At 40.1% G+C, this 288,358-nt stretch overlaps 1 protein-coding gene and 1 long non-coding RNA gene across 4 annotated transcripts; one reads left to right on the top strand and one right to left on the bottom strand.

Annotated features, from left to right (window-relative positions):
* Window positions 1-55,315: 55,315 nt before the first annotated feature.
* Window positions 55,316-271,946, bottom strand: LOC126334650 (ribonuclease P protein subunit p40-like). 3 transcript variants are annotated; one of them, XM_049997097.1, is made up of 7 exons: window positions 271,729-271,946; window positions 251,368-251,512; window positions 214,782-214,943; window positions 127,938-128,063; window positions 111,718-111,916; window positions 68,881-68,979; window positions 55,316-55,828 (listed from the first exon to the last, which is right to left on the bottom strand). In XM_049997097.1, exons 1-7 carry the CDS (start codon window positions 271,852-271,854, stop codon window positions 55,630-55,632), a joined length of 1,056 nt encoding a protein of 351 aa, XP_049853054.1. In that variant the 5' UTR covers window positions 271,855-271,946; the 3' UTR covers window positions 55,316-55,629. The 3 variants fall into 3 exon arrangements, with proteins under 3 accessions (XP_049853054.1, XP_049853053.1, XP_049853052.1); XM_049997096.1 differs by having other exon boundaries at window positions 68,881-69,018; window positions 271,729-271,945; XM_049997095.1 differs by lacking the exons at window positions 55,316-55,828; window positions 68,881-68,979; window positions 111,718-111,916; ... (1 more) ...; window positions 251,368-251,512; window positions 271,729-271,946 and adding an exon at window positions 191,813-195,319 and having other exon boundaries at window positions 214,782-214,871.
* On the top strand, window positions 62,594-84,582 carry LOC126334651 (uncharacterized). Its single transcript, XR_007564763.1, has 3 exons — window positions 62,594-63,064; window positions 69,448-69,604; window positions 84,002-84,582. It is a non-coding gene; the product is annotated as an uncharacterized LOC126334651 (long non-coding RNA).
* Window positions 271,947-288,358: the final 16,412 nt, after the last annotated feature.

Here is a 288,358-nt window from a genome sequence, read left to right as displayed (position 1 = left end):
AAAAAATTTTGCACTGAATTTGATGACAAATTGAAGTAACCTGTTGTTAACAAAGTAAATGGACTAAGGTGTACCTCAACCTGTAGAAGAGCTTACTTTAAGGGTGGCAGCATTAAAAGTTGACTCAGCATGTGCTAAGGGGAGAGATCAATAAAAAAATGAGTGATATTATTAATCAAGCTGAAGACAATGTTAGATAAGTGTAATACCATTGCAAAGAAGTTAGCAACAGATTGCAAGTTATGCACAGATGTAGTAGAAAAGGCTATACAGAAAACGAAATAGTGAGCAAGGTTAACATTAACCTACAATTTTTTTAGAAGAAATTATTACTGCAACTCAAAATATGCATGTAAATAAGTCTACAGTGAACAAACCACAGCCTGTTGGCATTTATCCACAACTTGTCAAGAGTTCCACAGCAGGTACCAGTGACAGTTGGAGTGCTAAATGTAAACATACCCACAACTTCATTACCTGAACAATGACCAACCGGAATTACGGGTAACTACAATAACATAAATACAACTGAAAATACCATGTCTCAACTGTTTTTGCAGACAAAGGTTTGGTGAGACATTGCCAGTTTACTACATTCCCTACCAAAGATAAAAGAATGAATCCTGTAGTATTTATCAGTGCTCTTCGTCATGTATCTCCACGCAACTGGATGGAAGCACAGAAAAATAAGATTTGTTGTGGGATATACACAAGGTGACCTTTTATGGGCAACTGGAGTGGCCAAATGTTGCAGCACTTGTATCCAATGCCATGTACCATTGAACATTACAGAAAAATTAGTCATAATGCCAGAGCATTGCACTGAATATTTTCTATCTGTGCTTGATTCTGTCAACTTAATCTATGAGGAAAGATCTGTACCCAATACAGCAACAGAAAATCAGGCACAATAACATAGTTACGCAAATCGGTCAGTAAAACATGATCTAAAAACACAGCAAAGTTACATACCCAGAGGTAATGAGTATTGTAACAGGAATGGAAAAAGCGAATGATTTACAAGAATTTTCAAAACAGGGTTCAATCCACAAGCAGATTAGTTCACCATAACAAGGCTATGCTGAACATGAATAGAAACAGTTAGATGCAGCAGTGAACAACGCACGGCAACAATGCCATGCTTTACGCTGTACTGCGGTTGACCTTTCGGCAGCAAAATAACTGCACAGCAGCTAACGATACAAATTGGTGAAGTACGCACACACACACACAATTATAGTGCAACTAAATGAAGTTACTCATAAAATAATGAATTATTGGAAAACACCAAATGGTCATAGTTAAGCCACAGGCTATTGACCTCTCAGGGAGTGAGGGCAAAGCAAAACTACAAGCATGTTTGACAAGGTGACATCAAGGATGAATTTGTAACAGCCAGTTTTTAAAAAGTCTTGGTTTGGGAAAGGAGCAAGTCAGTGAAAGGTGTATTACTTGATGCCATACTCAGTTGTTCAGCACCCAGGAATAAAAAACTAAAAGCTTTTTAGGACTAGCATCTTTTTTTGTAAATTAGTACCACAGCAACTGATGGACAGTGATGCATTGCTCAACTTGTTATGAAAAAAGACTTAGGTTATGGGAGGATAAGTGTCAAGAGGACTTTAATAACTTGAAGCAGGCATTAGTCGATGCAAGCATTATTAGTCACCTTGACATGTCCAAAGATTACGCACAGATGCCTCATCTCAAGTGCTGGAGGCATGCTTGTTCCAGATGTGACAGGGAGAAGGTAAGGAAGTATCCAAGGTCATCACTTTTGCTAGTCACATGTTATCTGAAGCAGAAAGATCTTACTCTGCATCAGAATTGCAAAGTTTAGCAGTAGTATGGCATTTACAAAGTTGAAATATTTTTTGTGGGGGCAAGAATACCGAAGTTTAGTGTGACTGTCAATCACTGTCTTTTTTTAACATGTAAACCATTGAACCACAGATTAGCTAGGAGGTGCCTATATTTACAATAATTCAGTTTCAAAGTCATTTATATTAAAGGAAGTCAAAATGTTATTGCAGATGCCTTCTCTAAGTTACCACAAAGTTTACAGGGATTTGGTGAAGTAACAGAGCAAGATGCAGAAATCAAGACATTATTAAAGCAAGGTACAACACAAGTCTGATCACCATAAGTTTTGCAATCAAATGAAAATTATTCAACAGCAAGAGCACAGATTGAGGAAAGCCATGAAATACCTTAAGCAGGATGGTGGAAAGGTAAGTAAATGGCATCAGGAGTACAAGGGCATTTTGTTTCATATGAAACATGAAAAATCTGATCAATGATTTGTGTGTATTCCTAAAGATTATATTGATGAATTTATAAGTCACACACATGGGGACATTATGGAGTAGGCAAATGTACTGAAAAAATTGCAACTTTTCTTATTTTCCAAATTTTGGGAAGATGAGTCCTACAGGTAAGGAAGTGTGCAATATGTCAACTGAGTTACACCCAGTACTCAACAAAAACCTTCTAGATATATTATCTCTGGACATAGCTGGTCCATATCCAAGAAGTAAAGGAGTAAGATACGTAGTAGCACTGACACTCTCAAAACATCAAAATGTATGCCATTAAAAATGTTTCATATTTCGTTGGGCAAAAGTGGAAACAACTTATCTCACAGGGCATAAAGCATATATTAGCAAGCCCTTTTCACTCAGAAGCAAGCCCAGTAGAATGAACCCCTTAAAGAATTTAACCAGTTTATTGAGACATACAACCCCCTCACAAACACACACGATGGGTAGAGAACATAACTCCCTTTGTGTAAGTTGTCAATAACCTTCCACATTCTTCAAAAGGTTTCATACCTAGTGAATTGTTCCTGAGAAAACAAACAAACGAATGAGTTTGAGTCACCCATACCAAAGGTACTGACTATAGAAATGACACAAGACAAAACCAACCAAGCCATGGTTACAATAGAAAACAGGGCCGAGTATAGAAAGAAAATTTATTATAAGAAACTGAAATGTTACAGTTTTTGAAGGGCAATGAGTCACCTAATGGATGTATCCTAAATTGGCAAACTGAATAGTAAGAATAGGCAATTACTCTATTAAGGACCGTACGTAATTTCCAAAATACCATTCCCTGGTGTGTACAGGTTACTTTATAAGAAAACAGTATGTGACAAGGGTCTTCAACCCCACAAAGCCATAAAAGCTTTTGTATAATGATGAAGCTAGGTAGCATTTTTTCTTTCTATCACAAGATAATTGTGCATAGTATACATAACTAAAGTCTATTTTTTCTTCTGGAGAGTATTTTGAGATAAGTAATGTGTATAAGTAATTGTTCTGATTTGTAAACGTAGGCATAAAATTAACAGCAATGAGAAGTGACACACCACTTCATGCAAAGCGAAAGTATAAACGAAGTTAGCTTATGGCTCAGCCATCCGTGCTCAACAATACACGCTGACGTCAGCAGTAGGAGAGAACGCATTGACCTGTGTGCATGCGCGACAGGCTGACAGAAGGCTCAATCAAATAGGAATGCGATATATGCAAGTACTTAAATTTAAAGTAAACAGTAATATTATGCAAATACATGTAGTGCCTAAGAACTAAGGTATCTGTTAATATGTTTACTCAGAGATTTAATTAAATACTAAGCTATATACAAGGTATTCACAAGCAAAAAAGTATTATGAAAAACTAAGTGAGATGTGTAAGCTAAGGACTAATGACAAAATACTGTGAGAAATGTCAAATAATTTTCTTTGCATAGTAAATGATCATAATGGGTAACAGAATAAATGAATGTCTACCAATTTAAACAAAGTATGGAAATATCTGCAGACATATGCAATGGCTAAATGTATCGGTGACCACCGAACTATCAAATGCAATTAGTTTTAAGTTGTTCCTTTCACCAACCAGTGCTTCGTCATGGTGCAGAAGAAGAGAATTATGTCAAGTAGCAGGTACCAAATGAAGAAACGGGCTGCACTTAAAGTAAACAATTTAGATTTGATGATAATTATGCAAAGGTCATAAGGCACATGAAAAATGAAATACACATCATTGCAGTGTGTCTCCATGACAATTATCAGTATCAATTCCCTGCAGAGTACACACAAACATTTAAGCATGTGATTTTATAAAAACCAGTTAATCTTATTGTGTCACATAAAAGCTTGAATAATATTTCCAGGTATTCGAGAAAAATAGTCTACAACTGTAAAAACATGTTTCACATTAAGCTGCACATGAACTGAAGTAAACAGCACTAACACGTGAAGAAACATGATACTACATGAATCATTACACATTATTTCAATGAAACAAAAGTTCCTTGGCAACTAGTCCATCATTGTATGAGTAACATTTCCTCATAAATCCTTGAACCAGTAGATGTGTGTTTCCTTTCTTCCCTCCCAAACAAGGAGGCGGCGCCTAGTGTAGTTAGGCCAGCAACATGCAGTCTTTTAGTCCTATTTTTCAGTGTTTTTCTCCTTCCTCTACATAAGTAAGAAATGAGCTTCCATAGGTGATAAAAGCCTATCTATAAAAAGAAGCATAAAGGTATCATATGCTTGTATTGTGTCATAATGTGATATGTAATTAATTTGTACATGTGAAGGAAGAGAAGTTGAAACTAACAAACTGTAGTAACAGAACCCAGTTAATGAAAATTTATCGACATTTTTTCTTTAATCTTAAGAAATCTATGTTCATACTATAAGTGATGGATGGAATGTCAGCCATAGGTATAAACTATTATGTTATGTAGATTGTTGTAACTCAATACTTGTATGAATTTTCATTGGAAACCAAACTCCATATGAAGAACTGAACTTAAAGGACAAGCAATTTATACTATGTTTTGAATGGCTATATGTATCTTTCAACAACTGGTTGGTCAAGTGTGTTGACATGAACATGTGTGTGCAATGAAATAATTTGAGTATTGTGGCTCACAACACTTGAGACTTTAACAAGTGAACTATGGTGTTCCAAGCAGGTACTTATCTCGTCAATGGATGCTGTTGGTCGGAGTTCTCTCCACTGAAAAATGGGAGCACAATGGGTAATGACGACACCCAGGCTGTAAAAATGGAGATCTTCTGCCACAGTGTCGGATTTTGAACAATAAACACATACTCACTGCACGCAGAATGAAGACAAATGCCACGGCAATTCTTTGATGTGACACTCAGGTGAAATGAAATGAAATGTCGTATGACGAGGGCCTCCCTTCGGGTAGACCGTTCGCCTGGTGCAAGGCTTTCGATTTGATGCCACTTCGGCGACTTGTGCGTCGATGGGGATGAAATGATGATGATTAGGACAACACAACACCCAGTCCCTGAGTGGAGAAAATCTCTGACCCAGCCGGGAATCGAACCCGGGCCCTTTGGATTGACAGTTTGTCGCGCTGACCACTCAGCTACCGGGGGCGGACGACACTCGGGTGAAAATGTGACACACAATGTGAAATGAACACTAAGAAAGTGAGTACATGCATGTGTGATGGTAGCATCTAGCATGTTGACTGTTAGCGTCTAGCTCTTAGCCACCAAATCAGCCACAGCATCAGCACGAAACCCGGCAGTGAGAATGAAGCAAACTCAACATTGTTGTTAGTGCACTAAATTCAAATATGGAATGGACTATCATATTATGTATATAATCTTTTAACTTCTTGTAGGTGCAGTGTGGGTGCAGAATGTCCGACACATGTACAGAAAACTGACACATACAGATTTATATCGAAATGTGTGTAGTTTTCACCACCTGACTCAGAAGAGAGCTATGCGGAATACCTTGGTACATGGAGCAAGGACTAGTTCAGAAAAGGATCATCTCGGCTCCGAGATTAACCATCTGTCTCTGGTATTCAGAAAAAATGGATATTCTGATCGTGATATCAGATCTACTCAGGCAAAAAAACCTAGGAAGGACGTTGTTCGAACAGATCAAGAGGACCAACACACCACGCGGCTACCATTCTGTGGTGCAACAACCAGCAAGATCGGTAGAGTCCTGAGCCGGCAGGGAATCAGACCAGTCTTCCGGCCACTGAGGAAGATTGAGGAAATGTGACCCGTGAAAGATAATCTCAGCCTGAGAGTACCAGGAATTTACAGCATTTCTTGCGAGTGTGGCAAAAATTATGTGGGTCGATCTATAAGAACTGTTGCTTATCGCTGTCTGGAACATCAGCATCGCCTGAAATACAGGTACCTAGAAAAATCAGCGGTGGCTAAGTACAGTTTGTTAAATAAACATAAGATTTTATTCGATGAAACAAGACTACTTGCTCACACTTCAAACTATTCGGACTCTGTAGTCAGGGAAGCAGTTGAAATTAGACTCTGTGAAAATAATTTCAACAGAGACTCCAGTTATGCACTTAGCAATGCATGGAAGCGCACAATTGATAAAGAAAGAGCGCAGAGAGAGACTTCTTACATTCCTCGTAGTTCTCCGTCTGTTGTGATGGATGCCGCTGCAAGCAGCATTTGATAAAGCGCACAAACAAAATCTATGGACATAGAGGCCGCCACCTCTGTGCGCCCCATTTTCACCATGACGTCATCCAGCCAATGAGAAGCTGTCCACTGCTCATAAAAGCAGAAGCCTCACTGCTCCATGATAATCAGTTTTACCCATGATGAAGATGTCTGAGGTAGTCATCAAAAGCTTGGGATTTTATCCAAATTTGACGTGGCAAGTATAGCGGGAACTTTTTATGCAAGGAGTCCGTCACGAAAGACTTCGTAGTCAGTTGTGGGTTTTGTTTAGAAAACTGGCGGATGCCAGGTTGAGATTCATTGGGAGCGTCCTTAGAAAATGTAGTCCATCAACAAAGGAGGTGGCTTACAGAACACTCGTTTGACCTATATTTGACTATTGCTCATCAGTGTGGGATCCGTACCAGGTCGGGTTGACAGAGGAGATAGAGAATATCCAAAGAAGAGCGGCACGTTTCGTCACAGGGTTATTTGGTAAGCGTGGTAGCGTTACAGAGATGTTTAGCAAACTTAAGTGGCAGACCCTGCAAGAGAGGCGCTCTGCATCGTGGTGTAGCTTGCTGTCCAGGTTTCGAGAGGGTGTGTTTCTGCATGAGGTATCGAATATGTTGCTTCCACCTACTTATACCTCCCGAGGACATCACGAATGTAAAATTAGAGAGAATCGAGTGTGCACGGAGTCTTTCCTTCACGAACCATATGCAACTGGAATAGGGAGGTAATGACAGTGGCAAGTAAAGTGCCCTCCGCCACACACCGTTGGGTGGCTTGTGGAGTATAAATGTAGATGTAGATGTAGAAATTGTCTCGTAGACATAGAGACCAGGAACAGTCATAAGATCAAGGGGCTTGAACAGAGGTTTGCACAATTGTCTTTTTTTTTTTTTTTTTTTTTTGCACCTGCCACGGCTCTAATGATTTTTTTCTGTAGCCTAAAGACTCTCTGTAAGTTTGTTTTCTCTGATCCCAAAAAAATTATATCATATCCAATCAGAGATACAAAATATGCATGATATACAACATTTTTGACGTCAAATATTAGACTATTTAGATGGTGACACATGGCATCTACATGGTTTGTCCATGATAAATTCTTGTTCAGTATTACACCTAGAAATTTGGTACAGTTTGTGGTGGCAAGGTATTTCTAGTATATTCTGTACAGCTTGTTTTGTGAAAGTGAATGATTTGTGTCTTTGTTAGATTAAATTTCAGACCATGATTTCTCACCCAGGCCTCAATTTCAGCTAGAGACTGCTGAAGATGACTGTTTAAATTTTCACTCTTCTTGCAACAGACTATTGCTGTAGAGTCATCTGCATAAAGAACAGTGTCTGAATTTATGTTAGTCGGCAGGTCATTTTTATAATACAAGAGCAATATTGGCCCAAGAATAGATCCTTGTGGCACACCTTATTCTGCATTTTTTCAAACTTGAGAAGAATCTCTCACCATTTTCTTCAATTACTATTCTTTGTTTCCTCTTTAATAGGTAACATGACATGCATCTCAGCGGATTTTCACTAAAACCATATGCTTGTTGCTTCCGAAGTTGCAGTTTGTGATTTACTGTGTCAAAGGCTTCACTTAGGTCACAAAAGATGCCTGATATATTCATATTTTTTATCTAGACTACTACTAATTTTTGTAACAAGCTCATTAAAGACTTGCACAGTGCAGTGTCCTCTTCGGAAACCATGCCGATTGTTCTGGATAATATTATGCAGATTATTATAGTTAACTAACTGGTTACGTGCAGTTCTTTCAAATATTTTGGAAAGTATTGATAACAATGAGATTGGTCGATAATTACTCACTTCATTGTGCCTGCTTTTTTTGCAAAAGGGTCGTGTATAAGCATACTTCAATCTATTGTAAAACATCCTTCCTCAAAAGATTGATTCATTATAATGGAGAGAGGATGTGCAATACTTTGGATGACCGCCTTTGTTATTTTTGTAGGAGTTTCATCCCAGCCTATAGAATTTAGATTCTTCAAGGACTTTATGATATTAGCTACTTCAGAATAGGATATATGGGTGAATTTAAATATAGTGGGGTTAGATAAACTGGAAACAGGGTACATGTTTAGTGGTGAAAATTCATCAGTTTTACATGGATGTGCAAAGTGGCTGATAAACACTTCACAGATTTGTGTAGGATCCCAAACAGTCTCACCTTCAACCATCAGTTCAAGTTTCCGTTGTGTGGCTTTTTTGATACCTATTTCATTCTTTGCAATGGTCCATATTGCTTTAGGCTTATTTTTAGCATTTGAAATGTAGTTATTATTCGCCAATTTCTTGGCTTATCTGACAACTTTATCAAAGTTTTTCTTATATTGCCTTACATAATTTGAGAATTCTGGGTCTTGATTGACTTTTGTCTCCATATGAAGTCCTCTTTTCCTCATGCTTGAAATCTGAATACCCCTTGTTATACATGAACATTTCTTAGGTGTGTCAGTTTTTACAGTTCTAAAAGGAAAGAATTCATGGAACACCATCAAGAATTTTCATTTACTGTGGACTTCACAGTAAATGACCATGAGATGAGGCTGATTTTATTGATGAACATTTATATACTATCTTGTTTAAAATTTCTGATTTTCTTATTTGTGTGCTTTGAGCTAACACAGGGTAATGGCACTAATAGAGTACTTTGGTCTGAGATCCCTAAGTATACATTTTTCTGTTACTCTGTAGTTTAAGCTGCTAGCAATGTTACCTTTGCAGGATGCCAACAAAGCAATTCTCCTTGTCATTTCCACAAAATTTAGAATAAAACCATATGTCGACATCAGCTCCTTCATCTTAAAGGCAAATTTGTCATTTTTCTAACATCTATATTAAAATCAGCACAAGCAAAAATTCTTTTATATAACTTTTCAGTTCTGAGTTGGTCGTGTAAAGTTTCAAGTTTGACCAGAAAACTTCAGGAAATAGAGTAACCAGTGGTATGATATATGCTGAATATCAGCATGTTATAGTCCTTAAGCTCTGTGCCGCAACTCTCAAATGTGCATTCTTCATTTAAATTATTGGTATTTGCTTAATCTGGTATTTTACTGATGAATGACCCAGATACATGAACCACCATACTCATTGTCTCTACAGAAGCTAGTTGCTACTTCGTAATCTCTAAGTTTGTTCAAGAAATTTATATTTTCATCTCTAAGCCAATGTTCACTTAAGCAAATAACCATTACAGACCATTTTGTTCTCTCTAGAATATTTCTAAGTCATGAACTTACTGACCAGATTACTTTATAAACCTCCAATATTCAAATGCGTAATAAGATTATTATTTGCTATTCTAGATGTGATGTAATCAAAATTATCTACTCTAAACTGGCCAGTTACAACTTTTTATAGATTACTTATCTTAATGTTTTTTTTTTTTTTTTTTTTCCCCCTCCCATCCTTAAGATGGCATGGTGATGAAGTTTTCCTCTTGTTGTGAGTGGCTCCTATTGATTCTTCTACTGTTGTTTCTTCAGTTGATGTTGTTGGTTCCTCTGTTGTTGCTTCTTCCCTTGTTGCTTGTTCATGTGATGATGATAGTCCTGATTATGGCAATGCTGATGCTGCCACCACTTGTGATAATGGCTCTGTTGTTGTCTCTGATAATGGTGGTGGATACACTTGTAAATCTGGTAGGGAAATTTATAGTTGGGAGCAGGTTGTATGTTGCACAAATAGCCATAAGATCATCTCTACCTTCTGAAACTTTGTTAAAGTCAATGTTAAAGTCTCCACATATCATAACTGTTTTGTTTAGGTCCCTGATACTGTCAAGACTACCTTCAAGTTGGTTAAAGGATATTTTTATGTTTGAGTTTGGACTTCTGTTCGACCAAATGATGATCGTTTTTATTGAGGTTAGTTCTATGGCAGAAATTTCAAAATCACATTTTCCTAACTTTTTGAGAGATTTTATGCACCAATAACTGATCCTGTCTTACAAATGTACATGTTCTTCCATATGTAGATATTTTTCTACAGAAACGAGATGTCGTAACATAATTCTGTATACTTGTGATTGCTAAAATTTCATCAGTTAGCCAATAGTCACTAAAACACATTACAGATACTTCTTTTAATTGATCCAACACTAATACTTATAGCTCGTTAATTTTGTTTTGCAATGACTGCACATTTCAATGGACAATTATAAACTCGAGGCTTCTGTTTGGCATATCTGATTCATCACTTTCATCTGTGGCCAGTAGAAATCCTCACTTCTTGATGGTGGTTGTCTTACTCTAGCAGATTGTGTCCTTGTGGATATTTTTACTGTTTTGTCTGATGATGTAGTTGTTTCTGTAGCTGAACATGTTGTCACTGTTGCTGTTTCTTTGTTCTCTGGTCCTGACTCCATTGTTTTACCTGCTACCACTGTTCTTGTAACTGCTTTCTCAACTCTTCCCACCATAATCGATTCCTACTGCTGTAACAGGATTTCAATTCAATTCAATTCAGTTTTTATTATCACATGACATGCCTTATACAATCAAAGATTATGACATAGGTGACATAATAATACTAAAAATATACAATAATACTAAAAATAGACAATAAACTAATAATATATATGGTGTAACATCTTCAAAGAGGTATTTTAATTACAATTATAATGCATTGTTGCCATTCATGAATTCTTCTACACTATAGTAACATTTATCTTTCAGATATTTTTCCAGGTCTCTTTTGGTATTATTTGTAGGGAAGATATTTTGCACATCCCCCTTATGGTTGGCAGTGCATTTTTGTCACATTTCTGACTGTCATAAAAAACACTTTTCACTCAGACTTTGATTTTCTGGCTGAATTGTGATTTGCCCCATTTATTTTGATGCATTCCAAGTGTTGTGAAATGCTTTCTTTCTAAATCATCAACAGGGAGGAAAAAAGCATTTGAAGTGATCTTTCTGTAAGTTCTGTTTGCTTTTTGAATCTCTTTATTTACACAAGAAGATTCTATAAGGTCATGCCTGTGAGGTATACCAATCGCAATAAATTTTTGAATGCCCTTCTTAAGATTCTGTATAGTGCATCTCTTAAGATTCTGTTTGCTATTTTTAGTTTATTTTTATACACGTATTTTGAGACACCTAAAATTACAATGCACTGATTCTGTGACATACAACTATTGATTTTATAGTCTTTTAGAACTTCTTGAAAACCTGTTCCAGGTTTCACTACACGCTTAACATTTAAATCTTGCTGATAAAATGCTGAGCATTCTGGTATGTAAGGATTAAATTGCGATGTTTTACTCTAAAAAAGCATCCCTATCACTTATGTGATTGATAATTTTGCTTAAGTCATCTTTATCTGTGATAATTTTGCTTATTTTCTCACATAAAAGTTTCTTACGTTCAAAATTTAGATGCAGGCGTTTGTCCATTTTACCTATATCCCTATTCCACATTTTCCAAATGAAGCACACATCTGTTTGATTTTATAATAAAGAGATAACCAAAAAATTTGAAGGTGGAGAACTGAATAATGAAAAGAGACTTGAGTTTTTTTGCAGACATTGTAAAAGGAGGAATCCATTTCTGAGTGCTGTGCCGTTTGTAGATGTGCAACTGAACAGCTAGGTTATGGCAGACACTGTAAGGGGCATTAAGATGTAGTACTTATTAAATAACTTTTAAGTTTGGAAGTGATAGGGTTTTTAGGCTTTGCTTGTTTATTTTAGTGATGTTTTATATATGATCTTCTGTACATTATTCAATTTACTTAAGTAATTAAATAATCAATTAACCTACTATTAACAAGTTTGCTTAATGTAAAACAGTATGCCTCATAAGTGGCAACTACATTTTTATATTGAGAGGCTCTATAGACTGTCACATGATACAGTAAAAGGCACATGTGACAATAACATATACTAATATTTATTAGAATATATACATCACAACTCATGTACCCTTGTGCCTGTTAGACTGAATGGATTTTAATTTTGCATATTGCGGTATTTACCAGTTTTTTTTCCCTAAGTCATACGTGTATGTCTAAATTGAAAACATTTAACAAGATTTAATTGTGATAATGTTTTGCAAGAGTGAGAGCTTAAAAGTGTGTAGATAACTAGCAGGTTAAAGAGATGACAAGAGAAGGTTAACAGTTATAGGTTGGTTGTTTGCTGGTGACCAGATATGGATGCTGAATTTGTAACTGCAGGCATATGGACTATTTTTTGGTGCATAGTGGAATGTGGAAATAAAGATGAAAGTGTCTTTAAATGTGCTTCTCCTGGATTAATTATCGATACCATATTGTAAAGGTGCAACACTGGACTAGGGCATAGACAAGTCTATTAAAGGGAGTGTTTTCAAGGCACAGCACTGGCTTCCAGGTTAAAATTCCAATGTGCCACTTGTTGTGAACCAATTTATCATGGAACTGTATGAAAGTGGTGACAGTAGAAAGATGGGATTACCAAGTGAACTATCCAGGACCAGTTTAAGGCTACCGAAGAACCACAGGCATGTGGGGGGTGGGGGGGCAGAGACAGCTTGAGGGGGGCCCTGAAATGATCCCAATCAAAATTTATCCTTACTCAATGAACTCTCTGGTTTCCTGCTAAAAGGAAAAAAAAAATATCTTCTAATTTATAATGCTAATAGACTGCATTCACACTAGTCCTGCTGTTGAGAGCACCTTAATTCTTGACTCTACTTTTCCTTAAACTGGGCAGCTTTGATGAATAGTAGGACAGTCATTCACCTTGTGAACCAACAACAATACACATTTCCTTTTCTCTCCCAGTCATCTGCTGACCTGTGCAGAAATGCCAGATATTGCCAACCAGCACAGTAAGCCTTTTTGCCTACAATGCTAGGCATGTGGCATGTAGGCCAAAATGGACAGGTAGCCCATGATGACAGCCCTCAATGCTTGCGACTGGCATTGGGTTTGGAATTTCCACTGCTAATCCATGGGCTGCACATGTTCAAGTAAAGGGCCCTAATGTTTTCAATATCTTGGTTCAACAAATTAGTCAGGTATGAAATGTGAACACAATCAGTGTGTCTATGTCTGTTTCTTTTAAAACCTGTTATTTGTTTTATGCAAGAGTATTGGATGGATTGTAAGTACTTGTTGGGTGTCAAAAAAGAAAATGTAGGCGTGACATCGTAAAAGAGAACCGTATTAAAAGGTTTCATTAAAAAAAATTTTAAATTGAACTGAACTGAATGTGAAAGAATGTAGTCTTACTAAACCTTCATAAGTTGATAATGTTGAGGACTCATATGTTTAGTGCACCCAAGAACTATTAGCCGATGAAACCATTGCACTAGCAGAAATAGCTAGTGATAGTTTTGATAAAGCAAGTGTCAATCAAGCTAATGTCCCCACTCTCCTCCAAGGTCAAAGAATGAGGGCCTACCGTGACAGGTTCAAGATTTCCGATATTGCAGTGGTATTGGTCTCTGAATGAAGTGTAACTTCCACTCTGTGGACTGTTGGTGTTTGATTATGCCAATTAGTGTCCTGAGAGGCTCTTGACTGAAAGTCTCTTTGCCTTTGCATATTATTTGTCATATGTGCATTACTTTGCTGGCCAATTCTGCTGTCTGTGTGTTATTCGGTTGTATGCTTTTGTTTTGTGCTTGTCAAGTAAATCAGCTGATTATTGCCAGTGGCTTGTGTCTGTAGACATGGTACAGGCTGGCCATATGCTACTCGCCCATTGTAGTTGTTTTTGCTAAATTTTTGCCCATTTCTTTTATATCCACCATTGAATTTACGACTTTCTCCATTGCCATTGTAAAAAATTTTATTCTCTAATGTGGCCAGGAAGACGGCTCTTTAAATTTTTCAGCATGTCTACTTGAGATATCAGGTTCATCCAGTATCTGGTTTTATTAAAATATTTTTCAAAATAGCCCTTTAAGCTTCCATATTTTCTATTGAATGGAGCTGGGCTGAATACTTCATGTTTGAGCCTCTCTTGTACGGCTTCAGACCAATATTTATCCAGAAAGGCTCTCTTAAATTGTTCATAGCAGTGGCAACATTCCACCATATCCGTAGCCAATAATGGAATGTCACTCTCTTTGTATCCGACAACAAATCTAATTTTCTGGCCTTTGGTCCAGGTGTGAGCTACCACATTTCAAAATGCTCTGACAAAGATCATAGGGTGTGTTCTTTTCCCTTCAGAGGTAAATATTGGAAATTATCGATGCCTAAGTAATCCCTCATCTTCAAGTAATGCTGATAAACACACTGCACTGTCAGTGAGAGGTGTATATGTGTTTGCTTGTGGCGTAGTGCATGGCAACTGCACTTGCTCGACAGGTGAAACTGCTGGCAAGTGTTGTTGCATTCTGCAACCTTCACTATTTTCCTTTGATGGACTAGCCCTATATTGTGGGTAACCAGTGAAGTATCTAACTTCTACAAATGCTTGGGTTTGTTCTCTGTCATATGTTGTTTTGGAATGTCAGAAGTTTTAGCAACACTGGATTGTAACCTTTCCTCTGATTCCTTTAAACCTGAATCTGCTTTAGCTAAGAGTTGACTTTCTTTCTCTTTTAGAGCTTCTCCTACAGTATCTACATAAATTTTGCAATCTGACACTACCTTTTCAGCAAGGCTGCTGTCCTCTGTCCAGCATTCCAGCTTCAGCTTTCTCAATTATTTCCTTTACATCTGCACATAACTTATCTCTCTGTGCTCTGTTTTTTTTTCCCCTCCACATTCTGACTCCAAACTTAACTGGTCTGATTTTTGATTCAACATTTGTATTTCTGTTGGTAGGTTTTTGATTATGCCATGCAACTCACTGACACCTTTTTTACTGACACATCCACTTGGGATTGTGTCTCCTGAATCAGAGCATATCTTTCACTGTTTCTGTTTATAGTCTACAAATGTTACCTTTTGCGTTAATGTATTTATGTTGCGGGATATGTTGGTAATTATTTCTTGTTTTAGTTGTTTACTGAGCTCTGCCAAATTCCCAGATAGTTTGTCAGATAGTTAAATGCCTATAGTTTAGGTCACCTCACTGAACTGTTGACTAATACTATTCTTGAAACCATTAAATTCCTGATTTTGCTGTGTAAACTGTTGTCCTATAATTTCCTGATGTTTTGTGAACTGCTGTGTAAAATGTTGTCCTATATCACTCACTTGTGTTTCATTTTGCTCTGTTGGAACCCAAAGTGGTGAACACATAGTGATGTATACACATATTCTGTCATGATATAGTACTCACTTATGTTTTAGTTTGTTGTGTGTTAGCACTCACTCTGAAGGAGAAAGCAACAACTGTGTTGCGTTAATGTTCCTTAAGTAATCCATTAATTAATGTTTGAATAATTGTAATGGTAGAAAAGAAGTGTTGAAAGTGTCTTGACAAATAAAATATAAAGAAATTGGGAATTGGTCAGACATTTTATTCCGTGCATATAGGGTAAATAATGTTAACTACTGAAGAACCAAATTTCAGAAAATTTCTTGTATTATAAAGTCTAGTACTGTATTATAATAATGTATTTGATGAACAAAAATAAAAAAATCTTGAAACAGTCTGTGTACTGTGACTCAATCAATATTTGTACATGTAGTCCAAGTGGATTCTGTGGAGGATTGTGTTTTAGTCAGCCCCAGATGGCAATGTGTGGAAGTGTGATAATTCAGTAATATATGTGAAAAGTACACAGACAAGTGCAATAGCGCTTGAGAATTTTGTACTAGTTCTATAATTTGAAATCCAAAGTTACAGTTTTATTTCATGTAGTTAATAAGAATATATTTTTAGTCAAATGTATCCAAAGAACGAGTTAAAATTGCAAAATAAGATTTAAGACAGGAAATGTTTAAATATGATCAGGTGGAATTTTGCTGAATTGAACAATTCTGTTCAAAACAATCTATTACACGAAATGTGATGGGCATAAAGAGTGCAATATGAACCACATTCCAGGTTTTACAACAAGGAACTTCCGACAAGCAGAGAACCACATTGAGCTTCAGTTCAGTGCTCCTCATTACACATGGAGGAGACTAAACATATTAGTATATTATGGTCTAATGCTGTGCACTACTAAGAAGAACCTGGTGCACCTGCCTACAATAGGAGGTTGCCAAGTACAATCTAATATGGATTTTGAGTATTGTAGTATCCATCCTAACACTTGTTCGGGAATGCATCAACAGCATTAAGAGCGAGAGTTATATACACCAGTGTCTCCATTGCACTCAGGAGAACCTAGAGGCTCTAATGACTGACATAATTATTCAGAAACAAGACCAATTCAGCTAACTTACATTAGATACTTTTTCCGATTGAAATAGATTTACCTCATATTCATGCAGAAATACAAGCTACAGACAAACCTGCAAATTAATTTGTTCTTTCTTTGTGCTATTAATCAATATTTTGTCTGATCCAGTTGAAATAATTTATGATAATCTTACATATTTAAATGAAAACATAGTTTAGAGTTCATTGTGATGTATGTGTACACTTAATTTTGGAGATTAAGCAAAAATCTGATGTCATATCATATGTAAATTGCTAATCCATCCAATTGATTGTAAAATGAGTACTGTTACGTAGATGTGTCAGAAATGGTTTTGTTCAATTTTCAGTTGCACAAATCCTTTTGGGGGTTGTTGAGACATAACAGTATATTGAAACCCACTTAAAACACGCATTTTTTGATCTAATTTGAAATAAACAGAAATCACTCATGTAAATGAATGGAGGATCTGTGCTTGTAGAATTATTGCAATGAAACTGTTTACTAAATTATAATTGTATTGAAGTGTATAGGTCCTGTAATTGGAAGGAACATTTTCTAAACCATGTATCTCTTGCATTTTATAAAAATAGTAAAAGTATTGTTAATATTTCTTATTTTGAGTATTTACACACCCCTAAAATGTTAAATGCTTGAAAATCCATATATGTATTTGCTCTATAAGAGCCAGTGCAACTGTTGAAATATGTCATTAATTTTGAGGCAACAGATTTAATTGTAATTTTATTAAAAAAAACCTTTATAACAATACTGAGGATTGTTTGGAATTATATATAAAGGGGCAGCCATGTTAGCATTTTATGTCAGTGTCTTATGAGATTTTGTGCAAGAAGCATGTAATTGCTTAAGTAAGATGTATGTCAGTGTTGTAAGCATGTCAGTATGTTTGAGTTTTGTCAATGTAACATAATAATTATGACGTGATATAGAATAAAGGTTCTGAAACATAATGTCAGTATTTGTCATTCTTGGTGTAAAAACCAAGTTACAGTGGACATGAAGGAACACAGTGCTTGTGCCAGCAACAGATAAAAAAGCAATTGGATGAGTACATCCTACAAAATTATAAGAATTTTAATAAGAATTTCACACCATATATTCACACAGTGAAGCAGATTCGTACCTTTACCACTGAAATCAGCATTCTTGTAGGCAGAATTTAATTTTAATTTGCTCCTTCATCTCTATATTGGCCCCAATCTCATGGGCACATAACAAATGCAACCCAAGTGTCATTAGTTTCTTGTAACAATAAAATGGATCATAAATCTCGAAGTTTTTTTATTTTAACAGTTGAAAGGTCTGTTCATATTCTGATTGGTGCCATAGTGGCATAATAGGGGGATGGGCAAAAAATATAATGGAAACTGATTAATAATAGCTGCTTGAATAATTTTAAAAAATTGTAAAAAATAATTGTAGGAAATTGGAAGGTACAAATATCATGAGTGAACTTTAACTGGCACTAATATCAACTGACCTTCAACATTCAATACATTTAAAATTTAACATTCTTCATTTAAATTTATGCACTTCTCGTTATTGTCATTGTGCATAGAGCTGGTTATGTCAATGCTGTTACTGGATCGCCCCTCCTCTTCTCATTCAAATTCCTCTTCTCTGCTTCAATCCCCTTGATGCAGGATTCTTGGCGCGGGCAAAATGATGAGCAGACATTGTTATTTATATAAATTGCCATATGTAAACTGTGTCTCCATAATAACTTTTACAATGCTTCTTTAATGTACACTTAGAATACACATTTTTGAACAATACTAAAATGGCGGAACTCGTCATATGTCCTCCCGCTACCACTATAGAGACAAACAGGTGAAGATACTGAAATTAATCAATTCAAGAGCATATCTCTACTTGTTTTGTTTGTATGCATATAAATATACATATAAAAAGAAAAGAACGAGAGAAAATAATAATAATAATAATAATAATAATAATATCCATTACATGTACAATGGTCTGAGATAGACACTAACAGAAGTTATCTATTAATTCAGGTGAATCTTCTTCCCATTTTTGGTTTTAAATTGAATATAGTTAAAAAATAATGTCCAGCATCCATTTGGGGATGAATAACATCCATATTCTTGATGTTGAATAGCCTAGCATCATTCTGAAGCAATGTACTGTACTTCATTATATAGATTATGATGTAAATAAAATAGAAAGAAACTTCCACATGGGAAAAATATATTAAAAACAAAGATTCCAAGACTTACCAAGCGGGAAAGCGCCGGCAGACAGGCACATGAACAAAACACACAAACACACACACACAGAATTACTAGCTTTCACAACCGATGGTTGCTTCTTCAGAAAGGAGAGGGAAAGACGAAAGGACGTGGGTTTTAAGGGAGAGGGTAAGGAGTCATTCCAATCCCGGGAGCGGAAAGACTTCCCTTAGGGGAAAAAAAGGACAGGTGTACACTCGCACACACACACACACACACACACACACACACACACACACACACACACACACACACACACACACACACATCCATCCGCACATACACAGACACAAGCAGACATATTTTCTTTGTTTTTAATATATCATTATATAGATTTCTAGATCAAGATTCATTTCGTGATTTCATTTGAATGGAGAAGAGATTTTTTTAAGGTGTTCAGTATTATTGAAAAATATATTTACGACCAACAAGATATAAACATGGGGCACCCCATAAAATCAAGATGTATATTTTTTAAACAAAGTTTCATAATAGCAAATACTTCCTTTGTTTAGTTTGTGTTTACTTTCTGACTACACTGGCAGTCACATAAAGATTTCTGGCCACTGGGGAAACATTTCAGTCATAGACTTATGCAACAAGAATTACAGCAAATACATTGACTATTGCAGATAATACTTGTATTAAATTAATAAGAATGGGAAAGAATCTTTTAGAAAACAAAAGGTGAAAAAAAATTTGGACCAAGGTGGATGCAAATCTTTCTCTTTACAGCTAACTGCTATCTTTACAGTTAAACTATGGCTTTGATGAGGCAACCAGAGCTCCGTATATGGCACATACTTCATAAAGGCAGTAACTGCAAATGTTGTTATTTGATATTTAACTATGATATTACCAAAATGAAGCACTGCTGATATGTCATCATTGTGCAGTAGTGCTGAAATGGTATACTTTCATAGCACACAAGTCATAAATTTAAAGGCATCAAATATGGAAAGCCTTTAACTACTGGTATGTAGTTTCCTGTGATTGTACTATTACAAATCTTACTAAAATGATGCATTTTCAAGAGACCCTCAATTTGCTGAGGCTTCGGTACAGCTTATATTCATACCATACTCTCTACAAGAATAATAAAAAATAAAATTAAAAAAAGAACACACGCTAAATATCAAGTTTAACTCCGTACAGTATGGTGGCTCCTAAGTTCTGCTTGTAACATAAACACATTGTTGTACCTCATTGACCACATTCCTCTCCACGAGGAAAAATTCGGACACACCAGATTCTTCACTTCATGCTCTGCAGTCTAGTAGAATTTTAAATTTTGTGCTGTGGTGTTGCCAGTCCCTTATACATGTACAGTTTAATGATCACATACATAAGGAAAACATTATTTAAGAAAGATCAAATTACTGGAATGTGATTGTGAGCTTCCAGAATGGGATAACAATTCACCATTCCTCAAATTTACATTTGTTTCACCACAATTATAAATTTTAGGGAGCTCTCCTCTCATGATTATCACTTTTTTTCATTTGGAACAAAGCAAAACCAACTATGTTCTGCTGATTTCAAATGCATAGTTTATTATTGCTGTTGTCCAAGTCATGTATCTTTGTTAGAAAATCATTTAAATTGAGGTCTATTCAGATAGTAGGGAACGTTTCCGTCTGACGCCGCTAGGCGTGCACCGGTCATGTATATTTTGGTATGTGTGTGTTCGACAGCTGCCCATCTGGTTTTTTCGATATTCAAATTTGAAATGTGCATTGCAATCGAAAATCTCGCCAGTTGTGAGGTGCGGTCTGTGGTACAATTTTTGTTGGCAAAAAACCTAAAACCTATATAAATTTATTGTGAACTGTGCAAAGTGTACAGAAACAACGTAATGAGTGAATATTCTGTCTGGAGAACGTGCATCCAGTTTAAAAATGGCTGAACCAATCTTCATGATGAAGAGAAGAGTGGACGCCTGAGCATAGTGACTGTCGCTAAAGTTGATGAAATGATTCGTGAAAACTGTTGCTTCACAATAACAGAGCTTTTACTTTCTTTTCCACAAGTTTCATGGACTTTTTTGTTTGAAATTGTCATTGAAAAGCTAGGCTATCACAAATTTTTTGACCTCATACAGAAAACCGCATTAAAGAACTCCTTAATTCATTCAAATGGGAATTTTTCCCTCATCTGCCCTACAACCCCGATCTTGCACCAAGCAACTTCCACTTGCTTCCCAAGATGAAGAACTGGCTTCCAATGCAGCACTTTGATGATGATGCGGATGATGTGGATGTTCTAATGTTTTTGACAGCTATTTAAAGTGAGAAGTAGACATACAAACTTCCCATTTCTTTTATATGAGGTGACTTACTTGAGATTCGCCGGTGATCTTCTTTGCTGGCTAGCTGGCTGCTGGAAAACTCTCAAGACTTCTTCTCCATAGAATGATGCTAGGTACGGGAATATTTAAGCCTCTCTCTCTACTTGTGAAATAAGTAGGTATGCGAACTTTACTTTTCATCAACCAATGGTATATTTTGCACTCCACACAGAAAAAAATTCTCGCTTTCCACATACATATTCGACTTCCCATAAGTCACTCGCTCCATCCAACACCAGAAAAAAATTTAATTACATATATAAAAGAGTTGGCTTAGTAACCATGACTCTACTTCACACGAACCATGAAAAAGGTCTTGCCTCTAACAATGCTGGATTAAGAGCTCACAAGATTACTTTTTCAACTGTGCTTCTTTCACATAACAATAGTCAATGACACAACAGGCACAGAGCTGCATAAAAACTCCATGGTTCTTCCTCAAAAAAACATCTATGGATTGCCTGACAAGTACTTGTCAGTACTGTTTGACCACTGTGTCTACTTTCCTCTCCCGACTGACTTTAAACCCGCATGCACAAATATATGACACGCAGTGGGTAGGATTTTACCATCCCACAGTCGTGTCTAGAATATTGTGGGTTTGAGACGATAGAACTTACACAGAAATTCTCAAATCACTACAGCGTGACTCACTGGCTGAAGTCTCAGGCAGCACAATTTTACGATGAATGTCTTTCAATACCTGTCCACCGCTATGATAAGTGTAGGTTACTGTGTGGAAAAGTAGTATGTGAGTCACTCTTTCACATGTATATAATAAAATGCAATGATTTCATGGCAAAATATTAATGCAAATAGTATCTGTCTCCACAAAATTCTTTTATGACTTGCACACATTACACGTTCTTGACTTCCTGCAGTAACAAGAAATATACTTTTTTTCTGTTTGTTTTGCCTTATTACATATAAATTGATATTGGCTGCATTTGTGAGAGTTTCTCTTTTTTTTGTATACTTGCAGATATTTTGCAGTGGATTATACACTGAAGACCCAAAGAAACTAGTGCACCTGCCTAAAATAGGATAGCATGCAGAAGTGCCACAACACAACTCAGCATGGACTTGACTGATGGCTGAAGTAGTGCCAGAGGGAACTGACACCATGATTCTTGCACGGCTCTCCATAAATTTGTTAGAGTAGGAGCGGGTGGAGATCTCTTCTGAAAAGCATGTTGCAAGGCATCCCAGATATGCTCAATAATGTCATGTCTGGGGAGTTTGGTGGCTAGCAGAAGTGTTTAAACTCAGAAGAGTGTTCCTGGAGCCACACTGTAGCAATTATGAATATGTGGGGTGATGCATTGTCCTGCTGGAATTACCCAGGTCCATCAGAATGCACAAAGGACATGAATGGATGCAGATGGTCAGCCAGGATGCTTACATATGTACCACCTGTCAGAGTCATATCTAGGCTTATCAGGGGTCTCACATCACCCCAACTGCACATGCCCACACCATTACAGAACCTCCAACATCTTGAACAGTCCCCTGCTGATATGCAGGGTACATAGATTCACGATGTTGGCTCCATACCCATACACATCCACTTGCTCGATACAATTTGAAACGAGACTTGTCCAACCAGAAACATGTTTCCAGTCAGCAACAGTCCAGTGTCAGTGTTGATGGGCGCAGAAGAGTCATAAAGCTCTGTGTTGTGCAGTCATCAAGGATACGCAAGTGGGCCTTCAGCTCCAAAAGCGCATATCGACAATGTTTTGTAGAATGCCTCACATGCTGACACTTGTTGATGGCCCAGCATTCAAATCTCCAGCTATTTGTTGAAAGGTTGCACTTCCATCACATTTAATGATTCTCTTCAGTCATTATTGATCCTATTCTTGCACAATCTTTTTCCAGTTACAGCAATATCAGAGATTGGATGTTTTACCATTTTCCTGATATTCATAGTACACTTGTGAAATGGTTGTATGGGAAAATCCCCACTTCATTGCTACCTCGGACATGCCTCGTTACATCGCTCATGCACTGACTATAACACTATGCTCAAACTCACTTAAATCTCGATAACCAGTCATTGCAGCAGCAGTAACTGATCTATAAACTGTACCAGACACTTGTTGTCTTATATAGGCATTGCCGACCACAGCGCCATATTCTGCATGTTTACATATATTTGTATTTGAATACCAGTTTCTCTGGCACTTCAGTGTGGAATATTTCATTTGAAATGCTAGTAAAATATGCACATTGTAAAGTGTTCAACATTAAGCTAGTTAACTTTGACCAATCACAAAAAAGTAGGTGGATTTTTGTTGGCACAGGTTTTAGACAACATGCTGTAAATTGAACAGTTCTGTGCTGAATAAATGTATTCACAAGTGAGAGTCTATTTGCTTATGCTGTATCCAGCTGCTAGTGCATGAAGAGTGTGAGTAAATAACCTGATACCATTTATACTATCGATTCTTGTATAAGTGGTCATTATCTCAGTTGTTTAACTAAAAGGATTTAATTTGATTTTGTATATGATGTATTATATTTTAGACTGAAATGTATAAAAAGAAATTAATTTGTTACACTCTGTGTGTGTGGTTAAAATGACTCTTCTTTCAGAAATATTTGAAATTATGAAATATCTCGCATATTTAATATTCATATTATTATCTACACATTCTGACACAAAGTATTAAAATTATTTCTGGACTCATTTACAAAATATTGATATATTTTAGTGAAGATTCTTCTTTTGTCAAGAATTTTTGTAAACTCTTTTTCTTTGTAATTTCTTTGGAATATAGTTAGTACCATAGAATGTAAGGAGTAGTGGGCATGCCTCTGATGGAATCAGACATGTTTTTGATTGTGTCACAATGTAATTTGTGATGTGATACTGAAAAATGTGACAAAGAATAAAATTCAAGAATAATACAGGCAAATCTTCATCATTTACTTAGACATTAGGAACCCACAACGCTAAATCAAAATTTCAGCCGTACCCCCAGATGCAATAACTGGAGCCAACAACAAGAGAAAATGAAGAGAAATATAAAGTTTTTCTTTTGTATATCTTATGCCTCATAAAGCTCTCATAACTTGTGCAGAGATAGAGAATTTTAATAGTGATTTGTGGGAGGGTAAGATTAAAAGTGCTGGCACCAGCCGAGATCTGTTGATTGATAATGAAGTTTTGTCTGTTGCACAAGAAGAAAGGACAATTATTTCTATATTTACAGTTTATATATAAATAAAATCACAATCACTTACTGAACGAAGACCTGAGAGCTGCCCAACAAAGTCAGATCAACAGTGACAAGACAATATCAACAATGATGGACCAGATAAATTGAAAGAGGATTACGATGAAGGACATCAGAAAAGATAAGTGTAAACCATTTGTGAAATTAATTTTTCTTAGTGGATTCGTGTGACTGCTAGGAAAATAAATAGTTGAGGGTAGTAGTGATGAAGTAAAAGCTGTTGCACCCAGCCAAGACATATTTGAACCTAGTGAAAGTGTAATCAGCAAAGAAACAGTGAAAATTGATATTTTGCAGTTGATTTGAGGAAAATTAAAGGAAATGAAGACAGATAGCAATAGCAAATTTAGTGAAGTCAATGATCAGTTAATGGAAATACAAACTGAAAACAATAGTAAAATGGACAGGGTACAATACCAAATAGACCAACTTAGTAATCAGGTTTCGGAGCTAATTAAAAAGTGAGGATTAAAAAGTGTGAATGGAAATGTTGATGTCTTAGAAAGCAAATTTCTTGTTTCGTAAAATGAGTTAGTTGCACTACTGGCACAACTAATGAAGAAAGTTGATGATGTCAGAGTTGAACAGACAGCCATAGCAGAAAAAATGGAACCGAACTTTAGCAGTTTAGATCAAAAAATTTTAAATGTTGAAAACAGCATGCAAAGTAGCATAAGTGTTCTAGATCAGAAAATTTCAGTAGTTCAGGAAAACTGTATTCACAAAAATCTTTATTAAAACAATGGTACTGCATGGTACAACATTCCAATAAAAAGTTTTCCCGCAGACAATTTACATCCAGTGGTTTTGTTACACTGCTGTAGAGATAGTTTTGGGTCAGGCTTGGGTGTTATTGTTATGTTAAAAGATGTCTTGGACGTGAAGCTCTGTCTTGGGTAAATCTAAATTTAAGTCAGTGAGAAACATACCAGAGTTTTGAGAAAAGCATTTTAAATAAATTTTGGTCAGAAGCTGAACAAGGTAGTATTAAAAGTGAATATCTAAATGGTTTTAACTGTAGGAATACGGATGACACCCTGAAAGAGTTTTGTGAGAATCAACTTAAGAAATTAACAAACCTTGACAAACCATTTGATAAAATGACATTGACTGATGCACTAAAAAGGAGATTACCAGAGAGATTGCAGTAGGATTTAGTACATGGACCTGACAACTGCCATGAACAATTTTCACGGTATGTTGACAGGTGCCCGCATCTCGTGGTCGTGCGGTAGCGTTCTCGCTTCCCACGCCCGGGCTCCCAGGTTCGATTCCCGGTGGGGTCAGGGATTTTCTCTGCCTCGTGATGGCTGGGTGTTGTGTGCTGTCCTTAGGTTAGTTAGGTTTAAGTAGTTCAAAGTTCTAGGGGACTGATGACCATAGATGTTAAGTCCCATAGTGCTCAGAGCCATTTGAACCATTTTTTGTTGTTGACAGGTTGGACAGGGCAGTAGAAAGAAGTATGTACCATAATAATCAAAATGATAGAGATTACAATAGTAATAACTGCAGAAACAGAGACAATGGTAACTTCCATCAGGGTCGAAATGGTAACAGAGACAGAAACTTTGAACATCAGCAGAATAGGAATAATGGGGATAATCAGGGGCAATTTAATGGAAGAAAAAATGATAGAGGTGGCCATTTGGAAAACAACACTCCACCTCAATGAAGGTCCACAGTTTTGGGGTGAGGAAATACAACATGTGCAGGATCCCCAGTTTACACTTGCATTTAGACAATAATAATAGTATTAATAATGTGACACAAGTATCTGAAATTGAACAGAAGGAACATCTGATTTCTCACTTACATTTTGATCAAAAGTTTTGGAATACTATGTTTAATAATAGTGATGTAGATATGAATCACAAACTAGAATGTGAGAGTAATGAGAATTTTGATGTATATACTAATGATTTCTTCTCTTGGTCAGAAAACAGTGTTACTAATATATGTAAAACAGGTGATAACTGTATTGGATCTGAATTAGGTGGTATTTTTTATGTAGATGTGAATGAGAGCTGTGAAAAGACTAAGGTTGGTGAGTCTGAGACTGGTAGCTTCTTGCAGATGAATGTAGGTGAAGTATGTGACTTTGATGGTAATGTGGACTTGTGTTGTTAATGATACTGCTGATGAAGTAATTTTATAAGGATATGATGTTGATGAGTATCGGGTATTTGGGGAGTTTGAGAATAATGAAGTTCCAGAGCTATTTGTGAACACAGGTGAGGTAAGTGATGTATGTGATGATGCAAGTGACAGTCATGGAATACCAGTCCAGTAAAAACAGTTTTTCATTAATGTCATGCAAAGTAATGATCCAAACAGTAAAGATGAACTATGTGTAAGCCTAGGGAATAAAGGTGAAACCTTTTCGAAATTTATTTGAGACCAAATTGATGATAACATAGATAAATATGCATTCTGGAGTAAGGAAGCTGTGGTTAGTCAAAATTTGTATCCAAATTGGTGGAATGAAGTGAAAGAAGATCTAAGCAGGAAACGTAATTTTGACAATAATATATTTTGTGTTCCTTCTGTAATAAGTGATGTTAGTTGTGCTATGGAATCCATTCACTGTGTTCAATATTTATCTGACTACACGTGTAACTTAAGTGACGCTATGATTCCAGTTAAGTTGGTAAAACCCTGCAAAAAGAGTGTAGACATAGCATTTGATGAAATTGAAAGTGATCTCTTACATGAAGTGTCTAATAACAAAAATGATGATTCAGATTTTGGATGTCTTTACATTAAGATTAAGATAGATCAATGGGAAGGGAACTGTCTGATTAATACAGGCAGCCAAATTTGTGATGTATCTGCACAATTTATAGATGAGATCCAGTATAGTAAGAATTTTGTGGAAATGCCCATTGCAAGTGTAAAGACAAGAGGAGCTACTGGTAAGCAAAGCAAGTATGTAAAATGTCAAGTACTTTAAACATTTAGTACAGCGGACGAGACCCATGAACATGAATGTGTGTATTACATTATTAGTCCATTATTTTCATTGCATTTAACTCTGTTCTTAATATTTCATATGTGAACACCTTTTTATCTCAACTGACATAAATCCCATATCACTGACTTTGAAAAGTTACTAAGGAGAACATATCTCATGTGATGTGAAGGAGGTATTGAATGGCATAGTTAGTACACAAAACAATATTTCAGGATTTGATGTGATTGCTAGACAGGAAGTTGGAGCATGCGATGAGAAATCTAGGGAGGAAACTGAAAGATGTTGGTGGGTCCACTCCCACATTACTGTATGGCTGTACTCTGCTGGACCAGTCAACTTGCAAGAGATCATGGATGCTGGGTAATGTACTCAAATATCTGTCGACTGGATCTGTGCTGTGATTGATATCTGTGAATTGTTAGCCAAGACTGCTAAAGACAGTGTTATTCAGCATAAATGCATGTTTTTTCAAGTAAGGGGATTGATTTTCCATTCATTATGTAACTTTAAATCAGTATGTATTTTTTTTTATCAATTGTGAATCAATCTTCTAGGTCTTTGACTAGATAGGTTAGTTTGTATGAACGATTAGCAAATAGTGTGGAAGACATTTACTAGTATAAGCAATATAACAAGATGTATACATGTCTGCTTTCATACACTGATTTTGGTCCTCAAGTTACTGGAAGGTGTCATCATTTAAAGCTATTTAAGACTGTGTTTACCTAAATTTATGCTGAGTATTGCAATATTGTATATGATTGAAACTTGAGTTGTGGACAGATTCATGCTCATCCCTGTTTTGGGTACCCCTGGTCATCATGACTGTGTGTATGTACTCAAGGAGTGTGTACAACCATTGATTGAGGCTGGATGCTTCTTACAGTCACTCTTTACATATGATTAAATTTATTGATTTGATTATGTATTTTGTTCATTATGTTGTGTCAAAACATTTTTTGCTGGTTTGTACCCAGTGTGGTTTGGATTCATGGGTCAATCCCCACATTGTAAACTTAAGCCCTAATATTTTTCCACTATTTTGTTTTTTCATGAGTCAAAATATCATTGAATACTCTGGTTTATGAGGCTGATTGATTTTGCACTATATGCCTACTCATGGTGGAGTATATTCATCTGGTCTGTACCTGTCGTTGCAAGTTTTTTGTCGGCTCATTCGTCATACACTATGTTCTGAAATTTTTCTCTTCTCTTTTGAAGATTTGATTGTATGGATGTTAACTAACAATTTGTAATTCTAGTAATCAACATTGTCTCTGTACTTATTTCTATAGTTTAGTGGTGTAATGTTGTAGTTTTGACCTTGTATTATTTGTCTTGTGAGAGTATGTTCCACAGATCTGAAAAGCTGAATACCATATCCTGATATATGTATAGATTATGACTGTATAGATTGTATAGCAAGTATTTTTCTTATGTTTTCTGTAATATGTTATGTATCAGATACTTTTATACATCTATCTGGTATCCTGGGTGTCATTGTGTACACCATTTGGCAAACCTTGTAGCTTGTCACAAAATACTGTAAACATTATCCTTACAAATTTTGTGAGGGGGATATTGTAATGGGGTGCCCGCCTCTAACATTTCTTTTTAATAGAAATAACTGATACCATTTATACTATCAATTCTTGTGCAGGTGGTTGTTTAACTAAAAGAATTTCATTTGATTTTATTTACAATGTATTATATTTCAGACTAAAATGTATAAAAAGAAATTAATTTGTTGCCCTCAGTATGAACATGGGAGGGGGGGGGGGGGGCCTCAAAAATAACCGGAATTTCTTTCTAGAAAGCATATACTTTACTGTTTTCAAATACAACCTTAAAATCCTTTGAAGTACTCTTCATTAGCATTAATACACTTGTCCAAACGTTCATTCCAGTGTTCGAAGCACCTTTTAAATTCGTCCTCTTTGAAACCTGCTAGCACTTTCATGACACTGTGTTTTACACCTTCCACATCCGCAAAACGCTTCCCTCTCAAGTCTCTTTTCATCCTCGGGAGTAGGAAGAAGTACAAGGGTGCTAAATCTGGTGAATAGGGTGCATGGGTCAAGGTAGTGATCTTCGTTGAGGCCAAAAACTGGTGAATGCTGAGACCCGTGTGTGCGGGAGCGTTGTCCTGATGCAGGAACCACATGCCAGAATCCCACAAAGCTGGACGTTTTCGCAAAAAACTTCTGTGAAGCCATTTCATAACCTCCAAATAGAATTGTGGGTTTACTGTCTGGTTTTCGGGGACAAATTCAGAGTGAACGATCCCTTTGATGTCAAAAAAACAGATCAACATCGTTTTCACATTCGATTTCACTTGTCAAGCCTTTTTTTGGTCGAGGTGAGCCAGGTGACTTCCACTGTGATGACTGTTGTTTACTTTCTGGATAGTACCTGTAATGATTTTGTTTTTGAGACAGGCTTCAACATGAAGATCCCTTTGATCTCCAGTAAGAAGCTTCAGCACAAATTTTGCTGCCACTCTTCGCATCCCCAAATCGATGGTCAAGATGTGTTGAATTGAGCTCCAGGACAACATGAACAAGTTCTCCAGTTGGTCGATTGTCCTGCATCGATCTTCACTTATGAGATCATGGATTTAGTTGATGTTTTCTTCGCTTTGAGCGGTTGAAGGTTGACCGGAACGGGACCGATCTTCAACCACCATTTCTCCCTTTTTAAACTGAGAAAACCATTTGTACACTTGCGTTTTACTAAGACCATGGTCTTTGTAGGCATTCTGAATCATTGCAACAGTTTCTGCTGCGTTCTTGCCGAGCAAGAAACAAAACTTCACTGCCGAATGATGTTTGTAAGAACTAGCCATTTCCTCATGTCACGTCTGCACTATACGCACACTCAAAGAACTGCTAAAGAAACCACACTTCTCAGTGTTGGGTGACGCCGCGTGACAGAATAACTCAGCAGAGCTCCTACTACAACCCTCTGGCAGTGCAACCTGCTATGATATTTCCAAACTGGAACAATAAGAGTACTAGATAGTGGCTGCCCCCTTCCTCCAGTGTTTGAAGTAGGATGCGATGATTGTGGTGATTATTTGGTACTGCACACTACTAGAACAGCAGTATGTAATGCAGATGATGTTTATTAACCTTGAATGTAATGATATTAAAAGTCTGTCAATATTGTTATCAGTTAAAGTTGACCCAAGATTGTGCACCGATTCATAAATTACCTTCAAAATTTTTTTCATCTATTCTTTCCAATAAATTTTTCCAAATAATCAAGCAATTATTAATCCATTTCCATTTCCACATCCCTATTCAATGGCGACCATTTCAAGGACTGCCCCGAGTGAAATATGAGCAGACCTTTCCAATTACCAAGATAAAAACTTTTAAGATAAATGATTCACATTACTGTTAGAAGGAACAAATGAAACTTTCATTGTATTTGTTACATATCCATGAGATTGGCAATGATAAAACAATTGAAGGAGCCCATTAAAATTAAATTTTGCCTACAAACAAGATGAGCCAGGAATTCTGATTTCAGCGGTAATGGTAGGAAGCTGCTACACTGTATGCTTATATGGCCACACTTGTAATGTACTTTATGGAACGTGCATTTCTACAGAAAAGACAAAAATTTGTACAAAGTCATCACTGAAGTGCAAAATAGTCATTCAGAGTCTACAAGAAGTGTCAGATAATAATCAGGTTCATTAGTGAACATGCAAGTAAACCAACTGTAATTGAAAAGTACCGATACAGACATGACTTAATATTTGAAAAAAAATTGTCCTTTTTGTTAAAAACTATTTACAATGGAGTCACAGGACATTTTTGAACATTCATTAAAAAATGCAGTATGCCAAGATGTTGGAAATCTGAGCTTGGAAACAGTTGAAGGCAATGTGCCAACTCATGAACTGACCAATGGCAACCTAAACAACGAGGTTGGTGTCCGACTATCAAGTAATACAACTAATCATGATGTCACTTTTTTGATGCTCAATGAGACAGGTTCTCAGTTCTCACTGGGAATTTTTTTTTCAAATAGTGAAACTGAAGGCCACGTCAGCAAAGAACATGAAAGAGTGCACAAAAACAACATAAATATTAGTGAGGCACATAATTTGATGCAACTCATGCAAAAAATAATACAACAGTTTACAAAGCAGGTATTTCAGGAAAGCATAACCCAACAGTTTACAAAACAACAGAAATTTCAGGGAAGCGTAATACAACAACTTAACGGTACGACATAGCAGTTCACAAAACATCAGGAAAATATAGGACAACAGTTTACACAGCAAAATGAGGTAATTTACAATTTCAAGAATAGTATAAGTCAGCAGTTCAGTGGGGTGAGCAAAACTTTATATGTTAGGCCCCTCAGGAACATAGCGGCTAGGGTGGGGAAGAAGTCCAATGTTGACTTGGTGTGCTTGCCGGGGCGGCCTTGTCCGGGATGTGGAAGAGGCTCTTGTGGCAGCTGTCGAGTGTGCGGGGTCCAGCCAGCTGCAGATTGTTGTGCATGTCGGCACCAACAATGCCTGTCGTCGGGGTTCCGAGGAAATCCTTGGGTCCTTTCGACTGCTGGTTAAATTGGTGAAGGCGGCCTCCATCTCTCAAGGATTGGAAGCCAAGGTGATGATATGCAGCATCATACCCAGGGTGGACCAGGGTCCTCTGGTTTGGAGTCGAGTGGAGAATCTAAAACAGAGGCTATGTTGACTCTGTGACAAAAATGGTTGTAGATTCCTCGACCAATGCTATGGGTGGAAGGTTGCAGGATGTCCCTCAATAGATTAAGGGTGCACTACACACAGGAAGCAGCTACATGCGTAGCACAGTACTTGTGGCGTGCACTTGGGGGTATTTTAGATTAGCTTCCTCCCCATGGGAAACAAACCACTGGCCTGAAAAATTACCAGTTCATGACACTGATGTGGGTGTGCCAACTGTAAAAATTGTTAGTTCACCTAAACAGGTCATTCCAAAGGATTTAAATATGCTTAATCTCATGTTAGTAAATTGTGGAAGTGTCTGTAGCAAGATGCCTGAGTTAGTCTCCAAAATAAACTGTAGCAATGCCAATATTGTATTAGGTACCGAAAGCTAGTTGAAACCAGACATAAAAAGCAGTGAAATTTTGAACTCGGATTGGACAATGTTTAGGGAGGATAGGACTGATGCTATGGGAGATGGTGTGTTCATTGAAGTTAAATGCTGTTTAAATGCAGTTGAGATCGATACTGGGTCAGACTATGAAATAGTCTGGATAAAGCTGTCAATCAGACAAGGACTGACCATTGTATTAGGATGTTTTTATAGACCACCAGCATCTGCGACAAACGTTGCAGAACATTTCAGGGAAAGTATTGAGTACATAGAAAGTAAATATCCAAATTATGCATTAGTTATAGGTGGAGACTTTAATCTAGCATCCATTGACTGGGAAAATTACACGATTATCACAGGGGGCAGAAGCAAAGCTTCATGTGAAGTTATTCTAGGAGCCTTCTCAACACATAACCTTGGGCAATGGGTTAGAAAACCAACTCGAGATGGGAACATATTAGATATCTTGGCGACAAACAGACATGATCTGTTTAAGGAAGTTAATCTAGAAGAACGTATTAACAACCATAACGTCGTTGTGCCTTCTATGTCAGTGGAAGTTGCTAAAAAACCAAAGAAGCAGTGTAGGGTTTTCGTGTTTGGGAAAGCAAATAAAAGAGTCATTAATGAATATCTTCATAGTCAGCTCCAAGCATTCACCATGGGACACAAAGATATTGAGCATCTTTGCTAGACAAGTATGTGCCTAGCAAAAGTATAGGGGTGGTAAAGGATCCACCTAGGTACAACAAACATATTAGGAAGTTATTGAGAAATAGAGAATTTTGCACAGTCGTTTTAAATGTAGTCACTGTCACACTGACATCTGCTAATTCTAAAAATAACTCCAAAAAATTTTGGTTGTACGTAAAATCTATGAACGCTACAAATGATTCAATACCTTCTCTGGCTGACAGTACGGGTAATGTAACTGATGATGATAAATTGGCGGCCAAAATTCTAAACCTAGCTTTCAAAAACTCGTTTATGGTAGAGGACTGCAGCACCATTCCCCCTTCCAATTATTGAACAAATGAAACGATGGCCGACATAGTGTTTAGTGTATCTGGGATTGTAAAACAATTAAGATCCTTAGATGTGAGGAAGGCATCTGGCCCAGATGGTATCCCCGTAAGATTTTATGTTGACTACGCTAGAAATATAGCACCATTCTTATCCATCATCTATCAGAGATAATTGGAACAGCGGAAAGTTCCACGGGACTGGAAGAAGGCCCAGGTCATAGCAATCTATAAAAAGGGTAGAAAATCAGATGCACATAATTACTGGACAATTTTGTTCAGACATAATGACCTTTCTAGATTCTGTGAAGCTCATCTGCAGAAACCAGCATGGTTTTAGGAAACAGCGGTCATGCGAGACACAGCTGGCCCTCTTTGTGCATGATATATAACAGGCTCTATAAATACCGGCTCCCAGGTTGATGCCAAATTTCTTGACTTTTGAAAGGCATTTGACTCAGTTCTGCACTGTCGCTTGATACAAAAAGTGCGCACTTACGGTCTATCCGATAACATATGCAGTTGGATAGAAAGTTTTCTAACAGACAGGAAGCAGTATGTCATCCTGAACGGGGTGATTTCAAAAGAAACAAGTGTAACTTCAGGTGTGCCCCAGGACAGCGTAATAGGTCCTCTGCTTTTTAGGATTTACATAAACGATCTGGTTGATGGTGTTGACAGTGGCCTTACACTGTTTGCCAATGACGCTTTAGTCTACAGGAAAGTAGTATCACACAAAAGTTGTGAACAATCAATGAGGATTTGCAGAAAATAAATGTGTGGTGTAATGACTGGCAGTTATCTCTCAATATTAGTAAGTGTAACCTTCTGCATATAACAAGGCAAAAATCCCTATTGGTGTATGAGTATAAAGTAAATGCCCAATCTTTGGAAGCAGTAACATCCGTTAAGTATCTGGGTGTGACTATTCGAAATGATCTAAAATGGAATGATCAGATTACACAAGTAATGGGTAAGGCGAACTCTAGATTGCGGTTTATTGGTAGAATCCTGAAGCAATGCAGTCCTTTAACAAAGGAAATAGCTTACATGTTAGTTTGTCCAGTCTTGGAGTATTGTTCGTCTGTGTGGGACCCTTACCAGTTGCATCTGATTCAAGAGATTGAGAAGATCCAAAGAAAAGCGGCAAGATTCATCACTGGTATATTTAGCCATCGTGAGAGCATTACATAATCTCATAGAAAGTTTGAAGTGGGACAATCTTGCAGATAGACGGTGCACTAAACAGAAGGGGCTGCTAACTTAATTCCGAAATCCGATCTTCACCAAGGATGTAGAGCATATATTATTACCATCAACTTTCAAATTGCGCAATGATCACCATTCAAAGGTAAGGGAAATAAGAGCTCATACTGAGGCATTCAGACAGTCATTTTTCCCTTGCACGATCTGCGAGTTGAACATAGAGGGGGGATATGACTTCGGCTTGAATTGTGCCCTCCGCCACACACCGCTTGGTGGCTAGCAGAGTATATATTTAGATGTAGATCTGACGAACTATACAGGAAATTGACAGAGCAAGGTAAACAAGTAAAACAAGAAATAATTACCAACATATCCCACAATATAAATAAGTAAATGGAAAACGTATCATCTGTAGACAATAAACAGGAACAACTTGCAGGTAAGTTACAAAATCTTAATGAAGCATATTCAGAAATTCAGGAGATGCAATCCCAAGTGGATGCGTTGGTAAAAAATGTGATGAACAGTCAGTGAGCTGCAAGACATGTTTAAAAGCTTATTGACAGAAGTACAAAAGTTAAGTCTAAGAGTGGACCAATTAAGTTCAGAGTCAAAATTTGCTAAAAAGCAGAGAGATAAGATACATGCAGATGTAAAGGAAATAACTGAAAAAGCTGAAGCCGGGATGCTGGATAAGAGCAGTACCTTTGCTGAAAAGATAGTGTCAGATTGCAAAATTTATGTAGGTACTGTAGAAGAAGCTCTGAAAGAGAGAAAGTCAACTTGTAGCTAAAATAGATTCAAGTTTAAAGGGAGCAGAGGAAAGGTTATGAGGCAATATTGATAAAACTACTCATATTCCAAAACAATATTTCACAGAAAACAAACCCATGCTTTTAGATACATTAGATACTTTCACTGGTTACCCACGATACGGGGCTAGTCTGTTGAAGGAAAATAGCGAAGGTCACAGAATGCAACAACACTTGCCAGCAGCTGTAACTGTTGAGCAAATGCAGTTGCCATGTGCTACGCCACAAGCGAACACAAACACGCCTGTCACTGACAGTGCGGTGTGTTTATCAACATTACTTGCAGATGAAGGATTACTTAGGCAGCAACGATTTCTGATATTTACCTCTGAAGGGAAATGAAAAGCACTGGTTCCACCATTTCGGCCACAAAAAAAGTCCATGGTTGTATAGCCAGAGCGTTGCAGAGGTTGTCCGCATTATTGGTATAATTGAATCATTTGCTGCTGAAAGTCGTATGGTTGAGGGCTTGTAATTTCCTGTAGTGAGATGTGGGGCTATTGCGCTGAGGTCTGTTGCTGCATCAACCAGCAGATATTGGTGTAGCTGGCGGTCATAAACAAACAGTTGCATGCTGTCTGCCCATGTGTGTGGCACATTATGTGCTTTGGTATCTCCAGTAAAAGGGGGCTTTTTGTAGGGAGGCAGGCTGTGCACCTAAGCCAGTCCACTGGTGTAGTATGGGTAGCTGGACAGCTGTCAGCAGCCGGCATGCATCAGCAACAAATTGTGCATGAAACTAGCAGTAGCCGATCGTCATTTGGTTTTGGCTGGGCTGTGTTGTGGCGGCAAGGGTGTCAGCCATCTCCCTTATTTGTTTATTTCCTGCAGGAGCTGGGTCTGTGCACCATGATTGTTGCGGCGCTGCAGAGGTCATGGCCTGCCAGGTGGCTGGGTTCCAGTTGCAGGGGGTGGAGGAGGTTGCCCAGGGTCTGCGCGCAGTGTTTTATACTGTGTCTGCTGCTGCTGCCATCCTTGACTGTTGTGCACCATATCCGTCACTGGCATGGTGATCTTAGATATATGTCCTGGCATGTGAGCATCAGCATCCTATCGGCCAGCTGTAGGCACATTTTCAATGGTGTGTCCGCATGTGCTACAAGTGCTACCTGTATATGCTCTGGGAGCTTGAGTAACCATAATGACCATAAGGCCTGGTCTGGTAGTACGTTGTTATCAATTTTCAGGCACAGTTTGTGACACAATGCTGATTGTGTGTTGTCGCCCAGAATCTTCCCATTTATGGCAAAGTGCAGGTGTTGCTCCAACATGCACAGTAATTGTTGCAATATTAGTGACTTTACTGTAGTTGGAGAATTTAGAAGCAAATCGCTGACGAGATCCGCTTGTTCACCGAGATGGTTGAGAAGTATTAACAGCTTGCTCTGGTCATTCTCAATCCCTGCTGTCCTCATCATACATTCACATAAAGCAAACCACACTGCCGGGGGAGTCTGTGTGAATGGGCGGCAGGTGGAGTTTGATAGATGGTGGGTGGTTCCTGTAGTGGTCGTTTGTGGCAGCCTGGTAGCTGTTGATGTGTGGTCATGGTAAAATGGTCATGTTGTGCAGTGGGCAACAGCGTATCCCAGTGCAAGCTTTGTTGTGGTGGGTAGTGTGGCCAGTGGGGCCATGACATCACATCCGAGGTGTACTGCGGTACATGGCATGACTATCGTGATGCCACCTGCATGAGGAGTGAGAGCAAAAGTGGTTTGCGGAAATATGCCATTCTGTTCAAAATCACTGTTAACTGGCATTATCCGTCCCTAAGATCACCAAATACACTGACCTGCATGTTTGTTTGTTGTCACTGGTTGTTCGGCGTTTGTTACGTCACTGTGGTTGGTATCCGTAATTAGCCTGTTGGTGCCTGACATCTCAATAATGGTAGAGTTACTTGGTTGATATGGTTACTTACGAGTAGCATTATTACTAGCTGTGTATATCACTTGAGAATGGCGAGGGTGGCAGGGTAGTGCCATTGTTAGTTACCGCCAACCGTTGTCGACCCTTCATTAGTCTGATGAGGTTAGTGTCCACATAAGCACTCATAGCTTTGTTTTCAGTCTTCGTTAAAGGCACTGTGGTTGATGGAAGTTCAGTATTGTAGTCCTTATGTGTGTACTGATGTGACAATGGTTGCATCGTTGTGCGGGTATTAAAAACAGAAGTATTGCAATTTCCGTCTTTTAGCATGAAAAGTCATTACATAAACACTATCAACACTTGCTATCATTGACTGTAGCTGGTTGACCGTCTCTCTCTCTCTTTCTCTCTCTCATAAACACTATCAACACTTGCTATTATTGACTGTAGCTGGTTGACCGTCTCTCTCTCTCTCTCTCTCTCTCTCTCTCTCTCTCTCTCTCTCTCTCTCTCTCTGTGTGTGTGTGTGTGTGTGTGTAGGCACGGTGTTGGATTCTCACATCAGGTGGAGGTGGAGCAACGTGTCACACAAAAATGTGCGGCAAAAAGCTCGGTGTCACCAATGTAGGTTTTGGGTAATGAACATGGTGTTCATGTGTAATGACTGTCAAAGTTACTGATTCACATACACAATATTTATTTATATACATTATAAGGATGGATACAACTTAAAAACTTGACATCTCAGAACACACTGCACAAGGTCCAGAGATACTGTTCTTGCAGTGATATTCTTGGGGACAGAAATACTCAGAGCTTGTGCCCCACAAGCTCAAGGAGTATTGAGACCTGGCCCCCTTTTTTCGATAATTCTTGCCAAACCGACTCTTAAATAGTGATGCACTGTTGAACTTACTATGGGAAAACAATATTCGATTATGGACAAGTGAATGCCAAAATGATTCTGAGAACATAAAGGATGCACTTGCCAATGCTGATATTTTAAACCATCCTGACATGAGTCAGGAATTTTGTCTATGTACAGATGAATCACCACAAGGCTGGGGGGCATATCTTTCCCAAATTAGAGAGTTAAATGGTAAACAAATACCAAGCATTATTAGTTTCGTGAGAACTCCTAAAGAGTGCAAGAGGGTGGAATCTGTAACCAAACTCTAAACACTCTGTTGTGCGGACATTTCGGAAATTTGAATATTATTTATGGGGCATGCAGACGAAGCTTTACTTTGACCATCTGGTCCTCTCGTTTCTCCTAAACTGCAAACTACTACACAGAAGGAAGGCTCAGTGGCACCTATATTTCCAAGAACTTAATTTTTAAATAGTGTAGGGTGAAGAAAACATAATAGCCAATGTGCTATCGAGACTACCACATGGTCTGAATGATTTTTTTGAATTTACTGAACAGACCCCATACATTAAAGTCTTAATCATACATGATCATACATGATGGAACCTATCGATTGTACTATGCAAAAATGGACAGCTGCAAGAAGAGGATCAGGACTGGCAGAAGGTAAGACAAGCTCTAGTAACCTTACAGGAAAAGGAAGAAGGTAGAAGCAAATCATATGATAAGAAGTTAGGACGTATAACTAACAGGAGGTGTTGCTGCTCTCCCATACAAAACCAACGAAATACAAGAAACTCAATCACAAGTGGCAACTATTATATGATGGCCCATTCAAAATACTCAATGTTCCACATCCAGGATGTTACTGACTAGCTTATCCAAATAGTGGGAAGGAAAAGACATTGTACCCACATAAAGACCTGAAGGAGTTTGTTCATTAGCAGAAAACTAATATAATCAGTACACACAAATTAAGTAGATGGAGGAGACAGAAAAACATATAGAAGTTGAACAGCAGACGAATCATACACCATATATATGAGGAGACACTGTAAATAAATTTTATGGATATCATGTATTAAACACTTTATCAGGGCAATAAGATCAGTGTGGTAAGACTTAGGTAAGTGCCAGCTAATATGAAGTTAGATTATTTTTAAAGGATGTTTAACAACATAATAAATAAGTGGCCATTAAATAAACAGCAACTATCAAGCTATTTGAAGTCATGTATGGAACAACAACAGAGTTGACAAGCAACAGACACATTCTGGTCTACAGCATGTGACTGCCATGGTGGGGAGAAGTTCTGACTTGTAGAAATAGTAGTGAGAGTCCTGTGAGCCCTACAAAAACTATGACGCATGTTGCAAAACTTAATGCTTGCGCAAAACAATCTGGTTTAATTAACAAACCACATTGGTGATTTAATAATGTGTGCATACCAAAATGCTATAAAATAAGCAATTTTACTGACATCAGCACTGAAATGAAATTAATAAAATAACATGTAAATATTTATATAATAGGGTTAAGATAATTTAGAAGTAGTATTTACAAGGAATTTGGAACTGACAAAAGTATAAAGCTAAAGTAAAATAAACGCTACTACGCGAAAGAATAAATGAACGAAAGAATATCTGCAGGAGAATGAAAGGGACGTACATTCAACAAATACAAAACCTAACAATGAATTACACTAGTATTTACAATATGTTTGTGAGATAAAGTTGGAGTTATTTATCATATAAGCTAACTACAGCATTTTACCAAAACTATAAACTATATGGAAAAGAACTGACAATCAGATATATTACAAGAATATCTACTAGCTTATTTATGCTACACATTAGATAACAAAATTTTGCACACAAAGTCATTTACATAATCAGAAGGCATAAATAGAACAAGTGGCAGGTAAGTCGAGGAGAACTAGAATAACAATATTTGTGCACATATTGAAAACAAAATGTGTGCTCACTAACAAAAGGTTTAGAAGGTAAGAATATTTTAAAAATTTAACTGTGCAAGTGTGAAAGTACAAAAAAAGGAGAATACTCCCATGTACTGAGCCAGTATGAATAAGTGATTAAAGGATGAACATGATGTGAGCTAACCCATCGGCGGTTATGTACTTTGTAATTTAATTAGTTATAAGAATATTTTCTACAGAATGATGCAAAGCCACGACCTGAGTAAATAGAGGAACATTATGGTGGTAGGTACATTTGAAGATAAGTCCCACAATATTGCAAATGTTGTGTGTATGAATGTATAGGCAGTGACATGTATGTGGAATGGGTGAGCTTTTTGGAAATTAAAGTATGTAAATGAATTTATCAGATAAAGAAAAGATCTAACACCATAATGAATGAGTTAAAAGCTAATTTACTATGAGGCGCACATGACACATGGTGCGGGTATCAAATAGCATTTTAAATGGCTAGTTGTACAAGTGAAAATGCCTATTCCTGGAATATGGATCTCTGGGTACGTACAATGGTTACTCAAAGTGATAGTAAGAATTGTGAATAACAGAATCAGAACTCCATGTCAGTATGATACCTGAAAGTATGCAGTAAGTACAAGAATTAAGAAACTAACACCAGCAAAAACAATAACATGAGGAACACAAGGTGGAAATGGAGATGGAGCAGCCTCCTGTACAAAGGTACCAAGTAAATACATACACAACAAAATGTTTAAGCTGAGAGACTACGTGCATTTAAAAAATAATTGTCTAATAGTTAACAAAAATACATGTGGATACCATGACAAGCCTACATGAATACATTGGATAAAATGAAATGTTTGCTTGATTATGAAAAGATGAATTTCAGATCAAGTTTAGGCATAAATCCCACATCTTTCCTTCATTCAAATGTAGAGTTGATAGAGATGTTGCTAAGTGGAGATGTGACCTATGTATTTTGGATGATGCAAAGATGGTAGAATATTTCAATTTCCTTTTTCTCACCCCTGTAATTAAGGTAGGATGTGTAAATGAATGAAAATAAGGCTAATTTTTCTCTATTTCAGAATCGGAAAAAAACTTACATGTGTCAACTCAAGAATACTTGGAAAAACAAAGTTAACTTCTAATATAAAAAGCAAAACCTATGATTCTTGTATATAACCTTGTAATTCTATGTAATATTTTATGTATATTAAGTAAAGATAATTAGACAATAGTGATGTAAGACATACCTGAACCGTCTTAAGTGCAAAAAGCGATAAGGGCGGTTTTCTACGAGAGGCATTTGAAAAGTTCATGCAAAGTTCGAGAGATGGCACCACCTGCATGCATTGAGGTCATGTTTAGTTAGTAGTGTCTTTGGAAAGAACGAACACCAAGTTTCACCCATATTGGTCTATTTCTTTGTGTTTGGTATTCGTGTGAATCAAGGAAGTTAGGTGATTGTCAAAAAGTGGGTGAAGAATTTCATGTGGTGATTAAACATTACTTTATGAAAGGCAAATTGCCTCAGGAGACTAAAGAGAAGCTTGATAAACATTACGGTGACTCTGCACCTTCAATTAGAACAGTTTATAAGTGGTTTCAAAATTTTCGGAGAGGCCATATGGGCACAAGTGATGCAGAACGTTCTCTGGACGCCCTGTGGAGGTTACGACTCCAAAAATCATTGATAAAATCCATAATATGGTGATGGATGACAGAAGAGTTAAGGTGTGTGAGATTGCTAGCTAGTGCTGTCGGCATCTCAAATGAAAGGGTACATAATACTTTCCATAAACATCTGGACATGAGAAAGCTATCCGCAAGATGGGTTCTACAATTGCTCACGCTTGACCAAAAATGGAATCATGTGAAGTGTTGCAAGGATGGTTTGAAGCTGTTCGGGAAGAATCTACAGGACTTCAAGTGTTGTTTCGTCACTGTGGATGAAACATGGATACATTACTATACTCCTGAGACCAAACAACAATCTCAACAATGGGTTACCAAGGGAGAATCTCCACCAAAAAAGGCGAAGACCATTTCTTCAGCTGGAAAGGTTATGGCAACGGTCTTTTGGAATTCGCAAGGGATGATCCTCATCGACTATCTGGAAAAGGGTAAAACTATTACAGGTGCATATTATTCATCATTATTGGACCGTTTGAAAACCAAGCTGCAAGAAAAACGCCGGCAATTGGACCGCAAAAAAGTTCTTTTTCCATCATGGCAATGAACCAGCACATACCTCAGCAGTTGTAGTCGCAAAATTAATGGAAATAGGATTCCAACTCATTTCACATCCCCCCTATTCTCCAGGCTTGGCTCCCTTGGACTACTATTTGATCTTCAATTTGAAGAAATGGCTGGCAGGACAAAGATTTTATTCAAACAAGGAGGTGATTGCAGCAACTAATAGCTATTTCGCACACTTGGACAATTCCTATTATTTGGAAGGGATCAACAAATTAGAACAGTGCTGGATGAAGTGTATACGTATAAAAGGAGACTATGTTGAAAAATAAAAAGGTTTACCTCAAACACGTAAGCAGTTTTTATTTTCGCTCGGACTTTTCAAACGCTCCTCGTACCATGAATACAGCATGTGCCTGCAGCAAGGATAAATCTTCTATAGTGGTGCAGCAGCACAGTAGATGGCTGCAGGAGGGAAGTGATGAAAAAATGAAAGTAACAAAATTACCTGGTCCTTTACAGACACTTGTTGTGGTGTCGATTGTACAAAGTGGCTGCTTCAGACCATGCAGTGATGTAGGATTCGTCATAGTCTATGAACAAGTATATGGGAACTTGTAGGGCTCCTACATTGTAGCTCCAGCAGAAGTCAGAGGCGCATGAGGTCACAATGCTACATGGACAGACTGACTGGCTTGAATACTGTGCGATGTGTTATCTCATGCTAACAATGTCGAGTGGAGACTGAACTTAAATAATCAATATACCCACTTTAGGGACAATACGTAAGAAAATATAGACTGAAGTAAGGAGGGCATAGAGAAGGGGAAAAAGAAAGTGTAATAAATATTGTAAATAATATTATTGTATAAAATAATTTTGTGATATGAATATTACATAAGGGGGAAAAAAGAGAAAGAAAGAAAGACTGAGAGGGAGAAAAAGCTGATGTGTAGGAGTACTACGAAAACATAAATAAATAAAAATAAATTGTAATGTAATGTCTGCTCTGAATAAAGAAACCCTAAACAACCCAAAAGGTGCACCACTGTTGTATACTGCCATCCAGTAAAGTCTGGACAATGCAAGTATATGGCCGGGGACAGTCGTAGTGTACCTGAACTGGGATACCCAAAATACTGTATTTTTAAAAAATTGTTGTATCTCAGTTTCTCATGATTTCTACGAAAATAAACCTAACAAGATTACATAACATGTGGCATAAAATCAATGTTATCTCAGTAATTTCAATTTTTTTCACCTTTGTTTATTAACAGTTTTCTTTTATTATCACTTCTCTTGTTTCAGATGCCTCCATGGAAGGATGTTTTACGGAGATGCTTCATCTTTTGTGCAAAGAAAATAGTGTAAACCTGTATCAAAAAGTAATCAATACAGTGTTTATTACATGTCTAGAGTGGGGTTTTATTTAGTAGGAGGTGAAACTTACGTACATTATGATTCCTACTACAATGATTTTATATCACGAAGACAATGCCTTATCGATGTGACACGGTCAGAAAAAAATTATTTATCTAGTAAGAGGAAGGCTGCAGAAGATTCTGGAGCTGCTGCTATTAATACGAAATGAGGTAAAGCAATAGCTTCCATGGACATTTACAAGACATGAATGAGAATTGGTAGTGTTACAGGTGAACGTTACAATAGCAGCTGTTGAGTCTGCTGCCCTCCCCACATATCTTCAAATTATAAAAATTATAAGGAAAAAAATAACTATATCATATTACTCCCACTTCACCATCTGTACCACTTATGCAACCTGCCATTCCATGACCAGTACACCAATGTGGCCCCACTCATGCTGTGTCATTGTAGATTGGTGTCTGAGCTACTCGTGGACCTCATCTGGCAACTGGTGCCAGCTGTTGATCTCCATGAAACACAGCTTCACAATCACAGAACACAGAGGGATGAGTGAGCAGACTATTGGTTGTTTTTTACCAGTTTTATGTGCAGAAATCATGAAGTTTAGGCAAGTCGTGCATAGGGATTTGAGGGTACATTTGTACAGCCAGGGGAACTGGCTGATCTTTCAAGTTTCTCTGTTAATGTGGAGGAGCATTATGTATGACCTGCGAGATTTAATTTGTGAGAGCATTCTGCATCTTATACTAGTAACAGTATTAACTGCTGTTGCTGTGAGCATGTGGTTAATAGTGCATAGAGGCAAGATCAGCGAAGATTTAGCTGAGAATCCTAATCCTTTAGTAGATCCCCACAGCCAGTTTCATCACACCCTTCTCCTGCATTTAGAAGCTAATACCGGGGGTGGTCACAGGATCAGTTATTACAGGTGGGAACATTCTGGTTATTAGGGAACCAAAGATGTATGTCAAATGTACACAGGGACTAAGAGGTGCACAGGCATATGATGAATTGAACAGAGGCCTGCTACAAAGGTACAAGAAGCAAAATAGCGCCTCTCTCTCTCTTTTTTGCGAGCAGTTGGATAGAATGTCAAAGAAGCAAGGTGAGTCGACAGAGAATTTTGTGGACAGAATACAGAAAATGAATGTGCAGACATATGAATTAGGGGAAAGTGATGCAAATAGAGTCATACTCCATGGAGTGGAACAGAAAGCACTGGACACATTTTTGAGGGGCTTGCCACCTGATATGTCTATAATGATGAGAACAGATACTGTGAAGGATTAGTCCCATGGTGTTTGAAGGAACTGATGCAGTAACGGGAATAATGGATAAGAGAGGTATATTTTCCACTGATGTGAGGTGTTATAGTTGTGACAGGACAGGACATGTACAGAGGCAATGTCCCCAACCTTAGTATAGTAAATTTTGTGCAGTTGGACATCACCAGTGTGATTGTAGGAATGGTAAGGGAAAACAGAACTCTTAGAAGCAGGCATTAAATGCAAAAGGGAACCCCATGGCTGCCACACAGAGTTACCAATAAATTAGGATGCAACAAAAATGGATGCAGACTTGGATTATCGTATAGAGGGAAAAGTGAAGGGTAGAAAGCACAAGTTCTTATTGGACACAGGTGCACAGGTGTCAGTAGCAAGTATAGAATTCTTGGGTCAGAAGTGATTAATCCCTCTGCAGTACATAATTTATGTGGAGCTGGAGTTAGTATGTGGAGTCTTTGGGTACAGCAATGACAGATTTTCTGGTGGGGATGCAGCATTTTAGATAGTGTGCAGAAATCATGCACCAAGTAAGTGATGGTTACTGCATGATCGTAGGATTGGGCTTTCTGCCAAAATTGACCTTAAGTGACAAATAGTTGAACTAAGGGGAACAACATTCCAGCTACTGGGACTGTCATCAGTGAAGTATGAAAGCTAGGTGTACCCATAGTAAGGGATGAACCAGTTAAACTGCTGTCAACAGCACTAAGGATTAATTGATATGTGATTCTGCCACAAAGTATTGGGAAGTTGGTCAGGGTGAATGTGGGACCACAATGGCCTGTTAATCCATTGTGCTCGGTAGAACAATCAGCAGTAAGTGATGTATTAGACTTATTCGGAAGTGGATACAGACTCAGTCAGAGTGCATCACACTAATGTGCAAACAGATGATAAAAGTGCAATGCTTAGGAAGTTGGAGAATCTTAGAGGTACAGATAGATTGGAAATGGAGAAATTACTGTTTGAATTTGAGGATCAGCTTTTTCCTTGAGAGCCTTTACCAGCACCACCTGTAACACAGCTTCAAACCCAAACAGGAACTGAGTCACTGATGTATCATAGATTTCACTAAAGCCCACAATGTATGCAACCAGTATTAGAGGAATTCATTGAGCAACGGCTAGGATGGGGTAATAAGAGGAAAGCACTATCCATGGAGCGCAGACATCACAGTTGTACTGAAAAAGTCACCAGATGGGAGCAAGATATATAGATTATGCTGTGACTATAGACGTCCTAACAGTAAGACCACAGTGAAAGCACATCTGATGCAAAACATTACTGAAACTATTGACAGTTTGGGCAGTGTAAGTAATTCTCTATCTTAGACCTGAGGAGTAGGTACCATTAGATAAAGATACACTTTGAGGATCATACAAAAACTGTGTTCTTGGTCCCCTGGGGCCATTTTCAGTATCACGGAATGCTATTTGGGTTGAAAAATACTCCAGCAATGTTTCACCATTTGTTTTATGGACTGCTGAGGGAGTTGAAAGCTTGCCAGTGCATGGTGTACCAAGATGATGTAATCATTTTTGTGAAGGATATGGCAGAGTATACACAAGTTTTGTGAAAGGTTTTTAGAAGATTACAGGTAGCGAATTGAACATTAAACATACAAAAACGTCACTTTGATATTAGAAGCAGTTAAATATTATGTATTTAGAACAGTCAAGAGGTTAAAATGGATCTCAGGCTGACATACACAGTACAGGAATTTCCAGTTCCTAGTAATACCAAGGAGTTACAATCTTTCTTGGGTTTAGGGAGTTATTAATTATTACAGAAAAATTTGTAGAAGGGTTTGCACATATAGCAAGACCACTTATGCGAGTGTTAAAGAAAGAGCTAAAGTTCGAATGGACAAAGAAATGCCAACACGCATTTGAAGAGTTAAAGAGAGTGTTGACATCAAGTCCAGCAATAATTTTTCTGGGCTAAGGGAAAGAGAGTATCTTGTCAACTGATGTTTCCAATCAGGCAATAGGGTGTGTTCTCAATCAAGTAATAGATGGGGAGGAGCAAACTGTGATATATGTCTCAAGGCAGTTGAACAGACCAGAGAAAACTACTCGATGACATGCTTAATGTGATATATGGAATCATGTATTTCAGATGTTATTTATATGGGAAGACATTTAAAGTAGTCAGGGACCATGCAGCCCTTAAAGAGTTGTTGGAGCTCCCAGTAGGCTGGCTAGGTGGGCACTGATGTTAAATTACTTTGAGTATGAAGTTTTACACAAGCCTGGTAAGAGACACGCAGACACGGATAGTTTAAGCTGGAAAGTAGCTGTGATACAGACACTGGGTCACCACCTTGTGCAATGGCAAGCAGAGTAATAGGCAGACTTGGAATGTAAACAGTACAAGTTGCATCCACCTTTTGCATTATAGAATGGGTTATTGTGTAAGACAGTGAGTTTGGGACCACGGGTAGTGCATAGCAGCACCAAAAATAGTGCTTGACCATGTGTTGTGAGGATGTGGCAGTTGTAGAGCAACAAATAGGCCTGTAGTAAAGTGCTACTGGTGAATCGGTATGTAAGGGGTTGTTTGCAATGTGTGCAATGGGCAGGTACAAACCCTAAGCTAAAACCTTTGCAGAGGTTACCAGAACCAACACAGCCTTTTATGATGACTGGGTTGAACATCCATGGGCCATTCAACAAGACTACAGCTCGAAATCAGTTTGTGTCAACCATTATTCATCATTTTTATAGGAAGGAAATGACTGCAATTCCTAACCAGCAGACAGCAACGGTAAACACATACATTGGCCAACAGCTAGGTACTCAAATTTGGAGTGTCAGAAACTATGATCACTGATCAAGGAACAAACAAGATCGGAAAAAATACAATAAATCACATCAATTACATGAGCAACTGCAAGGACAAAAATGCACCAGACAGTGCAATTAGTTCCACGCACAGTACGGTGGTGTAAGCAGGGTTGGTTGGATGCAGGGGGGGGGGGGGGGAGGAGGGGGGAGGTTATTAAAAACAATTTTCAGGACTGAGTATGTCAGGGACATCCTGATACTAAATGACATGATAGGCAGAGTGAGTGATGTAGCAAGGAGGAATAATGCCACCAAAAAATAGCACACTAAGAGTTCACCAGTTTGTAGCAAGAGGTACTGAACAATATGTTGATACTGTGAAGGCAATGGACATAATGCACCTGGAAAAGACAAATAGTCTGAATCAGGACCTGGAAGCTATACAGGCTTGAGTGGATACCTTGAGCTGGAGAGACAGTAACATGACTGTTGCAGTCCTTAGCTGATAGCTTGTGGGATGCTTGGACAGTAGTAATGGACTTGCAGGAACCAGTGTTAAATGCAGCACATGGGCAGTGGAGCCCAGTTCTGTTAATGCCAGATTAGCTCTTGGTAGGCCTACAGAAAGTATAGAAAGAATTGCAGATGTAATTAGAATTTGTACTTGAACCAGGTAAGTCAAATTTAGCATTGCATCAGATCAGAAACGATTTATCAAGAACCTGTATACTGGTACAGTTTCTGATTAGCTAAGGGTAAGCCAGATTCAAATATGACACCATGCGGGCTTCATCACTAAGTGGGGAACTTCAAGGAAATTTATCCAAGTAAAAATGCTGGAGATACTACTGATTGCAGAAGATGGTAGTGGTCACATTGTGATGTCCTTAACCAAATTTTAACATTGTCAGAAGGAGAGGGGTCCTACCTGTCCGACCCAGGTGGTACATGTAGGTACTGACCAATGCGAGACACAATTGTACTTAGGTAAAGCAGGGGATTAGGACTTCACATGTGAATAATGGAGCAACAACCTTATTTTCAGCAAGTGCATTTGCACTGGATGTTTTCTGTAACCAATATTGAAGTTGTAGGAGAGAACTGCTACAAGCAAGGTAAGCTTTGAAAGCTTGGGAGAGCTGAACATTTGGATTTGCTCGACAGTGGAATGATTATTAATGTAATGGACTGTGATGTAACAAGGCAGACTCTTCACCTGGCAGCTTCTGTTACAGGGGAAACAAAATTGAATATTACACAGCCATAATTGTACTGGCCAGAGAAGCCACTAGTGATCCTTCAAGTGAAAAATCTAACCTACCTGAATAAAATGATGGATCCAACATGAATCATGTCCTTGAACCACCTAATGCACACACTAGTGGGGCATACTTCAGTAGAGCAAATGCTTTCACGTGTTCAGCAAGATCGGGAGGAGCAACACATGATCAAGGCCATAGGCATCACAACCACAGGCAGCATGTTAGTGTTGATTCTGCTTTGCACAGCTTTCATCAAACTTAGGCAGAGTTTCACTGGCCAATGCAGTCCTCCAGTACATCAGAAACTAATGGACTGGTTAACTGTTCATTTATGAGGAGGAACAACAAATGCAAAAGCTAGATGTAGTAATATATGAATTATATTGTAGGATGCAATTAGTTGTGATTTGAAGAACAAGAAATTTGGCCTTATGAGATGCCATGATGGTGTAACAAGGATGTATTCATGTAAATAGTTATTTACTGTTTTGGTGACATTAATGGGTAAGAGGTAGTGCAAGCAAAGTAGCAGAAGGACCAATGAGCCAACAGGCTAGGATTTGCACGGAGAATGTGCCTCACTTTTGGAGTTTTGTTGCTTGATGCAAGAGGAAAAGCTGTAAAATAATCTATGTCATAACATTTTGGTGAAATCTTCTGTTACAGCCTGGTCACAAGTTTAGACATATGGTCCACGTCTTCCCAAAGAGGGGATGTAGGTAATGTCATCGCTAAATTTTGGGCGTTACTGAATTAAAGCAGCTCAATTGCAGACCCCTTCTACATCTACATCTATATCTACATCTACATCCATACTCCGCAAGCCACCTGACGGTGGGTGGTGGTGGTGGTGGGGGGGGGGGGGGGGGTATCCTGAGTACCTCTATCGGTTCTCCCTTCTATTCCAGTCTCGTATAGTTCGTGGAAAGAAGGTTTGTCGGTATGCTTCTGTGTGGGCTCTTATATCACTGATTTTATCCTCATGGTCTCTTCGCGAGATATACGTAGGAGGGAGCAATATACTGCTCGACTCTTCGGTGAAGGTATGTTCTCGAAACTTTAACAAAAGCCAGTACCGAGCTACTGAGCGTCTCTCCTGCAGAGTCTTCCACTGGAGTTTATCTATCATCTCCGTAACGCTTTCGCGATTACTAAATGATCCTGTAATGAAGTGCGCTGCTCTCAGTTGGATCTTCTCTATCTCTTCTATCAACCCTATCTGGTACGGATCCCACACTGCTGAGCAGTATTCAAGCATTGGGCGAACAAGTGTACTGTAACCTACTTCCTTTGTTTTTGGATTGCATTTCCTTAGGATTCTTCCAATGAATCTCAGTCTGGCATCTGCTTTACCAACGATCAACTTTATATGATCAATCCATTTTAAATCACTCCTAAAGCATACTCCCAGATAATTTATGGAATTAACTGCTTCCAGTTGCTGACCTGCTATTTTGTAGCTAAATGATAAGGGATCTATCTTTCTATGTATTCGCAGCACATTACACTTGTCTACATTGAGATTCAATTGCCATTCCGTGCACCATGTGTCAATTCGCTGCAGATCCTCCTGCTTTTCAGTACAATTTTCCATTGTTACAACCTCTCGAGACACCACAGCATCATCTGCAAAAAGCCTCAGTGAACTTCCGATGTCATCCACCAGGTCATTTATGTATATTGTGAATAGCAACGGTCCTATGACACTACCCTGCGGCACACCTGAAATCACTCTTACTTCGGAAGACTTCTCTCCATTGAGAATGACATGCTGCATTCTGTTATCTAGGAACTCCTCAATCCAATCACACAATTGGTCTGATAGTCCGTATGCTCTTACTTTGTTCATTAAACGACTGTGGGGAACTGTATCGAACGCCTTGCGGAAGTCAAGAAACACGGCATCTACCTGAGAACCCGTGTCTACGGCCCTCTGAGTCTCGTGGATGAATAGCGCGAGCTGGGTTTCACACGACCGTCTTTTTCAAAACCCATGCTGATTCCTACAGACTAGATTTCTAGTCTCCAGAAAAGTAATTATACTCAAACATAATACGTGTTCCAAAATTCTACAACTGGTCGACGTTAGAGATATAGGTCTATAGTTCTGCACATATGTTCGACGTCCCTTCTTGGAAACGGGTTGACCTGTGGAACGCTTCACTCTTCTAGAGACCTACGGTACACCGCTGCAAGAAAGGGGGCAAGTTCCTTCGTGTACTCTGTGTAAAATCGAACTGGTATCCCATCAGGTCCAGCGGCCTTTCCACTTTTGAGCAATTTTAATTGTTTCTCTATCCCTCTGTCATATAGATTTATGTATCAGGAAGTCGTTTCTGAAAGTATTTGTTTGGAGTGTAGCCATGTATGGAAGTGAAACATGGACGATTACTAGTTTGGACAAGAAGAGAATAGAAGCTTTCGAAATGTGGTGCTACAGAAGAATACTGAAGATAAGGTGGATAGATCACGTAACTAATGAGGAGGTATTGAATAGGATTGGGGAGAAGAGAAGTTTGTGGCACAACTTGATTAGAAGAAGGGATCGGTTGGTAGGACATGTTTTGGGGCATCAAGGGATCACAAATTTAGCGTTGGAGGGCAGCGTGGAGGGTAAAAATCGTAGAGGGAGACCGAGAGATGAGTACACTAAGCAGATTCAAAAGGATGTAGGTTGCAGTAGGTACTGGGAGATGAAGCAGCTTGCACAGGATAGAGTAGCATGGAGAGCTGCATCAAACCAGTCTCAGGACTGAAGACAACAACAACAACAACAACAACAACATCCCTCTGTCGTCTATTTCGATATCTACTATTTTGTCATCTGTGTGACAATCTAGAGAGGGAACTACAGTGCAGTCTTCCTCTGTGAAACAGCTTTGGAAAAAGACATTTCGGCCTGTAGTCTGTCATCCTCTGTTTCAGTACCATTTTGGTCACAGAGTGTCTGGACATTTTGTTTTGATCCACCTACCGCTTTGACATAAGACCAAAATTTCTTAGGATTTTCTGCCAAGTCAGCACATAGAACTTTACTTTCGAATTCATTGAATGCCTCTCGCATAGCCCTCCTCACAGTACATTTCGCTTTGCGTAATTCTTGTTTGTCTGCAAGGCTTTGGCTATGTTTATTTTTACTGTGAAGTTCCCTTTGCTTCCACAGCAGGTTTCTAACTTGGTTGTTGTACCATGGTGGCTCTTTTCCATCTCTTACGATCTTGCTTGCCACATACTCATTTAACGCATATTGTACGATGGTTTTGAACTTTGTCCACTGATCCTCAATGCTATCTGTACTTGAAACAAAACTTTTGTGTTGAGCCGTCAGGTACTCTGTAATCTGGTTTTTGTCACTTTTGCTAAATAGAAAAATCTTCCTACCTTTTTCAATATTTCTATTTACAGCTGAAATCATCGATGCAGTAACCGCTTTATGATCGCTGATTCCCTGTTCTGCCCCTTGTGAGGCAAATGGCCAAGCACAGAGATGCTAACATGTAATTCCACAAGTGAGCCTGTTTTCACACTCCACAGCAGCCAGGTTAAGCCGTGCAATTGTGGTGACATCACAGAAAGGCCATGCAACAAAGGGCTGGCCTGCAGTATATTTCCACACCGTAGGGTCAAAGAGGTGTTGATCTGTACATGCCTGGTAGCAGTGTAATGACACAGCAAGAGAGCTACTTATCACTATAAATACTTCTGTTTCTAGCACAGTTTGTGCAGTCTGGCAGAACCCTCCACAACATAGGGTCCACATCAGTCTGCAACAAGCTATGGGCCAGCCAGCTGGTCTGGGCAGCCTGCTCCTCCAGACCAGTTCACAATTCTAAGCCCATCCAGTGGACTTAGGTGACACAATGGGGAGCCATCTCCCATGCCCCACAGCAATACCAAACTTCTGCCACAGAGGGCAGCAGTTCGCAGTCAGGACGGGTACGTCCACTATGCCTCTGCACCAGGGTGAGTTTCTAACCCAGCAGCCGTGACCACCTATGGAAATTCAGCAAATGTACATGTTGCTGGCACTGCTTATTCAGGGTTACATTGTGCTAGCTCAGACACATGCTGCTCAGGAAGGTAAACAATGTTAGCAAAGCAGAATGTGGACTTCCAAATGGCCATCCCATTGCCACAGCCTCCCGATGTCATTGGTATCACTGGTGGATCACACACCTGCAGAGGGTGAAGCCAGGGGTGTTGCAGCACTCCAGCACTGTAATCCAAGATGAATAAAATTTGTTTATCTTGTGGCAAAGTTTTCTAATCACCCCTGGCCGGCACCATTGCTTCCACAACTTGCTACTCCACTATCTCTACACAATAGTGGCCCCACTAATCCCACATCAGAATAGGATGTTAAATTATTTAAGTACTGCATTCAATACAGTCTCCTATTTTCATCATTCATAAATTGATTTGGCTTGAAGGGTACTGCACACAACCACAAATTATTCTGTAGATACTATCCTCCACTATTTAGTCGTCAATTCTTATTCCTGAAATTAAATTGTAATATTTGCTACATGTGTGTATGTTACAAGAAAATCATTACTAAGCTATGAGTAATGTGATGTTACACGTCAGTCACAGTCTTTAGATACCATAAAGAATGACAAATTTGATGTTTTCTTTTTGGTATTGTTCCAATTTATTGGTCTACATGTACCGAGCTATGCAGTTTTTCAGTACTGACAAAGGCAATTTCTTTAAAGTTAGAATTCTTCCAGGATTCTTTGAAATAGCTTAATATGGTAAGAACTTCAAACAGAGTGATATGAATCAAGCATGGTCCAAATCTGTTTGTCACATTAATGAGTAACAGTAACCTTGAATTCAATATTTAAATAGTACCATGGGTGGATTAAAGGGAGGGAAGGAAGGGGAGGGGGTTATTACCTCCCTCCACCCCTCCTGCCCCCAAGAGTTGAAAGTAAATTAAAATAAACAGAAATTTTTGTAAGCTACACCAAAGTTAAGCACACATTTAATTCAGTATTCCCCAAGCCACCATACTGTGTGAGTCCAAGAGAATGTGCTACCTGTACCAGTGACTTGAGCGCCCCCTCTTGTTTGAATTGTGGGTGCCAAATATTAGCAAGGTTCCCCAATCTACCACACCAGTGCATGCTTTGCGTTTTCCTTAAGGCACTATCTGCTTTGTCCCCATTGTTGTCATTGCTACTATTGTTAGACAGCTGGCCTACAATTCAGGAGCATATCCAAACAGTTTGAGCACCTTCATGTGACGCCACTGAGAAGTGCTTCTCTACAGTGCCCAAGCCTTCACACAATGTGGCTCTCGGTACACCACCGTTGAGAACAGTTGCTGCTGTTGTTGTGATCAGCTTTTGATGCTAGTGTGAATAACTCTGTTGGTGCCATTACTACTATTGCTCTGCTGACATCATGTGCCAACTTTTCATAGATGACAATCCGAGGCTGGGCCAGTCAAATGCACCACCGAGTGACGTCATGTGGAGGCCACTACTGGAAACAATGTTCTGCCAGCAGTAACTCAGTGTGAAGGGGATGTTCATCTTGACAGTGTGGAGTTTTTCAGTTTTGTGTGATATTAAATGAGTTTCGAAAATGACATCTTTCTTCCATTCAAAACTGAGGACAACATGTATGTGACTCTTTGCACATTATGTTGACCAGTACTTTTTGTTCCTATATTACTTAATTTTGGAATGAGCTATTTTCTGTGTGTTAACAATAATATTAAAGAAGTTACTCACAAATTGTTCCTATATTACTTAATTTTGGAATGAGCTTTTCTCTGTGTGTTAACAATAATATTAAAGAAGTTACTCACAAAGAGGGTTGCAAATGCTACACATTTCGAGAAATTTAAAATTTTTTTTGTCTAAAATGAAACAAATTTTTGCAATTGTTTTATATTTTTGTGTTCATTTTATCCCTGAATGGACACAAATAAGAAATAAAAACAGTAAATTACTTGAATTAATGCTTTAAATTCCTTGTCAAAATCTTACAAAACTGTGTAGGAAACTTTGATTGTTGTACTGTGTGATTCACAATAGCAAGCACATCAAAAACATCTTTATTAAACATCACAAGTTAATAGAACTTGAGGATACAGGGGCAATAACAATATAAATTTGATGGCACAATGAGGTAATATTTGAAAAGAGATAGAATATCTGTGCAATTGCAGTTTGTCTCTGGAACAGATAAATATTAAAACCTAGTTGTACACATTGTGTAAATAAAAGATATTGCTTATGAACTATTTTTAAGTATAAATTTTATTTCCTGTATTTCTTTTGTGCACCATTTACTTGACATGCAAGAAATGCTGCACCATCTTTCAGGAACAAGGTGTAATGATTGTCTCCACTTGTGAAAAATCCTTGTTCTTTGAGGTCCCAGGTAATAGGACTATCAAGGAAGCCTTGAACATTCATACTTGTCCAACAAAGATTTCTTCTTTCTTCTGTATACTTCCTGTTACAACAATAAAAAATTATGATATTGCTGATGCTGACAACAGCAAAACAATTACAAAAATAGTGCATTACAAAGATATGTAATAAAGATAGACGTAACATACAGGAAAATAAAAGGGACATTTTGCAAAGTAAGAAGCAGTTTATAAATATTAGTAGTTCAGATGGTAGACTAGTATTAGACAAAGAAGGGAAGACTGAAAGGAGTAAAGACTGCATAGAGGATCTATAGAATGGAAAGAGATATGAAGGCAGTGTTACAGAAAGAGAAGAGGAAGTACATGAAATGAGATGGGAAGTATGATACAGCAAAAAGAACTTGACAGAGCTCCGAAAGATTTAGTCAAAACAAATCCCCTGGAGTAGACAAAATTCTGTCTGAATTATTGAGAACCTTGGGGGCTCCTATCATGTTTTCGCAGCTCGCCAGTTGCCTAGCACTGAGTGTCTATCCATTGGCCCACTCTGTGACAGGAAGTCTTTCACTCGGCTTCCGTCCTGTCTGGACTGTTTCCGGACTCACCAATAGTCAGAGTGCCCCCACCAGCGAGCAAGATGTACGGCTCGCAGTCGAGTGGGCCACATCGCCGTGGTGTGTCAGGCTTCCCAAAACATCATGTCGATTCCATACTTCCTGCAGATGCACAGGCCAGTCACAAATCACCACCTCAGGACCCGGAAGCATCGCATTCCACTGACAGCCAAGTAGTCTCCATCATTCCCCAATCAGGTGCCCATTTTCTCATTACCTTGGAGGTCGCACACATTCCGATGATCTTCCAAATTGACACTGCATCATCTGTCTCTATTGTGGATGGTGCCACATACCAACGTTTGGGCTTGCCAGCTTTATCCCCATACACTCGCATTTTGCAAAGTTTCAGTAATCACTCTACATCCGTTGATGGCATTTTTTCCACACAAATCTCTTACAATGGTCATTCCTTCACCACACAGTTTTTGGTGGCCAGATATCCTGGAGCTACTAATCTTCTGGGTGTGAAAATTTTTGATCATCTAGATTTATCATTGCAGGATGCAGTACAAGCGGTGTCAATTCCCTCATCAGATACCCTCATCGCCCCGTTGCTCCAAAAATATGACACATTGTTCCCATCCTCCACACCAGGGGTCAAGGGTTTCATCGTACATGTTCAGCTTCTTCCCTCTGCTGTTTTTTAAGGCCCACCTGGTCCCCTTTGTTCTCTGAGACAGGCTCCAGGTGGAACCTCGCCACTTACAGGATGAAGGCATCCTTTTTCCCCTTTCGCACAGTCACTGGGCTATGTCTATTGTAGCCGAATGGTGCTTTATGCATCTGTGGCAATTTTAAGGTCACGGTCAATTCTCAGTCTGTCATCGATGACCATCCTGTCCCATCGCTGGATGACATACTCACACGTCTCACGGGCTCGACCGTTTTCGCCAAAATTGATTTGCGCAATGCTTATTTGCAGCTGCCTTTGGACGAGGAATTGCAGCAGATCCTAGTCATCAGTACCCCATGTGGCCTTTTTCAGTACAACTGCCTCTGCCTCTGTTTGGCACTGCCAGCACCCTGTAATTTTCCAATTATCTGGATGACGTCATCGTCGTTGGCTCCTCAGCAGTGGACCTTAAGGACAAGCTGGACCGGCTGTTCATGGTTTTTTCCAAGGCTAACCTGCATTGCCAGAAAGAAAAGTGACTTTTTGGAGCAAGAGGTCAGCTATCTCGAGCACGATTGATGGTTGTGGCCTACAAGCCTCTTAGGAGTATGTCGAGGTGATTCAAAACCTGCCTCCTCCCACCAACATGAAGCAACTGAAGTCTGTCCTCAGTCAAATCAACTATTATCGGCATTTTATACCCCATGCTGCTAAGATTCTGGTACCCCAAACTGGGTTATTGTGCAAGAGTGTGCATAGGGTTGGGGCATGGCATGTGAGCTGGTTTTCACATGTCTCAAGTGAGCTCTCTCCTGCCCTCCTTGTCTGGCTGCTTATGATCCTTCCCTGCCCCTCATTGTCATCGCCGATGCCTTGGACTATGGCCTAGATGCGGCCCTCTCACAATTGGTTGACGGTGTTGAGAGGGTAGTGGTTTTTGCATCCAAAAAATTGACCGACGCTCAAAGTAAATATAGTCAAATCGAAAAGGAAGCTGGTTTTTGTCTTGATGAAGTTCTACTATTTTGTGTATGGTCGTCATTTCAAGCTGCCAACTGATCACAAATCTTTGCTTTCTTTGTTTCACCCAGGTGCTACAGTACCCACCCAGATGGTGTGCCGCCTCCAGCATTGGGCACTCTTCCTGGTGATGTTCAATTTTGATATTGTCTACTGAACTTTTGAACGGCATGCAAATGCCAATTTTCTGTCCTGACTGCCTGCCAGGGTGGACTGTGAGTTTGACGCTTCCTCCTTGGTTTGTTTCCATGTGAACCTGGACGTTGATGCAGCTCTGGACGCCCTTCCGTTGGATTTCAATGCAGTCCGGCAGGCCACTGCTCAGGACCAGACACTGCAAACTCTCATACTGCAATCTCTCCGCCACCAAATCGCTGCGGGTTGGGTGACCGGCCATCATAGCATCTGCAATGCGTAGGTCCAGCACTTTTGGGGTCATCGGCACAGTCTCTTTTTCTGCAGTGGAGTTATCCTTTTGCACAGTGATTCTGAAATTTCCTGGATGGTCATACCACATGTGTTGCGTCGTCACGTCCTCAATGTTCTCAACACTGGTCATTGGGCATTGTTCTCACCAATCTCCAAACAGTTGGTCCACCGACACCTTTATTGGTGTGGTATGGATAAAGACATAGCATCCCTCATATCAGCCTACAGCACGAGCCAAGCGTATCAGGCAGCACCTTCGTGCCAGTGTTTTTCATGGCCGGATGCTGCTGCTCCATGGGAACGTCTCCATTTGGATTTCGCAGGGCCATTTCATGGTTCCCAGTGGCTCATACTGTTCAACTCCGGGTCGGGATACCCTTACGTCTCCTGCATGATGTACACCACTTCTGCTGATACTGTCAAAATTCTACGGCGCCTCTTTGCTGTCATGGGACTCCCCAAAACAACTGTTATGGATAATGGCCCACAATTTACTTCAACAGAGTTTAAGCAATTCTGTAATGCCAATGGAATTTCCCTTGTCCATACCACCCAATTTCACACTGCATCAAACAGCTGGGAGGAACATTTTGTGTGGACATTCAGGACCCAACTTGATAAGCTGCTGAGCCATCACCCACTGGAGGAGGCTGTGCTTTTTTTCTTGGCTACATGCTGCACCGCCCCCATGCTAGTAAAAGTTCAGAGGAGATACTTCACTGTCAACCATTCCACTCCCCCTTATCTTTCTTGGTGCCAGAGGCTTCTCACCCTCCCACCTGCATGCTGACAAACTCCTTTCATGCTGAGCAGGAGGTCTTGGCGTGGACATACTCTCATCCATGGGGACGATGGGCGCCTGGCATCATCACCAAGCTCTGCAGCTGGGCGATGGCGTCTCTTCAGTGGGCCGACGGGTCTGCAGCCCGTCGGCACCTCAACCAGATCCACCCCCGTTTGGTGGATCGCGACGCCCTGGGGGAGCTGCTGACCACCCTGCGGCAGAACCTTTGCTTCCGCCTCCACCTCAGCTGCTGTCTCCACTGCCAGCGGCCCCTGCTGTGTCACTGCCTCCCACTCCTGCCAGCCACGAACCCTTGGACATCGACCAGGATGCCCCTACTCCTATGGACATTTGTGGTGCTGTGCATCCCCCCTTCCCCCTCCCCCCGGAGTGGAGAAATGTTGTAGTGGCCCCTTATTGTTAGAAAGTCTGTAGAACCAACAAGCAAGATGGGTTGCTAATCCCCTTTCAGCAGAGTGGAGAGATACATTGCCAGCGGACAAAAACAGTAACAGTCTTTCCAAATAAACACAGAACTATTTCGCCAGACAACATGTGACAGTGTTCCACCAAACAGAACTAATATGACTGCTGTAGCACTCCATCAACTTGGATTTATAAGTAAGCCTAGACCGTCAGGCTGGCAGTGCTTACCAACCGCTAGGAACAGCTCCGGCCAGTACTTACACTGGCCCTGGCCTTTTATTCACTCGCCGTAGTCTTATAGTAGCATGTTGTATTTTGTAGAGTAGTTTTGGTCAGTATTTTCTTCCATTGTCTTGTTTCCTTATCTGTATTGCTACCACAGAGTTGTGGTTTTTTTGTTTGTTCTGCATTTAAAACTTAGTGTATGCCAAGAAGAAATTTTTTTCTTTAATTATAATAAGTGTGTTCAAATTGACTGTAAGTTCTTTCCAACTGACTGCAGGACATTACATACACGATGAAAGACCCCCCAGGGTATCGTAAAGTTAAAATTTATTAATAACAAAAAATGAAACATCGATCAACCATAAGTGTTGGTAAAGACATTAATTCTGAATGCGTGGTACGGTGCAGACAAATGAGAAAACCATCATTCGTTTTTGGTACATGATTTTGTTATTCACACTCTCTTGTATGTAGAAGTTCTGATACGAAGTGCCATTTGGAGGATGACAGGCTACGAGTGTTTTGTATCAAACACATTTCGAAATAAGGAAAAAATTGATACCAGTATTAAGTATTTTCTATTCAAGTGAAGTGAAACCAAGTGAGGAGGATTTTCTTAACGATGACATGCACTGGTGTACTTGGAGTCCGCTCTCTCCATCTGCAACTGCAATGTAAGAGAAGAAGTCCGATAGCCTAAAAACTGCCTTTTAAAATGTTTCTCATACATATACGTATATTATATTTTATTTATTTTATTTACAACACAACTGTCGACCTGTGTGCCAGGACTTCAGGGCACCGGTTGTGAGTAGTGTTTGTTACCTACTATTATAATAAGAAATTTCTATGGCCTTGTTACGAATTATAAAAGGTAATTGTCTGTATTTTCTGTTTGCATGAATCATGATGGGGAGCGAGTAAAGCAAAAAGGTAAAAATTAAGGAAAAATTTTGGTAAGTAATAAGAATTGGATGCAGGGATTTTCACAATAAGTTGTTTTGTTCGATACAGCAAAGCTAGGATGGCTATGCAAGTTGCTTGCGTGGTTGCATTTGGTAGTGCCCCCTTCAATGTAGGTAGAAATCTTCTCCTCATTATTACCTTCCTACAATTTTATTGTGAAAAAATTACAGGAAATTTGCAGTGTGATACATATTGTCATTAAAACTTAAAGAACTGGAATACAATAGTTTGTGATCATAATAGATGTAAAACAGGCTTTTACATCACGTAAATTACAATTATCAACTTTAATTATTAGCATATGAAATTTTAACATTTTTGTGAAATTGTAATTTTTTGCATATTCATACAACATGGCCAAAAAATAGATGCAAATTGTTGATAGCGACTGTGAAAACGCCATCAGCCAGGATAGCGTAAAACAGCGTGATTGAACATTTGAAGTTCAGGCACCACGCATGTCTACTGGAGAAGGTTTAAGTAGGTCAGAGATGAGTGTCGCAGGTGTGAAGAATGATAGTGATGCTCCACAGCAGAATAACCTTGACAACACAATGTTTACAACTGACAAGACAATGTCACGCATCTCCCAGAGCGACATACCACTCATGAATGAAACATTGGAGAGAGATTCCAATATGAATTTCGACAACACATTATGAACATACTTGGTCACAACACAAACATTAACTTAGAAAGTACAGCTGACAGCAACCAGTACTACAACTAATGCACTGCTATGGCAGCTATTTTCTAACATAAACACAAAATTAGATAATGTCAATACAAATTTCAGTGATATAAAACAAGATATGAACAAGGTGAAACAGCAACAAAGCACTGTTACACAAGATCTAAATACAATGAAACAAGAACAAAAACAAGTATTTGAAGATTTGCAAGACACAGTCTCACAGGAGTTCGATGACTTAGCCAAAACGTTTCGCACTGAAATTGACAAAAAATTGAATGATATGAAAAAACAAGTAAAGCATGAAGTACTATCTGAATTCAACGGTAATATTACAGAGTTAAGACAGAAGGTAGAATCTTTTAATGACCCTCATTATCTAGTAGAGCAACAGATAAAGAAAATCACAGATTCAAACACAAACATTGAAGCCACACAAAGCCAGTTGTGTTTTACAGTAAAAAAGGTAATCACTGTTCTTAACAAACTAAAGACTATGAAGGTGTACCTCTAGCTGTAGAAGAACTTACTTTAAGAGCACCTACATTAGAAGTTGACTCAGCATGTGCTAAGAAGGAGAGAGAGATCAATGAAAATCTGAGTGATATAATCAGTCAAGCTGAAGCAGATAAGTTAGATAAGGGTAATACCATTGCAGATTACGGGGTAACAGGCATAAACTAGTTTTGGTAGGGAGCAAGTCAATTTTTAAGACATATTGTGTCAGAACAACATATATTACCTGATCCAAAAAAACATGATGCCATATGCAATTGTCCAAACTCCAAGGAAAAATAACAATAACAGCTTTTTAGCAGTAACATCCTTCTTTCATAAATTTGTAGCGCAGAAACTGATGAACAGTGATGCATTGCTCAACTTCTACGAAAAATAGGCCTTGGTTATGGGATTATAAGTGTCAAGAGGACTTTAATAACTTTAAGCATGCATTAGTCAAGTCAATGCAAACATTCTTAGTCACCCTGATAAGTCCGAGGATTTTTGTTTAAGCTCAGATGCCTCACCTGAGGGGCTGGGGGCAAACTTGTTCCAGACACGAAAAGAAGAAGGTAAAGAATCACCCAAGGTCATCAGTTCTGCTAGTCACATGTTATCAGAAGCAGAAAGATCTTACTCTGTGTCAGAAACGGAAGTTTAGCTGTAACATGGGCATTTGAAAAGTCTGAATATTATTTGTGGGGCATGAACACTATAAAGTTTACTGTGACCATCAGTCACAGTCATTTCTTTTAATATGTAAATTATTGCACCGTAGATTAGCTAGGTGGTGTCTATATTTACAAGAATTAAATTTTGAGATCATTTATATTAAATGAAGTCAGAATGCTATTACAGCTGCCTTGTCCAGGTTACCACAAGGTTTGGATGAATTTGGTGAATTAACAGAGCAAGATATAGAATTCAGAAGGTACATTACAACAGTCTGATTACCATAAGTTTCGTAAGCAAATGAAAGTTATAAAACAGCAAGATTGCAGATGGAGGAAATTCATGCAAAACCTTAAGCAGGATGAAGGTGGAAATGTAAGTAAATGGTATCAGGAGTACAAGGGCATTTTGCTTCATAGGAAAAATGAAAAATGTCATCAATAGTGTGTGTATACTCCTGAAGATTATGTCGACAAATTTAAAAGACAAAAACATGAAGTATGGAGACATTATGGAGTAGGCAAAGGTACTGAAAAAATTGCAACACTTTGTTATTTTCCAAATTTGAGAAGGTGAGTCCTACAGGTATTAAGAAAATGTGCAATATGTCAAAAATCAAAACAGTCCATTGTGTCTAAATATGCTGAGCTACACCCAATACTCACAAAAAACCTTCTAGATATAGTATTCCTTGACACAGCTGGTCCATATACGAGAAGTAAAGGAGAAGTGAGATATGTAGTAGCACTATATGATATTTTCTCTAAACATATCAAAATCTATGCCATTGAAAATGCAACAGCCACAGTGTGGTTTCACTTGCCTAAGACTGCAGTCGTGTGTGTGAGTTGCATTTGCGTGTGTGTGTGTGTGTGTGTGTGTGTGTGTGTGTGTGTGTGTGTGTGTGCACATGCACGCATGTGCATCTATTGCTGACAAAGGCCATTGGCCAAAAACTTTAAGTGTGAATTTTTTTTTTATTGTGCCTATCTGCGACTTAGCAACTCTGCTATATGGTGAGTAGCAACTTTCCTTCTCTTAACATTGTTACATTCCATCCTGGATTTTTCACTGTTTGATTGTCTTATGTATGTCCATACTCAACTGTGGTCTTACACATATCTGCCATATGAAGGGTCAAGGTCATTTTTTCAGAAAACCAAGCAGAGTGGCCATCTTAAGTGGTGGGTGAAAGATCGAGTTCACACTATGTTTTCTCACAATGGAGACTATTTTGGAAGACTCCCAATGTATGCTACGAAGGTCATAAAATGAAATCTTTCCTTGTCAGCATCTTGAACTGTGATGATTGGCATCAGTTTGTACTGCAAAGCATTATGGCTTTTATGAGGTCAGTAGCCTTTATCTTCAAACACTCTCTACAGATGTGCGAGGTCCTCAAGCATTTGGGACTCATGGGTAATAATGTGTGCTCTATGAGCAAACGTCTTGATTACACCATCCACCTGTGAAAGATGATGACAACTGCCCACTAAATCTCTGGGTGCAGACTTGCACTAAACAGCACATCCACAAAGCCACCAGTTTTGCTGTGAGCCAACACATTTGAAAAAGTGAGACATCTGTCTTTTCCTATCTCCGTGATAAATTGGATGATCTCATGTATGGAACTGTTGTTGTTGTTGTTGTTGTTGTTGTTGTTACGGTCTTCAGTCCTGAGACTGGTTTGATGCAGCTCTCCATGCTACTCTATCCTGTGCAAGTTTCTTCATCTCCCAGTACCTACTGCAACCTACATCCTTCTGAATCTGCTTAGTGTACTCATCTCTTGGTCTCCCTCTACGATTTTTACCCTCCACGCTGCAAAGCAATAACAAATTGGTGATCCCTTGATGCCTCAGAACATGTCCTACCAACCGATCCCTTCTTCTGGTCAAGTTGTGCCACAAACTTCTCTTCTCCCCAATCCTATTCAATACTTCCTCATTAGTTATGTGATCTACCCATCTAATCTTCAGCATTCTTCTGTAGCACCACATTTCAAAAGCTTCTATTCTCTTCTTGTCCAAACTATTTATCGTCCATGTTTCACTTCCATAAATGGCTACACTCCATACAAATACTTAAAGAAATGTCTTTCTGACACTTAAATCTATACTCGATGTTAACAAATTTCTCTTCTTCAGAAACGCTTTCCTTGCCATTGCCAGTCTACATTTTATATCCTCTCTACTTTGACCATCATCAGTTATTTTACTTCCTAAATAGCAAAACTCTTTTACTACTTTAAGTGTCTCATTTCCTAATCTAATTCCCTCAGCATCACCCGACTTAATTCGACTACATTCCATTATTCTCGTTTTGCTTTTGTTGACATTCATCTTATATCCTCCTTTCAAGGCACTATCCATTCTGTTCAACTGCTCTTCTAAGTCCTTTGCTGTCTCTGACAGAATTACAATGTCATCGGCAAACCTCAGAGTTTTTATTTCTTCTCCGTGGATTTTAATACCTACTCCGAATTTTTCTTTTGTTTCCTTTACTGCTTGCTCAATATACAGATTGAATAACATCGGGGAGAGTCTACAACCCTGTCTCACTCCTTTCCCAACCACTGCTTCCCTTTCATGCCCCTCGACTCTTATGACTGCCATCTGGTTTCTGTATAAATTATAAATAGCCTTTCGCTCCCTGTATTTTACCCCTGCCACCTTTAGAATTTGAAAGAGAGTATTCCAGTCAACATTGTCAAAAGCTTTCTCTATGCCTACAAATGCTAGAAACGTAGGTTTGCCTTTCCTTAATCTTTCTTCTAAGATAAGTCATAGGGTCAGTATTGCCTCACGTGTTCCAGTGTTTCTACGGAATCCAAACTGATCTTCCCCGAGGTCGGCTTCTACTAGTTTTTCCATTCGTCTGTAAAGAATTCGAGTTAGTATTTTGCAGCTGTGGCTTATTAAACTGATTGTTCGGTAATTTTCACACCTGTCAACACCTGCTTTCTTTGGGATTGGAATTATTATGTTCTTCTTGAAGTCTGAGGATATTTTGTCTGTTTCATACATCTTGCTCACCAGATGGTAGAGTTTTGTCAGGACTGGCTCTCCCAAGGCCGTCAGTAGTTCCAACGGAATGTTGTCTACTCCGGGGGCGTTGTTTCGACTCAGGTCTTTCAGTGCTCTGTCAAACTCTTCACGCAATATCATATCTCACATTTCATCTTCATTTACATCCTCTTCCATTTCCATAATATTGTCCTCAAGTGCATTGCCCTTGTATAGATCCTCTATATACTATGAGACAGGCGAAATACCCCCAGACTTCAAGAAGAATATAATAATTCCAACCCCAAAGAAAGCAGGTGTTGACAGATGTGAAAATTACCAAACTATCAGTTTAATAAGTCACAGCTGCAAAATACCAACGCGAATTCTTTACAGACAAATGGAAAAACTGGTAGATGCGGACCTCGGGGAAGATCAGTTTGGATTCCGTAGAAACACTGGACACGCGAGGCAATACTGACCTTAGAGAAAGCTTTTGACAATGTTGACTGGAATACTCTCTTTCAAATTCTAAAGGTGGCAGGGGTAAAATACAGGGAGCGAAAGGCTATTTACAATTTGTACAGAAACCAGATGGCAGTCATAAAAGTTGAGGGGCATGAAAGGGAAGCAATGGTTGGGAAAGGAGTGAGACAGGGTTGTAGCCTCTCCCCGATGTTATTCAATCTGTATATTGAGCAAGCAATAAAGGAAACAAAAGAAAAATTTGGAGTATATATTAAAATTCATGGAGAAGAAGTAAAAACTTTGAGATTCGCTGATGACATTGTAATTCTGTCAGAGACGGCAAAGGACTTGGAAGAGAGCAGTTGAACGGAATGGACAGTGTCTTGAAAGGAGGATATAAGATGAACATCAACAAAAGCAAAATGAGGATAATGGAATGTAGTCAAATTAAATCGGGTGATGCTGAGGGAATTAGATTAGGAAATGAGACACTTGAAGTAGTAAAAGAGTTTTGCTATTTAGGAAGTAAAATAACTGATGATGGTCGAAGTAGAGAGGATATAAAATGTAGACTGGCAATGGCAAGGAAAGCGTTTCTGAAGAAGAGAAATTTGTTAACATCGAATATAGATTTAAGTGTGAGGAAGTCTTTTCTGAAAGTATTTGTATGGAGTGTAGCCATGTATGGAAGTGAAACATGGACGACAACTAGTTTGGACAAGAAGAGATGAGAAGCTTTCGAAATGTGGTGCTACAGAAGAATGCTGAAGATAAGGTGGATAGATCACGTAACTAATGAGGAGGTATTGAATAGGATTGGGAAGAAGAGAAGTTTGTGGCACAACTTGACTAGAAGAAGGGATCGGTTGGTAGGACATGTTTTGAGGCATCAAGGGATCACAAATTTAGCATTGGAGGGCAGCGTGGAAGGTAAAAATCGTAGAGGGAGACCAAGAGATGAATACACTAAGCAGATTCAGAAGGATGTAAGTTGCAGTAGGTACTGGGAGATGAAGAAGCTTGCACAGGATAGGGTAGCATGGAGAGCTGCATCAAACCAGTCTCTGGACTGAAGACAACAACAACAACAACAACAACAACAACAACAACAACAACAACAACAACAACAACATACTCCTGTGGAAGGAGTAGAACTGGGTTTCCATCTGAGCTTTTGATGTTCATACAAGTGTTTCTCTTTTCTCCAAAGGTCTCTTTAATTTTCCTGTAGGCAGTATCTATCTTACCCCTAGGGAGATAAGCCTCTACATCCTTACATTTGTCATCTAACCATCCCTGTTTAGCCATTTTGCACTTCCTGTCGATCTAATTTTTGAGACGTTTGTATTCCTTTTTGTCTGCTTCATTTACTGCATTTTTATATTTTCTCCTTTCATCACTTAAATTCAATATATCTTCTGTTATCCAAGGATTTCTACTAGCCCTCGTCTACTTGATCCTCTGCTGCCTTCACTATTTCATCCCTCAAAGCTACCCACTCTTCTTCTACTGTATATCTTTCCCCCATTCCTGTCAATTGTTCCCTTATGCTCTCCCTGAAACTCCGTACAACCTCTGGTTCTTTCAGTTTATCCAGGTCCCAACTCCTTAATTTCCCACATTTTTGCAGTTTCTTCAGTTTTAATCTACAGGTCATAACCAATAGATTGTGGTCAGAGTCCACATCTGCCCCTGGAAATGCCTTACAATTTAAAACCTGATTCCTAAATCTCTGTCTTACCATTATGTAATCTATCTGATATCTTTTAGTATCTCCAGGGTTCTTCCATGTATACAACCTTCTTTCATGATTCTTAAACCAAGTGTTAGCTATGATTGAGTTGTGCTCTGTGCAAAATTCTACCAGACGGCTTCCTCTTTTATTTCTTCCCCCCAATCCATATTCACCTACTATGTTTCCTTCTCTCCCTTTTCCTACTGACGAATTCCAGTCACCCATGTCTATTAAATTTTCGTCTCCCTTCACTACCTGAATAATTTCTTTTATCTCATCATAGATTTCCTCAATTTCTTTGTCATCTGCAGAGCTAGTTGGCATATAAACTTGTACTACTGTAGTAGGTGTGGGCTTCGTATCTATCTTGGCCACAATAATGTGTTCACTATGCTGTTTGTAGTAGCTTACCCGCATTCCTATTTTCCTATTCATTATTAAACCGACTCTTGCATTACCCTTATTTGATTTTGTGTTTATAGCCCTGTAGTCACCTGACCAGAAGTCTTGTTCCTCCTGCCACCGAACTTCACTAATTCCCACTATATCTAACTTTAACCTATCCATTTCCCTTTTTAAATTTTCTAACCTACCTGCCCGATTAAGGGATCTGACATTCCATGTATGGAACTAAGATGATAAAAAAATTGATATAGTTGGTCTCTGCCTTGAGATCATATTACAAAAGTATCATCCACATACGTACAGAAAATATTAGATTTAAAACAGCAGAGTCCAGCACGTTCTCCTCTAGTCTTTGTAGAATCTCTGTTATGAAACCTGATAATGGATGATTGCCATCAAAAACTAATAACCATCAAATGTTATGTGCAAATGAGACTGCATACTGTGTACTACTTCTCTACAAAATCTTCCATAAACAAGTTGATCAGCATGGGTGACAAGGGGCTACCCATGTTGATGTCATCAATCTGTTCATAACATTAAAACATTAAACTAAAAACAATAAGCTAACAACATACCGTAAAATTCCTAGAAGCTTTAGAATGGGCTTTTTAGTGAAGAATCCTTGCCAGCTCACATAAGCAACTTGACCAATTAGTTTACAGCCATCAGGAACACTGTAGGTTGACAAAAAATTCTCTCTTGACTCCAAATTCCTATTTATAAGGAAACAATAGTTAAATACATATATCTGGTTTCTTGTTTAACCATACACAGTAAAACAAGAGTTAAATATGCAGGTGTAATGAATTTATTCAAATGGAAGAAACTTTGTTACAAGCAATAATTAGAACTGAGTCATTCTAAAAGAAAACCAGGGTGGTATTTGGTAAAAGAGGGCCTTCTCCCCTTATTTGTCTATTATCAGGTAAGAACAAATACAGTACTTAACAAGTATTCTCATGATGATAAAAGTTAGCCAATGAGACAATGGAATTCAGATGATTAAAAATTGAATTTTGGGAGATTTTGTACACAATTTTACCAAATAAGAAAGTATTATAGTATTTAAAAATGTCTGTGAAAAAATTCTGTTACAGGTGGTCCACTATTACTTACAAACCTCACACCTTTAACTGTTACAGTGATTACAGAAATTACACCATGCCAAGAAATAAACAATGCTTATAAATCACTAGAATTTACTCACATTAAAAATTTACCTGCTTTTTACATACAAGAGTAAAAAGGAGAGAGAAAAAATATGGAATGTGTGGAATGGTCTCATAGTTCATCAGTGTGGTAAGTCCTAGTATGTTATACAATGACATGTTCAATGATTAATGTGTAACAGACACAGACATTTAATACAATAAAAATAAAACCAAAATAAATAAAGATTACTGATAACATCTGATGTAGTAGGCATGAAGGTGCAAAAATATTGGCATGAGATAGCAAGTGATGAAAGACTGCATCAGATAAGTGCAAGGGAATATGAAAACGTAAGCTGCTGGGCCAGAAGAGATTACTTTCATGCCAGCAAGCTGTCACACCTGCTGTAACAGTAGGTACTGCCCATGCAGCTAATCACCGTTCTGAGTGTCTGCAGGACCAAACACCCTCTGTCTCTTGCCAACCATCACTACAGTCTAAATTGTTGCTGCTGTTTACAAATCCGTAATTCTTGTATTTCAATTTTAGTGATTTTGCCCTTTGGATACTTAAAAAATATATTTGTCAAAAGTGAGAAATACATGCACAAAAACAGTAAAAATCTAGAAGGCTCTATTGGGTGAAGTACATGATGGAATATATCTCCATTTACTAATTCTATGTCACTTTAAATAATCTATCTGATGAGTATATATTTTCAGCTGATGTACTTGTTCTAAACTAAATTCCATTTCTGCAAAGGAAACATTATCACTAGTAAAATATCCTCAAAACCAAATTGTTTAATTGAAACAACTCTGCCTTAGATATTATTTCAACATTATTTTTTTAAATAAAATAATTTCATTACTTCAAAGATCCAAGGATGCAACCATCATTTAAAAATACTATTATCAATGAATAATTCCTATTTGTAAACTAGTTTACAAAACTTATGTTTGGAAATTCTATCACTACTAATTTCACCGAACAATTTTATTTAACCAAATACTTAATGAAATTTTAATGTCAGAAAGGTCAAATGTTCAAATTAACATAGATTTGTTAATAATGTGTATCAGCCTTAAGCACAATGCAGTACTGTCTTCATGTAAGACTGCAACTTATGTCAAGAGTGATGATGGTAGTTTTTATTGATGCAGTGATTCCCACTGTCACTACATAATAGTGGAAAACTTTAAACTTTCAAGCTGCTTTGCCACTTGCATAAGATGAGTTAGCACAATTATTGACTCCAATTTGCAGTAGTAATGTTATGGCTACATAAAACATTGGTTTGCAGTTAAGCCTGCCAAATCTATGAAAGACTGAAGTGAAATTGAAAATTATGAGCATTCAATGCTTTCTTTCAGTCTATAACCTATTATTCAGTTCTTTTCATCATAAGACTGCAATAGCTTACTGTTTATGGTATTGTACTTATAACATACACTCCTGGAAATTGAAATAAGAACACCGTGACTTCATTGTCCCAGGAAGGGGAAACTTTATTGACACATTCCTGGGGTCAGATACATCACATGATCACACTGACAGAACCACAGGCACATAGACACAGGCAACAGAGCATGCACAATGTCGGCACTAGTACAGTGTATATCCAACTTTCGCAGCAATGCAGGCTGCTATTCTCCCATGGAGACGATCGTAGAGATGCTGGATGTAGTCCTGTGGAACGGCTTGCCATGCCATTTCCACCTGGCACTTCAGTTGGACCAGCGTTCGTGCTGGACGTGCAGACTGCGTGAGACGACGCTTCATCCAGTCCCAAACATGCTCAATGGGGGACATATCCGGAGATCTTGCTGGACAGGGTAGTTGACTTACACCTTCTACAGCAAGTTGGGTGGCACGGGATACATGCGGACGTGCATTGTCCTGTTGGAACAGCAAGTTCCCTTGCCGGTCTAGGAATGGTAGAACGATGGGTTCGATGACGGTTTGGACGTACCGTGCACTATTCAGTGTGCCCTCGGCGATCACCAGAGGTGTACGGCCAGTGTAGGAGATCGCTCCCCACACCAAGATGCTGGGTGTTGGCCCTGTGTGCCTCGGTCAAATGCAGTCCTGATTGTGGCGCTCACCTGCATGGCGCCAAACACGCATACGACCATCATTGGCACCAAGGCAGAAGCGACTCTCATCGCTGAAGACAACACGTCTCCATTCGTCCCTCCATTCACGCCTGTCGCGACACCACTGGAGGCGGGCTGCACGATGTTGGGGCGTGAGCGGAAGACGGCCTAACGGTGTGCGAGACCGTAGCCAGCTTCATGGAGACGGTTGCGAATGGTCCTCGCCGATACCCCAGGAGCAACAGTGTCCCTAATTTGCAGGGAAGTGGCGGAGCGGTCCCCTACGGCACTGCGTAGGATCCTACGGTCTTGGCGTGCATCCGTGCGTCGCTGCGGTCCGGTCCCAGGTCAACGGGCAAGTGCACCTTCCGCCGACCACTGGCGACAACATCGATGTACTGTGGAGACCTCACGCCCCACGTGTTGAGCAATTCAGCGGTACATCCACCCGGCCTCCCGCATGCCCACTATACGCCCTCGCTCAAAGTCCGTCAACTGCACATACGGTTCATGTCCACGCTGTCGCGGCATGCTACCAGTGTTAAAGACTGCGATGGAGCTCCGTATGCCACTGCAAACTGGCTGACACTGACGGCGGCGGTGCACAAATGCTGCGCAGCTAGCGCCATTCGACGGCCAACACCGCGGTTCCTGGTGTGTCCGCTGTGCCATGCGTGTGGTCATTGCTTGTACAGCCCTCTCGCAGTGTCCGGAGCAAGTATGGTGGGTCTGACACACCGGTGTCAATGTGTTCTTTTTTCCATTTTCAGGAGTGTAGTTACAAAATCACACACTCAGTTCTTTTGCACACAGCTCTCCTTCAGCAATTCATGATAAACTAATTCCACTTTCATGGAAAAATGCAGATATTTTCAATAACGAATAACAAAAATTTTAGTGGGAGTTAATGGATGGAGGTATTTAATGAAAAACTTCAGTTCCGCAAATATCCATAAAATGTGACAGAGACCAATTCTTACACTATACTTTTTCAACAAATTCAGAAAATATTAATGTCATTTCCATGAAACCTCAGTAGGATAGTGTACACTTTGCTACAATATTGCTTGGAAAGGATCACATTATGGGGTGTACATAATGAGGTCCACTATTTGAATTTGTCATGGTCATGAGTCAAAAAAAGGAAAATTTTATGGCAGAAGGCTAAAACTTCCTACAGCATAAACCTTGATTACATATATTGTTACTGTAATGTAAATAGTTATTGAGTCTTGAGTATTGAGTCTTCAAGGACTACAAAGCATCATGTATTTTTGTTTTGTAATTTACAGTTTAGCAAAAAAGTAAATTTAAAAATTTGCTAACTGATGACCTTTTTGTGATGAACAACTGTTCATGACAATAAATGAAAGCTACACTTGGAAAAACAGGTGGATTTGAATTACAGAATCAGTGGATATGGTGTACTGCAAGTTGAAATGAGGGTGCTAGTATTTTAGTCACATTCTGAGCTGTAGCTGTACTTCCTGTAACAATGGTGAATAAAAACATATTAAAACAATATTCTTGATCATAATAATCATAATTGTTTGTTTCCCCTGCTATTGACCATTCTTCCAATTGGTCAAAAAATTTCATATACTCAGGTGGAATATATCTCTTCACTTTCACTATATTTTGTATTTTTTTAACAGTGATAGGCACCCATTTTTCAGGATACGCTAACTCACTAAGAAGTATGGGATCCTTAGCGAAACTGTAAAGGAGCTGAAATAACTCTCTGACAGTACCATCAATGAACTGCTCTACTTTTACTTATCCTGGAAAATGTGTATCATACTCAAAACTCATTCATGTAGAAGAGGAAAAATAAATCTTATGTTCCTTAGGAAATTTTTCCATACGTGATTCAGAAAGGCAAGACTTTTTAAAATAGACAGACCACCAGTTTTTAAATACTAATATAACAACATTGTCAACATTTTCCCTTGAGAATCTACTTGAAGCCTTTTTTATCATTATGGCATATTCTTCAAGTATATAATAGGTCCCGGCATGATGGCTCACCTGCTTTTTTTGTATCCCATCTCTATCATTTGGGAGAAAACTATGTCTGTGTATAGGGAAGTACTGTTTCACCTTCTCAAATCTCCCAGTTGACACAAGTGTTAAACGAAAGTGAATCATTGTGTTATTCTTATTCTAACCAGCACATCTGTTGGAGAACAGGTAAGTTCATTCACATTTTTTGGGATATGTTTCTGGATATAGAAATGTGCAGACTTCATTTCCACTTTTCTGTCTTATCCTCATGGTACCCATAATAGTGTGAGTACTTTTCAAATTTTGCGTATTAAAAATATTGTCCTGTAGCTTTCCCACATAAAGACTACCCCAAAGAGAAATACTTGATAACTGCAAATTTTGTATGTAGTCAAATTTCAGACCACAATCGTGATTTTCCTTTTCAATGTGTTCAAAAACTTTAATAACTTTATTGCAAAATTTTTTAGACTTTCTGCAGTGAACCACCAACTAGAGTGTTACAGGTTGTCAAACTTAACAAGAACATTTACACGTGAAAGCAGCAACAGGTCACCAATGTCTTCTGCGCTCAATTAAACACCCTTCCATATAGTCACTGCAAAAAGGCATGAGCCAATGACTCATGACCTTTCTACATGGAGTGATGATTTCAAAGTCTGATACTGATGCCATTGGATGTTTGGCTACAGACCTCCTTGTATGAATTAGTCTGGCTACCCTTCATCATCCAGTTTCAATATATAACTAATTTTTGTATAAAAGGTTGGCTCATGACTTTTCTGCAATGACTGATTCATTTGTGGATTAAATTACATCCGTGATAGAAATCATGATATACTGGTATCTATGGCCATTTGTTTCTATGAATACTTCCTTGCAGTGGCAGCAGAGTACTTGCCAAATGTTGATGCATTTATTACAGCAGATGCTTGCGGCGTGGCACGTTTCCTTTTACTGTCATGCCAATGTCCGGCAATGTTCATTTGTCTAGCTAAAAGACGTAGTAGAAAATACTAGACCACTACTGTCTATTGCAGGTCACAACATACGTAGAATTGTCCGGTAAATGGGATGCGTCCAGTACTGAAATAAAAATTTTAACTTGGCAATGTAAATTTTCAGGTTAATTTTTATGATACAGATCACAGTTAATACTGCCAAGTCCGTACTAAGTGGCAACACAATGTAAAGTTCACACGCAAACCACAATCACACACATAGCCAGTTTATGGTATTTCCACCCGTTACCAAAGGTAATAGAGTTCACCGGATAGTTTAGTTACGAAAATGCTTGCTCAAATGTTGTGCACTCTGCTCTACATGTAATACCTGTTCCAGTCTTAGATCGCACAACACGCCACACAGTTTTAACTAACAGTCAAAAGCAATAATTATGATATTCCATCCGAAATTCCATATGACTTCCACCATACCATTCACTTAAATACACTTTGTACTACTTCCACGATTTTACAGTACTTTCATTGGAGCTGCTTTCAATGAGATGTTACTAGTTCGAACCCTCAGCCCCGACCTACCTAGATCACACCAAAGGCTTTGTTCCCAGCATAGATTGGTGCAAGCCTGCATTTTTCTGATTGGCTGGTATCACAAACAGCAAATCAGGCTGCAGTATTAACCCGCGCTAACCCGCACTTTACTTCAATTACCAATCACAGTAAAACATTTCTTTCTATGGCAATTGCTAAATAAATAAATTTAGAAAAGTATCAAATATAAAATTACTCCTCCTGAAATTACCGATTAATTTGTGTTCTACTCATGATTCATTAGTATCATAAACTGACTGCACATTTAATTATAGTAAATCCCTTATATAGTTTAATTGGTACTTCGTGAATAAACAAAACAATTTTCATTTACTTCTGTTCTTCTTCACTCATACAACACTCACACTGCCAATTACTACACATATAAAACAATTATAATGATGCAAATACATTAAATAATAGTCAAACATAACTTTACAACACTGTTTTGACTACGACTGCTAGCACTGTCCGTCAAATGCTCACCTCTGCCGCCTACTAGTACAACTACGTGCAGCTCAGGTCCATGTCAGCTGGTGATATCTGTTGATGACTCATGCCTATAATGATATCGTCCTAACAAGTGACAGGAGTGATGCGAAGGCGCTACGCCTCATGCTGATTACTTTACAAATAGAAATTAGTTTCAAAAATACATCTCCTAAGGAGCTTAAAGATATCAGTATGCACTTAATAAATCATATTTCTTCCAACTATGATAGTGTTACTAATAAAAAGGTAAAGTAATGACTACGATGCAAGCCCATGACCTTCCTACTGGCCTAACTACTGGTAAAATGCAGTGTTTCTTTGTCATGACACTAGATGGGTAGTGTGATGGGGGGCCATCGCAGCGGCCACTATTTGCCCTGGGAAGGATCCCCAATATGTATTTGATAGCAGCCTGAGTGGACTTGGGACCATCCTGGGGTGATTGGAATGAGTAAAATTCCTTGCTCCAATCTGGGACTGAACCAGGGACCTCCAGTGCCGGAGTCTAGTGTTTTACCCACTAGACCGTCATGGCCACAGTTACTGATAGAGTATTAAAATCATATATTGACCAATATTTTCTATTATTCTTTCCTTTTCAGACATTATACGTATGTTTTCTATTATTATTATTATTATTATTATTATTATTATTATAATTATTATTATTATTCTTATTCTTTCCTGTCTCAGACGTTATGTCTGGTTAAAAATGGAAAGTGACGCAGACCTTGATCAAGTGTGACTTCCTTTTAACGGTAAGGTATATGTTACATTGCATTTAGGAACTTTCGGGTAATTGAATATGTATCAATAATTACAGATTTCTGTAGTTGTATATATGTTTGGATGTAGCTGTATTGCATTGATGTACTGGTGGATATTGTGTGGTATGACTCCTGTAGTTGATAGTATAATTGGTATAATGACAACTTTATCCTGATGTCCATGTCCTTGACTTCCTCAGCCAGTTGGATGTATTTTTCAATTTTTTCTCCTGTTTTCTTCTGTATATTTGTTGTATTGGGTATGGATATTTTGATTAGTTGTGTTAATTTCTTCAATTTATTGGTGAGTATGATGTCAGGTTTGTTGTTTTATCTGTTATAATGGTTCTGTTCCAGTATAATTTGTATTCATCATTCTCCAGTACAGTTTGCAGTGCCTGGTGTATTCTGTATTTGCTAGTATTGTACATCTGCTTGTGATGTGATCTACTGTTTCTATTTGTTGTTTGCGAAGTCTGCATTTATCTGTTGTGGTATTCGGATCTTTAATAATATGCTTGCTGTAATATCTGGTGTTTATTGTTTGACCCTGTACTGCAATCATGAAGAGTTTGGGCAGAGATCATCAATGCCCAAACTCTTTGTCTTTACAAATGTCTGCTTGTGTCTGTGTATGTGCGGATGGACAAGTGTATGTGTGCGAGTGTATACCTATCCTTTTTCCCCCCCTAAGGTAAGTCTTTCCGCTCCCGGGATTGGAATGACTCCTTACCCTCTCCCTTAAAACCGACATCCTTTCATCTTTCCCTCTCCTTCCCTCTTTCCTGATGAAGCAACCACCGGTTGCGAAAGCTCGAATTTTGTGTGTATGTTTGTGTGTCTATCGAACTGCCAGTGCTTTTGTTTGGTAAGTCACATCATCTTTGTTTTTAGATATGTTAAATAATTTAGTTAGATGTAAATGTGTTGAGGTGAACTCCTTTAGCAAGAAATTTGCTATTTTATCTTTTCCAGGGGCTTTCCAATTGTGCGTAGAATTAATTGCTCGGGTGACTTCATGTTGCAAAATTATCACTTCAGGCATTTGTGGTATCATCTTGTATGTGTCTGTTTCTGCTTGTATCCACCGTTGCTCGGGTGACTTCATGTTGCAAAATTATCACTTCAGGCATTTGTGGTATCATCTTGTATGTGTCTGTTTCTGCTTGTATCCACCGTGCATGTCTGTTATGTTGTACCGGGTTTGACCATATGTTGCTCCAGAAGTGTTCCATGTCTGTTATGTTTGGTAGGTTGTCTATTTTAATGTGTGTGTTATCTATTGTCTGGTAAAATTTCTTTTGGTTTGTGTTGAATGTTTGGTTTTGTTTCCTTCTATTTTGACTTTTTTTTGTATCTTCTAAGTCGTTTGGCCAATGCTTGTTATTTCTGCTTTTTTTCATCTAATTGCTCTATCGCTTCTTGTTGTGAGATTTTACCTAATCTTTTTTGTTTTTTGTCTGATATTTCATTTCTTATAAATTGTGTTAGCTGTCCGATGTCTTTTCTCAGTTTTTCTATTCTGATCTGTAGCCTGTGTTACCATGCTGGTTTTGTGGGTTTCTTCTGTGTGTTGGTTTGTGCTGATCTCTGCCTAGTGTGTATATTTAGTGTAGTGAGTGCTCCTACTGAAACCAGTAGTTGTAACTCTTCCATAGTTGTATATTCATTTATTTTGTTGTGTATGATTGTGTTGATAGTTGTTATTGTTGTTTCGACTTGTGGGTTATTTGGTGGTCTATACAAGAATGGTCTAATGTCTGTATTTGTGTCTTTGTATTCTATGTATGTTAGCTGAAATTTTTCTTCTATATCTAACATAGGTGTCGCTTCATGTTCTATTTGTTCTTGTTCTGGTGGCCGTTTTAAGATTTCGTTTTCCTCTGATTGTTTAATTGATGTGTGGTGTTCTTTGTTTGTTTGCTCCGGGACGTTCTTGTCCATTACTGTATTTTCTTCTTCCGATTGCACATTATTTTATTCCAGTATTTGTTGTACTTGTTGTTTGATGTTTTCTAATTCTGACTGAGGTATCCTGTTATTTTTGATTAATACACGGGTCTGATCAGCCAGTCGTTGTTCTGTTAAAAATTTTAATTCTGGGTATCTGGTAATAAATTTTGTGTATACTTGTGATCTGTATCCAGTTGTGTTGGCTCCTAAGTTTGTTGCTTGGTAATAACAGAACATGAGGTGCCAGTTAACTTCATCTGACCATCTCATCCTCTGTCTTTGTTTTCCTTCTAGAGTGGTTGCAGGAAGCATATCCTGCAAAACACCTCTATTTGGATTTAAGTCATTTTCCATGTGGCTAGCAGTGTCGTTACCATTGTGGATGGGCATAGGGTTCAAGTCAGTCCGCGACCATGACAGCGCTTGTCAGAGGCTTCATTAGTTCTGTCCTGAACCAACTAATCACACTAAAAGGGGGGTTAGCCCTATTAGTGGTTTGTTCTTTGCATCGCCTTTTACGACTGGCAGAACATACCGGAGGCCTATTCTTTTCCCAGGCCTCCATGGGGTTTATTATTATTATTATTATTATTATTATTATTATTATTATTATTACTATTATTTTTGTTTTTACTAGTAGGGCCTGCAGCATGAACTATGGCAAAATATAAAATTTTATAAGAAGTCAGTTCCAGCAGCTGCAACATAATTTTTATTTTCTTATATTTAGGGATTATGGCATAACAGGCTTGGCTGTTTTGCCTTACAATTCTATTTTCAAGTGCACCTGTGGGTGCTGCCAACAAAGAGTATTATTTATGTCTTACTGATGATCGATGACAGTTTTACTTATGTATAAGTGGAGTTCACAATCTTATGGCATCCAAGGGCCAATTGTGAGCTGTCTGTTATGAAATAATACCCATGTGGTTTTTTAATAATTTTTTTTGTGTCAGCTGTTGGTCAACTGTTGGTATCCTTAGAAGCTGCCTGATTCCCAAAGAAGAAAAATCAATAAACATAAAAGTTCTGACACAATTTTTTTATATTAAACATGACACACTTTTAACAGAGAGATAAACCTTGATTCCAGAGCATTGCCTTGGTGGTGCATAGATGTTATTTGGGTAAAAATTTTTGTATATATGTTACCTGTGATTTCATATGTTCATCCTTTGTAATGGTCAAAAATTTGAAAGAAATTTTCTAAGTAAGGCTTTTGTTTCAGGCCAGTTTAGTCATTGAGTAAGTTGTTAGAGAGATTTTTCGTTATCTGTGTATATCTGTAATTCTTACAAAATATAGTACATCTCTTAGGTATTCTATGTAAAAATTGTACAGTGTCTTCAGTGTGGTCTGCTTTGTCATTTTCATTTTCAGGCAAATGGGAAGAAACATCAACATTAGATTCAAAGAACATATGATAGCACACAAAAGCAATCAATCAATCAGCTTTCTACATAAATCTTAAAAATGAAAGCCACAAAACAGAAAATATATTTTAAATGAAATATCTAAACAACATACTACAAATATTTTGAAAGAATTAGAAATATACACCTATGCAATAAATTTCCCAGACAACTTACTCAATGAACAAACTGACAAGAAACACAAGCCCTACATAGAAAATTTTATTGAAATTTTTGAGAACAAGAAAGGATTAGCATATGAAATAACAGATAACACATGTACAAAAAATTTTAACCAGATAATATCTATGCAACAAACACACCACCCCTGACTTTCAAAGAAGAAAAATCTGTAAACGTACAGCTTCTAAGGGTCCCAGCTGTCACATAGCTGTCAAACAGTTACAACAAAAAATGTCACACTGAAAAACTACATGAGTAAAATAACATTATTTCATACCACACACTGCACAGTTGGCCCCTGGATGCCAAATGGTCATGAACTCCACCTTTAAGTAGGTAAAAATGTAATTCATGAAAATGACGTTATTGATCATAAGTAAGATGTTAACAAGATTCACTATTCACAACACCCAAAGGTGCACTTGAAAATGAAATTGTAAGCCAAAACAGGCAATTCTGGTATGCAGAAAACATAAATAAAAGCAAATAAAGATTACTTTCAGGTACTGGAATTGACTTCCTATATTATGTTGATTTGACAACAACACCCCTGATTTATCTGTCTAATCAACCAAAGAGTCAAGGGATATTTCCTGGAAGAATTTAATATATTATAATAGCACCCATGTATAAAAATGTAGTTAAGAAAGTCATCTGTAGTTACAGACACATTTCATTCCATCCAGCTCTGTGAACAACAATATAAAAAAGACTAACTGCCTCTTAGTTTAGTTTTTATAAAAGATTCTTTATAGAGACTCATCATCAGCCATTTGTCACCTACAGTTGAATAAAGGCCATCTCCTGACTTCTCTACCCATTTGGGTCTTCTGCTCTGTACATCCATATTGGTTCTGCACATTTTGCAATGTCTATACATCTTTCATTAGCTTGTATTCTTGGTCATTTTTTATCTCTTGGTGTAATTCAAGTATTCCCTTTATCTATTGACAATCCATTTGTCTGGCTCCATGTCTTACCCAAATTCACATTATAGTCATAATTTTGCCTTATAATTTAATTTCATTTCTTGTCTCCTTAGTAAGTCCCAACGCGCATCTCTCCATAGTTCAAATAACTTATAAGAATGAAGCTGAGTGATGTCCTAGACAATTGCTAGTATACCCCATAATTTTTAGTGTATGAAAGCACCAATCTTCCTCATAATTCCCAACATGCACCTCTTTATGGTTCAAATAACTTATAAAGAGTACAGCTGCCTACCATTATAGAGTATTTCAACAGTTGAACAGCCTGTTGAGAGAGAGAGAGAGAGAGAGAGAGAGAGAGAGAGAGAGAGAGAGAGAGAGAGAGAGAGGAATATGCCCTTGTCTCTATTTATGATGTTACTAACTAGTTTAATATCAATAGCTAATTTAACAAACCTACCCAGTAACTGGAAGTGTATGCTTGAATCTCTGGCTTCTTATATGCCATAGCATGACCACCACCAAGGCAATGCTCTGGAATCAAGATTTATCTCTCTGTTAAAAGTGTGTCATGTTTGTTCTCTACATCTTAATGGTCTGAAATGTGTGACATGTTAAAACTCCAAGGGATATGAAGACACCCATCACAAATGCTTTTCTCTTAGAGAGAAATATGACTGAGTGTTGTGTGATGTCCTTAGGTTAGTTAGGTTTAAGTAGTTCTAAGTTCTAGGGGACTGATGACTATAGATGTTAAGTCCCATAGTGCTCAGAGCCATTTTTTTAGAGAGAAATTACAAAACACACTTCATATCATTTTTCTTCAGAATACAACCCATCCTACTGGAAATAATATCTGTGAAAGGATAGAAAAGCTGAGACTTAGACACTGCCTCAGTATCACCAATCACCTGTTTCACAGTTGGTCAACAACACAATGTGTCATGTCTGTCTCTCACTGTACATACTATTGTGAGGTCATTTTTTCCAGAATGGGTATAAGAGATGCAGATCAGACATGATTATCTTTTAGCATGAATGGTACAATGAGAGCCAGATCAGAAATGCACTATGCTATTGACCAACTGAGAATCAGGTACTGATGAGGACCATGACATAGTACTTAAGTAGAGTCAACTGAACCTACTGATTCCAAACATCTGTTTCGCCCCACCATGATAACAATTACGTTTATAATGTCATAAATGTGCAAACAGAAAGAGGACAGAACACTGAAAATATTTATTTTGCATATGTATTAGTTTTTGGAATGCAGGAATGATCTGTAGTATAGCCCAATCTCTAGATTAGGTCAGAAGATGACAGTTTGGTTATGAGATGGCACAGACAATGAATGTGAACATGAAGTCTTAGATGTGGTGACATACTGAACTGTAGTGTAGTCTGAGGTATAGGTTAGGTAGAAAAGTGACAGTTTGTTGTGAGATGGCAAAGCAGTTCAATTATTTCAGTTAACCTCTAAAGTCTACAGTTTTTTTATATTTTTTTCCCTCCCTATGAAGGTAGTCTTTCCAACAGGATTGGTCATTTCCTAAGGAAACCCTGTATGAAGTGTGTTTTTCAACCACCTTTCAAGATTAGTGCACTTGTACAGTCTGTGAAAGATGGTCTTGAATAACGTAAGGGAGCTGTCAATCACACCCCCTGTAGTTTAGCTTTCATACATCAGTCAGACCATAGCACCATGGAGAATCATTGTATAGAGCATCGTTGGTTGTGTGGGGTGCAAGCTGTTTACTGTGTATGTTGTCTTTCTAAATACAGTGCACTTTGGTTTAAACACCAATGCAGCCCTGTCCACTGAGGGTTTAAATTGCCATGCTCAGTGATCTGTCATTGCATTTGTGCTTTGAAAATAAGCAAGGATGTCACTCAGCTATATTCTCATAAGCTAACTGAAAATTCAATAAGCCGAGAGGAGCTCAAATCTCACATCTCTCCTTTTTCAAATAAGCCTTAAACTTTTGAATGTGTGTCAAGTTATAATTTCATATATCACTGCCATAATTCAAAACTGGTAAGATGCCATGACTGTAAACCTACAATTCAGGCACACTGGAAATGCAGCTTGAAAACTTTGCAAAAGCTGACTCTGCTAAGAATTGATGAGAATAGTCCTTATTACATCTTATTGATGATGAAGGGAACCAAACCAGATATTCACACTGTGCAGCTGTTAGTACGCATACAGTAAGAATCTTGATGTATTATTTTACTGCAGAATAAGCGGTGACTAAAGGTCTGCTACTCTCCTGATTAAATTTACTATGGGTCACATGAAGACTCACCGCCCACTAAATGACAAACTGACATGAGATCCTTGCTTTCATATGATCAGTAAACAAACTAGTTATCTTGATCTGAGGCTTGGATACTGAGAACCACTCAGGCCTGGACTAAAACTGCTGTGAGCATAGTTCTTCCAAGGTTCAGAACTGTTTGCGTGTCTTATGACACTCTGTGGGCCTTGGCAGGCTAGTGTACTATGGTACATCTGTTGAAGATTCTACTGTCACATGTGGTGGACTGAGAGAACTTGGATAATGGCTGCAGACTATGGATAGATATGGCAAAATATTCTTTTGTCTGAATCTCACTGCATAAAGTATGGCTAAACAGAAAATAACTGCTACGTTTTTATTTAGGAAGCCTAAGTTGGCAAACTCTATGATCTATACATAAGTTAGTTGTGTTACAAACAACTCAAGCATTTTACTCCAGAGTAACAGAACAGAAAGCAAATTCAGGTGTAAGCTTTATTGCAAAATGAGAAATGTTACAGATACTGAAGGAATCTTAGGCAGAATAACAAGACTTGTTTTTGAAATTAACAACAGGTAGTACATGAAAATCATTCAAATTTATGTGCAAAAATTCTATGGTGCTGATGAAACAGTAGATAAGTTCTATGGTGAGTTATAGAAACTGATATGTGACAGCAAATTCCACTGCAAGATGATAATTGGCAATTTTCAATGTTAGTTCCATCCTTCCCCCCTCTCCTTCAAAGCAGCAGCTTTCCAGTTAATTTGTATATGTAAAATTTAGTTTGACGAAACATAAATACTTTATAGCAGCTTAACAGAAGTTAATTACTAATGTACTTTCTAACAAATGATTTACTTTGTTCACAGGTATCTTGACTTGTTGCAAATCCCTAAGGATGCTGTTTCCTGAGGGGAATGTGCCAAATGTGATGTAGGAGAAGAAGTGAGGGAGACAGTAAATTCCTCTGTGGTAGAATATAGGATTGGGGCTGGTGGTGATACAACAAGAACCAGTTGTATTAATTAAATGAAAATGACAGTATCCTGGTCCACTCACGACATAAAATATCTGCTTTACAGCAATTGCACAGCCAAGTAAATGGAATTTAATGAAGGTCAAAGTCTACTTAACAATCTCACAACTACAGGAAAGAGAGTTAGTTGTGAAACTCTGAAAAAGAGAAAACAATGTTCATGTAACGAAACCCTTAAGAGTACATCAGGTAACCTGTTGTATAATCTTAATTCTCTCTTTTTGCCTAAAGGTATTTGGCTACAGTAGACTGTGGTGATAGAAGACAATCATTGTAGTACTCATTATAATGGTAGCATACTTGTCATGATACCAGAATGTACAAAAAATTGTAGAACTGAAAAGCTGGTATCTCAAAAAACACTATGTGAGTTTACACACTGCCACATTACACACTACAATTCAGTGTCCTCTAGCAGCAGGGAGCTGCAAATATGTAGACATGAAGAATAAAGGTGTAGACTGTAAATAAAATTTGTTTTATTTAAAAAGCCTTAAGAGTTCTCATATAACAATTCAGAGGCATTACTTTTCAGCACATCCTCATTACTTTTAAAAGTCAAACAGAAGTGAGAGTTGGAGGAGTGAAATGAAACAGGTGAGTGAGCTGGAAAAAAGAAAAATAAAGAGGGTGAGAAAATGGGAAACTGCAGCCAACTGAACTTCGGCAGCAAATCAAGATACTGTATGTGGATGCAAGATAGGGAAATAATAAATTCCACTGCAATTAACTTCACATCAGAGAATATACTAGAGTACACTTCAAAGGCCACCTACTAGACTACTCTAAATTTGAAGACAAATTCAAAGAACAGTTAAGTCACCTCATAAATAATAACTCTGCAGGCAAAGCATACATATGTGTGAAAGCGACTGCTCCCAACTTTTTTATTATCCAGTTAGTAGAAAGAATCCCTTCTATGAATCAGCCATGGGAGGTGAAAGGTCTGGTTTGAAATACTGTGGACAAGTTACCAATCAAGACCCAGGAATTGGCACTGATAGTTCAAGTCGGCTCAGCGGAAGAAAGTTTGTTTTTCCTTGAAAATAAAGATGCTTTGTAGGAGTTGTCAGCTGAGGACAATGGGAGAAATACACTGAAAAGCCAAAGAAACTGGTACACCTGCTCATGTGAGCACGCGTAAGTGTCACAACACGACATGCCAAGGGTGGAGATCTCTTCTGAAAAACACGTTGCAATGCTTCCCACATATGCTCAATAATATTCATGTCTGGGGAGTTTGGTGGTCAGTGGAAGTGTTTAAACTCAGAAGAGTGCACCTGGAGCCACTCTGTAGCAATTCTGGATATGTGGGTTGTCGCATTGTCCTGCTGGAATTGCCCTAGTCCATTGGAATGCACAATGGACATGAATGAATGCAGGTGATCACACAGGATGCTTACGTACATGTCGCTTGTCAGACTTGTATCTAGACGTATTAGGGATCCCACATCATTCCAACTGCAAATACCCTACACCATTACAAAGCCTCCACCAGCTTGAACAGTCCCGTGCTGACATGCAGAGTCTATGGATTCATGAGGTTGTTAGTCTCCATACCTGTACACATCCACGCGCTCGATGCAATTTGAAATGAGACTCATCCAACTAGGCAACATGTTTCCAGTCATCAACAGTCCAATGTCAGTGTTGATGGGCCCAGGCAAGGCGTAAAGCTTTGTGTCATGCAGCCATCAAGGGTACACGAGTGGGCCTTTGACTCTGAAAGCCAATATCGATTTTGTTTCATTGACTGGTTCACATGCTGACACTTGTTGATGGCCCAGCATTGAAATTGTCAACAGTTTGCAGAAGAGTTGAACTTCTGTCATGTTGAACGATTCTCTTCAGTTGTCATTGGTTCCGTTCTTGTAAACATCTTTTTCTGGCTGCAGCAGTGTTGGAGATTTGATGTTTTACTGCATTCCTGATATTCACAGTACACTCATGCAATGGCCATCCAGGAAAATCCCCACTTCATTGGTGCCTCAGAGATGCTGTATCCCATCACTCATTCACTGACTATAAAACCACTTTCAGTCTCACTTAAATATTGATAACCTGCCATTGTAGTAACACTAAACAATCTAACAACTGCACCAGACACTTCTTGACTTATATAGGCGTTGCCAATCACAGTGCCAAATTCTGCCTGTTTATGTATCTCTGTACTTGAATATGCATGCCTAAACTAGTTTCTTTGGCACTTCAATGTAGAATAGGAAAGTTGCCATCAATGCAGAATAAGAAAGTGTCCATCTAACACGGGCACTAACTGAGGGGGCCTCTGGAGGCAGTACGAAATCCATGGAAAGAAGGAGAAGTGTTAAGAAATGGGAACACAGAGAAAATGACCAAGTTTCACATGTTATGTCCTGAAAATCAGGCTGGGAAGTGTTTGGAAGAAACAGGGCCTGAAATATCGGAGCAAAAGAGTTACAACCCAAAAGTTCAGATTAAAGTAGGCAGAGAAGAAACCAAATTTCTCTGAGATAGTGGTAGCAAAGTATCAGTGATCAGAGTGAAATTTTAAAATAAAGGTGTGGGAAAGAAAGGTTACAAACTTTCCATGTTGTAAGGCTACAAATCATTAATGCTTAATAAAGAATTTCTTTTAGTACAACATACCTGGCAAACAAATGCTGGGAGAAGGCACTGAATTTTAGAGCATGGCATTTCCATTGGTTTCTGATCAGTGAGTGGAGCACTAATCCCAATTTCTCTTGCAGAAGATTGAAGTGAGTATTGTATAACATTCTGGATTATATTTTTCACACATGTCCCAAACAGATCTTTCTCAGTCAATGCTGCTGTTTCTCCAGCAATTCTCAAATATGTAAGAGTGACTTTTGGTGTGGCCATCCCAATTAGCTGACTCGTAAAATGGCCGACAACCCCTTATGATAAGGCTACCATCATTTTCAGTGTTCAACTGAAATCTAGTAGTCTGGCCAAATAATATCTCCAGAGCGAACAAAATTTCACCACATATCATGTATCAGCTGATACTGAGCACAAATCTTTCCTTACTGCTTATGCTGTTGCTGACATCTTTCAGTTGGTGAAAAAAGTATGTTAGAATTAATCCACTGACTCTGGCCAATACAGAAATTTAATGAAAAATTAAACTCACATTTTGAGGCTTAAGTAACATGTTTCAGCTGCCAGGCATAATTTTTTTATGTTTTAAGAAGCTGAATCAGATTTATAAAAAGTGGGTGCCACAATTACAGAGCTTAACTAGAGAGTGCAAATTTCAGTGCACAAATTGTGACTGTAAAAAGTCATATGCATATTCTCTCATACAAGACATATTGATCATACACTCAGCAGACAGTAAATTTCTTTGCAAGGCTGTCTACCATTAGTTTGGGCACATGAGCAGATGTGACTATCAGCTGAAACACTCCAGTGCATAGGCAGATTCTTGTTTACACTGCAGAGGCAGCTGGTGTGGCCACACGATCAGTGCAGTCACACCACAACCTTACAGAGCATGCAAAGACCATGATGGAATCTACATCCCATAAACAGTTCTCTAATACTAAATTAAAATCTTGTGCATGGTGTGGTATCAAAACATGCATTGCAATTGTTGTCACAGGTGAGGACATAGATCAGAATTGTGCAAAGCAGGAAACAAAATAAGTCATTTAGGCATTTCAAAAGTGATTCAGAATAAAAATTCAAGTGATGTTCAAAATGAACATGAACAAATCAATAAACTTTTACAATCAAAACATAAAGTGAATGTGATCTTTTCAGTGAATAACGAGGCTTTATCTATCACTCTCAGAGTGAACAAATTGCCAATAAAATTTCAAACTGACACAGGATCGTCAATTTGTGTAATTAGTCATCAGGCATACAAGAAATTATGATTGTAGAAATTAAATGAATTTCAAAGTAAGTTATTTAGCTATACCAACCAACAGATACCAGTCAAAGCTCAAATTTTGAAGGGTGTTGCATACAAGCAATTCACCAAATATGCCAGATTCATAGTTGTTGAATCTCAGAAGGCAACAAATTTACTGGGATTTAATCTCTTCAATATCCCTGGCTTCACCATTCATGAAGGAGTGAATCAGATTCATACTGACATTCTGACAAAAAGTTGCAAAACCCATTGCAAAAGTACGATAATATATATATTTTTTTCCAAAGCAACAAGTAGCATTAATGATTAGAAGGCACACACCGCAATGAAGACAACAGCTGTGTGAAAATTTTGTGAAGCAGTTTGTATTTCACTGATTCTTACCCAAATGCAAAACCAGAACTGATGTCTGCCTTAGCAAGTGGTGTATACTCTACAAAACTTAATTTCAAGGAGGTCTATTTTACAAATATCTTTCAATGACAACATACGAAGATTCATGGTTACATATACTCTGTTCAGTCTCTATGGAATACAGAAATGATGCCATTTCACACATCAACAATATGTTTCTGCACAGTCAATAGCATTCATGTCAGAGACACTGATAGTTGCTCAGAGGGACTACAGTCAGACTGAGTAAGAAGCAGTTGTTACTACTTCCACTATTAAAAACGTCATGAATATATCTATGGCTGTAAGTTCACTTCCATCACAGCCCACAAGAATTCAGCAGCTCTCTTTGGACCATATAATATTGTTCCTTCAATAACAGCTCAATGATTGCAGCATTGCACACTACTTTTGTCCAATTATGAACATAAAATCATTTTCAGGTCCACAGCACAAAATGTGGATGCACATTTACTTTCATGACTGCCAATATAGCAGGATAAAAATTTTAACAATATTAGAAAAAGGATCATATAGAGGAGATGTTGAGTTGCAAATACGCACAATGAAAAGACTGCTACACATTTAAGCATTTAAGCTTTTAGTCAAATGGCATTCAAAACACATGACACACACACACACACACACACACACACACACACACACACACACACGACCACTGTCTCTGACCACTGATGCAGTCCAGTGGAGATGAGGAGGAGACATGGAGTGCAGAGATTGGTGGATAGCAGGTTGGGGTGGCAGGAAGGTGTTGCACTGCTTGTGAGAGGATGCAGGGACATGGCGGGAATAGGGTAAGGCTGATAAGTGCAGTTGGAAGGTTTGAGGACTTGGGGAAGGGAAGGGGAGAAGGGAGTAGGAAAGCAGAGAAGTTCAAAAGGGGAGGAAAAAACTAGTGGGTGAATTGGTAGAGTAGAAGACTGTGTATTGCTGGAGTGGGAGCTGGGAAAGGGATAGGTAAGTGGAGAACAGGGACTAATGAAAGTTGGGGCCAGGTTTTTTTGGAAACATAGGATGTATTGCAGGAAAAGTTCCCAGCTGCACAATTCAGAGAAAGGTAATTAGAAACTAGATGGTGCAGGCTGTGAAGCACCCATTGAAATGAAGTGCATCATGCTAGGCAGCTTGTTCAGCAACTGCATGGTCCAGCCGTCTCTTGGCCACAGTTTGTTGGTGGCCATTCATGTGGACAGGCAGCTCATTAGTTGTCATTCCACATATAAAGTAGATCACATTGGTTCAAGATTAGCTTGCACATCACATGAATGGTTTCACAAGTAGCCCTATATTTGATGGATACGAGATGCCTCTGACTGGTTTGGAGTAGGTAGTGATGAGAGGATATTTGGGACAGGTCTTGCATCAAGGTGTTCAAAAGTGACCAGGGCATGGCTATTGGGCATAGGGTAGAGGGAGTTGGCATTAAGTGATGAGTAGGGTGCTGTGTGGTGAAGGAACAGGAACTGTGGGGAGTCAGTGGAAGAAATGATTGTTGTGTTTTATGTAGGGAGGTAGGTAGTGAACAACAGGGTGAAAGTGTTAGTCCATGAGAGCAGAAATTTCTCAGTGGAGGCACAGTAACTGGCCAAAATGTGGCATCCTGGGCGGTTGGCCTTTTGGGTTGCAGGAGTGCGGGGATTGTCAGGTGTCAGGAGAGAAAGACACTCGAGGGGCAGGTTCTTGGTTGGGTCTAAGGATTTGAAGAGGGACTGGGGATCCTGTTGATTTCTGGAATGCGGTCACTGTGGCAGGGTTTGCATCAACTCATGATCCACTTGCACTGTCCCCCAATCAGCTGTTGCTAAAATTCCAGAATTTCTTAACCTCAGACCTTGCCTCACCATCATTCTCCAAATCCCTCACCAAGCAAACCAACCTTACATCGACAGGAAGAACCATAATCCACCCCCTAAAAACTAATACTGATCTTATAATCCTACCTCTTCACAAAGGGTCCACAACTGAAGATTTGAACCACAGTGATTACCTGATTCTGCCAGCTATCAGATTCATCCACCTGAAAACTCAGCCAAAGTGACCCTATTCCAGAAATCGAACAGGATCTCCAATCCCTCCTCAACCTGTTCCCTGAATCTATCTCCTCTCCTTACTTCAACGCTAGTCTCACTGCACTCCTACCTCCTACATGCTTTCTGAAGTCCAAAAATCCAACCATCCAGGATGCCCCATCAAGGCTGATTACTGTACCATCACTGAGAGAATCTCTGCTCCTGTGGATCAACACCTACAGTTTACTTATCGCACCCTACTCTCCTATGTAAGACACCAACCATTTCATCGACTGACTCTCCGTAGTATCTGTTCCTTTACCACATGGTGCCCTGCTCAAATTACTTCTCCTTTGAGGATATCACATATAAATAAACCCATGGTACAGCAACGGGCACACACACAGTACCATCTTATGCCAGCCTATTCTTGGGTCACCTACAGAAATCCTTCCTAACCACCCAGTCCCCCAAATGTCTCACATGGTTCAGGTTAATTGATGTGTTTCTCCAGTACCTCAACACTTTCTTTCCCTTTCACTTCACTTGATGCTCCTCAACTCAATAAGTCACCTTCATTTTTACTGAACGCCACTTCAAGTATGGCTACATCAATATCTCCATCCATATCTAACCTACCAATAAGGACCAATACCTCCACTTTGACAGCTGGCAACCATTTCATACCAAGATGTCCCTTTCCATACAGCCGAGGCACCTGTGGTTGTCACATCTGCAGTGACAAGCACTCCCTCTCCAAATATACCAAGTGTCTCACAGAGGCCTTCACAGACTGAAATTACTCTCCCAAACTTATCCAGAAACAGATCTCCCATGCATTGTCTCACCAATCACCAATCACCTACCACCTCCCACATATCCACCATCAAGCCACAAAGTATTCCCACCTTGTGACTCAGTGCCACCCAGGAATGAAGCAACTGATCACATTTTTCACCAGGGTTTTTATTACCCCTCATTGTGCCCTGAAATGAGAAAAATCGTACCCACTACCCTTCCTGCTCCTCCCACAGTGATATTCCATCAAGCACCAAACCTATGCAATATCCTTGTTCATCCCTACTCTACCACTGCCCCAAATCTCTTGCTTCATGGCTCATATCCTTGCAATAGACACAGATGCAAGACCTGTCCCAAATATCCTTCTACCGCCACCTACTGGAGCCCAGTCAAAACCATCTCCTATCCCATCACAGGCAGGGCTACCTATGAAAGTAGCCATGTGATCTACAAACTAACCTACAATCGCTGTGCTGCTTTCTATGTGAGCATGTCAACCAACAAGCTGTCTGTCTGCACAAATGACCACCAACAGACTGTGGCCAACAGACAGCTGGACCACCCAGCTGATGAGCATTCTGCCCAACATAACACATTTAACTTTAGTGGGTGCTTCACAGCCTGCACCATTTGGATACCACCAACCAACACCAGATTTCTGACTTGTGCAGGATGGGAAATCATCCTACATTCCCATAACCAACATACCCCCCCCCCCCCCCCAAAAAAAAAGCCTCCCGACTGCACCTAGGAGCTCTGTATTGTTCCCAACATGTCCCGGCACACTCCTACAACAAGCATTACACCATCCCCTGCCCCGTCCTGCTATCACCCTCTCCCTGCCCCATGTCTCCTCATTACCCCTACCACCAGCCTGCTGTTGCCACCAGAAACAGTTATGACTCACAAGGGAATGATCCAATCTGACATGTTGAAACCTACCCTGAAATTTTTCAAACACACACACACACACACACACACACACACACACACACACACACACACACACACACACACACACACACACAATCAATTGCAGAGTTGAAATTTTAACTGCTAAGGTGCATTGCGAGTATTTTGTTTTAATGTTTGCTGCATTAAGAGACATTCCTAAAAGTGGTTTGTACAGCCCTTCCAGCCTAGTGTGCAAAATTGGCAAATAAGCAGATGCAGCTGCGACAGCCAGAATATAGCCCACATAGTGCGAAGTCTACTGTGTATGCATGCAAATTTTAAGTATTTAAACCATGCCAAAAATACCTAAAATCATTAACATTTTGAACAACTTGCAGTTCGCATTGACAGCTAAGCTGTTGCACATGTAATAGTTACATGAGTGACTAGTAGAGAAGATAAAATCAAGGGAGTGCATGACATTACATTAAAGATGTCTTCCACCAATCGGTACTCTAATTTGTTGACATGAAATATCTTATAACAATACCTGTAACACATATTATAATAGCTTTTTTACAATATATATTGTAATAACAATGAAACCGGCCCTTGTTTATTCCATTTGGTCATCACAAAAATGTGAAGTGTCTATTTGATGCCAAAAACAACCATTTCCTTTATATCAGGCAAATGTGGTAAAAGAAAAATGATTGGATTCAGGCACTTCACATTAATCACTAGTTTTATTTAGAAAATATTGAGATGGAGGAAGAAATGGTCATGGCCATTTTTCCTCAATTGCGCTATGTACCAGACACAATGGATCAAATTCATAAAAATGTAGTGATGCAAACTGACAATGCAGAAATGCCTGAAGATTAACAATACCATTCCATTGATAAACCTGAAATGGAAAGAAGCATCAGGCATTATACTACCTGAGAATTTTATGAAAAATGTTTTACACTGTTCTTTAGTGAGAGGCTGAATCGCACTGTTAGTTTTGGGCGGAATCCAAGTTACACTAAGACTTTTCATCATTCTCATAAAGATAGAGGTGTTACATTCAGGTCAAGAGACCAACAAATGCACTGAATTATTTTCTGAAACTGTTAAGACGACGTTTCTGATGTAATATCGAAACTTATTCCCTCCCATTTTTCCAGATTTTGCTATGTTGCTAACAAGATTTTTTCAACTAAACAGTTACTTTTTATATTTTTGGTCTAATTTGCCTTGAGGTTCCTGAAGATACACTGAAAAGCCAAAGAAACTTGTACTCACGCCTAATATCGTGTGGGCCTCTGCGAGTATGCAGAAGGGCCGCAACATGATGTGGCTTGGATTCGACTAATGTCTGAAGTAGTGCCGGAGGGAACTGACACCATGAATCCTGCAGGGCTGTCCATAAATCCGTAAGAGTATGAGGGGGTGGAGATTTCTTCTGAGCAGGACGCTGCAAGACATCCCACATACACAGTATGTTAAAACTTCCGGGCTGAGAGGCCGTGGTCGAACAGTAGAACTTCTTCTCCCTGACGTTTCGTTGCCAGCTGCAGACAACATCTTCCGAGGCGAGTCTACGACTGGCTACCAAGCCGCGGAGGTCCTGTATATATAGAGCGGGTAGAGGGCACCACCACTCGTCACATGATGTCAACAGTAAAACTATCTCTGACTGGCGTCATTACTCTCGATCGAAGGTAATCGATTGTCACATCTTTGATGCAATGTTGATCGCCATATTTTATCTAACTTCAAACCTTCTTCTTTCTTGTTAAAATTATTGTGGTGTTTAAAAATCTCTATCGCCTCTCTATACATACGTGCATGATAATGCGATGTCTTAGCTAGCACGCTTGTCTCGCTAAATTTTATCTCATGGTCTCCGTCTTCGAAAACATGTTCTGCTACAGCTGACTTATCCGTGTGCCTCAATCGGCAGTTCCTCTTGTGTTCAGTCAGGCGAGTATTGATACTTCTTTTAGTTGTTCCAATGTAAACTTTCCCACAACTACACGGAATTTTGTAAACACCCGGAGTAGCTAAAGGGTGTCGTGCATCCTTCGCCGATCTTAAACATTCACTAATCTTCTCAGTTGGTCTGTAGATTGTTTCAATTCTAAACTTGGCTAGCACTTTTCCGATACGGTCCGTAATATTATGGATGTAAGGAAGAAAAACTTTCCCTGCTGAAGGTTGTTGTTTTTGCATGTTTTCGGACATTTTCTTTCTAGGGTGGAGTGCACGATCCATCTCCTTATCAGTATATCCATTTTTCCGAAAAACTGTCCGCAATTGATTTAGTTCCTCTTGTAAATACGCTGGCTCACAAATTCTATTGGCCCTGTCCACCAGTGTTTTGATGACACCTCTCTTCTGCCTGGGATGATGATTTGAACTCTTATGAAGATAACGGTCGGTATGCGTATCTTTTCTGTATACTTTGTGACCAAGAGTACCATCTGCTCGTTTAATTACTGAAACGTCCAGAAAATTAATCTGTCCATTACTCTCTGTCTCCATGGTAAATTGAATTTTTGAATTAATGCTGTTCAAATGCTTCAGAAATTCGTTCAGTTGCTCTTCTCCGTGATTCCATATCACAAAAGTATCGTCCACATACCGATACCACTTCAAAGGACTTTTTCTGGCTGACTGAAGTGCCTGTTGCTCAAAAAAATTCCATAAAAACATTAGCAGCGACTGGACTTAGGGGGCTACCCATAGCCACTCCATCAATTTGTTCATAGAACTCATTATTATACTGGAAATAAGTCGTAGATAGGCAGTGCCGGAACAAGGCTACTATATCAGTAGGAAATATGTCAGATATGTAAGCCAGAGTTTCGTTCACCGGAACCATAGTAAACAAAGATACAACATCAAAGCTAACAAGGATATCACTGGGGCTTATAGTAATCCCCTTCAGTTTTTCGATGAAGTGCATGGAGTTCTTAATATGATGATCAGTCTTTCCGATAAACGGTTGTAGCAATGAGGCAAGATATCTAGCCAACTCTTGAGTAGGGGATCCTATAGCACTCAAAATCGGCCTAAGAGGGACATTTGGTTTATGTACCTTAGGTAACCCATATAATCTAGGAGGGAATGCTTCCGTTTTACAAAGATCTTTTTTATCTGCTGCAGGAATAGAAGACTTTTTTATTAGTTGGTTAGTAGCTGTCAACACTTTTGTTGTAGGATCTTTGTTCAGCTTCCTGTAAATGGTAGGATCCAAAAGATCGTCGATCTTCCTGTGGTAATCCTCACTCTTCATCAACACTGTAGCGTTTCCCTTGTCAGCGGAAAGTACAATAATACTCCTGTCCTCATTAATCTCCCGTAATGCCTTCTTTTCTCCTTGGGACAAATTACTGCTAGGTGGCTTAGCTTTACGTAATATCCTTGCTGTCTCCATCCTAACTTCATCCGCAGTGTGTGATGGTAACAACCGAATCCCCGCCTCTATATTAACTACAATATCTTCCGTTGGAACCTTCATTGGAGTAATTGCAAAGTTTCCTCCTTTCGAGAGAACAGAAATTTCATCCCTCGATAATTCTTTTCCGGACAAATTTACAACCGTTCGGGAGTTGTCTATTACCGGCGTTTCCTGTCTATTCCTCTGTAGATTATCAAACTTTTTCTTCTGCCTATTAGAGGAAACTTCTGCAGTACGTTCCATAGATCTAAATGTTAGCCCATCCACCTTATTCCAGTCACAAACTTGCATCGTATTACTAATAGATAGATGTAGATTTAATAATTGACTGCTGGTTACCGCTAGTCCCCGACGTGTTTGATGGATCCGTTCTCATAGAAATGCCAGTTCCATGCGTGCATAAATACGGGTAGCTTCCGCTGAGTGGAACAATCTTCTCACCTTCAGAAACTTCGGAACTGTACCGGTGTCACGGCAACGTAGCAAGAAAGTGAGCGAACACAGCTGCTGAGCCTTCTTCTTACGTAGACTCTCCAATCGTCGTACCATAACCGACATGTCCTCCCCGTAGAGGCGTCGAATCATAGCGTGTAGGCTTTCAACTACTGTAGGCTTTTAACTACTGACGATGCCGGCCGTGAAAGCCTACACGCTATCATCCCACATACGTTCAATAATTTTCATGTCTGGGGAGTTTGGTAGCAAGCGGAATTATTTAAACTCAGAAGAGAGCTCCTGGAGCCACTCTGGATATGTGGGTGTCGCACTGTCCTGCTGGAATTGCCCAAGTCTGTCTGAATGCACAATGGAGATGAATGGATGCAGATGATCAGGCAAGATACGTGTCACCTGTCAGAGTCATATCTAGATGTATCTGGTGTCCCATATCACTCCAAATGCACACAACCCACAACATTACAAAGCCTCCACCTGCTTGAACAGTCCCCTGTTGATATGCAATGTCCAGGGATTCATGATGTTGTCTCATACCCGTACACGTTCATCTGCTCGATATAATTTGAAATGAGACTCGTCTAACCAGGCAATATGTTTCCAGTCATCAACAGTCCAATGTTGGTGTTGACGGACCCAGGTGAAGCATAAAGCTTTGTGTTGTGCAGTCATCAAGGGTACACGAGTGGGCCTTTAGCACCAAAAGCCCATATCAATGATGTTCTGTTGAATGGTTCCCATGCTGACACTTATTGATGATCCAGCATTAGAATCTGCAGGAATTTGTGGAAAGGCTGAACTTCTGTCACATTGAATGATTCTCTTCAGTCATCATTGGACATATTCTTGCACAATCTTTTTCTGGCCGCAGCGATGTTGGAGATTTGATGTTTTTACTGCATTCCTGATATTCACAGTACACTCGTGCAATGGTCATATGGGAAAATCCCCACTTCATCGCTGCCTTGGAGATGCTGAGTCCCATCGCTAGTGTGCTGACTATAACACCATATTCAAACTCACTTAAATCTTGGTAACCTGCCATTGTAGCAGCAGTAACCGATCTAACAACTGTGCCACACACTTGTTGTATATAGATGTTGCCAACCACAGCACTGCTGTTTTTTGCCTGCTTACATATCTCTGTATCTGAATATGCATGCCTATGCCAGTTTCCTTGATGCTTTAGAGTAGATCTAAAGCTGTGGAAACAGTAATCCACTGATACTTATCAATGGTATTATTGTATACAAATGTCTAACAGCATTCATTGACTGCGAAGCAACTCACTCTTTTTTTGCTTGAAATGGTAAAGTGTGGTTTACACCCATTTCTTGCACGAAACCTGACCGATTGGTTCTTTACACAGGATTTTAGGGTATAAAAAAAGCTTCATCTTATGTGAGCTGCAAATTTCTCTGGAGTTTTCCTCAATCTGTTTAACCAGGTCAAGGAAGCATGGAAGTCCTTAATGTTCATCTCACTTGCAATCTAGTCTCTTAGATCTCTACTCCCCCACCCCCTTCCCCCCAATCCATGAACCATGGAGCGTACTGTTGGTGAGGAGGCTTGCCTGTCTCAGTGATAAAGATAGCCATACCATAGTTGCAACCACAAGAGAGGGGTATCTGGTGAGAGGCTAGACAAATGTGTGGTTCCTGAAGAGGGGCAGCAGCCTTTCCAGTAGTTGCAGGGGCAACAGTCTGGATGATTGACTGGGTATCATCGGCCAAAATGGCCTTGCTGTCCTGGTACTGTAAATAACTGAAAGCATGGGGAAACTACACCAATAATTTTTCCCAAGGGCAGGTATGTCTACTGTGTGGTAAATGACAAATCCTCTTGGGTAAAATATTCTGGAGGCAAAACAGTCCCCAATTTGGATATCTGGGTGGGACTACTCAGGAGGATATCGATATCAAGAGAAACAAAACTAGCATTCTACAGGTTGGAGCACGGAATGCTAGAACTCTCAATTGGGCAGGTAGGATAGAAAATGTAAAAAGGCAAACGGATAGGTTTAAGTTAGGGTATAGTGGGAATTTCTGAAGTCTGGTGGCAGGAGGGAGAGGACTCCTTATCTGGTGAATACAGCATTACAAATACAAAATCACATGGGGATATTGCAGAAATAGGTTTAATAATGTGTAAGGAAATAGAAATCTGAGTAAGCTACTATGGACAGCATAATGAGTGCATTATTGTAGCCAAGATATACATGAAGAGACAGAGACAGAGTGTGTGTGTGTGTGTGTGTGTGTGTGTGTGTGTGTGTGTGTGTGTGCGCGCGCACGTGAATGTGCATGTACAATGGTGTCCAAAATTAAAGCAACAAATGGAAATTTTGCAAAGTTGTGCTTATTTTCCCTCGAAACAGTATAAAGAGATGACAGCAAAGTAGAAACAATGTACAGAATACAGAATGTAAAAAACTGCAACATGCATAAAGCTAGACAAAAATGCTCTTTATTTTTTCCAAAGTAATAGATTTGCACACACTTTCTGACAACTGGTTAATGTGCTCAGTATGGGGTGTGTCCACCTTTGGCAGCAACATAGGCCTGACAACGATAGCGCATGCTGTGAATCTCTTGTTGAGGCAATAACACCCATTCTTCCTGCAGAGCTACTTGCAAGTGTTGGGGAGTATTTGATGAATGCTATGATACGACCCACCTTCCTTGGGCATTCCAGACATGCTTTATGGAATTCAAATTGGGAGAGTGAGTAGGCCACTTCATATGTGCAATATTTTCCGTTTCTAAGAAAACATCAATCACCCATGCTCTATGAATTCGACCATTATCGCCCATCGGCACAAAGCCTGGGCCCACACTACCTCACAACAACTGCACATGATTTCCCAAGATCTCGTCATGACACCTGACAACACTTAAACCTAGTTGATCCTAGTTTATGAAGAGGTATTTGAGTGGTCAACATAATCCTTACACACACTGTTAAGAATCCTCCTCAATATTGGCCTTTCCCACAATGTTTGGGTCCCAAAATCATGTTCTACATTCCCTCCAGATGCGAATATGCCGAGAATCACTTTCCAGACCAAACTGAGACTCGCCTGTGAGAAGAACATTGGGTCACTGTTCAAACATCCAGGTGGCATGGTGATGACTGCACTCTAGACATTACCTTCTGTGAAGAAGCTTCACAACTGCACATAACAGCAGATTTCTGACAATAAATGCCACTCTGCCAAAGCCTTCTGTATGCTGTTTGCCTTTAAACAAAACATCCAGTGGTTGCTGTGAGGTCAGATGCCAGTTGCCATGCAGTGCTAAGGCAGTACCATCATGCACTTACAGCCAAATAACGGTTTTCTGTTTCTGATGTCACACATGGTCGGCCCTGCCCTCATCTTCAGCATACAGTTTGTCACTACAAACTTCCACCACATTCGAGAAACAACAGAATGATTCTGAAAACCTGTCTTTGCCACTCATTTGTCTAACCTCCGCAATATAAGTTGTAGCTGATGACTCACTGCTGCAACACTGGAGGAGAAACAGAAACCAGCAAAATTGTCCACAAATAAGGAGCTTTATATGGGACTCCTTACAGCAGACGTGCTACTGTATATGGCTCTGGTAAAGTGGGTAAAACTTTTAAAACGCTTCCCTGAGGGACACCCAAATTTATTTTACAGCGTGTCATGAACTCTGGACTTAATAAATGCTTACACAGGAAAGACTATATAAAGATGAGGAGGTGGCAACTGCATTAAAATAAAGTTCCTACAAGTAGTATCGTATGTTTTACTGATATCAAAGAATATGCCAATACAGTGATGTTTACATAGGAGAAAATGGTTCAAATGGCTCTAAGCACTATGCGACTTAACATCTGAGGTCATCAGTTCCCTAGACTTAGAACTACTTAAACCTAACTAACCTAAGGACATCACACACATCCATCCCCGACGCAGGATTTGAACCTGCGACCATAAAAGCAGTGTGGTTCCAGACTGAAGAGCCTAGAACTGCTTGGCTGCAATGGTCGGCTTTACATAGGAGAGCCTGCTTAATAGCCGCCTCTGGCATGGTCACGTTGTCAACAGTGGATAGAAATCTCCCGAATCCACACTGAGAGTGGCTAAGAAGTTGCCTGGTCTCTAACAACCAGACCAGACGATGGTTAACCATTCGATCCAGGGTCTTTCCAACACAACTTGTTATGGTACTACTCCGGTAACTACAGGGACATGTGCGGTCCTTTCCTGGTTTGAGGAAAGGTATCAAAACTGCCTATCTCCATGAGTTGGGGAACTGACCTGTCTGCCATATCAAACTAAAACATTCAAGGAGGATTCCCTTTGACACTGCTGGCAATTGTTGAAGCATGCAGTAATGGTTTTGGTCATGACCAGATGCAGTGTCATGGTCTTCAGAAAGCGCCAATTTCAGCTCCCACTTGAAAAAAGGGTAATTGTAAAGCTCAAAATTGTTGGGTCTGAGGTCCATTGTGCCCCTGCCTACAGTCACACGTTAGTGGCAAAACATCAGATCCTTGCTGGAAATGGCAGTAGTTTTTGCAAAATGATATGCCAGCATCTGAGCAGTGTCTCCAGGAGTTGTCTTGGGACACTCGTTTTGCATTGCTGCTATTGGTGAGTGACTGTGTTTACCAGAAATCCTCCTGATGGTTTCCCAAACTTTTGTAAATCAAGGGGAACAGTTGATGGAGTCCAGGAATGCTTGCCATGGCATTTTCGTGCTCTCTTTGATTACATGCTGAGCCTTGGTTCTCGTGACCCGGAATGCTGATAGGTGGCACTTAAACAGTTGATGAGCCACACATCGGACCCAGATTGCTGAGTGGCAATCACCAGTCCACCAAGGTACAGGTTGCCTCCTACAATAACCTGAGGATGGATAAGTCAGTGGCATGTAATATGGTCCACCCATTTGTGGACACGTTTGCACAGTTCAAACACAACCAGATGGCTGAACAGCGTCCAGTTAGCCCTGTTGACCATCCATTTTGGTGACCTCTCTTCAGGTAATGCTCCAACTAGTAGGTGAATGCAGTGCAGGAAGTGGTTACAAGAGTGAAGATTGTCAATGACTACCCTCCAAATGAGAATCAAAGAGGGCTGGAGAGCACAAAGAGAGGTTGGTGCCTGAGAATGACCCAGTAGCAGCACAGAAATGGGTGGGGATACATGTGCTGATGATGCACATTTCATGAAATGTCACGAGGTGCTCCAAAACCCAACCCTGAGGCCAAGTAGAGGTTGAGCCTCACAAGACATCTTGCAGTAGACTCTCCTCCAACACACATGAATTTCAAATGTCAGTAGCCAGGGAGAAAGCAGAGGAATGGTGAACGTTAATGACAAACAGAGTGGCCTCTCCCTTGGCTCTTTCCACAGTCAGGTCATTCTTGCAATAGATAATATAGCCCCACGGTACAGGGGTATCAGATACTTTACAAGGTGTATTCTGCAAAAACAAGCGCAGGAAGCATCCCTGTGCAAGGAGTTTCACTTCCTCCATATGTGACATGAACCCATTAATGTTCCACTATAGGATGGGAGCTATCTGTCACAGGAGTGGCACTTTCAACCTGGCTTTCTGCCAGGGAGTGGGGCCCCAAAGGTTGAAGCTCAGTCTTGGGGCAAGATGACTGTCACAGTCTGACATCAAGGTCCATTGCCTCTGAAGAAGATTTCAAGAAAGACGTGAGAGAGGATGATGTCGACATCATCTGACTGTGTACTTTCCACCTCTGTCAGTGGGCTCTTCTTCACCTTCAACTTTGATTTCAATTTTTTTTTGTCTAAGGTGGTTTCAGAGCCACAACTGTGGAAGTGATAGGGGCATCACTGGACAGTGGACAAGTCTTGCTCTTTGGAGGGGTAGGGAGTTCACCAATGTCAGCAACCACAATGGTAGATGTGGACCCTAACCACTATTTATTGGTTATGAACTGTAGATTAAAATTGAAGAAACTGCTAAAAGATAGAAAGTTAAGGAGATGGCATATGGATAAGTTGAAAGAAAGAGAGGTTGGTGAGAGTTTTAGAGGGAGCATTAGGTAATGATTGACACTAACAGGGAAAACAAATGCAATAGAAGACAAATGGATAGTTTGAAGAGATGAAATAGTGAAGGCAGCTGAGGATCATAAGGGTAAGAGGACAAGGCCTAGTAGAAATTCTTGGATAATACAGGAGATTTACATTTAATTGATGAAAGAAGAAAACAAAAAATGCAGTAAATGAAGCAGGTAAAAGAGAATATAAATGTCTAAAAAATGGGGTGACAGAAAGTGAAAAATGGCTAAGAAGGGTGGCTGTAGCACAAATGTAAGGATTTAGAGGAACTTACACTTGGGGAGAGATAGATTATACTTACAGGAAAATTAAAGAGGCCTTTGGAGAGAAAAGAGAAGCAGTTGTACAAATATCAGGAGCTCAGAGGGCCTATACAAGGGAGACGTACTTGATGGCCATATTATAGAAATGGAAGAGGACGTAGATGAGGATGAGAGGGAAGATACAATACTATCAAAAGAAAGTTTGACGAAGTTCTGAAAGATCTAAGTTGAAACAAGGCCCCAGGGATAGATGATATACCATCAGAACTATTGATAGCCTTGGGAGAGCCAGTCATGACAAAACTCTTCCATCTGGTGTGTAAGATGTATGAGACAGGTGAAATACCCTCAGATTTCAAGAAGTATATAATAATTCCAGTTCCAAAGAAAGCAGGTGGTGACTGGAGTGAGTATTACCAAGCTATCAGTTTAATAAGTCATGGCTGCAAAGTAGTAACACAAATTCTTTACAAAAGACGAGGCTGAACTTGGGGCAGGTCAATTTGGATACCGGGGAAATGTAGGAAACAAGTGAGGCAATACTGACCATACAATTTATCTTAGACAATAGGTTAAGAAAAGGCAAACCTAAATTTGTAGCATTTGTGGGCTTACAGAAAGCTTTTGAGAATAGTGACAAGAATACTCTCTTTGAAATTCTGAAGGGAGCAGAAGTAAAACACAGGTAGCAAAAAGCAGAAGTAAAACACAGGCAGCAAAAGGCTATTTACAACTTATACAGAAACCAGGTGGTAATTATAAGAGTCTAGGAGCATGAAAGGGAAGTAGTGGTTGAGAAGGAAGTGATATAGAGTTGCAGCATAATCATGATGTTATTCAATTTGTACACTGAGCAAGCATTAAAGGAACCCAAAGAAAAATTTGGAGTTGGAATTAAAGTCCAAGGAGAAGAAATAAAAACTCTGAGAATTGCCAACGACAATGCAATTCTGTGAGAGACAGCAAAGTACTTGGGAGAGCAGCTGAACAGAATGGACAGTGTCTTGAAGAGAGGAATAAGATTAACATCAACAAAAGTAAAACACGGATAATGGAATGTAGTCACATTAAATCAGGTGGAGGGAATTGGATTAGGAAATGAGACAAAGCATTGCATGAGTTTTGCTATTCGGGCAGCAAAATAACAGATGATGGCCAAGGTAGAGAGCATATAAAATGTATACTGGTATGACAAGAAAAGCATTTCTGAAGAAGAGAAATTTGTTAACATAGAATATAGATTTAAGCCTGACGAAGTCTTTTGTGAAAGTTTTTGATAGAGTGTAACCATGTATGGAAGTGAGACATGAAAAACAAACAGTTAAGACAAGAAGAGAATACATGTTTTTGAAATGTGGTGCTACAGAAAAATGCTGAAGATTAGATGGGTAGGTCATGAATAGAACTGAGAAGAAATTTGTGGCACAGCCAGACTAGAAGAAGAGATCAGCTGATACGATACATTCTGAGACATCAAGGGATCAACAATTTAGTACCTGTGGAGAGTGGGGGGTGGAGATGGTTTAAATCGTAGAGGAAGACCAATGGATGAGCATAGAAAGCATATTCAGGAGGAAGTAAGTTGCATTAGTCATTTGGACAGGATAATGATTGCAAAAGATAGAGTAGCATGGAGAGCTGCATCAAACCAGTCTTTGGACTGAAGCCCACAATATCAACAACAATGATGCATTGACTCTCACAAACAGTTTTAAAGCTTTCCAAAAGTTCTTCTTTCACACTTTTATGAGTTTCATTTTGGTGCATATTTCATACCTTATGTGAATCATTCTTCAATTTATACAATTCATGTTCAGATTTTATGAAACAAACCCAGTTTTGCACACTGCTTAAGTTTAAGCGTTTTCTCTCTCCTTCATTTCACCAAAAAATTTACAGCCTCTTCTTCGTCACTGAAAGATAGAACTGCACATGTTTGACTTGAGCTAGGAAGGTGCTCTGTTTTTGTTCTGGACATAGCACAACATTCATCATTCGAACCACAATTCACGGAATCATCAGAGTTATTTCCTGTTTCTTCTGATGTTTCCACAATTTCTGACGAAACCACAACATCATCTGAATGAATGTGCAAGAAATTAACTAATAAATATCACATATGTACATTATCAGGAGGAGTAGGTTAGTTCAACTGTATACCAGGTTCTTCATAGTTCATCTTTGCAAGATTGAACACATTAGTTGGATTTCACATTACTGAGAAACTCTGAGACATACATAAAGACAACACTATTGGCAAGTACATACAAAGGAAACATGAAGAACATTTATTCAGTTTTATCTCCATCATTAACACTTAGTGATATTGCAACAGCAACTGCTAATTATTATGGATGTTAGAGGAATGGAAAATTTGAGCAAACAGTAACTGCAAACAACTGTGTCAGAAAAACTATCAACGGAAATTGAAATTCATTTTACAAATTATGATCACAACATGCTGTGTTATCTGTTTACTGAAGTCCATCGACCAAGGCTCTGCAACTGCTTCATTGTGTGTGTGCTGTCTGCTAAGGCTATGGTAGGGATGTACATTTCTTCAGTCACCCAGAGAGCATAGAATTTGGCAATTTCTAACTTCTTTTAAAAAACACTTGCTGTGTGCCTTAGCAGCCAAAATTTTGACACAGTGTTTATTTCTGTGCATTTATATTTATCCTGTATTATTAAAAAAAAATAACAACATAGGGCAGGTTTCAACTTGTCAGTCTGGTGACACAGACACATTGGTGATGTGTGGGAATTGTGTTTGTGTGAACGTGTGTGGGCTTCCTATGACAAAAGAAGGACTTTTGGCTGAAAACTTATATGATAGTCTTTTTATTCTGCCTGTCTGCAACATGGTGTCTCCTCCCTATGGTGAGTAACAGTCTCGTCTTTTCATAATATTTTTGTTATTCCATCTTGAACTTTCCACTGTAGGATAAAAATTTTGATTCTTCAGCAGACTAATGTTTCTCATTAGATATACCCGGTCAAGGTATTGTGGAAAATTATGCTTTGAATTCAAATTTAATTGCCACAGTTGTACCAAAGGATTAAGTTTTATCTAAGGTTGAACAGTACATTCAAAGTAGCCTTTAAATAAAAAGCTGATTACTCATCCTGAAATTAAATCATTCTGAGATATGTGACATGATCTCACAATTTATAAAGACATCATTCTGCTACATTCCAAATCAGGAAAGATACAAGTGGTTATGTCGGAAGTGCTTAAATCCAAAGTACAGCAACTGATACATCAAAGGCACTGAGGCATAGTATTTACCAAATGCACTGCCAGAAATTAGTGCTACAGGAAAAATACAGATAAAGACATTGAAGTGATGCTAGTTAAATGCCACTTATGTCAAAAACACCAGACAGCTTCTTCTCAACAGTAATTCCCATGGCCACAGACATAAGAAGCCTCATCGCATTTACTTGTCGGCTTTTCTGGACCATTTGTATGATGTTACTGGCTCATCATTATTAATGCATTTTCAAAATTTTCTTCTATGATTCGAATGTCATCAATCATATCTATAAAAACAATTAAGCCTTTGTCAAGGATCTTCTGCACTGAAGGACTGGTGAAAGCTATCACTGCCAGCGACAACATTTAATTTTTCTTCTCAAGAGTTCAAATTTTTGTTAAAGAAATGGTATTTCACACTTTAAAACTGCACCATTTCATCCAGAAACCAACGGACTTGCAAAAAGATTTGTGCAGATGCAGTCACATATAACAAAGCCCACTCAGCAGTACATATGGACAATGCTTTACTTATATTTCTTTCTCAGTAGAGAGCCACTCCATGCAATGCAAAATATCCAGCTGAAAGACTACATGTGAGACTGCATTGTACTTTAATATCAATTTTACAGTGTTTTGTGCATGTTTAGACACAATCTAAGCAAAAGTTGAGAAAAAACTTTTAAAAAGATGAAAGATATGTTATGCATATAAATCTGAAAATGAACTGTGGGCACCAGGCAAAATCAGACAGCAGCTCAGCTGTGTCATGTATAAAATATAAACTTCTCACAGTGTCACAATATGCCATAGCAACTGGATGCGGCTGCAATGCATTGATGCACACCTATGCAGAACTGCTAGGCTGTTCTGTTTTTCAGATTAGAGGAAACGTCAATGCAGCGGTTCCCACTGGTGCAGCCTGCAACCACCCTCAACCTCATCTCTAGCAATGGGAATCAGCTGCAGTCAACCAGTGATGACCAGATGGATTCTTATGTCACACCTCACCCCACAGATGAACCATTCGACATGGACTGGTCAACCCTCGAATGGCCGCCCCCACATGGTGATTCTGTACATGGTTTCCCATGGTACCACGAGTGAATGCCAGGGGCAGTAACGAGTGTACTGCCCACGACATACTCACATGTAGGGAAGCATGGAAATAAAGAAGCTAATGAAGCCAACTTCATGAGTCCCTATGCCTCCCCAGGGAAGGGTGCTGTATCTCTGCCAGATGCAGTACACAGAGTTATCTTCAGAGGGCACCTCACATGAGGCAGTAACAGCATGGCACCTCAAATACCAGCAACTATGTTGTGCTTCTGAACATGATATTCAAATAGGCCATTCATGTTACAATAATAACATCTGCCACCAATGAAAGTGCAGAAACCTGGATCTACTTAATGCATCCATGAAATAGATCCCAGAATGACATTCACACACTGAGTGCATCATTATGCAACCACAAGGTGACACTTGGCCAGTTATTACTCAGTAATTGCCCAGTTCCTGCAGTTTTGGTTGGTTGGTTTAAAAGAGGAGGGGAGGTACCAAACTGCTAGGTCATCGGTCCTTCGATCCGATTTAAATAATTCCGCAAGGGTGGGAGTAAAATAATCGAGACATACAAAACACAGCTGGAAGAAAGGAGAAAACCACAAGAACGACGGATGGACAGCAAACACTAAAATGGAGGACAAGAAAATCACAGGGAAACAAGAAACATGTAAAAGAGATCAAAACAAGAGAGCAGATTACCACATGAGAATCAAAAGGAGAAGCTAGCCACTCTGAAACACATGAAAACCTACACCCTAAAAGCACTACAGTGGAGGACACAGAGGGACAAACGACTTGCACTAAAACTTAGATCAAACGATAAAACCCACCCTCATGAATAAAACGTAAAACTAAAAGCTGCTGTTGAGGCATTGTCGCCCAAAGGTAGGGTGCTGCAAAAGTTAAAAGTCTGCCACAGAGTGGTTAAAAGTGGGCAGTCCAGCAAGACATGGATGATGTCATTTGTGAGCCACAGCAACACTGAGGTGGGTCCTCGCGACGGAGGAGGTATCCAGGCATTAGCCAAGTATGGCCACTGTGGATCCTGCAGAAGACAACTGATTCCCTGCGAGAGGACCACAAAGAAGACTTCCACATATTCGTAGTCTCCTTAATGACACACAGTTTGTTCTGCATACTGTTATGCCATTCTGTCTCCCAAAGACGAAAAATCCTGCAGCATAACACAGAGCACAGGTCAGTTTCGGCGATGCCCATCTCCAGATGTGGTTTCCGCATAGCCTGTTTGGCCAGCCTGTTGGCAAGTTCGTTGCCTGGGATTCTGACGTGTCCCGGGCTCCACACCAACACCACTGAACAGCAGGATCATTCCAGGGCATAGATGGACTTCCGAATGGCTGCAACCAAAGTTAGGCGAGGGTAGCACTGGTCGACAGCTTGTAGGCTGCTCAAGGAGCCGTACACAAAAGAAATGACTCACCATAGCATGAGCAGATGTGCTCAAGAGCACGAGATATGGCTGCAAGGTCTGCAGTGAAAACACTGCAGCCATCTGGCAAGGAGTGCTGTTCAATATGTCCTCCATGAACATGTGCAAAGCCTACATGACCATCAGCCACTGTCCTCTAAATTCTCCACAAAAAAATTGAGGTTTCAGTGACAAGAAAGACTCCCCATCAACTCTCATACGTACGAGGTACTGGGGTGAATAAGCTTAGCCTGGTGTTCCTCCAGCGGTGTGGCCAGGGGGGGAATGATTTAGGTGTCATATTTCTTAGCATTGAAGTTAGACCTTGACATCTAAGAGACTGCTAATGTTTGACCACCAGCAAGAGGTGACATACTACGCTTCATGGCATTTCATCTGCCCTGATGCCACCCATTCTGAACAGGGGCCCTCCCAATGGAAGCCACCCAGCTGCAGAAAAGGTCATCTGGCAGGATGGCCATTGCCAGGAGTCCTGATGCCCCAGGGTGATGGGGATCTACTCCTTGGCATATGTGGGGAGTTAATGGAGCAGGCATCAGCAGAGCTATCCCTGTGTGGTCAGGGGGCTACAACCAACAGGGTACATGGCAGCCCCACTACAATGGACTGGCTACCATGCTGGATATCAGGCGCAAATGAGCTAAGAAGTCCATTATCGTTGATGGTGCAAAAAGCAACACTGGATAGAGGATGGAGGAAAACACTCCCAGGAGGGTGACCTCGCCAAACAGATGGAGAATGAGCGGAAGTGCAGATCCACATTGACAAAGGGTCTCAGTGCATGATGGACACTATGCACCATGAAAGACCCCCTTCCCCAACTGGCTCGCTCTTCAGGACAATTTTGAAAAATGGAGGACAAAACCTACAGGGGACCATCAAATAAAGGCCGAAACATGCGAGACTCCATTTAGTCACCTCTTACAGCAGGCAGGAGTAACTCGGGCCTATTCTAAGTCCTGGACCCACAGGGGGGCCTGCAGTTTTCACCCAGATTCAACAGTTCTTTAGTTCTACAGTTGCCTAAAAGTAATCCACCGTACAAACCAGTTCAAGTCACCAAACATTCTATGCCGAGTGTCAAACATTATTCAAAGTGAGAGTCAAAGTGTTTACTTATTGAGAGACTGGACTTAAACTCTTTCTAAATCTACATCCATACTCCGCAAGCCACCTGATGGTGAACTTCAGTTAGATTAGTTAGTAATTATCTACTGCATTACATTAGCTTAGGCACAGAAGTTTATATCAGTGTCATGTCTTCAATAGAAGCCAAACAGAGTATATTTTGATGTACATTATTTTAGCAAATTATTGTTATTGTTTCCCATGTGAACTAGTGATTCTACTTTACAGATATTGCTTTGTGAAGAGTAAGTAGCTAGCAAGCAAGTAGGCCACTCCCACTTAGGCATGAATATTTGTAACAGGAGGATCACTTCCTGCAACATTTATGATGCGCACCTACTTTTGGTGAACACAACACAAAATAACTGTAATATGATGCAACATACATAAATAAAAAGATTAAATATAATTAGACTGCATGATTAACTGTCACTCACTGGAATCAGTGACAACTGGCAAGTTTATAGGAGAGTTTGTCTGGAGCAATCTAAGGAGTTAAAACATAAACTTAGCTGTGGGTAGGGAGATAATAGACCAAATTTATAACAGGAATCCTTACGATGTCTAATTCATCCATGAAGGATGTTACTTGGAAAACCCCATTTGATTAGTTGTTGAGTAATGTTCCCAATCCTCAAGCACGTTACCAGATAGGATGGAGATAGAGAAGATTTGAAGAGCAGTCTGCTTTGTCACAGGTTTCGTCAGTCGGCATGAGAACGTCACAGAAATTTTCACCAACTTTCTATAGGATATGCCACACGAAAGTTGTTATTAATCACATAAAACTTCACTCCAAATTTGTGAGTGTTCTTGTACCCCTGTTGGACCAGAAACATTTTGCTCCTTCGAAAGCATTTCTTGTGTAATGATCAAGGCACAGAACTAGAGAAATTCTGGCATTAACAGAGCAGGAATAGCAGGAGGATACACCATATACCCCCTCCCCCTGCCGTTCCCTGTTCAATGACTTGCAAAAAACAGATGTAAAAATAAACATGAAGAAACTAATAAATGAAAAGCACCAGTTTGCTTTTGTTCTACAATATTACTTTTATTGCTAACCGGTTTTCGGCTTACAAGGCCATCTTCAGATATTACATTTACATTTACAATAAAAGTAATATTGTAGAACAAAAGCAAACTGGTGCTTTTCATTTATTATTATAATGTTGTTCTACCAAGAACCGATGGAAGATTCTGTTAATATGAAGAAACTAAGTCACAAAATATATTGTGTGTTAAATCTTTAAACAATATGTCTACTTCCTTTTCTTTTTAATGTTTATCTTTTCAACTTTGATTTTGTTAACTAGTTGCCATTATTCTTGAATTTTCAAATATTTTGCATTTCTATACAGTACTTGCATCCCCCAGTCTCATACATTCTTCAGGACCTTTCTGAAACAATAACAACATTTTATCCTCTCCTTCACGTTTATTCTTGTGCTGCCTTTTTGTCTCCTTCAGTCACATATTTCATCTTCATCTTTATCCATTCCACTTCCTTTCCTAATTCTCATTCTCATTACGCTCTGTTCAGTTGTTGTACTCCTATATATGTCATTTCTATACCACCATTTTGGCTAATGCTCCTAGTGTACATACTCTCACAATATAGCACTTAAACTGCATTTGTCATCACGAAGTTATCAAAATCATGTTTTCCAATGTACTAATAAAAACTTTGAAGTATTTCCAATTACTCTGGCTAAGACACGTAGATACTGTATGCAACTGGTTACTGTTATTTTACAGATTATTATAATTGCTCATGGTACCCAATTATGAAAACAGTCTAGACTCCAAACAATTGGCCCATAGCAAACCTAAATTCTAGATTCAGATGTTGTAGAGAAATGATGCGACACTGTTCTGTGACAGGAACCTCGATGTTAGTGTTGTGAAACTCAGTTTATGGATCAGCTGTGACTATTTACATATAATTTTTTTGACAATAATCGAGTAGATACTAAGAATGCTCTAGCCACATGATACACTGCTTGCAGGTAATGAATAATCTAGAGTAACAGTTTAATTTGTTCATCTGTTGTTTATGTGTATAGTTGAAATATCTCTGGAATGACTAAACAAATAAATAAGTTAATAAATAAATAAAATGTTGTATCACAGTGATCATGAACAAAATGAATGTGTTACATTTACTATTTGTTGCATCTCTGTGAGCTATTTTAGAAAATACATCCATGTGTACGTAACTAATTCATTTTCTAAATAAAGTTATGTTACAGCAGTTTATTAACTGAAGTCCCATTCATACTGGTAACATATAACTAATAATGTAAAGTTATGAACTGTAGCAACAATGTATTAAGCTTTTGAAGGCGCAATGTACTGCAGGGCTGAGAAGTGAACGGAGAATAAAAAAAAATATGTAAAATGAAATCTTACAGATCTACTCCAACTGAAAAGGCTCCAAGCCATTCAAGTACATCACAATACTCTGACGATTCTTCTTCTTTTCTTGCTGTCACAGGAGGTACAGGAACATTGTAGCTAATTCGTTTTGAAAAATGTGGATTACACTGGTGTACATTATATCCCTTGTCATCAAAGTAGGCAGCCACTGAAGATGGACAGATATTTTCCACTGAAAAGAACATATAGATGACAGATGAATTTGTATAATTTTAAGTAATAGTGCTTTTTATTTCCAAAAATACTACAACAGTGATGAAGCATTAAGAAATACACTGCCAAAAGATATTAGCATTGTGATGGGTTGAAACTAACCATTGTAGATTACCAATGTGATGATGTCACTGCAGATGCACTTAGAGCTACTGACACTCAACTTTTGTTTGTTCCTGACAGTAACATTTCTAATAAGAGTAAGAGGATATTGTTATTGATAACTTATTTCTAAATCTGTTTTCCATGGAACAGATGTGAGCCTCATTACAGTTTATTATTATGCCAAATAATACTACCCCACAGAGAAATGGCAGCAATGGATAAGAAGTAACACCTTGTACACTCAGCATACATTCCTGGGAGCCTCATTCAGTGTGTCGAGGAAGCTATTCTGCTTGCCACTGAGGAAACATGGTGCAGCCAGCTGCATTTTACAGTGCACACTGGAACAACACGATACCATCATTACTTTACCACGCAAACACTGGGGTTACACTCGTCTGGTGTGAGACATTATAATCCTGGGTTCGCTGTGAGCAATGGTGGGGTGAGTGGACTGCTGTAGCATGTTGTGTACCACTGCAGGCTACGGCGGGGACAAAGCCTCTCCATCGTTTCTAAGTACCCAGTTACATACAATACATTAAAATACAAATACAGAAGAATATTTGAACAAGGAGCTTCTGAGGTTCTCAGACATGATAGGCTGCAACTTCCTAAATTTCCTCTGTACTGTTGGGAATTATAGGGGCCACCTAAATAGCTCAGGGGTAGACCACACATCAAAGGTGACTGATTGTGTTTTGAGCGTACACAAAGCTATTTTAGACCATGTGATTCTTTATCCATTTCAAATAATGAAGGTTGTGGAAGAAATCTCAAAGTATTAGCATAAAACAAAAGAAATGACCTCCCTAAAAATAGCATGAGACTGTTATAATTCTTGTGATCAACTGTGCATGCATTCACAAAAAAGTCACAGAGTTTGCAGCAACCCTAAACAGCAGTGGAGCTCACATAACACTAGCTACATAAAGCTGGGTTAAACCCAGAATTGATAGCAGTGAGATTTTTGGGATAAAACTAAATCCATATCAAAAGGATAAGATTTCAGAAACTGAGGTGGCATGTTTGACATAGTAGAAAAGAATTCAAATTCTCTAAGATACAAATTGTTTGGACAAGACACGGTCTAAAGCATGGGCATAAACTTATAATTGGATCCTTCAATCAGTCCCCAGAACCACCCCTAGTTGTAACCAATAACATTAGAAAAAACTGTATCTGACTAAAACATATGTTCCTCAATTATATGATCATCACTGGAAGAGACCTTAATCCTCAACCAATTGATTGGGATGATTACAATTTTTTAAATAGAGGACATGACAAGACATTCGAAAAAGTAATTCTAAATACCTTCTCTGAAAACTACTTGGAGCAGACTGTTTAAGGCATTCATATCTTTCAACTGCCTTGTGCTGTGGTGCCAGTTCCATTTGGCACTACAGTCATGCTGACCTAACACCATGTGGCATCCAGCTATATGTGCATGACTTGGGGAGACCTCTGGTAACATGCTCCCACACTTTCATCCATCTCCATTGAGTTGTTAATATGTCATGTTACTTTACCTATCTTGTACTTTAGTTTTGCAAAGAAATGTAGATCAGATCCAATAGCAACAAATAGATCTGACCTCCTTAATAAATAATATCAATGTGTATAAGGTAGTTGTAGCAACAATGGTTAATAAAGTATATAGGGCAAATAAAACATGCAGAAAGATATATGTGTCCAGTAAATAGTACTGTGCTCAGTAAACTAGATAATGAAGCAGCAGTGACACAGCCCCCCCCCCCCCCACCTCCAGGAGGCACTTGGAAAATTTTCTAGACAGACATGCACATACCTGAACAGTTTGTGATGAAAGGGAATCTCCATGGTATACAGGATCAGTAAAAGAACTTAGAGAAATGGTGTCTACTGCATAAAATGTCTAAAACAAACTAGAAAGATGCTGAATGAAACGTGCTTGGCTCTCAAATGTGTGAAGCATTCTATTATTACCATAGTGGAGAGTTTGATCAAGCAGCAAATCCTTGGTAGTTCCTGGCAGTTCACAAATTGATTTCTCTGTGCATGTGTGTTACAAAGTATAGAATTTTTGCACTGCTTGAACACTGTTTTTGTGTCATTTGAGACGTACTGTGAATTTTCTAAGTTCTTCATTTGTTCTCCATACACCGGGGGTGGCAATCACTAATGGATGGAAACATGTAGCAAATCTCACTTCTGTACACATAAGTCAGTGTTTCAAGAAGGTTTTGTTTTTCATTACAACTGACTAGGAAAGAGTGGAAAGAGTAACAAAAAGATCCAACTCATCACATCTTTAATTAGAAACTGAAAAAAAAAAAGATCTGATGCCTGCAACCAGAAACAAACAATTTTAGTGATACTGTATGAAGCAATCTGACATTTCCTCAGATCTTCAAATGGTATTGGTTATATTTGATATACAGCATCTTCATTTATGCTGTACTTTATTTGAACAAGTTATCTTTTACATTAAACAATGGAAAAATCTGGACTGAATGTAATAATATTATGCAAAAACGTTAGTTGCTACTCAACATACAGCAGAGATGCTGAATTGCAGATAAGCACAACAAACAGACTATGAGAAAGTGAGCTTTTGGTCAACAAGGCTTTCATTGGAAATACACACACACACATTACCGCAGTGTCTGGCTGCTGAGACGAGACTGTGAGGAGCAGCACCTGATAAGAAATGCAATTGGATGGTGGAGGTAAAGAGGAGGCTGGGGCATGGAGGGGGAGGAATAGCACGATAGGAGAGGGGTACAGTAAAGTGCCACTTGTGGGTGTGCACAGGGATGAGGTGGAGAGAGAGTAGGGCAGCTTTGTGCAGTCGGGAGGCTACATGGAGTGGGGGAGGGGGATGGGGGTAGTGGTAAAGGAGACAGCAAATACATCCCAACTGCACCTGGCTGTACTACCCTCTCCACCTCAGCCCTGTATGTTCCCACAAACAGCACTTTACTGTCCCCCACCCCTACCCTACTATCCCTCCCCCTCCTCATCCTAGCCTTCTCCTTTCCGCCACCACCCGATTGCCTTGCCTCTCCCATCATGTGTTGCTGTCACAGTTGGGCTTCAACAGCCAGAGACCAGAGACTGGTCATGCGTGTGTGTGTGTGTGTGTGTGTGTGTGTGTGTGTGTGTGTGTGTGTATGTGTGTGTGTGTGTTTTGTCTATTTCCGACATAGGCCTTGTTGGCCGAAAGCTCACTTTCTGACAGTCTTACTGTTGTGTCTATCTGTGACTCAGCATCTCGACTATAAGCTGAGTAGCAACTATCCTTTTCAAAATATTGTTATCTGTCACATTAATATGACAGCATATTCCATATTCAGGTATTGTCGTCTTGAAACTTTCACAAATATTAACTCCGGAATGTAGTTACAGTGAGGGTATTATCCACACTGCTTTTCAAAATATAATCACATGTGAAGCACAGAGTTTACTCACATTATGAAAATCTGTTACAATAATTTCTATTATTATTATTATTATTATTATTAGTGTAAAACTGACAAAGAGTGTGATTAACCTAAATTGATGTCGCACATTTCATGGAGTTTTATTTCAGCCAAAGCAGCTTAGTCACCACCCAAGACTATCTTCTAGAGAAATATTAACAATCTTCCATTTTTCATGACTATTTAGTGTTTGGTTAACATGAGTATTATTTATCTTTTGCAAATTAGTCCAGAAACTTATTAAATATTTGAATAAGAACAAATGAATGAAGACAGGGCATTCATAAGAAAATATTTGTTGATGATAAAATGTTGGTATTTTCATTCATTATTAGTATTACTTTGTAGACACTACCTACTCACTGTTTGCACACACACATCTGTTTTAATATTGGGGCTGATTTTAATAGGTACCTGCATACAATGTTCAGTTTGAACCAAACTAAAAGAAACTTTAATTTGTTAGGCAGGTAGGTTAGAAAATTTAAAAAGGGAAATGGATAGGTTAAAGGTAGATATAGTGGGAATTAGTGAAGTTCGGTGGCAGGAGGAACAAGACTTTTGGTCAGGTGAATACAGGATTATAAATACAAAATCAAATAGGGGTAATGCAGGAGTAGGTTTAATAATGAATAAAAAATAGGAGTGCGGGTAAGATACTACAAACAGCATAGTGAACGCATTATTGTGGCCAAGATAGACACAAACCCCATGCCTACTACAGTAGTACAAGTTTATATGCCAACTATCTCTGCAGATGATGAAGAAATTGAGGAAATCTATGATGAGATAAAAGAAATTATTCAGGTAGTGAAGGGAGACGAAAATTTAATAGACATGGGTGACTGGAATTCGTCAGTAGGAAAAGGGAGAGAAGGAAACATAGTAGGTGAATATGGATTGGGGGGAAGAAATGAAAGAGGAAGCCGTCTGGTAGAATTTTGCACAGAGCATAACTTAATCATAGCTAATACTTGGTTCAAGAATCATAAAAGAAGGTTGTATACATGGAAGAATCCTGGCGATACTAAAAGGTATCAGATAGATTATATAATGGTAAGACAGAGATTTAGGAATCAGGTTTTAAATTTTAGGACATTTCCAGGGGCAGATGTGGACTCTGACCACTATCTATTGGTTATGACCTGTAGGTTAAAACTGAAGAAACTGCAAAAAGGTGGGAATTTAAGGACATGGGATCTGGATAAGCTGAAAGAACCAGAGGTTGTACAGAGTTTCAGGGAGAGCATACGGAGAACAATTGACAGGAATGGGGGAAAGAAATACAGTAGAAGAAGAATGGGTAGCTTTGAGAGATGAAGTAGTGAAGGCAGCAGAGGATAAAGTAGGTAAAAAGACGAGGGCTAGTAGAAACCGTTGGGTAACAGAAGAAATATTGAATTTAATTGATGAAAGGAGAAAATATAAAAATGCAGTAAATGAAGTAGGCAAAAAGGAACACAAACGTTTCTAAAATGAGATCGACAGGAAGTGCAAAATGGCTAAGCAGGGATGGCTAGAGGACAAATGTAAGGATGTAGAGGCTTATCTCACTAGGGGTAAGATAGATACTGCCTACAGGAAAATTAAAGAGACCTTTGGAGAAAAGAGAACCACTTGTATGAATATCAAGAGCTCAGATGGAAACCCTAGTTCTAAGCAAAGAAGGGAAAGCAGAAAGGTGGAAGAAGTATATAAAGGGTCTATACAAGGGCGATGCACTTGAGGACAATATTATGGAAATGGAAGAGGATGTAGATGAAGATGAAATGGGAGATACAATACTGCATGAAGAGTTTGATAGAGCACTGAAAGACCTGAGTCGAAACAAGGCCCTCGGAGTAGACAACATTCCATTGGAACTACTGATGGCCTTGGGAGAGCCAGTCCTGACAAAACTCTACCATCTGGTGAGCAAGATTTATGAGACAGGCCAAAAATACCCTCATACTTCAAGAAGAATATGATAATTCCAATCCCAAGGAAAGTAGGTATTGACAGATGTGAAAATTACCGAACAATCAGTTTAAGAAGTCACGAATGCAAAATACTAATGCAAATTCTCTAGAGATGAATGGAAAAACTAGGATAAGCCGATTGAAGCATGCAAGGCAATACTGACCCTACAACTTATCTTAGAAGATAGATTAAGGAAATTCAAACCTACGTTTCTAGCATTTGTAGACTTAGAGAAAGCTTTTGACAATGTTGACTGGAATACTCTCTTTCAAATTCTGAAGGTGACAGAGGTAAAATACAGGGGGCGAAAGGGTACTTACAATTTGTCCAGAAACCAGATGGCAGTTATAAGAGTCAAGGGACATGAAAGGGAAGCAGTGGTTGGGAAGGGAGTGAGACAGGGTTGTAGACTCTCCCCGATGTTATTCAATCTGTATATTGAGCAAGCAATAAAGGAAACAAAAACAAAAAAAATTCAGAGTAGGTATTAAAATCCATTGAGAAGAAATAAAAACTTTGTGGTTCGCCGATGACATTGTAATTCTGTCAGAGACAGCAAAGGACTTAGAAGAGCAGTTGAACAGAAAGGATAGTGCCTTGAAAGGAGGATATAAGATGAACATCAACAAAAGCAAAACGAGGATAATGGAATGTAGTCGAATTAAGTCGGGTGATGCTGAAGGAATTAGATTAGGAAATGAGACACAGTAGTAAAGGAGTTTTGCTATTTGGGGAGCAAAATAACTGATTATGGTCGAACTAGAGAGGATATAAAATGTAGACTGGCAATGGCAAGGAAAGCGTTTCTGAAGAAGAGAAATTTGTTAACATTGAGTACTGATTTAAGTGTCAGGAAGTCGTTTCAGAAAGTGTTTGTATGGAGTGTAGCCATATATGGAAGTGAAACATGGACGATAACTAGTTTGGACAAGAAGAGAATAGAAGCTTTCTAAATGTGGTGCTACAGAATAATGCTGAAGATTAGATGGGTAGATCATATAACTAATGAGGAGGTATTGAATAAGATTGGGGAGAACAGAAGTTTGTGGCACAACTTGACTAGAAGAAGGGATCGGTTGGTAGGACATGTTCTGAGACATCAAGGGATCACCAATTTGGTATTGGGGGGCAGCATGGAGGGTAAAAATTGTAGAGGGAGACCAAGAGATGAATACACTAAACAGATACAGAAGGATGTAGGTTGCAGTAGGTACTGGGAGATGAAGAAACTTGCACAGGCTAGACTAGCATGGCGAGCTGCATCAAACCAGTCTCAGGACTGAAGACCACAACAACAACAACAGGAAGTAAAGAGACTATTTTCACAGAACTGTATGTGTATTACATTAACCCTTCTGCACAGAGCACTTCATTACAGAGAACTGCTTAATATAAGATATCTCACTCTGTGACAACAGAGATTGAAGTCATGGAAAATAGATAAGTAATGATGCCAGGATACAATGACTCCCACATTAGAAATAAAAAGTGGAATAAACTGACTAGAAGGAACAATATCATAAAACTTCTAGATATTTACCAAATAAAAATGTGGATTTATGCAGCTAATCACTTATAGGTAGCAAAATTATCTAATACTGACCACCAATGCACTATATTGTTGATAAGTATAAGTTTCACAGGTGCAGAGGATTATCAGTTTAAAAATACGTAAGTTATTAAACCTTTTAATAATAATTTACTCATTGCAATGGAAGTAGTTTCTACCATCAAGTTTATTTCTTTTCCTCACTGGAATACCACATTTGAAGATAAATTTAAAATATGGGAATTACTTAAGTTGAAGAACACTCTACTACGACAGACTAAGTGACTCTCAGTAGATACGTGTAAAGTACAAGATAAAATAGCAGCTTAATGCAAAGTATAAGTTTGGAGCAGCTTGAGAAAAATCTTCAGACATGTTTCATGTTGATCATTTCAACTGCTGATTGAATAGCATCCTGCTGGTCAGTAACCATTGGAGATATTCAGCAGCATTGCCTGAATGCCATTTTGACAATGCACATGACTGTTTCGGATTGCTGCTCAAATAGACTCAGAATCTTACTGAAAGATCTCTCAAAAAATCCAAAGATATTAAGGTCATACATTTAGGGTCACTCATTGTAGCTTGAAAGTTGGCATACAGATATTCATGGATGCCACATGAACTGATATCAAGGATGGCAGAGTAAAAGCAGGAACAAATTAAACAACAAGTGTATTATCATCAGTCACTGTTTATCTATATTCACAACACATTTGAAACGTCTGAATCTCCATCATTGAATGGATTAATACAGTCTAAGAAGAAGAAGAAGAAGAAGAAGAAGAAGAAGAAGAAGAATGATGCTTCATGGAGGATTTATGCAAATGGGACAGAAAGGAGTAGATGTGATGTTCATGTCCAGACAAACAACTGATTACAACTTCAGAAAATTTGGATGATTTATTCAAGAGAAATAGCTTCACAAATTGAACATTTCAATAACGCAATGATCCACCTCCACCCCATATCTGAGCAGTTATTCAGCTTGGCATTGCTTGATACAGTTTTTGGAGTGTCCTCCTAAGTGATATTGCACCAAAATCTATCCAACTGGCATGGCACATTAGACCATTAAAATTGTGAGCTGCTTGGAGGGTCCTATCCATAATGCTCCTAATGTTCTCAATGTCTTACTGGTCAAGATAGGGTTTGGCAGGCACAAAGACAAGGGGGAGTAGAAACTCTCGCACTTGAAAACCAAAGGGGTCCTACTAGGTAAAGAAATGGCACACCAGACAATCACTCCTGGTTGTCAAGCCTTATGGGATAATCAGATTGGTATCCCAATACTGTCCAGGATGTCTCCAGAGACGTCTTTGGCCTGGAATCTAACTGAATGGAGTAACATTGTGTTCAGCGCTCAGTCCTGCTTCGAACTGAGCCCCGATAACTGGGAAATATGAGTCTGGAGAGACCGCAGAGAATGGTGTGATACCAACCTGACAGTCGTCCACCATATGGCCCGACAACCAGGAATGACAGTTTGGGTGCCATTTCTTTTCATACACTGCAGAACACCTTTAGTAGTCAGCCTTACACTATAGCATTTCATTGACAATACTCTATGCCTCATTTTGTTGCCTTTTATGATAAGTCATCTAGGGCTCACATTTCAGTAAAGTAACACCTGCCTGCATATGGTAAGAGTTTCTACCCCTTGTTTTAGTGCTTGCCAAACCTTACCTTGGCCAGCAAGATTGCTGGATCTCTCCCCAATGGAGAATGTTTGGAGCATCATGGCCGGGGCCCTCAAACCAGATCAGGGAGTTGATGATTTAAGGCACGAATTGGACAGAATTTGACATGATATCTCTCAGGAGGGCATCCAACAACTCTCTCCATCAATGTCAAGCTGAATAACTGCTTGTGTAAGGGTCCAGGGTGAGCACTACATTATTGACTTTTTCAATTTATGATACTCTTTCTCTTGAATATATCATCCAATTGTTCTGAAATAGTAATCTTTTCTTTGTTTGTACATGTGCACCAGATCTACTGATTCTCCCTTTCTCTTTGTTTTGTTTTTGGTTTTAGGGCACAAAACTGCTATGGTCATTAGCACCCAGTCTGTTGCTTAGGGAAAGGTTAAAAAAATAAAAAAATAAAGAAAAACTGGAAATCACCGGCAATGGGAGCAAAACTCAAAACGTGGGGAAAATAAAAAGCAAAAGGAAAGCTTAGAAAACCACTACAGAAGGGGGGGGGTTGTTTTCGAGGACGCGATCAGCAGAGCACATGTCATCCGCTAAGATTGAAGATATGTCAGGTGACAGCTGTAGACGGGCATGTAGCAGAGTAAAATAAGGGCACTCAAGTAAAAGGTGTCTCACCGTCCATAGCTGAGAGCAGTGGGGACGAAGTGGGGGAGGATTGCCACTTAAAAGATGTCGATGACAGTGCCCTATCCAGAGTCTAGTTAAAATTACCTCCTCCCAATGACGAGTTCAGGAGGAAGAGGTCCAAGCACAGGGAAGAGCTTTCATGTTGCAATTTATTGGTTCAAATGGCTCTGAGCACTATGGGACTTAACTGCTGTGGTCATCAGTCCCCTAGAACTTAATACTACTTAAACCTAACTAACCTAAGAACAAGACACACATCCATGCCTGAGGCAGGATTCGAACCTGCGACCGTAGCGGTCACGCGGCTCCAGACTGTAGCACCTAGAACCGCACGGCCACTCCGGCCGGCTGCAACTTATTATTGGGAAATGTAGACCAATGTGCATGCCATAAAAGAGCAACATGACGACATAAAACACGCTGTAGGTCAGTGAAGGGAACCATGCAAACAGCAGGCTGAAGAATAGAGACTGCCGCCTTGGCTGCTATATCAGCCACCTCGTTTCCACAGATACCAATGTGTCCTGGGATCCAGAGGAATGCCGCAGAGATGTTCCCCAAGTGGAGCAAGTGCAGGCAGTCCTGAATCCGGTGTACCAGAGGGTGGACAGGGTGAAGAGATTGCAGACTGAGGAGAGAGCTGAGCGAATCTGAGCATATAATATACGGTATCCACTGATGGCAACGGATGTATTTGACAGCTCCACAGTAAAAATCAAACACTGGTCGGGAAGCCAAAATCGATCAGGGGTGTCGTGAACAATATAGGCACTCCCAAAACCAAATGATGTTTCTGAGCCATCAGTGTAAATAAATGTGACATCCTTCATTTGTGCGCAGAGAGCAGCAAATGCCTGATGATAAACGAGAGAAGGGGTACCATTCTTGGGAAGCTGACCAAGGTCATGGAGTAGGCAGGTCTGGGGGCAGAGCCAAGGCAGTGCTGTACCCCAAATTATCAAGAATGTTTTAGGAAAGTGGAAAGAAAGAGAACGTAGCAGATGACGGAAGCGGACTCCTAGTGGTAGAAGAGACAAAGGGCAGCCTGCATACCCTAAATCCAAGACAGATGGCTAGCATAACGACTTAGAAGGACAGCTCACCAATTGGACAGCGGAGGTTCAGCAGTCTCAGCATAAAGGCTTTCCACAGAGCTGGTGTAAAAAGCTCCAGATGCTAAACACAATCCAAGGTGGTGGACAGAGTCGACATGCCGAAGAACAGACAGCCAAGCAGAGGAGTAAACTATGCTTCCATAGTTCAATTTTCAGCGATAAGAGGTGGAGAAGGACCACTCGGTCTGCTCCCCAGGAGGTACCATTCAGAACACAGAGGTTGTTGACAGATTTGCAAACAGTGAGCCGAAAGATAAGAAACGTGGGAGGACCAGCACTGTTTTCTGTCAAACATAAGACCCAAGAATTTAGTAACAACTGCAAACGGAAGGTTGACAGGGCCTAGATGTAGGGAAGGCGGACGAAACTCCGTATGACGCCAAAAACTGACACAAACGGTCTTACTGGGAGAAAAGCGGAAGCTGGTTTCGATGCTCCATGAGTGGAGGTGATCGAGACATCCTTGAAGATGCATTGGGCAGGTGTTAAAAGGCTTCAGGACTCCAGCACTCCAGCCACCAGGCTAAATGGCAATTCACCAAACGCTCCAAAACCTAACATACCCTACTTGTGAGAGAAATGGGGGCGATGGCTAGAGGAGAAATGTTTGTCCTTTCCAGGTTTTGGAACAGGAACAATGATAGCTTCCCGCTATCTTCTGGGAAAAATACTGTCAGTCCAAATTCAATTATAAAGTCGAAGGAGGTAATGCAGACTATGATATGATAAATGCAGCAACATTTGGATGTGGATACCATCCAGTCCTGGGCCAGACGAGCGAGGAAAAGAAATGCGTGTTGGAGTTCCCGCAAGGAGAAAACAGTATTATAGTTTTCGCTATTTTGAGAGGAGAAAGCAAGAGGTTGCACTTCCACTGCACATTTATTCAGGAGAAAGGCTGGCGGGTAATTTGAAGAGCTTGAAATCTCAGCAAAGTGTTGACCCAATGAGTTAGAAACTGCGACGGGGTCCACTAAGGTATCATGCGCAACAGTGAGCCCAGAATCTGGGAGAAACTAGACGCGCCAGATAACCATTGGATTTGACTCCAAACTTCTGAGGAGGGAGTGAAGGTGTTGAAAGAGCTAGTAAAGAAGTCCCAGCTTGCCTTCTTGCTATCGTGGATGACACGACAGCATCACGCACGTAACTGCTTATAGCGGATACAGTTGGATGCAAATCGGAGGTGCGAGGTATTGAATGTTCTGCGGCTGTAAGAATAACTTCTGTAACATGAGTGACCTGATCGTTAACATTAGGAAAGTGACCGCCATCGAATGTCCAATCGGCTTGGACAAACTTCCAGAGTATTGGGTGTGTAGATGGCAGTTGTGGCTGCAATCAAAAGACACATGGAAAATTGTCACTTGAGTGTGTATCAGCAAGAGCAAACCATTGAAAGTGCCGAGCTAGCTGAACAGTACCAACTGAAAGTTCCAAATGAGGGAAATTCGCTGTGGAGGCAGACAAAAATGTAGGTTCCCTAGTGTTGAGGCAAACAAGATCCACTTGGTGGAAGACATTAATCAATAGGGAGCATCATGGACAAGGATGCAGAGATCCCCAAAGTCGGGTGGGCATTGAAGTCCCCAACCACAAATAGGGGGGTGGGAGCTGACCAAGGAGATGAAGGAGATCAGTTCTTGCCATCAATGTGGACGATGGAATGTATACAGTACAAAGAGAGAAGGTGTATCCAGAAAGGGAAAGATGGGCAGCAACAGCTTGGAAGGAACTGTTTAAGGGGATTGGGTGATGATGGACAGTATCATGGAGAAGAATCGTTAAGTCTCCCATGTGCTGGAGTGCCATTAACAGAGGGGAGATCAAATCGGACTGACTGAAAATGAGGGAAAAGAAAGTGATTGTGGGGACGCAGCTCTGTTTCCTGAAGACAAGTAGGAATGTAAGAGGACCGACAATTCATACCGATTGGCTCCAATGCCACAGATATCCCAATGGATAATTGACATAAGGTGGACAGAAAAGGGAAGAATCTTACCACGGTTGCTCTCAACTCAACGACTGCTGAGAGCCGGCGGCCGACAGCATGGAACTGCATTCAGCCACAGGCAGAAGATCCTGATCCACAGGTTGTTTGGGAGCAGCTCCTGCCACCAGCAATCGGCCGGTTGATTAGCCGCCAGCAGTACACCTCGGTGACATGGATGACGCCCTAGGGTGGTTACCGCCAGGTGGTACTGTAGATGAGACACGCCATAGCGGAGAAGGAGAGGAACTAGGTTTCTTATGAGCCTTCTTGGAAACAGGACGATGAGATGAGGGAGGAATCGATGGTTGTGAAGTCAGGGTACGTAAAAAATCTTCACGAGTAGGCTCTTTTTTGGAACTCCTGGTGTCTGATTTTGGGGCTCGTGATTTAGCAGAAGCCGATGAAGGGTGAGCCGTAGAGTGAGCAGGTGATAGTGGGGAGGTTGAAAGGTGATCTTTGTGCTGGCCAATCTGACGACAGTGGCACTAAAGGTGAGATCAAAAGTCTGTGTTGCTACCTCCTTAGTAGGCTGAGGAGATGCAAGGACAGTGCTATATTTATCTGCTGGAGGCACAGTAGGCTTTCAATTGGCAAATAACTTATGAGCAGCAAATGCAGACACCTTTTCCTTCACTCCGATTTCCTGAATAAGACGTTCATCTTTGAAAATGGGGCAATCTCTAGAGAAAGCAGCATGGTCGCCCATACAGTTGATGCAACGAGGGGATGGAGGTGGACAAGCACCCTCATGGGCATCCTTGCCACACGTAACGCATTTGGCCGGACTGCAACACGACTGGCTAGTATGATTAAACTGCTGACACCAATAGCAACATGTAGGGTTGTGGATGTAAAAGCGAACTGAAATTATCTCATAGGCTGGTTTAATGTTCGATGGAAGTTGAAATCTGTCAAATGTCAAGAAGATAGTACGGGTTGGAACCAAGTCTTTGTAAACCCTTGCGTAACTCTATGTGCAGCCGTTACGCCATGGTCAGACAGGTAGTTTCGAATTTACTAGTTGGGCAATCCGTTGAGTGAGCAAGTATAAACCACCCCGCGTGATGAATTCAAAGTGCAGTGCGCATCCACCCGGACAGGGAAGGTGTCTAGCAGCGAAGTTTGCAGCAATTTTTGTGCCTGGAGGGCACCGACTGTTTCTAACAACAAGGTGATTTTGTAATTGGGAACAAGACTTCAAAGGACCTGCAATTGTATTGATACCTTTCTGAATAATGAAAAGGTTGACTGTGGAGAAGTCTTGACCTTCGTCCGATCAAGACACAACAAGGAACTGTGGCACTGATGGAAGAATTGTCCATGGCTGAGACTCATTTAACTTTTGCTTGTGAGCAGAAATGGCAGATGTAGAGGAAACCATTGCAGAAGTATCCCCCCATGATTACCGGCTTCTCTGATGGCGTGCTCCTTCCTTGTGGGGGCTCGCTCTGAGGGCACTCCCACCTTAGGTGACTGTTCACACCTCAGGTCACACCTCCTGAGAAATGGACAGAGGGACCAATCGGCACGTTTGGAAGGTACTAGCTCAGGTAATCACCCCTTCCTGGGCCTGGCCATTACCAGGGGGTACGTACGTGTCCTACCTGTCTATCCAGGGTGGGGAATTACGCATTACCCCGTCACTGGCTATGCGTGGGAATGCGTGGGTCGGCCCACAGACACGCACAGGGAGGAAAGAAAGAGAAAGGGAGGGACAAAGAAAAGGAAAGAAGAGAGGTCTCAAACACCACAGTGAAGAAGAGGGTAAAGAGAAGAGGCAAGGAAAAGAGAAGGACAAAGGGAGGACAGAGACTTTCCAGCACAGAAATCAAAGAAGAGAGACTGTCTTACAGTTACAAGTGTCCGTCTTCAGACATAGGCATGAAACATACTCCCATAGGGGGAGAAGGAGAAGGGAAGGGGCAGAGGTGAGGGGGAGTGGGGGGCGGATGGGGGTGTGGAAGGACGTGGAAAAGGAAGGTATGCAGCCCAGAAAGGAAAGAGAGCCGCACTAGTTTGGGGTCCCGTGCTCGCCACACACATATCCATAAAAGAGTTGTGGACCCCCTGGGGGCTACTGATTCCTGTCCCATTTGGATAATTCCTTCATGGTGTGTTGTTGTTGGATTCTTTCCCCCTCTTAAGAGTGTATTATGACAGAGGAAGGACATCTGAAACACATTGTGCGTATAAATAACCAGTGACTAGTGATAGTAAACTTGTTTCATTTGATATCAATAGTAGTCACAGTAAAGCCTAAACTAAATTGTTCAAATTTTAAAACAGAAATCTTAAGTTCCATTTTAAAATTTCCCTTTACAAAGGAAGTTTCACAATCACTGCTCCAAATTAATTCTTTCACCACTCCAAAGACATGTAATATAGGTATTAGTGTCAGTGATGATGAGAAATAGCTGAGCTAGCACATATTTGGCCACAATATACAGTAGCTGATAGCATTTTGTGTAAAGTTGCATAAATGCTTAGTTTAACATATCAGGGAAAATTGCATCTAAGGAATCTCAAGTGGAGGAACCATCACTGTTTTCAAAGTGCTGCTTTTCTGCTTTATTAAAAACATAGATTCCAAGATTTACCAAGCGGGAAAGCGCCAGTAGACAGGCACAATAAATAAAACACACAAACAATCACACAAAATTTCTAGCTTTCGCAACCGACGGTTGCTTCTTCAGGAAAGAGGGAAGGAGAGGTCTGCTTGTGACTGTGTATGTGCGGATGGATATGTGTGTGTGTGCGAGTGTACACCTGTCCTTTTTCCCCCTAAGGTAAGTCTTTCCGCTCCCGGGATTGGAATGACTCCTTACCCTCTCCCTTAAAACCCACATCCTTTCATCTTTCCTTTCCCTTCCCTCTTTCCTGGCGAAGCAGCTGCCGGTTGTGAAAGCTCGAAATTCTGTGTGTGTGTTTTATTCACTGTGCCTATCTACTGGCACTTTCCCGCTTGGTAAGTCTTGGAATCTTTGTTTTTAATATATTTTTCCCATGTGGAAGTATATATATATATATATATATATATATATATATATATATATATATATATAGAGAGAGAGAGAGAGAGAGAGAGAGAGAGAGAGAGAGAGAGAGAGAGAGAGAGCGCATATTCAAGATATGCAGTCATCAATCCCTCTAATAAAAGCAATGGGAATAGTATGTTCCAAGGCATTTGACAGAATGTTTTACATGAGATAAAACTGGATACTAACGTAGACATCTACATGTTACAATATTGAAAACATCTATAAGTAAACTGAATAACAAGTTTAAATTCACTATGACAGACAATAAATAAATTAAATTTGTATAGAATATTCATATGTGAAATGTATACTATTACAAACATAAAATATAAATCATGTTTTGCACAATTTATCGTGAAACTAAGGTACACATTTTAATTAATTAATGAATCAAAACTCAATGAAATATTACCTGGAGGGTCCCATGCTAAGAGAATATCAAACTTCACATTGAAACAGTTCTTTAAACACCAAAACACTCGCTCATAATTTTTATTTCCAGGCCCAAAATTACTTGCTTTGATGTCCAAGTTGATGACTAGAAAAGAAAGACAGACACACTCATAAATTACTTTCCTTAGAGTAGTAAACATTGAGCAGTGCTTGAGAAGAATTTTATCTCTACATGATTTATTAATCTTCCTAGTTTTTTGGTGTAATTTATAAAACCAATTTGAAGTGAACTTTCTTGGTACAAACTGTATTGCCAACTGCATCCTTAAGGCAATTTTTCTGGTTTTGCAAGCAATGTTCTAACAACTGAGCCAGCCATATATTTTCAGTGTCTACCACAAAATTATGAAACCTGAGTTTTATTACTGTTATTGTTACTATTATTATTATTACGCTTATTAGTATTATGAAGAAATTATGTTATTCTACTCTTTAATAACTGACAGAGATTCCCCACAAATCAATAGTGCAACCCATCCTGGAACATTGCTAAGTGTGTGAGACCTATGCCAAATAGGACTAACAGGGGATGTTAATGTACACAAAGAAAAGCAGCAGGAATGGTTACATATTTGTTTGACCAACAGGAGAATGTAACAGAAATCCTGAAAAACGCAGACACACACACACACTTGAAAATAAACATCAACTACCATACAAAACTTGCTTACAAAGTTTCAAGATCTAGTATTAAATGAGAAGTCTAAGAATGTACTACAATCTCAAACACCACAAAGGTGAGCTTCCAGAAGTTACAGCACAATCAAGGGTATTTAAGTAGCATTCTTCCTGTGCTCCATATGTGAATGGAATGGGAAAAAACCCTAAAATGTGGTACAATGGGCAGTATCACTTGCCATGGACTTCACAGTTCTTTTTAGAGCATACTGCAACTGATTTTTTAAAATTAGAACTCAAGTGTGCCCATACAACAGTGGGTAGTGGGACAGCAAGAGTGGGGGGGGGGGGGGGGGGGGGGGGACATGGCAAGTAGCCACTAAAAGTTGAAAGTTGTGTGTGGATACTAATTTTCATGAAAGAAAAACACTTGACTAAGCTATATTTTTCCATTTACCTGAGAGCTAGGCGGGTGGGACATAGCACCTTGGTATGGATGCCCTTGGTAGTACCTTTACCTTTGCAGTCTATCACAGAGTGAATCTGAATCATAAGCATTTACATTACTGTTACCACAAAAGAAAATTCAGAAGATATTGTATATGTGAAGTCACAACAGGTGTTGAAGATCTTAACATCACATTAATATCACTATTGATGTAACAATATAAGGAAAGATAGACTGCTACTAATGTAAAGATGACACTTGAAGTTGCAGCCAGGCATAACTAAAAGATACTTACACATGCTCTCTGCCACAGACTTTCTCAGAAAATGAAACACACACACACACACACACACACACACACACACACACACACAATCATTCATTCACACACAAAAGCACACGTCTTCTACACGACTACAATCTACGGCAGCTCAAACTATAATGCACCTCTCACTGCGAATGGAAATAGCAATCAGGAGGGGTAGGGAAGTGCAAGGGACTGCAATGTACGGGTGGGAGGAGGAAAGAGTGCTGTCTGGTGGAGCATGCAGGGAAAAGACTAACACACTCACTGCACTGGGAGGGGCAGGGAGGTGGGGAGGGGGACAGGGAGTGAAAAAGGAGAAGAGCAAGGAAGGGGTAAGATGGGGCAGGTGCAATGGCAGAGGGCGGGAAATGAAAATGTGGAGGAGGTGATACAACTGAGGGGATGAAGACTATTGGATCGAGGCTGTGTCGACAGTATGTCACCATAGGTTTAGGATGGGATAATTCTGTGAGTGGAGGATGTGAGAATGTGTTGTGACGACAACTCACATCTGTGCAGTTTAGAAAAGCTGGTGGTGAAGGGGACGATCCAGATGCCTCAGGTAGTGAAGCAGCCATTGAAATCAAGAATGTTGTGTTCAGCTCATATTGTGCCACGGGGTGGTCTCCTTGGCTCTTGGGTACAGTTTCGTGGTGACTATTCATCCTGCTGCACTGCTTGGCTGGTAGTCATACAAATATAAAAAGCTGTGTAATGATTACAACCAAGCTCCTATAGGGCATGGTTGCTTTTGCAATGACGTGACTTCTGGTGTAGTAGGATAAGGCAGTGACAGAACTGGAATAAGAAGTGCTGGCTGGGTGGACTGGGAAGGTCTTGCACCTGGTTCTTCCACAGGGATATGATCCTTGTAGCGAGGGGTAGGACTGGGAGTGGCATAGGGATAGACTAGGATGTTGTGACCATTGGATGGGCAATGGAACACCACTTTCGGAGGGGTGGGAAGGATCTTGGGTAGGATGTCCATCATTTCAGAGCTTGATGATGACTAATCAAAGTCCTGGCAAAGGATGTAGTTCAGTTGCTCCAGTCCATTGTGGTGTTGGGTGACGAATGGGGCACTTTTGTGGCTGGCTCTGGGGGGGGGGGGGGGGGGGGTAGTGGGAGGATTAGGTTTTTGAATGGGAATGGCAGGGAGGTGTCTGTCTGTGAAGGCCTTTATGGGAGCAATTTTTTGGTGAGGAAGAGATGACAGCTGTTGAAATAGAAGTGCTGTTAGTGGTTGGTGGGTTTAATGTGGACTGAGGTATGGACGGAGCCATCAGAGAAGAGGTGGTCAATGTCCAGGAAGATGGCATGTTGGGTTGGGAAGGACATGGTGAAGTGGATGGGAAAGAAGTTGCTGAGATTGTGAAGGAACGAAGATAGGGTTTCTTGGCTCCAAGTCCATATCATGAAGATATCATCAAAAAACCTCAACCACTCTAGGGGTTTGGCATTTTGGGAGGCTAGGAAACTCTCCTCTACAGGCCCATAAACAGGGTTGCATAGGAGGGTGCCATGCAGGTGTTCACGGATGTGCTGTGGATTTGTTTGTATACCTACTATAAAAATAGTAGTGAGTTAGGATAAAGTCAGTAAGGTGTATGAGGAATGAGGTAGTGGGTAATGAGGACATTGGGAAAGGTAATGTTCAATCACGGTAAGATCATAGGCATGAAGGATGTTGGTGTAGAGTGAGGTGGCATCAACAGTGACCTGTAAGGATCCAGTAGGTAAAGGTGTGGGGCTGGTGGAGTTGGTGAATGTAGTGGTTGGTATCTTTGACATGGGAGGCTAGATTAGGTTCAAATCGTTGGAGATGTTGGTCAGTAATGGCCAAATTCTTTCAGTGGAGATTCAATAACCAGCTACAACGGTACGTCCATGATTATTGGTTTTGTGGGTTTTGGGGGACATGTAGAAGGTAGATATGTGGGGTGCATAAAGGAGAAAAAAGAAATAGATTCAGGGGAGATGTTTTGGGAATGGCCTTGGGCTTCTGGGATGGGATCACTCTGGAGGAGTCAGATAACTGGCAAAGGCCTTCTACCAGGTAGTCAATGCGATTCATAACAATAGTGGTAGAACCTTTGTCTGTAGATAGGGTGATTAGATCATGATTTGTTTTGAGGATGTGTGCGCTTTCCGTTCTTCTGCTGGAAGGTTGTTGTTCTGAAGAAGGGATCTGAGGAAGGATGTTGAGACTAAATTGGAAGTAAGGAATTCCTGGAAGGTGATCAGTGGGTGGTTAAGTGGGAGGGTTTGGGGATCATGGTTGGATGGTTGTATGAACTGGGAAAGGTAGGATTCAGAGTTGGTATTAGAATGGCTTTGATTGGAGGGATGGGTGGCAAAGTGCTTCCATTGCAGGCATTGGAAGAAGGAGAGTAGGTCTTTGAGAAGTTCAGCAAATTAATTTAATATTGAGTGTAGGGGTATAGGGGAGGCCTGTGGACAGGACTGAAACTTATGTGGAGCTGAGGGTTTTGGTGGAAATATTAACAACAATTAACAGGCTTTCACAAACAGGGCACTATCCCCCAGACCAAGTCCGCAAACAGATCTCCCATGACATTTTCCATCGCACTGCCAATCCTCCCATCACCCTGAAGAACCAGCCACAAAGGAGTGTCTCCTTCATCACCCAATACCAAGCCAACTGGAACAACTACACTATAAATCCTTCAGAAGGGATTTGTTCACTTACTATCAAGTCCTGATATGAGGACATCTTACCTAAGATCCTTCCACCCCTCCTTAAGTGATGTGCTGTTGCCCAACTAACCTCCACCACATCCTAGTCCATTTCTATTTTAACTCTCAATCTCAATCCCAATCCCAATCCCTTACCACAAGGATCATATCCCTGCTGAAGACCCAAGTGCAAGACCTCCCCAATCGATCCACCCAATACTTCGTATTCCAGTCCTGTCCAAGGGTTATCCTACCTCATCAGAAGCCAGGACACCTGTGATAGTAGCCATTTCATATACCAAATTCGCTGCAATCACTACACAGCTTTTTATGTCTTTATATTCATATGACTACCAAACAGTTGTCCAGCAGGATGAACAGCAACTGCCAAACTGTAGCCAAGAGCCAAGTAAACCAACACGTGGCTGAACATTACATACTTGATTTCAATGGATGCTTCACTACCCGAGGCATCTGGACCCTTCCCTCCACCACCTGCTTTTCTGAACTTCACAGATGGAAGTTTTCTTACAACACATTCTCCATTCCTGAAATTATCCTGGCCTCAACCTAAAGCAACATTCTGTCCCCATACGCTCCACCCAACACTTTCCACCCCCTCTGTTTTATCATCTCCCTCCTATTCTTGTCTCCCACCCTATTTATGTGCTGCTTGCTGCTAACGTTCACACCCATCTTTTCCCTTCTCCACTCCTCTCCTTTTTGTCACCTCCTCCCCTCTACCCATCCCCTCACCCTCCCACACAAACCTCCCTGCCTTTCAGAATCCCAACACTGTGCTTGTTGGCAGTCTAGACCCTGCATACTCTACCAGACAGTGATCTTCGCTCTTCCCATCCATACACTGCTATCCATTCCCCTTCCCCGCTCCCTCACTCTGAGCTGCTGGAGATGGCAGTCATGTGTACAAGGACATCATTATCAGGAGAAAGAAAACTAGCACTCTACAGATCGGAACATGGAATGTAAGGTCCCTTAATCAAGCAGGTAGATTAGAAAATTTAAAAAGGGAAACGGATAGGTTAAAGTTAGATATAGTGAGAATTAGTGAAGTTCAGTGCAGGAGGAACAAGCCTTCTGGTCAGGTGAATACGGGATTATACATACAAAATCAGATAGGGGTAATGCAGGAGAAGGTCTAGTAATGAACAAACAAATAGGAACATGGATAAGCTACTATGAACAGCATAGTGAATGCATTATGTAGCCAAGACAGACACAAAGCCCATGCCTACCACAGTGGTACAAGTTTATATACCAACTAGCTCCACGGATGACGAAGAGATTGAAGAAATTTATGCCATGAAAGAAATTATTCAGATAGTTAAGGGAGACCAACATTTAATAGTCATGGGGAACTAGAATTTGACAGTATGAAAAAGAAGTGAAGGAAAAGTAGTAGATGCATATGGAACCAGGTTTTAAATTGTAAGACATTTCCAGGGGCAGATGTGGACTTTGACAACAATCTATTGGTTATGAACTGTAGATTAAAACCAGAGAAACTACAAAAAGTTGGGAATTTTAGGAGATGGGACCAGAGATTTTAGAGTGTTTCAGAGAGAGTGTTGGGGAACAGTTGACAAGAACAGAAGAAAGAAGCACAATACAAGAATAATGGGTAACTTTGAGAAATGAAATAGTGAAGGCAGCAGAGGATCAAGTAGGTAAAAAGATGAGGGCTAGTAGAAATCCTTGGGTATAAGAAGATATATTGAATTTAATTGATGAAAGGAGAAACAATAAAAATGGAGTAAATAAAGCAGGAAAAAAGGAATGCAAACATCTCAAAAATGAGATCGACAGGAAGTGTAAAATGGCTAAGCAGGAATAGCTAGAGGACAAATGTAAGGATGTAGAGGCATATATCACTAAGGGTAAGATAGATACTGCCACAGCAAAATTAGAGAGACCTTTGGAGAACAGAGAAACACTTGTATAAATATCACAAGAGCTCAGATGGAAACCCAGTTCTAAGCAAAGAAGGGAAAGCAGAAAGGTGGAAGGAGTATATAGAGGGTCACTACAAGAGCTATGTGGTCAAGTACAATATTATAAAAATGGAAGAGGACGTACATAAAGATGAAATGGGAGACACGATGCTGCATGAAGTATTTGGCAGAGCACTGAAAGACTTAAGTCGAAACAAGGCTCCTGGAGTAGACAACATTCCATTAGAACTGCTGATAGCCTTGGGAGAGCCAGCCCTGGCAAAACTCTGCCATCTGGTGAGTAAGATGTATGAGACAGGTGAAATACCCCCAGACTTCAAGATAAATATAATAATTCCAATCGCAAAGAAAGCAGACGTTGACAGATGTGAAAATTACCGAACTAGCAGTTTACTAAGTTACAGCTGCAAAATACTGACACTAATCCTTTACACATGAATGGAAAAGCTGATAGAAGCTGAACTTGTGGAAGATCAGTTTGGATTCTGTAGAAATATTGGAACACATGAGAGAATACTGATGCTATGACGTATCTTAGAAGATAGATTAAGGAAAGGCAAACCTATGTTTCTAGCATTTGTTCACTTAGAAAACGTTTTTGACAATATTGACTGGCACACTCTCTTTCAAATTCTGAAGGTGGCAGAAGTATAATACAGGGAGCAAAAGGCTACTTACAATTTGTACAGAAACCAGATGGCAGTTATATGAGTCGAGGGGCATGAAAGGGAAGCAATGGTTGGGAAGGGAGTTAAACAGGGTTGTAGTCTATCCCCGATGTTATTCAATCTGTACATTGAGCAAGCAGTAAAGGAAACAAAAGAAAAATTGGGCTAGGAATTAAAATCCATGTAGAAGAAATAAAAACTTTGAATCTTGCCAATGACACTGTAATTCTGTCAGAAACAGCACAGGACTTGGAAAAGCAGTTGAATGGAATAGACAGTATCTTCAAAGAAGGATATAAGATGCACAAAAGCTGAATGAGGATAAGGAATATAGTCGAATTAAGTCGGGTGATGCTGAGGGAATTAGTTTAGGAAATGACACACTTAAAGTAGTAGATTTGTTTTGCTACTTAGGGGGAAAAATAACTGATGATGGTTGAGATAGACAGGATATTAAATGTAGACTGGCAATGGCAAGGAAAGCATTTCTAAAGAAGAGAAATTTGTTAACATCAGGTATAGATTTAAGTGTCAGGAAGTCATTTCTGAAAGTATTTGTATGGAGTGTAGCCACGTATGGAAGTGAACTGTGGACGATAAATAGTTTGGACATAAAGAGAATAGAAGCTTTCAAAATGAGGTGCTACAGAAGAATGCTGAAGATTAGATGGGTAGATCACACGACTAATGAGGAGGTATTGAATTAGGGAGAAGAGAAATTTGTGGCACAACTTGACTAGAAGAAGGAATCGGTTGGTAGGACATGTTCTGAGGCATCAAGCGATCATCAATTTAGTATCGGAGGGCAGCACAGAGGGTCAAAATCGTAGAGGGAGACCAAGAGATGAATACACTAAGCAGATTCAGAAGGATGTAGGTTGCAATGGGTACTGGAAGGTGAAGAAGCTTGCACAGGATAGAGTAGCATGAAGAGCTGTATCAAACCAGTCTCTGGACTGAAGACCAAAAACAACAATATATACATAAATTCTTGTATTTGATTGTATATTAGGGTGTATGTGATTTTCTTCAAATATAACTTGTTTTGTGGCCTTACAGTCACTTGCTGCAATCACATTTCCTATGAGTGGATTAACTCTGCACAGTTCATGTACTACCTAGGTCTCATTCAACAGGTTAGAGGGAATTCTCCTCTGCATTTTCTGGCATATACTTTAAAATAATGTTCTTCTATAATTTGATGTAGGAAAACTCTTGAATCTTATTTGACATTCATGGAAACAAATCCACATTTTGTCTGGTATAGTAGGTTAGATTTTATGTTATCAACTTGAATTTTGCTTTTTCATAGTGTATTTCATACACAGAATAACTTTTACATTGTACAGTTCACCATACTTCTGAATGGGAAGTTACACTATGATTAGAGTAATTAACAATTATAGGATATATGTATACATGAGTAAATCAATGATGATTTGTGCTGTTACAAATTTAAAATAAATTGAGGAAGGAGATGGAATAAAGTGATGTGTAGTGGTGTATGGTAAAACATAGCACTTTATACTGATATACAGTTTACTGCATTTGATAAACTCACAGAGGTGAGACACACAGTAGGGATTATTCGGAGAAGCAATTAATTTAGTTTATTGATGTACATTCACATTTATTTGAGGACACGGATATAGCTGTGATCATTCTGACCATTAAATTAGGAAGATGGTACATGTCTTTAATCTATCTGAAAGTTTGACTTCAAAATCAGTGTGATACAGCATCTATCTAATGTCTGGCATTCCGACTGAGGCACGTCCTTGTCATGATTATATTCCTTTCACTTTAGCCTGAGACTTAGAAGAGCTTTGCCTCTCTGCAATAGCCAAACCTCTTCAGGGGTACTGTAGTATCACAACCCATTAGGATCCTATATCCTTTTACCAGTCTCATCCCTAATCTCTTGAAGAGGGCATATGTGTAATATCAGTATACTGCTTTTATTTTGTCTTTTCTGGCTATCTGTATTCAAATACACTGATGATTTTCTGTTGCAGCAAACTAATAATTTGCAGGAATTTAAGCTAAACATTGCAAAATGAAGGAAATACGTTGGGTTAAAAGCTGATGTACCATCACAATTTGTACATTATACAAATTTCAAGCACATGGTAGTAATAAAATTGCTATTATAATTATGTTAACAATTAAAGTTCCAATACTTATAGTCATCAAAAGACAGCTATTTTTATGTTTTCAAACTAAAAAACAAATTGTATACATAGAGTTAAATATACTAATGTTATGTTTGGTGTTAGTTAACGAAATTTATAATTACAGTTATACAGAAATGTAAAGTTTTACTTGTACAATATTTAGTTAATTAAAATCTCAGCCTTTCATTAAATAAAACTAATCCCTCTGTTCACCTGAAAATAATAAGGTGATTATCCTTTATGTACGTAAAATAATATATACAAATTAAGAAAATATATTGTTGTAATGATAAAACATTTAATTTATAGTTTTAATAAAAACATATTCTTTCCTGTATTTGTATGAAATGAATCACTTTTATTTCATGTAAATTTCTGTGTAATTTGGGAAGCTGTATGTAAAAGTGTTATTTGTTAAAACTAAAAATTTAATATATAACAAGGTCAGTAACTGTCTAAAATCATATAAATAGAGGTGATTTGTAAGCCACCATATTTCAGTTGGAGTTCAGTTTGACATCAGTCATGAGACAGTGTTAAGTCAATTTTACATGAAGTTCACTACCAAACATCTAGCGTGCGAAATAAAACTCATTGTAAACACGATTTCCTGGAGCTTGCACAATTACTGAGTGGCGATGCAGTAACAACAACATCAAGATGAATGGCAGCATTAAGAATCAACACCCTGAATTTCACAAGATATATAATATTTATTTGGTGGAGGATATCTGTAGTATGACATGGTATATTGTCTTCTTGTGTTAAGCAGTGATACATATCCCTAACTTCAGCTCACAAATTCATTTTCTGCCACATTATATTCCAAACAGAAGCAAACAAATGATGACACAATAGGGGGAAATTTGTGTTCTTGCTGTCGTTTGTGAGGTAACGGGAGAGTTGTGGTGCCATCAAAATATTCTAAGTTCAGAGTTGGTGTGGCCACACACGCAGCTCGGCAAGCTGGGCCTTGTCAGCAATTGCATGGTGCTGAACGTTAGCCAGAGCAAGAGGGGTAGCCCCAGCACGTGGTCCAGGCCGACCACGTGGCTGGGAATTCCAGTTGACGCTGTGTCGAGGATTGTGCTTTGTGTTGGTGAAGTAGATTTGTATGCTGGGACTGCCAAAGATGGCGGACTTTGCGAAACCGTAAAGGCAGACATATCACAGTTCATGTAGAAATTAATAATAGCCAGAGGAATCATGATACCTAAAAAAGAAACATGCACATAATCAGGTGTACTTCCGGTGGTCCGCATCTTCCCAACACGATATTTTGACATCGTAAGTCTGTCTCTTCATCAGGTGTTCCCTGAGACTGGTTGATGAGTTGACCTTGTCCCATATTTATGCCTGGGTGGTGTGTGGCACTCCCTATGCCATCCAAGCCCACTGCACCCAATTCTGACAGTCTCTAGGCACTCGATCTTCAGTCTGCGCCCATTGCAGCTCTCTTTCGAGGTAGCGGACATCCCAATGTGTCCTGTATTGGGTCCATGCCTGACAGGTGTGATCCTAGCACTATCGTGGCTCTGTTGAAGTTCCTTATGTTCTCCGCGACCGCGGTGAGTTTCTATGAGCAGAATGAAGGAGTGGCCACGGGTAGCCCCTTATCACCAGTAGTGGCAAATCTGTTTATGGAGAAATTCGAAGATGAGGCTCTTACAACTGCTGCCTACCAATCGACGTGTTTCTTCAGATACATTGATGACACGTTCGTCATCTGGCCATATGGCAAGAGAAGACTGGATGAGTTCCTGGACCATCTGAAACTAGAGAGTGATGGTCAGCTCCCATTCCTCGATGTCCTGGTAAAGGGGAAGGTAGACAGCACCTTAGGCCACAGTGTGTACAGGAAACCAACACACACTGACTTATATCTACAGGCTGACAGCTGCCATCACCCAGCACAGAAGCATGGAGTGCAGAGAACACTCGTACGCTGAGCCAAAACACTCTCTTGACCCAGACAGCCTGACAGTGGAATTAGAACATATACAAAGAGTATTCACAGGCAACGGATACTCCACCAGGGACATCTGCAAAACACTCCATCCCACCAGATTACCTGGACTAAAGGAGAAAAGCAGCAAGAACAGACCAGGAAAGTTGCCTTTCTACCATATGCTGGGTCTATATCTGCCAAGATCAGCAGAATCTTGAAGAAACACAATATCATGAGTGTGTTCTGCCACCTAACAAGATAAGGATGCTCCTTGCAACTGTCAAAGATAATTTGGGGTTATGGAAACCTTGTGTCTACCATATACCGTGTGAATGTGGGATGTTTTACATTGGTCAAACTACCAGAACAGTTGAAATAAGATGTAAAGAACACCAGAGAAATACCAGGCTATGACAGGTAACTAAATCTGCAATACCAGAACATCGCCTGGACCTTGGGCACACCACAGATTATGACAAAACCAGGATTTTGGACTAGTGTCATTAATGAATCGATTGAAATCAAGATGGTGGAGAACTTGATCAACCAGGAAGCTGGATATTAGCTTACTACTGTGTGGAATCCTGCTTCGGATCTACTACAGAAACAATGGAAGAAAGTTCCCTCCTCCAGAAATGAATTACAGATGCCCAAGGACATAAGTAACACAACACAACGCATACACGATACCAGGTGGCAGCGAACTCCTTGGAGGATGACTATCATAATATGCAGCTCCAACAGCAGCCGGATGCCGCAGGAAGCACAACTCACAGACGCATACCGAGTTCAGAAGGCCAGGAGAATGGCACGGCCACGAGAGAAACTTGCCGCGGAATGTCTTGGGATGTCCGCTACCTCAGAAGAGAGCCACAATGGGTGCAGACCAAAGATGGAGTGCCTAGAGACTGATGCCACCACCAGAAATGGCCACAGTGGGCACGGACGGCATAGGGAGCGCCATACATTATCATTACTTGCATGATGATTCTGATGGTGTAATCAGATTTTCAATATCTTTATTAGTTTAAAGTTTAGTATCTGACTAAATTATGCAAGTAACACCCAGCAACAAATTTACAAAATCTAAATGATTTATCTGATTTTGTCGACTGACATGTCCTTCAAAAGCTATTAGTGTAAACCTAAATTGGTATGAATTACAGGCATGTAACTTGAATAGTACATGAATTATTGGAGGTCAAAGTGGCCGATTACTATTGATCACATCAGGCCATTAGTGCTCCACAGGTACACAAAAAAAACAGTAGCAGCATGCAAATAAATATATTTATTTGTCTATGTTTTTTTTATATATCCAATATCTACTACTCATGAAGAAATTGGTCAAATATTTACTGTCTCTCAGAAAGCACAGAGTCATTAGGCTACTGTCTTATTTTTGTTTCTATTCCTTTGATATATGTTTAATTGATTTGTTTATGTATTTAATAATGTGTGTTGGAGCATGTTTATGGTCAAGCTGTAGGAATATTTATTTAATTTCAGGTTATTTAAATGTAAATCCAGTATTTCATATGTGTTTCAATATGTTTGTAAGTGTGCGTTGGCTTGAAGGCATGGGGGGAGCACTCCAGCCAATCACAGTGCTTGTTACTAGGGTAGACGACTACTAAGTCAATGGAGAGACTGGATGAAAGTGGGGGGAGGAGCATCAGATCGCACAGGACAGAAGTGTGCTGGACGGGGGGAATGACGGACGGTCACAGGAAATATCTGGAGAGTGCTGAGCTGTTTGCACCTGGTCGCGGGAGATAGAAATATTTTGTAGTACCAACTTGTGCACTTGTGAGATTACCGTGGTTTCTGGAGTGAAGATGTAGTATGCATTTAGAAGTGAATATCTCACGAGCTATGTTGTTGCTCATAACTAATTATGTGAAGTAGGAACCTATTGTTTCCTTGTTATTCAACTTATATTCTATTTAATTGCTGGACCATCGACACCAATAAGTGTTTTACAGTAATAAATGGCATTCTAAAAGGCACTTCTGCTATCACATTCATCATTTAAAGTCATTAAAATATTACCTGCAGATTTTATTTAATTCTAATATTTCATTTATAAATTTCTATGTTACATTCAAAATTCACAATTGTTGGGTGATAGGAACCTTCGACCATTCGATTCATGTGTATATTCATAATGTATTCTGTAGATCCAGCAGTACTGTAATGCGGTAACTATATATCGCAGCCCCCAGACAACGAAACCAACCAAAACTTTTAATATTTCAACTCAGAGTCTGAGGGTACATAGTTGAGGGCATCATTAATGTTTTTGAAAGCCCACATGTTGCTGTTGATCCACACATTAGCTCCCGTTTAATTGCACGAGGAAGTGGCATGGGTCAGACAAGTAGATTAGATTAGATTAGATTAATACTTGTTCCATAGATCATGAATACAAGACTTCGTAATGATGTGGAACGTATCAGGTTAATAAAAGATGTCTGTACAAGATATTGCATTACACAAAATATTGCAGGACACTAGTGTTTAAGCTAGTTTTTTTCCCCCTTCTCCTCCTATGCATTCTCCATTGACGTAGGTTCCATTCCTATCAAATCTCTCTCCATCAAGAGCTGCATGGAAATGATTATGAGATTTTCATTAACTTCTGTACATGAGCATTAAGACAGGATACTACAGGTGTATAATGTATCTTGTTTAGTGATGAAGTCACATTTACCAATCATGGCCAGCTAAACTGCCGAAACATGCACTATTGGTCTGTTGACAATCCCCATTGGCTTCAGCAGGTGGAAGGTCAGTGTCCATGGAGGGTAAATGTGTGGTGTGGGATAGTGAGCCATCAGCTCATAGGCCTACTTTTCAAAGGAGGAACACTGAATATGCTCAAGTATTGCAGCCTCCTCTTCCATGGATGCTAGAAGACACTTCTCTCTGCAGACGATGAGGAACTACCCACATGATGGCTGCTCAGTCCGTAGTGCACAACATACTACAGCGCGTCTTCGTGAATTGATTCCAAATCGCTGGATTGGATGCAGGGAGCCTGTACCTTGGCCGGCCTATTCCGTGTGTGTGTGTGTGTGTGTGTGTGTGAGAGAGAGAGAGAGAGAGAGAGAGAGAGAGAGAGAGAGAGAGAGAGAGAGCGAGCTTGTACACTAAATCATATATCTGGTCTCAATGCCATTTTTCCACAAACAAGTGTGAGCACCACTGAACATCTTGATGGAAAAATATTCTGATATCATACTAGATCATAGTATTTTCCTTATCAAACCAATACACGGCATTAAGTGACATCATGCACTGAGGTACCATCACATGGACCACTTGATATACACTCATTTCACTAATCCTGTCCAGAAATAAGTCGTGGAAATAGGTTGCCCAGCATCACCAGCACATGTTTACAGATGCAAACATTCTTCTTGATATAGAGCAGTATACTGAAAGAAGGCCTTGGCATGTGGTTCTTCTTGTGGTGATTCAGTCACTGTGATACAATGTGAAAGCACAAAGTTGTGTACGTAGTAATTTATAATGTAGTTTTAAAATATTGTAATTCATGCTGCAGACTTTCCTGATTGGAAATAATGCGGTCTCAATGCTTGAGTTGTAATGTAACATAATATTTTGTTAGGAACTGCCATGGCACACTCTTAGCCTCTTCGAGAAATGGTAGACATTCTCATGTAAATAGAGATAGAAACTCTTGTTTTAAGTTAAATGAGGTACAGTGAACAAAAAGCAGCCACTAGGATTCTGTTTATGCAGAAACAAGAGTATGTGAAGGAGCTGCTCTGCCCATGGGGATGGGTGGTGAACTGAAGTTGCCACTGGGTGTGGTGGACGTGTTATTCCATGCAGCTGCTGGTGGGACGTATTATGGTGGACCACCACAGAATAACCAAAGAACCTGCTATAGCAATGAACAACGTGTAACGGGTATCCGGGAAGCGAGGACGATTTCAATTTTGTGCTGTTTTGTCATATGACAGATGGCAGCCATGTTTTTTCATGTTTGTTATGTGTGATTCTTCCCACTAGCAGCGTGATGGCTTCTGTATGGCGAGTATTGTTGTTTGATGTCTATTTTCATCATGGAGTAGATGAAAATCAAGCAACGTATCCAAGTGGTAAAAAGTTATTACAAAAACAGTGAAAGTCCCCCGCCAACCGCTTGTGAACACACAGACATAACGCTACTCCATGTGAATCATCAGTCAGGAAGTTTATATGGAAATTTGAGACCACAGGTTCTGTTCCAAACATTAAGAAAACAAGATGACAGTGTTCAGTTTGAACACAAGAAAACATTGCTCTCATGCGTGACAATGTGATCATAAGCCCCAGAAAATCAGTTCGCTGACGGGCTCAACAACTGAGTTTATCACTAAGTTCACTGCATGAAACTCTTTCAAAAGATCTGAAAATGCATACATACAAGATTCAACTTACACAAGAGTTGAAGCCTGCTGAACGTGGAAAGAGGCAGTGATGCCCTCAATCGGTCTTGGCTCGACAAGAGGAGAATGAAAACTTCACAAAAAGAATGATTTTCTCACACGCAGCTCAGTGGGTACATCAATCAGCAGAACTGAAGAATTTGGGGTAACCAAAATCCACGAGTGACTGTGGAAGATGAGATGCATTTGCAACACATGACTATGTGAGATGAGTTCTGGGCAAGAGAAGTGCTCAGCCCATACATTTTTGAAAATAATGAGGGAGCTGCCATTATTGTGAATGATGACCATTACCAAGACATACTTTCTGATTGGAATTTCCCTGTTACTGATGAAAATGATGATTTTGGTTTCAACAAGGTGGTGCGAGATGTCACACAGCTCATGAAATGATTGCTCTCCTTAATGAAAAGTTTCCTCAAAAAATTATCTCTGCATGGCAATGAGTGGCCTGCCAGATCAAGTGATCCTATCCCTTGTGACTTTTTTTGTAGGGATTTGTGAACTCAAAAGTGAACATGAACAAACCTCAAACAATACATCAATAAAAGGATGAAACTGAAAGGGTTATTAATGGCATCCCACCTGCTTTTTGTGAAAGCATCAGTGAGACCTTCAGTGAAAGCATTGCTCATTGCCACATGGTCTTGGGTGGTCTTATGGAGGATTTAATTTTTCATACATTAAGGAGAGAAGTTACTTAATGTGTTTGTAAAAAATAATTACATTTTCAATAATTTTTTTATGTTCTATATCACTTTAATATTCGTACCCACTTCCTGGACACACTCTGAAATATAATGTAATTGACTTACTCCACTGTATACGGACCAGAGAGGAACACCAGTCTGATGCTCATTGTAAAGTACATTGTATTAATGGTTAATCTGACAGCATATGGTTGAAATGATGGAACTCTGATAATGAATGCTTTACATTATTTGAGGAGAGAAATAAGGCCTTTTTCCAGTTAATTCACAAAATCTACAAGGAAGAAGATCTGAGGACAGCGAAGAAGATTATTAGCTGGCACTGAAGAGTGTGTGTGTGTGTGTGTGTGTGTGTGTGTGTGTGTGTGTGTGTGTGTGTGTGCAGACACTATTCCTCATGCCGTGACCTTCCTACCATATTCCAGCACTACACTGAGAAGCATCAGCTACATTTTTGAGAAGAATAATATTTAGCTTGTCTTCTGTACCCCCTTCCCACTAAAATATGAGTGCTCTCTGACAGTAAAAGATGAGCCCGAACACCACTCGTATGACTGAGGTGAGAAATAACATGTGCAGATAATAAGAAGGTGCAAGGTAAACTGGATAAGTAGATACACTATACCAGGCTGTTCCATCCAAACAGGCCCTTGCTTAACATGTACCCCTACATAAAGAAGCTATGCACTAGGATTATATAATGGGTGATTAAAATGTTTCTGTTCACAGGCCATACAGTCCAGATTCAGTATGCCAATCAGGTGAAATCACTGTGAGCACTGAGGCAACCATCTCATTGATGCATGAGATTGAAGATACCCATTTGTAAAACACCATGTCTGCTGAATGAAGAAGTCCATAAATGCGTCTTGCACATTCTTATCTGACAGTAACCATAGATCCTCCAAGGCCATTTTTAAAGGAGCAAAGACATTGTAATCACTTGGGGAGAGATCAGGACTATAGTGTGGGTGTCGAGTATCTCCCACTTGAGTAGGTGTAACTTCTGCATAATGACATTTGCGATATGGGGACGTGCATTATCATGAAGTAGTGGCATCCCTTGTTGCAGTTGGTTTTGTCACACATGCTGCCCCAAATACATTCTTCATTCTCTAGTGGATGTCCACCAGTGTTTGTTCTTCTGCAAACCAAGAAAAGAATAACAGCACTTTGGTCCTGTTTGGATGCATTTGGTAATAACGTCACCAAGGTTCATGTTTCCACATTTACAGCACACACGTTTGAAAGATACAAATGCCATGCTAGTCCCTTGCATACCTATCAGTTCTTATACACTCACATTTGAGTCATGCTATGTTGCATATACGTTGCAGCAACGCCCTCAAACAGAAACTTTTTGATTGCCTCTTACATAATCATTGTGCCCGTGATTTACCCTATTAGGGCAGCCTTTTCAAAGGCGTAATCTGCCTCCTACAAAGTTTCATGGAATGGAAAACAGGTACAACATCGGAAGAGTATGTGAGCCTGAATTGAAATTATTACGTACTTCATGCCAATGCTCTTTCTACAATCACAAGTGTAGATAAGGCGGAGCATCTGCAAACATATGATGGAGAAGGTCTGCAGACATATGAGGGAGGAGGGGACAACTATTGCCTCACAACACAGTCTAGGAGAAGAAGTAATGGGATGAGTATATATGGAAGAGAGAATGCAAGTACATGCAGTACATCAGATCTCTGACAATTGCATTTCAGTTTGAAGTCATAATATTGTGATTCCTGAAGGGACCCCAAATTGCAATCTGGACACCATGGGTAAAAAATTATCTGGATAATTGTTGAAAGAAATAAGACACAATTCACTACTTTGAGTAAAGTATTTTTTTTTTTTAACTACACTTTATGCAGTTCAATCTAACCTCACCACGGTCCCCTCAAGCTGGTTATTAACATACTGCTCCTACACCGCTCTGCCACAAATTAGATGCAACCAAGTCTCTCCATATACCTCTAACACATCAGCTGCCACTACAAGAAATAATAACTGTTACTTCATATTCTCCCCACACAATTGGATCATAAGACCTCCAAATGCTCAGTGGCCATAGGATTCCCACACTCTCTCTCAGTGGAAACACATGATTTACTCTTTCCAACCTCAGCTCAGAAAAAACATCTAGAACATTGTTAAACATTTCTTCCATTACGTCAATCAGTGCTGTAGGCAAGGCTGGCTTGAGTTTTGCTTCATCATCATGCCCTCTGGTTTTGCCCCCTTTCTGTAACTGCACAGCTCTGGGAGGTGTCGCATCCTTGCGGGACCTCTTCTACTATCAATAACCATTTAAGTGTGAAGAGTTCACTTGCTGTCAAGAAATCTTTGATCATTTGGAACATACATGTCAACAATGTACTGTGATATGTGGTTTTATTCTATGGTAACATAAGCATGGCAGAACAAACCTTTAAATACTAAAAGAAAGCTGTAAGAATTATAAAAGGAGTTGGTCAAAACATGTAGGGAAATTTTTACAGAACTTCAAATCTTGACTTTTTCGGTTATTTCCATCTACAAATGCATACTCTTCCTCAAGATTCATGATGCCTCATGAGTATTAAGCAGTAAAATTTCTAAGTATGAAACATAAAACAAACAATTTTTGTATGGAAGTGCACACAAAAGCCCTATATTCAAAAGTTGTTCTATATGAACACAAATTTTTATTCAATGTTTTGGCCTCAAATAATCCAGAAACTTTCAGAACTATGCAGATTTAAAAAAAAAGTCACCTCCAAAACATGCTAACATAAAACAGTTTTTCTGGCATTAAATTCAACATAATCCATAAAAATCTCTATCCATTTCTGAATGACATGAAAACTGGTGGTGTCAGTGATAGTGGAGCATTACTAATGACAGTGACATATAATTATATTATGAACGGTCTATATATATTCTGTGTATCAGAGATGTACATATAATTCACTTGCTTAGTCTATACGAGAGCATTCCATAAAGTTCTCAGCCTGATAGTGGAAACAACAATTTATGCTTTCAAATAAGTTTTATTTTTCAACATAATCTCCTCTAATAGTAATAAATTTCACCAACCAGTGTTTCAGTGCCATTACCCCCTCTGTGTAGAATTCCTCAAGATGTACTGCAAGGTACCCATCAACAGCCACAATGGTTTCGTCATTCGACAAAAAGCACTGATTGACAAGGAATTTCTTCAGTTTTGAGAACAGATGTAAGTCTGAGGAAGCTAGACCTGGGGAATGGAATGAATGTTCCAGCACTCCTTTGTACAAATCCCTCAAGTTTCCCAGTGCCAACACAGTTTTGTAGGCAGATGCATTGCCCTGTTGAAAGATTTTTATTTATTTATTTATTTATTTTTCTGTTTTAAGCCAGGTCTGTTTTTACAAATGGCTGCATCCAGTTGCATTAGAAGTGAAGAGTAGTAGTCTCCAGTTATGGCTTACCTTCTTCAAGACAGTCAATCAACAAAATTTCTCGCACATCCCAAAACACTGACACCATGATCTTTCCCACCATCATTGCCTTAGATTAGATTAGGTTAGATTAGATTAGATTAGTTTTTCATTCCATAGATCCGTGTTGAGGAGCTCCTCGTGGATGTGGAACATGTCACTTTTTTTAAGCTTAAATAACAATACTAATAGTATGAATATATACAACACATCATTTGTTTCTATTAAAAAATTCATCAATGAAGTAGAAGGAGTTGGCCAGTAGTAAGTCTTTCAGGCTCCTTTTAAACTGATCTTTACTTGTAACTAAATTTGTTATGTTTGCTGGCAAATTATTGAAGATGAGTGTTCCTGAGTAGTGGGCCCCTTTTTGAACTAAAGTAAGTGCTTTTAAGTCCTTGTGTAGATCATTTTTGTTCCTGGTATTGTATGTATGAACTGAGCTGTTTGTTGGAAAAAAGAGATATATTATTTAGGGCAAATTTCATTAAGGAGTAAATATACTGAGAGGCAGTAGTTAGTATACCCAGTTCTTTGAAGAGTTTGCTACAAGACATCCGTGAGTTTACTCCACAAATAATACATATTACACGCTTTTGGACTCTGAAAACTTTTGTTTGACTTGAAGAGTTACCCCAAAATATTATACCATATGACATTATGGAATGAAAGTAGGCAAAGTATGCAAGCTTTTTCACTTTTATGTTGCATATGTCTGCTAACAGTCAAATTGCAAATACAGATTTGTTAAGGTGTTTCTGCAGTTCTATGGTGTGCTGTGTGCTCCTCCCAACTGAATTTATTATCAAGTTGTAATCTCAGGAATTTAAGACTGTCAACCTCTTCTATCTGCTCTTCTTCGTACTTCATGCATATGCTGGGTGGAAACCTCTTACAGGTTCTGAATTGCATATAGTGAGTCTTTTTGACATTTAATGTCAGTGAGTTGGCTTTAAACCATTTATTAATATCCATGAAAATATCATTAGCAGATCTTTCTAGAACTACACTCAACATACTATTTATTGGAATACTTGTGTCATCTGCAAACAACACGAACTCTGCCTTCCCATCATCCTTGCCTTCCCACCATCCTTGCCTTCTTTGGAGTTGGAAAACTGTCTTCTACCCGCTGCACAGACTGCTGATTGGATTCAGTCCTGTTGTGGGGAATCCCTGCTTCATCCACTGTCATGTATCCATGCAAAAAGTCACTTCTGTTATTGTTAAAATGCACCAAGCATTTTTCTGAAAGTTTTGTGCGAAAGCGTTTGTGATCCACAGTGAGCATATGCGGCATACAGATTTCACGAAGCTGTCTCATGTCGAATTCCTAGTGCAAGATGTAACCAACACATTCCTTTGATACATCTAGAGCCTTAGCAATCTGATGCAACTTTATATGCCAGTCTTCGAAACTAGTATCATGCACCTTGTCAATAATTTTTTGTGTGCTTGCAATTTTTAGATGTCCTTCAGGTGCATACTATTGGATGCTTTCATGGTCACATTTAAACTTGGCTGCCCATTTCTTCATGGTGAAAACTGAAGGTGAAGGGCCACCATACACATTTACAAGCCACAAATGAATTTTGGTTGGTGTTAAACCTAGTTTAACAAAGAATTTAATTACTGTATGATACGTTTCCATTTTTAACACCATGCGCACCACAACTGCTTCAAACAACTGCCTATAGTCAACAGCTACCTGGAATGACTGCAGTTTTACATGGCGTCTACTAACACATGTACTGAAGTAAAAAATCACATGAGTAGTGCTGCAATCTCTGGGTGAGGCTGAGAACTTTTCAGACAGGCCTCGTAGAACTGTTGTTCGACATGTGAATGATAGTGCCAATTTGGGTGTGGTGTAGTATAAGGCATGTTTGTAAAGTAAGTACTGCTTTGAAATTCAACCACTGCACCTCCATGGTTGGCATTTGGCACATGAGCACTATGTACCACATTCTGTTGGCACGCCATAGATGCCATTACAGAATGATTCAGTGTGTTTACATTTGTTTGTGAGCGATTGAAGAGCTTCCTCTGATTCAGAAGCTGAGAATGTTGAAATGAGGCTGTGATAAATTTTCTTAGTGATAAAGGTGTAAAAATGGTTGAAATTCATTGCTAAATCAATGAAGCATGCGGAGGAAACATTATAAGCAATTACAGGGTACAGAACTGGGTGACAACTTTCAAAGATGGTTGAACAAGTGTGCATGATGAGGAACAAAAAGGGTGACCTTCAATCACTACTGATGATTAGGTGCAGGAAGTTGATAAAAAAGTGACGGAGAAAACATGCTTCATAATTTCAGTGTTATATGGTGAGTTTACTTAACTGTCAAGAGGTGTGCTTTATGCAACTGTTACAGAATACTTAAATTATCAAAAGTTATACTCACCCTGAGAACTGAAAATGTTAACTGAGATGCACAAAAGCAAACATTTAGCCTGTTCTTTCCCAGAACAGTACAGTGAGGAAGGAGATGAGATTTTATGGCAAACTGTGACAGGCAATGAAACAATGGGTGGCTTAAGTTACACCAGAATCAAAGCAGGAATCCTTTAAATGGCAGCAATCAACATCACCCAAGAAAGTGAAGTTCAAGCAAACAATTTTAACCTGGGAAATCATGTGTACTGTCTTTTGGGACAAGAAAGAAGTGCTACTTCTGGATTTTTTGCCTTATGGTGCCACCATAAAATTAACAACTTACTGTGAGTCCTTAAAAAAACTGAGCTGTGCAATCCAAAACAAAAGGAATGGCATGCTGAATAAGAGGATTATTTTGCTTCATGACAATGTCGGTCCACATGTGGCCCATCAAACTCAAGAGCTGACTGGATAATTTGACTAGGAACAACATGAATACCCTCTGCACAGCCCCAATCTAGTGCCAGTGACAACCATGGGTTCCTGCATTTGAAGCAGCACCTGGATGGTCAGCACCATGATGACTATGAAGGTATCAAAACAACAATGTCACAGAGGTTGTCTAATTATGTGGCAGATTCCTATGAGGATGTTGCAATGGTTGTCTAATGAGGCAGCAGATTCCTATGAGGATAGTATTTGAAAGCTGGTTGTATGCTATGATAAGTGCCTTGATACCAGTGGGGATTATTACAGTAAAGTCTTTCATGTAAAAATTAAATTGCTACAAAAGTCTACCTATTTTATTTTTATTTCAAAATGGTACTTACTTAAAAAACACGTTTTTTATTTGATCAGCGTCATTCAAATATATGTTCGTATTCAGCATTTTATGCCTGTAAATATTACTGATTCTCAGTGTATATGTCAATGTACCATACTAACAATTCAATATTGAACCATTTCTTTATTACTAATCATCTTGATGCACGATTTCAAGTGTATTACTCCATGGACAGTACTTCTTTTTATGTAACCTTACATTTATATGTTTGTGTTTACTCCATTCACAGTTATTATTCTTTGTCTAAGACTATTTACCCCCCATGAACAATGGACCTTGCCATTGGTGGGGAGACTTGCATGCCTCAGTGATACAGATAGCCGTACTGTAGGTAACCACAACGGATCTGTTGAGAGGCCAGACAAACATGTGGTTCCTGAAGAGGGACAGCAGCCTTTTCAGTAGTTGCAGGGGCAACAGTCTGGACAATTGGCTGATCTGGCCTTGTAACACTAACCAAAACGACCTTGCTGTGCTGGTACTGTGAATGGCTGAAACCAAGGGGAATCTAAAGCCATAATTTTTCCCGAGGGCATGCAGATTTACTGTATGGTTAAATGATGAGGGTGTCCTCTTCGGTAAAATAGTCCCCCATTTAGATCTCCGGGTGGGAACTAGTCAAGAGGACGTCGTTACCAGGCGAAAGAAAACGCGTTCTACGGATCGGAGCGTAGAATGTCAGATCCCTTAATCGGGCAGGTAGGTCAGAAAATTTAAAAAGGGAAATGGACAGGTTAAAATTACATATAGCGGGAATTAGTGAAATTCGGGGGCAGGAGGAACAAGACTTTTGGTCAGGTGAATACAGGGTTATAAATACAAAATCAAATAGGAGTAATTCAGGAGTAGGTTTAATAATGAATTAAAATATTGGAGTGTGGGTAAGCTACTACAAACAGCACAGTGAACCCATTATCGTGGCCAAGGATTATTTAGATAGTGAAAAGAGACGAAAATTTAATAGTCATTGGTGACTTTAATTCGATAGTAGGAAACAGAAGGAAATGTAGTAGGTGAATATGGAGTGGGGGTAAGAAATGAAAGAGGAAGCTGCCTGGTAGAATTTTGCAAAGAGCATAACTTAATCATAGCTAACACTTGGTTCAAGAATCATGAAAGAAGGTTGTATACAAGGAAAAAGCCTGGAGATACTAGAAGGTATCAGATAGATTATATAATTGTAAATAGAGATTTAGGAACCAAGTTTTAAATTGTAAGTCATTTACAGGGGCAGATGCAGACTATGACCACAAGCTAATGGTTATGAACTGTAGATTAAAACTGAAGAAACTGCAAAAAGGTGGGAATTTAAGGAGATGTGACCTGGATAAACTGACAAAACCAGAGGTTGTACAGAGTTTTAGGGAGAGCATAAGGGAAAACTTGACAGGAATGGGGGAAAGAAATACAGTAGAAGAAGAATGGGTAGCTTTGAGAGATGAAGTAGTGAAGGCAGCAGAGAATCAAGTAGGTAAAAAGACGAGGGCTAATAGAAACCGTTGGGTAACAGAAGAAATATTGAATTTAATTGATGAAAGGAGAAAATATAAAAATGCAGTAAATGAAGCAGGCAAAAAGGAATACAAACGTCTCAAAAATTAGATTGACAAGAAGGGCAAAATGGCTAAGCAGGGATGGCTAGAGGACAATTGTAAGGATGTAGGGGCTCATATCACTAGGGGTACGATAGATACTGAATACAGGAAAATTAAAGAGACCTTTGGAGAAAAGAGAACCACTTGCATGAATATCAAAAGGTCAGATGAACACCCAGTTCTAAGCAAAGAAGGGAAAGCAGAAAAGTGAAGGAGTATATAGAGGGTCTATACAAGGGCAATGTACTTGAGGACAATATTATGGAAATGGAAGAGGATGTAGATGGAGATGAAATGGGACATATGATACTGCGTGAAGAGTTTGACAGAGCACTGAAAGACTTGAATCGAAAAAAGGCCCCGGGAGTAAACAACATTCCAAAAGAACTACTGACAAAACTCCATGGAGAATAAATAAAAACTTCGAGGTTCGCCGATGACATTGTAATTATGTCAGAGACAGCAAAGGACTTGGAAGAGCAGTTGAACAGAATGGACAGTGTCTTGAAAGGAGGATATAAGATGAACATCAACAAAAGCAAAACGAGGATAATGGAATGTAGTCGAATTAAGTCGAAGGATGCTGAGGGAATTAGAATAGGAAAGGAGACTCTAAAGTAGTAAAGAACTTTTGGTATTTGGGGAGCAATATAACTGATGATGGTAGAAGTAGAAAGGATATAAAATGTAGACTGTCAATGGCAAGGAAAGCGTTTCTGAAGAAGAGAAATTTGTTAACATCGAGTATAGATTTTAGTGTCAGGGAGTCGCTTCTGAAGGTATTTGTATGGAGTGTAGCCATGTATGGAAGTGAAACATGGACGATAACTAGTTTGGACAAGAAGAGAATAGAAGCTTTCGAAATGTGGTGCTAAAGAAGAATGCTGAAGATTAGATGGGTAGATCACATAACTAATGAGGAGGTATTGAATAGAATTGGGGAGATGAGGAGTTTGTGGCACAACTTGACTAGAAGAAGGGATCGGCTGGTAGGACATGTTCTGAGGCATTAAGAGATCACCAATTTAGTACTGGAGAGCAGCATGGAGAGTAAAAATTGTAGAGGGAGACCAAGAGATGAATACAGTAAGCAGATTCAGAAGTATGTGGGTTGCAGTAGGTACTGGGAGATGAAGAAGCTTGCACAGGATAGAGTAGCATGGATAGCTGCATCAAACCAGTCTCAGGATTGAAGACAACAACAACAACAACAACAACAACAACAACAACAACAACAACTAGACTATTTAGAGTATTCATATTTTCTGTAAATAAAAAGTTAGTTATGATATCATTTGCAAAATTATGATAATTTGGAATTTCATGTAGACATTTTACCATTTTGTTAAAACAATAATTTCTAATCCGGAAAGATGATGGTTCACTTGCATCATACTGTTCTGCAATACTAAAAAATAAAAACTGCTACATAAAGTCAACATAATAATGTGACCAATTATCAAGATTGCAAATATTTGAGTAGATAATGATCTTTAACATGGCTCATAAATAACTAGATGTACCAAATAATGTGGCTATAACATGGAAGGCTCTGTAAATGGTAGTAATTAAAATAATTAAACACCTTAAGGCCTGTATCCACTAGCAAATGACTTTCAAATGCAATTTTTGCAAGCACTTGCTAAGATGTTTACATTAGAAGAAAAAGTTGTGCATGTTTACTTCTGCAAGTCACTTTGGTTAGGTAATTTTGGGAACTTGTAGCAAGCACTCACAGAATTGTTTCCACTAGTCATGTCGTGAGAGCAGCAATTGGAATTTAACAGTGCCATGCTTAAAAACCTGAGTGCCATCACTGCTATAGTATCATTATTACAGAAAAAAGAAATGTTTGGGTGAAGAAATGGATGCAGAGGTGTACATATTTAATTTATCAAGAAACACTATTGAATGAACTAAAATCAGAAGGCTTTGCTCAGTCTCTGAGAATGTCGAATGCAAGTTTCGAAAATCTCTTGTCCAAAATCTCTGTCTATTGCACAATAACATATTAAAACTAGGATACAAAAACATTGAAGCTTAGTCACAAAAGATCACCTTCTAATTGCCCTTCAGTTTATCCAAAAAGTACTTATTACTTTTGTTACAAATGTAATGCACTCAGAAACTGGATACAGAAATGCTGCAAGTTTGTATCAACAAGAGATTGCTTTTTAATTACTCTTCAGTATTTCCTAACAGTATTTATTACAAACATAATGCATTTATGTTGATGCTAAGATTAAAATGAAAAAGTCAGCTAAGATTTAAAGGCGTCTCCACTGCCATTCTACATCCCCTCATGACGAAACAAAGTGTTTAGTACACTTATTTCACATTTGTTTGGCTGACAATGGACAATTATAAATGTTTATGGGTTCCAATGGCACATTATTTAAGTTCATCTGTTTTTGAGCCATTCTTCTTTTTGACACATTTTCATACCAGTACTGAACACACAAAACTTCTGCAAGTTTGAGAAAAACTTCAAGTAACTGGAAAGTTCAGCAAGTATTTGTAGCAAGATGCAAGAACCATTTCCACAAACCTTCATAAGCTAATTCTGAAGGTTGATGAAACTTGCAGAAGTAGCTTCTGTGAGTAACTTGTGCAAATTTACTTGCTAATGGGCACGCACCTTTTTAACCAGTTTATGTACTTGTACAGAAATTAAGAAAGAGATTTATTTTACAAAATTTTCATAGAAAATCTTTTAAGTTGGCAAAATTGCTACCTGGAAACATACTTATACTTCTTCTTGACTTCGATAGCACATGTGAAATTATCGGTATGCGTGCGACAGCATGCACTACCTAATGTTTCAAAATGGTGTACATAAAAAGGGTTTTTCAGGGGCTGATACCTCAGGTTCTATTGGTAACTGTAAGGTGCAGTCAATGGTTTTGGGTAGCCCTTGGGTTACCGGCCATTTGTACACCCAACAGAAGGATCTGTGCTGCAGTACAGGGTGAAAAAATTGAATATTACAAACTTACTCCTCCATAGGCAAATGGAACAAATCAGCTGGTTGTTTTTGAATTTGATGTGGGTCAACAGTGTGATTCAAGGGGCTTATGGAACCCACCATTAGTTCATGAGCAGTTCTTTATAACCCCTCCTCCAAAAAAGGTTCATTTTACCATGTCCTCACACCAAAACAGATCTGCACATACCAATATTACTGTGCAAAGCAAATGACTGAAATTTTTATGATATATTCTTAAGATCCCAATCTCAAGCAACATTGAAAATTTTCTGGATATACAGGGTGTACATAAAGTCTGAGAATACTGTCAATTATTTATTGCTCAAGAACTAAATGTTGTATAGATGTCATACATATTGCATTTTGAAGAGAAACTCTGAAGTTTTTTTATTTTTTTTTACAAACATTCAATATGGGAACCATGAGTGATCCGACAAACGTTAATACGGTGATCAAATTCTTGCCATACCCGTCCCAGAATGGCATCGTCGACTGTGGCACTCGCTTCCTGTATACTCTCCCGGAGCTCTGCTACAGCATGTGGTAGATGCAGTATATATACCAGATCTTTAATGTGTCCCCACACAAAAAAGTTACACAGAGTGAGATCTGGCGATTGGGGAGGCTATTTCATGAAACAGCTGTCCCCTCCTGTAGCACAGTCGATCCATTGATTCGGCAGCTCTGTGTTCAGGTACCCACGAACTTCACGATGAAAATGGAGTGGAGCCACATACTGCTGAAAGATCAACGGCGAGTCTGATTGCATTTGAGGCATCAGCCATTGCTGCAACATTTCCAAGTAGGAATATCCAGTGACAGTTCTCTTGGCGAAGAAGAATGGTCCGTACAGTTTTCGATGTGACAAGACACAAAAATTTACTTTTGGGAAATCACGCTCAAATTCAATACTATCGTGTGGATGCATTATATCCCAGATTTGAAAATTATGCCTATTCACTTTTCCATTAGCGTGAAAAGTGGCTTATTTTTACAAATTAAGCGATCAACAGTGCCATCCCATCCTCATTCAATTGCTACAACTGCAAACAAAACTCAAAACGCTTATCTTTGTCATTATCATTGAGCTTCTGCACTAGCTCCAGTTTGAATTGTTTGGTTGGTTGGTTTGTGGGATTAAAGGGGCCAGACTACTATGGTCATTGGTCCCTTGTTCCATAAAAACTAAACCCACCCGAAGAGAATAAAAAACGAACAACAGGAAAGACAGCAGACGAAACAGGACATGAAATACTCTGACAGATCAGACGGTGGTTAGCCGACCGTAGAAAAAAAGAGGAAAAGCCAACCACCAAGAACACTTTAAAAAATTCAGTTTAAAATCAAAGGCTAAAAGCCAGAATCAACACTAAAAAAACTCAGATTAAAGGATAAAAACCCCCTCCCGAATAAAACACAAAACCAAGTCCACCATGGCAGAGTCATCTGATAAAAGAGCAGAGAGCCTGTCAGGCATTGCAAAAGTCTGCCTGAGCACGGTTAAAAGGGCGCACTCCGACAGAATATGTACCACCGTTAAGGACGCCCCACAACGACAAAGAGGGGGATCCTCACGACACAGTAAATAACTGTGCGTGAGACGGATGTGGCCAATGTGGAGCCGACAAAGAACGACTGAGTCCCTGCGGTTGGCTCGCATGGATGACCGCCACACAGTCGTCGTGTCCTTGACGGCACGGAGTTTGTTAGGGGTGGTCAGACCGCGTCATTCAGCATCCCAAAACGAGAGAACTTTGCGGCGTAAGACTGCCCGCAAATCAAGTCGCCAGGAGGCCAATCTCCAGAGATGGCGCACTGGTGGCCTCCACAAGTATGCTGTCCACAGGGCTGGTTCGGAAGGCACCAGTGGCAAGGCGTATCCCGCTGCGGAGGATTGGGTCCAGCACCCGCAACGCAGATGGGGATGCTGAGCCATAAGCCAGACTCCCGTAGTCGAGACGGGACTGGATTAACGCCTGGTAAAGCCGTAGGAGAGTAGATCGGTCGGCAGCCCACCTGGTGTGGCTCAGGCATCGCATAGCATTTAGATGCCGCCAACACGCCTGTTTAAGCTGCCGAATATGAGGCAGCCAAGTCAACCGGGCATCAAAAACCATCCCCAAAAACCTATGTGACTCCACCACTTTAAGAAGCACGCCGTCAAGATAAAGCCGCGGCTCCGGGTGAACAGTGCGTCGCCGGCAGAAATGCATAACACAGGTCTTGGCTGCAGAAAACTGAAAACCATGCGCTACAGCCCAAGACTGCGCCTTGCGGATTGCGCCCTGTAGCCGACGTTCAGCAGCTGCAATGCCAATAGAGCTGTAGTAAAGACAGAAGTCGTCAGCATACAGGAAAGCGGAGACAGTATTTCCCACTGCCGCAGCGAGCCCGTTAATAGCTATTAAAAACAGACACACACTGAGAACAGAACCCTGTGGCACACCGTTCTCCTGGACTTGGGAGGAACTATATGAGGCCGCGGCGTGGACGCGGAAGGTACGATACGACAGAAAATTACGGATATAGATCGGCAGAGGGCCCCGAAGACCCCATCCATGAAGTGTAGAAAGGATGTGATGACGCCATGTCGTATCATACGCCTTCCGCATGTCAAAAAAGACAGCAACCACATGCTGACGGCAGGCAAAGGCAGTACGGATGGCCGACTCCAGGCTCACCAGATTGTCGGCGGCGGAGCGGCCTTTACGGAACCCACCCAGAGACGGAGCCAGAAGGCCTCGAGACTCCAGTACCCAATTCAAGCGCCGGCTCACCATCCGTTCAAGCAACTTGCAAAGAACGTTGGTGAGGCTAATGGGACGGTAGCTGTCCACCTCCAAAGAGTTCTTCCCTGGTTTCAGAATGGGAACAACAAGACTTTCCCGCCATTGCGACGGAAACTCACCCTCGACTCAAATGCGGTTGTAAAGATCGAGGAGGTGTCGCTGGCAGTCCACTGAAAGGTGTTACAGCATCTGAGAGTGGATGCTATCTGGCCCAGGAGTGGTATCAGGACAAGCGGCGAGGGCACTTCGAAATTCCCACTCACTGAATGGAACATTGTACAATTCAGGATGGTGAGTGCGGAAAGAAAGACTCCGACGTTCTATCCGCTCCTTAATGGAGCGGAAGCCCAAGGGGTAGCTGGCAGAAGCGGAAGTCATAGCAAAGTGCTCTGCCAAGCGGTTTGCAATGACGTCGGAGTCAGTACAAACTGCTCCATTCAGTGAGAGCGCAGGGACACTGACAGGGGTCCGATAGCCATAGAGGCGGCAAATCTTGGCCCAGACCTGCGATGGAGTGACATGGAGGCCAATGGAGGACACATACCGCTCCCAGCACTCCTGCTTGCATTGGCGGATAATGCAGCGGGCTCACGCACGCAGCCGTTTGAAGGCGATAAGATGGTCGATTGAGGGATGTTGCTTGTGACGCTGGAGCGCCCGCCGGCGAGCTGTAATCGCTTCAGCGATCTCAGGTGACCACCAAGGCACAGTCCGCCGCCGAAGGGACCCAGAAGAACGGGGAATGGCAGATTCGGCGGCAGTAACGACGCCGGTGGTGACCGATTGAACCACTGCATCAATGGCATCGTTAGAAAGAGGCTCAATAGCAGCAGTGGAGGAGAACAAGTCCCAGTCAGCCTGATTCATAGCCCATCTGCTAGGGCGCCCAGAAGACTGACGCTGTGGCAGTGACAAAAAGATCGGAAAGTGGTCACTACCACACAGGTCGTCATGCACTCTCCATTGGACAGACGGTAAGAGGCTAGGGCTACAGATGGAAAGGTCAATGGCGGAGTATGTGCCATGCGCCACACTGAAGTGTGTGAAGGCACCATCATTTAAGATCGAGAGATCGAGCTGCGCCAATAAATGCTCAACGATGGCGCCTCGACCTGTTGCCACTGACCCACCCCACAGATGGTTATGGGCGTTTAAGTCGCCCAGTAACAGGAAAGGTGGAGGCAATTGAGCTATCAGAGCAGCCAGGACATGCTGCGCGACATCACCATCCGGTGGAAGGTAAAGACTGCAGACGGTAACAGCCTGTGGCGTTCACACCCGAACAGCGACAGCCTCTAAAAGTGTGTGGAGAGGTACAGACTCACTGTGAAGAGAGTTCAGGACATAGATGCAGACGCCACCAGACACCCTTTCATAAGCTGCCCGGTTCTTATAACAACCCCGATAGCCACGGAGGGCGGGGGTTCGCATTGCCGGAAACCAAGTTTCCTGCAGAGCAATGCAGAGGAAAGGGTGAAGGCTGATAAGTTGGCGGAGCTCAACTAGATGGTGGAAGAAACCGTTGCAGTTCCACTGGAGGATGGTGTTGTCCATGGCTGAGAAAGGCTTGACGGGACTGGGAAGGGAGATTAAGCCGCTGGGTCACCTGCTGCCTCCGATTTAGCACCTGTGATAGTGCTTCCCATGGCGTCTGATGGACCGGCGAGATCGAGGTCCTCAGCGGATGCCAGAATCTCCACCGCATCCTCAGACGCAGAGCTGGAAGGTTGCGGTGGGATGGCTGCCACAGCGAGTTCCTTGGGCTGAGAGCTGTTCTTGGGTTTCTCACGCCGTTCCTTGGGTCGCACCGGCTGGGAGGGCTTCACCGATTCAGTCTCCGGGACGGAGGAGGATGGTGAAGCCCTTCGACCAGCTGATTGCAGGCACTTACGCCATTGTCGGTCGTCAGGAAACCTGGGAAGGGAGGGACCCAAGGGACCCCTTGCGAGCGTGAGAAGCCGAAGAAGTTGGACACTTCTCTGGCTTAGAAGTGGGGACGGACGTCCCCGATGGGTGAGATGGTGTTGCTCCTGAGGTAGGTGGCGCAGGAGCAACCCGGTGGGTAGAGCCCCCCACTGGCGAGGGGGCAAGAGGAGTTTTACTACTCGTCGATCCGGCCACAATTGGAGAAACAGACGGGGCTAGCACAGGTGTTGTAGCAGCAGCGTAGGAAGATGTCATTCTCACAGGATGGAGTCGGTCGTATTTCCTCTTGGCCTCAGTATAGGTTAGACGGTCCAGGGTCTTGTATTCCATGATTTTATGCTCTTTCTGGAAAATTCGGCAGTCTGGCGAGCAAGGTGAATGGTGCTCCCCGCAGTTGACACAGATGGGAGGCAAAGCACATGGAGTATTGGGATGTGATGGGCGTCCGCAATCTCGACATGTGAGGCTGGAAGTGCAGCGAGAAGACATATGGCCGAACTTCCAGCACTTAAAGCACCGCATCGGGGAAGGGATATAGGGCTTAACGTCACATCGGTAGACCATCACCTTGACTTTTTCCGGTAATGTATCCCCTTCGAAGGCCAAGATGAAGGCACCGGTAGCAATCCGATTTTCCTTCGGAGCCCGATAAACGCGCCTGACGAAATGTACACCTCGGCGCTCTAAATTGGCGCGCAGCTCTTCATCAGACTGCAAAAGAAGATCCCTATGGTAAATAACTCCCTGGACCATATTTAAACTCTTATGGGGTGTGATCGTAATGGCAACATCCCCCAACTTGTCACAAGCGGGTAACCGTCGTGACTGGGCAGAGGATGCCGTTTGTATCAGGACTGACCCAGAGCGCATTTTTGACAAGCCCTCCACCTCCCCAAACTTGTCCTCTAAATGCTCGACGAAGAACTGAGGCTTTGTGGAGAGAAAAGACTCCCCATCAACCCTCGTACAAACTAAGAAGCGGGGCGAATAACTGCTACTGCCATCCTGAGACTTACGTTCCTCCCACGGTGTGGCCAGGGAGGGGAACATTTTCGGATCATATTTCTGAGCGTTAAACTGAGCCCGAGAATGCTTAGAGACTGCTGGCGGCTGGCCACCAGCGAGAGGCGATGTACCACGCTTCATTGCGGGTCATCCGCCCTGATGCCACATACTCTGACCAAGGGCCCCCCCCCCCCCACGGGCGTCACCCAGCCACGGCAAGAGCCATCTGGCAGGATGGCCGTTGCCGGGAGTCCCGATACCCCAGGAGGATAGGCATCTACTCCTTGGCATACGTGGGGAGTTAACGGCGCAGGCATCAGTAGAGCGATCCCTGTGTTGTCAGGGGGCTACAACCAACAGGGTACATGGTGGCCCCACCACAACGGACTGGCTACCGTGCTGGATGTTAGGTAACATGTGGTCCATGGTCGCCGTCGGTGCTGAAAGAGGCACTGCACAGTGCAAGGTGTAATCTGCACGCAGAAACAGAGTCATGCCCAAGAGATGGAGAGCGGACAGGACTGCAATTCAACGGTGTATAAGCTGGCGAAAGGTCTGATCGCAAGATGGACACAATGCACCAAGTAAGGCGCCCTTCCCCAATCGGCTCGCTCTTCTGAAAATTTTGAGAGATTGAGGTCAAACCCAACAGGGGACCATCATATAAGGCCGTAAAGTTTGAGACTCCTTTTAGTCGCCTCTTACGACAGGCACGAATAACGCGGGCCTATTCAAACCCCCGAACCCGCAGGGGGGTTGAATTGTTTCATAGACAGCTTCTGTCGCAGGACTTTCCACACTGTCACTGGAGCCATTTCGAGTTTACGGGATGCACAACTCACCAATTTATTGGACTCCTTGTGAATGTCTCTTGTACGCACTTCACTTTCACTTCACTTTCACTTTACTCACACTGGGATGACCGCTTCTCTTTGCCGAGTATAAGCAACCTGTCATAATGAATTTGTTGTGCCAGTGGTAAATGGCCTTCTATGTTGGTGGCTTCTTACCACACACTTGGTTGAGCAGCTGCAGCACACTTGTTTTTGTCAACCTCCAACACACAGAATGCTCACTCTGCACCTGAACTCACCATGTTTGCAACTAGCACTGACTATTGGCAAATTGCCAGACTACGCTGTAGCGGTTTACATGAAAAAACTTTAATGGTTTTTCTTCAAAATGGCATATGTATGATATCTGTACAATGTTTGGTTCTTGTGCAATAAATAATTGAAAATGTTCCCGGACTTTATGCACACCCAGTATTTATCCGTTTCCAAGATACAGCAGTTCAGCGATACCCTACATCTACATGTAAAAAATGGACATAAAACTCAGTGTGAGGTGAAAATGTAATTTACAAAGTGATGTAGAAATGGAGAAATATGCTGCAAAGTATGTTTATTATCATCAGAAGAGTTCTGGGAATCTCATATTGTAGTACTGAAGCAAAATTTTTATGCACGTAAAATCTGATCTGAGGAGTAAAATTAGTTTTCGTTATTTCAATTTCACACAAGTAAACAATAAAAAAATTTCTGACCTATAAATTTCATTTCATGTGAGTGACATGTCCTGATGTCCTGTTGTGGCCGGTGAAAGAACGCGACCAGTGGAAAAATATGCCTACTGAAGCCAGTTGTGGATACATATGGGAGGATGGGAGGCATGCACATTCCGGAGGGCTGAAAGGAAGGACTTTCCAGTTTGTCTGACGAACTGGTTTCAGGCTCTGTCTCTGTCTGATTCTGATCTTTGGCTGGACATGGCTGCTTGTCTGTTCAAGAGGTTGCCCCTCAGTCTGCAAGATCCGGGCGGTCGCAGAGGGTGGGCTTACTGGTAGTTGGGAGCTCCAACGTCAGGCGCGTAATGTGGCCCCTTAGGGATATGGCAGCAAGAGAGGGGAAGAAAACCAGTGTCCACTCCATGTGCATACCGGGGGGAGTGTCATTCCAGATGTGGAAAGGGTCCTTCCAGATGCCATGAAGGGTACAGGGTTCACCCATCTGCAGGTGGTCGCTCATGTCGGCACCAATGATGTGTGTCGCTATGGATCGGAGGAAATCCTCTCTGGCTTCCGGCGGCTATCTGATGTGGTGAAGACTGCCAGTCTCACTAGCGGGATGAAAGCAGAGCACACCATCTGCAGCATCGCCGACAGGACTGACTGCGGACCTTTGGTACAGAGCCGAGTGGAGGGTCTGAATAAGAGGCTGAGACGGTTATGTGACCATGTGGGCTGCAGATTTCTCGACTTGCACCATAGGGTGGTGGGGTTTCAGGTTCTGCTGAATAGGTCAGGAATCCACTACACACAGCAAGCAGCTACACAGGTAGCAGGGGTTGTGTGGCGTGGACAGGGCGTTTTTTTTTTTAATGTTAGATGGCCTCGGGCAAGTGCAGAAAGGGCAACAGCCTCAAAGGGTGTGGGGCAAAGTCAGGACATGTGGGGACCAAACAGCAATCGGTATTGTAATTGTAAACTGTCGAAGCTGCATTGGTAAAGTACCGAAACTTCAAGTGCTGATAGAAAGCATCGAAGCTGAAATCGTTATAGGTACAGAAAGCTGGCTGAAGCCAGAGATAAATTCTGCCGAAATTTTTACAAAGGCACAGACAGTGTTTAGAAAGGATAGATTGCAACCGGTGGTGGTGCTGTTAGTAGTAGTTTATCCTGTAGTGAAGTAGAAGTGGATAGTTCCTGTGAATTATTATGGGTGGAGGTTACACTCAACAACCGAGCTAGGTTAATAATTGGCTCGTTTTACCGACCTCCCGACTCAGCAGCAATAGTGGCAGAACACCTGAGAGAAAATTTGGAATACATTTCACATAAATTTTCTCAGCATGTTATAGACTTAGGTGGAGATTTCAATTTACCAAATATAGACTGGGACACTCAGATGTTTAGGACGGGTGGTAGGGACAGGGCATCGAGTGACATTATAATGAGTGCACTATCCAAAAATTGCCTCGAGCAATTAAACAGAGAACTGACTCGTGGAGATAACATCTTGGACCTACTGATAACAAACAGACCCGAACTTCTCGACTCTGTAAGTGCAGAACAGGGAATCAGTGATTATAAGGCCGTTGCAACATCCCTGAATGTGGAAGTTAATAGGAATATAAAAAAAGGGAGGAAGGTTTATCTGTTTAGCAAGAGTAATAGAAGGCAGATTTCACACTACCTAACAGAACAAAATGAAAATTTCTGTTCCGACACTGACAATGTTGAGTGTTTATGGAAAAAGTTCAAGCCAATCGTAGAATGCGTTTTAGACAGGTATGTGCCGAGTAAAACTGTGAGGGACGGGAAAAACCCACCGTGGTTCAACAACAAAGTTAGGAAACTACTGCGAAAGCAAAGAGAGCTTCACTCCAAGTTTAAACAGAGCCAAAACCTCTCAGACAAACAGAAGCTAAATGATGTCAAAGTTAGCGTAAGGAGGGCTATGCGCGAAGCGTTCAGTGAATTCGAAAGTAAAATTCTATGTACCGACTTGACAGAAAATCCTAGGAAGCTCTGGTCTTACGTTAAATCAGTAAGTGGCTCGAAACAGAATATCTGGACACTCCAGGATGATGATGGCATTGAAAAAGATGATGACACGCGTAAAGCTGAAATACTAAACACCTTTTTCCAAGGCTGTTTCACAGAGGAAGAACGCACTGCAGTTCCTTCTCTAAATCCTCGCACAAACAAAAAAATGGCTGACATCGAAATAAGTGTCCCAGAAATAGAAAACAACTGGAATCAGTCAACAGAGGAAAGTCCACTGGATCTGACGGGATACCAATTCGATTCTACACAGAGTATGTGGAAGAACTTGCCCCCCTTCTAACAGCCGTGTACCGCAAGTCTCTAGAAGAACGGAAGGTTCCAAATGATTGGAAAAGAGCACAGGTAGTCCCAGTCATCAAGAAGGGTCGTCGAGCAGATGCGCAAAACTATAGACCTATATCTCTGATGTCGATCTGTTGTAGAATTTTAGAACACATTTTTTGTTTGAGTATCATGTCATTTTTGGAAACCCAGAATCTACTCTGTAGGAATCAACATGGATTCCAGAAACAGCGATCGTGTGAGGCCCAACTCGCTTTATTTGTTCATGAGACCAAAAAATATTAGATACAGGCTCCCAGGTAGATGCTATTTTCCTTGACTTCCGGAAGGCGTTCGATACAGTTCCGCACTGTAACCTGACAAACACAGTAAGAGCCTACGGAATATCAGACTAGCTGTGTGGCTGGATTGAAGAGGTTTTAGCAAACAGAACACAGCATGTTGTTATCAATGGAGAGACGTCTACAGACGTTAAAGTAACCTCTGGCGTGACACAGGGGAGTGTTATGAAACCATTGCTTCTCACAATATATATATAAATGACCTAGTAGATAGTGACAGAAGTTCCATGCGGCTTTTCGCAGATGACGCTGTAGTATACAGAGAAGTTGCAGCATTAGAAAATTGTAGCGAAATGCAGGAAGATCTGCAGCGGATAGGCACTTGGTGCAGGGAGTGGCAACTGACCTTTAACATAGACAAATGTAATGTATTGCGAATACATAGAAAGAAGGATCATTCATTGTATGATTATATGATAGCGGAACAAACACTGGTAGCAGTTACTTCTGTAAAATATCTGGGAGTATGCGTGCGGAACGATTTTAAATGGAATGATCATATAAAATTAATTGTTGGTAAGGCGGGTACCAGGTTGAGATTCATTGGGAGAGTCCTTAGAAAATGTAGTCCATCACATAGAAGGTGGCTTACAAAACACCGTTCGACCTATACTTGAGTATTGCTCATCAGTGTGGGATCCGTACCAGATCGGGTTGATGGAGGAGATAGAGAAGATCCAAAGAAGAGCGGCACGTTTCGTCACAGGGTTATTTGGTAATCGTGATAGCGTTACGGAGATGTTTAGCAAACTCAAGTAGCAGACTCTGCTAGAGAGGCGCTCTGCATTGTGGTGTAGCTTGCTCGCCAGGTTTCGAGAGGGTGCGTTTCTGGATGCAGTATCGAATATATTGCTTCCCCATACTTATACTTCCCGAGGAGATCACGAATGTAAAATTAGAGAGATTCAAGCATGCATGGAGGCTTTCAGACAGTCGTTCTTCCCGCGAACGATACGCGACTGGAACAGAAAAGGGAGGTAATGACAGTGGCACATAAGGTGCCCTCCGCCACACAGCTTTCGGTGGCTTGCGGAGTGTAAGTGTAGATGTGTGTAGATGTAGTTTCCCATATCTAACTTGTAATATGAGTTAGGTATGGCAAATTATTGATGCATATATCTCTGGTAATAGCGAATTTCCAGAATATTCCTAAAAACACATTGCTACTATATAGGCCCTCTATTGAATGCACTAGAAAGGAACGGAGTCAACAATAAAAGTTCCACACACATAAATTGCTGGATGACGACATCATTGGAGATACACCCTTATATTATATGTTGCAAGGTACATATTGGCTTGTCGCTTTCACAGTAGGTATTTGTTCACACTCAATAAAAGTCTGGAAGTGACCACCCTGGCAGCAAATGTTCTCGAAACAACCATGCCACATATATAAGGGAAGCAAAGTCACTGCTAGGTAGTTAGTTTGAAAGCTACAATTGTCACGATAACTTGGAAGTGAGAAAAAATGAACAACTACAATTATTGGCTATTACTACAGACTTAAGTCAGTGTTGAGCTTAGTGATATTAGAAAGACACAAAGTGTGGCCATGTCTTTTTTAGTGCTAAGTGTACTAGTGTTGCATTTTTCAGTGCAAATGAAGTGTTCATTTGAGAACAATTGTCATCTCATTTTCCTCTGTCACAATAGTATAATAAAATGGATCATTATGCAATAAGAAAAAGAAAAGTAGAAACATCTGAAGATACCAGTCACCATTCGGCTACAACAACACCACCACTAGATGTACAGGCAGAGCCCAGCACTTCTTCGAAAATTCCTCAACAAAGTTTATCAACTGATTCCTTTATTCCCATGGATACTGGCAATTATTTGGATATACTAGTATCAGGAAATATTAGTTATGATATAAAACACAAGCTGCTCACAGTTGCAAGGAAACCTGAAAAGAGTTGTATCTTTCCTTGTTCCAAGAACAAGGGGGGACGGTTTGAACGCAGACAAGTACATGATAATCAATTTGAACAGTATCCATGACTGGTGTTCTCACAAGTTGAAAAGGGACTTCTTTGCATTAATTGTTCAATTTTTATGAATAATAAAATGGTTGGAGGAAAGACATCCATTATTGCCAAGAAACTTGTGACTGAGCCACTAACAAAGTTTGCCAAAGTTACTGGTAAAGATGATGACCTTGAGACTCCCTCTCAGCTCCAGTACCACACTGAGGTGTCAACAGAAGCAAAATTCCTTTTGGCAACATGAGACAACAGCGAACTTGAGATCATGAATCAGTTGTCAAGACAGAGTGTGGAAAGTGTTAGGGAAAACAGAGACCATCTTATACCTATAATAAAAACAATTATATTTCATGGAAAGAAAAACATTCCTCTGTGGGGACATAGAGATGATGGGATTCTATTAAAAAACAAAAACGATCATGAAAGTATAGTGAGTAATGAGGGAAACTTTAGAGCTGTTCTAAGATTTAGAATAGACGCTGGAGACTTGCAATTAAAATAGCACTGTGAGACCACTACAGGGAACACTGTTTCTATTGCAACTATCCAGCATGCTTTTTAAAGAAAACTTAAGATAATTTAACAAGATAATTTGATGGTGCTCTAGAAAATTTTTAATGCAATGGGTGTTTGTTTAAAAGAAAACTCCAGAATAACCAAGTTTCTACCAAAGACGCAGAGAGATTTCAAGAAGCATGTTCACAGAGCCCACCGACAGCCACATTTAAATATAGTTTATGAAATCAGAGAGATGGAGATTTTTCATTATTTGTTTGTATGGGAAAGTATGGCAATCTGATGACTGACTTATGTGGGAATGAGTTATAGATCCATGGAGCTTGATACTAGTTCCCTGAAGAGTTGCTTGTTCACTGCATGGTATGTTTATTCTTGTCAAGTTGCATTACTGCTGATTTGCTAATAAAAGTGACTGTGATTATTTGAGAGCATTAATTTTGCCTTCATAATTGGTGACCCTGAAATAAAAGTAGTTTCACACTGGACAAGTGGTTTTCACTTTTTGCATAATACAATGTTTTCGTGGAAGACACACACAAACTGTTGCACACCATCAGCAGCACGATCCAACATCCACAGCAAGAGATTGAGGTTTTGGAACTTTCCTCATCTTCATAGCGATCAATGAATGGAGTGTCACAGGTAAATCCAACTGTGGACCAAGTTGGGTAGTCCCACTACACTGGTATGTGAGGTGAGATCATATCAGACATAACAAAGCTACTGGTTCCGCAACTGCACAACAAACTAAAGATTTTCTGGCCGCCAGCTCATGCAATTCTTCTATGCTGCAATTACAGTTCTGTGCTTCAAAATTTACATCTTCACAATATGAAATATCATTTGCAATTCTATAGAAAGTTTTTGTAGGTCAGCAGATTGTTGAAGACCACAAGCAGCTTACACTGGCAACCAACAACCTAGACCCGAGGGTTGGGTTCTTTGGGGGAAGGAGACCAGACAGCGAGGTCATTGGTCTTATTGGATTAGGGAAGGATGGGGAAGGAAGTCAGCCGTGCCCTTTCAAAGGAATCATCTTGGCATTTGCCTGGAACGATTTAGGGCAATCACAAAAAACCTAAATCAGGATGGCCGGATGTGGGATTGAACCGTCGTCCTCCCGAATGCGAGTCCAGTGTCTAACCACCTAGACCACAAACAGATCACCTATGTTTTGGACATTATTTTGAACCCACCTCATCAGCAAGCCTACCTTTCTCTCAAAATGGCTTTAGTTGCCTGTTGCACTAAATTACCCGATCAAAAGCTTAAACAAGTGCTGCATCACAAAAGATGTGGTAACAAAACCCTATCAGAATTTGGAGACATTTATGTATTATGATCAACACTAGTGTGGTTCCTGGTGAGTTATCATTACGTTTGGCAACAACTGCACCTCAGCTGCACTTAGTTCTGATAGTGCACAAAGAACATTCTTTACAAAAATTACTTCAGGTTATCGATAGGATGCACACAATGCTAGATTTGGCTGCTGTGGTGCCATAATGTCAGCTACTAGCAATGTTACAGCCGAATACAACAAACAACTGCTGAACTCACCTGAAGAGATGATGCCTCACTGCACCCCACTTTGTACTGTCACTTGCCGACCATAGCTGTCCAAAGTCTACATGACATGGCTGAGTTATTAGCCAAGCAGTTTCAGGCATTACTGTTACAGACTGGCCAAAATAAGAGGTTGCTTTCACAAAATTTTATTTTTGTCAGTGTCAAGATTGCAGGCAAGTCTAAGTTAGCTCTACCAACACCTGCTGGTACCACAGATGTTTCAGGACACAAGCTGAAAAGTGCACAATACTGCATGGTTACCCAACAAGCAAGGACTATCTTGATTATGTGCAACAGAGTGCAATACCTGCAAACAGTGCCAACAACAAAAGACAAGGTCTAACAACTTATCAAAGATGGCAGCAGAGCAGCAAATTCACTATCTACAGAAGTTCAGCACCTGCTCAAACAACTCAATCACTGCTAACTGCAGTGTGCAATACAACATCACAGCAGTTACATATTTCTGATAAAAAAATTTTAAAAATAGACACTGGTTCAGAGATCTGCATACTACTTGCGTCATGTGCAACCGATGTAATCCTTAATGAGCCTTTACATTTAAATGGCTATAAACAGCTATATTATCCTCACTAATGGCCACAAAAATCTGATGATCGATATAGGTTTTTCTGATCACGTCAACTGTGGTTGCAGACACTGATCCAGCAAACTTCTTTCATGTTTCGCACTTACAGTGGACTTGATGAACACATGTTGAATAAATACGACTGATGGTTACAAAGTTATTTCATTTATAAAGCTTTGCAGGGACTGGCATTCTGTTTTGCATATTTGGATGATATCCTGGTACTCTCTTCCAACACTCACTCACAGGACAGACATGATCATTAAGTACGACAGACTATATGGCTCTGGAATTGTGTTAAGCAAAGACAAATATGTCACTGGCAAAAGTGAAATCTTCCTCAGCCATAGGGTCTTGGTGACAGTATCTACCTGTTAGTGGAGAAGTTATCCATTTTACATGACCTGCCGAAACCAAATGATTACCAACCATTAAGACTTTTCTGTGCATGGTCACAGAACCAAGGGGTACTCATCACTCAGATGGGCTCTGGAAACGGACATCCCTTTCTGTGATCTGCAGGTGAGCCTTGAGATGTGGACAGTTACACTTCCTCTGGTCCTTTTTAGGACTACACTGACATACACATTCTGCAAATCACTGTACAATGTAGGGCGGAACATACCCTGTACCAATACTCATCATTTCCTTTTCTCTTCAACGTACAAATCTAGTGAGGAAAAAACGACTATCTGTATGCCTCCATATGAGCCCTAATTTCTCTAATCTTATCTTCATAGCCCATATGTGAAATGTACGTCGGCAACAGTAGAATCACTCTACTGTTAGCCAAATGCCTGTTATTTAAATTTTGTCAGTTGTGCTCCTCAAAAAGAACATCACCTTACCTCCACCAATTCCCAATTGAATTCCCAAAGCATCTCTGTAATACTTTGAATTGTCTTCTCTGAATCTGTATGTGGTGTGGATCCCAAACATTCAAACAGTCAACAGTGGATCACACTAGTGTCCTATATATGGTCTCCTTTACAGATGAGCCATACTTTCCTAAAATTCTCCCAATAAAAGTTCCATTTCATATCACTCTGCAGTGTTACACCCATATATTTAAATGATGTTACTGTGATGAGCAGCACACTACTAATACTGCATTTGGGTTTGTTTTCCCCGCTTGTCTGCATTAACTTACATTTTCCTACATTTAGAGCTAGCTGCCCTTCAGCACACCAACTAGAAATTCTGTCCAAGTCATTTTGCATCCTCCTACAGTCACTCAACGACAACACCTTCCCATCATCAGCAACAAGCTGTAAACTGCTGCTTACCTTGTCTGCCAGATCATTTATGTATATAGAAAATAACAGTGGTCTTATTACACTTCCGTGGAGCACATCTGATGATATTTTTGTCTCTGATGAACACTCGTCATCAAGGACAAGAATTGGGTTCTGTTACTTATGAAGTCTTACAGCCACTCACATACATGGGAACCTATTCTGTATGCTTTTACCTTCATCAATATTTGGAAGCGTGGCATCTTGTCATATGCTGTACAGAAATCTAGTACGTAACCCACCTGTTGCCCTTCATACATGGTTCACAGCATCTCATGCGAGGAAAGGGCAAGCTGAGTTTCACATGAGCAATGCTTTCTGAAACTGCTCTTTTCCCTCTCAAGAAAATTTATCATTTTAGAACTGAGAATATGTTCAACAACTCTGTAGGAAGCCGATGTTAACGAGATTGGTCTGTAATTTTGTGGATCCATTCTTTTACCCTTCTTATATGTAGGTGTCACCTGCACATTTTCCAGTTGCTGGGACATTGTGCTGGGTGAAAGATTTGCGATAAATGCAAGCTAAGTAATGGGTCTATGATGTAGAGTACTGTTTGAAAAATCAAACTGTGATTCCATCAGGACCCAATGACTTAATTGCTTTCAACTCTTTCAGCTGTGTCTCCACATCAGCGATCCTTATTGCTATGCCCCCCCATATGGGGGTCTGTGCAATGGTCAAATGACAAATAAGCTTGTATGATGCTCCTGCATGGATGATTTCTTAAATATGACATTTAAAACTTTTGCTTTACTTTTGCTATCTTCCACTGCCACACCAGACTGTATCATCCCAACTGCATACGCCTCACAACATTACAGAGCCTCCACCATCTTGAACAGTCCCCTCCTGACATGCAGGGTCCATGGATTCATAAGGTTGTCTCCATGTCTGTACACGTCTATCCGCTCTATACAATTTGAAATGAGACTCAGCCGACCAGACAACAAGTTTCCAGTCATCAACAGTCCAATGTTGGTGTTGACAGGCCCAGGCGAGGTGTAAATTTTTGTGTCATGCAGTCATCAAGGGTACACGAGTGGGCCCTTGGCTCCAAAAGCCCATATCTATGATGTTTCATTGAATGGTTTGCCCGCTGACACTTGTTGGTCACCCAGTAATGAAATCTGCAGAAATTTGTGGAAGTGTTGCACTTCTGTCAAGTTGAACGATTCTTTTCAGTCGTCATTGGTGCCGTTCTTGCAGGATCTTTTTCAGCCTGCAGCGATGTTGGAGATATGATATTTTACCGGTACATGGTCATATGGGAAAATCCCCACTTCATAGATACCTCGGAGATGCTGTGTCCCATAGCTTTGTTGCCAACTAAAACACTGTGTTCAAACTCACTTAAATCTTGATAACCTGTCATTGTAGCAGCAGTAACTGATCTAACAACTGTGACAAACACTTGTTGTCTTATATAGGCATTGTTGACCACAGTGCTGTATTCTGCATGTTTGTATTTGAGTATGTGTGTCTATGCCAGTTTCTTTGTCGCTTCAGTGTAATATGTGTAGCTGGTAATGGCCGTTTTGGAAAAAAATAAATCCTTAAATTCCAAAAGTAATTCTTCCATCTGTTCCCTACGGCTTCTCTCTAGGTGCCTCACTTTTCCTCATAATGCAGTTTCAGTGGTACCCAGCATTCGTCCGTGGCTGACGCCCCTCGTGTCCCGTTTTTGTGCCTCCAGGATATCCTTATTGGCAATTAACAGCCCCTATGTTAAGCTTACGTTCTCTGTGCTAAAATTATCTTATTTGCCACTTTTTTTATTTCGTGTACATGTACAGTACCTCCTTTCCTATGCAACCCATCTGATCTAATACTACATTCTCTTCTAATAGTTCCACACAAAATTCCTACTGACAAGCTAGGTTCAGTACTGACCCAGAGTGATTTCCCAATCCCTCTAGGTATGCAGTTGTGTGAATCGAGTCTTAGTGTGATCATTCACGGTTTAATTGATTTGTTTTTCGTGACAGACTTCCCTTGTGACATTGATACACTGGCAATGGCTTCACCTAGCTGAAACATTTTTCCATCAAGTTCCATCATATGTTACTGAAGGTTGACTATGGCACAATCCTGATATAAGAAATGTAATCCCAGAATCATGTTGTAGACCTCATTTGCGTGTGACACAAACTCTACACATTATTTAAACAGAATTGTATCTAGACAAAAAGTCTATGTCCACCTTTCCTAATGGTGTGACATTTTTATCATCCACTCCATGCAATCTGTATGTGTTGGGTCCCATTGTTTATGTTTCACCAGATCACCACTGGCAACAGACATATGTGCCCTTGTGCCTAGTAATATCCTGCAACCCTTCTTTCCTACTATTCCTCTTATTTCACTATCAACTTCTGCATATGATTTCATAGCATCCAGTCTTACTGGGAAGAATTGCCATAGGTGGACCTGGGTTTCTAGTTGGCATTTAACACCCTGTTCCTCCCTGGTCCTCTACTTCCAAAACTATTACTTCCTCTTACTTTATCCTCATCACCCTGAGGCTGGCAACAATGTCTACTTACAAACCCATTCGTCCACAAATGAAAAATTTTATATTAGCCGCAAACACTGTACATTTACACTGCATTCCAGTCAACAGATCAATCTTCTCACATTCTGCAGCTAACCACACTGCTGTTCGCAAATCCATCAGAGTCATCTTAACATTTCTGCATGCAAATCTCTTAAAAAAGTGTCAGTCACCCCCTACTCAGCTCCTTGCAAAAGAATTTCTTTGACTGCAACATCCTGTCTTAATTCATAGGTACATCCATTAATTTTCCTTATCCTATCTATGAATTGTTCCACAGTTTCCAAATTTCTTGTAGTTACTACCTCTAATTGTTCCTATAGTGTCTGGCCCTATTTCATTTCATTTATTTCTGAATTAACCCTTCTTTAAATTCTTCAAATGTTGTGGCTCCCTTAAGAACTTCTGTACACCCCATGTAAGTTGCAAATTTCTCTGTTACTCTCAATTTCACAACACTCAATAACTCATTGTCAGGCCAACCTTCCACCTGAGCCAGATTTCTAAGGCCTCCCACAAAGGCTTTTACATCCTCGTGCTCCTTTGCAACAGCCTTTTTGTTCTTCATTTATAATTTTGTTCTGTGTTGTATGTGTCATTAATTTCTGTATAATGACTGAAGTTAATATTTTGTATATTGTTGGCAGGCATGTTCTGGAGCGATATTTTGCTGGGTTTGCTGTGTCTGCTTGATCTTTAGGTTTCAGGTAAGTTATTCCATGTGTGAGTGTATCAGGGAATATGTATGGGTCTGCACTGTAACTGTTAAATAATTTAGTTAGATGTGAATGTGTTGAGGTGAACTTCTTTAGCAAGAAATTTGCTATTTTATCTTTTCCAGGGGCTTTCCAATTGTGCGTAGAATTAATTGCTCGGGTGACTTCATGTTGCAAAATTATCACTTCAGGCATTTGTGGTATCATCTTGTATGTGTCTGTTTCTGCTTGTATCCACCGTGCATGTCTGTTATGTTGTACCGGGTTTGACCATATGTTGCTCCAGAAGTGTTCCATGTCTGTTATGTTTGGTAGGTTGTCTATTTTAATGTGTGTGTCATCTATTGTCTGGTAAAATTTCTTTTGTCTGTTTCTGCTTGTATCCACCGTGCATGTCTGTTATGTTGTACCGGGTTTGACCATATGTTGCTCCAGAAGTGTTCCATGTCTGTTATGTTTGGTAGGTTGTCTATTTTAATGTGTGTGTCATCTATTGTCTGGTAAAATTTCTTTTGGTTTGTGTTGAATGTTTGGTTTTGTTTCCTTCTGTTTTCACTTTTTTTGTATCTTCTAAGTCGTTTGGCCAATGCTTGTTATTTCTGCTTCTTTTCATCTAATTGCTCTATCGCTTCTTGTTGTGAGATTTTACCCGACCTTTTTTGTGTGTTTTTTTTTTTTTTTGACATTTCATTTCTTATAAATTGTGTTAGCTGTCCGATGTCTTTTCTCAGTTTTTCTATTCTAATCTGTAGCCTGTGTTGCCATGCTGGTTTTGTGGGTTTCTTCTGTGTGTTGGTTGGTTCTGATCTCTGCCTAGTGTGTATATTTAGTGTAGTGAGTGCTCCTATATAAACCAGTAGTCTGAACTCTTCCATAGTTGTATTTTCATTTATTTTGTTGTGTATGATTGTGTTGATTGTTGTTGTTGTTGTTTCAACTTGTGGGTTATTTGGCGGTCTATGCAAGAATGTTCTAATGTCTGTATTTGTGTCTTTGTATTCTATATATCTCAGCTGAAAATTTTCTTCTGTATCTAACATGTGTGTCACTTTGTGTTCTATTTGTGCTTGTTCTGGTGGCCGTTTTAAGATTTTGTTTTCCCCTGATGGTTTAATTGATGCGTGTTGTTCTTTGTTTGTTTGCTCTGGGATATTTGAGTCCATTACTGTATTTTCTTCTTCTTCTGATTGCACATTATTTTGTTCCAGTATTTGTTGTTTGATGTTTTCTAATTCTGACTGGGGTATCCTTTTATTTATGATTATTACACAGATCTGATCAGCTAGTCGTAGTTCTGCTAAAAATTTTAATTCTGGGTGTCTGGTAATAAATGTTGTGTATACTTGTGATCTGTATCCAGTTGTGTTGGTTCCTAGGTTTGTTGCTTGGTAATAACAGAACATGAGGTGTCGATTAACTTCATCTGACCATCTCATCCTCTTTGTTTTCCTTCTAGGGTGGTTGCAGGAAGCATATCCTGCAAAACACCTCTATTTGGGTTATATCATTTTCCAATTGGCTAGCAGTGTCATTACCATTGTGGGCGGGCATAGGGTTCAAGCGTCGTCCCTGACCATGACGGCACTTGTCCGAGGCTTCATTAGTTCTGTCCTGAACCAAATAATCACACTAAAAGGGGGGTTAGCCCTATTAGTGGTTTGTTCTTTTCATCGCCTTTCACGACTGGCAGAACATACCAGAGGCCTATTCTTTTCCTGGGCCTACACGGGAATTATTATTATTATTATTATTATTATTATTATTATTATTTCCTTTATCATAATCTGAAATATTCACCAAGCTGTAAATGCTGGTATACTCTGAGAACAAAACTAAACATCAATCATGCAGATATTATTCTTTGTGCGAAATGCAGAAGTGTCAGTGTCAATTACTTGATTTTTTCTTTGAGAGCTGAACGTTTTATGCTAAAAAAATTAGCCATCCATCTATTCAAAAAAATTAAATAAATAAAAAAGACAACCACTGCCCCCTTGTTATTACTAAGGATGCCTACACTATGTGATCAAAAGTATCCAGACACCCCCAAAACCATATGTTTTCCATATTAGGTGCATTGTGCTGCCACCTACTACCAGGTCCTCCATATCGGCAACTTCAGTAGTCATTAGACATAGTGAGAGAGCAGAATGGTGTGCTCTGCGGAACTCACAGACTTCGAGCGTGTTCAGGTGATTGAGTGTCACTTGTGTCATACTTCTGTACATGAGATTTCCACATTCCTAACATCCCTGGGTCCACTTTTTCTGTTGTGATAGTGAAGTGGAAACGTGAAAGGACACATACAGCACAAAAGCATACAGGTCGACCTTGTCTGTTGACTGACAGAGACCACCAACAGTTGAAGAGGGTCATAATGTGTAATAGGCAGACATCTATCCAGACCATCACACAGGAATTCCAAACTGCATAAGGATCCACTGCAAGTACTATGACAGTTAGGCGGGAGGTGAGAAAACGCGGATTTCATGGTCAAGTGGCTGCTCAAAAGCCACACATCACGCCAGTAAATGCCAAACAATGCCTTGCTTGGAGCAAGGAGCATAAACATTGGATGACTGAACAGTGGAAAAATGTTGTGAGGAGTGACAAAACACGATAAACAGGGTGGCATTCCGATGGCAGGGCGTTGGTATGGTGAATGCCCGGTGAACGTCAACTGCCAGCATGTGTAGTGACAATAGTAAAATCTGGAGATGGTGGTGTTATGGTGTGCTTGTGTTTTTCATGGAGGGGCTTGCATCCCTTGTTGTTTTGCATGGCACTATCACAAAACAGGCCTACAATGATTTTTAAGAACCTAGTTGCTTCCCACTGTTGAAGGGCAATTTGGGCATGGCAATTGCATCTTTCAACACAATCAAGCACCTGTTCATAACGCATGGCCTGTGGTGGGATGTTTTGGAACGCTGACTTCAGTGCAGCACCCTGTAAAGAATGGGTTGCCATTCCCCAAGAAGCCTTCCAGCACCTGATTGAATGTAAGCCTGCGAGAGTGAAAGCTGTCATCAAGGCTAAGGGTGGGCCAACAGCATATTGAATTCCAGCATTAGCGATGGAGGGCGCCACGAACTTTTAAGTCATTTTCAGCCAGATGTCCAGGTACTTTTGGACACATAGTGCATTATTATAGGCATATATAGGGATACAACACAGATTATCCTTCATCTGAGTTGCATAAAGTCAATTCTGATAAAATGTCAGCCGATAAATCAATAACAAATTTTGAAATTGTGTAATAGCACCTGGAATGGTTTGTTTAGTCTGATAAGTTAAACCAAGCATTCTCTTGTTGGCAGAATGAAATTTTCACTCTGCAGTGGAGAGCACACTGATATGAAACCTCCTGCAGATTAAAACTGTGTACCAGACCGAAAATCAAACATGGGACCTTTGCCCTTCATGATCAAGTGCTCTAGCAACTGAGCTATCCAAGCATGACTCACAACCTATTGTAACAGCTTTACTTCCAATAGTACCTCATCTTGTGCCTTTCAAACTTCAAAGAAGTTCTCCTGTGAAACTTGCAGAACTAGCACTCCTGGAAACAAGGATATTTTGGAGACATGGCTTAGTCACAGTCTGTGGGATGTTTTCATAATGTTATTTTCACTTTGCTTGGGTAGCTTAGTCAGCTGTGCACCTGTTCACGTAAGGCAAAAGTTTCGAATTTGAGTCTTCGTCCAGGACGCAGTTTTAATCTGCCATGAAGGTTCATTTTTTTGTTGCTATGAAACAGCACTAGCAGTTAACAGTTGCAAAACAGTCTCTACAAAAGCAATGTTAATTGACCTGCAGAAACAAAATATTCATGGTATTACTGCTATAGTCAAGCATTTTGCTAAAAAGTGTTTGCAAAGAGGCAGCTTCAGTGGAACAAAGAACAAAACTAGGACTACCAATCAATGTAAACTTTTAAAGTGTGAGCTGTGATTATTGTACGACAGTGAAACTTGGTAGATATTCTAAGGTGTTAATGCAGAACCAATTTACAATGGAAACAATTAGTTCCAATTCTGGCCACTAGGTGAAAATCTGTCACTGTGAATGCACATATAGAAATGATTCCACATGTAATGGGTTAGGAATGGGATGTGGGCAAAAAAGATAACAAACAAGTGGGAAATGCATAATGTGGATTTTATTTTTAACCACTGCTTACATGATCTGTTTGATAAGAGCACCACAGGCATTGATGAGATGCTCTACAATGCCAGATTTGCAGCTGATGGCCAAAGTTGGACATAATTTTTTTCAGTGTAAATTGCTTCTGCATTAACACATTGAAATATCTACCAAGTTTCACTGACATATGATAAATACAGCTCCCAATGGACCTCCTTAAGTAGCTACACTTTAATTATAACTGCCTGGTACTTTCACTGAGTGTTCCTTACATGCTTATGCATGGAGAACGCTAGAAGCAGCATGAAATCAAGATAGTGTGTTATTGAAACTACGAAACACATTTGACGAAAGGTATGGATGGCCGTACCAAGGATTTTAGTATACTCTATGAACGCAATGACATCAAGAAAGGACAATGAGTGACCATGTCCAATCTAAACATAATTCTCAACAGAAAATTATCTTTTTAATCTTGATAATGCTACTGAAAATGAAATATAAGGTCTACTACAGTATCAAGCCACTGAGGTCTCCAATGGAACAAATTAAGGGCCTGTTCTCCCCTCCTGTGTCTTTCAAGGAATTTGAATTGTTTCTTGAAGTAGTATAGTGTAAAAACTCATTAATCACCAATTTGGATTTAAAGCCTTTAAATATGTCTGCTGTGTGTGTGTGTGTGTGTGTGTGTGTGTGTTGTGTGTGTGTGTGTGTGTGTGGGCGCGCGAGTATATACCTATCCGTTTTTCCCCCTAAGGTAAGTCTTTCCGCTCCCAGGATTGGAATGACTCCTTACCCTCTCCCTTAAAACCCACATCCTTTCATCTTTCCTTTTCCTTCCCTCTTTCCTGACGAAGCAGCCGCCGGTTGCGAAAGCTCAAAATTCTGTGTGTGTGTTTGTGCGTTTTATTCATTGTGCCTATCTACCGGTGCTTTCCCGCTTGGTAAGTCTTGGAATCTTTGTTTTTAATATATTTTTCCCATGTGGAAGTTTGTTTCTATTATATATATATATATATATATATATATATATATATATATATATATATACAAAGATGATGTGACTTACCAAACGAAAGCACTGGCATGTTCATAGACACACAAACATACACACAAAATTCAAGCTCTCGCAACCAGGAAGGAAGGAGGGTAGGAGAGGTAAAGACGAAAGGATGTGGGTTTTATGGGAGAGGGTAAGGAGTTATTCCAATCCTGGGAGTGGAAAGACTTAACTTAGGGAGAAAAAAGGACACACACACACACACACACACACACACACACACACACACACACACACACACTTATCCATCCGCACATACACAGACACAAGCAGACATTTGTAAAGGCAAAGAGTTTGGGCAGAGATGTCAGTCAAGGCGGGAGTACAGAGGCAGAGATGTTGTCGAATGACAGGTGAGGTATGAGCAGCGGCAACTTGAAATTAGCGAAGGTTGAGGCCTGCTGGGTAACGAGAAGAGAGGATATACTGAAGGGCAAGTTCCCATCTCTGGAGTTCTGACAGGTTGGTGTTAGTGGGAAGTATCCAGATAACACAGACGGTGTAACACTGTGCCAAGATGTGCTGGCCGCGCACCAAGGCATGTTTAGCCACAGGGTGATCCTCATTACCAACAAACACTGTCTGCCTGTGTCCATTCATGCACATGGACAGTTTGTTGCTGGTCATTCCCACATAGAAAGCTTCACAGTGTAGGCAGGTCAGTTGGTAAATCATGTGGGTGCTTTCACAAGTGGCTCTGCCTTTGATCATGTACTCCTTCCGGGTTACAGGACTGGAGTAGGTGGCGGTGGGAGGGTGCATGGGACAGGTTTTACACCGGGGGCAGTTACAAGGGTAGGAGCCAGAGGGTAGGAGCCAGAGGGTAGGGAAGGTGGTTTGGGGATTTCATAGGGATGAACAAAGAGGTTACGAAGGTTAGGTGGACGGCAGAAAGACACTCTTGGTGGAGTGGGGAGGATTTCATGAAGGATGGATCTCATTTCAAGGCAGGATTTGAGGAAGTCGTATCACTGCTGGAGAGCCACATTCAGAGTCTGATCCAGTCCCGGCAAGTATCCTATCACAAGTGGGGCACTTTTGGGGTTCTTCTGCGGGAGGTTCTGGGTTTGAGGGGATGAGGAAGTGGCTCTGGTAATTTGCTTCTGTACCAGGTCAGGAGGGTAGTTGCGGGATGCGAAAACTGTTTTCAGGTTGTTGGTGTAATGGTTCAGGGATTCCAGACTGGAGCAGATTTGGTTGCCATGAAGACCTAGGCTATAGGGAATGGACCATTTGATGTGGAATGGGTGGCAGCTGTCATAATGGAGGTACTGTTGCTTGTTGGTGGGTTTGATGTGGACAGACGTGTGAAGCTGGCCATTGGATAGATGGAGGTCAACGTCAAGGAAAGTGGCGTGGGTTTTGGAGTACGAACAGATGAATCTGATGGAACCAGAGTGGTAGGTCCCCCGCTGCCAAGATTGCACAAGATGTTCAGCGGATTGCTTTACCCGCCTTTGTAGGTGCAACATGCTGTTACATCCTTGAGCCCCCCGGTCCGTACAGGGGATACCGTCGCCGTTCTAAACAGACAGTCTACAAAACCATCGAGAACATTGAGTTTGCTACAACATCTGGAGACAAGAAGAATCGTATATCAGTCAAGTCTGTCGCTGCTCAAGCCTTGCTGGGCGGACCTTCTGTTTTCTGTGGATGCCGACTTAATTTTAGTTTAGATATTAATGATTCGTTTGATCATGGTTGGAGAGGAAATTCTGGAGTTGTTCTTCACTGTGAGTCCAGATCATGAAGATGTCATCAATAAATCTGTACCAAACTTTGGGTTGGTAGGCCTGGGTAACCAAGATTTCCTCTAAGCGACCCATAAATAGGTTGGCGCACGAGGGGGCCATCCTGGTACCCATGGGTGTTCCCTTTAATTGTTGGTATGTCTGGCCTTCAAAAGTGAAGAAGTTGTGAGTCATGATGAAGTTGTGAGTAATGGGAAAAGAGGTTTTAGGTAGCGTGGCACGTGATCGGCGTGAAAAGAAGGGCTCCATCGCAGCGAGGCCCTGGACGTGCGGAATATTTGTGTATAAGGAAGTGGCATCAATGGTTACAAGGATTGTTTCCCACTAACACTAACCTTTCAGAACTCCGGAGATGGGAACTTACCCTTCACTATAACCTCTCTTCTAGTTACACACCAGGCCTCAACCTTCGCTAATTTCAAGTTGCCGCCGCTCATACCTCAGCTGTCATTCAACATCTCTGCCTCTGTACTCCCACCTCGACTGACATCTCTGCCCAAACTCTTTGCCTTTACAAATGTCTGCTTGTGAGTGTGTGTGTGTGTGTGTGTGTGTGTGTACCTGTCCTTTTTTCCCCCTAAGGTAAGTCTTTCCACTCCCAGGATTGGAATGACTCCTTACCCTCTCCCTTTAAACCCACATCATTCATCTTTCCCTCTCCTTCCCTCTTTCCAGAAGAAGCAACCGTTGGTTGCGAAAGCTAGAAATTTTTTGTTTTGTTTGTGTGTCTATCGACCTGCCAGTGCTTTTGTTTGGTAAGTCACATCATCTTTGTTTTTAGATATATTTTTCCCACGTGGAATGTTTCCCTCTATTTTATATATGCATGGAAGTATGTTTTTTTTTAACACAAACCACGTTTTTTTTTTTTAAATGGAACCCCGTTAGTTTTGTTAGCACCTCTGAACATATAAACAAATACGTAATCAGTGCCGTTTGTTGCATTGTAAGATGTTAACTACATCTGGAGATATTGCAACCTAAAGTTGACGTTTGAGTATCACTCCTCCGCTGTTCGGTCATGTCTATCGGAGAGCACCAAATTACGTAGGGATCCAAAGAGAACGGTGATGGACCTTAGGTACGGAAGAGACTGGAACAGCACTTTACGTGCACATGCTAACACCTTTTATTGGTCTTTTTCACTGATACACATGTACACTATCATGAGGGGTGAGATACACGTACACACGTGGTTTGCGTTTTCAACTACGGAGTGGAATAGAGAGTGTCCCGACATGTCAGGCCAATAAATGTTTAATGTGGTGGCCATCATTTGCTGCACACAATTGCTATCTCTGGCATAATGATTGTCGTACATGCCGCAGTACATCTGGTGTAATGTCGCCTCAGGCTGCCACAATACATTGTTTCATATCCTTTGGGGTTATAGGCACATCACGGTAGACATTTTCCTTTAATGTGCCCCACAGAAAGAAGTCCAGAGGTGTAGGATGAGGAGAACGGGCTGGCCAATTTATGCGTCCTCCACGTCCTATGGAATGCCCATCGCACATCCTGTCAAGGATCAGCCTAGTGTTAATTGCGGAATGTGCACGTGCACCATCATGCTGATACCACATACATCGACGCGTTTCCAGTGGGACATTTTCGAGCAACGTTGGCAGATCATTCTGTAGAAACACGATGTATGTTGCAGCTGTTTGGGCCCCTGCAATGAAGTGAGGACCAATGAGGTGGTCACCAATGATTCTGCAGCATACATTTCCAGTCCACAGTCGCTGTCGCTCTACCTGTCTGAGCCAGCGAGGATTGTCCACGGATCAGTAATGCATATTCCATAGATTCACTGTAACGTGGTTTGTGAAATCCACTTCATCGGTAAACAGGTAGAAATGCAACGCATTTTCTGTTAATGCCCATTGACAGAATTGCACTCGACGATTAAAGTCATCACCATGTAATTGCTGCTGTAGCAACACATGAAACGGGTGAAAGCGGTGACAATGCAGTATGCGCATGACACTACTTCGACTCAGTCCACCAGCTCTCGCAATGTCCTGTGTACTCATCTGTCGGTTCATGGCAACAGCAGCTAACAAACCAACTGCACACGCTTCTCCTGTGACAGGCCTGTTACGGACCAGTTTGCGTGCTACGACCATACCTGTTGCATACAGTTGGCGGTAGATGTTTTGCAATGAGCGGCACGTTGGATGCTCCCTGTCCAGGTACCGATCTGCATACACCATGCAGGCTTCAGCTGCATTTCGTTGACACTCACCATAGATGAGTATTGTCTCCGCCTTTTCAGAGTTCGAATACACCATGGTCACAGTTCCTACAACACTACACTATCACAGACGTCTGGTAACTTGGTGTACTACAGTTGGTTTGTGTGTGAAGACGAAAGCAGAATAACAATAGCAGCAAGCGCTACATGCGGACACTCCGACAGCTAGACCAAACCATAACAGTGCACTACAGCCACACTCGTAAACACGGTTGTTAGCGTAAACATGTCCCTGCAGATGCTGCTCGCCGACCTTGGCCCGTGTTTGTTACAACACGCAACTGAACGTCAGAGGTTTCAAGCATCAACTTTAGGTTACAATATCTCCGGATGAAATTAACATTTTACAATGCAACAAACTGCACATATTTGTTTATATGTTCAGATGTGCTAACAAAACTAACATGGTTCAATTTAAAAAAAATGTAGGCTGGTGTTAAAAAACATACTTCCGTGCATTTTTGTATGGTTTGTATTAAACAATTACACTACCCCCTCTCCTCAGGTTCGTCTGTGTAATCTGTTTGTCATATATATATATATATATATATATATATATATATATATATATATATATATATATATATATATATATATATATATACACACCCTCGAAATCTATGCAACGCCATGAGGAATGGGTCATCCTGAAAAGTTAAAACCTCTTCCCTTGAAATGTGTCCTGTTCCTTCCCTACATACAGCAACAGGTGATGATACAAGTCTTTGTCAATTACAGCACCATTATAAGAGCACGGAAAATTGACTTCATCTACTTCTACTTTGCATTTATGACAATCTAAATTATTTTGCAATTCTTGCAGTCCATTTTTGTGCTATTTTCACTCCTTTTGTATTCTCTGCCTCTATGTTTAAAGAGAGAGACTGTGTAAACATTGATACATAAATGCTAATATTTCATACAGAATTTCAGTAAATGAAGTTCTGATGACAATGTGGCATGAGATTTTATCTCAATTGCTTTTATGTAAATGCGTGGTTTTACGAATTTAATTTCTCTGCCACAATTCATCCCAGTCTCAAAGACTTTCCATAGTGCTTTTATCCCATATTTTCTCATTTTAGTAATAACATGCTAGTTCACAATAATGCAGATAATTGCATGGTTATCTTTAACTTCTGATGGTTCTGTCTTCAAGTATTAATGTATTAATGTCTGAAATAATGAAATAAATGTTGAGTACTGACTAACCCACAGCCATTAACAAAACCAACCACATACTATATCAACATTTATTCCAAACATGCTTATTATCACTGACATCAGTTTTTAATATTCCAAGAATTAAAAGACCAAGAACAGCTGCCTAAGCACTGAAATTAAGTTAACACAAATCATACCCAGACAAATGAAATAATGTATTTAATACAACATGACTGTAGATTACAGACAAGTCAATTACAGTAAACATACAGATATTTGTATATTTTCACACTACTCAATTTGAAAGATATTTATACACTTTGGCATATCACAGTTTCAGCCTCATTTCTTAATAGAATCAAAATTTTCAAAAGGACAAGCCTTTATACAAAATCATAATGGGCAGTGAAGCAGACAGACAGTTACTCTGTGTGTGTTGGAGACGGGAAAGAGGGGGTTTGGAGTGAATCGTAGCTAGTGCATTAGGAGAATGAAATAGTGGCAGTGGTGGTGTGTAAAGAAAAGAGAATTAATTTCAAGAAATTGTGCAAGTAAAACTATTTCGATATTTAATAATCAAGTTGTTGAAACTAACTGTATACAATACTTTTTTCAGAAACCTATATAGGCACAAAGTTCTATAGCAAGTAACAAAGCAGTAAACTTAACAAATTTACTTTTATAAAAAAACCTTGCCATCCATTTTTGCCATTGCCTTTAATTTGCTTTAACTTCTTGTGGAAGTACACACATATTAGCTGAAATATTGTTTTGCAGCAATATTATTCCAGAATTTCTGTCTGTCATACTGGGTAACGCAGATCCAAATAGAATACATAAACTTTTATAACCAGATTTTTCCCTCTCTCTAGAAGTAGACCTGTATCTCACTTTCATGTTCATTGATTCAACATCACTATTTTCATACATTAAACACAACTCCAGTTCTGTCAAAAGTTGAGTAGCACATATTACCACTGCCCTCCATAAGAAGGTATTTTCATTTAATACAATAAATACTTTTAATTACACTCCACAGCTCTAAATGAAGTTATCTTGGACATTTGGTATTGACAGTATTCTTGTTATAATTACATATTTATCACTACATGGAATTTCAGAAACTTTTACATTAAGTTCTTTTCCTTCTTGCCAGTGTTCAGTGTAGTTATTCTTCCCCTATGTCAGGTGTTATATGCATGGATATTTGTAGGACTTACAATAAAACTGTTCTCTCCCACTTTAATTGATTGCTTCAATCAATGTTATTTGTAAACTAGCTACACAGTAGAACAATGATTAGCACCAATAACAGTGGTTAATCTGATTTGTACAGCATTACATAATATGTGTAAAGCATGGGTAAATAGAAGGAGAATTTGTTCCGTGAAATTTCAGATGTGGATGTTGTTAACTTCCTGTTATGATAAGCACACACAGTGCCAAAATACTGTGGCACAAATTATTATCTTCTGGCAGTTTGCCTGAAGTTTTAGGAACCACTATATATGCCAGGAAAGTTTTAAATGTCACGGAACAGTATGTTATGAGACACGAGAGGATGAGTTATACACTAGAATGTCACACATTAAAACTCAAAACAATAAAGGTATATAAACCAGATCACACACATCATGCATATTTGATCTTGGCACATGAATTTCCTGGTTTAGAATTGGTAGAAATCTCAGGACTTCAAACCAACAGTGTCCATGTCCATCCACTGCCAACTTTGGTGATCAAACAATATAATGTGTGGCAGCACTGTAGTCCCTGTCAAATGCCATGTTTTATTCCCTTCTACTATGTGTGCTGGATGTTTGATAAGCAGTTTCTGCTCCATTGTGGGTAGTCTCTACAACTCATCATCACTCTCCAGAGAGAGTAGATATTTACTACAGAGTACTAGTATGATGCCTAGTCTGTTTGCTCCATCGATATCATTCCTTTCACAGTGGTATGCTCCATCGACATCGTTCCTTTTGCAGTGGCAATCTACATAAGGGAAGAGCCTTGTCGCCTATGTTCCTCAAACATCCCTCTAAAATCAATCAAGTTAAAGTGTGTGCATATTAATGAATCTTCAACATTCAGCATAGCAGTAGTCTTGGTTGTAAATATTTAAACTTTCAACTTCTACACTGAATGAAGCAATCCCAGTGATGAAAAATAATACAACAGAGGTACCTAGAAGAATTAAATCAGTGCAGGGATAATCACTAGAACACTGTCAGAAAAGTGTTATTTAAACAATAAGTCATGTTTACTATTTCAATAATAATACTGATTGATTGCCATTAAATGACAGCCGCTCGTCACTCACTTAGAAATAATATTTACAGAATGTAAAAATGTTATGCATTTATAGGTGAAGAATAAATTCAGATTTTTTTGAGCATAGCGAAGAAAGATTAATGTTAGCTGTACCTCTCCCTTGTGGCCGTACAGACTCAAGTGTCCCTGTGTGACAGATCCAATGAGTATTTCATTTCGTGGTAGGGGGAGGAGGAGATGGGCACGTAGGGGGAGGAGGGGATGGGCAGGTAGGGGGAGGAGGGTATGGGCAGGTAGGGGGACGAGGGGATGGGCTGGTAGGGGATGAGGGGATGGGCTGGTAGGGGATGAGGGGATGGACACAGTGATGGGATGGAGAGCATGAGGGAAGGAGGGGATGCGGAGGGGAATAGGGCAGATGGGAGGGGAAGGGAGATGAGGTGGGAGGAGGGGAAGGGAGATGAGGTGGGAGGAGGGGGAGGGAGGAGGGGAGGAGGAGGGGAGGGAGGAGGGGGAGGGAGGAGGGGAGGGAGGAGGGGGAGGGAGGAGGGGAGGAGGAGGGGAGGGAGGAGGGGAGGGAGGAGGGGGAGGGAGGAGGGGGAGGGAGGAGGGGAGGGAGAAGGGGAGGGAGGAGGGGAGGGAGGAGGGGAGGGAGGAGGGGAGGGGAGATGAGGTGGGAGGAGCGGAAGGGAGGAGGGGAGGAGAGGGAAGGGGTGGGAGGAGGAGGAGGAGATGAATAGAGAGAGGGAGTTGGGGAGGGGGACTGGAAGGAGAAGGAAATTGACAGAGACAAGGAAATGATGGGATGGATAGAGACAGTAGATGGAGAGGCAGAGGAGGAGGAGGAGGAGGAGGAGGAGGAGGAGGAGGAGGAGGAGGGGATGGGGAGAGTCAGTAGATGGACAGAGAGATGGGAAGGAACAGAGAGGGGGAGAATACGACACATGCAGGAGGCAGGTGGAGAGAGGTAATGGGCAGCTGGAGAAGAAAGAGGGAGAGGAAAATATGGACCGAGAGATGTGAGGAGGATATGGACAGTGAGATGGGGGAAGTAGGTTATGGATAGAGAAAAGGGAGAGGAGGACATGTGAGCAATACACGAGTATGTGTCAAGTGCACACATGGGCAAAGTTGCATATAAAAGGCTACTTAAAGAACAATAAAAATTTAAATTTTAATAAACATTTTTGGAACAGTGATCAAAAGACTTTTTAAAAAAATTTATTTTTAAAATTCATTCTTGATCGCACTACATATGCTACAAGAACATAGGTGACCGATTTCGGCATATCACATGACCATCATCAGACCTGTAATTTAATTTAGAAAGTAATAGAAACCTTACTAGATTGACAATAAAATACGACAAAATGCTTATAAGGATAAAATACAATAAGACTTGTTATACCCATGGCATCCTTCGAAGATGGTAGGTGGAGCACTCTTCTCAGCTGCTGTGATGTCAACTGGTGTAAAAGCTTTAAAATAACTGTACATACGATGTATACTCAGTGTGTCCTCTATGGGCTAAGATGGCACTACCACAATGGTTTCAAAGTCAACGACGTTGTGAAAGTCTTTGGTATTGCTGCATCATATCAATATTTTATTAAAAAGTGTATGTAATATCATAGCACTCTGCAGCTGATCATTCCATTATTACATACATCACCAGTGGCAAATAAAGTTAATATAAGACAAACAGACTGAATCTAAATAGGTGTATACTTGCAGTCGAGTCACAACTCACATATCGATATGATGCCGCAATGCCAAAGACCTTCACAACTTCTTTGACTTTGAAACCATTGTGGTAGTGCCATCTTAGCCCACAGAGGGCACACTGAGTATACATCATCTGTACAGTTATTTTAAAGCTTTTAATTGATATTTTATACAATATTTAAGTAGTTCCATGGTTGTAAAGAGATATTTTATACATAACTATTTTTATGTTATTATAGTACTGTTTTTTTAATGTTTTGATGATTATATGAACCCATTTTATACCAATTGGTTGATGTGAGGTAGAGAGAGAAGAGGTAGACGGAGCATCTTCGTATTTAAGCATATGCCTGTCACTTGCTGGCACCAGCTGACATCACAGCAGCTGAGAAGGATGCCATGGGTATAACAAGTCTTATTGTATTTTATCCTTACAAGCATTTTGTCATATTTTATAGTTAATCTAGTAAGGTTTCTATTACTTTCTACATTAAATTACAGGTCTGATGATGGTCATGTGATATGACCAAAACTGGTCACCTATGTTCTTGCAGCATACGTGGTGCGATCAAGACTGAATTTTAAAAAGAAATTTTTTTTAAAAATTAAAGTGTATATTGAGAGTAGTACTGTGTGGTTTTAACTAGCAGAAGAGAAATTAGTGGGTGTTAAATTTATGTTTCATAAATTCTGGAGTACCTGCAACCAGAATATAGCTGTAGCAGTAATGCAACCATAAACAAAAAATGTTGGACACTAGTTTAACACAGAAACAATCAAGTTTCTGCACACCCATTTCTGCTTACTGAATATTCTTAATTTAATGGCTGACAGTGAAATGAAGTTGACAGTCCAAAAAATAATGCATGCTACAAGACTGTATAGTGATTTATTTTTTCTTCATCTAGAGTACTTTGCACTATAGAGCATAACAGAAAAATTATTCCAAACCAAAAGAAACCTATTTTTTTTATATTATATCTACCAAACAAACATTATAACTTTGAGGTTCTTGCTAATAAATCACACCAAGACTAACCACATAAGACTAAAATGATATACAATAGGAACCATAACTGTCAACTCCCCCTTTTTACCATGGTAAAGAGAAAGGGGTAGGGGGGAGAGGGAGTGAGGCAGGAAGAGAAGGAGGGGGAGGGGGGGAGGGGGAGGGGGAGGGGGAGGGGGAGAGAGAGAGAGAGAGAGAGAGAGAGAGAGAGAGAAAATACACACATGTAAAGTGGGCAGATAGTTTTTAACAAGCCAACAGTGCATGAACAGCCTCCTATCTGGTGATTGATTGAAATAAGACATAAGAAAACAAATTTTGCTATTGAGAAAGTATTCTTTTTTTTTTTCTTCCTCCCTGCCCTATGCAATTACTGCCAAGCAGTATGGGTGGATCATGTTTTTAATATGGCACACATTACTGCTATTTACTGAACAAAATCAAAACCACCACCATTATCTAGTCATAGAACTCATTGAAAGAAAACCGTGCATTTACTTCATGATTTTTCTACACATTGTTTCTGAAGTTGCAAACTGCAGAAAGAAGATTAAACTTCCACTGTGCTACTGATAATATGTACCTCCTGTCAACTACACATAACTGCTAATTTGTATGTCATCACCACTTTATCACAAGGTTTTGCTATAATTAATATCTCAAATCAATTTACACTTTGCAAAAAATTGGACACTATTAAAATACAGCAAATCGTGGCAGTGAAAATATGGATTTCTTGAAATTAAGCATCATTTCTGAGACCCAGTATAAATTATATAATAGAAGATTCAGACCACTTAAAACTAATTATGTTATACAGCACTATTAGCAGCATTTTATGACAAATCAAACAACATGACACAAAAGCAAGTTTGAACATTGGAATTCAATGCTAAGAATCTGATAAAACATGAGTCTCCTGCAAAGAGAGAAGACAGGAAGGAAGAAACTTAAGTCCTCATAAAAATATCTTGTATAGCTCAAATGCTCTAGCATATGTTAGCAGCAGCATATATGCTGCTGAGTTTCAGATCTTGGCTTCATTATTGGCTGTGGCATCAGCAAATATCATCCAATAGGTCCAAGACCACAACAACCTGACATTCCCATACTATCATCTGTGTTGGACGCAGTAGCCCAGACAAACATTTTATAGATAATTTAGACCACAGCTCAGCAAAAAAACAGTCTGTTAAAGCAACATGTCTAATATTTTTATGTAAAATGAGCAAACACAGTAAGATGAAATCAAAAAGTAAAAATAACATAGATAAATGAAGTTACCAATGTAACCACAACACTAACAATTTTTTGTAAAATTTATCAAGAGGTCAAAGTTTACCACATCACATCTCTTCATTTTGTATTTTTAAGGGAAAAATTGTTAACTCACAGCACAAAGAATGTTTACCTAGCATCATTTTTTAGGGGGAGAGGGAGGGGGGGGGAGGGAGGGGGGGGGAGAGAGAGAGAGAGAGAGAGAGAGAGAGAGAGAGAGAGAGAGAGAGAGAGAGAGAGAGAGAGAATCTCAGAATCTACATACTGTATGAATGGATAGGAGAGAAGGGACTGTGATAAGGAAGGAAGGGGGGCAATATCATTTTGCAAATGAAACTACTTGAAAAGAACACTAAGTCAAAACCACTTCACACACAACTGAAAAATGTCTATCTTATTTGTTGGGCATGAAAATGGCTACTTTGTGGCACATACAGGAACAAAATATCCTTGTAAATCATACAAATCAATGTAAAGAGGTAGTACCTAAATGAAACCAGAAATAATCATGAGTACAAGAGACGTGAGCTCATAGTCATTCTTTAAGTCTTTGAAAGGGTTTATTCGGTATCCTTTAAGCCTTTTGATCCTCATCTTGATTCTAATTATATGATTCCCTGTGTGTCCAACATCAATCTGAATTTTAACCCTTTCAAGGCAGCTTCAAAAAGTCGAAATAAAATTTACACTGGGTTGGCACTTAAAAGGCATTTTCCAAAATGTTCGGTAATATTTCTTGGGTTCCAGTAATTTTTAATAGTTAATAAACTTCATTTTGTCAACTGTGATCTCTTATGTGAGCGCAGTAAAACCGATACATCCACTGTTTATCCAAGGCTTCTAATTTGGTACGTAGGTTTTCAGCTCCTATGTCATAATTTATACTTTTCCTCAATAAACTATCGCTTCTTGCGCAGATATTGCAGCACTAAGAAACACAGTTAATTTCGACATTTGCCAATTGTAAAATAAATCCATTAATGTTTGTTTGACAGTAAATGTAGACTGTGAAAAATAGTTGATAATACATGTATAAGGCTATCTTCTAAGTGCTAGATTGTAAAACAAATGGTTTTTTAATATATTTACCTGCTTTTGTTTGTAACGTGTGCTGATGTGGCATTGACTATAAATAAAATAAACATAATTATAGCTAATGGACTTTTCCAGCAGTGACGATGAATCCATCAGTTAGATTCACAAGATTGAATTTTTTAACAAATGAAAGACAACACAGCGCTATATAAGAAATTATAGCCAACTAGTGAGATGGCTGTGTGTATATAACTGATACTATAAATCTCTTCTGAGATTGCTTAAATGCCTGAACAGCATTAAATAATCAATGGAAAATTTCAACTAAACAATTGAGATAGAGAGAGAGAGAGAGAGAGAGAGAGAGAGAGAGAGAGAGAGAGAGAGAGAGAGAGAGAGAGAAAGCTGCCTATAAAGCAACTAACAGAAGTCAACAGCAAAGTTACGTTTGTGTGATACGTCAAATTTGAATAAACAATACTGTTGTCAATATTCACAACACTCCATTCATCCTTGGAAATAACATCTCAAAAATATAAAACATAGCTACAAATTTACAATGCTCACATTTGTTTTACAAAACCAATGAATTTCCTTCCTTCTTTATACAATTTTGTTACATTATTAATAATAATAATAATAATAATACAGTAGTAGTAGTAATAGTTGCACCTCCCACTGCAGAACTGCAGTAATATTTAATTCTACAATTCTCACTACATCTAGCATTGTAACCTGATACCTACAAATGCTCAAAAAGGAACTCTGGAGACAGAAACACAGTCATCACAAGCTACTGGAAAAGGCATTATCAGATTGAACAAATGTACAGAACATAATGATCAGTAACATGCGAGAACACAAAACAAAAAGTATTGCAAACCAACAACAATGACAACAGAGAGAGAGAGAGAGAGAGAGAGAGAGAGAGAGAGAGAGAGAGAGAGAGAGAGAGGGCGGGAGGAGGAGGGGGGTACGGAAGGGGGGGGGGAGATCTTCAGAAACTATATCAATATTATGGTCTGTCTGTCACTAACAACACCAACAAGAAAAGCACCACACCATAAAATTATACGAAAATGTATAGATCAGAAATGAAAAAGCAGCCATGTCACAAAAGCATGCACAAAGTTACTTTCTGCAATAAACCATCAGGAAATACCATGTTAAGGATATTAACAATTATAAGCAACTTTCAAAATATTTGTTTCCTTGACAACAACTATGATTAACCCATCAATATTGTTCAACTATCCATGTAATTAATTCTGCTGAGACCACATCACTTTGCAACTTTTTTTTTCTGTGTTACATTATTAAACAGTCTTCTGACATAGCAAGTACCAATAAATACATCAAATATGTACAATGCAATACTCAAACTTTCTTAATAGCCTCATGAAAGACTTATAAAAATAAGCATTTCTTACAACACTACCACAAAATATATTCACACGTTTACCAACATCTGCTGGTTTTTTTGTACCTCAGGTACCATTGCTATCACAAACATTATTACAATTTGATGCCAACATCACAGAGTAATGCAGCAGCAAATAATTACATTCGATCTGTGTTGCTTCACTTCTAACAACACAATGTTATACACAATTAGGAATCGACCACAATGCACTAGTATGACAGAGTTGGTCTCACATCCAAATCAGTGTTACTATTTTTCAGGTGTTCCCGAAATTGTTGAAGCTCAGCTGGAGAGATTCCTTGCCAACTTTCTAGTTCAGACAAAACCCTGAGATTATCACAGTGGTTCATTAACAAATTTACAGTATGCATACTCAAATTATCACTATACAAAATTTTTAATTCTTCAAGTTTTTGCATTGGGTTGACTGACAGAACTTTAGCCATTGTGTCATCACCAATACCAGTAGAAGAACCTAACTGTATATACTTAATGTTGAAACAACTAGATAATAAAAATTCAAGATGTACAAGTGCACAGTCTACAACACACATTATGTATTCCAAACACTGGAAAGGTTTAACTGAAAGTGTCTTCATTGATACAGATGTATGCTCTAGAAAATCACAGTTATAAAAAACTAATTTTTTTAAATTTGGGCAAAACTGGCTAATGTATATAAGTGCATTTAGATCGATTTCTTCCACATGTTCAAGGTGCAACCATGTCAGATTTTGTCCTTTGACTTCCAACAAAAGCTTGACATGGTCAGTATAAAAATCACAAGACATAAGTTTCAGTTCTTTTAAATCATTTAGAGCTGCAAGTACTGTAAGGTCACTAATTCTTTCATCATGGTAAATGGAAACGTGTCTGACACAAGGACACATCTCTATAAGTAAATTTAAATGATAAGTTGTCACATCTCGGCTCTGGAAAATATGTAATCCCAGTGGATGAGAATATGTGCTGGAAAACCGTAAATGTTCAAGAATGGTGCCAAATTCATCACAGCGCCCAAGATCTCTTAAGTTTTTTAAACCCACTAACAATTCAGCATAGCCTTCAATAGATACAGAAGTTCGATATAACAGTAACTGCCTCAAATCTTGGCAATTCAATAAAGATGGTATACTGCGATCAGTTACAGAGCGTGACGAAGTAACATCTAAGATGCGTAACCTACTACAGTTGTTTGCTACAATTGATATAATATGATCAGTGCAGTCAAAACAAAGACAAAGTGATACTAAATTTTTCATTGCTGTGATGCCCTGTATAACTGTCTTTTCAAAGTCAGAAGTTTTCCAGCCACCAGAACCAGATCCAAGATTCAATGTTTCAAGGCCAGTCATCTTCTCTAATGTTTGATACAAAACATGTCTCATAATTTTTGGCCACACTGAGATATTCATTTCACGTAGATGATAGTTGACTGCAACTTCTGTTAACTTAACAACTATATTCATTTTATTGAGAAAGAGCCACATAGGTTGATCCTGGCTATAAGAATCTTTTGTTTCTTTTATTAATTCACTGACTGATGTTAAAATATGAGTAGCCATTTTATCAAACAGAGATCTAGGAACACTTGAGTATAATAGTTCATTCAGCCATTGGAAGGTGTTCTGCAAATACTCAGGACGTTGAGTTGGCATTTCATGTGAAATAGGTGATCCTGGAGATATCATGATGCGGCCTATGTGTGCCACAAACTGACCAACAGCTGCAAGACTCAATCTTTCTAAAGATAAGGGCTGTTTTTTCTTAGGCATTGTTACAAACAGAATGCACTTGTCAAGCACAGAACTGCAAAGAAAATAATTATATTTAGAATTTTAAACAATGTCTAAATTAGTGCATCATAATATATTTCATAAAAGAGTACAATTATTTAAAACATAAACAAAAAAATCCTATTCAGGAAGCTTATTAAATACATTACCTTATCAGCACTGCTTTAAGTTGATGCAGTAATGCTATTTAAAGTTATAAACAAATTTAATATTTGTGGTAGTAATAGTAACTGGTTCAAAACTTATAAACACGTATATACAGACTCAGGTTCTAATTTCAAATTTCAAAGAAAGCAATTAACTGGTTCACATATGGGGATCAGAACATAATGTCATGATCTAACAGACTGCTTTGTTTAAATACAATTTATGACAAGTGGTTTAACTGGTCTCACTGATGTTTGAAGCAGCAAGGGAAGAAATTTTCGATAAATTTTTTGCTCCTACATCACTTGAGAAGAATAAATGGGTTGACAGGTGCTGAAGACAGCTAGCAAGGAGTGACTGAATAAATGGAAAATTGAAATTAAAAGTGTGTGTTACAGGATGATGTGAGGGAGAGTGCATAAGAAGAGGGTGAGTGAATGAGACATGAAGGAGAAAAAAATTGAAAATGAGGGATTCAAATGCACATTTGACCAAATGTAAAACAAGTAGCAGACCAGTCGTATTGCATAATGGCACAATATTAGCACACATTCTTCCCACAGACAATGGACCATTACGTAATTGCTAGGGTCTTTATACATCTCATGTTTCATCATCAATTGTCTGTCTTATTAACATGTGCAGCTGTTCAGAAGATAGTGCACATTTAACACCTACTTTGTGGTGGCTTGTAGACATCATTACTGTACAAGCAACTGCAGGTACCAAAAAGCTGTTCCACCCATAAAGATTATCTAACAAGATGATATTTTGCTGAAACTTATCCCGCCAGATTGAAACTAGCAACAACATCATTTGTTCTACATAAATAGCCTTATTAAAAATGACTACTTGTTGTTTATACTTCTTATAATAATGAACCTGTATTTAATCAAATGTAACCATGAGAAAATGAACACATACCTGGATAGGTAGATAAAAACCAATAACAACTGAAATGTCCGGCAAATGCAAACATGCGAACACATGTCCCCCCCCCCCCCCCCCCCTCTCTCTCTCTCTCTCTCTCTCTCTCTCGCAAGAATTAACTTGGTCACGTGACTAGGTACACCATGCACCAGTTCTAAGTAGTGCATGTTGTTTGCCTTGCAGTGGAAACATGAAAAATTATCATGGGATGTACTTTTGCAGGCAGTCACAATGACTTGCTGCTAACACAAATTTATTGGTGATGATAAGAAGAAAGCAGTGACAGCGCACACAGAAATGTTAATGCTGGGTAATTATGGTAGGAGGGGCATCATGTGGAGATGAGTGGAATTCTTGTATTCACCACAAAGAAAAACAGCAAAGTGCAGGCAATAAATATGCCACTGACAATATGGATAAATGTGTTATTAGGAAGCAACGTCTGTGATATCACAAACAATAAAAGGAAATACCAACTTTGTGAAAACCCCATGGCTTATGTTGCAAGGAAATGGACTTCAAAACTTGCAAACAAACTATGACAAGGTGGAGGCACAGTGTCAGGGACGGGCATCAGAGAATGGATTGAATGCCAGTGTCGTTTAAGTTCATAGCTATTTCACCCTAAATCCGTTCAACTCAGTGGGCCTTCATTAAGGCTATACCATCCTCAGAAAAGAGAGAAATTAAGTTTACTTGCCAGCCATTAAAATGGCCTAAGTTTTTAAGACAGGCTACTGTGCTGATGGGCACTAGTTGTTTCATGCCCCACTAGCAGGTAATGAGTTGGATGCAGATGAACTGGCATGAGAATCATAGTGGAATAGTGCAGAACACTGTCACAGAGGACATGTGCCAAGTGTTGCAAGGCAGACTGTCCAATCTAGGTGTTTACCTTGTCAGCGGCAATAGGCCTGTCTGGGCAGTTCTTATGTAAACATCATCTGCTTTTGCCTCACACTGTACTCTGTTTTTCCTGTGCTCAGTTACTCACTCACAATGGCCATGTTGTGTTTGCTCTAGGCTCATCTCTACTCAACATTCAGACACCCTTTTCCTCAGCAGATTCACCCTCTGATCAAATTATTCTTGGAACCGAGAGATCTATGATTTGAGTGCAGTGCCATCATGGTGCTGCCTTTCTTGGCCCACAATGGATCGACAGGTTTGAGACAAGTCTCACAGGGTGTATATGCGGACAAGGAAAAAAAATTTCTGGATATTTCCCCAGATTTCCTGGTTAAAACTACACTTTTTCCATGTTAAATGACAGGATACTTTCCCTTGGATCTGTAAAACTTATCAATCCTTTGAAGGGTTAAGTTTTCATGCACTGGCTTGAAATTCCCAGTACATTAGTAAACCACCACGAGCGGGGAAAAAAAAAAAGTTATATGCAGCCACAAGTACACTGCATATTTTCATATTACAAAAGTATGAATTTGAATTCCATCAAACTCGGCAAGTTAGTTTCCAAAGCATTGAAATCGAGTTTGCGATGCGCTTTTGTAAGTTAATCATAACCCATGCCACGTGATCTCGCCAGCCAATGAAAGCAGATATTCAGAGCATAGAACACGTGATGTAGTCAGTCAACAGCAACAGCACTGTTAAACAGCGCGAACACACGAGTAGGAAAAGTTAATGGTTTAAATTAATAAACAAGTGTGGCTGCAAGGGAAGCTACGCTTTCACATATAATACTGGTCTTGAAGATCAATTATATATATATATATATATATATATATATATATATAGAAACTTCCACATGGGAAAAATATATTAAAAACAAAGATTCCAAGACTTACCAAGCGGGAAAACACCGGCAGACTGGCAACAATGAACAAAACACACAAACACACACACACACACACACACACACACACACACACACACAGAATTACTAGCTTTCGCAACCCATGGTTGCTTCTTCAGGAAGGAGAGGGAAAGACGAAAGGATGTGGGTTTTAAGGGAGAGGGTAAGGAGTCATTCCAATCCCGGGAGCGGAAAGACTTCCCTTAGGGGAAAAAAAGACAGGTGTACACTTGCGCGCGCGCGCACACACGCACACGAACACACACACACACACACACACACACACACACACACACACACACACACACACACACACCCATCCGCACATACACAGACACAAGCAGACATATTTAAAGGCAAAGAGTAAGGGCAGAGATGTCAGTCGAGGCGGAAGTACAGAGGCAAAGAAGTTGTTGAAAGACAGGTGAGGTATGAGCGGCGGCAACTTGAAATTAGCGGAGGTTGAGGCCTGGCGGATATCGAGAAGAAAGGATATACTGAAGGGCGAGTTCCCATCTCTGAATCAGACCTTGAATGTGGCTCTCCAGCAGGGATACGACTTCCTCAAATCCTGCCCCGAAATGAGATCCATCCTTCATTAAATCCTCCCCACTCCACCAAGAGTGTCTTTCCGCCGTCCACCTAACCTTCGTAACCTCTTGGTTCATCCCTATGAAGTCCCCAAACCACCTTCCCTACCCTCTGGCTCCTACCCTTGCAACCGCCCCCGATGTAAAACCTGTCCTATGCACCCTCCCACCACCACCTACTCCAGTCCTGTAACCCGGAAGGTGTACACGATCAAAGGGAGAGCCACGTGTGAAAGCACCCACGTGATTTACCAACTGACCTGCCTGCACTGTGACGCTTTCTATGTGGGAATGACCAGCAACAAACTGTCCATTCGCATGAATGGACACAGGCAGACAGTGTTTGTTGGTAATGAGGATCACCCTGTGGCTAAACATGCCTTGATGCACGGCCAGCACATCTTGGCACAGTGTTACACCGTCCGAGTTATCTGGATACTTCCCACCAACACCAACCTATCCGAACTCCAGAGATGGGAACTCGCCCTTCAGTATATCCTCTCTTCTCGATATCCGCCAGGCCTCAACCTCCGCTAATTTCAAGTTGCCGCCGCTCATACCTCACCTGTCTTTCAACAACTTCTTTGCCTCTGTACTTCCGCCTCGACTGACATCTCTGCCCTTACTCTTTGCCTTTAAATATGTCTGCTTGTGTCTGCTTGTGTGTGTGTGTGTGTGTGTGTGTGTGTGTGTGTGTGTGTGTGTGTGTGTGCGCGCGCGAGTGTACACCTGTCTTTTTTCCCCCTAAGGGAAGTCTTTCCGCTCCCGGGATTGGAATGACTCCTTACCCTCTCCCTTAAAACCCACATCCTTTCGTCTTTCCCTCTCCTTTCTGAAGAAGCAACCATCGGTTGCGAAAGCTAGTAATTCTGTGTGTGTGTTTGTGTGTTTTGTTCATTGTGCCTGTCTGCCGGCGCTTTCCCGCTTGGTAAGTCTTGGAATCTTTGTTTTTAATATATATATGAGTGTTATAATGCAAGAGCATCAGAATTTCGTAAGTACATTTGTATGTCCAGATTCACAATGAAGAAGGCCCCAACATTAAATTAAGCTTTTCAGTCAGGTTTTCAGGATGTAAATTTTCTTGGATTATCATTACTGCATTATCTCGAGTTTGGTTCTTTATTATCATGGTGTCTAATGAAATAAAGACTTGCACCTGGCGGCCAAACTTCCCCGAATAGGGGTCTCCCGGCCAATGATGCCATATGCTCATTTCATTTTATCGATAGTGCCATACATGCCAGAAGATGAAAAAGTGCACTTGAAACCCAGCAAACAGTTGAAACTAGCTAATAGTATGGAAAGAAACACTTCGTTTCAAATAAATTGACTGCCTCAGTGGAAAAGATTAATAACAACCAAATTTCTTTATCAACTCAACGAAAATAACTTCACCGTTCTGCAAGGCGATTAATGCTTGACTGTTAAAAACCTGGAATTAAAATAAAACCAAAAACCTGAAACGAATAATGTATTTTAGCCTTACATAATTATGTGATCTATTTTATCTATGAATTTACAAAATCTATGAATTGATGGCTCCCAGTCACAGAAAACCATTTTGTTTTCATTTGACATGAGATCTGTAAACGAAGAGGAAACAACAAAATAACTAAATATAAACACTGTGTTCCAAAAAAAGAAAATTTCTGTGTAGCATCTGGCTGCTTGCTACAGCCACACTTCCAAGTAGCCAGAAGCAGGAGAACGTACTGTTCTACGCGACTGGCATCTTCTCTAAAAAAGCTAACATAAACAATTTTGAAGTCATGCTCATCGCAAGCAGTTTGCTGTTATGAAGTATTGCATAGTCTTTCATCCTAATGCCTTTAAAACGTTTTGTTGTTGGCACATGTTTGCGTGTGCAGTTTCTTTTGTTGTAAATGGTGCATTTCCTTTGCAACTTCGGTTTTACTTAATTTATTTTGTCCCGTTTATGTTTTATTGCTGCAATATAATTTTGTAGTAGTGAGGTAGAGTAATATTCTTTGTTAGACTATTGGTTGTTAGCAATCAAAATTACAAAAATTTAATTGAAAACTAAAACTCTGAAAAATTCCCGGAGTTCTAAAAGATTCCCACGTTTTTCCCGGTTTTCTCCTGGATGAAAAAATTGCCCAGTTTTTCCCGGATCGTCCAGTTGAACTGTGGCGTATACACCCTGTCATAGCATAGTAATACCTGTTCACAGCATTTTTTTGCATTCTCGGCATCACTCTCCCACTGTACTTGATTTCCCTCAATGGGAAAGTCAGCAGACATGCCCAAACTGTCAGTTGGTGCACATTCGATGGAACTGCCCACGTGTTGATGCCCTATGTGGGGCATGTCATAATGTTGGACATTTGACAATGGTTTGTGACAGTGAGCCTCGGGATGGTCATTGGAGGCCTCAGTGTTTTCCTTTGAATCGGAAGATGTTTCTGATGCCCCACAAGCAGGGCATCAGTGTATTCTGCTTACATTGGTCGTGGATGGGTGGCCATTTGAGTTCCTGGTAGACGAAAGAACAATGGACAATCTAATTAACTTAGGCTGCCCTGTGACACAATGGCCATTACATCATTGTGTCTCATAGTAAACAAGCATATCCCTTTGAGGGGGAAATTCTCAACCTCTTGTCAGCATTTGGAATGGCAAGTTACATTGTTAGTGGTTAATTCACCAGTAGCACAAAGTATTTTTGGGTTAGACGCCATTTCTGTTTTTAGTTTCTAGACCGTTGACAACATACAGTCAATGTCTCAAAAGTTCCCTTGTAACACTTGGACTCTCTTTTCTATGGCTGTACAACCATCTGTTTGAGAATAACCTGGGTCAGGTCGAAAATTCTGAAGCACACATCTCTCAAATTGTACGCAATACTTAAATTTTCTGGCCCTACCCCATTCCCTTCATCATACGCGACTAGGTCAGGGTCAAGTTGCAGCATTGTTAGGCCATCGCCATAGTTTCTCCTACTTCACCAATACAATGGGCCACCCCTCTGGCAGTGACTCAGAAGTCAGATGTTGTCTTGTGCCTCTGCAGTGACGTTAAAAAGACTGCCCACAGGGAATGTGTCACAGACTCTTATGCAATTTTCCCACCGGAGGTATTGTTGGCGAAATTGTCATGGGGTCAGTATTTTTCATGCATCAACTTGCATGACATTGGTTGATGGGTACAGTTCAGTGGAATTTTCGCACGGGTACCAGCTATGGTGTCTTTTGGATTTGCTGCACCGAGTCATATGCCCCAGACCATCAAAGCCCACTGCGATTTTCTTGCTGGCCTGTCATTTGGGGCCAGTCTTTCGATCGACACTGGGTGTCATGATGGGTTACACAGGTCAGCATTTGCTGGTAGTGGATGCCTATCAGGAGAAGCAATGCAATCAGTTGCATCCACGACCTACTGGATCCTCAGTGCTGCCGTCCGTGAGCCTGCCGTCTTCTGATGCAAGATTTCCTGTTGCCGCAATGCGCTCATTCACTGCCATCCCCACTATGATATCTACAAACCTACTTTGACTGCAAAACTGGATGTGGACAGGGATACCTCCCATGGAATTTGATCTGCTGCCCTCCTTCCCCCTCTCACCAGTGGATGAGGCCTCACCCATGGCAATTCCTGTAGACCAACTGTTACCCCAGCCTCCACAATCTTCTGCTCTACAGTGGAGCCAGTGTGTCAGCATTGTTCCCTACAATGGTTGATCTGCTGCTAGGAATTCTCACACACATTCCTGTTTCATGCTGGAGGTCACGGCACAGACCTGGCCATTTTTTTGGCTTTATGTGGCCTTTTCAGTATGGGAGTTTTAGTATCCAGGACAGCAGATAATGCAGATGAACTAATCTGGGTATTGCAGTGGACTTGTGCAGAACCTGCCACAGATGGAGTCTGCAAGGGATTGCATGGGCAGAGCCACTGACCCAGTTGCTGGTGACAATATACATGGCACAGCAGTTCTTACACACACATCAGCTATCCTGCCTCATCCTCCGCTCTCTTTTCCACATACACAGTTACTCAGTCACTCATGCTGGTCACAGGGTGTTTGCTCTGTACTCATCTACCTGGTGTTTGGATACACTGTCCCAGTACATCGACTCTAATGTTGAGTTCCATTCTCTCTTCCTAGGTTAAGCTCTCTTGGCTTGTAGTCGAGGCTCTATCAGCTAGTACAGTGTGGTCAGGAACAGTCTGTAAAGCTTGTAAGACTGTTGCAGTACAAGTTGTACTGAGAAAAAGTTGTCAAGAAAAAATTGTGTATGTTGCACCACTTCCAAGTTAATTAACATTGAACTTAACCAATCAATCTCCTGCACATGCAAATCCAAGAGCAGGACAGAGACGGAGTTGCCAATCATCATGTTTGCTTGGTTTTCTAAAAGCGAACAAGAGGGCGATACAAAAATTGGGTGTGGGATGGTAGTAAGGATCAAACCCAAGCCAGAGGCTGGACAGTCTCTGCACCATTAGGGCAACCGACACTAACTGTATCTGGCAGACTGCTTGAATTTTCATGAGCTGCACCCTCAATACTAAGTAACTTTGAAATGGTGTAACAAATTCTGTGGTGATAGTGGTGGTACCACAGCATTACCACATCTGTGCAGATACAAAAGGTTGGATACCAATCATTACCGAATTTTGTTATTCTTGCTTTATTTTCACTTTTGATAATGGCCTTCCTTACAATTGTCACACAACAGATGACTAAGAGGGAAAATACAACAGATTCCATATTAAACATGAAGTAAGAGCATACAAATTTATTTATTACATTCTGATTTGTAATTTCTAGAGTTACATTCATGATAGACACAATGAAACATAAATTGTTCTTCCACAATGAATATTGTATGAAGAACATCTTGCCATACTGGCATTAAATCCTATATATTTAAGGGGCAACTCGTATCAGAAAACATTCTGTAATATTACTTTTACATATATTGACTTTGAAGCCATAAATTAGCCTCTAATCTAAATTCAGCAGTATCCTCCCTTCTTTTGTGTTGTATACAACAACACACTACAATAATGACAAAAATGAAATTGTCATATGACCTGTACCGAACTCATGACCCCCAACTGTGGCAGTTCAATGCCATTCACACTAGGTTATCCAACCATTACAAAAAAATCAGCAAAATTTTAATAGATGGTAAGGTTATTCATCTCGTCCACTTTCCTATGGTGCTATCTCGTGTTCATATGCCCACCAGGATGAAAGACTTTGGTGTGAGGTACTTTGCACATTAAACTACATCACCATTGTGTCCATTCTCCAATCCCCATCGCACATTCTCCACTTATGAGAAAAACAGTTCCATCTATAAAATTTATTGTTTAAATGTATCAGTGCTAATGAGTTCTTAGGTACAAACAAGATGTTTTAAAAACACAATGAAATGTCAGTTCATAGACATTATGTTGTGAATAAATGCTGGCAAAGTGATATCACTCTAGGAGTGTCAATTTACCTTTCACTTAATGTTATGCAGGGAACTGGCATGCATAACTGTGGCCTGTGCCAGTGCTTCAATTGATAATACTGGAGTGTACACTATTACTACCTCCCCTCCCTATTTCTAAAGTATTAACATGACGGTGCTAACAGCATATGCTGAGTAATACATGGAAGATGGTTTCTAATGTTGTCATCCATTTCACCTACATATAATGTTCTGTATTCATTTTCTCATGAATATATTTTTGGAATATTCTATACATGTGGAACAACTGTTCTCCTACTTCCACCTACTTTCAATTGTTTGTACAAGTTTGTGAAATTTCTACCCATCACACAAAGAATGTTGACTGTATATGTGTGGCCTGACAGTGTTTCTCATGGATTCATGCTAGTGTAATCTTATTCCTTTAATATATCCTGTGTTCTGTGACTGCCTATTGATTTGAGTCTTGTCATCAGAGTTAATATTATCTGTGTTTGTGATGGCTCGTGTCTGCATTATTCACGCAGTTGCATTGCCACATTATCTTCTGTTCCCCCTTGTTTTGCTCTCTTTATCATTATCTAGTCTCTCTACTACAATATCCAGGGGCACCAAATTCATCATCTTGAAAAAACCTTGTTTCACAAAGTTTTAGCATCCAGCAGATGTTGGTCTATCGATTGATGATATTATTTTGAAATGTATTCCTGTTGGTGTTTGAACATTTTTGAATACATTCTATGTTGATATCTGAATGAATCATTAATTAATTTTTGAATGTTTGTGCATAATGTACATGATGTCTCTGCCAGAGGCGTCCCTGTTGCGTCTAGAAATAAAAAGCTTTCCCGCCGACAAAATGGGATGCAGCTATACAATCTGAACCAAATAAACCTGAACGCGTGAATGCCAATCACTGTTTGTTAATGTGGTCAACTGGGTGTGCAAACAATAAGCACTGTAATAATTATTAGCTAAATCCATGGATTCTGACAGCCAGAGTAAAAATAAATGACTAACACAAATAACAGGTAAGAAAGATTATCTTCTCAGAATAAGAAAATGAAAGTCTGACAGAAAATTTTTGCCAGACCACTACACTACTAAGGGTCAATTGTACAGTGCCCAGTTAGCAGTCGCTAACTTCTATTCTCGGAATAGCATGGAAAACATATCGCACAAACGTGTAATAATGCCTAACCGGAGAATAAACGCAAGCTAATTGAACCAGTGATTCTGGCAGGTTCTGCGAAGTTAACTGGAGAATAAGTTGTGATTATGGTAGAAATAGATACAGAATTAGTGATAAGATGATCGATTGTTAGAATAAGGAAGGAGAAGAAACAGGGACATCACACAAATTATATGGAAGAATATGATGATTCCAAATTTAAATAAAAATTTTGTACTACTGCATTTCGATCACATGTTTCAGAAACTGGAGTGTATCACTGAAATGTGAACTACTTCCTAACATAAAACTTTCTGCTTGTAGTAGGCCTAATAGGCAATTGATATTGGTACTTTATGAATTATATTTTGTCATTTATTTCTATAAATGAGGTAGATAAAAATGACCATTTGCGAAGAAGCAGTCTCGCTTATTTGGCGTGTGTTACAATTGCTGCATATTAGAAACACCTATTTCATTTTATCTAGCAGACAGTGACAAAATAGACACAATCAAAAGGAGAAACCACACTACTCTTGGGTACTACCCATATTAACAGCTTTTTCAGTATTAGACAACGACATTTTGATTTTTCAAGTAGCAACACATCTGACAAACAATGATGCAAGGTAATAGATTCTTTTGCAGAAAGCAAAGAACACTTTGTAAAGCTGAAGCAAGTTTAGAGGAAAAAAATGCTGGGATCTAAGGACTGACAAAATGTTTACTGTCTTGCTTGTCTCTAGTCTTAACTGCTTTTATGTTTCTTATATTTAATGTTATGTTACAGTACAGAGAAATTTATTAGTTAATACGCAATAAAGAGCGCAAATTTTCTGAAGAGTTCTTATTCGCCTGGTCACAACTAATCCCTGGCAGTATTAATTGTGAGTTTTTTTTTTTAAGGGGGTGGAGGGGGGGGGGGGGGAGGGGAGGCGGGGCAGGATGTCAAACTGGGCAACTGAGGTAGGAGAGCACCACAGGACATTTTAATTTCCACTACCCTGAATAAAGACTTGATGGCATCCATTACAAAATAAATGCATTTGCATTCCATACAGCAAAATACAGTGACATGCCATAGAGGAATGCTATGTTAAGAGGCGTGGCACTGCACTTTGGCATACTGAAGACCAAATAACATGTTTTATATTTCCTCAAACATAAATGTTTTATATATCAAACTCTTCAGAAAGATCTGCACTAAAAAATGAACATATTTTTGAAAACAAAATGATTTTTTAAAATTTTCAACATCCTATCTCACAGGTTCAAGGGGAAGGGGGTCCCCAACATCAAATTTTTGCTCTGGTTTGGAACTGGGCTGAGAACTGACACTTTAGGAGGAACATCTTGAGGTGTGAAGTAGAGTCCCCGTATTCTACACAGAACACACACGTAATATTACATTTCATTTAGTTCGCTGACACTTACAAACTATTCCATGTACAAAGATGCAGCTAGCATCAGTGCTTCTGGAAGTGCTGCATTATGTTTTCAGTTGAGTTTTATTGATAGTAAAGAATCTTTAAAGTGATAATTATAAAATCTAAAAAAATGCATTTCCAGATAATGTTACAGGATGTTTTACATGCGAGAAACCTCTGTGTTATTTAATTTAGGTGACCATGTGCAAATGAACTCTTAACAATACAACAAATTTTCATTTCCTCAAAATTTAAACTCTGTCGGAGATCTCTAATGAGACATACTTTAAGTTACATTTGACTCATGATGTTGCATGCATCTCAACAGTTGCCCGTTTGGTTTTACTGAGAAAAACAGAGGGCTAGGTTTATAATTAGCCTGTTATTACATTTTCTGATCAAGCTTTCTACTTATTTGCAACATAACAAAAAATGTGCCTCTTAATTGAGGACAGGATGCTTATCTTATTAGTTGGAAAGAAAGGAGGAAGAGGAGATTAGTGTTTAATGTCCTGTCGGCAACAAGGTCATTAGAGACGGAGCACAAGCTCGTATTAAGAAAGTGTAGGGAAGGAAATTGGTCGTGCCCTTTCAAAGGAATTGTACCGGCATTTGCCTGAAGCGATTTAGGGAAATCACGGAAAACCTAAGTCAGAATGGGCGGACGTGAGTTTGAACTGTCGTCGTCCCGAATGCAAGTCCAGTGTGCTAACCATTGCGTCACCTCGCCCGGTTGAAAGAAAGAAGAATAGTAATAACAAAACACATTATAATGCAGCAAGAGGGATTTCTTTTGTGAGATTAACAAGGGAATGGTTCAATCCGACATGTCAAAACATATCCTGAAATTTTTCATACACGAAGAAGACTCTGAAAGAAATGCAATGTCAAAATTTTAGCTGCTAAGCTAAATTGCAAATGCTTCTTTTTTTTAATTAACATTTCTCACTTTTGTTGCACAAGGAGCTACTTATAACAGCAATTTTTAACAATTATCATTCGAACCACAATTCACAGAATCGACAATTTCCTGTTTCTCTAATGTTCCTACAATTTCTAATGAAATGTCAACATCATTCTAATAAATAAAACATATGTAGGTCTTCAAAAGAAGTAAGTGATCTCAACTGCATATTACGTTCTTCATAATTCATCTTTGCAAGGTTGAAAACATTAACTGGACTCCACACTACTGGACCCTGGAACCTGCACAAAAACCGATTTTGCAAATTTGAGTGAATAGCAACTGTGAACAACTGTGTTAGAGAAACTATCAATGTAAACAGAAATTCAATCTACAAATTACAATTGTTTTGTGCTGTGTTATCTTGCTAGTGCTTTATATCTATTCACCGTCAACCAAAGCTATGCATCAGCTGTGTGGCACATGCATTGCCTGCTACAGCTATGGTAGAGGTGTGACTGCATGTCCACATGTTTTTGCCAGATTGCCTGTTTCTTTTATGTGGAACCATGGTTTATTCACAGATATAAGTTCCACATGTTCCACCTTTTTAAATGTATCACTTACTTCAATGCTCCGGCTCATCTATTTTTGCTTTACTAAGGTGGATGTCTAGTCAACAAAAACAGAATAGTTAGCACCATTATAAAGCACAATTGCTGACAGTGTAGTCACGTAATGCCCAAACTGACTCTCCTAAGTGACCTCATATGGAAATCCTCTGCCCAAGAGAGTGACAGTGAACATTTCCACTGAAAAACATTTGGCAAACTTGCTTCTGACACTGTTCAGTACCACAGAAAACCGAACAATTGTAATAAGACTTAAAATATTAGCCTCGTAACTTCAAGAAATGAAAACAAAATGTCAGGAACAATGAACAATCCCAAAAGACAGCATGCCTCCTGAAGGAGCAGCACAGTGCAAACAGCAAGTGTTGTAGTGGTCGGGGTGGCTCCTTTGGCCCCACATGTTGTCATTTTGAACAGAATATACATGCCCTAGCCAGTCACTGTCCAGTTTCTGTGATGTTTGGCTCATTGAAGTTGAGCAGCTTTATATGGCACTGTGAGTACTAGCCTTTCGTGAGGTACCCGATTCCAAATTCCATAGTGTGCTGTTGCTTTTGCAATATTAGCTCAGAAACTGATTGTGATGGACCTGCATTCACTGAAAGCAGCAATTCCCGCTAGGTCAGAAACTGACTGCCACTGGCACGCAGCTCCAATTCCTGTAGGTTAGGATCATTTTACAACAATTGCCCTTATGCAGACTTACATGGCTGCAAGGGGCACTCCATTCCTTCTATGCTTATTCGACAATCCACTTTGCTACACCAACAAAATTTATCGAACAACTTCCTTCATTGTGTGGTCACGGATACATCCAAACGTGATGGCTCCTTTCTGTCATTCTGTCATGTCACCACATCAGCCCATCTACTGGACTAATTACAACCAACTGACATGTAAACAGCACTTGACTGTCATGAATTACATCAGTGGCAGGTGATCATATGTCCATCTGGTACCAGTCCTATAACATCTACAGTTGTCCTCAAACAATCAGTGCACTCGTTTGAGGGGGTGACTAGTATTTTGTCTACACAGTATGTTTGCCAATATATGTGACATTGAGGAGCCTATAATAACTGCATCTTATTCTTTCTCAAACTAGGAGTAATTTTAGAACATAATAACTTTAAGATGATTTGTTTTTCAGTACACAGTTTTTTGGGAAACTGTGGGTTCTCTTCTATTAGTTTTATTGGTTCTTTGGATAGCATTAACATGTACATACATCCTTGTACAACAAAACAAATACGCAAGCCAATCTACATCAAGCCAGTAGGTTACGGATATCGTTCTTGGTGGCACTAAAAGAATCTTGTTTGTTGATCTTATGTAATGTGGAAGCACTATCAATTCTGATGCCTACTGTGAGACGTTAAAAAACTGAGATGAATCATTCAAAACTATCAATGCAGTGTGTTAACTAGTGGTGATGTGTTTATTGCATGACATTGCTTGGCCACACAACTATCTAGCATGCAAAAGAATTGTGTCAGTTCAAATGTGACTTTTACCAACATCCACAATGCATCACACACTTGGTACAACGTTATTTCCGCCTATTCCTACAAATGAAAAAGTGGCTTGGCCTGCAAAGCTTTGACTATTACAGAACATAAAGGTGTTGTCATGGCCAACGATAAGTTAAAGTTGCAGAATTTGATGCAGAGCTACTTTGTTAATTTGCTAAGACAAATGAGAAATGCTCAAATCTGAGTGGTGATTCTGTAAAGAAGTAATACAAAGATATAGTTTGAAGATCTTTCTAATCAATTTATTTGAACTGTTCCAGTACTTTATTTATAGCCCTGCGAAGCTTACTTTCCAAGCAGTCCCTGCTTTTTGGCAATATACTGAAAGAGAATGAAGTACGGTTCTACAAGGGTACCAAGACAGAAAAAATTTGAAAGAAAAGATGCTGTAAAGATGGAAATGGCACCACTGATAACAAAACATTCAAATACAGAAATAGTATACTTTATGTACGGATGATGCAGGTAACAACAGCCTGCTGTTGATCTACAATGACTGCCAACCTCAGGAAGAAAACCTGTGTTGTGTATTTCAGGTATTTTATTGCACAGTTACATATAATCTAGGGATATCAGATGTTGGAAAGAAGAGAGCTCTGAGTTAAACAAGGGAGAGTACAGGTTGGAATATCAACAGATTTGGAAATATAAGATGTGATGGGCTCAGTGCTTTAAGAATCTCTTGATACACAGCAGACTGTAAACTACGTAGTACATGGTTCAGGAATATGGACAGGATGCTTTTGAGTTTTAGAGAAGTCTGTTTAAAATGGGTATTAAATGTGCTTTTGGTAGAAGGTGTGATTTAAATGATGATGTAAGAATGCTTGCTGCTTTCAGGAATATTTTCTTTTTGTTATAGAATTTTTTAATGCGTTATTGCCAACAAGCTCTGCAACATCACCTACTTTATTCATATTTAATTAAGAAAATTTCCTTCAATTGAACTTCTTGATAAATTGGTAATAATTTTGTCTTATCTAGCATTTGACACTTTTATTGTTGAAGTTGAGTTTACAAAACATGTCATCCATTTTTGAGCAGAGGTCGCTGCAGTTGGTAACTGGTAAATATTCTCTCTCTCTCTCTCTCTCTCTCTCTCTCTCTCTCTCTCTCTCTCTCTCTCTCTGTGTGTGTGTGTGTGTGTGTGTGTGTGTGTGTGTGTGTGTGTGTGTGTGGCATAATAGGATATCCCAATCACAAAGTTGCTACATATAATATGTACTATTGATATCCTACTTAGATGAGGTTTTTACAAGGCAATGTAACTTTCATCCCAATGCATTAAATTGCTATCTCTGATAAACAAATTAAATGGAAGTCTTTATTAGTATGGGCATCTCAATTTATATGGCCTCTAGAAAAATATAATATTCTTCTCGTTCTAGTATTTATTTATGAACTGTTTAATAAGAGTGTCAGCTGAGTGTCACAGAGGATAGATTATGTAGAAATTTGAAATAAATTAATACAAAAGAATCACAATAAGGCCTAATATTTCAGCTAACACACGTTAAAAAGTATGAACGGTTTTTAATATTTAGATTAACATGTGTAAAACATGATCGCTTGTATTCAAGTCAGTCAGGTCTGTATCTCTATCTTTGATAAAGTAAGATTTAAAATAAATTTTGGTAAGCTCATGTAAAGTTTGGTAAGGTAGCAGTGGCTAGTTTATTTGAAACAAGCTATCAACAAAAATTCTCTATACTGTCCTTAGGTAGCACAGCTGCATCAAATTAACACCACAAACATTAAAAACTTTATTGGAATGTGGTGGAATCACATTATAAGTATTACTCCTTGGAGAAAAGTGTAGTTCAGCCATCTACAAACAGAATTATATGTCAACAAGAGATATAAAAGGTCTACCAGCAGAACATTGTACGAAAAACTAATAATTTACTTGCAAATTTGTAGTCTTTCTGATCACATTATAAATCTGAGACTTTTCCTAGATATTTCCCACATATGTGGACGGACCCTAGCAACCATTTCATCCAACCTTTACAAAGAAAGAGTACTGAATTATTCAACTGATATAAAATTCAGTTGCTGATTTAGACAGAAGGGCACATTACAAATCAAATGACTGCAATCACTGGCCAGTTACAGGCATATCAAATGATTTGGAGAACTTAATACCAGTAAGCAAAGTTCCCTAATAAAATCCATTTTTCGCTTGAGTCTGAACCAACTGGTATGCTGCTGGAGTATAGGACTAACAGATAATAGGTCAGAATATATCTGAGACCCACCAAGCATATTACTAGAAAGGTCTCAAGATAGCATACAGCACAGACAGATAGGGAAAAAGAAAAGAGCCGTTTGATCCAAACTTGCTTCAAAGCAATGTTGGTTCAGGGGAAGACCACCTTGCCTCACTGTGCTTAAGTGGTATCAGTTCGAAATAGCCAACCTAAATCAGTGCAGCCGTTCCTGTCAGGTTGTCTACACATACTATTTTTAATGATGGAGGCACACCACCTACATAATAAAACTAACCATGACATGCTCTCCAGCACTGTTATGCATTCTCTCATCTCATCTATTTGGCTTTTTTACTGTTCATGAAGATTGGCATGAAAGTCTGCCACCTACTCAGCTAACAACATGTTCTGATCTCCATCACCATATCAGATGTGTAAAGAGTACGAAAGTATCCAGTCATGTCACAAGAGGATACACACAGCTATCACAATTGCCAAAATTAGATGTGTATGCAGTCTACTCTGTGAGCTGAATGTACTGCACATGCCAATACCACTTTGGTAAGAGTGCTGCACATAACACTCTATGCAATGGAATCTCATTTACTCTCGTTTTCAACCAATGTCTCCCCCTTTTTCTTGTGAGGCAGCCTAAAACGGAGTAGGAATACGCCAATCCACAATGCCTGAGTTTTTGTAGTAATTGGCTATCCTCCACAGAATTATGAATTTATAAGCCACAAAAAATAATAAAAAAGGAGTTCTGATTGGTAAAAAATGTGGGAAACTACTTAAAGAAAGGAGGGAGACATAGACTGACCATGAGAGTGAGTGAGATTTGGATGCAAAGGACAGCATATGCAGAAACTCTTATCAAACTTGCAACATTGTGGTGTAGCCAATTGGTCCACAAAATAGCCTGTGCACGAGTATTTTTGGCAATCACAGTTGCCTTGTACATCCACTTGCAAAGCGACCAGATTTCTACTCTGATTAAATGTCAATGCCATCTTGGGACTTTTCTAATAATATGATCTGTGGGTATCAAAACCATTCTGATCTTACTGTATAATGATCCTATATTTCAGTAATAATTTAGTTGTTCCTGATTCCCCCAAAAAAGTTTTATTTTATAAGGGAAATTTGCATATTGAGTTTTCCAACTCATTTAATGTGCGTGCAATCAACCATTGGATTTGTAATTTCCCTTTCTGTTCAGATGTGTGGGTAGACTGAACTCCAATTTATGATATAAATTCAGTAAAAGCTGGATGAAATGGTTATTAGGGCATTTAGCGAAATTCTCAGGCTTCTAACACGATACATTAAAATTATAATTTATTGAGCATGGAAAGAAATAACATGAGAGTCTCTTTTCAAACATAAAGGAAAAGTTAATGAGACCGTGAAATCCATCAGTGTCTCACACCCATCATTAAAAGTATTTCTGATTTAATCAAAAAAGTTTCATCTGACATTAAATATAAAAAGTCAACTATGAGAAACTGATATAGTTTTGTGACAAAAGTTTTTGATAACTAAGTTTTCTTAAATCCTTCAATTGCAAGTACGGGTGATAATATAACTGAGATTAGAAATGTATGGTGAACTGAAGTTCTACACTGGATTTTTTCCCCCCTCTCTCTCGATTCAGCAAACAGCATATGTGAACCCATAATAACCATGGGGGGGGGGGGGGGGGGGGGGGGAATCTTGATTCCAGCATTCCATCAATTGTTCTGCACAATGCATTGCAATTCTGGAAGAGTTTCACAAAATCACATCTCTTTAAGCTCAGAATACAGCTCACTTCATTTTTCCCCTTTGGGATACATCTCCTTGAGTTGTTTTTAAATCTTTAGTGAACTGTAAATAGTGAATATATGAAATGTCCATACTCAAGAAAGTCACACAAATTACATGTTTCTGTCACTAATGACAAATCACAATTCAAATAATCATCTTCCACTTACTTCAGTGACTAAAAATATGTGCAGGCACACTGTCGATCTCTGTCCTGTGCAATCCTTTGTCAATATTTTTGTTAACAATTATGCAACCTATTTACACAAACCTACCTTATTTGTTATAAGTCTACATTCTGACTCCCTATAAACATTTGCAACGTAACAGAAAACTCTCAATTCAAAATGACTGCGTCTGTGAAATACATCAATCATTCACAGCCCCTCACTCACTGGGTGGTTTTGAAATTCACAAAATCTAAACACTGATCTGTATTGCGACTGGCAGATATTTATTTTTGTACACATGAAAATAAGTAGGAGACTGAAGATAATCTGAAAATATACTGGCCTACACATCAGTTGAAGCATTTTATCGTGTGAGAATTAATCAGAGTTGGCAGTCACTTTTTAAATCAAATAATTCTTCCTTCTGAAAGGCATATGATATTTTCTCTATATTTAAATATTTATTACAATTAATTGAATCAAAGGTTAGATTTAGGAAATGGTCAGGGGTTGTATTCCGTCTATGATGGAAAGCAAAATATTAATGTTTTTGTTTTGTATGATAAATTTATAAGCTGTGACACATGTAGATGAAACAAATGCTACAGCAGAATTATTATGTATATTGATTTCAAACAGAGGTTCTTGAATGAAATGATAAGAATGTATAAAAAAAATGTGAATACAACTTACTGTATCTATCAGAGTCTCTCTGAAAGAAAGATCGTCTTCCTTCAAGTCCAAGTTGTTGATATGTTCCTTTGTTCAGAGAAAGAATCAACAAGCCATTTGGGGTGACAGCAATAGAATCATCCACATCAATTCGGGTATTGTCGCTCAATAAAGTCAGTTCACCTGCAATAATGATGTTATCAGTCTCATACTGCAAATGTAGAATTACAGCCTAACTATGTATTCTGCACAACCAGTATTTATATTTGTCCAAATACTGCACTAGTCAATGAGAAACAAAACTATTGCGATGAACTTACAACATCTGTATCAAAGGAAGTTCAGTTGAGAAAACTAGTAAATTATGAGAAAGCAAGGAAGGAAACGACAGATTGCTACTTACCATACAGAAAACACATTAAGCTGCAGACTGACACAATTAAGAAACTTACATAAAGCTTTCGCCCATGGCCTTCATCAGGAAAAGAGAAAAGGACACCATCCATACACACAAGCATGCACATCTTATGCGCACATGACCGCCAACTCCAGTGGCTTGGTTTGAAGCTGGCACAGTACTTAACAGTAGAATACTTTGGCTTCCCTCTGACAACCATGCCTCCATCCTTGCTACCCTCCCTGTTTACCTTTCCCTGTTGCTTCATAACCTGGGTTGTGAGTAACTGAATCCACTTTCCCTTCTTCTCTTTTTTCCCCCTCTCTCCCTCCTGATGAAGGAACAAAGTTCGGGAAGCTATGAATGTAAATTTTATGTTCTGTTTTGTGTTATCTATCGGCTGTACTGAGCTGAGGTAAGTACTGGCCAGCCACTCTATCTCTCTGTTAGTATTTGTGACACATCTTTATATGAGACTTTCAGCTGACTTCCTCTGATGGTAGACATACGTCAATGTATGTTGAGTTACACGATTGTCATTATTCAGGATTGCTATAAAATGGATCTGTTGTTTCTTTGACCTGAGTTCCTCAAATATAGATGAGTCAATGAGGAAAGAAGTAAACTGATTATTTCAATACTGCTGAGTAGTGAAGAATTTTCTTTCAGCATGTAGGAAGTAGTCCAACATACATGACTGTTGACAGAATAGCTGAACCATGCGAACTTTTAGAGTGGTGACCGTTATTATCTGCAAGAATCAGCGCAGATCCAATGTGGATGTTATGCGCGCGCGTGCACACACTCTCTCTCTCTCTCTCTCTCTCTCTCTCTCTCTCTCTCTCTCTCTCTCACACACACACACACACACACACACACACAAAGCGCCCCGGAGCATGAAACTTCCTGGCAGATTAAAATTGTGTGCCGGATCGTGACTCGAACTCGGGACCTTTGCCTTTCTCAGGCAAGTGCTCTACCGACTGAGCTACCCAAGCACGAAGGTTCGCAGGAGAGCTTCTGTGAAGTTTGGAAGGTAGGAGATGAGGTACTGGCAGAATTAAAGCTGTGAGGACGGGGCGTGAGTTGTGCTTGGGTAGATCAGTCAGTAGAGCACTTGCCCGCGAAAGGCAAAGGTCCCGAGTTCGAGTCTCGGTCTGGCACATAGTTTTAATCTGCCAGGAAGTTTCATATCAGCGCACACTCCACTGTAGAGTGAAAATTTCAGTCCACCCAGAGCATATTTCACCCCACAGGTGAAGTGGTATTAATTCTGTTCCTCTGTTGTTTGACCAGGGAAAGAGTAGAATTTAATAAAAAAATCTCTGTCTTTATTTAAAAGCTCATCTGTGAATCAACAGGGTGGAATATCAAGGTCACTTGTTAACTTAATATCAACTGATTCCTTAACAACACTATCCCAATAGCCTGAAGTTCATGCTAGACTCTCCATGCTATTATATTCCGTGTGACGACCAGTACCAAGGCGATGTTCAGCACTAGGAGATATGCTCGGCTGTTGTGATGCTTATGCTCAATACATCAGTCCTCCATAGTCCTGATGGTCCGACCAATGTATGAAATGGCACAACTGCAAGGGATACAGTAGACATTGCTGGTATACTCATTTTTATGTACTTCAACACTAAATGCCAAATGGCTACTTTATATTTGCTGCCAAAACGTTACTTGCATTGTGACAAGCTGAACAGTTACCACCTTTCGAAAAATGGAATGAAAGTTTGTATTAAAGTTAGTTTCAATTGTGGGTCAAAGTGCAGCACAGCACTGCACTGCACTGGAAATAGTACACGTTGTTTTGGCAAATCAATACGTATACACAAAGGGTAAAAACTTTCAAAGAAGGGTGTACAAATGTTGACAATGACATAAAACAAGCTGTTCTTCTTTGAACTTTTTTGCTGTCTTGCATCAATCTTGTCTGTTACAACTCACAAAGAATATGGTGAGTGATGCACAATGACCAGTTTTCGTCCAAGGTGCTGGGCGAGTTCATTCATTTGTTTACAAAGGGACACCAATAAGTGTTTTTCCACCTTTCGGCCAGTCAGCGATGACAGAATTGAGGCAGGCACCCTGTAATCTTTCTCAAACAATTTTACAAACTATTCAGTAAAAAAAAGGACAAAAAAATTAATTTAATTTAAAAAAAATCATTTTCGTTTTACTTATAGCTTTATATGTCAGGTTCATGATGAGGTGACCATCACTTCGTTAATGGTCACAGTTATTTTGATACTTATGTAAACGTAAGACAATGTGCGAAATTTGGAAAAGTGTATAATGAAAAATAGAGGTCACTATGATTTTGCATTTGGTTCATATTACATAATATGTTGTTGTATATGAAACTTAGCTAACATATTGCATTTTTCTTTAGACTTGGGTACAGGTATCTATCTGTCACCAATCTTGAGAAAACTGATCTGATGTAGCACACTCACTTGCAATCGCACCATGGCAGTGACAAAGACACAATGAAATATCCAAAACATTCCTCATATTTCATAAACAGTTTCAGGTGTCAAAATGAGATTTTGGCAAATGTTAATACACGAGGAGGAGAGTATTTTACCATATTTATATTACATAAAACTTCATTATCTATCGTGTTATTCCAAAAACTACAGACTTTTTCGATAAAAGAATGTAATTTTTAAGGGCTATTGATAGCTGGTGTAAGACATTTCCAGGGGCAGATGTGGACTCTGACCACAATCTATTGGTTATGACCTGTAGATTAAAACTGAAGAAACTGCAAAAATGTGGGAAATTAAGGAGATGGGACCTGGATAAACTGAAAGAACCAGAGGTTGTAGAGAGTTCCAGGGAGAGCATAAGGGAACAATTGACAGGAATGGAGGAAAGAAATACAGTAGAAGAAGAATGGGTAGCTCTGAGGGATGTAGTAGTGAAGGCAGCAGAGGATAAAGTAGGTACAAAGACGAGGGCTGCTAGAAATCCTTGGGTAACAGAAGAAATATTGAATTTAATTGATGAAAGGAGAAAATATAAAAATGCAGTAAATGAAGCAAGCAAAAAGGAATACAAACGTCTCAAAAATGAGATCGACAGGAAGTGCAAAATGGCTAAACAGGGATGGCTAGAGGACAAATGTAAGGATGTAGAAGCTTATCTCACTAGGGGTAAGATAGATACTGCCTACAGGAAAATTAAAGAGACCTTTGGAGAGAAGAGAACCACATGTATGAATATCAAGAGCTCAGATGGCAGCCCAGTTCTAAGCAAAGAAGGGAAGGCAGAAAGGTGGAAGGAGTATATAGAAGGTTTATACAAGGGCGATGTACTTGAGGACAATATTATGGAAATAGAAGAGGATGTAGATGAAGACGAAATGGGAGATACGATACTGCGTGAAGAGTTTGACAGAGCACTGAAAGACCTGAGTCGAAACAAGGCCCCCGGAGTAGACAACATTCCATTAGAACTACTGACGGCCTTGGGAGAGCCAGTCATGACAAAACTCTACCAGCTGGTGAGCAAGATGTATGAGACAGGCAAAATACCCTCAGACTTCAAGAAGAATATAATAATTCCAATCCCAAAGAAAGCAGGTGCTGACAGATGTGAAAATTACCGAACTATCAGTTTAATAAGCCACGGCTGCAAAATACTAACGCGAATTCTTTACAGACGAATGGAAAAACTGGTAGATGCAGACCTCGGGGAGGATCAGTTTGGATTCCGTCGAAATGTTGGAACACGTGAGGCAATACTGACCTTACGACTTATCTTAGAAGAAAGATTAAGAAAAGGCAAACCTACGTTTCTAGCATTTGTAGACTTAGAGAAAGCTTTTGACAATGTTGACTGGAATACTCTTTTTCAAATTCTAAAGGTGGCAGGGGTAAAATACAGGGAGCGAAAGGCTATTTATAATTTGTACAGAAACCAGATGGCAGTAATAAGAGTCGAGGGGCATGAAAGGGAAGCAGTGGTTGGGAAAGGAGTGAGACAGGGTTTTAGCCTCTCCCTGATGTTATTCAATCTGTATATTGAGCAAGCAGTAAAGGAAACAAAAGAAAAATTTGGAGTAGGTATTAAAATTCATGGAGACGAAGTAAAAACTTTGAGGTTCGCCGATGACATTGTAATTCTGTCAGAGACAGCAAAGGACTTGGAAGAGCAGTTGAACGGACTGGACAGTGTCTTGAAAGGAGGATATAAGATGAACATTAACAAAAGCAAAACGAGGATAATGGAATGTAGTCAAATTAAATCGAGTGATGCTGAGGGAATTAGATTAGGAAATGAGACGCTTAAAGTAGTAAAGGAGTTTTGCTATTTAGGAAGTAAAATAACTGATGATGGTCGAAGTAGAGAGGATATAAAATGTAGACTGGCAATGGCAAGGAAAGCGTTTCTGAAGAAGAGAAATTTGTTAACATCGAATATAGATTTATGTATCAGGAAGTCGTTTCTGAAAGTATTTGTTTGGAGTGTAGCCATGTATGGAAGTGAAACATGGACGATAACTAGTTTGGACAAGAAGAGAATAGAAGCTTTCGAAATGTGGTGCTACAGAAGAATACTGAAGATAAGGTGGATAGATCACGTAACTAATGAGGAGGTATTGAATAGGATTGGGGAGAAGAGAAGTTTGTGGCACAACTTGACTAGAAGAAGGGATCGGTTGGTAGGACATGTTTTGAGGCATCAAGGGATCACAAATTTAGCATTTGAGGGCAGCGTGGAGGGTAAAAATCGTAGAGGGAGACCGAGAGATGAGTACACTAAGCAGATTCAGAAGGATGTAGGTTGCAGTAGGTACTGGGAGATGAAGCAGCATGCACAGGATAGAGTAGCATGGAGAGCTGCATCAAACCAGTCTCAGGACTGAAGACAACAACAACAACACGATAGCTGGTGAAACAAAAAATGCTATGGGTTTTGGTACAACATATGTGAAGACATTACATGCTGTTTTTTGTACCAAGGATGTGCTTTTTCAAAAGCTACTGACTTTACTTTTCCTCAGTTCCTCACTTAATACACTTAATAAATCACTGTTTCAGAAATCTCTTGCAACTGTGTCTGCACAACATGTTAGTGTGGTGAGACAGTGTAAACTATGCTGTGTTTTGGCAAAAGAAGCAAATTTTGACATGACATCCAGAGAAATGTGCAGGTTTTACTCAAAATTCACCACTCATGATGTTTCTCTGAAAGTGAGCAATGATTAACAAGAAAGGCTAAAATAAATTTCGGCAGAATTCTTTTTAGATACTAATGAAAGCAGAGGTGACAGTAGATCTTCCTGAAGGGTCATAATGTAAGTGTGGGCATGGAGGGGACCCATTTAATATTTACAAAAAAATGTAAGATAGGCTTCAGCTTAGAATGGGCACTTCTCGAGTGTTCGACGTTTCACCTACAGTGCTCTGAGCAACCCCCCACCACAACCACTCTCCCCACACTTCCCCAGTCAACTACGCATCTAGCAGCCATGGCATTTTGCACACACTATAAGGACCCCATATCGCACAGCAATACTCTAGCAGAGGACAGACAAGCTGTGGTGAAATACTTTGTTCATCCAGAAAAACATGTTCCACCTTTTCCTCACAATCAGAGAAAAGATGATCTTGTAAAACACTGTTTAGGTAGGTAGTATGTAGATAACTTTAGACTGTGCATGTGCTGGTTTAATGGACGTAAAGAGTCTGAGCGAGACATGTAAGCATAGAACATACATCTGCTGTGAAGGTGTCGCTTACACTTTGGTGTTGCAGCTAGGCGGTGTTTTAGAAGGCAGAGAACAATGACAACACCCAGAAAAATAGTTGAAAGAATTTAAGGAAATGTCATTCTATTGTGTTCTATGTGAAGAGGCTGTTTGGAGATGATGACCTGATGTACTGCCTACTACGAGACCTGTCCACTATGTTTTAACTGTTACATCAGAGCAACGAAGTACAGAAGACTTACTGAAAGATGTTTATGTCATTTAGTAGCTCGAACACTTTGAAGCTCTCTTCCATCCCTCAACCCTCTGCAGATAGAGAAGCAGCTGCACGGCAAGAGTTGGTGGCACTGTACATCAGGTCCACTGCATCAAGAAAATTCAACAAAGGCGACCATATAAGAAGACAATTATAGTAAAAAGTATCCAGGATAGCATCAGAGTGAGAGATCAGTTTGAAGGCAACACATCTCCTCGCCTTATCCCAGCTGTAGAACACTGAAGTTAACATTCCATTTTGGCATCCTAAGTGAGGATGGGGATAAGGGGATGAAGAGAAGAGTGTTTTATCAAAAATAGGAAGCATTTTGAAAAGTGGTGGAAGAAAATATGACACTGCCTAGAGCAACTGAGGTAAACAGTGAGGGCTACACAGGTGAGCACACTCTTTAGTGCTGCCCAAAGTAAATAAAAGAAGAAAGAATTTCCACTTGGCAAACCAAAAAAATTGAATTGCTGCACAAAACTGAATATAAGGAAACAATTGACCATAACAAGAAAGCGAAAAGTAAGACATAGTTGGGTAATTGACTGAAAACTTCTGGTACACGAGTCAAGGAGCAGTACGTCAATGATATGAAAGAATTCCAAGTGCTGATTTCAAGGCTATGAGTGGAGCAGTGATCTCCAGGAGCGTCTCTGCACTGGCCAATGCAACGGTAGTGCTGCATCACTTCTCAGTACACCGACCAGTCAGTTGGCTGCATGATAATTGCAAAGTAGCTCATCACGATGTCACTTTACCCACAAACAATACATCAGCTGAGCAGTGCATCTAGCTGTGTGCCTGATTAGGTGAGCTGTAATCATCCACAAGCTAAAATTTTGTTTTGTAGTGATCTGTTTCTGAAGTGGTGTAAGTATATGTATTACTGGTTCTTTATGTTCATATCAAAACACTAGCACAGGTTCCCATGGTCTTGTGAGAAACATATTGTGTTGTTATTGCATAGCTACCATAGCATAGCAGTCTGTCAGAAGCACTAAAGAAATTGGACAAACTGTCAAAAGTGTTAAAGCCACTAAACAAGAGCTGTCTGTTAATATGGAAGCCAATAAAGAAGTGTTGTAAACTAGTATTACAAATTTAAAAACGAAAGTGGAGGAGTTAGTTACAAAAGCACATTCTTCAGTTTCAAATAGGGGCTACCTTAGTAAAATTACCTAAGGAGTTACAGCTTGAAATAGAAAAACAATGTGATTTTGTCAGGTAGGAAGTTGTAGAACAGTTTAAAGAGGTATAGAGCAAATTGAAACACATATAGAAACTACCAACTAGGGAGTTCAAAAACATGAAAATTCAAATCTCAAACACACAACATCAAGCAGATGTGTTAGAATATAATAGAGAAGTGGTCGAAGTAACCAGTGATACAAATGCTTCAACTAGTTTGAACGAGCACCTACAGACACTAGTTGAATCACAAGTACAAAAGAATGTTGATTCTGCAAGCACTATCACAAATTCTTTGGGTGATATTGTAAAATACCAGAAATAATTTCTACAGTTCAAACTAAATGGTTATCTTACACCCAGTGGTATTTCTGAAGCAATTTAACAAAGTGTTATCCAAAGGTTGGGCAGACATCTTGAAAATTAAGTTTATTGTTACAACAGGAAACAGTAAATTGGAGACCTAAATGCAGAAATAATTTTAAGATATTATTAGGACAAATTTCAAGTAGCACTGAAGAGAGAATTTATTTGTCCTAGTGAGTATTCTTCAGTATACGATGACTGTAGGCCTATTTAAAAAAATTACATAAATAATAATGAATATTCGGAGGAGGAATTACGTGCTTCTTGCTGTTTGTGTCAGGGAAGTTTGATGACTAGTGCAGATGCTAAGATGTGTATTGCTTATAAGCATTAATCTAATGAGTGTATGGACATTAAGGAATATTTGAATAGAGTATTAAGCTATGAATGTGCTTTACATAATATGTTATGTCAATTATCAGTTGAAGTATAAAAGTTTATTAGTAGTGATCCATGTGCTGGTTCAGGCATCCTACATTTAGAGACTTAAAGGATCATTCTCCCAACCTGGGAGAAGGTGGTAGTAATTAATCTATGGACATCACTGATCATTAGGGATGTGATGTCTCTTACATGGCTTGGTACAAAATGGTACTAACTTTATCTATTTGCTACATGTGCGCAATTATATTTAGTTATGTTTATTACCTCAGTGATTAGTTTTTATACTTGTCTGAGTGATTGTTAGTCATGCTATCAAAGTGTTTTCCAAACTACTTAAAGTATAATAGATTTACTTGGGCAATGACTGATGCTTTGAATTTTCATTTCTTTACATGCCTACTTGCCACAAATATGAGATACAAAGTCATGGAAATAAGCATAGAGTGAAACATCAGCATGCAATTCTTTATCGTAAATAAAGACTTAAAACGTTCCTATCTCAACAAATTTGAGAATCTTGTGCTGTTATAGATGACAAATTCAAAATAGTAAAAAACAATCACCCTTGAGTAGAAGTAATGAGATAATGATCAAGCCTAGTAAAACAGGACCATTGTCTCGTGGGTATTCTTGATGTGCAAAAGAGGGTAATGGTTAAGCAGATAGTCACAAGCAATTTAAACAAATAATCTAAAGAAAGAAATGAATATATTTACAAGTAAGTTGCATTAGGTAATAATACGTATCTAATACAAAACTGCCTAATATGATGTTTAATACTGTTAAAACTAAAATAATCAAAAATTGATATAAATGGGACAAGAGAAATGATCACAATTTTATTTTATTGTGTGAATGGAAGGGGATCTCGGTCTCAAGTGACCTTAACTTTGATAATAACAACAATTTAACAAAAAGTTAAAGGTCATAAGAGATTGCAATTAGTTAAGAAATTTGTTTCACAAGACATCTTTCATCTTACTGCAAGAATCTTTGGTAAAACAAGTTGTTCATCCAGTGGAACTTGTTCCATCACTTCCTCACAATCAGATGAAAGACGTTCTCAAGAAAATGTTGTTTAGGTGGTTAGTATGTACAGAACTTTCTACTGGGTGTGCATTGGTTCGGCGGATGTAAAGAGTCGGACTGAGATGCGCGAACACAGAATGTCACCGAGGCACAACACTGATTAAGCATCTCCACCTGCTGTGAAAGGGACACTTATGCTTTGGTGTTGCAAAGTGTTTTGGAAGGCAGAGAATAAGAGTGCTGCCAAAAATGACAACATCTGGAAAAACAGATGAAAAAAGCTTAAGGAAAATGTCATTCTATTCTGTTCTAAGAGCCTGTTCGGAGACAATATTCTGATGTACTGACTAGTGAGTGATCTGTTCACCCTATGTTGTTGTTGTTGTTGTTGTTGTTGTTGTTGTTGTTATATCAGAGCAATAAAGAACAGAAGAGTTATTGAAAAACATTTACATAATTTAATAGCTCAAATACTTCAATGCTCTCATCCAGGCCTCAATCATCTGAATGTAGAGAGGAAGTCACATGGCAAGAGTTGATGGCACTGAATAGCAAATCCACCGCATCAAAACAATTCAAGAACAGTGACCTTATAAAAAGATAATTAAGCAAAGAGTGTAATTTAACATGCAGCCGAACTTTAAGGAATTTCTTTCAGTATTCATGTGGATGACTTCATTTTTTTTTCATTATTTAGCACGAATTGCTACTTCTAGCACCATAAATGTATATTACCTACACCATTTTGTAACTAGTTTTGAATTTCTGATGGCTTTAGTAGAAAGATGACAGCATCAACTGCTAACAATCTACACTGGCTCCTCAGATTGTCTCTTAATCCATTTTTGCAGATTAGAAGCACCAGATAGCCTATTAACACTTTCTTGGAAAATGTCAGATATCACTTCCATTTTACCTGATGACTTTTGCTATAAACTTTGACCTTTCTGATAGCAAATCATGAATCCAGTCACACAACTGAGACGATACTCCAAAGGTACACAATTTAATAGAGCCTGCTTGTGAGAAATGGTTTCAAAAGCTTTTTAGAAATCTAGAAATATGGGATCAACTTTAAATACCTTGTCAATAGCATTCATTATTCCATGAGAATAAATGGTTAGTTGTGATAAAGGGTTAGTTGCGTTTCACAAGAACAATATTTTCTGAACTTGTGCTGACTATGTATCAATAGATCGCATTCCTGAAGACAACTCATAATGTTCGAACACAGTCTATGTTCCAAAATCCTACTGCAAATTGACATCAGTGATACGGGGATGTAATTCATTGGATTCCTCCTACATCCTTTCTTGAGCATCACTGTGATCTGTGCAAGTTTTCAGTTTATAGATACCGATCTTCCACCTCTAATATTTTTGACGACAGAGTGTATGAAGAGTATGCACGAACTTCCCACTTCTCTAGTACAATTCGACTTACTTGGTGTATACAGCCCATCTTCTTCTCTGGATAGCTGGCTACCGGAATCTCTATAAACTTTTTCTCTGAAGAATGACACTAGGTATAGGAACCTTAAAGACTCTCCCACCACTTTCGAAATAATTCGGTACTCGAAGAATACTTTTCAATAACTTTTGGTATATTTGAGCTTCATAAGAACAAAATTCGCACTTCGCATATAAACATTTAACTTCTCGTAAGTAACTCTTACCGTCTCACATTAGAAACAAATTTAAATCCATTTAGAAAAGAGTTGGCTACAAACATATCATAAAATATGTCTTGCCTCTAGCAAGCCAAAGATAAGAGTTTTTCACAATTCAGAATCTCAACTGTTCTTTTGTCACTAACAATAGTGAGGCTAAGGAGTCATTCCAATCCCGGGAGCGGAAAGACTTACCTTAGGGGGAATTTCTGAATATGTATGGATGGATGTGTATGTATGTATGGGTGTGTGTGTGTGTGTGTGTGTGTGTGTGTGTGTGTGTGTGTGTGTGTGTGTGTGTGTGTGTGCACACGAGTATATACCTATCCCTTTTTCCCCCTAAGGTGAGTCTTTCCGCTCCCGGGATTGTAATGACTCCTTACCCTCTCCCTTAAAACCCACATCCTTTCTTCTTTCCTTTATGGATGGATGTGTATGTATGTATGGGTGTGTGTGTGTGTGTGTGTGTGTGTGTGTGTGTGTGTGTGTGTGCACACGAGTATATACCTATCCCTTTTTCCCCCTAAGGTGAGTCTTTCCGCTCCCGGGATTGTAATGACTCCTTACCCTCTCCCTTAAAACCCACATCCTTTCTTCTTTCCTTTTCCTTCCCTCTTTCCTGACGAAGCAACCGCCGGTTGCAAAAGCCCGTAATTTTGTGTGTGTGTTTGTGTGTTATTTTATTGTGCCTGTCTACCGGCGCTTTCCCGCTTGGTAAGTCTTGGAATCTTTGTTTTTAATATATATATAACACAGAAGTTATTTGGTGCTGCCGTCATCGACTGCTACGTCATCGATCCCTTGTTCCAATTAAAATAATTCCACAAGCGTGGGAGTAAAGTAATCGAGATGTATAAAACACAGGTGGAAGAAAGGCGAAAATCACAAGAATGACAGAAGGTCAAAACACTAAAATGGACAAAACTGACATGAAAAAAAAAGAAGAAGAAGAGGTGGCGAGAGATGCAAGAAACATCTAGAAGAGATCAAAACAAGAGAGCAGATTACCATGGCTGGCTGACCATGATAATAAAAAGGAGAAGCTAGCCACTCTGCAACTCATTAAAACCTCCACCCTAAAAGCACTAGGCTGGAGGCCACAGAGGGACAAAGGATAGGTGCTTAAACTTAGATCAAATGATACAACCCATCCTCACGAATAAAACATAAGGCCAATGAGGCATTGTCAGATGAAATTAGTAGCAACGCGTCCGGTAACCCAAGATTTCGTTGCAGGGCAGCCAAAGTGGGGCAGTGCACCAGAATATTGGCCACTATCAACCAGGCACCACAACGACACTGAGGCGAGTCTTCATGACACAGGAGGTAGCCATGGATCGCCCAAGCTTAGCCAATGCGGAGCCAGCAGAGAACCACAAAGTCCCTGCGAGAGGCCCGCATGGAGGACTTCAACATGTTTGTAGTCTCCTTAATGACACCTAGTTTGTTGTACGTACTGTTTCGCCATTCCATCTCCCAAAGCCGGAAAACCCTGCAGCGTACGACAGAACGTAGGTCAGTTTCGGAGACTCCCATCTCCAGAAGTGGTTTCTGTGTAGTCTGTTTGGCCAGCCTGTCGGCAAGTTCATTGCCTGGGATTCCGACGTGTCCTGGGGTCCATACAAACACCACTGAATGATGGAACCATTCCAGGGCGCAGATGGACTCCTGAATGGACGCTAACAAAGAATGGTCAATAGTTTATACGCTGCTCACCTGAGTCAGTACACAGCAGAAATTACTCGCAAGGGCATGAGCGAATGTGCTAAAGAGCATGGGATATGGCTGCCAGCTCTGCAGTGAAACCACTGCAACTATCGGCAAGGAGCACAATCCAATATGTCCTCCATGGAAATATGCAAAGCCTACGTGACCATCAGCCATTGAACAGTCACTGTAAAGCATTTCAAGGCCCAGTACATGTCAAGAATCGAGAGGAAGTGATAGCGGAGAGCCAAAGGGTTAACGGAGTCTTTAGGGCCATATGAAAAGTCCAGAAGAAACTGCAGCCCAGGTGTACAACAAGGAGGTGTACGTGAATGGACCTCCAGGAGAGGTGGTACCAGGAAGGACTCCAGTTCAGACAGAAGGGACTGGACGTGAACCGCAATTGCAAGCCCTGACCTGGGCCGCCAATGCAGGAGATGAACTGCTGAGGTTGGGAAAAGGAGACAGTAATTCAAATGTGCAGGAAAACTATGAATATGTGCAATGTAACTGGCCAGCAGTTGTGCACACCTAACCTTCAATGGAGGGACTACGGCCTCCACGAGGACGCTAGTCACCACTTTGTCCTAAAAGCTCCTGTCATTAGTCGAACGCCACAACGGTGCACTGAGTCGAGTAAACACTGAGGGTGCTGCCGAACCGCAAACCAGACTCCAATAGTCAATGCGGGACTGAACAAGGGCTCTGTAGAGCTGCAGCAGCGTAGAGCGATCTGCACCCCAGATGGTGTTGCTCAGGAAGCGGAGAGCATTGAGGTACTGCCAGCACTTCCGCTTAAGCTGACGAAGGTGAGCTAGCCAAGTCAATCGGGCATCGAAAACTAGTCCCAAGAATCAATATGTCTCCACTACAGTGAGTGGATCATCATTAACATAAATTTTGAATGGTGCGATGCCAACAGAAATGCATGCTGAAAACTGCAAGCCATGGGCTGGAGCCCATGACTGTACTTTATGAATGGTGCCCTGTAGATGCCGCTCCACAACACCAGTCCTGGAGCAGCAGTACGAAATGCAGAAGTCATCTGCGTACAGAGAAGGTGAGACTGACGGGCCAACAGCTGCAGCTAGACCATTAATAACCACTAAAAATAGAGAGACACTCAATACAGAGCCCTGCGGAATGCCATTTTCCTGAATACGGAAGGAACTATGGGAGGCACTGACTTGGACACGGAAAGTATGGAGCGATATGAAATTCTGGATAACAATCGGGAGTTGGCCACGAAGACCCCACCCATATAATGCGGCAAGGATATTATGTTGCCAGGTCGTGTCATATGCTTTTGGAAATCGAAAAAAATGGCAACAAGGTGTTGGCATCTGGAAAAGGCTGTTCAGATGGCAGACTCGAGGGACACAAGATTATCAGTGGTAGAGTGCCCCTGGCGGAAGCTGCCCTGACATGGAGCCAGTAGGCCACTTGAGTCCAGGACCCAGACCCAACCCCCGACACACCATACCTTCCAGCAACTTACAAACAACCTTGGTAGGGCCGATGGGCCGATAGCTATCCCCATCAAGTGGTTTTTGACAGTGTTTGAGCACCGGAATGATGGTGTTGTCCCACCACTGCGATGGAAAGATGCCATTGCAGCAGAACCGGTTGAAGATGACGAGAAGATGACACTTTTAGTCATATGAGAGATGTTTAAGCATCTCACTATGGATCCGATCTGGCCCAGGAACAGTGTCTGGACAATGTGCAAAGACACTGAGGAGCTCCCATTCTGTAAATAGGGGGTTATATGGTTCTCTGTGGTGTGTAGTGAACGAGAGGACTTTCCCTTCTATCTGCCGTCTGAGAATGCGAAAGGCTGGTGGATAATTCTCCGATGCAGAGGTTCGAGCATAGTGCTCAGCAAAGTGCTCGGCACTCATGTCTGTGTCGGTAAATAATACACCATTCATGTTAATGCCAGGGATACCTGTTGGGGTCTGGTATACCCAAAAACATGGCTGATCTTTATCCAGACTTTGGAAGGTGACGTATAGCACCCACGCTCTTTAATTGCCTCAGCGACTTCCAGGGACCACCAAGGTTCCGACTTTTGCGGGGGCACCCCAAAGAACGATGGACTGAATTTTCCATTACAGAAATGATCATTGTAGTTACCTGCTCAACCAAAACATCGATGGCACCATGTGGGGGAGAGTCAATGGAGACAGCAGAGGTGAAGGGTTCCCAGTCGGCCTTGTTGAAAGCCCATCTGGGTAGGTGGCTGTGAGCATGATGCCAGGGGAGTGACAGGGAGATGGGGAATTGGTCACTACCACACAGGTCACCATGTGCACTCCAAAGGATAGATGGGAGAAGTCCTGGGCTGCAAAGCGATAAATCAATGGCTGAGTAACTACCTTGAGCCACACTGAAATGTGTGACGGCCCTAGTATTTAAGAGGCAGAGGTCGAACTGAGGTAGTAAAGTTTCGACATATCTGTCTCAGCCAGTAAGCACGGTGCCACCGCACAAGGGGGTTACGAGTGTTAAAATCTCCCAAAAGTATGAAAGGTCTAGGGAGTTGAGCAATAAGTGGAGCCAATACGTTCAGGGGTACTGAACCATATACATTGCAGAGTGTTATTTCCTGTGTCGTCCATATCCTAGCAGCCATAGCTTCAAAAGAGGTTTGAAGGGGCACAGGCATACAGAGTTCAGGACATACACACAAACTCCATCTGACACTCTATTATACTAGCCACAGTTCTTGTAATATCCCCTGTAGCCACAAAGGGCAGGAACCCGCATTGCCGGGACCCAGTTATAGGTTAACATTGCCGTAGCTCAGCCAGGTGGTGGAAAAAATCGCCGCAATTCCACTGGAGGATAATGTGATCGTGAGGCTGGGAAGGCATGGAACATTCAATGAGGCCCTTTACGCCTCAGGGTCACTTGCCGCCACCGACTCATTTCCTCAGCAGTTTGTAGCCATTGTGTTTGGCAAGATCTGAATTCTCAGTGGACGCCAGACTCTGCACTCCATCCTACTCTGCACTCCATCCTCAGAGGCAGAGCTTGTAGGTAGCTGTGGTGCGGGTGAAACTGCAATTCCCTTTGTCTTGGGGTCTTCTTTTTGGGCCTCTCTCGCTGCTCATTGGGTTTCTCTGGCTGGGAGGGCTTCACCGATTCAGTCTCAGGGACTGAAGATGATCATGAAGCCCTACAACCAACTGCTTTTGGGCACTTCAGCCACTGGTAGGTGTCATTTTTCTCACTAGCAGAAATCTGGGAAGAGTGTGACCCAAGGGACCCCTTCCTAGCGAGAGGAGCCGAAGAAGACTTACGCTTCTCCAACGCAGAAGTGGAGACTGATATCCCCGATGGTTGGGGGGGGGGGGGGGGGGCTGCAATGCTCCAAGTTATGTGGTGCAGGAGCAACAGGGAGGGAAGTGACCCCCACCATAAAGGGGGCGGGTGTAGTCTTCTGGCTCTAAGAGCCAACTGGAATTCGTGGAACTGATGGGGCTATAACAGTTCTCGTAGTGGTGGCGTAAGTGGAAGTCATAGCCACATGATGGAGGTGCTCAAATTTCCTTGTAGCCTCAGTGTAGGTCAGCCGATCCAGGATCTCATATTCCATGATTTTCCTTTCTTGCTGCAAAATCTTGCAGTCTGGTGAGCAAGGGTAATTATGCTCTCCGCCATTGACACAGATTGGAGGCGAGGCACATGGAGTATTGGGATGCAAAGGATGTCCACAATCTTGACATGTGACATTGTAAGTACAGCGGGATGACATATGGCCAAACTTCCTGCACTTAAAGCACCGCATCAAGAGAGGGATATATGGCTTGACATCACAGCAGTAGACCATCACCTTGACCTTCTCGGGCAAATGTGGCACCCTCGAAGGCCAAGATGAAGGCACCGGTGGTAACCTGATTATCTCTCAGACCCCTACAGACGTGGCAGACAAAATGAACACCTCGGCGTTTTAAGTTGGCTCGTCATCAGAGTGAAAAAGAAGGTCCCCATGGAATATAATACCCTGGACCATATTTAAGCTCTTATGAAGGGTGATGGTAACACAAACATCCCCAGTGTGTCACAAGCAAGTAATGCCCATGACTGGGAAGAGGATGCCGTTTTTATTAAGACTGACCCTGATCACATTTTGGACAAGCCCTCCACCTCCCCAAACTTGTCCTCTAAATGCTCCACAAAAAACTGAGGCTTCATTGACAAGAAATATTCCACATCAACTCAAGAAATATTCCACATCAACTCTCGAACATACAAGGTACCGGGCTGAATAAGCTTCGCTGCCATCCTTAGCCTGGCATTCCTCTCATGGTGTGGCCAGGGGGGAGGGGGAGGGGGGTAGGGTAACGATTTGAGGTCATATTGTTTAGCATTGAGGCTATACCTTGACCATCGGCAAGAGATGATGTCATCCGTCCTGATGCCACCCACTCCGACCAGGGGCCCTCCTCACGGGTGCCACCTGGCTGCAGCAAAGGCCACCTGGCAGGATGTCCATTGCTGGGAGTCCCAAAGCCCCGGGGTGACTGGCATATGTGGGGAGTTAAAAGCACAGGCATCAACAGAGCGATCCCTGTGTGGTCAGGGAGCTACAGACAACAGGGTACATAGTGGCTCCACCACAATGGACTAGCTGGATATCAGGTGCAACCAAGCAAACAGGTCTATTATCATCATCAGCGCAGAAAACGCGCCCAGGAGGGTGACCTTGCCCAACAGCTGGAGAATGAGCAGAAGTGCAGATCCACAGTGACGAAGGATGTGAGATGTCTCAGCGCATGATGAACCATGTACGGCACCCTTTGCCAACTGGCTCACTCTTCGGGAAAATTTGGAAAAATGGAGGTCAAACCCAACGGAGGACCATCAAATAAAGGCCAAAACAAGTGAGACTCCTTTAAGTCTCCTCTTATGACAGCCAGGAATACCTCAGGCCTATTCTAACCCTTGAATCCACAGGGGGAGTACTGTTTGACTGGCAGTCTTTATCAATTCAATTAGCCCCACAAAACAGAGAGCATCGTTTCTGATGCAAAGCAGCATACATCATTAGTACCAACATGGCCACCACCTGAAGTTGACTGCACCCTGTGCTCTTCATGGCATCTGGTAGGACCTATTCCACATCTGAGATGATTCCCCCTCCCCCCTCAATATCCCACACTCTCTGACTGCCTGGATCTTCCAGGCTACGAGCCTTCCTCTAAAACAGGACAAGTGACTTTGTCAGCCACATGTAGCATCATACAACCCTATTTCAGTGAACTGGTGATTCCTCTCAAGCCTCACCCCCCCCCCTTCCCCCCCCCCCCGCCCCCCCCCCCCCCCCCACACACACACAGGGAAGTCTTTCACTGCCTGCTACACCTCGAAATGTAGAAATAGGCACATGGGATAAGGCATTAAATGCATCATTATAGAAGACATAAGCACCAGACCCAATGAGCAATGCACATGCTAAACTGACAACCGACAGCACAATTTACTAAGTCCGGAAACTAACCGGGTAATGACAATGCTGATCAAAACACAAACATACGCTAGTGAAGGCCAGAGCACATATGGCAAATTTTCAGGACAAAAAATCATAGTACAAGTAGAATGTGACTCAGCAACAACTTGGTACTTTCAAAGAGGTACTGCAGGTTAGTGTTGTGAAACATATCACTTTAGTAAAACAATGTCTTGCACACTGTAGTACTGACAAATGATCACTGGCATCAGAAAAATGTTTTAGTTAGGATAGTGAGTTTAAAATGCATTCTGTTTGGAAGACTCATTAGGTCTATGCATGTATTCTGGTGATACTTGATGCAACAGCATTTCTTTAAGGTGGGACAATAATAGCTGCTTTATAATGCTTCATACCTGCTTCTTTGGACAGTTTATTCTATGCAGTCTCGTCCCGGCATGGAGATGTGCCACATGCCATAGGGCAAAAGTACCATGACAATGGCTCTGTGTCATGAGAACAATAGAATATGTTCAAGTGTCATTATGATTCTAGAGATCTGTCATTCATGTCCTGTCATATGGAGTACATATATCAGCACGAATTATTGTAAAATTCTTCCGATTATGAACAAAAGTCAATATACAAGTGTTTCTGGAGATAAAGTTTGGATCATTCAGTAGGGGTCTAGAACTGAGTAAATATTTCAGCCAGCAGCATGGAAGATGCAGAGGTAACTAAATCCATAATGATGAAGGAACTCAGAGTTATTGATCATTTAAGTAAAAGATAGAAGATCAGAATTAATAAGCTGTGGTGATCATAAAATTTTATCATACTACATACACTATGTGACCAAAAGCATCCAGAAACCTGGCTGAAAATGACTTACAAGTTTGTGGTGCCCTCCATCGCTAATCCTGGAATTCAGTATGGTGTTGGGCCACCCTTAGCCTTGATGATGGCTTCCACTCTCACAGGCATACATTCAATCTGGTGCTGAAGGTTTCTGGGGGAATGGCAGCCCATTCTTCACGGAGTGAAGCACTGAGGGGAGGTATCGATGTCGGTCGGTGAGGCATGGCATGAAGTTGGTATTCCAAAACATCCCAAAAATGTTCTATAGGATTCAGATCAGGACTCTGTGCTGGCCAGTCCATTACAGGGATGTTATTTTCATGTAACTACTCCGCCACAGGCCGTGCATTATGAACAGGTGCTCGATCGTGTTGAAAGATGCAATTGCCATCCTGAATTGCTCTTCAGCAGTGGGAAGCAAGAAGGTGCTTAAAACATCAATGTAGGCCTGTACTGTAATAGTTCCATGCAAAACAAGGGGTGCCAGCCCTCTCCATGAAAAACATGACCACACCATAATGCCACCGCCTCCAAATTTTACAGTTGGCACTACAGAAGCTGGCAGATGACGTTCACTGGGTATTCGCCACACCCACACCCACACCCAGCCATCGGACTGCCACATTGTGTACTGTGATTCCTCATGCCAACAACATTTTTTCACTAATCAGTCATCCAATGTTTATGCTCTTTACACCAAGTGTGACATAGTTTGGCATTTACTGGCATGATGTGTGGCTTATGAGCAGCCACTTAACCATGAAATAGAAGTTTTCTCACCTCCTGCCTAACTGTCATAGTACTTGCAAAGGATTCTGATGCAGTTTGGACTTCCTGTGTGATGGTCTGGACAGATGGACGTCTATTACACATAACAGCCCACTTCAACTGTCAGTGGTCTATCAGTCAACAGATGAGGTCGGTTTGTACACTTTTGTGCTGTACATGTTCCTTTACATTTCCACTTCACTGTCACATCGGAAACAGTGGACCTAGGGATGTTTAGGAGTGTGGAAATTTGGCATACAGACATATGACAAGTGACATGCAAACACCTGACCACGTTCACAGTCCATGAGTTCTGCAGAGGGCGCCATTCTGCTCTCTCACAATGTCTAATGACTACTGAGGTCACTGATATGGAGTACCTGGCAGCACAATGCACCTAATGGGAAAAATGTATGTTGTACGGGGTGTCCGGATACTTTTGATCACATAGTGTACACTGTTCAAACAAAAGATCAGATCATTCTGGCAACCGATATTCTGGCACTCCAAGTGAAAGGAGCCAGAAAATTTCAGAGCTGGAAAAGCGAAGAAATTGATAAGAGCAGAATCAAGCAAAAACACAAATTAAGGAGGAGTAACAATTCTGAAGAAAAATCTCAGTGAAATATATTGCTGTTGTCTTTATCAATGGTATCAACTTGCAAGTCAACACCAGCACTGTACTGAAAAGGCATTAAGAAGAACTGTGTAGACAATGAGCCATCATTAAATCCATTGACTACAATTATGTCGAAGAAAATTTTAATATGTCAACAAGTTGGAAGATAGTCAACTGCAACTTGTAAGGGTACTATGATCCTTTCAGCAGGCTACAAAGACACCCCATCAGCTGATGGTGATCATGTCTGCAGCTTATCTACCTGCAGCAATGACAGCTTAGTAGTGTAGTTCACCCATCACATCTTTCCAGCTTCCTGTCAGCATCATGACACCAGAATCCATGCAAGCATTGTTTGGTGAGTTGTTTTTAATCCAAACTGAGTTTTGCTGATGTGGTGGTGGTGGTGGTGGTGGTGGTGGTGGTGTGTATATTAGGACATAATTTGGGGTGGTTTTGAAATTCGAAAGTTTGTTACTTAATCAATGAACATGTCAAAGTACTATGATACTTGAACACAGACTTAGTTATTTTATTCATAGCAGTAATTTTCCACAATATTTCAGTCACCAGTTGCAAATAAATTTTTATTAGACTTTACCAGTTTTGATAAATTAATTTGTCATCTTCAGAAGCTGTCAATATCTTCTCCATGAAAGTATAATGCCATAGTATGTCCAGAAATGTACATATTGTATGTGATTATTTTAAGCACTAATTGAAAATTTACAGTAACTGAATCACATTTATGTATCTGTTGTGCTATATAATTGTGTTAATTGTAAGTCTATTATTAATACAATTGAATACTTGTACTAACCAAAAGTACTGAGCAATGGATAAAGAGTTATTTAAAACTCTTATGGAACAATCTAATGTCCAGTTTATTGCAAATAATACAGATTTAAAAACAACTAAATGCAATTATTGCAGGTCAAGGTATTAATTTTGGGAAGTCTTTGGTGGACACACAAGAACAGAAAAATGCTGAATTAAATAGTACGAAAGAGAGTACATATTCCACATTAAAAATACAGGATGTCACAAAATCTACAGCTGGCTTGCACAATGTATCCAAGTCAACTGTAGCAATGATTAGGTTCTTTAAATCATTAATGTGACTGATAAAATATCAGAAACAGAAGCTATTATAGTAACAATATCAAGGGAGTTACATTTTGGCATAACTTAACGATCTGATTTTGTAGTGAATCCACTAATCACAACCTTTAAAGACCGCCCCTGGTAGCTAAGTGATCAGTATGACAGAATGTCAATCCTAAGGGCCTGAGTTCGATTCCTGGCTGGGTCGAAGATGTTCTCCGCTCAAGGACTGGGTGTTGTGTTGTCCTAATCACCATCATTTCATCCCCATCGACACACAAGTCGCCAAAGTGGCATCAAATCAAAAGACTTGCACCTGGCGAACGGTCTACCCAACAGGAGGCCCTAGTCACACGACATTTACATTTTACAGACTTTAAATATTGAAAGAAAATGAACATTACACATGAATGTCAGAAAATGAACATTAGACATGAGTGTCAGTCTAGATATTCCAATGCTAGATAAACATTTACATGAGACTGACCTCCGTGTTGCACTTTCTCGACTTCAGATGAAGATATTAGCAATTTATGTGAATTTCAACAACTTGCTAAATATTAACATGCCTCCTTCGACGGAGGTTTTCATTATTCAAAACATAAGGGAAAAATTATCTGCATTTGATGAATGATTACAATTAAACTGTTGGAACACTTATATGACAGGTTTTAGCCAACAGTTTTGCAATAATGTGCCTATAATCATTTGGTGTTAATTAGTATGACTGTACAGTATTTTCATAAGATTAAACTATCATTACTTAGAGTATCATTCAGTAAAGTGATTACTCACAAATAGTGCAGATTGAGTTATTGCTGTATATTTTCATTTGCAATTTTTCTTCTGTTCATTATTGACTTCAGATATTTTCGGAAAATGAAAAAGATACAAAAGGGCAGGTAGGCAGATGGTAGACAGTCTCATACATACATTAAGCAAACAGAGGTATAAGGGTTGTCGGAGAGATCTGCAATATCTTTCGTGATGCCACAGGCACGCTGGAATGAAAATTAGGAGCCTTTTACATGAGGAGAAGCCTTGTACTTATCCGACTACACAGGATGACTAATATTTCAATTTCTGGATGAGAAGAATTTGGAAATTTGTGGTAAGGTCTTATGCGACCAAACTGCTGAGGTCAGCGGTCCCTAAGCCTGCACACTACTTAATTTAACTTAAACTAACTTATGTTACACACACCCGTGACAGAGGAAGGACTCGAACCTCTGACGGAAATCTGTATGAGAGTTTCTTATTCTCCAACTAACCTGTTTTCTATGAATTACAGCTCCTTCGATTATTTTCTTATGCATTCATTTATTTATTTATTTTAAATTGTATGTAGTTATCTTACCTGAATTTAAATAATACAAATTCCTATCTACAATTATGCAAAGTTACCAAAACACGAGGAAGGTCATAATCATAACTAAAATAATAAAACACAAGACAATAACGTGGTAAAAAATACTGCCATTAATGTCTCTCTCATTCTCTTGCAGGCACTTCCTGAAAACAATGTTCTTATAGGCAGCAATTACTTATAGCGGTTCACGATATATCTCGCACCTTCATCTTTGTGCCATATCTATTCTGAGTAACAAAATTTGTGTCAACATTAAATAATTTAACAAAAAATCAGTTATTTTGTTTGGAGAACCATCTTAATGAGTGCTGATCATTACCAGTGATATGTTGAATGGGGGAAGAAATGAAGATGTACCGATATACAGTGCATATAGCAATTGATGTGCTTACTTTCAGCCCAGATCCTGATCAAGTCTAAGTAAGGACATTCAGAACCAAAAGCAGGATAGTACATTGGCAATAAATATAAGTGGCTATTTGGGGTCATGTACCAAGGCGTACGCTTATGACACAATTGCTGAGGAAGCTCATTAACCATGTACAGGTTCTAAGCAAAATCACAGACACCAGAATACACATGGGGTCAGGTGCACACGGATTGTGAGCTATGATATCACAATGAACCCTCTCGCCTTGCCGCACTGCATTGAAGTTTATAGGCATACACCACACACATTCAATTCATACACAGGTGTCACTTTAATCAAGATTTTCCATGTTTTAGTGTATTATTATTATTATTATTATTATTATTATTATTATTATTAAGCTCTATATTAGTAAGTAGGTTTTCTTTCTTTTTTCCTTTTTTAACAAATGTGTTGGTCAGTCTTCTTGTTATTCTTTTTTTCTCTGCCTGGTCAAAATATAAATCACTGGATACTTCCATTTCATCAAAGCTAAGACCTATGTTTCATACAAATTTTCTTAATAATGTTTAATTTTCAAAACACTACAGCTTAAATCAATAAAATTTGGTGGACTGCTACATGGCTTGAGGCTTCTTTTTATAGTGACTTTACTAGGAAGAGGGTGTTTCAATACATTGCTGATAAAAGGTAGTGCTTTATAAGGTATACGATGTAAAGTTGGAGCCTTTGCAATACCTTCAGATGACCGCTTAGTACACTGTCGTTTCATAAATACTTGTAGTCAACAGTCAGAAAAAGAGTTCTGAATCATTTTTTGAACTTGTTTTAATTTCAGCAACCCAGCACTACAACATGGAAGACACTCCTCTGCCTAAGGTATTTTATTTCTATTCTATTGTATGTGGCTTCAGCTGCCAGAGACTAAAGTCGCGCGCGGGTGTGTGTGTGTGTGTGTGTGTGTGTGTGTGTGTGTGTGTGTGTGTGTGTGTGTGTGTGTGTGTGTTTTTTTGACAAAGGTCTTGTTGGCCAAAAGCTTATTTGTGGCAGTCTTTTTGTTGTGCTTATCTACAACACAGCATCTACGTTACATAGTGAGTCGCAACTTTCCTTTTCATAATATTGTTATTTCCATTTCCATAATTTCTAATTGTTGGTGTATGCATGCATTGTTGCACTGACAGTAGTGCTTGTTTTCACAGTTAAAGTTTTGTGTAGCAGTTATTTCTTCATTAGCTAGTAATATATTTACTTGTAAAGTATCTTCTATTTCTTTACAGCAGCTTTGTTTTCATGCCCGAATATTTTTGTCTTTATTGAGCTCATTACTATGCCCTAAATCGGCACCACAGGATGTTCGATTTAGAGTGGAACAGCATCAGTCTTCAACTTGCATTTCAAAGGAATATTTGTCAGTTCACTTTTCAAATTCCATTTATAATCCAAATCAGCGAAATGTATTGATCAGACAAGAGTATTTTCAACGCAAAACTAATTGGCACATTTACAAGCATTTATCTTTTTTTGTTTCGTCTCATTGTTTTCAGGAAATATACGAAACTTAATTCCTAACTTACTAACTTGTGTGTAGTAAAACAGGCAATCATGAAGAAAACCATTATTTGTCGCATGAAAGCTTACTCTAAAAGATCCCTCAACACAATGATAGTTACGGTGTAGCTCTACTCAATCGCCACTCAGTAAAAAATTCACACTGCCGTAAACAACCTTGTTATCACTTGTAAGCATGATTACAACACAATACGTTATGGTAATCGCGAGCTACTGAGCTCTGGTTGGGTTCACTCTGATGTCAGCACTGGTAGCTTGCTATTATGCATATCATCCATGATCACTACCATGTATCCACTGCCTGTGAATAAAATAGCAGTAAATTACCTTAAGATATATGAGGAAAGACGAAAATAGAGTGGCAGACAATGATTAAACAGGATACTATACCCTTATATACAAACTGCATAATGAATTTGGTACCAGGTAGGTGGACCGAAGGATAAAGAATGACACTATTACTGTGTAGATTGATGGCTGTTTAGGGAGTATTCTTCTGTGGATGGTTGTGTATGAGCCTATAGGATTAGGATACCACTGATTTTGAGGCTTACATGTACTTGACAGTTCCTATAGGATCAGAATACTATTGATTTTGAGTCTTACTACAAGGTTACAAGTATGTGAACCTACTCGAGTTCTGGGGTCTATTGTGTACACAAATTTAATAAAATGAATGCTAAGAAACAAGTTTCTGAGGTTTGTGTACTGCTCATAAAGTATGTAACAAAAAATAAAGAATTGTAGTATGAAAGGTAATGAAAACTGCTAGCTCTTCTGAGTAAGTGATTCTTCTAGTCTGGTGACAGTACCACAAAGAATAAAAAAAATACTACAGTATTATGAAAATGATAGACTACTACTTACCACATACCAGTTATTTTGAGTTGCAGATGGGCACAACAAAAAGTCCACTATCACATAAGCTTTCGACCAGAACATGTTACGAAGCATGGAACCAGAATTCAGTGTACAAAACAGTTCTTTTTATAAAGCAAGAATGTCTAAAATAAGCTTTCTTATCAATCTAACTGTGGATAATGCTCTACTTTTAGTTAAAGTGCATTTATCAGGTTCTTGTTCATAGGGTTGTTTATCCAGAATTAGTGAAATAAGCTAAGAATTTGTTTTGATCAAATTGTGGTAGTATGAAGCAGAGATAAATCAAGATATCAGACATGAGAAATACCTCAATGAGAAGCAAAACTGTTTGGGTTAGGTTGGCCTGCAGGCCAAAGTGCACATGAGGGACCGAAGGAACAAGTTGTCACACCCCAGGATCACTTTCTGTCACTGATGGAGGTGGATCATTATCAAAAAGTATATATTCTGAGTCTGATGGCATGGAAGAATCTGGTGTCTCTGGGATCGACAGGGAAGACTTCTGAGACCTCCTTTTCCTTCCTAACTACTTTACAGAGTTGGGTTTCTTGAAAGTGCTTACTCGCGGTAAGGGGTAGGAACGGAAGAGGAGTGGGCAGTTCTGAGACCCACAGTCCACAAGTTCTTCAGCCACCGGTAGGTGTCGCGTCATAGGCCTGTAAATTGCCAGGAAGAAGGATCTTTCCAGAGGATGCGGCCTGTATGGCTAGACGCAGTGATAGGTCATTGAAGACAGTGCTGCATGAACCACAAGAGGATATGATCTATCTCCCCAAAGAGGATATGATGTACCTCCCCAAACGCTAATTTATTTGCTCGACTTACAGAAGTCAATTTTGGGTGAAAGGAGGTAGTAGTACTTGCACTGCTAATGACATGGCCACAGTAGTGGCAAAATGCAATATAACTTGGATGGGAAGAATGTGATCATACTTTTTCCGCACTTCAAAACACGAGATGTGACTGGAGACTTTAAGTTTCTTAATTAAGGGATCTTTCATTGAAAATTGAGGACAGAGATCACAGCTGCACTTGACACAGAATAGTGATTTCTCACATGGTAAATTTTCATGAAGCAGCTGACTAGTTACCACAAATTCAGTTTTTCGTACAAAGGGATGACATACACCAAAACCATTGATATTTAAAGCATAAAATCAGAGGTAGGAAATACGGCTTTATATCACAATGATAACAAAGGTTTTAACTTTCTCAGGAAACAAAACACACTGAAAAGTGAAAATGAATGCTCTGGCATAAACCTCGTTTTGCAGCACAATGTATATGATGAATGGAAGGAACACACTCACTTGTCTGAGTTCTCACATAAATACTCTCCTGTCTGCAATATTACGTCCCTGTGAAAAATTAAACCCCATACGATGTTCAGGCTCTCATGGCATGTTAACAAGACAAGTGTGTCATCAAGTTCTTGCAAAAAAAAATAATGCTTGGGACTGGGTTGGATTCATTGTTTTACTTAAGGCATAACCACTTCATAGTTCACTGAGGGAAGAGATTTCTCCAAGTACTAAGTAGCAGCTTCAGAAAGTGTCATACATGTCGTCCCATGCTAATACCATTACACAACAAGTGTGTTGCATTGTCAGAAGAGTGTCCATTCAAAATCCATTTTTCCATTGGTGTTGTGAGTAGTTAGTAGTTCACTCCACTGCCAATTACAAAGGATGCAGCAGCAATACAGCTGGAGGTATCAGAACTACAAGAGGTCCACATACTAGAAGGACTGAAAATGGTAGTACAGCTATTGAATTTTAGAAATGCAGGAGAAAAATACCTCCAACCAAAGATTGTGCCAAGAGACTTACATTTTTGGGATCTATTGTACATGAATCCCTGTACTCCGCACTTGAATCACTAAATATAGATATCACTCTAAACTAACAGATGAACATTTAATTGAACTTACATGAACTGCACTCACCAAATATCAGCAATAATTGAAACAGCTTACAGCAAAACTGAACACTTGCAAAAGGACATTACAGTGGCTTCTTATTTCTTGTTATGTAATGAAATGTTTAGTGATGTTAGTTTTAAAAATAAATGTTTCTTTGCTAATGACATAAGAAATAGAGTGGCTCTCTTCAAATAAATTTCATAAATTTACAGCTTTCAAAGGTAAAAAAGTTAGTGACCAGTCTGCTCTGTAAATGACCAGGTGTACAAAAGTAATTGTAACCTCACCATCTTTACAAGTGATGCATTTGCCATTGCCTGTAATGTATGCCCAGAAAAAAAATGCCCAAATATCCAGTCCGATGTGGATAAGGCTTTGAAGTGTTGAAAAGATTCACAACTTGTGTTAACGGTACAGAAATGGAAAACTGTGCACTTCACAAAACAGAGAATAGTAGTATCGTATGACTGCAATATCAGTCACAGTACCAACTCTCACAAATGCATGAGAGTAGGAATTTGTATGGATATGAAATGGACTCAATCTTAAGTAAAGCAGGTAGCATACTTTGATTCATTGGCAGGAGACAGAGAAAACGCAGGAATGTCTACTTAAAATGTTTCGAGAATCAGTATTAAATGAAGAAAATAGGACTACACTAAAGCCTTCTGAAATCTGTAAAGCTTGCGATTGGTGACAAGAACTTGTTAAAGAAAATATATTATACTGTCATTTGTTTGTACAGTAGCTGAGGTAAAAATGTTTGCAGGCATGGTCCGTTGTCTGCTGGACACATACTGAAAGCATTACCTGCAAATCTTTTCTTAATGTGGGGCTCCATAATTCTGAACTGAAAAAAGTTCAGATATTTAAACCAATACTGTTTCTCTCTGACCATCGTCAACATTAGTAATCAAACAACACTGTTTACAGTACCAAAATTAGTGTCATTAGTAATTGATACTGACTTGTGCTGTCAATTTTTTTGCTTAGAAACATTGTGCTGAAGCAGTCACCAGTTCATCGCAAGTGCTAAAAACTGGCAATTTCAGTTCTGATTATGTGAAATGTGTGAGTATTTGCTACCTCTGTGCACCAGTACTACTTGCATAGCTGTTTGGATCTGATGATGGCAGTTATGTAATGAGTAAAAATACACTGTACAATCTAAACAGTACTATTTCAAAATAGTCCATAACTATGGCACACTCATTTAAGGATTTTATTTAACAGATTACTTCACAATTCAAGTGAGACAGGAGGCTGCTCCTCCACCCACCCCCTTCCCCCAACCCACCTATTAGCATTTAAGAAAAAGGTTTAGAGACATTAGCTATCATACTTACCCATCAAACGAGCATGAGGTGATAATTAGTAGCATCACACACAATGCCCACTCAATTTAACTAGTTTTTTGGAGATCTTGTTTCCTGTAATACTACTGTATTGTATTGCATTGCATTGCAGTGCATTGTATTGTATTTGTCTACAAAACAGCTTGTGCATAAGACAATGGGCAAATCAGCTAATTTGCATACAAGTGAAAATAAGCCTAATGTGTGTCTGCAACATCCAAAAGCAATATTTAGACACTATATTTGTTAACTGGTTAGTTGTACTTGCCTGATGAAAATATTTGTTAATGGTATTAACTAATAGCATAGGGAAAGTGTTTGTGTGTTGTTCTTTGCATCCAAACAACAACAACAACAACAACAATAACAACAATAATAATAATAATAATATACTTAAAGACTACCTTATCAAAAGTAAACATGTTGAAAATCATGGCTGCAGTACGGTCATTAGGTTTAAATGCAACTTGTGGCTGGTTGTTGTTTAATTTATAAACATTATATTAGTCTTTAGGATTTCTGTACTGCAGTAGCATGAAAGGAAGAAATGAAATTGATAATGACATTTTTTTAGGTATCTAAGCTAAATGACTCTGAAGACAAGCAATTGCTCAGAAATAAATTCTTGCAGTGTCTAAACTACAGCTCAAACAGCAGAGTCAGATGGTTAGTTCAGCATTTCAGAAGGAAATAACATTGTAAGTTCACAGTATATACTGATGTTCATTATTCAACACCCAAGAGTTACTGAATAGGGTGTGTGTACCTCACATGGAAGGTAAAGACTGCACCAACTGTGACATGCTAAAGCAGTCAGAGTAGCAAAGCATCCTCAAAACTGCTCATTTTGGGAATTTACTCAGGTCATAGACAAGAAGTTTTCATCGGCTGAACTCAATGGTAAACAGGTTTGTAAATAATTAACTGATTAATAGTAATATGTTGTCTTTAGGTCAAGTCATTTACATTTCCTTTTCAAAATTACACACACTTTCATCAAAATAGTCTTTAAACATTTAAAAATATACCACAAATCTACTAAATAAAATAAAGGAAGCACATAAATTACAGATGTTGTGGATAAGCAGGTTAAAGTCATAGTTACGCAAACACTGCAAGTCATACTAGTACATATACAGAGTGAATCAGCACTTCGACAAACTTTTGAAGGTTGTACAGAATTATTTTCCAAGCATTTTGGGACAATGGACTCATGGTCTCCAGCGTCTCTTTACACAGCAATTTCATTTTATCTGATCTCTTACTCCTTGTACCAATATTGCATTCAAAATATCTGCAAAACAGTGTCAATGTCAATGGTATAAACAGTGTGCGTTGTTTTGAAACAAGCTTGTTCCATTCACTTGTGGCCAGCAGTGTCAGTTGCACATTAACAGCAATACACAGCACTTTGGTACACAGCACTTTGGATAGGTTCATGGATGAAGACTTGCCCGATATGCATCTTGTCTATGGGTTCACTGAATTTTGCAACAGAAAAACAGCCCAATAACCCTATGCTCAGCTGTCCCTACAGCAACAGCAACCAATTCATAGCAGTTTTGCATCTCTACATAGGGGCCCAAATATTATAGGGTCCTTTAGCATAACTATGTTTTGGTGTGTGGTGTCACCGCCAGACACCACAGTTGCTAGGTGGTAGCCTTTAAATCGGCCGCGTTCCAGTAGTATACGTCGGACCCGCGTGTCGCCACTATCAGTGATTGCAGACCGAGCGCCGCCACACGGCAGGTCTAGAGAGACTTCCTAGCACTCGCCCCAGTTGTACAGCCAACTTTGCTAGCAATGGTTCACTGCCTACTTACGTTCTCATTTGCCAAGAAGATAGTTTAGCATAGCCTTCAGCTACGTCATTTGCTACAACCTAGCAAGGTGCCATTATCAGTTACTATTGATATTGTGAACTATGTACCGTCAAGAGCGACATTCATCATTAATGGATTAAAGTTAAGTATTCCACCAGCTACGTCCATTGTTTCTAAATTCTAATTTCCTTGTCCTGTTCCAGACCTCGCATCAGCCTGCATGAGCTAAATCGCGTGCCTTTCGGCCTCCTCTAGTAACACGGTGTTGGCTCTCCTGCCAACCACAAAATTGGCGACGAGTAACAACCGCATTCTTATCGATGTTGCCCTGATTTACTTGTGTAATGGCTTCACCACAATCTCCAGATGTACTGTCCGAATTTTATTGCTTACCAAATCAGCACATGCAGGCCTTACTGGATGCCCTTGGACAGCTCGTCCAGGACCAACGTGCAATGCAAAACAATGCGGCAGCAGCCGCTTCACCGCTAACGCAGCCACAACACGCTGTTGCACCAACTTTTCGACCTTTTGATGCTGCACTGGAAAGCTGGACGGAGTGGTCACGCTAATTTGCATTCCACCTTGCCGCCTACAGAATTCAAGGTAACGAGCGGCAGCCTGTTTAGTTATCTTCAGTCGGGGTACAAACGTACCGTGTGATAGTCAAATTATTTCCCCAACGCGATGTAGCAAGTCTGTCCTACGAAGAAATTTTGTCTGCATTAGATGTATATTTCAAAGAATCTGTCAATGTAGTTGCGAAAAGGCATACCTTCTTTCGTACTAAACTTACGGCACTTCAGACTAATCGGGAGTGGGTTGCAACCTTGCAAGGCCTTACTAGGGATTGTGCTTTTGAGTGTCAATGTGGACTCCCTTATTCAGATACTATGGTATGTGATGCAATTGCACAGAATGTTTCTGATGTTCGTATAAGGGAACAGATTTTGAAACTAGTCAATTCCTCCCTTCAACAAGTGATGGACATATTGGATCGGCAGGACACACTTGACTTTGCTCAGGAATCATTTGAAACTTTGCCAGCAGTGTGTCAGGTTAACCAGCCCGCCGGGCAAGCTTCACGGAGCAATAAACAGCCCTCGCGCCCGGCCACGTCGCTGCAGCCAGGCTCTCAGCTACATGTGCCACGCCGGCAAGCAAATGCAGTGATCAAATCATGCCCGCGGTGTGCTACTAAACATTCGCATGAGAATTGCCCGTCACGCCAAGCTATTTGCTTTTATTGTAATAAAAAAGGACATGTTCAGAGTGTTTGCCAGAAAAAGCTCAGATCGGAAGCTCAAAACCGTTCCAGGCCCTTTGCTTCACGCCAGAATCGGAATCGAACCAAGGATACTCAGGCTCGCGAAACTTCGCCCATGGAAATTCATGTAGTTCATTCCACTCCGCGCAGTGCCACTCTCTCTAACAGTGATTGTGTTCGTCCCAAAAATAGTGTGCGTCGACATCACCGGAACTCCCGTCAAGTTGCAAGTGATTATGTACCAGTGTCAGTTCACGTTGCACGAGACAGTCGCTCTTGTCGTCAGCAGTACAATAAACTTTTTGTAGACTTGGACATTAACGGCAAAGCGATACCATTCCAGCTCGATACCGGAGCTGCAGTTTCACTGATCAATCAAGACACGTACAAACAGCTAGGCACACCTCCGTTGCGAGCCGCAAATGTTAAGTTAACTAGTTATTCAGGTCAAGATATTGTTGTGTTAGGGCAGTGCAGCCTTCTTGCAACATACAAAGGACAAACAAACCTTGTGTCATTTTACGTCCTTTGTTCTTCTTCTGCAATGAACTTGTTTGGTTTCGATTTATTTCAGTTGTTTAACTTGTCTATAGTAAATCAGGTCCTATCAGTGAACCAGACGGTGCCTTCAGACAGTGTTTCTCGTCTACGCGAAGAATTTGCAGGAATTTTTGCTCCGGGCCTCGGTTGCATTAAGAACTATAAAGCACATTTGAAACTGAAAGTAAACGCGCAACCAAAATTGTTCAGAGCGCGCAATGTTCCCCACGCATTGCGTGATGATGTCGCAAAAACATTACACGATTTGGAATCACAAGGTGTAAAATTGAACGTGTGCAGGCTTCTCTCTGGGCATCACCCTTAGTAATTTTGCCAAATTTTGGACTTCAACGCAACAGTGAATCCACAACTAGTGATTGCAACTTTTCCTTTACCCCGCCCGGAAGATCTTTTTGAAAAACTGTGCCCGGGTAAATATTTTATGAAGTTGACCCTCGCAAAAGTGTAATTGCAAATACCGGCGGACAAAGAATCCTAGCGCATTTCGGTGGTTAACACGCATCTTGGGTTGTATCAATTCAAACGACTGCCATTCGGGTATGCATCCGCCCCTGCGTGTCTAAGCAAATATCTACAAACTGTTTGTGAGTCGGTCCCTACTGCAGCAAATTATCTGGACGATATTGTGATCTCCGGAAAGATGGAAGAAGAACATTTGGCCAATCTCAGAACATTATTTCAGGTCTTGCAACAAAATGGTCTTCGCTTGCGGAAGGACAAATGTGTGTTTTTTGCTTGTGACTTGCCATACTTGGGACATGTACTCAATGCCTAAGGCATACATCCCAGTCCAAAGCACCTCCGTGCCATACAAGACTTGCCGTCACCACAGAATTTGAAGCAGCTACAGAGTGTGCTGGGAAAAATGAATTACTACCATCCCTATGTGCCGCATGCCTCCTCCATTTCAGCTCCGCTTCATCGCTTACGCCGTAAGGGTGTTCCGTTCATCTGGACGACGGAATGTGAATGCGCCTTTCGCTAGTTGAAATCGGCGTTGCTTTCCAATATTTGCCTTACACCATTCGATCCCCAGGAGCCCCTCTTGTTGATGGTGGATGCATCGGATTTCGGGATTGGTGCTGTGCTTGCGAACAAAGATGGATTGCACGATCGCCCTATTGCCTTTGCGTCCAAATTGCTCTCGTATGCTCAAAGAAATTATTCACAGATCGAGAAAGAAGCATTGGCTCTCGTATATGGTGTTACAAAGTTTCATGATTTCTTGTATGGTCGTCACTTTACCATAAACACAGACCACAAACCTTTGACATCGCTTTTTCATCCGACCAATCCTGTACCTCCACGTACAGCGCAGAAATTCATTCGCTGGTCTATTTTCCTCTCACAGTACCGCTATGATATCTTGTATCGGTCCAGTGCTAACCACGGAAACACCGATGCATTGTCCCGCTTGCCTGTTGTTGAGGATAGGGCATTCGATTCCTCCGAACTTGCTTGCATGTTCATTGATGCGGAAACCGATGACGTGGTCGAATCGTTTCCGATTGATTTGCATCGTGTAGCTACAGCCACAGCTGCCGACTCTGTCCTTGCTCCCATTCTGCGCTTTGTTGCTACGCAATGGTCCTTGTCAAAGTCACGAATCGGGGACCCGTTGGTTCGCCGACTTTTTGCTCACAAGGAGAGACTTTTTGTACGACATGGTGTTTTGCTGTTGCGTTCTGATAATGGTCAGTCCAGGGTCGTAGTACCACGTTCGTTACAGTCCTCTGTCTTACAGCTTCTCCACCAAGGACATTGGGGTATAGTGAGAACGAAACAACTTGCTCGTCAGCACTGTACTTGGTTCGGAATCGATGCCACGATTACGAATATGTGCTCTTCTTGCATGGTGTGTGCCGAACAACACTCAGCACCACTGCGGAAATTCTTTGCATGGCCAAAAGCCACTTCCCCTTGGCAATGCTTACACATAGATTTTGTTGGTCCATTCTGGAATGCTCGATGGTTGGTTGTGCTAGATTCATTCAGTAATTTTCCTGTTGTTGTCCGGATGTCTTCCACGACGTCATCTGCGGCCATCCAAATGTTATCCGCTATCTTTTGCATTGAAGGTCTTCCACAGACTATTGTTTCTGACAATGGCCCACAATTCATTTCAGCAGAATTTCAGTCATTCTGCAAGGCCAATGGTATTCAATATCTGACGTCTGGGTCGTTTTCGCCACAGTCAAATGGTGCCGCTGAACGATTGGTCAGGGCTTTCAAGTCACAGATGTTGAAGTTGAAAGAGTTGCATTCTCGGGAGGACGCGTTCTTGCTCTTTTTGTCCTCGTATCGCTCACAGCCCCGAAATGGTCGCTCGCCAGCTGAGTTGTTCCACAGTCGTCATCATTGAACCTTGATGTCTTTCCTACACCCGCCGCATCAGGTTCCTGTGCAGCGGCAGACACCTGCTTTTGCTCCAGGCGACATTGTCTACTATCGCCATCTGCTTTCAGCGACGGTGCCGTCCGGTTAGCGCCCCGGGGACCCATCTACTGGCTCGCCTCAGCCCCAGGTGTTACTGACGCTGCCTTCCATTTTGCCCCATGGCGACGCGCCGCCGCCTGTTGTCCCGCCGGCGACACCCGCAGTGGAAGCGTCACTGCAACTGCCAGGCGCCTCCCTGGGTCACGTGCCGCCGATCACTTCTCGTGACCAGTTGTCTTCCGACATTGAACTCTTGCCCACTCAGGACCATATGTTGTCTTCGCCCGTCGGGTGCCCAGGCCTGATGGAGGTCGGCCCTTCGGCACCTCCTGTCTCTCTACGGGCGCATACACCGCATGTTGGCGTGCACCCTGGAGCAGGTTTTCAGGCATTTCCTAGCTCCCCGCGGTCCGAATGGCAGGGTGCGGGTGGCACAGCCTCGCCTGTTGTTAGGCTCCCCACCTCGTCGCATACGTCAACATGGGGTCCTCCCCACGGCGGGCGGAAGCCTTATGCCACAACCATACGCCACTTTGCAGGGGAGGAATGTGGTGTCACCGCCAGGCACCACACTTGCTAGTTGGTAGCCTTTAAATCAGCTGCGGCCCAGTAGTATACGTCGGACCCGCATGTCGCCACTATCAGTGATTGCAGACCGAGCGCCACCACACGGCAGGTCTAGAGAGACTTCCTAGCACTCGCCCCAGTTGTACAGCCAACTTTGCTAGCAATGGTTCACTGCCTACTTACGTTCTCATTTGCCAAGAAGGTAGATTAGCATAGCCTTCAGCTATGTCATTTGCTACGACCTAGCAAGGTGCCATTATCAGTTACTATTGATATTGTGAACTATGTACCATCAAGAGCGACGTTCATCATTAATGGATTAAAGTTAAGTATTCCACCAGCTACGTCCATTGTTTCTAAATTCTAATTTTCTTGACCTGTTCCAGACCTCACGCCAGCCTGCATGAGCTAAATCGCGTGCCTTTCGGCCTCCTCTAGTAACACGGTGTTGGCTATCCTGCCAACCACAAAATGGTGAATGCTCATCACTGTTGTGAAAGTATTTTCATAGAAACAAAGATAATTCCAGTAACAAAGTTGAACAGATTCAGGCAGGTAATTATGATGTGTGCTCATGGCATGTCATGAGCAAGACACATCACTGCTCCCAAGTTGGGTAAGAATAGTCTGAGAAACACTCTGCTCCCTTGAGGATGCTTGTGTGGCACTCTAGTCACTTGATCTTAACATCAATAAGTACATTTAGAATGCCACTGGTCAAATATGAACATACCTTAGACCCAGCACTGACCGATCTCTGAGAGTTGTGGTCAGTAGTTGAGTGGTCACAGATCAAGACAGCTTAACAAGCTTTTCAGAGGGTTGTAGAGTCCATGTCACGACACTTCACTACAGCCATCAGTGCCAATACCATGCATAAGAATATTTTAAGATAAAGAATTAATTAGGTTTGTAAAATTATTCACATAATAAGGGTTGAAAAATACCTCTTCTTACAAAAGCATCCAGAAAGTTTCTGTTGATAAGTTCCACTGCAGGTACAGCCAAAATTCTGTAGTAAGCACAGTCTTCCAGCAGTGCATCTACAATTGAACTTGGAACTGATAAAGTATCTGGTATGACCACAGATATCTGAAAAATGAAAATAAACAAAATGGACTATTTGTACAAGCTGGATTTTTTTCCCAGCAGCAATTAAAATAAGATTCAATATATATGAGTGTCACTGCAAAAGATTTAAGAGCTACTAATTTTCTTCTGAGAAATCTCAGCTTTACATCTTTTGGAAGACATTTCTACTATGTTTTATTATCACTATATATTACCAACACACTTACTAAACGGCTGCACAGACATACCCACAGTAACCCATCAAACAAATACTTTAAAAATAAATAAGGTTTGTCCATTTATAACACTTGACGCACCAACCTGTTATAAAAGTATACTAATACAAGAGTGTCACTACCAAGTCAGCACAAGATATTAGTATTTTCACTCAGATATAATCACAGCCAGAAGAGTTACTGCAACTTTCTAAAAGATTGTTTGGCAAAATTGATGTCTGGTTATGAGGTATGCAGTGCCTATCTCAGTAAATCTAAAGGATTTGCCTTTGACGGTAATCCCCCAACCCTTCCAGGAAATACTGGGAAAAATTAATTGAATTTACTAGCAAATGACATGAATTCCGTTATCCTTTGTCTCCCAGCCATTGTGCTCGCGAATTTAAACAACATTTAAGATTATTCATTTCATGCCTAATTATACTCTAAATTATCCTTGCCTTACCTTCAATGTTTTGTATCTTTCCTCATAGTACACGGTTTTTGCCTTTATGATGATGTGGTGAAGAATTTTGGAACATTCCTTGTTATACATAATCAAGTAATGATTGGAGATAGTCACCTGGTCTACACAAATTTGGTTGGGGGTTAAGGGACTAAACAATGAAATTAGCACCCTTGGTCCATGGGTAGTTCATCAGGAGTTAGTGACATTCATCAGGAACGTGTTCTGATGATGAAAGTACACAGGAGTAGTTAATTCAAAGCAATGACTGTAGCACTGATGTCAGAGCTGAGAAATGATCTGTGTGTGGAGAAGTACATGGGTTAGTCCAGTACATAGGTCAGAGCAGACATGAGGTCTTTACGGCTTATCCATGACGTGAGAAACAACAGCTGCCTCCCACCCACACCAAGTTGGTTGAGGATGAAGAATTCCTTCTAGTCAGGAGATACAGAACAAGTGAGAAGGAGAAATGTAATGGACATCAGCTGGACCATTATGTTTTATTACAAACACAATTATAAAAACAACATCAGAGAAATAGGTAAGGGAGCAAAGGGGGTGGGGGAGGGGGGCAGAGTCCCTGAGGCTCACCATATGACAGCAGCGGTCTCACCCTCAGCCACCCCACTGCCCCACTCCTGATCCATTATAGTCAAGCCATTAAAGAGCAACCACTATTCAGTAGTGTGCTACCCCTAAAATGGAAAATAGGGTTCGGCAGAAAAAGGCAAATTGCGTCTAAAAGCAGTTAAAACAACACCACCCACCTTGCCCCCATAGGTAGTGTAATGGGATGAACTGTACAGTGCCTGGAGTCATGGATGAAGCACAAGAAATAAGGATCGACCACCAGTGGTCATTGCCCAGTCTGCTCATCACCCCTCAGCAGCAGCAGCAGCAAAATGCTTCCATAATATTGTTCTGTGTGTCAGTGCCCCAGTGCCAGCCTTCAGAAAGCTACTTATGACTGACGACACCCAGTTTGGTCACTGCCTCTGTACCAGTCCATTTCCACGTGACACCCAAGTGTGGACACTTCCATAATGTCAGCCAGTAGCAGTGACATTTACATTCCTCCCGGACCAACTGTTGTCATCAGCCAGCTGGGAAACATAGCTGTGCCCAGCCTGCATCAGCTGCAGCCTTTGAGTCTTCACCATAATTATGTTGCCACCACCACCACTGCCGTCCCCGAGTGTCAACCAGGGACCACAGCCTGACTGCCCAACCTCTGGAAGCCAAGAGTGCTGCCATCTCAACAAACTGCTCGCCAATGTACTTGCTGCTGCCCCATGACCAGGGCTTTAACAGATCACCTACCAGCAATCTGCCACCTGAGTCTGCCAGCTACCCACAGCCACTCTTCAGCCTTTGGTTCAGAGTCAGGCTCACATCACCGTTGACTGCCTCACACTGCAAAGAGCCAACTGTGATGCATTGGCTGCCACCATCAATTCGCCTTCCAGCATGCTGGCTACGCCAGCTCAACACCACCCTCTCGGCAGCGTGTGTACTTCACATGCTGTGTCTATCAAGGCCACTGCTACAAGTTCGAATATTATGAGTCGATGCTGAACAGCACCAGATGAGTGGGTATACCTGAATGACTGCCAAAGCTGACTGAATTAATAAGTACTTTTATACATTTCTCTCTTATTTCTCTGAAGCCACTTGTTATCTGCTACATTCTGAAGTAAAAAGTGGGATAGTCTGGAGAGGAAGAAGGTATGCTTCCTTCTGATAATAGAGGTCTGCAAATGGTGACTCAACTACGACAGCAACATGTGTAACTAGCCGCTCAGGCTTCAAATTTTACTAGAGGGATCCTTATATTCTGGTATCTTTATATCCTTGTATCCCTATTTTCCACTATGTCAGTTTCTGACTCAGTTGTCTTTAGTAATGGTTGAGAGCCAAGCCTTTAACACTTGTGACGTGTACTCAATGTTATTTACCAGGGCGCACAGTCCGGTGCAAAAAGTTTCACAAGGTAATTTGTTGGGTTTGGCATTAAAAAAGAAGTATTACACAAGACAAGGCCAGGAGTCCACATGCCTTAGATGTGGGAAACCATGAGTTGTGAATGTGATTTGATTACCAGATAGAAGGTAGATAATAAGATAGATGTAATCAGTGGTAGCTCAGCACGGTCCGAGTGTCACAATGGGATCAAATTGTTCAGATTTCCGATCTTTAAGCTGTATAACACTGACCCAAAGCAACAATATGATGTGAGATGATTGTTAAACATGATGACAATATCAATTAAACTACTCCAACTCAGCCAGTATACATTGCACATAATAGGAGTAAATCTTACAGCAATGTCTGTAGAAATTAGTTGTTATGGGAGAACATGTAAGGTATTAGAAAAAATATAATGAAGTTTTTCAAATGTGTATTATGGGCATGGGAGGATAGTTAAAAAGCGACTATGGCCCAGGAAGTAAGTCTGTGGCATCTGACAGCTTGGTGAAGTGGGGCCACTGGACTACTACTATTCTCTCAGAATGAGAGAGCGCTGTCAGTTTGGATATTGAGCTTCATTGTGAAGTATGATGAGGAATTTGATGGTGAAGTACCATGGGTGTTTACTGATGTACTGTGAGAAAGAAATGTGCAATAGTTGTGTTCAGAGTTCTTCCTGATCAATACAACTGAGAATGCAACAATAATGATGCCAGTGACTTCCTTCCTTTCGCAGACAGTTTTCATTATTTGTTAGATCATACTACAAGGTAAGGTCGGTATTACACTATCAAATTTCTTTGTCCAAGTTGATATGTCAAATATTTTTGTCAAAGAAGTTTGATGGTGTAATAGGGCACTTTGTCAAATCTCGTCTGTCATTAAATAAATTTGATCAAATCTAGGGCTTCACTGTAGATTTGATCATAAAAGTCACTTGTCTTCTGTTCACTGTAATGTGAAATGTTACCAAGTGGAGTGCTAGCATCGCTGCAGCATTCTGTCCTCTGTAGTGTGTTTAAAAACATGGCCTATAAATACAATTGGTGTGTACCGACAACTACAAAATTAAGAGAGATGTATGAAGCTGATGAGGCGTTTTACAATGTGAGGCACTCTGAATACAAGAACACATTGAGGAGATTGGAGACCTAACCTAACCCAACTCTCTCCCGTAGCAAGGAATCTGAGTGTTACAGTGAGCCTGTTTTCTGCAGATATAGCAGTTCTTAAATGAGTATTGTGCTTTGTGATATGAGGATTCACTTCACTGAGCAAATACTGAAATGTATGCTAATCCATGTTTAATTAATTTACGTATGACTTGACATCCTCCACCACAAGCTCACACAACAAGTTTTGTTGAATGCTTTTACGTCTCGCCGTAAAACCCACGGCTTCACCCAGGTATGTTTCCTTTTTTCCCCCCACTTCTCTTCCACATGTGCACACATTGCAATTGTGGTACATGCAACTGCTGTGGTTAATAACAAGTTGTTGTTGTCATCCATCTTGAAGTTTGACGAAAAATATGATGACAGTGTAATATCCCGTTTTAGCGCCACATCAAAGATTTTTGCCAAATAAATTTGACAAATATTTCATCATATCTTTGATCAAATCTTTGACAAAGAAATTTGATAGTGTAATACCGGCCTAACACGATAGTATGCATATAAGGTAGTGAAAAGAGAAGTGTACAAGGCATGGAGTGCCTGATAGTAGTTTTTTGTGCCAGAGAGGATGTAATACTGTCTGTGTAAATGCAATATATGACTTAATGTTATATGTGAGAATTTTATTCAAATTATTATAGGTATATGGTATACGTAATATGAGAAGGTGGAAGATACGAATTTCAAGATGCAAATAGATAGTGGGTTAAAATATGCCTTTCTTGTCCCAATCCTTCCCCACAATACGAAATGGTGCAGCTGCTAACAGGACTAAATGAGTTTAAGCGAAAATAATGCAAATAAGAACATAGAGACTTGGTGGTTGTGTATATAGTATCACTTGAGTGAAGTATGGGACAGCAAATGTAAAAAATTGCAAACAAACCAGTGCTTCTGTTACAGACAGTTTTCCACGGAAATTTGAAGACCAGAGTTTTCTTGGAAGGAATAACTGTAATAGAATGAACTGGCCAAGGCCACAGCACCAGGAAACAGGTACAAATCACCCCCAAGTCATTTTACTGCCTGCTAAGCACCCCTCAGCAGGAGGAAGACGCTTCGTGACACTGTTCTGTGTGTCTCTGAGGTGGTTAAGCAGAGATCCCAGAAGAGGGCTGTGAGGTGCATTCCAATTAGTAACCCCACCAAAGGACGGGTGTCAGGGGGTCAATGTCACTTGTGTAAAAAAAAATGTGCTAAGTTGGATGTCAAAGAAATTGTTGGATGGTGACTGACTAAATGAGCAACAGTTGAAACTGCCAGCACTGAAGAGGGAAGAGTCCTGCTTCAGCATGGCGACTCGCTACAGGATTAGTCCAGAAGGCACCAGCAGCCCATCTGACCTGGGTCTGACCATTTCAGAGCTGAAGGTAGCACTGAGCCATAAACCTGGCAAATGTAGTTTAGTCAAGATGAGACCAGAGACAGGTAAATACAGAGAAGGGTAACGTGAATCACACACCAAGAGGTGTGGACAAGTATGTATAGAGTGTTAAGCTTTTGCATTCAGCTAGTCTTTAGTTGATGAATATGGGGCAGCCTAGTCAAGTGCTCAGTATCCACGTAGAGTTCTGGATCAGACCAGTTTGTGGTAAGACAACAGAAATGCATGACCTGTATTTTTGCAGGAGAGAAGTGGAAACCATGGCAAAGGGTCCAAGCAGAGGCCCTTCAGATGGTGCCTTGGAACTGGCTATGGAGTTGGAGCTGTAGCAAATACAAAATAACCGACAGTTAGTGTGGAAGTGACCAGTGGCCCAGCTGAGGTCACTAGCCCACTGTTTGCACTGAGGAAGACTGACACTCAGCACAATGTTTGCTGTTCTCTTGGACCTGTCGAGAGCTGAGTGAAATGCCAACTCAAGCCCAGAACAACCAGTGGGATAAAAACTGATGATTACAAATCAGTAGCTAGCCTTGATGGAGGTTAAATAAAATGTCACGGCGCAAAGGAAAATCACGAACCTTATGTAGACTGTGATGAAGAGTAGGCATTTAAAAAAAGAATGGTCTCCCATTTCCAACCTAACCAGTCAGTCAGTTGGATAGTCACTGATAGAGGGACGAAAGGCCCTGAGATTCAAGAACACAGCTTAATCAGTGGGCAACCATGCTTTCAAGCAGCTTGCAGAGCACATTGGTAGCCCTCAACAGACGTTGGGTTTTTTCCTGCCTTAAGGCTTGGGGCAATGATAATATCTTGCTACTGAAAAGGGAAAACGTTTTGAAGCCAGAAATCACTGAATACTGTCAGTAGATAGCTTTCAAGTAACTTTCAGATATTCGATCACCTGATAATGCAGTCAACCAAGGTCTAAGGCCATATTGCAAGACGAATCAAGAGCCTAAATCAGTTCCCAGTCAGTCAAAGGTTCATGATATATGTCACCTGTTGGTGGGGATGTCTTCAACTTATCATTTCTGGTTTAGAAAAGTAGCAGAGTAAGAAGGGGTCATCAATTCTGTTGTAAAGTGGGTCACGAGGTGTTCAGTAAGAACCGACACATCAGTACAATAACCACCCTAAAGGACAAAGACCCAGAAAAGGTGTTAATCTTTTGCCGCCAAGAAGGCTACAGACTATGCACCATGCCTGGGAGGAAAAGGCACACATTCCCAAGGAAGATACATAGTGTTCCTAGAATTCCTTCCTTCTGAGCTTAATTTGTGATCCCCAGTGTGACATTGCTTAAAAGTGAGCATGCCAGCCTGTGAAGGATGTTGCTTGAAACATTGCAGGGCCCTACACCACTCCTAAATAGTTCTTGTAATGTCTTTGGTCCATTGCAGGAGTGACTGGCCTTGGAGTGTGCCAGTAGAAAGAGGAATATCAGTTCCAGAGGTGCAAGGATTGCATCAGAGATGTCACCCACAACCTTGTCAATGCAATTAACAGAGAGGAGACAGAAGTGACAGCAGAGCCACTTCACTCTTCAAACGGTCGATCGTGGTAATTGGCCCATCACACACTGACAAAGAAGTGACAGGATCACTGGTAAATGGTCAATGTTGCACAAGTCGTTCTGGAGCAACCAAAGTAGTGAAACCATGAGATTGGCTGAAAGAGATTATAAGGTCGATAGATGAAAAGGTGCCACGAAGGACACTGAGGAGGCACAGATCAAACAAAAGCTGATCAATCAGATGGCCTCTCAGAGATGGAAGTGATACTTCCACATGGGGGCGATGCACATTGAAATCCTCAAGCAAGAGAAAGGGCAGGGGCGTTTTGGATTAAGGTGGTCATCTCAAGGGAAGTAAGCGCCCTGCCACAAAGTACATAAATGTTACAAACAGTGATCACTGGGGTAGTTTGCACTGACACTGCTATTACTTCCAATGTATTGAGGAGGAGAATACACTCGCTGATGGCATCTGTGGGAACCAATAAACAGGCTAGTTCAGCTGACCTCCCGGTGCCAGTACAATTCTGACAGAATGCACAGTAACCACAAGGCATTAGGGAATGGTCATCAATCAAGTAAGTTTCTTGTGGGGTGATGCAGACTGTAGAATAAAAGGAAATTAACTGTTGTAGTTCTGCCCAGTGACAGTGGTATCCATTACAATTCCATTGGATCATCAAATTGAGGGTGTTCTGGTTAGGTGTCAAGAGGCTAAAAGGTGGGATAATATCAGTGAATATTTGCTCATAATCCAATGGTGTGTGTGTGTGTGTGTGTGTGTGTGTGTGTGTGTGTGTGTGTGGAAGGGGGAGGGTGCTTGATGCCTCTGGGGTCACCACAGTAGCCTTCTTCCAATTCTTATACTTTTCTTCCCCAACATTATTTGCAACATTTGGTGGCCGCGATTCTTGTGAGAAGCTTGTCCACTGTATGCATGAACACAGATCAGTAGGCAGCTCTAAGACCCACAGGTCATGGTTATTTTAGATGGTGGCTAGTGTCGGGCCTCTGATATGTGGATTTCCAGGAACAGGGGTCTTGAGAGGGAGCTCTGTAATGGATATATGCTGCAGGAGGAAGCTTCTCTGGATGCGTGTGGGAAATGGTTCCCAAAGATGGTGTCACTGGGACCATGAGAGTAGAGGGTAGTAGTGTATCTGGTTTGCAAAAATTGAGGTGGGCGTACGGGGCAAATGACATCAGTAACTTTAGCATAATTGGTCATCATATCAACAGATGCATGTGTTCATATTTTTTCTTGCCTTGGTATATGACAGGCGGTCAAGCGATACGTAGCCCTATATTTTCTTGTCTTTTCAAATACTGGGCAAACAGTTGAACATGAAGAACTGTGTTCAGTACAACTGCCACACAAAAGGAGTTCTTCACAAGGATGACCTTCATGGGGTAATCGTCCACAGTTTCTGCATTTTGAGTTTGCCGTACAGCAGGATGACATGACCAAAGCGTAAACATCTGAAACACCTAATGGTGGCAGGACATAAGTTCTCAGTGCATACTTGTACATTGTAATTAACTTTTCCTTGGATGTCATTTCCTGCAAATGCTGAAATGAAAGCACCCCTATCTGTTTGGTTATCCTTGGGACCTTTTGTACACACTGGACAAAATGCCTGGTTAAAATATTGAACATCACAGGGAGTGGACAGACAGTATTGTTCTACAGGTTCATACAAGTATTCTCTTACTGGAAATATTTATATGTAAACCAAGTTGTTTGTGACGTGACTGCGTGACAGGTGACATCAATCTACAGCTACATCTACATTCATATCTTACAATGAATAGTGATGTGCATGACAAACAGTATTTAGCACTGTACCCCATGTCTGGGTTTCTTCCCATTCTAATCATACATGAAGCATGAGAAGAATGCACTGTAATTAATCCAATCTTGTCTTTGTTGTCCCTGCAGGATTGACACATAAGGGGGCTGAAGTATATTTCTTCACCTAACACTAGCTCTAAAACCTCGTATGTAAGCACTCAAAGGATAACTTCCACCAATCTTCGAGAGTCTGGCAATTCAGATTTTTCAGCATTTATGTGACACTCTTACATAAGTGAAACAAACTTGTAACAATTTGTAGTATCATTCCTTGAATAAAATCAATATGCCCATTAGTTCTATCTGGTATGGGTCCCACAAACTTGAGCAATGTTACTCTATCACTTTTCGGGTGTGCATCTAGGACATTGTTATTTCTTCTTCTGATGCTTTGCCTGATAAAATGCCACAGATAAAACCTTACGCATCTCAGAATAAAATATACAAAGAGCTGAGTCAGCGAATGCAGAAAACTTATGAATTTCATGGTTAATTATTAAAATATTTCGTATGTGTTGAAACACCAGGCAGCAAAGATTGTAACTGTAAATCCTCTGAGAGTGTAGACATGAATGAGCAATTTCCATAATTTGTTGAGCTGTAAACCCTCAGCCTGGTTGTGCAGGTTGTCTGCTAACTGCATTTCCACAGCTGACTTGACCAATGAAGGCCAGTAGGCTGAGGCTTAACTTTCTCATAATCCACTGAATGGCCAATGGAAAAACTGTGTTCAGCCACTGCAGATTTGTTAGGCTGTAGCAGGTGGGTGTGTCACTGGTGTCCAATGTGCCATTCTTGTAGGATGTGTACTGTTTGTCCTATGTAGCTTTTACCACACTGGCAATGAATTTCATAAATACCCGTGTTTAAAAGCAGATCAATCTAGAAGAGTTGCCGCCTTCACCAGTGGGTAGAAGATCACATCCATTTTATGCTTTTTTCATTTTTCCGACAATTTTAAAGAAACATCTTCCACACCCAACATAAATGTCATAGACTATACATCAATTTCTTCTTGCTCTTCCTTTGGTCAGTCTAGTGTTTCTGCTTGCATGGTTCTCTTAATTTGATGTTCCAACAGAATGTACTAGTTCATCCTGTAGGCCATCAGCTTAACTCTTCATAGTCTCCAGGTATTAAAGTATGCTCAAGGTTTGTGAATGATGGTGGCAATTCAATCATTGTGATCAGGGCAACTGTACATGCAGTGCATTAGAAATCCACCCTCATGTTGAACTAAGACATCCAAAATTGATACACAGCCATCCATTTCCCATTCCATGGTATCTCTGACATTTCCATGACTAGAGTAAAGATGCTAAGGAAATTCCATCAATTTATCCTCGCCATGGTGACAAGTTACAAATATGTCAGTGAGACATCTCCAGAAATCTTTCATGAGTAAATTAAATACGAGTATGAGATGGCTACTCATGGCAATACCATTGACCTGTTCAAAATATCAGTTACCAAACCAAGGTAAGTGGAGGTTAGTGCATGATGCTTTAATAATGCCGTTATATCTTCCTCAAGCTTGCAGCTAATCAAGGACAGAATTAGCAATAGGTACAGTTCAGTAACTAAGAAGATGATGTCAAAACTAACCAGTAAATCAGAGTTGTTTCATAATAACCCATAAAAGGTCCCAATAATGATATTTAGTCAATCACTAAGCAGTGGCATGTAAGTTACTCACTGTTGGTTTAGTATCTGTTCCAAGGATGGTTTATGAGTTCCATTTTGTTCTAAACAACTTTTTTGTTTCTGTATAACTTTGTGGGCCTTGAGAAGACCATATAATCAGGGAGGCACAGAGCTGCATCCCTTCAGACTGTTGGTGACCTTGGGTAGACAGCTCTAGTCCAGAAGTGAAGCAGTTTTCATTTGAGCATGTGACCTGGGGTCCTTGGCAACTTTATATTGTGTGCTCAAATAAGTTGTATGTCTTCTTTATGCAGATGTCTCTTGCTAGCAAAAAAGGTGAATTACCTTCATCTGCAGGAAGAACCAATGTTTGGAATCATTATAGAGATTACAAAAGGAAGCTATCACAGATGAGGCTATGCTTTTCACCTTATTTTTTTCATCAGTGTCACCACAAAGTTTTTTGGAGGCTTTTTCAAATCCTCCAATAAAAGATGTTAGTGATAAGGGCTTCAGTGTAGGAGAAAAATTCAAGGACTTTCCTAAAACAATCATTTTCATGTTTCTTAAGATCCCTATTTGTTAAATTAAGAACAGAACATTTAAAACACACTTCTTCCTGTGGCAGATTAGCCAGGTGGTCAAACTTTACAACTTGCACTGTGTTGGAGCTTCGACGGATCCAGTTTGATTTTACCAAAATTATACCTTCAGCACACTCCCAGGAAACAGAAGCAAGAGCAGCTGTTACATAGGCATGTACATGACAGTTCTTCTGAGATCAAATCCAAGCTTTGATGTAAGATCAGATGCAAAAGTGTTTTGTAGGCAGTCTCCTTCACTGACTGGATTTTCCCAGTAACTCGCCAATGAACTGAAATCTGCCACCTGCTGATTGTGAGCCTATGTGATCATTTCAATTTCATATCCATTAAAATTGTTAGTCACATATCAGTGAGTTAAATGATTATGACTGTGACTCATTGTTATTATTGCTACGTATGTTACTATTCTGTATTTTGAGCAGTTGCACAATTTTACTTTTCTGTATATTTAAAGTAAATTCTAAATCTTTGCAAAACTTCAAAATCTTATCACTATCTGCCTTGACAATTGGGCAGCTCTTTTCAGGCAGTATTTCATTATTGACAACTGTATCACCTGCAAAAATCTGAGGTTGTTATTAATGTTGTCTACATCATCAATACACAACATGTACAGTATGGGTCTCAATACACTTCTTTTGGACACATCTGAAATTACTTCTATTCCTATTTACAATTATTTATCCTAAACAACACAGAAGGTCCACCATACAAAGAAATCCTCAATCCAGTCACAAATTACACCTGATCTCCACATGTTATTTTTATTAATAAATCATGATGTGGCACAGAGTCTAATGCCTTTCGGTAATCACGAAATACAGCATTCACCTGATTTCCTCAATCCATAGCTTTCAGAATCTGATGTGAAAAGCAAAAATCATAAGTTGGGTTACATATCACCCACATTTTTGGAACACACGCTGGTTGGCATTTTTGATAAGATTAAACTATGACAGCCATTACGGCTTCAGATGCTGCCCATCTGACAGCCAAACTTATTCCATTCAGAATCTCCCGTCTACAGTTCTACACTTTATTTTACACTTATTAACTAGCAGCTCTGTTTCTTTACGGTGACTATTGAGCACAAGATCCCACCCATAATGAACTCTTGTTCTAAGTAAAGTCAAACAATGGAAACTCCAGGTTGGAATACGAACAACAAAGAAGGACATAGGTTGTTAATCACAGTAAAGATGACACATTTAGTTGCAGACAGGCACAGGCTGCCAATGGTAGCAGTTTTGTCTGTGGGAGGTGTACTTGCTTGTGTGATTGTGGACATGTCTTTTGCTGAAGAAAGCTATGGCAAACGGCTACAATGTGTAACAGTCTTTCCATTGTGCTTGTCTGCAACTCAATGAGTCATCTTTATAGTGAGTAGCCATCTATTCTTCTCCTAATATTGTTCTAGGTACATACCTGCTCAGTGCTTGGTTGCCATTCTTTTAAAGTTGAGCAACAATTTCCCTACATGCACCTGCCGTGAAGTTAATGGTCTGAGTTATCTTTGTCATATGATATGGCTTTCACATTATCCAATTTACAGAGCATGCAACTCTTTCTATTTGTTTTACTGGCCCTTTGTACTTTGGTAATGAGTTTTCATTCTACCTCATGGTTACTGATAACATTTCCATACCGACATCCTCAAATAGGTCTGGTCTGTTTGTTGCCAGCAGACCCAATACAATCCCATCATGAGCAGGTTTATGCACTATCTGTACCAGGTAGTTTTCAGAGAATGCATTCAGAGCTGTTTCACAGCATGTCTTGTCACATGCACCATGAATAAGACTGTAATTATTCCAAATGATTGTTGGATGATTAAAGTCTCTTTCAGTAATGGCAATTTGAATGAGAACATATTTACGGGGAGAGTCAAGCATTCTATACAGTTTTTGCTAACATCTGTGGGTGAGCCTGACTCTCAATAGAAGGATCCAATTAAGTTTATGTCATGCAGCTTCAATTTCTGTCTCAGTGGATCTGAGACCTTGTCTACTGTAACAAATATGCCACCTCCATTTCCCATTAGTCTACCTTTTCAATACACACTTACACTTAACCAAAAAATTTGCTGCTGTCAATTTCAGGTTTTAAACAGTTCTCAGTACTGTGTATTAAAGCATTGGGATGTCAATCTCTTCGTGCGTGCGTGTGTGTGTGTGTGTGTGTGTGTGTGTGTGTGTGTGTGTGTGTGTGTGTGTGTGTGTGTGTGTGTTTAAGAGGGTGGGGTGGGGGGAGAGACAGGGATATTTCTTTGTTACACCAGCACTCAAGAGTTAGGGTCTACTACAGCTATGATTCTCTGGAGTGAATGGAGAGTTGCCTAAACCAAAAACTCATTTGTATACACTCCCTACAGAGACAGCCACCTGTTTACCAGCCTCTGATGTGTAGTGCAACCCTGAGCTATTCCGGGGGGCACCATTCTCAACCATGTAGTGCATGTGTAGGAAGTTGCATCTCTCACAACCTCTGAAACTTCTTATTCAAACCTTCCACTCGATTCAGAACCAGATGGTCATAATCAGTGCCAGAGACAATTCTGCAGACTGTGAACTTTGCTTAAATGCTATGACCAACACTCATGTTCTCCATCTTTTTTGTCAGTTGCTGCAATGATCCAAGCAGAATACCAACTCCAAATGACAGGCTTTATTCATTTCAATGTGTGCCTCAAAAAGCAGATGGTTGCACCCTGTTCCTCTATTGGCTGCTAGAATGGCCTCTTCACATTTTGAAAGAGATGTCTAGGCATACACCAAGCTTGTACTGGCATGATCTTTCCCACCCCTTGCTGTATTTCCATCAGGGGCACAACTTTCCATCATATATTTGAACCACCAACAATTAACAGACTTCTACCCTTTGCTTCCCTTTGACAAGCGACACAACAGGCTTCGCAAAATGTGAAGTGTGCCTCATTGGTACAGTTTTTTCCCACTCAAGTGACTCCTGAAGCCCTGCAATTACACATTCATCAGAAAACTTCAGCCAGATTGTCATATCACTCAAAGAGTGATAAAATCTTTACTACACAAATTACATCTTTCCATCGTACCCACTACATATCTGCACGGACTTATAGAGAGTGAATACATGATAGGAAAGAGGTTGAATATTTTGTTAGGCCTAATGAGATTTGAAGCATAATTATAGAGCATACACAGGTGCAAGACATGGAGATCATGAGATGACGTAAATGGAAAAAAAATTTCACTGTAAACTTGAATAACCATTACATCAATTTACTCATCTACTCACAAACTGTTAAGTGTAGAGGAAAGTGTGCAATGTTCATTGTTTATTAATTTATAATCTCTGTAGATAAAAGTTACAAGTGTTAGCCACACAGCAAAGTACTTGCCCTTTTGCAGTGAAATTGTGAAGTATAATACTTGTACTTTATAGTACTATACATACTACTCTTGACAAAACAGTGACACCATGCATAAAATCACATAAAAAACAAAAGACTATAAATGTCTGTGTAAGGAAGAAATTTGACTTAACCTATCTTGTGCTGAAATCTGAGATTAAAAATAGTTTTCCATCTATGCTCAAGCAGCTCATGAACTGCTGAGTTTGCAAGTGTGTTTGCTCTTTTACACAATATCTTACAGCTACAATTCTTAATTTTTCTGAACCCTTACCACCAGATACCTGAATTACGGCGGAAAGCTGGTAAGATCTGTATGCCACAGGCAGGACACCACATGGTAACAACTTTCTGAGACAATTATATGAAATTACCTAGACTAAGTATTCAGTACTACTTCACCAACTAACAACCAAATCGTCACCTTTCAATGTAACATAGGACTTGGGCTATGATAAAGGGCAGTATTCCACCACAACTAAGATTTCATTTTTATATTCATTGGCTTCACTCAGATATGAATTGTCCCCTCTTGTCTTACCTTATAAGCACACTTTACAGTTCAGCCTGTTAACACAATCTACATTCCGAAAAATGTTACAAGTCACATAATTACTAATGGGCTGAAGCCGACATCTGGTTTTGATAAATTTAGTGGATCCAACTATCCCACACAAAGTTATAGCCAGAACACCAACTTTATCCAATGGGGTGGTTTTCATTATTTACACAGAAAATGAGGACGGTGTGTCAAGAGTCTGGTAAAATTTTAATCTTATTACAAAATAATAATTTAAAAGTGTTTGTATTTGGATTACTATTCTCCAATATAATCTATCAAGAAACTGAAAAAAAGAGCTGTGGCTCAAGCATAGCACACTACCAATGCCAGCAGTGTCTCTGGAATATGTGGGTTGTGATCAAGTCACTTTTGTGGAATCACTTGGAGGATAACTTCTGGTAACAAACAAAAGGCAATAAGAGAGATCACATATCTGAGTGCTGCAATTGAAACTATTCAATATTCTATAGACTGTCTAAATCACAACAATGAGCTATCATGAACATTTGACTTCGTCCAGGTCTATCACCATAATTGGTTCCGTAAAGGTTGGACCTACTCAAAACACAATGAGACAATCTACACTGGTATTAAGTCTCTACAACTACTTGGTTAAAAAAAAAAATCCTATTTATATATGTTGATTGCCAGATCATATTAAATTTATATCTTCTATTACAAATGAGAAAACCTCTGCAGATTTTCATTACATTTCACTAGCTTGTCTTTTTTATTAGTACAATGCTTTATTACTTCCTTCCATTACTAAATTCTCTATTACTTCCAATGTGCACAGGACATATCCAACAATCTGCCTTCTCTTTCTGTTGCAGTTTTTGTGCATCTAAAGCTGAGAAAAGTTTTAAGATGGAGAACGATATATGCATATCACAATAAAATGAAGTACTCTGCTTGGTTAAAATAAGTTAAACTATCAAAGAAAACAAACCTTGTCAAATATCATGCATCAAATAGCAAAGACATTGACATACTTGAAACAAATGGATACAGATCTGAACCTCAAAGAAGAAGAATGAAAAAAGTCAGGGATAATCATGAAATGGCACCCTGGTTTTCACAGGCAGAAACCTGATCTGTTTCTGTCTGGCCTCAAAAGCAGAACTAAGTGTTAGTAATAATGAAATTCGCTACATCAAATATTACACTGAGTGGAGGAACGGAAGGAACAGAACAGGGGAAGATGAGCAATCCTCAGACACATGGGAAGACAAGGTGAAAAAAAGAAAGAAACAATTGTTAACTTTGGCCTTTAATGCCATCAACAACGCAACTATTTAAACCACTACACAATCAATATGGTAATTATGACATCACACATTCAGACATATTTTAATTATTAAGGATTTGTATTCTTGCATGAAAAACGAGAGTTCAGAAGGAAAATTCTTGTTATGAATGGCATCAAACACATAAAAAGCTTAAAAAAGTAAGACTGCACTGGATAAATATGAATTTTCAGTGGGAACATAAATATGTCTAGAATTCTTAATGGACAAATAAACAAATAAAAGAGAGAGAGAGAGAGAGAGAGAGAGAGAGAGAGAGAGAGAGAGAGAGAGAGAGCAGGAAACAAGTCAGGCTATCATGATACATCTATTAGCTTCATGAACTCACATCTGAAGCTACACATTAAACTACACTACAGATCAAGCTACCATCACAAACACCGTTAAAAAAAAAAAAAAATAGTGCTGATGGAGACATAAGCGTTCATCACAGAATGACGTAACACTGCAAATTTCACTATATATGGTAAAGCCATGACACACACACACAGTAAGAGGGAGAATCAGCAGGGGAAAAATACAGAGAGGAATAAGAGATAAAATTGCCTAAGGAAGGTACAAACAGTATGACTAGTACAATAAAATTTGAAAAACCTGGATATAAATGGGAAGAATTTTATGGAGGAGGAGCAGAGGAAGTAAAGAAGTAAATAAAGAGAGATTTGCGAGGGGGGTGGGCCGGGGTAGGATTACAGTGTGAGCAGAATGGCAGTTTCCACCTGTCAGGTGGCAGAGATTGGAAAATGCTTGTGGTATAAAAATGGTAGGAAGATCTACATCACACAAGCCATCAAGCAAATATGAACATGCAATGACCACCAACCGAACCTCTAATTAAGTCTCTGTCCTCCTGTCTCCCTCTTCATACCACTGCTCCTCCACATACCTCTTGTTTTACAGTCTTATACTTTCCAGTCCTCCTCTATTGTGCTTTGAAGTGAGCAAACAAATCACACACTGTATGTGTGTTAATCTTAAGTGCTCGGAACCACAGACATAAGAACAATATTGAAAATGGGATTAAATGGGCTTTTGCAAACATCTCCTCAGATAAATTTGACTCTTGATAGATGTGAAAAATTAAGGTAACAAACAGTCACAAAACTAAAGGAGTGGAACACGAGAAATAACACCTTCAAGGGAAATGGGAATGCAGTGCCAAGACAGAGAACAGGATTCAAAAATGAGAAAAGAAGAAAGGCTGGGTCAGTTCAGCAGGAGATAGTCCAGTGGACGTCTTTCAGAGAAGTTACTATTTGGAGTGGGGGGGGGGGGGGGGGGGAGGGGGAGAGAACCACATGTCACAGGTACTGAAGCAGCTGTTGAAACCATTGGTATTGAGATGATTGTGCCTGCCACATGAAGCACTTACTATTTCACCCTGATAAAGATAGCTGCAGAGAGGTATTATCAATTCAGTTCAAGATTTTAATGTTATGGCAGGTAGAAGAAACTATCACTCAATAGCAGCAATGATTGGTTTAATCTTGCTTCTTAGCAGCTGCAATGTTTGCTGCCACTGTGAGTTAATAATGACTATCAAAGGACTGGGATCCATGAAAATTTGTTAACGATGATTTTGTGAAAGTTACTGCCTGGTTCTGCTAGCTTTAAACTTTGAGAAAAAAAAAACTTGTTTTGTACTGCTGATAATATCCCACCTCCTGTTCAACTAGTATACCAACTATAAATAATGAGGAAAGTAGAAAATGGTAAATTCTTAGGTGTGCATATTGATGAAGACAAAGAAAAATCATATATTGCAGACTTGCTAAAACATTTAAGTTCAGATAATTTTGCCATAAAAATAACAACATATTTTCACACGGTGATGTGCTGTGGGATAATATTCTGTGGTAACTCCTCACTTAGGCAAAGTATTCATTACATAAAATAAGAGAATTAGAATCATGCGTGGAGTTCATGTCCATACATCCTGCAGGTGTCTGTTTATGCAGCTGGGAATATTAATCACAGCCTCACAGTAAAATTATTCACTTATGAAACCTGTTTCAAAATCCCTCTTAAGTATGATGCCAACAGATATTCTCCTAGCACAATGGTAGAAGGAAAAATGATCTGCATTATCCTTTAATGGCTCTAACTGCGACAAGCAAGGGGCAAATTGCATAGCTATAAAACTCTGCAACAACCTATCCATGGAAATAAAATGTCTGCTAGTTATAAATCCTCCTATACAATAGAGGAATTGTTGAGTAGAGATCATTACTATTAGCCCTAGCCATAAAATAAAAGCTGTAAATGTAGCTAAATTTTGTGTGTGTGTGTTGTTCTGCTCTGTTGACATGTCCCACATCATAAAATTTAACATGAATTCTCATCTATGAAACAAGAAAGTAACTGTGTGCCCAAAACCTACAATGATGAAATCATATTTGGTTTCCATCTGGGAGGCTGCACTAAAATTCTGACAGATTTCTATGTCATCATCATCATCAGCAGCAGCACCACTAGGCAGAGTCTTTGCCATAAGGATGATGAAAGATACAGCAAAATTGTGGAATTTCAACATAGCCACCCAGATGGAAGCCCAAGAATATTTCATCAGCATTATACGCTGGCAAAGTCTACATTTACAATCATTTCAACATTTTATGATTTCTGCCGCAGCTCATAATTGGGAATTCACCATTTTGATTAATTTCATGGGTATTTTAAAGTTACATTCAGTTTTTGATTCATCCTTCAATTTAATTTTTGTGTGTGGTAAGTTTTTATTTCACATCTAATGACACACTAAGTGAACTTATAGTAATTTTAACTTTTGGTTACAGCTTTTCCTCTGAATTGTGTACTGCTTTCCCTTCTTACTGTGTGTTAAACTTTCCCAAATATCAGATGCTGCTTAATTTCACCTGTCTGCTTTTCACAAAAATATGATTTGAGTGTTTTTCTCTGCAAAGTGTGAATGAATTATTGAGTATTTTTCTGTTCTACACATTTATCTTTACAACTGAATGTACCTGCTTCGTACATTTTATCACAACCTTTTGGCCGTCACGGTCAGATTAACCATTTTTTCTAACACGCTTAATTACATCTAAAAAAACTAAAGGGACACAGATCTAAACAGAAGTTTTCAATAGCTGTCACACTGTTCAACCTGTACTGGAATTTTAACTGTGAAGGGGAAGGAACTTTATAAATGTTCAGCATGTAGCCATATTTAGAAATTTGCGATTTGAATGTAAAATGACTCATTTCAAATCATTCCAAATTATCACACAAATGACCCCTGGAACACTAAACTAACCAAGTAAAAGACTTGAACAATACAGTATGAAAAATAAATGTATGTACAATGAATCCCTAATTTAAGCCTAATCCTATTCACATTTTAGCTGTTTGAAAAGACTTAAAGCAACCCTTTTTGCGGCTATGGACGTACAGTATTTACTAGCTTGTGTAATAAAATCAGCTCCACTGTTTTATCACTATTTTCAGAGAACTGAGTGACACAATCTTCATTAGTCTACATCTCCCCTTTCCATTTACTAACTCTAGAATAGCATGAAAATGGCTTATATCCATCTAAATGTATCTGATGGACTTCAGTTATTCTCAAGTCATGCTCTGCTAATTATAACATCTCCTGATATTTGACTTTCCGTCCCTCTCCCACATCCATACAGTTATGTTCGAGGTTCCAGCTTGTGTGTATATAACTCTGGCCCATTGCATCGCTCAAACCTAATTTTTTTTCCCTAATTATAAGCATTTGTTTCTACAGATTATACGTTTACTCTATAATCTGCTATTCAGATGGGCTTTCAAAAAAAAATCAAAATCAACAGAAGATGATCAGAGCTTTTTAATGATTGCATGCGTGTGGAAATTACTCACAGAACATTTTTAACGGATTCATTCACATGCAGCGTGAAGCAACAGAATAACTGACGATACGTAGAGAATCGTGAAGATTAGAACTTCACTATCTAATTAACAATATAGAAACTTCTGGGTGAATTAACATTTTGGTGATCATACAACGCTGACTTCAAAATTTCACTCCGAAATGCATCCGCGGATGTAACTTTAACAAGGACGAATCAATCTAAGTTGTAATTCAATTCAGATGTGTGGCTGAACACCCCCAGACGGAACAACATAAATAACATTGTTCCATACCATATGATTAAAATGGTGAGATGAAACAATAGCGTCGGATTTTTCCGCATCATCTTCTTCCTTCAGTACTTTACTTGAAAGTTTACTACAAGGAGAAGAGAAAGACCAAATTTCTGGAGATAACATTCTCACTGTCTCCCATGCTTCTGTGCACACAACAACAAACCTGAAACGACGAAGTCGCCAATGATTTTATAACATTTGTTTTGATGTGAAATTTCAAAGCAGTTACTGCGCGCAAAAACGCAAGACCTTTGTCCAAGGATGTTGAATAGATCACCGACATTCGACCATAGATACTATTTTTGGTCGAAGTCACCGACAGATACGAGGCATTATACGTAGCTATTTCAACTGGCACCGATATCTCATTGGTCGGCGGTAAGAGCCAATGAGACGTAGCTGCTTGTGGGTAGATCTTTGAAAGCTTCGTATGATTTTCGCGGGACCCATCTTGGTGTGTGTGTGCATTTCTTAATTCGTCGTCGGAGGTACACTATGGATAATGTTGAACGGACTCGTGGTGTGGCAGGCTTGTGTGACGTGTGTGGAACAAATTTTAATACAAGAAAAAGCTTGTACCGACATATGAGGGTGAAGCATCGCAAGAATATTTATGTACAGCCTAGGAAAGAAGTATGTAATATTTGCGACACGTTGGTAATAGACGTAAACAAACACATGAAGAGACACAATTTCGCGTCTGGAAAGGTAGGAGGCAAGTTGGTTACCCCTCTGTCACCATATCAATGCTGCGTGAATCTTAATGTAACACAACTGCAAGCAGATGGCTGGTTCATAGTCAAGCGTGCTATATTGGCGAAAGTGTTACGGAGATATCACCAGTGTGATATCGGGGATGCGGCCTTTCCTCTAAATTTTTAAAGTAGTTTCATGAAGCACAAATAACTTATTTTAGATATTTAAATAATGCAGGCCCTAGTTTCTCACTGCGGCTTCACTGTGTTGTTCCACATCCTTGAAGATTATTCTTCATAATTGGCAGTATGAAACATGATATCTCTCTGGCATCCTGGAAAACACTACAATTTGTCTGCGCACGTATAATCTGTGCCCACAAACCTTTGCGTGACGTCAGAAAATTTGCGTAAAAATGGAATATGCAACTTTCAGTAAATTTATTCAAATCACTGAGCTAAAAACATATCTGGTCAGAAAAGTTAAGTACACAAGCTACGATTTGCAGGATAGCAAAGCAAAAGTGAACACAATTAAGTGCGTTTTCATACGTTCCTTACCAACAACTCTAGAAGGCACAATGAAAATAATGTCATAAACTACACAGATTTTACCTGCGCAGACAAATCGTAGCGTATTGTCTAGGCTACTAGAGAGAAACAGAGAGAGAGAGAGAGAGCTATTCGTGATAAACTGAATCTCCTTCGACATAGTTCTTCGCCTAATCGCCTTTTCAACTATATTTAATTTCTTGAGAAACTCACTCGTAGAATGACTATCTCGCCTTCCACAGTATTCTCAGTAAAAGTCAGTTTAGATTTTGTGCTTGCCTTATCTACTGAACAAGCAATCAAGTTTTGGAATCCATTGACAAAACTCTAGTAGACATCTTTTGTGATCTCTCTAAAGCCTTCTATTGTATAAACCATCAAATTCTTTTGAGATACCCAGATTATTATGGCTTAGGTGCCATAGTGATGTGTTTTGATAGGAGAATACGAGGATTATTTCAGATGGTATTATATAATAGAATATGTACAGTGATACTTGAGAAGATGGAAAACTAGTATAGATGGAGACTTCCAGAAACAACTAAAGATCTGTGCTGTATTTATCGACCTGTCTGCCGTTTACGATGTCATGTGGAGACAGGATGCAGTCTACCAATTGTTCTTTGTAATAAGAGGTAGAAGAATAACATAACTTCTTAACAATATGTTGACTGAAGAATATATCAGGTAGTTATAGGCAATGCCACTAGTGCCCAAAAAACCCTTAACGATGATCCACATCAAAGCTCATTTCTATCACTACTACTAATTAATCTGTATACTGCAGATTGCAAGCCACTCAGTCTAGGAAGTGTCATTATGCTAATGATTGAATGATAGTTGAGGAAGGAGATCATCTTTTAATGTTTCATTGTGAGCAAGGTAATTAGGGAATGTGTACAAGCTCGTATTAGGGAAGGATGGAAATTGAAAGCTGCTGTGCCTTTTCGAACGAATCAGTCATAATGGCATTTTCCCTAAGCGATTCAGGGAATCAGGATGGCCAGACACAGGCTTGAACCATCGTCCTTCTGAACAGATGATAGCAAGAACACAAAAAAAATCCCTTCGATTTCTTCAACACTATTGCAGACGTGATCACTTATATAAATTATAAACATAAACACTGCTTGTATGTAAATTTGTAAGTTATGTACACATTTTATTTGTGTTTGTAATGTGATATGTAATTGGCATACAACTAATTAATATCGTTAGGTTGCACTGTTAGTTCATCACTTCATTCATTTCTAAGGGAATAAAGTGGATTGCGATGCTTAATGGGGCTCATCTGGAGAACCTGCCTCATCTATGTGGGGTACCTGTTGTTGCACTGTGTCACAAGGATCTGTTTTAGGTCTACTGCTATTTCTTGTTTTCATTAATGGCCTCACTCTTTATTCTGATACAAAGCGTAAATTTACCGCTTTCGAAGACGATACAACAACTCTCACTGACAAATTGTCAAATAACAGTTTTGAACACAATGTGGAGAAAGTTTTCACCTAAACCTCAAACTGGTTTTCTTCAAACACTCTCTAGCTCAACGTAGATAAAACCCATTACGTGAAATCCCCTCCTCTACAAAGAACCCTTCAAGAAAGTAACATACAATATAGAGATCACAATACAGAAATCGGAGGGTACAAATTTCCTGGTTGCTTATGTAGACAGCAAGTGTAATTGAGGATGTCAAATTAAACACCTTTCAGCCGTCAATTTTCAACCTTATTTTATTACACAACCAGTTTCAGCGTTTTATCACGCCATCTTCAGGCCCCTGACTGACTTGTAGGACTAAACCACCTTGGTTGTGATCGAAGCTGGGGCCAGAAATACTACTATTAGTATAATCTACTTGGTACAGTGACTGCTTCAAACAACTCTTACAACTAACAGTTGGCAGGTGATGTTTGAAGTAGCAAGTAGATATCTACTAATACGAGTATTGCTGGCCCCTGCTTCACTCACAAGAAAGGTAAATTAGTCCTATACATCGGTCAGGTGCCTGAAGATGGCGTAATAAAGTGCTGAAATTGCCTAATGAACTAAAATTGAAAATTGACAACTGAAATGTGTTTAATTTGACATCCTCAATCGAACACACGCGTCCATCGCTAAAAAGATGGACGTATAGAGGCAAATGCAATTAGTCAACAACCGTTCTCCACCTTTTCATAAGATTTGCTCAGTAATCTTTGCACTATGAGTTATCACCCCAGCAGCTGATGCAGATACTGTTAACACTTCCTACTTTGGCAGCTTTCTATCATTAATGTTATATGCTGATATATTGTGGGAGAACTAACCTCTCACAAAACAAAAAATTCGCTACCCAAAAAACTCTTCAGAATAAAGAGTGATGTCCATCACAAAAACACTTCAAGATGCCTGTTTTAAAAGATAGGGATCCTAACCACCATTTCACAGTATATTTTTCATTGTTGACTTTTCTCTCTTTACAAAGATAGGAGCTACTGTGATGACTCCAACATAAGAACAAAAAAGTCTGCAAATTGAATTAAAAATCTTAATCTGGTTGAAGAAAAGTATTTATTACTCCAGAATTAAACTTTTTATGCACTCACAACACATATTAAATGTCATAATAAAAATATGCCCAAATTTAAACCAATTCTCAAACAAATTCTAACACAGAAATTTTTTATATGTTTTATGAATTTCTGAGACAAATGGATTATTACTGCTAAAGTTAGAATTGTCTTAGACTTACTTTTAATTAATCTTACTTGAGGAAATCTAATTGAAACATGATTATTATTCATAACTTGAGAACAGTATAAATTATAAAGGCTGTACCACGTTATTCATCCTTTTTGCCTTCTCGAGTACTTGTTATCTTCTAATTTATACCATTGTTCTATTGATTTGGTCACTATCATAAACATGCGGAAATTCGGTTTTTGTATTCATGCAATTATTGGAATATTTAACAAAGTATTGCATTCTGTATATGTTACTCATCATTCCACATTGAAACACAATTTTCTTTAGTTGAGGTCTTATTTACAATGTATCTTTTATTGTCATGTAAGTTATACACTGGCAAAACTAATGGGATACCTGCCAATATGGTGCGAACCTCCATTCACCCAGAATAATGCTCCAGCTTGACATGACATAGACTCAACAAATCGTTGAAAGGCCCATGCAGAAGTACTGAGCCATGCTGCCCCTATAGTCGTCCACCATTGCGAAAGTGTTGCCAGTACAGGATTTTGTGCACAAGCTGACCTCCTGATTATGTCTCATAAATGTTCAATGAGACTCATATGGGATGACCTAGGTGGCTAAATCATTCGCTCGAATTGTCCAGAATGTTCCTCAAATCAATTGTAAATGGCTGTGGACTGGTGACATAGTGCACTGTCATCCATAAAAATTCCATAATTGTTTGGGAACATCTCCAAGTAGCCAAACATAACCATATCCAATCAATGATCATTTCAGTTGCATCAGAGGACCCAGTCCATTCCATGTAAATACAACCTACACAATTATGGAGTCACCACCAGCTTGCACAGTGCCTTGTCAACAACCCGGGTCCATAGTTTGGGGGTCTACGCCACACTCAAACCTTATCACCAGCTCTTACCAACTGAAATAGGGACTCATCTGACCATGACAGGCGTGCCCATGCACTGCCCCTTTATAGCTGGTGTATGCGATACTACCACCATCTGTATGCATGTACATCACTATCTCATGACTTTCGTCACTTCAGTGTATTTTAACTCCATACAATCTGACGCATTTCGTATCCCTATGATTGACTCACTGCCTGGATACGCCAAACACAAAATAAATAAGTAAGATAGACATGCACTGCCACCGTTGGTTTCTCAAATCACTGCAAACATGAGGAATACAAACATTAGTGTCAATGGTATTAAGAAACAGCTGAAATCGCTAATACAAGCCCCAGGGCCCCGATGGTATCCCTGTCAAATGCTATACAGACTGTGCAGCTGAGTTAGCTCCCATTACAACCACAATACACCATAGATGGCCCGGCCATCCTGATTTAGGTTTTACTTGATTTTCCTAAATCGTTTCAGGCAATTGCCGGGATGGTTCCTTTGAAAGGGCACGGCCGATTTCCTTCCCACTCCTTCCCTAACCCGAGCTTGGGCTCCGTCTCTAATGACCTCGTTGTCGACGGGACGTTAAACACTAACCACCACCACCACCACCATAGATGGCAAGAAAAAATTGTGCCCAGTGATTGGGAAAAAAACCCACAGATTCCATTTGTCACATAAGAACAGTAACAGAAATGAGCCAGAATTACATTGTCCAGTTTCAGTTACATTCATCTACTGTTGGAATCTCAGAACATACTCTGAGGTCAAACACAATTAGTTATCTCGAACAACATGGCCTCAGAAAACATCTATCACTCTAAATCCAACTTTTGCATTAATTACTTGGCATCTTGCAAATCATGGAGCAAGGTAATCACTTTTATGCAGGATTTCGTGACTTCTAAAAAGAATTTGGCACCAACATTTATTATTAAAATTATGAGTCTACATTTACATCTACATTTATATTCCCCAAGCCACCCAACAGTGTGTGGCGAAGTGCACTTTACATGCCACTGTCATTACCTACCTTTTCTGTTCCAGTCACGTATGGTTCGCAGGGAGAACGACTGTGATGAAAGCCACCGTGAGCGCTCCAATCTCTCTAATTTTACATTCGTGATCTCCTCGGGAGCTATAAGTAGGGGGAAGCAATATATTCAATACCTCATCCAGAAACGCACCCTCTCGAAACCTGGACAGCAAGCTACAGCGCGATTCAGAGCGCCTCTCTTGCAGAGTCTGCCACTTGACTTTGCTAAACATCTCTGTAACCCTATTACAGTTACCAAATAACCCTGTGACGTAACGCGCCGCTCTTCTTTGGATCTTCTCTATCTCCTCCGTCAACCAGATCTGGTACGGATCCCACACTGATGAGCAATACTCAAGTATAGGTCGAATGAGTGTTTTGTAAGGCACCTCCTTTGGTGATGGTCTACATTTGCCAAGGACTCTCCCAATGAATCTCAACCAGGTACCCGCCTTACCAACAATTAATTTTATATGATCATTCCACTTCAAATCGTTCCGCACGCATATAGAAGTAACTGCTACCAGTGTTTGTTCCGCTATCATATAATCATACAATAAAGGATCCTTCTTTCTATGTATTCGCAAATACACTACATTTGTCTATGTTAAGGGTCAGTTGCCGCTCCCTGCACCAAGTGCCTATCCGCTGCAGATCTTCCTGCATTTCGCTACAATTTTCTAATGCTGCAACTTCTCTGTATACTACAGCATCATCCGCAAAAAGCCGCATGGAACTTCCGATACTATCTACTAGGTCATTTATATATATTGTGAAAAGCAATGGTCCCATAACACTCCCCTGTGGCACGCCAGAGGTTACCTTAACGTCTGTAGACGTCTCTGCATTGAGAACAACATGCTGTGTTCTGTTTGCTAAAAACTCTTCAATCCAGCCACACAGCTGGTCTGATATTGCATAGGCTCTTACTTTGTTTGTCAGGCGACAGTGCAAAACTGTATCGAACGCCTTCGGGAAGTCAAGGAAAACAGCATCTACCTGGGAGCCTGTATCTAATATTTTCTGGGTCTCATGAACAAATAAAGCGAGTTGGGTCTCACACGATCGTTGTTTCCGGAGTCTGTGGGTTATCACACAATATCTGTGACTGGATTGAGACTTTCTTGGTAGGCAAGGCACAGCAAGATAACTGTCATTGACAGAAGATGACCTGTAATGAAGTACTGTCTAAAGAAAGATGCAGTAACATTCAGTCAGATCTTAATAAAACTTCGAAGTCGCCAAAGATTTGCAACTACCATTAAATATACAGATTAAAATAGTGTGGATAAAAATTGAAAAAAAAAACATAATATCCTATGACTGTAGCATCGCTGATTAACAATTAAAATCAGTCAATACATATAAATATCTGTATGTAACAAATTCGTAGCGCCACCGCTATTTCTTGGTGGGGCTGAATAAAATAAAGATGCTGCCACAGCTAATGCAAAATACTATGGAAGTGGGTCAGACCAGAATTGACCAGACACAGCTACACTGGGGGCTACCTACTGATATAGCCAGTACTGTCTCCAAGTTGTCGATATGATTGCTACATGCAGCAACTGAGTGGAGGCACCTTATGCATAATAGTAATGACCCAAAATGCTCATTGAAAACTAAGTTGTATTCATCTATTATTCTAATTAGCATATCATGAATGTTGTTATGCATATAGTTTCATGGTATATGTAATAATATTTTATTTATGGACATATAATTGTAAATCTTTTCATGTCCTATTTCCTATATAAGGCAATGTATGACAAATCCTATATCATTTTTATAATGATGAGATACAAGGATGCTAAGTAAATAAATAAATCAATCAAAAAAGTGTTCTTTATCAGCCAAGGGAAATTAAAAATACACCAAAATTCCACATATTCAAAAAATAACTTAAAAAAAATTTAATTGGCAAGAGTTTTTATAGTGTCAAGGAATACTTAAATCACCAGCATTCAATATACAGTAGCTTATTTCCTTCATTATAATGACCCAAAATGCTCACTGAAAACTAAATTGTGTTCATTTATTATTCTAATTCAGCATATAATTATTTTAATTTAGCATTAGTTGTTATGCATATGGTTTCATGTTACATGTAATAATATTTTATTTATGGAAATCTAATTGTAAATCTCTTCATGACCTATAATTACGAAATATTCTCTGTTGTAATAAAGAGTAAACTGATCATGCAATAATTACCAAGTAAAATAACAATAACAATATTCAGTTACAGAGTGCAATATAGCAAACCAGCCACATCTGTGTATTCTGCTGGCCATGAGCTACTGTGTGAAATACAACAGTTGGTAGCACTTGCTCATGATGAAAAGTTTGAACTTTCACAAATGTGTACCTCAGATTTCCATTGTGGAAAAATATTTCACTTGCAGCTAAGACACAGTAAAAGTTAATACACACAATTGTAGCCAGATGGGTTTCATATGTGAAGTATGCCAAGTTAACTCGGTGTCCTAAGGATGTGTAAATATATGAGGTGTGTTTTTTAAGTAAGTACCGTTTTGAAATTAAAAAAAGATATCTCAATAATTTTATTTTTACATGAAAGCCTGTGCCTTAACCTACTTTACTACATAATTTCCGTCAATATTGAGGCACTTGTCATAACGTTTTACCAGTTTTCGAATACCCTCCTCGTAGAATTCTGCCACCTGACTTGTTAACCACTGCATCACCAATGTTTTGACTTCGTCATCGTCTCGAAGATGCTGCCCGCCCAGGTGTTTCTTCAAATGCAAGGACAGATGGTAAGTCACTGGGCCCAAGATCGGGTCTGTACGAAGGATGATCTAGAGTTTCCCGTCGAAAAAATGTGATGAGATCTTTGGTCTGATTCGCCGCATGCAGACGGGCATTGTCTTGCAGCAAAACGATGCCCTTGCTCAACTTCCATGGACTGTTGAATTGATTCTGGTGTGTGATAGGCCATCCACATTTCATCGCCCTTAACAAGTTGGCTTAGGAAATCATCACCGTCATTGTGGTACCGCTCAAGGAAAGTCAATGCACTGTCTGGACGTTTGGTTTTGTGCACATCCGTCAACATTTTCGGTACCCAACGTGTGCACAATTTTCGGTAATTCAAGTGGTCGGTCAAAATGCCATACAAAACACTATGAGAAACATTAGGAAAGTTGTCCCGCAAGGAGGAAATCGTAAAGCATCTGTTTTCTCTCACCTTATTGTCCACTTCCTGCGCCAAACTTTCATTAACGACCAAAGGACGCCCTCTCGGTTGTTCTATCAAGCACACTTGTGCGGCCATCTTTAAATGCTCTCACACACTTTCTTACCATTTCATCACTCATAATGTTTTCTCTGTAAACTGCACAGATCTCACGATGAATATCGATCGCTTTTAGGCCTTTAGCACTAGGAAATCTTATAACAGCCTGTACTTCACAATCGGCAGGACTCACGATTATCAGAGGCATCTTAAACACTCAGTACAAACGTAAACAAGGAAGAATCAGACTGTAATGGCGTCAGTGCGTAGATTAAGGTACAGGCTTTCATGTAAAAATAAAATTATTGAGATATCTTAGCAGGTGTTTTTTAATTTCAAAACGGTACATACTAAAAAAACACGCCTCGTTATTGTTAGTTTTCGCCTAGTTCTTCTGGACAACATACCTTTGGCATAAGCAATGGATGTGGCTCAATGTCCAGAAGTATGTAAAGTGTTAACTTCAGGTGGTCACCCTGAGTTTTGTGATGAAGTATTACATTAGTTTTTTTAAAGGATTTCACCTTGATTTAAGCTGCTAGAATATTATTTTGCGACTGCAATTCTTGCATTAAACCTTTGTCAAACATCACAAACATAATCGTAAAATAAAATTCTAACATCTGAAAGCAAAATGAAATCCTTTAAAAAAATTACTGGAGCTGTGGACCCATACTACAATTAAATATTATGATAATGTTACATTTAATCGACATTCTTGTCATTTAATGTTGTTTTTTTCTGTTGTAGCTGTTTTCTTGTATTTATTGAACAGAGTCTCCACAACGTCAATGTATGAGATATAGGATGTTTCCAAGTGAGAGGCGATTAGAACCATGTGAGGCTGCACCATCCAAAGTGGGCAGTGTAACTGCCTGCAAGCAAGAGGATGGCTCGTTGTTTCAAGTGTGTAAAGTACAGTAGTAATTATGAACAGTCGCTCAGGTGGAGTAGCTAAGTTACAGTAAGAAATGTTACAATAGTATTACGCTTAAGTGTCCTTGTCGTTTGTATTTTGCGCGACTGACCGAGGGTTAATCATGTCGTTGTCGATACCACAGAGGGCTTCCTGGGGAATGTGGTAAATATTAGGAGTCCAGCTAGCTGAACTGCAAGCAGACAATGTAAACATATCTAAGGAAATAGGGACTGTGTCAGCAGACCAAGCAAATACAGCAAAGAAACTAAATTTAAGGGAGAAGAACAATGCTCTACACTGCAGAGTTACTCCAGAGCATGCAGACAAGAGGCAAAAAGAATCTGACTAATGGTTGGCTAAAAGCGAGCACTAATGTGTTCCTCCAGCAAAAAGAAATATGAGGCTTGTAGAGAGGCTTGAAAGATGGAGAAAGGGTATCACTGGCATGGAAGCAGAAAATAAGCAGAAATAATTTAATACTGTAAGTTTAATTGACATGCAGAGTACTAAAGCTCCAGAAGATAAGAAGAGTAACGGAAAATTAGCAGATCCAAGAGAAAAAGGAGAAAAGCTAGTGGGATAACCTTGGAAGTGCTATTTACGTTAAGTATGCAGCGAATGAACCTGGTGGTTTAAGATAAAAAAAAAAGCTGAATGTACAGTTAATAACAGCCAATTTGTACGATGTATGTTGAGTTTTTGAAGAATTGCCATAAGTCGAGATCCAGAAGCAAGATTTGGCAAGGAGAGGAGGTGTGTAGCGCTACTACTATTTTCTGACGTGACTGAATAAAATAAAGAGGCTGCCACAGCTAGTCCAAGACGCGATGGAAGTGGGATCGACTGGAGCCAACCAAAAACAGTTACGTCAGGGGCTACTTGCTGGTAAGGCAAGTATAATGACAACATTAGAGAAATTCGAGCCCATATAGAGGCTTACCAGCAATGGTTCTTCCCAGAAACCATTCATGACTGGAACAGGAAAAGGATAAGGGACACTGGTGCACAAAGTACCCTCCGCCATACACTATAAGGTGGCTTGCGGAGTATATATGTAGTTGTAATATTTCCGAAGCATCAAGATGATTACCACATGCTGAAACTGGGCAGAGGCACCAGAGGCATAAGAACACTAATGCAGCAAGAAAGCAGAGCCACTGCAGCGTGAGTGAGCTGGTTCCTTCACATCGAAGTAGGGTTCTGTTGTAGTTTAGGTGATATAAACGGATACTGTAGCAGAACAAGGAAGGCCCGAGTCAATCTAAGTAGTCCTTATTTTTAATCAAAAATATCTTAGTCCTCCAACCACTAGTCCTGAGGAGTGATCTACAACAGTCCTCAAGTCTACATGAATCAACAAGTCACCATTTACAGACTCTGTTTCTGCCAAGTGCAGCTCTGCCTTTTGCGTTGAGTCCAATGTTTCAGACTTAGCGCTTGCAACTGGCAGGCCACGTGGGGTTCTACTTCGGCTCCCACCAGCCTCCTACTCTGGGGTCTACGGGTCGAGACCAGAGCAGTGCAATTGCTCAGCCACCATCACTTGTGCATGCAAACTTCTTTTGCTTGTGTAGTCAGATATTTCTGCTGCTGTGAGTTATCCCATCCATAATGGTTCTGCAGCCTGATACTGTGCATCTAATTGTGCCAAATCCTGCACAGTCAAGCTGCCCTTAGCTTGTTTCATGAGTTGCCACCCACTGCTGTGATCAACAGCTTTCCAGAGTCACTGTCATCATCACTTTATAGTCCATGCAACAGTGCACGTTGCCAGGACACCTGCTGATGGCCGCACCTTTTCACAGGCTTCTCTGAGAACCGCCACTGTTGTGGAATGTTTGATAATAAATTAATATTCTAACAATGATATTTTCATGTTGAAACATTGGAGTTCTACCAGGTAGTCATGTACCGCTGCCCTGCTACCCTGTGAGGGTCGTGAATTACTGACTTCCTGACACTAACAACTCAGTTCCACCATCCACTGTAGTGGCCACCCACACCCAGCCATTACAGTTTGTATGGATATGAAATGGAATGATGATGTATGCTTACTCGTAAATAAAGTAGCTGATAGACTTCGACACATTAGTAAGAAACTGAGAAATTACAGTAAATCTGAAAAGGAGATTGCTTACAAGTCGCTTGTGTGTCTTATTTTTGAATACTTTTCAAATATACAGGAGCTACAATAAGTAGGACTAATAGGGATTATTGTATGTACAAAAATAAGAGAAGGATGAATGTCCACAGAACTGTTTGATATTGAAAAACCGAAAGTGGGAGACTCTTCGAGATAGATGCAACTTATTTCATGAAAGACTACTTTCGAAATTTCAAAAATCAGTATTATGTGAATAATGTAGATGCTGCTCCAGCATGCATACCTGCAGGTAGGCAGGCAGGCACCCACAGCCACAGGTGGGTAGGGGCTTGCTAACAGTTGACACATGGGCATTTAAGCAGCTGCACAGTAGCCTATGTGATACTACTACACTGGCCAAGTGACTGCAGACACGGGTGACCAAGTGTCTCACACTTGCGCAGAATGCATACATTTGGGCAGTCTAGTGCGTAGCCCATATTATCTGCACCTGCCAGAAGCCTAGATGAGATAGGGTGGGGGATGGCTGGGGACGCCTGTGCCCTATGGGACAGCGTTGTAAAAGCCTAATATATTCTTCTGCCACCTAAATACCACTCGCTTATAGACTGTGATGACAAAATAAAACTTAATACGAAGTCATTTAAGCAGTCATTCTTCCATGCATCATAGGAATGGTACGATGCTAATTTTCCTCTTCTATGCACTTCAGAGAAGTTTGCAGAATATAGACAGTTTCAAAATAATGTCAGCTTGCTATCTGTGGATGAAATAAAAAATATTTCAGCAGAAAATAGCTAAGCTCTGACAAAGGATATTTTACACTCAGCTTAAGATACTAATTAGTCCTGGACCAAAGCATCAGACGCACAAAGAAAGGACCGAATTGTCAAGACAGTGGCTCTTTAAGGGGCGACACTCATGAAATTTACGGAAGTGTCAATTTTTAATTTATTTTTTATTTATTCTTAGAACTTCTGGATAATAAGTTCCCAATGTTTCAATGATTAAATCGAATCCAAAGAGCCTGAAAAAGAATTTGACATGAGCTTCCTGCCCTGACCACTTTTTTTAAGCAACACTTCAATATTAGCTTTGTGAACAACGATTCCGAGGAATACTTTCAGGCAAACTTGCACAGGATACATGTAGAAGGCTGTGATATCACTCTTTGGTTTTATAGATCATCTGTGACTTTGTTCTGTATCTTAAAAACAATAACAAGCTAGGTGCTTTGTTTATGAAAGAGCAACAGACTCACAAAGAAGATGATAAATACTCTTCAAGTGTATTATGGAAAGGCTATCAGACAGATCCTTTTCAGAGTAAGTGACATGAAAAGCACAGCATATTTCTACATGGTGTCAACAGAAGGACATCGCAGTCATAATCTGTGCCTCATTAGCTGGTGTAAATATCTACAGACTCAGAGAGATAGCAACCCTCAAAACCATAAGGAGAGGCTTTCAAAGTGTGTTGTAGATGTTGTTAAGACCACTTATAGGTTTATGGATGATCCCAAACTTCTAAAAATGTGTTCTCATGGCAAAAATCAGAATGCAAATGAGGCTCTTAATTCCCTCACATGGAAACTATGTCCCAAAAACACATTTTCACCTTCTACAGTTGTCAGAATTGCAATTTATGATGCAGTTCTAATATTTAATAATGGGAACGTGGGGAGGATGAAGGTATTAGACAGAATGGGCTTTAAGGCAGGAAATTACACTCAAAACACCTTAAGAAAAATAGGTTTACAGCACCTCTCTGAAGCCAACGCCCTTGCCACAATGGTAACACCGGTTCCCATCAGTGGAGAGACGTCTACAGACGATAAGGTAACCTCTGGCGTGCCACAGGGGAGTGTTATGGGGCCATTGCTTTTCACAATATATATATATGACCTAGTAGATAGTATCGGAAGTTCCATGTGGCTTTTCGCAGATGATGCTGTAGTATACAGAGAAGTTGCAGCATTAGAAAATTGTAGCGAAATTCAGGAAGATCTGCAGCGGATAGGCACTTGGTGCAGGGAGTGGCAACTGACCCTTAACATAGACAAATGTAATGTATTGCAAATACGTAGAAAGAAGGATTTTTTATTGTATGATTATACACTCCTGGAAATGGAAAAAAGAACACATTGACACCGGTGTGTCAGACCCACCATACTTGCTCCGGACACTACGAGAGGGCTGTACAAGCATGATCACATGCACGGCACAGCGGACACACCAGGAACCGCGGTGATGGCCGTCGAATGGCGCTAGCTGTGCAGCATTTGTGCACCGCCGCCGTCAGTGTCAGCCAGTTTGCCGTGGCATACGGAGCTCCAGCGCAGTCTTTAACACTGGTAGCATGCCACGACAGCGTGGACGTGAACCGTACGTGCAGTTGACGGACTTTGAGCGAGGGCGTATAGTGTGCATGCGGGAGGCCGGGTGGACGTACCGCCGAATTGCTCAACACGTGGGGCGTGAGGTCTCCACAGTACATCGATGTTGTCGCCAGTGGTCGGAGGAAGGTGCACGTGCCCGTCGACCTGGGACCGGACCGCAGCGATGCCCGGATGCACGCCAAGACCGTAGGATCCTACACAGTGCCGTAGGGGACCGCAGCGCCACTTCCCAGCAAATTAGGGACACTGTTGCTCCTGGGGTATCGGCGAGGACCATTCGCAACCGTCTCCATGAAGCTGGGCTACGGTCCCGCACACCGTTAGGCCGTCTTCCGCTCACGCCCCAACATCGTGCAGCCCGCCTCCAGTGGTGTCGCGACAGGCGTGAATGGAGGGACGAATGGAGACGTGTCGTCTTCAGCGATGAGAGTCGCTTCTGCCTTGGTGCCAATGATGGTCGTATGCGTGTTTGGCGCCGTGCAGGTGAGCGCCACAATCAGGACTTCATACGACCGAGGCACACAGGGCCAACACCCGGCATCATGGTGTGGGGAGCGATCTCCTACACTGGCCGTACACCTCAGTGATCGTCGAGGGGACACTGAATAGTGCACGGTACATCCAAACCGTCATCGAACCCATCGTTCTACCATTCCTAGACCGGCAAGGGAACTTGCTGTTCCAACAGGACAATGCACGTCCGCATGTATCCCGTGCCACCAAACGTGCTCTAGAAGGTGTAAGTCAACTACCCTGGCCAGCAAGATCTCCGGATCTGTCCCCCATTGAGCATGTTTGGGACTGGATGAAGCGTCGTCTCACGCGGTCTGCACGCCCAGCACGAACGCTGGTCCAACTGAGGCGCCAGGTGGAAATGGCATGGCAAGCCGTTCCACAGGACTACATCCAGCATCTCTACAATCGTCTCCATGGGAGAATAGCAGCCTGCATTGCTGCGAAAGGTGGATATACACTGTACTAGTGCCGACATTGTTCATGTTCTGTTGCCTGTGTCTATGTGCCTGTGGTTCTGTCAGTGTGATCATGTTATGTATCTGACCCCAGGAATGTGTCAATAAAGTTTCCCCTTCCTGGGACAATGAATTCACGGTGTTCTTATTTCAATTTCCAGGAGAGTATGATAGCGGAACAAACACTGGTAGCAGTTACTTCTGTATGCGTGCGGAACTATTTGAAGTGGAATGATCATATAAAATTAATTGTTGGTAAGGCGGGTACTAGGTTGAGAGTCCTTAGAAAATGTAGTCCATCAACAAAGGAGGTGGCTTACAAAACACTCGTTCGACCTATACTTGAGTATTGCTCATCAGTGTGGGATCCGTACCATATCGGGTTGACGGAGGAGATAGAGAAGATCCAAAGAAGAGCAGTACGTTTCGTCACAGGGTTATTTGGTAACTGTGATAGCGTTACAGAGATGTTTAGCAAACTCAAGTGGCAGACTCTGCAAGAGAGGCGCTCTGCATCGCGGTGTAGCTTGCTGTCCAGGTTTCGAGAGGGTGAATTTTTTGGATGAGGTATCGAATATATTGCTTCCCTCTACTTATACCTCCCGAGGAGATCACGAATGTAAAATTAGAGAGATTTGGGTGGGCATGGAGGCTTTCAGACAGTTGTTCTTCCCGTGAACCATACGCGACTGGAACAGAAAAGGGAGGTAATGACAGTGGCACGTAAAGTGCCCTTTGCCACACACCGTTGGGTGGCTTGCGGAGTATAAATGTAGATGTAGATACCTGCATCCAATGATGCCTTTGGGCTGATGATGACACGGCGGCCGGTCGGTACTGCTGGGCCTTCCAAGGCCTTTTTGGATTAAGAGGAGAGAGAGAAACCTCATTGAAGCTGTAAAGTCAGTGGAGCAAATGATGGCAGGAAAGAAGAAACAGAAGAGAATCCTTTAAGGGAGAGAGGACCCCTAATACGAATATGGGGCCTTCTGAAGAGGTGACATAAGAAAAAAGGTAGATTGACATCCAAATTGCATTTCCTTGAAATTATGATTTTTAAAGTTTTTGTGCCTTCTTCTCAGAAATTATGA

The sequence above is a fragment of the Schistocerca gregaria genome, chromosome 2 (genome assembly GCF_023897955.1).
Source record: "Schistocerca gregaria isolate iqSchGreg1 chromosome 2, iqSchGreg1.2, whole genome shotgun sequence".
Taxonomy (NCBI): domain Eukaryota; kingdom Metazoa; phylum Arthropoda; class Insecta; order Orthoptera; family Acrididae; genus Schistocerca; species Schistocerca gregaria.
The sequence above is the reverse complement of the archived record's forward strand: the minus strand, read 5'-3'. Positions and strand labels throughout refer to the sequence as shown.

Coding starts and splice junctions, on each gene's coding strand:
- LOC126334650 (XM_049997095.1), bottom strand. CDS start 195,285: ATGCCTAAGAAAAAACAGCCCTTATCTTTAGAAAGATTGAGTCTTGCA.